The 284719-nt window shown below is 45.8% G+C and overlaps 8 protein-coding genes, 1 long non-coding RNA gene and 2 pseudogenes across 25 annotated transcripts; 4 read left to right on the top strand and 7 right to left on the bottom strand.

Moving 5' to 3' along the window:
• The first annotated feature begins 740 nt into the window (after positions 1–740).
• On the top strand, positions 741–8705 carry RAB5IF (RAB5 interacting factor). Its single transcript, XM_084888677.1, has 4 exons — positions 741–1099; positions 2751–2854; positions 6774–6903; positions 8334–8705. Exons 1-4 carry the CDS (start codon positions 986–988, stop codon positions 8373–8375), a joined length of 390 nt encoding a protein of 129 aa, XP_084744803.1. The 5' UTR covers positions 741–985; the 3' UTR covers positions 8376–8705.
• Positions 8706–9401: 696 nt separating this feature from the next.
• On the bottom strand, positions 9402–26989 carry SLA2 (Src like adaptor 2). Its single transcript, XM_084888666.1, has 9 exons — positions 26479–26989; positions 22709–22842; positions 19776–19869; positions 19357–19443; positions 17626–17729; positions 11624–11773; positions 10342–10474; positions 9745–9940; positions 9402–9658 (listed from the first exon to the last, which is right to left on the bottom strand). The coding sequence occupies exons 2-8, from the start codon at positions 22797–22799 to the stop codon at positions 9787–9789; spliced, it is 813 nt and encodes a 270-aa protein (XP_084744792.1). The 5' UTR covers positions 22800–22842; positions 26479–26989; the 3' UTR covers positions 9402–9658; positions 9745–9786.
• Positions 26990–29135: 2146 nt separating this feature from the next.
• Positions 29136–103317, bottom strand: NDRG3 (NDRG family member 3). 2 transcript variants are annotated; one of them, XM_084888651.1, is made up of 17 exons: positions 103170–103317; positions 84197–84297; positions 77060–77095; positions 66749–66854; positions 65613–65733; positions 63166–63228; positions 61925–61985; positions 60790–60876; positions 57664–57720; positions 43919–44022; positions 43062–43127; positions 42888–42939; positions 37188–37235; positions 33537–33572; positions 33382–33433; positions 31759–31797; positions 29136–30702 (listed from the first exon to the last, which is right to left on the bottom strand). In XM_084888651.1, exons 2-17 carry the CDS (start codon positions 84251–84253, stop codon positions 30521–30523), a joined length of 1167 nt encoding a protein of 388 aa, XP_084744777.1. In that variant the 5' UTR covers positions 84254–84297; positions 103170–103317; the 3' UTR covers positions 29136–30520. The 2 variants fall into 2 exon arrangements, with proteins under 2 accessions (XP_084744777.1, XP_084744778.1); XM_084888652.1 differs by lacking the exon at positions 31759–31797.
• Positions 103318–105992: 2675 nt separating this feature from the next.
• Positions 105993–122896, bottom strand: DSN1 (DSN1 component of MIS12 kinetochore complex). 11 transcript variants are annotated; one of them, XM_084888663.1, is made up of 11 exons: positions 122803–122896; positions 120349–120397; positions 119807–120133; positions 118085–118158; positions 117399–117471; positions 114800–114887; positions 111452–111511; positions 110985–111059; positions 108399–108540; positions 107419–107506; positions 105993–106546 (listed from the first exon to the last, which is right to left on the bottom strand). In XM_084888663.1, exons 2-11 carry the CDS (start codon positions 120380–120382, stop codon positions 106443–106445), a joined length of 1065 nt encoding a protein of 354 aa, XP_084744789.1. In that variant the 5' UTR covers positions 120383–120397; positions 122803–122896; the 3' UTR covers positions 105993–106442. The 11 variants fall into 11 exon arrangements, with proteins under 11 accessions (XP_084744789.1, XP_084744781.1, XP_084744786.1 ...); XM_084888655.1 differs by having other exon boundaries at positions 122707–122896; XM_084888660.1 differs by having other exon boundaries at positions 119807–120127; positions 122803–122887.
• Positions 122897–133637: 10741 nt separating this feature from the next.
• On the bottom strand, positions 133638–192826 carry MTCL2 (microtubule crosslinking factor 2). Of its 2 annotated transcripts, none has more exons than XM_084888620.1 (15): positions 191726–192826; positions 173217–173441; positions 167514–167672; positions 156851–156913; positions 154729–155916; positions 151476–151622; positions 148816–148941; positions 147431–147661; positions 143374–143478; positions 142008–142175; positions 140430–140651; positions 139075–139146; positions 138049–138119; positions 135477–136821; positions 133638–134820 (listed from the first exon to the last, which is right to left on the bottom strand). In XM_084888620.1, exons 1-15 carry the CDS (start codon positions 192404–192406, stop codon positions 134668–134670), a joined length of 4956 nt encoding a protein of 1651 aa, XP_084744746.1. In that variant the 5' UTR covers positions 192407–192826; the 3' UTR covers positions 133638–134667. The 2 variants fall into 2 exon arrangements, with proteins under 2 accessions (XP_084744746.1, XP_084744745.1); XM_084888619.1 differs by having other exon boundaries at positions 140400–140651; positions 191726–192824.
• A 7445-nt stretch (positions 192827–200271) lies between these two features.
• On the top strand, positions 200272–212489 carry TLDC2 (TBC/LysM-associated domain containing 2). 2 transcript variants are annotated; one of them, XM_084888674.1, is made up of 6 exons: positions 200272–201079; positions 203575–203742; positions 204621–204773; positions 204938–205063; positions 209485–209558; positions 210762–212489. In XM_084888674.1, exons 1-6 carry the CDS (start codon positions 201047–201049, stop codon positions 210895–210897), a joined length of 690 nt encoding a protein of 229 aa, XP_084744800.1. In that variant the 5' UTR covers positions 200272–201046; the 3' UTR covers positions 210898–212489. The 2 variants fall into 2 exon arrangements, with proteins under 2 accessions (XP_084744800.1, XP_084744799.1); XM_084888673.1 differs by having other exon boundaries at positions 200916–201079; positions 204968–205063.
• Positions 202151–204991, bottom strand: LOC311624956. 2 transcript variants are annotated; one of them, XR_014795413.1, is made up of 3 exons: positions 204892–204952; positions 204603–204793; positions 202151–203114 (listed from the first exon to the last, which is right to left on the bottom strand). It is a non-coding gene; the product is annotated as an uncharacterized lncRNA (long non-coding RNA). The 2 variants fall into 2 exon arrangements; XR_014795414.1 differs by having other exon boundaries at positions 202154–203114; positions 204603–204752; positions 204892–204991.
• Positions 212112–272878, bottom strand: SAMHD1 (SAM and HD domain containing deoxynucleoside triphosphate triphosphohydrolase 1). Its single transcript, XM_084888649.1, has 16 exons — positions 272563–272878; positions 264129–264195; positions 261855–261924; positions 256517–256677; positions 253340–253455; positions 250924–250994; positions 249704–249859; positions 247927–248027; positions 246953–247061; positions 244573–244664; positions 242658–242773; positions 230999–231135; positions 230028–230123; positions 220747–220851; positions 219176–219313; positions 212112–214149 (listed from the first exon to the last, which is right to left on the bottom strand). Exons 1-16 carry the CDS (start codon positions 272768–272770, stop codon positions 214033–214035), a joined length of 1860 nt encoding a protein of 619 aa, XP_084744775.1. The 5' UTR covers positions 272771–272878; the 3' UTR covers positions 212112–214032.
• LOC311624952 (heat shock cognate 71 kDa protein-like) lies at positions 226225–230019 on the bottom strand (annotated as a pseudogene). The gene has a single exon. The product of its transcript is annotated as a heat shock cognate 71 kDa protein-like (transcript).
• On the top strand, positions 265113–267214 carry LOC311624946 (ADP-ribosylation factor-like protein 6-interacting protein 1; annotated as a pseudogene). The gene has a single exon. The product of its transcript is annotated as an ADP-ribosylation factor-like protein 6-interacting protein 1 (transcript).
• LOC311624943 (RNA-binding protein 7-like) lies at positions 267600–269093 on the top strand. Its single transcript, XM_084888667.1, has one exon. It carries the CDS (start codon positions 267637–267639, stop codon positions 268366–268368), a length of 732 nt encoding a protein of 243 aa, XP_084744793.1. The 5' UTR covers positions 267600–267636; the 3' UTR covers positions 268369–269093.
• Positions 272879–284719: the final 11841 nt, after the last annotated feature.

Raw genomic sequence — 284719 nt, forward strand, 5'->3', positions numbered from 1 at the left:
TAACTGGTTTGTCTCAGTGGATAGAGCTTTGGCCTGCAGACTGAAGGGTCCCAGGTTCGATTCCAGTCAAGGGCATGTACCTTGGTTGCGGGCGCATCCCCAGTAGAGGGCGTGCAAGAGGCAGCTGGTCGGTATTTCTAACTCTCTATCCCTCTCCCTTCCTCTCTGTAAAAAAATCAAAAAAATTTTTTTTAAAGGAGTACTTTCTCCACTTCAACCCCGTGAGGAGTCCTCAGCTGGTTCCAATTTGCACTGCAGCCTTAGAAAATCACTTCTCCTCTTTGGGTCTCAGGGCTCACTAGCCAAAAGAGGGTGCTGGGCAAGATGAGACAGTAAGTTATTACAGACAAGAGTTAGCATCGTGAACAAGGTCCTACGGAACATGTATTAGTAGTGTTAAGGAGAAAACGAGCAGGGGCTGCATAATAAGAGGCAGCGTGAGGCTCCAGAGGAGCAGAGTTTGGGCTAGAAAGGACCCTGGGGAAAGGCAGGATCGTGTTCTACCCCACCTGCTCCAATGGACAAGCCGTGGCGAACTGGGCGACGCTCAACTCCAACCTTCGCTCTCCCTTCCACTCTCCAGTCTCCACAGCGCCGCCTCGCGCTCGTGTCGCTCCGCTTCCAAGATTGCTCCTTCCGTCGTGCGGAGAGCTGGCCGTCACTTCCGTCATGCGTAGAGCGCTTGCGCGGAGTCCACGGGTACTTCCCCACTCCGGCGGCTGCGTGGCCGCTGATTGGCTGCGTGAGCACGTCGCCGGGAGGACGCACGGCGCTGCGTTGCTCCTCCCTCCCTCCGCGGCACCTGGTCTCGGCCGAGCGAGCTGAGCCTGCTGCTCGGCCCAGGGCGGGTGGCTGCAGCGCTTCCCTGAGCCAGACTGCGGAGCCTCCCCTGCTTCCCCGAACGCTGAGACCCGCGACCCCAGACCCCGCCTCCTTTTGGCTCGGCCCGCGCGCCCCAGCCCGGTCCGGGGGGCGCGACGATAGGATGAGCGGCGGGAGGCGGAAGGAGGAGCCGCCTCAGCCGCAGCTGGCCAACGGGGCCCTCAAAGTCTCTGTGTGGAGCAAGGTGCTGCGAAGCGACGCGGCCTGGGAGGACAAGGTGAGGTGCAGCTGGGAGGGCGCCGGCGTGAGGAGCCGGCTGGCACTTGGAGACGGAGGGACCGGCCCGAGCTTGCCCCCCGGGTACCGCCGATCGTTTGGGCTGGTGGGGCGGGTGGCCAAAGGGTGGCGGCCTCGGCGGGCCCCGCTGAGCGCTGAGCGAGGAGCCCCCGCGGGTGGCCGAACGGGCAGGTCGCCCGGGTCACCGAGAGGCAGCGTGGAGGGGGCAGAGCGGGGTCACTCGCGGGCAGGGCGTGTGGCTGCTTGTACGGTGAGACTGAGCTGAATTCGACTTGACCTCCGCCTTTACCTTTTAAGGGACTCACCTCGGAATTAATAGTTAACTAAGTCGTTAGCACGAAAAGTAACGGCCACAGACACCTCCTGGTGCTTGGTCGGGAGCTCTCCGTGTGCTTGCAGAACAGCTCTGAGCTGGGCACAGCGGCGCATTGAGGAGGGAGCACACAGTGAGGCTCACTGGCGATGAGCTGCCGTCCCCTCACCGGTCTGGCTCAGGGGATGGAGCGTCGGCCTGCGGACTGAAGGGGCCCAGGTTCGATTCCGGTCAAGGGCATGTACCTTGATTGCCGGCACATCCCTAGTAGGGAGTGTGCAAAAGGCAGATGATCGATGTTTCTCTCTACCTCTCTGTAAAAGAAAAAAAAAGAAAGCAAAGTGAGTTGCCATTACTTTACTGTTGAATGAGGAAAACCGAATACCTTAGGTGTGAGAGTTGTGGGGAGACAGACCACCTTGCAAGGAGGAGGAAGAGGAGGAGGAGGAAGAATAGGAAGAGGCAGGGGAGAGAGAGAACATATATGTGAGGAATTGTTGGGGCTTCAAAATTTCCTTTTCCTTACTGGTCGGTCACACACATTCAGATCTGAGTTTGGGCACTCCCAAACCATGATCTGGAAGGGACCATTACAAACAGCTTGATTCCAGTCTTTTTTTTTGGGGGGGGGGGGGGGATATGGGGAAGTAGCCTGGTGAATTAGGTTTTCCTTCCTGGAGCTCCAGTAAGAAGGGGTGGGAGCACCTCCTAAAGGTGCCCCAGCTCCTGTAAAACCTTCCTGATCTGCTGTGTCATTGCTTTCTTTCCTTCTGTAAGGACTGGTTCTGCAATCTAGGGCAGGTCAGAAACCTGAGTCTTCCCTGTCCTTGCAGGTAAAATAGGTATGCCGGCACCTGCCTCCAACACTTGTTTCTAATCCTTTCTATCCTTTGTGACTTATTCAAAACTCGGTGTGCAGGAAGATAGTGCCGAGGAGGTTGACTGTCAGCCCTTCTTCCTGGGGCTAGTGTGTCCAGGTCTTCTCAGGTGAGAGAAGCGTTATCAGTGTCCAGGATCACGGTTACTAACAGCCATTTAATCTTTGCAGCTTCTCAAAAAAGATAAATGGATTTTAATAAAATTTTTATTTAGAGCACACCCTTAGAAGTCATCACTCAGGACAAGTATTGTGTGTGTGTGTGTGTGTGTGTGTGTATATGTTTACCACCTTTTAGTACAAGAAGAGGTGGAGATGCGAGAGCCTAATATTCTTGCTTTTGGGGGACAATTCCCTGAAAGATATGTTGGTGGGAAGCTTTTCTGTTCCTCACCTGGCACCCACTCCAGATAATGCATGCAGTTTCTCTTTTTTCTACAGGATGAATTTTTAGATGTGATCTACTGGTTCCGACAGATTATCGCTGTGGTTCTGGGTGTCATTTGGGGAGTATTGCCATTGCGAGGTTTCTTGGGAATAGCAGGGTAAGTCTTGGGTATCTTGCAGTTTCGTGATATCATTTCTTTTTTCAAATAGGGACTTTATTTTCATTTTATGGGAAAGGCTGTTACTACATTGGAGGGTTTTTAAATTATTACATTAAATGACTCTCTCTGTGTGTGGGTGTAATGATTAAAGCAAAAAGTTGGCCTCACGGTGGCACTCCTCAGTTCATCAATCCCAGGAGCATCTTAGATCAGGTATGTTACTTCCTGAAGGTTGGGCTAGTCCATTCATTCATGGGTCCAAAGTGACTTCATGCAAGAGGATACCACATGTCTGTTGATGGCAGGCATCATCTAGTTCTAGCATGACTTTTGTATGGAAGTTTGGAAAGTAGAAGAGCTTCTATACTTGATGACCACTCCCTTGTGTCTGGCACTATGCTGGACATGCTGAATCTTGACTTTTTCAGTTGTTTGAGGTGCTTATATTTTAGAGACAGTGAAAAAGTGGAAGGTTTGGCCCTCCATCTTCTACTGTGGCCAGTGGAAATGATTGACACTAGCTCCTGGTTGTAGCTCTGCCTTTTTTTTTTTTTTTAATATATTTTTATTGATTTCAGGGAGGGAGAGGGAGAGAAAGATTAAAAAAAAAGAAAAAAAAGAAACATCAATGATGAGAGAGAATCATTGATGGGCTGCTTCCTACACGTTCCCCACTGGGATCAGGCCTGCAACCCAGGCATGTGCCCTAACTGGGAATTGAACTGGTGACTTCTTGGTTCAACCACTGAGCCACACCGGCCAGGCTAAGAAGATTTTTGATTTATGATACTGAGTAAAGCATTTGTAGAAGGAAACCAGTAAGAGTTTAATCTCTGCCTGACTTTGATGGAGTGCACATTTGATGAAGGCTGATTTGGGATTATGAGACATAGGACCTGGTGGTCACAGCTTTTCCCAGGTAGGAGGTGGTTATAGATGATATTTTTAGAATGTTGGTCGCCCCATTTGAGCCCCCCCTCCCCCTCCCCTTCCTCCTCTCCCTCTCCCTGTAATCAATAAAAATATGTTTTTTAAAAACGGGGCAATAAAAATGCCTGCCTTATAAGATGTATAAATTAAATGAAATAATGTAAATTGCTGACTATAGTGCTGAAGACCCCCAAGGCACTCCATAAATGGTTCACTGCAATTACTATATGATTAGCTTTACAAAGAATGGTAAAATACAGTTTTCTGGGGTACAGTCCCACACTGTCCTGCCAGAGCCAAAACTTGAATCCCTTCTCTCCTTTGGTTGGCACCTTTTCCCCTGCTCTTGGAAAGGACCCAAGGACATTGGATTTTCTGCTCACATCTCCTCTCCTCCATCTGTCTGACCCAGCTGCCTGGACTGAAGGGCAGACCGCTCTGGTGCTCAGTTCTGGTGATGCTCCTCCCATTTCTGCTGTAGCTGCTCTCTTTTTTGACCCCAGCTTGTCTTCTCCTTTCTGGTGGGGTCACCTGTTAGGGCCCATTAAGGTAAAATAATTTCCTCAGCTCTCAATTATAATTTGCATGAGAACTAAGTGATGGTTCTGCTGTGTCTGCTGAGGTTTTGCATGATCATAAATGGGCTCAGTCCATCCTTTCCTGTTTCTCATAGAGCTTGGAGCATATTAATAGGTGCTCAGTGAACGCTCGTTAAATTTCTTTTTAACAAGCATTGCCATTGACCATTGAAATTACTGTTGTCACGTAGCCTTCCATCCCTGAAGTCATCGTATTTGTTAGAGCCATTATTTTGTTAAATTATGACAGGAGTTTTTAGAATATAATTTAAATTTATTTTAGAGAGAAGGAGAGAAATATTGATTTGTTGTTCCATATATTGATACATTCATTGCTTGGCTCTTGTATCTGCCCTGACCAGAGATTGAACCCACAGGATGATACTCTGACCAATTGAGTTACCCGGCCAGGGTGTAAGATAGAATTTTTAAAAACCTATATGAAAGTCAGTCTTTTTTAATGTTTTTTTCCAACCCCCAATCCAGCATGTTCATTTTTGTCTACACCAAGCATGTCAAACTTGCAGCCCTCACCTTTCCCTTGTATTTCCCTCTCATCTCACCAATCAGCCACTCTTATAGCTCATCTCATTTGATGAATTTCCAGTCATTCTCTAGCCCCAGCTTATAAGATCAATCAATCCCAGAATGACATTTTTAAGTCCCATTAGTAGTCTGTCTGGAGCCACAAATTCACCCTGCCCAAAATGCAACTCTTGTTGGAGGGAAATAGCCAGATTGGCCAGGTCCCAAGATTTCTAGCAAAAGATAAGGATGTGGTCACAATATAACCAAGCCAATTTTAGGTGAAATCCAAGTAAAACCTGCGTTCTTCCCGACTCCTTACTTCTGTTACTGAAACCGTTGTACTTCCAGGCCCCTAGGCTCCAGCCTTTGGGACGTCTTCCCTCCCCATTCCGCCACTGTCCTAGTAATTGTCCTCAAACTTTATTTGCACTCTTGTCCTGAAACATGGTAGAGGTCTAAACCAGTCTCCCAACTCCAGTTCCTTCTACTCAGGAGAAAGTTCGCACTTGCACTGCCTAGAAACTAGACTTCCTGAAGTAAACACACCCTACCTCGCCCCCACTTTGCTCAGGCTGCCTCAGGATCCGCCCCCGCCCCCCTTATATACTAGTTTACAGTCTCAGCATCATCTAACTGCCTTGCCTTACATCAGCTCACACTTCATCCACTCAAAGGAACCAGTTATCTTTGCGTGTTTCTACCTCAGTCTCCAGAAGGAATGGAACTTAAGACATATAGTTCCCCATTAGATTAGATATTATAACTGGAAAGATCAAAGTCTTGATGACTTTATAAGTTACATTTACCTGATGACCATATCAAGAGAGTGGAGCAGGGCTACATATTACTACTCACTGCATTCTAATTCTTCCATCAGTTAAATAATACATGATGGGGGCTCAGAGACTTTCTTAGAGGCGCTTGCAAACCTCTGGTTTCAATTCCACTCTCACTACTGGTATTATTACTATTATTTGTTAATCTTCACCCAAGGATATTTTCCCATTGATTTTTAGAGAAGGCAGAAGGGAGGGAGAGAGACAGATAAATATCAATGTGAGAGAGAGATCGATAGGTGGCCTCCCTCATGCACCCCAACTGGGTTTGGGTATCGACCTGCAATGGAGGTCTTGACCAGAATTGAACCTGCGACCCTTCAGTCTAGGGGCCAACATTCAATCCACTGAGCCAAACCTGGCTAGAGCTATTGATTTGAGAGAGGGAAAGAGAAACATCAATGTTGAGAGAAAAACATGGATCATTTGCCTTCCTACAACCTGGGCATGTGCCCTGACTGGGAATCGAATGACGCTCCATCCTACTAAGCCACACTGGCCAAGGTTTCACTCTGTTTTTTGCCCCCTAGTAGATGGCAAGCTGAGGGCAGGAACTGTTATGTTCACATCTGCATCAAGTGCAGTAGCAGACAGTGGCCATCCAGAAATTGTCTCCCAATGGAAATTATGCATGGGCTTTTTTAGTGTATGCCCTTGCTTGCTCAATTAGGCATGAAGCAGCAGCTTAAACTGTGTTTATCCCATGGCCATCCCTCATCCCTGCAGGAGCTACCTAGAGACTCCAATAAAGTACTGGTCCTACTTAGGACCAGTCTATCTTACTTTAAGGGTGCTTGGAGAACTTACATCTGCTTTTTATTTTTTGCTTTGGCTGGGCAACTAAAAAAAGTTGTTCCTTCTTTAAGTCTCTAGGTCAGCCAAATGGGTAGCCCCTTTGAGGACTGAGGTGTTTTCATGTGTTAGTTCCCTTTCCCTGGTAACAGAGGTAGTTAACGGTGTAACCGTGAGAACCTGGCAGAGCTGGACCGCGGTGGTAGGAGTCTTGAGTCTTCTGTTTTTGATGCTTGTCCTCCCTCACTCCAGGTTCTGCCTGATCAATGCAGGAGTCCTGTACCTCTACTTCAGCAACTACCTACAGATAGATGAAGAAGAATATGGTGGCACATGGGAGCTCACAAAAGAAGGGTTTATGACATCTTTTGCCTTGTTCATGGTATGTGTACCTGATAGTTTTATAGCAAGTAGTGTCATTTCATGAATTACTCAAAGGGAGCCTACTGATTTCACACTGTGATTGGGGTACCATTTTTTAAAAAAGTTGAGTCTGAAGGGCATGTCCACTCTTGAGTCATGTTGTCCCAAAAGTGTGATAAACTGTACAGTCTTGTTGTGCAAATCCAGAGCCCATCATCAGTTTTACATCTGTTTGTCAACTCTGCTGTATATTAGAAACTAGGAAACTTTTTAAAATATATGCATAGCATTATTCATAATAGCTAACATATACAAAGTCATCACCTGATACATAAATAAAATGTATTCATACAGAATATTATTTGACCATAAAAAGGAATGAAGTACTGATAGATGCTGCAACATGATGAACCTAGAGAACTTGCTAAGTGAAAGAAGACAAAAGATCTCATGTATGAATCCATTTATGTGAAAATTCAAACAGACAAAAAGTTAGTGATTACCAGTGGCTTTGGGAAGTGGGGGAGGGGGGAGATAACTGATAATGGGAGATAACTGATAATTTATTTTCTTTTGATGATAATGAAATGTTACAGAACCATTTATATGGTGATGTTTACACACCTCTGTGACTATACTAAAATCTTCTGAATTGTGGTGTTTTTTAAATGGATTCAGAAAAAAAGGAAAAACACCAGGAAAAAAAACCCCTCAGAATTGTATATTTTATGGAATATAAATTATACCTCAGTTTTATTGTTTTATTATTATTTATATGTGCTTTTATTGATTTCAGAGAGAGGGATAGAAACATCAATGATGAGAACATCATGGATCGGCTGCCTCTTACATGCCCCCCACTAGGGATCAAGCCCACAACCCCGGCATGTGCCTTAACTGGGAATCTAACCATGAACTCTATTTCATGGGTCAACACTCAATCACAGCAACACTGGCCAGGCATTGTTTTTGTTTTAATTTATAGACCCTAGCCCAAACCAATAAAATAAAAACCTCTGGGAGGTGGTACCGTGGCATTTATATACTAGTAATACTTTTAAAAGGCCTAGATGCAATGAGCAGTCGGTTTTGAGAATCTGTGATTTGATAAGGCTCTGATGGTGTAAAAGTGATTTTGTTTTCACATTTATGGCTAATCCTAACATCTGGAAGTACAGTCTGCTTTACCTGTTTCGTTTCTACATTTATAACTCCACTCCCTGGTGCTTAGTTTGCTGTGTGGCAGGGTGAGAGGCTTTTCCAGGGTCCCTTTGGGGGCACAGGTGGGTGGTCCTCGGCTGTTAGAGACGGGCTTGATTTCAGTGAAATTATGCATTGGTAGCCCCTGGGGAGCCCGCCGTGCAGACGTTTTATCTGACATTTTTGTTGTGTGGAATATGCGCCTGCTTTGACCCGGTGACCTATGAACATTGCTTGTCTCCTCTCCAGGTCATCTGGATTATCTTCTACACTGCCATCCACTATGACTGATGGTGAACAGTCTCCACCTGCTCCCTGTCGGTCCAAAGGACTCTTAGTTACAGCATGAAACATGATGAGAGGGGCACCTCAGCCACATGGAACCTGGAAGACCCATGTTTCCTGGACCGAGAATCAGTGTGTTGGGCATCAGTGTTTTCTGCAAGGGTTGTGACCTGAAACTTTTTAAAGAACCATCCACCTTTGGGAAGGCATTTCTAATTGTCCATCACCAATCATTTCTTCTTGGATACCATCATGAAACACTTGTTTGCAGATTGAAGCTGTCATTTAATTTGATGCATCTCTGGATCTGGATGAAACATTAAATTGTCTTCCTCACTTCTCCATCAGGTGTACAATTTTTAAACTGTCAGTGGCATTTCAAGTCTTCCAAAAAACAGTATGGCAATATGTGTGTGGTCCATAGCACAGTATAAGCAGCATCTGGTAACAATTTCCATTGTAGAATGTTTTCAGATACTTGAATAAATCAGATCTTTAATTGACAACTGTTGATGATACCTGGTAAAGCCTTTTCCCACCTTCACCTCTAGCTTAAGAACCTAGTCGGAACACTAGAAGTGGTAACCTCCCATCTCCATCCCTCGTCCTCTTCCTGCTCCTTTAGCAGCCCCAGCCAGGCTTCTTTCCTTTTATGGGTTAAGGCCAAGGTCTTAGCTTTGTAGAGAGAGGGCTTACCACTTTCTGATGCCTAGTGCCCCTGCCCAGCACTGAGAGCCACACAGAAGTGACCTCACCACACTGTCCTAGTCTCAGAAGGTGTCATTTTGCATTAGGCCACTAGATGGCAAGACCAGTAAGGCTTAGCCAGATCCCAATAATAAGTTGAAATATGAAATGAAATCTGAGAGCTACAACTGTCCAGAGAAGGGGCTTGGTGAGGACAGTTCAGGACTTGTTCTGTCAGATGTCCTCTTTGCTCTAGGGTCAGGGGGAAGCCGGACAGTCCAGGTTCTGTTGCTCTGGTGTACCATCTCTTCCTTCTGCTTTCCTGCCCCTTGTAAATTTTTTTAAAATGTGTTTGCCTTGACGCTACTGGTTGTTTTTACCTTGAGTGGGGCTGGGAAACTGGTTAGCAAGTTTGAATGGGACTGATAGTTACCAGGGGAGGAAGATGTGCTGGAATTCCCAAACTTGGGCACAGACTACGTTAGACCCCAGAGAAAGTTTAGGTCTTTGGGGCCCTGGCCTTGCTCTCAGCTGGTCCGTCCTTGAACTAGAGATTGCAGGCAGGGCCATGCCACTGGGAGGAGGTATATGACTTCTTAGAGCTGAGAGGAAGGAACAAGGTAAGAGGTGGGACCGGGAATGTGCCTCTGTATCCCTGTTCCCCCCCACACACTCAGTACAGTCTTGCCTGTGGGTTCGCAGTTAGGCTGAGCACCTTGGTATTTAGGTGCTACAACCTTGGTTCCCCTTTTGGCCTCTGGGCTTTGGCATCGTCCAAGGAGATGTCATCAGTCAGGCTGATGTAGGAGCTGAGGGCCTCCCGGAGTCCCTCGCTGATGAGAGACGCCTCCCCGGTGGCAGGTGCTTCCGAGAACAGGAGGGAGCTGTGGAGAGGAAAAGAGCTGGGTCAGGAGCCGCATTCCCTGCATTCCCTGCATTCACTACAGTTCACCAGTTCCCCGTTTTTAACTCCTGCTAAAAAAAATTCACAGTGGCCCTCTGTTTCCTATCAGATCAAACCAGAGCTTAACTTCTTCACTCAGGACTGGTACTCTTTGTTCTACCTTACCTTATCTGACCTTCCTCCCATTCTGGCCACCTTCATGTCCAGGCTGCCCATTGCATGCCCACTTTTTCCTCTCTGTCACTGCCCCTTACCCGCCTGCTGAGCCTAGGCTGGCCTCTGAAGAGCTCAATCTGGTCCCCCAGGTTCATTCTGGGTGGTGAGTTCCCAGGGGTAAAGCCTACCTCTTGTTCTGCCTCCATGTCCCAGGGTTCTTCTCACCTGTCCAGCTCTTTCCAATTGAGGGGTGCCCTCTGCACAGTCACAGGTAAAGGTATGTCCTTGCCAGGAACTGGGCCAGCTCTCCGCAGGGCACAGGGCTTCTTGAGGAGGCAGCAGATGTCATCCGCCAGCTCTGAGGAAGAGACCTAGACCCTTGACATGGGTGACTCCAGCCCCGCTTTCCTCCCCAACAACCACTACCCTCACCCGACAGCTTTGCACACTTGGCAGATTGGGGCATGGTCTAAATAGGATTACAGCGCAAGAGTACCAAGCTGTTCGTCTCCTAGAGGCTGAGATGCAATCAAAAGTCATTCTGGCCGAAACTGGATTGGCTCAGTGGATAGAAAGGTTCGGTCTGCGGACTGAAAGGTTCCAGGTTCGATTCTGGTCAAGGGCATGTACCTTGGTTGCAGGCACATCCCTAGTGGCTGGTGTGCAGGGGGCAGCTGATAGATGTTTCTCTCATCGATGTTTCTAGCTCTATCTCTCTCCCTCTCTGTAAAAAATCAATAAAATATGTATATTTTAAAAAAGTAATTCGGGGATACTTTACTGTGGTTCTGGGTAAGTTGATGGACATCTTTGAGTCCAGTTTCTCGCTAGGAAAATATTTCGGGAAGAAAACTACAGAATGCTCAGTATCTATTGCATGAATAACCTTCCAGCAAACCCCTGATCAGCTTTCCCAGTTTTATTCTCCCCTCTACATCGTCCAGTGCCTGTAACTGCACAGGCACCAGAAAATGCTAAGAACTTGAATACCACAATTGCAACAGATCTGGGCCTAGTTCCTGTAGAGACAACTGTGCTTCCTGCTAGAGCTTTGACTCAGAACTACAGCGGTGGATGAGTTAGTGGCCGACACTCACACACAGGATAAAGATAGGACTGCCTTGCCTGGCTGGTGTGGCTCAGTGATTGAGCGTCGGCCTATGAACCAGGAGGTCACGGTTTGATCGCAGGTCATGGCACATGATGCCAGGTGGTGGGCTTGATCCCCAGAATGGGGCATGCAGGAAGCAGCCTATCAATGATTCTCATTATTGTTTCTATCACTCCCTCTCCCTTTTTCTCTCAAATCAATAAAAATATGTTTGTTTAAAAAAAATAAATAACAGCTGTCAGTCTGTGTTTCTTGGCACAGGGACTGGCATGAGGGTAGGGGAGGCCCTTCTTCCATCTGTCTGGATATTCTTTAGCAGGTAAAGTGTCTAAGGATTCTCTGACCCCTAAAAGTCACATCCCAGTCTACTCTCATGGAGGCAAGGAAAGGCCGTACCAGAGTAATGGTCCACGAGGGCCTGCAGTGAGGGGAAAGTGAAGCGCGGCGAGATGTACAGCCAGCCGTTGTCAAGGCGCTGGATCCTGTAGTGTCTGATCCGGTCCCAGGATGCAGGGCGGCTGAGGCGGACTGACAAGGAGTAACAGCCTAAGGAGGAAAGAGTCCAAGGTGGGACTGAGGTCCTGCTGGGACTTGGCTCTGCCCAGGAAGAAGAGACGGATAGCCTTGGGTCCAGGCAGAAGAAATAGGCAGAAAAGTACAAAGTCTTGTTCTCTTGGTCATAAATGACAATACATAATAGATAGGGCTCTTGTGAAATGAGATCATGGATACAGAGCCTGGCACAGTTTCAATGAGCATTAAGTGTTGGCTGTTAGGAAGACTCGAGTGGGCAGAAGAGTTAGAATGTGAAAATGTATCAGTAGATATCAGCAGGGACATGGAGAAAGAGGAACCTCTTACCCTGCTGGTGAAAAGATGAATTAGTACAAGCCTCTTTGGAAGCAGTTGACATTAACTGGTTGAGCTGACCATGCACCTACCTCTCAACCCAGCAGTTCCATCCCAAAATGTTACCTTAGAAATGCACGAGCAATATTCATAGCATTGTTTGGAAAAGCCCCAAATTGTGAACAGCCCATGGGCACTCAGTAGAATGGTGGATTATATAATTTAAGACTATAGAGCAGTAAAAGTTAATAGCCACTACTCACTTAAGCACGGGTAAACCTTAAAAATAATGAAATGAAGCAGGAAGTCATAGAAGCGTACATTCAGCATGATTCTATTTATATAAAGGTCAAGGGCAGTCAAGACTATTACATACAGATACGTATATGGTAAAGCTATGAATAAAACAATAATGGTTAACAGTGAAGCATGCAAAGGGCTTCTAAGGGATTGTACAATTTCTTAAGCTGATAATTGCGCACCTGGATATTGGTTTTCTCATTAGTCTTTAACTTATATACATGCATATGACAGAATTTTTCCATTTTTGTTTTTGTTTTTTAATTTTTAAAATCGACTTTATTGATGTCTAATTAACATATAATAAAATGCATGTGTTTAAAGTGCACAGTTTGATAGGTCTCAACAGAAATTTTTAAAATATATATATTTTTTATTAATTTTTTATAGAGAGAGAGGGATAGAAAGTTAGAAACATCAATGAGAGAGAATCATTGATCAGCTGCCTATTGCACACCCTCTATTGGGGATGTACCCGCAACCAAGGTACATGCCCTTGACTGGAATCAAACCTTTCAGTCCACAGGTGGACGCTCTATCCACTGAGCCAAACCGGTTTTGGCTCAACAGAAATTTTAATTTAAAAAACTGTCTAGCTGAAACATCTATGTTTTTAGCTCTCTATCCCTCTCCTTTCCTCTCTGTAAAATAAATCAATAAAATATATTTTTTTAAAAATAAAAAATTGTCTAAGCAAAGAAAGCATATGGTTGAAAATGAGTACAGAAAAGACTGTAAAATCATTATACTATGCAGATTTCTAGTAGTTTTTCATCAGATGAGGATGTATATGAGATAACTTTATAACTGTAAAGTGGGGTTCATTTCTTTTTTTTCTCATCAGTGTTTCTAACTCTATTCCTCTTTCTTCTTCTCTGTAAAAGCTACTAACCCTGGAGTCATCCTTGACTGCTGCCATTCTCTCAAACCTCACATGCAGCCCGACAGAAAACCCTAATGGCTACATTGAAACCACATCCAGAGTCAGACCACTTCTCACCCGGATGGAGCCTGCATGGCTTCCCATTTCTACCTGTCCCCCTGCCAAATCCTCTCTTCACAGCAGTTGAGGGATCAGATTATGTCACTCCCCTACTCAGAACCAAAGTCCTCACCCTGGGAACGCTCCAGAAGGCTTAGCCAATGTCACAGCCTGGCCTGCAGAGACCTCTTCAGTCAAGCACCATGTTCTCCCAGGTGTTCTGATGACAATGCCAGGAGTGGGGAGGGTGGGGGGTGGAGGTGGCTCACAGTGGTGAGAGGGGTCAGATTAGGAGCTGTGTGTGGGAGGCAGACCTAGCAGGATCCTTTTAAACTTCCTCTGCTGAGGATTCTGAGAAGCTGACAGCCTTGAGGAGGGTGCTGAACCTTGGACCCTCCACTGCCTGAGCCTGAGGGCAGGAACCATGAGTTAACAGTCCTGACTCCCAGGAGATGGACAGAGGTGAGCCCCTCAGTAGCAAGAAGCATGTCTTGCTAATCGATCACTTTTATATTGTCCAACACAGAACAGACACATAGTAGGACAGCAGGAAGACAAGGGGGTGATACTGTTGGGGCCTAGCCCTGACTTCTGGAACAGTCCTATGACCTCCACAAAGTCTTCGGTGCTCCTATACAGACCGAAGTTTTGGGCCTGACTTGGGCCCTGCCATGGCTGCCCCCTGGCCTAGAACACAATCAGGCATGCCAGAGGGACTCTAGAGAAAGAAAGGGGGGGGGGGGGGTTTCTCCCTCCCTCTACAGACTCTGAGCAGGGTTCTTAGAAGCTCACGGGCCTTCCTCCTCTGTCCACACACAGGCTCAAAGCCCCTGCGGAATTGCCTTACCAAAGGTACATCTGGACCTCGAGCCAAAGAAGCTGGTCCTGATATTACCCACTTGGTCAATAGTTAACTACCATTATATATGACAAGATGCAACATCCTATATAATAAAGAGCTAATTTGCAATGGTTGTCACACCTTCGTGCAGGGGCTGGGGGACCTGAGGCACCCCCCCCCCCCCCTGCCGTGAGGCTTGATGGGAGTGGAGCCAGCCGGGTCTGGGTCTCACTTGGCTTTGAGGTGTGTGTGGGTGGGCGGGGACTTGACTCTGCGTCCCACAGTGTGCCCCAGACTCTGACAGGAAGGAGATTTTCAAATACATTTTACTAATTTTCTTTCATCTCTGACACTTCTATTATAGAGAAAGGGCAAATAACAATATTAAAACATTTCCTCTAGCCGAAACCAGTTTGGCTCAGTGGTAGAGCGTCGGTCTGCGGACTGAAGGGTCCCGGGTTCGATTCCGGTCAAGGGCATGTATGTTGGTTGCGGGCACATCCCCGGTGGGGGGGTGCAAGAGGCAGCTGGTCGATGTTTCTCTCTCATCGACGTTTCTAGCTCTCTATCCCTCTCCCCTCCTCTCTGTAAGAAATCAATAAAATATATTTAAAAAAAAAAATTTCCTCTAATTCCCTTTTAATGTGCATGAATTTCGTGCACTGGGCCACTAGTATAAACATAAAACACACAGTCTCTTATTACTTAAATCTGGGTTGCCTAGATTATAAGTGTGTTTTCAAACTTAAAAGAACATAAGAAGAACTGAGACAGGGGAGGGTGGTAAAGGGAGCTGATTTCTGTCTCAGTGCCCAATAGTCTGATTCAGTAGGTCTGAGGTGGGGCTCAAGAGTCTGCACTGTCAAGGAGCTCCCCTGACGGTTCCTGTACACTCAAGTCTGAGAAGCACTGTTCTAGGATGTCACTCGGGCCTCTAAACCTGCGGTGTCAAACTTTTTTTGACCACAAACCACAGTATGAAATTTTACACTATGACCAACGACACAAACAAAGGTTTGATGACGCAATATTTTCCCCAACCTCAGTGATACACATTTAAGTTTTCTGCTATATTTCATCCCACGCACTGGTCCAGATCCACTACATCAGTGGGCTGCAGGGCCCTGGGTTTTGACCCTGCCTGCACATCAGAATCACCTGGGGGCAAAGCAATAAGTAAAAAAGACATGTATCCATATGTTCATTGCAGTATTATTTACAATAGCCAGGATATGGAAGCAACCTAAGTGCCCACAAATAAATGAGTAAATAGAGAAGTGGCACATATATACAATGAAATAAGACTCAGCCATAAAAAAATTTTTAAAACAATGAAATCTTGCCACTTGCAACAACATGGATAGACCTAGAGGATATTGTGCTGAGTGAAATAAGTCAGGTAAAGACAAATGCAATATGTGGAATCCAAAAAACAAGTAAACAAACAGCACACCAGAAGGAAAAAAAAGTTACCTGGAGAGTTTTTACAGATTCCAGGGCCCAGGCCATAGCCTTGAACAATTAAATCAGAAACTCTGGGGGTGGGTGCAGGAATCGGTAGTTTATAAAGTTCCCCTAGATGATTTCAAAGTGCAGCCAAGGCCTACGTCAGCGGTTTTTTGTTTGTTTGTTTGTTTGTTTGTTTAATATATTTTATTGATTTTTTACAGAGAGAAAGAGAGAGGGATAGAGAGCTAGAAACATCGATGAAAGAGAAACATTGACCAGCTGCCTCCTGCACACCCCCCACTAGGGATGTGCCCGAAACCAAGGCACACGCCCCCGACCGGAATCGAACCTTGGACCCCTCAGTCCACAGGCCGAAGTTCCATCCACTGAGCCAAACCGGTTTCGGCAGTCAGCGGTTTTTAAAGTGTGGTCCCCAGGCCAGCAGCAGCAGCCTCGTCACCTGCGAACGTGTTGGAGAGGAAAATTCTCAGGCCTTGCCCGGGACCGTCTGAATCAGCGCTGGGTGTGGGGGCCAGTTCTTTGTTCTAATAAGCCCACCAGGTGATTCTGAGGCCCAACCAGTTTGAGACCCTCAATAACAACGGAACGAAACTGATTTCTTGGCCTAGAAACTATCCAAAAGGAAGCCCAGATGAGGGATGACAAGGGAATACCAGGGAAGCCTTTGCCTCTCTTGCAGAGCTGGCAAGCCTCTTCCTTTTCTGATGCTGAGAGCTGCATCCTGATCTGCCCCGTGGTGTTGGCCGAGGGGAAGCTCAGAGTCCAGTCTGACCTCAACCCCAGTCACAATGTGGATCCTTACCTGCTTTCTCCTGTATTTCTCAGACATTTCCCTGGTGTATGTGCCTTCTTCGGAAAGAAGCAGCGGGACCACAGGGCTGGTCAGTATGCTCTGGGGGTTGACGAGGCCAGAGAAGGGTGGGCACGGGAGCTGAGCACAAAGCACTTCCTGTGGCTTTCAGTGCTCACCGGGGCCCTGTCTACAAGCCCCTGACCCAAGTCAACACCATCGCTGTGGTTTCCTGTTTGCAGTTGCTGCATTCGGACCCAGCCCCGACCCCAGCAAGCCTGTGTGTGTGTGTGTGTGTGTGTGTGTGTGTGTGTGTGTGTGTATGTGTGACAGCCCATCATAGTTGTTTCTAATTAGGGCAAGAACAAGAGGCTGGTCCTCACTTCTGACTATCTCCTCCCTACCCCACCACTGTGCTTGTAGTTCTACCATATTGTCAATGTGGGCCTTTCCTGGGTGTCTACAGTGAAATAAACTCTGGCTGGGTTTGAATCCCAGCTCTGCACTTCCTAGCTGTGTCTCCCCAGGCGAATTGTTTCTCTCCTCTAAGCCTCAGATTCCTCTCTGTAAAATGAGTACAACGGAAGAACAACCCCCACAGGATGGTTTGCGGGCCCTGAGAGGGCCTAAACACAACGGTGGCTGCTGCCACTCCTTCGACGTGCCTCCCTGCCTCTGCTGTGAGGGACTCGGGGCAGCGGCTCAGAGGGAGGAAGGGGATCAGAGACTGACTCCATCAACGTCATGTTTTGTTTGCAAAAGGACCTGTACTTGAGGTGGGAGAAGTCTCATAGGAATGTGCAATGTGACAGGTCCCTACGCCTCCTTAGGCCTCTTTCCCCATCTGAACAGCAGGGAAAGGAGGGTCATTTCTGGCTCTGACTGGCTGGTTCCCGAAGCACGGAGACTTGGTTCTCTTGTGAACTTTTTGCTAAGAGATAGGATCACACCTGGTGTCTTGGGAGGGAGAAGTCACTGCTGATCAGGGAAGGACGTGCTGTTGGATCCCTCCCGAGGGCTGTTGACGCGCTGTTGGAAATGCAGGTTCGTGCTCAATGGCTAACGGGCTCTCATGGCAGCCAGTCAGCTAGCCTGCCTGACTCCAGCCCCTTGCACGTCACCTCTGACCTCTGCCCCCAAGTCAAGCCCCAGGAAGGCTTACCCACCTCTCCTGCTCTGGCTCTCCCGAATGAGGAAGGCCCCTCCAGGGTTTCCGGGCAGCAACAGCAATTCCTCAGCTTTCTCCCGGCTCAGGCCCTCGTACAGCCACCTGGGGAAGAAGCAGACAGGGGTCAGCCTGGGGGTGGGTGGCCCCCCAGCGTTGCCCTCCTGGTCCTGGCTCCAGGGGTCTCTGAGGACAACCTCCTGGGGTCAGCCCCAGCCTTTGCTGCCTGGAGATCTCACTCCCAAGAGCCCAGGGAGCTGGGAGCAAGTAGGAGATCCTAGCCTCTCTTCTACCACAGCCCGTCTCCTTCCATCACTATGCTACTCACCTGCCCAAGAATCGCCCATTGCATTTTGTTTTAAAATTTTATTACATATTTTATTTGGGCATTTTAAAGATTCACTTTGTAGCCAAAGGTGTGCAGGTGAACCTTTTTTCATTATCACAGAAATACAACTCGTAACGAAGCTGATTTGTGGACAGACAGGCTGGAAGTCAAGTGTTCAAGATGCCTAAGGTTTTGGAAAATATCCTGCAGCCCACTGGTCACCGTACGTGCCTCTCAGAGCCCAGCTCTTCCACCACCCTGCTCCCCGATGCCTCTCTCCACGCTGGGATTTTGAATATTCTGATCCCATATTTTTCTTCCTCTTTTCCCTTCATCCCTCACCTGTATATCTGTATGGACTTAACTGTAGTGGGAAGTTCAGGAATTTTCTGGTCCTAGGCCATCAGCCTCCTAAGTCCCCAGGCAAAGTCTACAGAAGCTGGTTTGATGAAAATGTTGTCTCCGTGTCATTTTGTGGAATTCCACAGTCAAAGCCAAAGTCAGGGTTGAGACGATTCCAATTAAAGAGAGAAGTTGTGTCCCACTTGGTGCCAGCAGCAAACTTAGACTCATCTTACAGTAAATAAAACGAGTCATTCTTGTTAACTTGTAAAAACTGTCATGTCTTATGAAAACTGAGGATGTAAAGGGTGGAGTGGCAAGGAAAGGGCGCTTCTAGAGGGAGTGGCTTAAACTTAGTGCCATGCTGTGGATGTAAAACCTCCAACCAGAAGGCCCAGACATCAGAAAACACATGGCACGGTGGGTTCACCTGGCTTGCAGACACTCTGAGAGCTGGTTCTGTGCGGTGCCCACATGTGCCAGGGTCCCTGTGATACTCTCAGCAGAGCCAGACGCACCGGGAGGCCCAGAACAGGACGGCCATGCCGTGCTGCGGCCCTGCCTCTCTCAGAGCTCAGGAGTGGAGGTCACAGCTTGCACTTGCACGGGGACACGTTCCTGGCCCCGTGTTGTTCAGATAGGTCCCACCCAAAGGCACTGCACTGCCTTCCTCTCTCCAGGCACAGAATTGGCTCTGGAGTCAGTTTCTTTTGTCACTCACTTTTGGCAGAGAGATGGCAGTGCTCTGTGGAGACCCTGTGTCTTGTGTCTCCACCCCCTCCCCAGAGGCCCTTGTTTTCTTGCCTCAGGACATTTATTCAGGCTGCTCCATCTCCTGCAAGTCCCCCTTAGCATTCTCTACCAGCCCCACCCCATGGCCTGCAAACCACCTCCTCTGGGCTCCCAAGTCTTGCAGGCCTGTCTGCTCCTGAGGGCAGAGCCTGGGCCTGATTCTCCCCCGGCCCCAGCTTTGCTCAGCACAGGACTGGACATAACGGACTACACTTGTGGGAAGTGAAAGCAAGAAGGTCCCCTAAAGCAGGGCCTGGAGTGGATACTCACCCGTGGGAGATTTTGGCCACATGGATGCTAGGGATGCTGAACTCTCTGCCCGAGCCCTCTGACAGCACCGTCCACCAGTCTCCGTCTCTGCAGAGAGAAAGGAGGGAGACCCCTCTCAGCAGGCCCTTCCAGCTGGATCCCACCTGAGTTTCCCAGGTTTTCTTGCACCAACTAATCCAGGTACCCCCTGGGCAATAGATGGCCCCTGTATGGCCTGCCCACCCACTGCTTCTCCCTGTAGGTGTGTCACGCTGCCTGAAATCCCAACATTAGGGCCAAGTGGGAGCTCGGCACCGAAGGCCATGTTCTTTGCTCCTAGAGGGAGTGGCCCTTTCTCCCATCAGTGCATCTTCAGGTATTGAGGGGGGAGGGGGGGACGCGGGAGGATCATCCCACACAATGCCCTTGGAATGACTTACTCAGAGAGGATGGTCAGTGGCTCCCCCAGTCTCAGCGCTGCCTGCTCTCCTACCGGGAAACTGCCCAGGGCCACGGCTGTGGGCTTTCTCCTCTCTGGATGGAGGGACAGAGAGGGTCACCCTCTTGGCCAGCCCTGCCTCCAGATGTGAGATCTAGGAGTCTGGGATCCCACCATCAACCCTCACACAGGCATCCTGGGCTGGTTCCTATGTGTCCTCTCAGACACACGTGGAGATCCCTGTGGTGACCCCAGATAGGAGTGTTCTCTTTCTCTGAACTGTCTGCAGCACAGGGCCTGGACATGCCATGGAGCAGGGAAATTCCTGACGCCCGAATAAACAATGCAAGCAAGTCTTGTGGAGGGCATCCTGCAATAAGGGCAAAACCAGGTTCCCGGGGAGGGCTCCTCCCGCTTCTGGAAGCCCTGGCCATGCTCCTCTAGGAACTGCTCAGCTGCATATGTTGTCCCCTGGGTCCCCCCCCCCCCCCCCCCCGGCTGACTCACCCGCACCCTTCACTCCCCCCGACATGTCCCTTCCTTACGAAAGCCTTCCCTGACAAGCCTCTTAGCAGACACTCTTGGTCAGAGTCCCTTACATCATTGTTGACACAGTCTAACAGAGTAGTAACTGATTGCTGGTTAAGCACCCATCTCTGGGTCTTGGTTGTCCCTGAAGGCAGGGACTGTGGTCTTGTCTGCTACTGTGAACCCTGGCTGTGCGTGCACAAGGCCTGGCACAAAAGCCGTAGCTTTTGGATGGATGTAAGTCTGAGGCACAGACAACGCATGGAACGGGGTGCCCAAAAGCCATGTTTCTGCTGTGACTAGAACTAGACCTGCCGAGAGAGGCCCGCCCTTTTCCTGGGGACCCTGGCAGAGGAGGGAGCACGGCCCCCCAAAGGCAGGACACCTGCATGGGGCCTGGGAGATCCAACCCCTCACCCCTACCCCAGCAGCCTGGGCTTGACTCAAGAGCAGCCCTGGGGCTGCTGCCTACAGCTAGATTCAGAGGAAATGAGGTGGCGGTGGGTCTGTGGTTTCCAGGTCTCTTCCTGAGAGGCCTGCTGGGCCCCAGGCTCTCTGTGCAGACTGTGTGACTACAGGGCCGAGGGCTTTGGGACTCAGTGTCTGTAGTAGCTGGAGAGGCTGGCATTAGGGAGATGAGGATATTGGGGGCAGGGGCTGAGGAGAGGGAAGGAAGCCCCAGACATTGTAAGAGAGTTTTCAGACTCAGACAGAATCCTGCCCAACACTCATAAGCAGACATTTGGTTCTGCCGTCTCCTAGTTCTGTTTAAGTGTGTTTTCCATGTCCTTCCTCCTAAAGGTGCCATGTGGTGTAGAGTAATTCTGTTATCTGTGATGGTTAATTTTATGTCTCAATGTGGCTAGCCCACAATCCCCAGATATCTGGTCAAACACCAGCCTAGATGTTCCTATAGAGCTATTTTTTAGATGTGATTAACATTTTAAATCAGTAGACTCTGAATAAAACAGATTACCCTCCATAATGAGCATGGGACTCTTTCAATCACTTGAAGATGTTAAGAAAAACAGACTGAGGTCCACTGAGGAAGAGGGAATTCTGCCTCCAGACTCAACTCTGGAATTCTGCAGCATCAGCTCTTCCCTGGGTCACCAGCCTGTCGGCCTGCCCTACAAATTTGAAACTTGCCAGCCCCCTCAATTGCATGAGCCAATTTCTTTTTTTTTTTCTTTTTAATACATTTTATTGATTTTTTACAGAGAGGAAGGGTGAGAGATAGAGAGCTAGAAACACCAATGAGAGAGAAACATTGACCAGCTGCCTCCTGCACACACCCCCTCCCAGGGATGTGTCCGCAACCAATGTACATGTCCTTGACTGGAATCGAAACTTGGACCCTTCAGTCCGCAGACCGACACTCTACCACTGAGCCAAATTGGTTTTGGCATGAACCAATTTCTTAAAATAAATTCTCTCTGTGTCCACACACATACACACATACACACACACACACACACACACACACACACACATCAATACCTCATTGGTTTTGTGGTTCTGTTTCTCTGCAGAACTCCGATGAATACATTATCAAAACCCCAAATCAGCCTCATTGAGAAAGGATGTATGGGCTATTTTGGGGAACGAGAACCAAACTAGGGGCAGTAGCTTTGACATAAATATATTAGAACTTGTTTTGATTGTCTAATTGTCCTAAAAAGTAGCATTTTTTATTCAGGACTACCTTAGAAAATAACAGCTATAGGTTCAACATGCTCATTGTATATGCCAATTTTTTCCCAATTGTCATAGCTCTAATTTCGCTTTAAGTATTTCACAGCACCTCTCAGGATAAGAGGAGAGGCTTTGGGGCATCATTGCCTAGTAGAATTTTATAGATAGAAATGATGATGGAAATGTTCTATAATTTTGCTGTCCAATTAAGGTAGCCAGTAGCTATATTTGGCTTTGAGCACTTACGATGCAGCTAGTGTGTCTTGAAGAGCTGAATATTTAATTTTATTTCATTTAAATTAATGTTAACTTAAATTTAAATAGCATCAAACAATTAGAGAATATTGTAACAGACAGCGCAGTTATGGAGAGCTGCAGAAGTGGGATTGGTCTTAGAGTTGCCAGCTCAGTCTCCAAATAAATTGGTTGAGGAGGAAGGAAGCCTTGGGAAATGCCTGGAGGACTGTCCCCCAGCCTGGTTAGCACCTGTCACTCTCTTAGATGTTCTCCTTTACGTGGTTGTTTAATGCTGACTGCTAAACTGTAAGCTCTCCCAGAGCAGGGCCCTGCCTGGATGGCTCCCGGGGAGGGCCTGGTATACAGCAGGCACTCAATGACACTTGAAGCTGTTTGGAGTGTCTGGTCAGGAAGGCCCTGTGCAGCCTGATGGTGCCTGGGAAAGACGTGGCTATTCTGGGCCCCGTAGCTTACCTGGTTGCATGGGTACAGGGCCCTGGTCTTGGACCGACGGACTTGAGCTTGGGCTTGGCAGGGTTTTCCCTCTGCTGGGCTGACTTCCCATTGCTCTTCAGAAGAGCTCTCAGAAGCACATCGTGGAGAGAAATCTGAAAGAGATGCTGTGATGGGGCAGAACTGTGGCCCCGGGCCTGGTGTGGCCCCCTCCCTCCCTGGCTCTGTCCTACTAACCTCCTTGCTGATGCCTGCAAATAATCTCCCTCCCATCAGGACCAGGCTCCAGACTGTGAAGGTCACTTCAAAGTGGACCCCTTTTCTCCCTGCAGCCATGCTGTTCTGTTTCTGTGCCTTTGTGTGTGTGGTGCACCCTCCCATTGGCTGGAATGTCCTATTTCCCCTTCAGGGCTGCCTTAATCCCACCCTATCCCAGGAAGCTTTCTCTGAATTCCCCTAGCCCTTGCAGTTCATTCAGATGGCCCACTCAGAACCATTTCCTGACCTGGGATCATATTTTGGGTGATAGGGGACAATGATAGGTCAGAGTTCATTCTAGGCATACCAGAACCCATGGCTAGGGTTAGAAGTGGACAAGGGGGTCCTAGCCAGTTTGGCTCATTGAATAGCGTGTGGACCAAAGGGTCCTGGGTTCAATTCCGTTCAAGGGCATGTACCTTGGTTGCAGGCTCCTCCCTGGTTTGGGGCCCTGGTCGGGGTGTGGACAGGAGGCAATCAATTGATGTGTTTCTCTCCCATCGGTATGTCTCTGTCTTTCCTTCTCCCTTCCACTCTCTCTAAAAGATCAATGGAAAATATCCTCCAGTGAGGATTAACAATAACAAAAAAGTGGACAAGGGGAATCTGGAGTCACAGCAAGCTAAGGTGACACTGGGCAAAGTAAGATGACTAGGAGGCTGTGTGACACAGTGATGACTTGCAAGGCTTTGGAAGATTGGTGTGAGCCATTTCCTCTCTGCCTCCATTTCCTCATCTGAAAAATGGGGATAACAATACTTAACATACGGGTCCTAGAGATAACACACATGTGAAAAGCCTGCTTTTCCGTTACTCTGCCCTGAATGTCACTTCACCAGAGGCTGCTCCTAAGAGCCTCCCCTTTTCTGTCTTGGATCCCTGTTGTGTTCCTCCCTGTTTTATTCATTTATTAAAGCTTTTGTTTATTTAGTACCAGAGGCCTGGTGCACTGGGGGTGGGGGTACAGGGTCCCTCAGCCTGGCCTGTCCTCTCTCGGTGCAGGACTTCTCGCTCCTTACTGTCCGCCTGCTTGCTGCTCCCTACAGCTTGGCTCGCTGCTCCTTAGTGCTGCCGCAGAGGCTCCTGCATGAGCCCAGCTTCTGGCTGAGCCGCATTTCTCCCTATGCAAGTGCACTGACCACCAGGGGGCAGTTCCTGCATTGAGTGCCTGCAACCTGGTGGTCAGTTCATAGTGACCAGTCATTCTTTCGGTCGATTTGCATATTAGGGTTTTATTATACAGGATGCCATTATTCTACAGCTCAATGAAGATGGGACCTCTCTTTATTTGCCTGTTTTCCCCCAGCATTTTGTGAGGCCCTTGGCCCATAGAAGGTGGTCAATACATATGAACTAAATGGACGAATGTAATTATTAGTTCTTTGGACAGGGGTCTTAAAAAAAAACAACAACAAACAAAAAAAACGAGGAGGGAGAGGAGAGACTTGTTGTTCCACCCATTTGTGCATTCAGTGGTTGGTGCTTGTATGTTCCCCGACGGGATGGAACCTGCAACCTTGGCTTATTGGGATGAGGCTCTAACCAAATGAGCTAGTTGACTAGGGCTGGTCAGCTGCCTTATCCTTAAAATAATTTAAATTCCCAGGTTTCTAGGGTAATGCTGATTTTTCTAAACACTGTTTTAAAGTGTTAAATGGTGGTGGTTTCATTCCTTTCAGCAGAGAGATGCATAATCACACCAGTTTGTGATAGAGCAGGCTCAGCCCTTACCTTTGAACCTTAACACCAAGCCCGGGTGAGGACAGGTGTCCGTCACTATCATGGACTGACTTCTATGGCCTCACAGGCCAGTCCTGTCCAGAGTAAAAATCCTTGCAACTACATGTGCAAGGGATGTGCCCTCAGCTCTGCCATCTTGTGTCATCAACAGGAGCTGACAGTGCCTGGTTCTGCTGCTTCCACTGGGGTGTCAGGACTCATGGGACAGGCGCTCTTAAGACAAAGCAGGCCTCCTTAGGAAGTACCTCCTGCTGACTTTGGGATTCTGAAGCCTCGGCAGCCTAGATGGTGCTGCTGCCTCCTCAGGTCTCCGACTCCCTCGCTGCTAAGGCACCCCTTCAGGTCAGGCTTTCAACATTCCTGCCCTCCCCAGCCTTTCCCCTGGAGTATGAGGTGCGGACTCTGTTTACTGTGCAGAAAAGCCCAGGGGACATCTTTCCTAGGTGGCACGAGTGATTAATTCAGGCCACCCAGGCTGGGGCTGTGTGACCTCAGAAAGGGCATGCGACCTTTCCATCTCATCTGTGATTAGGGATAACGCAGAGTCCACAGGGCTATGGGGGAGTCGAGGAGCCTGGCACAGAATGGTGCTCAGTAAAGGCTGGTTTCTCCCCCTCCTTCAGCAAGAAAAGTCACCACAAGCACCAACTGCGCTGAACCCAGAAACTTCTTCCCGCAGCAGGTGGAGCTGGGGGATGGGCCGGAGGAAGCAGAAGCCCCCAGCACCCTCTGCTAGCTCCCTCCACCTGTGGGACCAGGCAGCCTGGGGGAGGGGGGGCAAAATGAAGACCACGGGGTGGGCAGGCCTAGGAGGAGGGGGGCTGGCCAAAACTTTCAAAACAGAGGACCTAATAATTAATAATAGAAGCATTCATTAGACACACTTACTGTGTGTTAGGGGACCTGGGCCAGTGGGTGGAAGGACGCAGTAAAAGCAGCGAAGATCAGCACAATGCCCACAATTGTTTTCACATCATTTCACCTGATCCTTTGAGAGGCCTGCATTTGAATCCCACTCAGATACAAGAATCAGGAACCACAGAGCCCACCCTCACTCATGCTCACTGTCACACAGCTGGTCAGTGCAGAGCGAGGCCTGCCATTCCTGCCTTGGTGTGTTTGTGCTTCCGAGGATAATTTCTCGGTGGTGCAGCAAGAGTGGTAAGTTTGGCCCTAGCTGCTTTGGCTCAGTGGACAGAGTGTTGGCCTGCGGACTCAAGGGTCCCAGGTTCAATTCGGTCAAGGGCATATACCTTGGTTGCGGGCACATCCCCAGTGGGAGGTGTGCAGGAGGCAGCTGATCGATGTTTCTCTCTCATCGATGTTTCTAACTCTCTATCCCTCTCCCTTCCTCTCTGTAAAAAAATCAATAAAATATATTAAAAAAACAAACAAACAAAAAAAAAGTGGTAAGTTTGGATTGGGCTCCCTCTGTTAGTTGAGAAATATCACCCTTTTGAGAGGAACCGACGATACTAGAGTTGAAAGTGTCTTCAGAGATTACAATCCCGACTTCTCTCATTCCCTGAAGTTGGAAAGTCACACAGCAAGTTGGTAACGGAGATGGGACCAGACGAGGCATGCAGACAAGCTGGAGGGCACAGTGATTCTCCAGAGGACAGAGGTGTACGAGGGGGGCCTTGGTTCCTTCAGAACCCTTAGAAACCACCCTTACCCTAAGTAGAAACCTCCGTCTCGAGCTTTCCCCCAACTAGAAAGCCCACTCCAGTCTCCGAGGGGCCCATCCTTCCCACAGGCCCAAAGCCATCGGAAAACAAAACAAGCGTACTTACTGTTTTCCTGTCACCCGAGGCTTGGAATGGGGGCTCCGCTGAGACACATGCTCTGGCTGGAGAGGTTAGGGCTGTGGGGGGTCCTTCTGGAAGCCTGTCAACATCCTTAGTCCTAGGACACCCAGCACCCTCTTGGCCTGGGAGAACCTTCAGGGAGAGGCCCTCGATAGGGCTTTTGGCAGCCTGGTTTCTGCCTGTGGCTGGTTACCTGAGATGGGACGGGAGCCTGGACTGCGGGAGCCTCCCAAGCACAAGTGGGCCAGAGGAGGCCCGGAGCTCTCTGAGCCCGCGATAGTCCTCGGGGCTCCTCGCTCACATCTGCAGACTCTGTGGTTCTCACAACCACCCATTTCCTCTGACGGCATCACAGACCATCAAGGAGCCACCTTCCCCAAGTTCCTGTTTCCTGGGCAGAAGCAGCTGCCTTGTCATGATCCTGGAGGGAGAGGTTTTTTGTTTTGTTTTTCTGCCTTCACAGCTTGGTCTTACCCAAGGAACACAAAACTGAGGCAAATGAGCAGGAGTCTCCAGGTTTACCCGATTATAATATTCACTGGAGGGGCTTGTTAGTATCAGAACCCTGAGATCCTCCCACATCTGAATGCAAGTCACCGGAGGAGCAGCCTAGGACTCTGGATTTTAAACAGGGTAAGCGATCCCTGTGCCTGGCAAGTCCAGGAAGCACTGCCGTGAAGTGATGTGCCCCAACCTTCCATGTGTATAGGAATCACCCGGGGATCCTGTTCACAGCAGATTCGGGTAAGTGTGTCTGTGGTGGGTGGGGTTCAGAGTCTGCACTGCTAACTACTCCCAGGTGACACCCTTGTTGCTGTTCTGCAGACACTTTGAGTAGCAAGACCTTTGGGTAGCGCTTCTCCAAGTGTGGTCCTTGGAGACCAGCAGCCTCAGCATCATCCAGGAATTGTTAGACATGCACATTCCTGGGCCCTATCTCAGATCTACTGAGTAAGAAACAATCTTTCACAAGCCTCCCAGGTAACTCTGTTGCACACCCCGAGCTTGGAAATCACTCAGCCGGGATAAAGAATCTCTGATACCATGGCCTTTGATCATTGTTACCTTCAGTCACAGAAATGTAACTTAAGTTCCCAGCTTGTTGAAATCTCAATAACCAAACCCACTTGCAGCCTTTCCATTAGGGGGCTTAGTGTTACTACAGATTTTTTTAAAACACCAAATGACCCACCGCTCTGATACAGCGGACTCCAGCTCAGGTTCTCCATTTCTGCTCGGCAAGGTTGGTTTGGCGTGAACGCCGTGAGCACTGGGCATGGAGAGCTGAAGGAGCCAGAGGGGAGGTGCGCTCCACTAGAGCCTAGATCCGACACTTAGCAGCTTTGTGACCATTTCTCATCCAAAAAATGGAACTAGCGTGTATCTCACTGGGCCAATAGAAGGAAACATATAGGAAGGCGCTAAGGGCCCAGCCTGTAGTAGGTGCTCAAAAAAAAAAAAAAAAAAAAATACATTGATTTTTGGAAGAACTAGGAACATTTTCTAGTGAGGTGACCTTGGCCAAATAACTTAACTCTCCTCAGCTGTTCTCTTTACCATGTGAACTGGATTAAATGATTTGGAAGAGAGCTTTTAAAAAAAATATGTATCTTTATTTATTTTAGAGAGGAAGGGAGGAGAGAGATAGCTGCTTCCTGCATACCCCACTACTGGGGATCAAGCCCACAACCGGGACATGTACCCTGACCGGAATCGAACTGTGACCTCCTGGTTCATAAATCAATGCTCAACCACTGAGCTATGCCAGCTGGGCTGGAAGAGAGCTTTATCCAATCTCACAGATAGTATACCTGGCCACTTTCCTTTCTCTCACAAAGCCAGCACCCAAAAATTTTTTTTGGACTGAACAGGAAGAAAATGAAAACTAGAAGGGGAAAGAGTGCAGTTAGGGTCAGTAAGGTGCATTCAGTTGAGGCCTGACTCCAGGCACAAGGCTAAGGTGGGAAACCATTCCTGCCAAGTGGGGCCAAAACGGCGGCAGCAGTGTGGATTATAAGAGGAACTGTCCATCAGACTCCGCCAGCTCTGGACTCTGTGTTGGCCTGCAATGTCGGGAACTCAGCTTGGTGACCTGTATCCGTCCGCGTGCATGTTTCATCTCCTCTATCAGACTGAGCAGGGTCCGAGTCATTTTACCAGTTTCTCCCACAGACACTGCAACCTTGCTATACTATGGCTGTAGCAGCTCCTGGATCATTCAAACTTAACCCGAGACGGTGGCCTCCTGAAATTATTCTTGGTGGGTACAAAGAGAGACATTTCCGGATAAATTCAGGCTGGTCTGTTTGAAAAACCAAAAAGTGGTTGTGGATTATTGCTGAGGGGCGGGACGCAGCAACCCCACACAGTACGGAACCCCTTTCCAAGACCTCAGCTTCTCCTCCATCACGAACCATGGTTGGACTTCTCACGATTTTTGGTTTGGATAGAGGATGTGTGAGACAGACTTGGGCTTCCGGTATGACCTTAGGCAAATTATTTATCCCAAGACTTCATTTCTTCGCTGGGTGGGATGGATGATCAAGTATGTGGAAATGCCCAGCACAGAGCCCATGTTCAGTAACTTGGTCCCTCCCTGAGCCCCAGTGAGTGGCTTGAGAGAAATAAGACCAGCAGTTGGGTAACAATGAGACATATACAGCTTTATTTAATAATCTGTAAAAAGTTGTACTCTGGCAGAGTGACGCATTCCCAATCTTGGCAGAAAGCGAGTACTACGGCGAAAAGCCCCTTCCTAAGATTTGGAACTATGCCGCCCTGTGTTCACATCTCGATGCTCTCAGTAGCTGGCCCTGGCTGTGTGGCAGCTGGTTTAACCCTCCACCCAGCGATACTCACATCGTAGTATAATGAACACAGTTTTACCTGGTCAGGCTGCCTTACAGACTGATCCCTTCCCTCCTACAAAAGTGTTCACAGAATTAAGAATCTTCCTGAGAAATGAGTTCTATCTCAACTTTACTTAGCTTCCATTAAGTGTGCTGCAAAAAAAGACTATACTTATTAAATAGGATATTATGTTAATGCCAGTTCCTCTTCCCACTGCCATTTCTTCACTGCCGACATAATTTTCAGGCCATACCTCTCTCTTTTTGGAGGATGGAGAGTGTTTCTCCATCTCTCCATCACAGACCTGGTAGTAGGATCAGACAGTTTTGCTCCAGCAGAGTGAATACCTGGTATTTAGTTTTAACCTTCTTGTTCTAATAGAGTCTAATAATTAAGCCACGCCCACTTCTTGGAAACTACTGCATGTTGCACCAGAACCTCATTATTCATGGGCTTCTAACAGTACATATCCCTCCCTTTTATTTATAGAATAGTGTATGAAAATTCATTTGGACAGGAGGAGGTGGCTGGGCACCCCGCCTGCTTCTCTATGTAATAGGCTCCCTTCTATTGGTCACAATCAGTCAAGATTCCAAACAATAATTATGATCGTCCACATTCCTCAGAGCTGCTCTCTTCAGAAGTCACCTTGCAAATCTTGTTGACCAATTTGGAACCAAAAGAGAATGTAGTAACCTACCCAATCTAGAAAGCTGTTCTGTATATTTCCCCTAAAAACACCATTGAAAATGCAAAAAAAGTCCCTTTTTTGTTTTTTGTTTTGTTTTGCAGAAGCTCTACAAGAAAGCATGTCTAAAACCACAGATCTACGCACACACAAACACAGACACGCGTGCTCACACACATACGTCAGGATTAAAGAATCTTATCAGATATGTAGTTGGGAAAGCATGGAGAAAAGCTGGTAAGAGAAGATGTGGAGATTTGATCAGTTAAGGATGTTGGAATGTTACAGTAATGGCATGGAAGTGGTTCCTGGTACATACAAAAAGGGGCGTGGGCAGGCAGAGAATGATAAATCCAGGATACCAGAGAGAAAGAGTCAGTGGTCATGCAGGAGTTAAAGATAGATGCTGGTTTGCTGGATGAAATGTTATATTGTGGAGTGGTCGTTGGAGGAGGATGGACTTGCATGGTCTAGGGGAGGAGCATCTGCTTAGCAGGACACCTCCATGGTCTGGTGTCTGTCCAGAACATCAGGGGACTCAGCGGATTCTTGAGTTCCATCTGACTGATTGCTGGTAACAGATCGGCTGAAGGCACTTTCTCCAGAGCCGATACTACTTGAGGTTGAGTGGGTTCGTGATCGGACGAGCCGGGTCATGCTGGCAGATGGTACTGGAAAAAAGAACCAAGAGGACTAAAAGATGGAGCCCTGGTTAAACTCAGTTAATCCAGAAGTTTCACCAAAGGCTTTATGTTTAGCTTTCCCAATCCATTTAAGGTGATACCCAGACAAGATGAAGCCATCTTCACTTTGCATTATTTGCTCTAGGTGAGTTGCTATATGCAAGGCTGCTTTAATCCTCTAGATCTGGAATCAGTTGATTCTTGTTCACAGAAGAACAAGGAGAAGCCTAAGTCCAGAGAATGCCCACGCCATTCATAATGAAAAATTAGGGAGGAAGCTTTGGGAACCCACACAGGTAACCAAAACCTGTAGTGCATGCAAGAATAAACCAAAAAGAAAGACAAACCACACAAGTATGAAGGTGTTTCACAAACACAGTGCAAGCCCGATACAACAAGACTACCATCCATGTCCACAGGCTACCTTGCTAGCTGGGGAGGAGACATGTACGAAGGTGTGGGTTAGAGAGGGCTGGAGGGCCTGAAGCTGGTGGCTGCCTGAGCGGGAAGGGCTCTGAGGGTGGGTGTTTAACTCAGACTCCTGTTCTGCCACTGCTTTGAGCCTAAGGTCCTCCACTCGGCCAGAACAGGGCCTTACCTGGCATAACCTCTCTGCCTATCTTCCTGAAGCACCAGCCATTCCCCGCCGGCTGTTACTTCAATGCTGGGGTCAAAAGATGCCATCACCTGCAGAAATTTCTAGGTATAGGTTCTGATGATCCTATTTAGAATCAAGGCGGCCCTTTGATTCCTGTGTCTGGGAGTTAATACAAGTTTCTTAGGTAATGGGGGAAAAGGGCCCTGCCTATAAGGCTTCAGTGCTCCTGTAACTCAACTTAGGATGATGAGAGGGAAGCACTATTACTAGTATAACCCACTCCTTTCTTCCTTCTTGGGGGCCCAAGCTAACACTCTGGGGGGAAATGAACCACGTTCTATCAGGCTCTCACTGCACAGGAAAACTGCGGACATGCTGCAGGCAGCCAATGCAGCCGGGAGAGCATGGCTGGGAGGTGGGAGCAGGGCCAGCACAGAGGAAGGTACCTGACTCGGTGCTCAGGTGACTGAGCTGCACATACGGGACTGGAAGCAGGTGGACACAGGAAAAGGCAGGTTAGTGACCCATGAGTGCCAAGTGACAACCTCAGCTGCCTGGCAGACACTGACAGAATACTCTTAAGCCAAGGATTAAGTTTGTTTGTTTGTTTTTTAGGATTAAGTTTTTGTTTTTTACGTTTTAAATATGTTTAGAAAACAAAACAAAACAATGATTTTAGAGATAAGAGAGAGGGAGAGAAACATTGATGTGAAGGAGAAATATCAATTGGCTGCTCCAGTACCTTCCCTACTGAGGATCAAGCCTGCAACCCAGGCATGTGTCCTGACCCCAAATAGAATCGGCAACCTTCTGGTACATGAGATGACATGCAATCAACTGAGCTACATCAACCAGAGTGCCAGGGTTGAAGGTTTATCTCAGACAGGTGAGGCTGATGGATGCTATAGAATCTCAGATATTAATTCTCTCAACCAGTCTAAGGTAATAGTCTTCCCCTCCGCTATAAACGGCATTCTCTGCTTTGGATTAGAAATGGGCTGGAAGGCCCGGCTGGTGTGTCTCAGTGGTTGAGCATCGACCTATATGAACCAGGGGTCATGGTTTGATTCCCAGTCAGGGCACATGCCTGGGTTACGGACTCAATCCCCAGTAGGGGGCGTGTAAGAGGTAGCCGATTAATTATCCTCTCTCATCATTAATGTTTCTATCTCTTTCTCCTCCCTTCCTCTCTGAAATCAATAAAAATATATTAAAAGGAAAAAAAAGAGAAAGAAATGGGCTGGAAGATGGACTGCCCAATGGCCATAATCTGCACTAATACCAAAAACAGGAGAAAACCACCCTCCTAGGCGAACAGCTCTGTACCCGGGAGGAGAGTTTTTCTTAAAACTCCAAGAAAGGAGCAAGTGTGGATAGTCTGTGACAAACGAGGAAGCTCAGGGGTCTCAGAATTCAAGATCAGGACAGTGGCATGTGCTTTGGACACATCCTTTGACTTACTCTAAATTACTCTAAGTTCACCGCCTGCTGTGGAGCAGATTTACCTGAGGGAGCTACTCTTTTCTTCTCTAGTCGCCCTTTTGTTTCTCTAGGCCAGCAGTCACCAACCTGCGTCAGCGGACCACTGGTGGTCTGTGAGATCTGAAAGGCTGGCAACCGCTGCTCTAGGTCAGCAGCCATTAACCAGCTGAGTTTAAACACAAATCATAATTTCAGATTTATAGCTAGGCCAGCCTAAGCTTCAGTGGTTCAACGTGGGGGCTCTGCAATCAGACCGCCAGGGTTTGAACATGGCTCTGTGGCTGAACTGTTACACTCTGGGAAATGTACTTAGTTTCTTTGAGCCTTAATTTCTTCTATAAAATAGGACAAATAGCACAATTTACCTCTTAAGATTATAAATACAGAGTGCCTGGTATATAACTACAATATATAATCTCTAATTGCTTAGTAAGTGTTAGTTTATCATACATACACACACACGCACTGTTTTGGTTTCTACTTGATTTCAGACTGGCTAGCATAGAGAATTGTGGGCTCCCACAAGATGTCAAAATGACCCCAACACCGATAAATTTTTGCTAGATAGAAAGTTGTATACTACTCACTGTATCCCATTCCCTGCAGAAAGTACTTGAAGGCCTCGGTGAGCTTCCCAGGCTAGGGTGACAAAATAAGAAGGCATTAATGTTTGTACAAGCAATGAGGCAGAGTCAAATAATGCTTTAAAAAAAAAAACACACAAAAAAAACAACCTCTTTACCTGAACTACTTGGGGCAGTCCACCACAGTCTGCCATCTAAGAGGAAAAATATGTAAGTCAGTTGGAATTTACACTTAGGGGAAATGCTCTGAATATCCACTAGTCCTTTCAAACAGGATAGGATTGAATTTTAGTTTCCTCAACTTAATGTTTAACTGCGTCCAAGTGCATCTCCTCAATGCACTCTTACCCAAAGACATATTCTAGCAATGACCTAGTACATAATCTGAAAATACTGTTACTTAGTCAGTAAGGCGCAGAGCCTGGCGTTCAGGCCCACAGTGGGACTTTTCTGTTAGGGGTGGTGGTGAAGTTAACCACCACCATCAACCATGGTTCCGCCTCCACCTGAAATGTAACTCTCAGAGTCCTCAGTGTGACCCTAACTTCTCAGGGTTCCATGTGTTCCAAGTTCCCTCTCAGCTCTATGTAATATTTATTCCATGCCTAAGGGGATTCTCAAATCAGGAGCTGGCCCCAGCCGGTTTGGCTCAGTGGACAGAGTGCTGGCCTGCAGACCAAAGGGTCCCCAGGTTGCAGGCTCCTCCCCGGCCCTGGCCCTGGTCAGGGCAGGAGGAAGAGGCAACCAATTGATGTGTTTCTCTCACATCGATGTTGCTCTCTCTCTTTCTCTTTCTCTTCCACTCTCTCTAAAAATCAATGGAAAAATACCCTTGAGTGAGGATTAAAAAAATAAATTAAAAATCAGGTGCTGATGTGAATTCAGCCAACTCGCTTGGTCAGCCACTTTCCTGCCATAGCTAGATTTGGTGAGGCTCTCTCACTTCACTAATCTTCTTTTCTTTTTTAAAATCTTTTAGATAATTTTTAAAATTTATTTTTAGAGAGAGAGAAATGAAGAGGGAGAGAGAAACAATGATCAGTTGCCTCCTGCATGCACCCCGACTGGGGATTAAACCTGCAAGCTGGGTATGTGCCCTGATTGGGAATTGAACTGGCGACCTTTTGATGTACAGGATGACAACTAACTGAGCCACACAGGTCAGGGCACTTCATAAATCTTTACATCTGATTATTCTCACTTGTGCAAGGATTTCTAGGGTTCTGTTAGCATGCATTGGAATTACCTGGAGAACTCGTTAAAACTCAGAATCTTGGGTTCCTGCTCTAGAGATTCTGGGGTGGGGTCAAGAATTTGCATTTGCAACAAACTCCCAGGTGATGCAGATTCTGTCAGTCTGCAGAGAATACTGTTTCTAGAGCATGATGGCCAAACAAGAGCCCACCCTCCTCCTTCCCGTTATGCATTTGGTACTCAGACAGTATGCTGTTTAGGTTGACTGGCATTTAAAAAAAAGTATGTGAACGGCATGGTTTGTATTCACTAGCACAAAAAATTTCCTTAAGGGAGGGACTATTATTTAGCACATGGGATACTACAGACAGTAAAGAAATTTGGGGTTAATAAGAAGTAGTGCCAAAACCGGTTTGGCTCAGTGGATAGAGCGTCGGCCTGCGGACTGAAGGGTCCCAGGTTCGATTCTGGGCAAGGGCATGTACCGTGGTTGCGGGCACATCCCCAGTGGGGGGTGTGCAGGAGGCAGCTGATGGATGATTCTCTCTCATCAATGTTTCTAGCTCTCTATCCCTCTCTCTTTCTCTCTGTAAAAAAAATCAATAAAATATATTATAAAAAAAGAAAAAGGAAATTACAAATATAAGAGCAGGAACAGACAATTAACATGATTTAAGTATAAAACAGACCTAACTGGCATAGGTTATATTTTTATGATGTTTAGAAATCAAAATCTGATTAGAACCATAAATCAGTTGCCATATGCAGAGAAAGAATATTGGGAGAAACTATTTTCAAGCTTGACTTTTATCAAATAGTTGGAAAGTCAGTTCACTCATGAGGTTGTAGATGGGCACTTTTGCCCACATCTATGGCTACTGCAAAGTTCACTTTTCTGTTTCTGGAGTATGGATTCAAACCTGCAGGGAGAAACTAATTTGAAATCACATACTTTAAAAACATTCATATTTTAAAGTAGTTCATCAATCACCTGGGCCCCAGAACACTTAAGTTTTGTCACCTCTGAGTATTAACCTCATACTATATTTCCAGGAACTATGGGCTGCTTCTGGTGACAGCACTTCCTTTTCAATCACACTTCAAAGAGAAAGGGAAGAAAGCAGGTGTTCCAGGCTGAGAAGGCAGCAGCAGTAAGCAACAAAATCAGCACTCATGTCTCCAGTACTCCAAATTTGAACCAAAGGGTCAGTCCCTAAACATTACACTAGAGGTGCTAGAAAAAGCAAGAGTAATGCTTTTGCCTGGAGTTCAATCAAAAGGGGGAGAAGCTTGTTACTAACCCTAAAAATTTAGTACATGAGCTGTTCTCTATTTGCCAAAAAGAGAGGCTATTGGGAGATTCCTTACTAATACAATAGGATTTAGCATATAAAGAATTTCTAGCCGAAACCGGTTTGGCTCAGTGGATAGAGTATCGGCCTGTGGACTGAAAGGTCCCAGGTTCAATTCCGGTCAAGGGCATGTACCTTGGTTGCGGGCGCATCCCCGGTGGGGGGTGTGCAGGAGGCAGCTGTTCGATGTCTCTCTCATCGATGTTTCTAGCTCTCTATCCCTCTCTCCTTCCTCTCTGTAAAAAATCAATAAAATATATTAAAAAAAAGAATTTCTATTCATTATCTTAATTCTCACAAAATTAAATAATGCTTATCTATAATAATAAAAGACTAAGCGACCATCGCAACCAAACGGACGACTGAACAGGCTGCGTGGGGCGACCAGGCCCACAGAGGGGGGCAGTAAGGGGCGATCAGGCCGACAGGAGGGGAAAGTTGGGGGCGACCAGGCCAGCAGGGGAGGGAGGAAGGGGAGAGGGCAGTTGGGGGTGACTAGGCTGGCAGGAGAGACAGGGGCAATCAGGCAGGTAGGCAGGTGAACAAATTCGTGTACTGGTCCTGGATTGTAAGAAGGATGTCTGACTGCTGGTTTAGGCATGAGTGGGACATCCCCCGAGGGGTCCTGGACTGGAGAGGGTACAGGGTAGGCTGAGGGAACCTTCCCCCTAGCCCTTTGCACAAATTTTGTGCACTGGGCCTCTACTGAAGTATATAATGACACGGGAAGATGCTCATGTCAAAAAAGTTGAGGAAAACAGGGCTACCCCTAGCTGGTTTGGCTCAGTGGATAGAAAGTCAGCCTAAAGGGTTCCAGGTTTGATTCTGGCCAAGGGCACATGCCCAGGTTGCAGCTCGATCCCCAGTAGGGGGTGTGCAGAAGGCAGCCAATCAATGATTCTCTCTCATCATTCTCTCCCTCTCTCTTTCTCTCTGAAATTAAAAACAAACAAACAAACAAACAAAACTTTTTTGTGTGCTATAAAAATGAATAGGAAAAATACATCAATATTTTTAGTATAGGCTGCCTTTGGGTGTAGGATTATGGATAATTTTTACTTACATTATTCTTTTTACTTTTCTCTTTTTTCCAATTTTCTACAATGAGAATATATTAAGGAAATTTTTTCTTAAAAAGAATGAGAGAATCTCAGAGAGCAAGAGAAAGAAGCTTTCCTTCTTTCTGGGCAACTATTCCAGAAATACAGTAATCTGTATAAAATACTCTGATATGGTTGGCAATGAGGAAAGAAGATGTATTACCTTTAGCAAAGTTGTATTTATAGGATTCAGGCGAGAATTGCATTCAACCTAAAAAATAAAAATAAAAAAGGAGAAAAATTTAGGAACTACTAGGAATAGAAGAAATAACTTGGCATGAGAATGATTTTCCAGGATCAACAGCTCAGTTTGGAGGTGGCTGAATCAGCCTAAATAAATAAATAGGATATATATTTATATGATGCTCTTTATATTTGACATTTCTGAATAGATCTAAAAATCTAGCTAATTTCACTACTGAATTAGTTGCAAGTAGACTCTTTGAATTTAAGTCCTTCTACCACCTTACATAACATGGGGCAAATTACCAACTTCTTTAAAAAGTAAACTGGACTGTGGCCATGATCACCTGTTGTGGTCCTGATGGCTTCCCAGACAACTGACCCTGGTTGAGCTCTGTGCACCTCCTCTGGCCATTTCCTACCTTTGTCCTCTGCTCTGGAGGGAGTGGGGTTGCCATTCCTTGCACACAGACTCTTTTGTGCCTCAAGGTCTTTTTGGACTGTCTCATCTAAAGTTGAACCCTCCACGGTTTTTCTCTCACAACAGTCATTATAATGAACAATTATAACCTTGTGTATTTACATATTTGGTATCTTGTACTCCTGTATCCATAAAGGCAGGGACCTCAAAAAAATGTTTTGGGGAGATAATCTCTAGATTTAGCAATGTTTTCTGGCCAATCTGATCAACTGGATCCCTCAGCTTTTACACATTTGCCAAGCACGGACATACAAAGCACTGTACACTACGAGTTTGGAATCTAGTGTGATAAAAACATAATACAAGGCAGAATGACATCACTTTAAAATTGCACAAGCGAGTTGAGTAAGTACAGAAGAATGACTAGACTTTCTGAAGATACAGTAGAAGTAGTGGGTGTTTGAAGGCTTCCAGAGTTGGGGAGAAGCATAAACAAAGGCAGGAGATGCGAAGTGGATGTACAGAGCACGTATAGTGCTTCAGGGGCAAGAGTCTGATGAGGAGGATGCAAGTGGTTGAGACTGGAGAAGCAGACTGACGATTACCACGGAAGGCAAAAAGCCTCAGTAGGTTTCTGAGGTGACAGGGTGTGAGCTGTTTAAAGAAAGTAACCAGCAGTGGCCCGTATGACGGACTGCAGAGGCAGAGAGACAGTTAGGTTTTGAAATTACTAAGGAAAGAACCTGTAATCCAGATGAACTTTTGCTCTGGGCAGGTACATACAAAACGCTTATAAAATCAGGGATGACTGAAAAGCTAGGATCACCAAATCAAAGTTTTTACTCTATACAAATAACAGTATAGGCAGTGATAAACAAACATACAGAATATGCATTAACCCTAAGGGGTAGAATTATTTATTTAAAAAATATTTTTATCAATTTTTGAGAGGAAGGTAGAGGGAGAGAGAAACATCAAATGAGTAAGAAACATTAATTGGCTGCTTCCTGCATGCTCCCCACGGGGGATTGAGCCTGAAACCCGGGCATATGCCCTGACTAGGAACGGAACCAGTGACCTCTTGGTGCATGGGATGAAACTCAACCAACTGACCCACATCAACCAGGATGAATTTTTTTTAAAGAACTTTATCGATTTTAGAGAGAGGAAGGGAGTGGGAGAAAGAAACATCGATACATTGCCTCCTGAGGATCAAACCTGCAAACTAGGGATCCAACCTGCAACCTGGGTATGTGCCCTGACCAGGAATCGAACCTGCCACCTTTTGGTGTATGGGACAATGCTCCAACTAACTGAACACACTGACCAAGGTCTAAAATGTAGAATTAAAAAAACTACAGGCACAGTGCTTAGAATACAGCAGACAGGCAATAAATACTTTCTAAAAGAAGAAACTCCCACGTTCAGTTTAATATAATAAATCATGTTTTCCTCTGGTTCAACAATTTATAATTTCTATAACTTTGTAAGAAGTCTCCATATCTGGTAGGCTAAGCACAATGGTTATTTTTTGACACGTTTACTCCCCAAATGCAGTCTCCATCTTACTCTTTTTTGTGTTCTCTAAACATCAGGCAAATAAGAAAAGCTCAAAAAATGATGCTGAATGAATGTGAGCAAGAACAGCTAGGAACAGTGCTCACTTTGGCAGCACATATGCTAAGAACAATAGCTACCAACAGTGACCAGTTCTCTACCAGCTTGTGGGATTCAAGTGCTCTGCCTGGGCAGCTAGATCTGAATCTGTCTAGAACAGCATCTACTTTGTGGCACATATAGGGCTAGCAATGTTTTTCTCCATAAACATGAAAGGTGTGAGCCCCACCTACCGAGCTCTGAAGAGTGGTTAGAGCGTTGGCCCACTACACCAGAGCGGAGGGTTTGATTTCCGGTCAAGGGCTCATACTTGGGTTGCAGGTTCAATTCCCAGCCCCAGTTGAGACACATGTAGGAGGCAAACAATCATTGTATAGTATCTATTGATGTGTTTCTCTTACATCAATGTTTCTCCACCCCCCCCCCCATTCCCTCTCCTTCCTCCCTTCTACTCTCTCTCTCTCTAAAAAAAAAAAAAAAAAAAAAAAAAAAAAAATCAATGGAAAGAATATCCTCAAGTGAGGATTAACAACAAAAAAAGGTATGAGCCCTGGCTGGTGTGGCTCAGTTGGTTGAGCATCATCCCCTGAAGCAGGTCACTGGTTCAATTCCTGGACAGGGCTCATGCCTGGGTTGCCAGCTCAATTCCCAGTAGGAGGCATGCAGGAGGCAGCTGATCGACGTTTTTTTCATAAATGTTTTTCTGTACCCCCCCTTCTCTATAATCAATAAAAAGATATATTTTTTTGCAGTTGCTCAGTGGTTAGTGTGAGCCCAAGGACTGAAGGATCTTAGGTTCGATTCCTGGTCAAGGGCATGAATCTAGGTTGCAGGTTTGATCCCTGGACCCGGTTGGGGCAAGTGCGGGAGGCAACCAGTCAATGTGTCTCTCACACATCGATGTTGCTGTCTTTCTCTCCCCTTTATCCCTCCCTTCCACTCTCTCTCTAAAGATGAATGGAAAAAATATCCTAGGGGGAGGTTTAAAAAAATAAAAATCAAAGGTGTGGAAATCAGAAAAGTGACCTTACTTTTATGGGCTAACCTAAAAAGTCTTGAAAACATTGGAAATGTTGCATAAAGTCTATGCAATTATAAAAGACAAAAGCCCTAGCTAGTTTGGCTCAGTAGATAGAGCAGTGGCCTGTGGACTGAAGGGTCCTGGGTTCGATTCCAGTTAAGGGCATATGCCTGGGTTGCGGGCTCAGTCCCAAATAGGGGGCATGCAGGAGGCAGCCAATCAATGATTCTCTCTCTCTCATCACTGATGTATCTATCTCGTCCTCTCCCTTCCTCTTTGAAATAAAAAATATATTAAAAAATAAAAAATAACTCAGTATTATTTGGGAATTCTAATTAAGGGTATTTTCTTTTAAAAATATATTTTATTGACTTTTTTTTTACAGAGAGGAAGGGAGAGGGATAGAGAGTTAGAAACATTGATGAGGGAGAAACACAAACTGCCTCCTACACACCCCCCTTGATGTGCCCGCAACTAAGGTACATGCCCTTGACTGGAATCGAACCTGGACCCTTCAGTCCGCAGGCCGACACTCTATCCACTGAGCCAAACCAGTTAGGACGAGGGTATTTTATAAAAACAACACTATTTTTGTTTTAAGTACACATTTATGAAAAAAATGTGTTTCTAAATCCCCACCTGAGGATATATTTATTGATTTTAGAGAGAGGAAGGGGGAGGGAGAGAGAAATATCGATTGGTTGCCTCTTATACTTGCCCCAACCAGGGATGAAATCCAAAGCCTAGGTATGTGCCCTGACCACGAATCAAACCAATGCCCTTCCAGTGGTCCAATCAAGCCACACCAGCCAGGGTGAAAAATGTTCTTTACAGATGTTTTCACAGAAACTACTCTACCTTTTTGGCCAGAAAAAACTGACCTTTATATAAAAATCCTTTTTGGTGAACTGGGATCATCACTAATTTTACTAGAGGTCCGGTGCACATATTTGTTCACGGGTGGGGTCCAGTTGGCCTGCCCCCCACCATGGGGTGTGTGTGTGTGTGGGAGAGCGAGGGTGGATTGGGGGCGGGGCCTGCTGGGGGAAGGAGAGGCAGTTGGCCAGCTGGCCCCACCCACCTGGTCAAACTCCCAGTTGAACAATTGTATATTAGCCTTTTATTACTTAGGTTTACCTTGTGGGGAATTTTTTTTTATTTTTTTATGTGAGGGTCAGCTTCCTATGTGCTCAAGCCATGCCATGTATTTTATATGAGAGATAGACTGTTTTACAGGGCAATACCGGAAGATGTGAATATAATCTATCATCAACTGTATCTCACCCTATAAACACTCCCTCTCCCAGCCCCACCTTTTTGCCTATGTATGCACTCCTGATTAGTTATTAGGTTCCCTTTCTAAAAAGCCTTACTTCCTAACATTTTGTTCTAAAAAGGGCAAAAGTGAAGGCTGCCTAAGAAAACCAGGTAACTTCACACAAGTACTTTAAGTTATATATGCTGTGGGAAACACAAGCAAATGTAAATGCTAACAGACATGAAAAACTGTCACTTCATTTGTAACCAAAGAAGTGCAAATTAATTAACCTACCAATTAACAAATAGAATTTAAAAATCTAGTGCTGGACAGGCATTCTCAGACATTGCTGGTGGCAACACACTGATGAGTCCTTTTTGGAAAGAAATCTGGCAAAATATATAAAAAATCTTACAAAGATTTATGAAACACTTCTGGATATCCATTCCCAGGAAAATAATAAAAGATGCAAGCAGGTTTTATAAAGATGTTCAACAGCAATATATTAATGGGACAAAATCAGAAATAATCAACAGGAGAATGAGGTTAAATAAACAAAGGTACATTTATAAGACTGAATTATACAGATATACTGACTTTATACTATGAAAAAATGCTATCAAAAGTATTAAGTCGCTGAAACCGGTTTGGCTCAGTGGTAGAGCATTGGTCTGCGGACTGAAAGGTCCCAGGTTCAATTCCGGTCAAGGGCACGTACCTTGGTTGCGGGCACATCCCCGGTAGGGGGTGTGCAAGAGGCAGCTGGTCGATGTTTCTCTCTCATCGACGTTTCTAACTCTCTCTCCCTCTCCCTTCCTCTCTGTAAAAAATCAATATATTAAAAAAAAAAAAAAAAAAGTATTAAGTAATCAAGTCACAAAACCTTGTAAAAAACTTATATAAAATAAAAGTTTGCCTTTAGGTAACTGGATCATGATTCTTCCTCAAGTTCTTCTATTTTCCATTTTTTTCCATATTTTCCAAAATGAGCATATATTATTTTTAACAATGTGCTATGTGTTTAAGAAGGAGATAGAGAAAAGCATACAGGCTCCAGCAGCCTTCCAACCTGCTGATTCAGTCCCAGACTTACGGTGGCTGTAGAACACCGAGGCTGCTAGCAATCTGACAATAAGCAAATAGTGTTTAGTTGAACTACTTGACACAAAGTGAACTGTCCCTTCTGATGAAACCTAGTGATCAAGGAGGAATTCATTTATAACAAAGAGCAAGAACTTATATTTGTAATTAGAAATAACAAAAACTAGTATTTACAAACTGTTCCTAGTGCATCAGTAGTGTGCTATATACATTTTATTACATTTCAATCTCATTCATCTTCACAGCATCAGGACATACTTACCACAGCCTCAACTGCGGGTGAATTGTCCCCTACCACCAATAAAGTGGAACACCTGCGGAAAGCCAAAATAAGAAGCGACACTCAGCAAGCAGAACATAAGCCCCACTGAACTCTGAATTCATCTATGAAAAGCAAATATATCCGGCAATTCAGAGGAGAAAGTGAGGGACTTACTTTAAAGTCTTTGATTTGTTATCGTTTTGGCCCAGCATGGGTCTTTCAATCTCCAGGTCTCTGCGTCTAGAGAAGCAAAGGAAGCAATGCCCCTTTTCACATAAATCATGACAACTCAGGTTATTTCCTGGTCATGAAAACCAAAGTATTTCAGGGAATGTAAAAACTACCTTTCTTTCACACCCGGGGAGGGAAGGGGCCCTTATGCGGTTTGTTCACAAGAAGCCATCCTGAATGGCAGAGCAGGAACAAGGTTCCTAGCTCAACCCTGAAGGACTATGTGGGAAGCTAACGGAGGCAACTGTAAAACTCAACAGGACCACTACTGAAATCCTCAAGTCCTAAGGGCATTTAATTTTCCAACTTGTTTATAAAGGAATAAATTCCTTTTAAGAGAAGGGATATTTTTTTTGGGGGGGAGGGGTGTTTTCCTTGTAACTAACATAGTTATTGACTAAAAAGAATGAGGTTCTGTTCATGTGTTACTTCTACAAGATGTCAGCAAAGAGAAACTGAATCAAGGCCCAAGATTCTATCATTTGTCCCCCCCACATGCACTTTTCTGTGCTACCTCAAATTGTGTGTTTTTATGTGTGTACATGACTTTAGGTACTTTTAATCTCAAAACACCTAAAAACAACTGATACTTGAACTTGCACAAAACAGCCTTCAGTCATTCTTCTTGACAGATGTTTTCCTGTCTAAAAGCCCTCCGTGTTCTATTGTGGTAGGTAAAAGAGCACAAAACAATCCCATCACACATTAGAAGAAGCAGTTCATTCTCTTCCCCTCTCTCCTAAAAGTCCATTATGTTTTTAGACCTGGTCTGCATTTAAGTAAATAGGAAGCAACTGTACCCGTTATAAGAACACAGGAAGAGCTGTAGGTTTTCTTGGTTGATATCTTGGGCAATATGCAGTTTGTAGGTTTGAATCAGGTCCAGGTTGGCCTGTAACTCTTCCTAGAACAAGGAAAGACGCAAGTAAACTTCTGAGTTACAGTATAAGCCTCCTGTGTTTCGTTTGCAATATCAATGTCCAAAACCAAATCTCCCTGCCCATATTTGTATCAGACTGTTTAGTGCCACATTCTGTGTTGGATGAGGGCACCAAAGGATCTGTGATGGAAAAGGATGGTAGCCAACTCTAGGTCAAGCGCAAAAACTTGGGAATATGCTGACTAATACTACCTTCAGCTCAGTGGAAAACTGCCCTAGATTTGGATTCAAGTACTATCTGTGGAACTCAGGTCACCTAACCTTTCTGAACCCATTTCTTTATTTGCGTGTTTTTTTTTCATGTTGTGCCATTTCTCATAAAAACAGAGACAGTGTCTGTAAAATGAAGATAATAACCAGTTACAGGGCTATTTTAAGGATTATATAAGAAAAGTTATATGAACTATAAAGTTAAAATAAATGGAAAGTAGCATTTCTCTTAATAGCCATAAATCTGCATAATTAATTTACCTATATCTTAACTGATATAACCAGTATTAACTATTTATATACTATCATTTAATAATATACATTATAGAATTATATATTACATTCCAATTGATATCTTACTAAGTCAGGTTATAACTTAATCTTATTACCAACACTATTAAAGATATAAAACTCAAAAGAAACAAAATGGCATACACAGTAAGAAGTGAGTTTCCCTCCCTACTACCCATCGCCCAAAGGTCCTCCTGCTGGCCTTCTCGGAGACCATCAGAACAAGTTGCCAGATTCTTGGGTACATAACCAAATATGTACATATGTTTACGTACACACACACACACACACACACACACACACACACCCCAGCAAGCAGTTTTAAACAGAGGGAAATTGTTTGCATTAGAAGGAAAAAATGCATCAGGAATAACAAGAGAATCACTTAATCCAGGGCAGTGTGTAAAGGTCACCAGCAATCCTTGGGAGAGAAAGAGAGATAAAGACATTTGTTTGCCTTCTAACTGTCATATGGGTGAAGTGAGCCAAGAATACAGTTGGAAACTGACCAAATGGATCAGTCTACCTGAAGCTGAACTGCACTGGAATCACTCCAAGGAAACTTGGTCAATAATAAAGGAATTATAGTAAGAAAAGTAAACAATAAGTGAAGCACACAATAATTAGAGATGAAGTTATCTCCAGCTCCCCCTTGAAGGTCTGGAGAGGAACTTGAGTAGCAAAGTTGGAGATAAAAAAGGTAAGAAATGATACTGATATAAAAGAAGTGAAACTGAAAAAAAAAAAAAAAACCCCAAAAACTGGCTTAAGTGCTACCAGAACTTCTTAGGCAAAGCTGTTATGTATTAATTAACCTCCACCCACCTAACTTTTAAAAAAAATACAAATTGTTAGACTTATTATTTTGCACACTGCTTTTCCACTTAAAAGTATGGCAGAGATCATTCCTTATTAGGACATTTGGAGCTGTCTCATTTATTTATTTATTAAATATATTTTATTGATTTTTTTACAGAGAGGAAGAGAGAGGGACAGAGAGTTAGAAACATGTATGAGAGAGAATCATCCATCAGCTGCCTGGGCACATGCCCTAGACCGGAATCGAACCTGGGACCGACACTCTATCCACTAAGCCAAACCGGTTTCGGCATGGAGCTGTCTCATTTATTAAAACTGCCTGTTTTCCCACACCTCTGGCTAGTATAAACAACCACTAATTTTGGCTCATGTGATAGATTAAAAAAGGGGTATCACTGTGGGTTTTTTTCTATTAGTGAAGATGAAATTATTCATGTTTAAAAACCTTATTTGTTTCCATTTCAAAGCAATACAAACATTCGCTTACTACCAGCCTTATGACAACCCATTGCCTATGACCTTACATGTTTTTAATTAAACACACATTATGTATGTGCCCAGCCGGTGTGGTCCAGTGGTTGAGCCTCAACCTATGAGCCAGGAGGTCATGGTTCGATTTCTGATCAGGGCACATGCCCGGATTGTGGGCTTTATCCCCAGTGTGGGGCATGCAGGAGGCAGCCAATCAATGATTCTCTTTCATCATTGATGTTTCTATCTCTCTTCCTCTCCCGTCCTCTCTGAAATCAATAAGAATACTAAAATATAAAATACAGCTTAAATACACATTATCTATATATTGTGAGGATGTTCCTGCTTTACAGAAATTATTATATTCTGGTCTTAGCTTTCCCTATTTAAAATAGTGTTTCTAACATATTCAAATGAAAGCCTCAAAGCCTCATTTTTCCATGCCAGGTACTGTTAGAAGACCTAGAAGTAACTGCTTTCCCTAATCAGCGGCTCACAGGTATCCTAGAAGTTTGGCCCCAAGTTACTTAACACCCCCTGAATATGTCTTATAATTTTTTTCTTATTGCTTTTGAGCAAACTATTCCCGATTCTGGAATGACCTCCTTCCTCCCCAAATCTAAAATGTTGAATTTTATCCACCCTTTAAGACCCAGCTGGGATACCTTCTCTACCGTCCCTCCCTGATCCCCAAGTCAGAAGTAATCCTCTCCTGCCTTTGAATTACTCTAAGGTGCTTCACACTACCTTTCGTAAGGAACCCTGGGATGGTAGAAAGAGAAAAACGTCAGACTCAGGCACACCTGGCTTCATGTCTCCTAATATGTTACTAGCCGCTAACCTTGTGTAAACCAATTGATTCTTTACCTATAAAGTGGGAATAATACAATACCCATTATGAGATTACTAGACTGAATTTATTAATGTAGATGAAACATCTGAAATTTGAAGGTGCTCAATGAAATGTAGATCTTACTACGTATCCCTTTTTACCCATGCTATAATAGTATATATATCTTCTTCTCACACGGTAAGCTCCTGGAGAACAAGGGACATATCTTATCCACTTTTGTCTACCCCCACTGCACTAAGAATAGAATTTTGTGAAGTCTGTGAACTGGTTTTTAATGTCTATAGTTAAAAACAAACATGCTTTGTCTTCAGGAAAGTAACTACATTAATCACTATTATGTAGTGCAAAGATCATGATATTTGAGAATTCTAATTAAAGATGTTGGATTAAAATACAGCTTTACTCCTTCAAGAAAAATAAAAATTTTTTCAATCATAAACTCATAAGAATAGGAAAAGTGAAAACAGCAATAACATTTTGAAAGTGGGAAAGTAGAAGGAAAACTAATCACTCATTTAGCACACTTGATTAAAAATCCTAGAAGAAAACACAGGCAGTAAAATCATAGACATCTTACATAAGCAGAATTTTGCTGATATATCTCTTAGGACAAGAGAAACATAGAAAAAATAAACTACATCAAACTAAAAAGCTTCTGCACAGCAAAAGAAACCGTCATTAATATGAAAAGGGAGCCAAAACCGGTTTGGCTCAGTGGACAGAGCATCGGCCTGCGGACTGAAAGGTCCCAGGGTTAGATTCTGGTCAAGAGCATGTACCTTGGGCTGAGACCGGTTTGGCTCAATGGATAGAGCGTCGGCTTGGGGACTGACGGGTCCCGGGTTCGATTCCGGTCAAGGGCATGTACTTTGGTTGCGGGCATATCCCCAGTGGGGGGTGTGCAAGAGGCAGCTGATCAATGACTCTCTCTCATCGATGTTTCTAACTCTCTATCCCCTCTCTCCCTCTCTGTAAAAAAGTCAACAAAATATATATATTTTTTAAAAATGAAAAGGGAGGAAGTACCAAGATGGTGGTATAGGTAAACACCTGTACTTGCTGTCTCCCACAACCACATCAATACAACTAAAATACAGAACAACCGTCATTCAGAACTGCCTGAAATCTGGCTGAATGGAAGTCCTACAACTAGAGAAGAAAAGAAGGGCATTGCCCTAGCTGTTTTGGCTCAGTGGATTGAGCATCACCCTGTGGACTGAAGGATCCCGGGTTCAATTCTGGTCAAGGGCACATGCTTGAATTGCAGGCTCGATCCACAGTAGGGGGTGTGCAGGATGTAGCCAATCAATAATTCTCTCTCATCACTGATGTTTCTATCTCTCTCTCTCCTTCTCCTTTCCTCTCTGAAATCAATACAAATAAAAATATATATATTTTTAAAAAGTGCATTGAGATGGTTGGAGAGGCAGAGGTATGGGACAGGCTGGTCCGACACCCACAGGTGGCATTTCTTTAATCAGGAGGGCTATCTCCAAGGCCTCCCATGAAAAGCAGGGGGTCCCAGCCCCATACCAGACCCCAAGCCAAGGGTTTCAGAGCTGGGAAGAGAAGTCCCCATAACTTCTGGCTGTAAAATCCAGCTGGGATTATGGTTGAGTGACATGGAGGCTGCTGGATTTCCAGGTGTTCCTCTTAAAGGGCTGGCTCACAAACTTACACTGTCCAGCTTCCTCTGAGTTCCAGTGCTGGGTGGCTGCTTTGGGGGAATCCAGGGACATATGGGGAGGAACTGGACTGTCTGGCAGCTGGGCAGGAACTCAGGGAGTCAGCTTTCTCCCAGACCGGGGTGCACACAGGGTCACTGTTCCTGTGGTGGGACTTCCCAGTCACAGAGCTGCCATCAGAGTAGCCACACTGTTCTCTGTCCTGGTGATTCCCTGACACCCAGCCACGTTCAATTTGCAGTCTCACTCAAGCTGTTTGCAGCTGCTTTTCCATATGATTCCGGTTAAGGGCATGTACATTGGTTGCGGGCACATACCGAGTGGGGAGTGTGCAAGAGGCAGCTCTCTCTCATCAATGTTTCTAACTATCACTTTCCCTTCCTCTGTAAAAAAAATCAATAAAATATGTTAAAAAATAAATAATTAAAACAAGTGCTCGAGGAACCTTTGTAACAATATGAACAATAAAGATTGATTAAAAAAAAAACAACAAAAACAACAACAACAACAACAACAAAAAAACAAGTGCTGGCTAGAATGTGGAGAAAAGGGAACCCTAGTACATTGCTGGTGGGAATGCAGACAGGTACAGCCACTGTGTAACACAGCATGGAGCTTCTTCAAAAAATTAAAAATGAAACTGCCTTTTGATCCAGCAATTCCACTTCTGGGACTATATCCTAAGAATCCCAAAACATCAATTCGAAAGACTATACTGATATGCACGCCTGTGTTCATAGCAGCATTATTTACAATAGCTAAGATTTGTAAAGAGCTCAAGAGCCAATCAGCAGATGAGTGGGTAAAAGAGCTGTGATACATTTACACAATGGAATATGACATGGCTATAAAAAAAGAAGGAGCTGCCCTAACCAGTTTGGCTCAGTAGATAGAGCATTGCCCTGCGATTGAAGGATCCCAGGTTCGATTCCAATCAAGGGCATGTACCTTGGTTGCGGGCACATCACCAGTAGGGGGTATGCAGGAGGCAGCTGATTGATGTTTCTTTCTCATCGATGTTTCTAACTATCCCTCTCTCTTCCTCTCTGTAAAAAAAAAAAAAAAAATCAATAGAATATTTTAAAAATATTAATAAATAAATAGCCGATAAAATAAATAAATAAATAAATAAATAGCCGAAACCGGTTTGGCTCAGTGGATAGAGCATCGGCCTGTGGCCTGAAGGGTCCTGGGTTCGAGTCCGGTTAGGGGCATGTGCCTTGGTTGCGGGCACATCCTCTGTGGAGGTGTGCAGGAGGCGGCTGATCGACATTTCTCTCTCATCAATGTTTGTAGTTCTCTATCCCTCTCCCTTCCTCTCTGTAAAAAATCAATAAAATATATATATTTAAAAATAAATAAATAAATAAATAAATAAATAAATAAATTAATTAATTAAAAAAATGGAAAAAAATACGTGAAACTAAAAGTTGGTCAGCTAGACTGACCGGCAAAAACAGAGATAAGACTCAAATCACTAAAAACAGGAATGAAAGAGACATTACTGTCAGCTTTACAGAAGTAAAACTAATTATTAAGGGACTATTATGAATAATTACATGTCAACAAATTAAATAACGTAGATGAAATGATCAAATTCCTAGAAGGATATAAACCATGCATCTAAAGAAGAAATAAAAAAATGTGACTAGATCTATAACAGAGATAAAATTAGTAACATAAACACTTTCCATTAAGAAAGCTTTGGTCCAGATGGCTTCAATGTGAAATCTACCAAACACTTAAAGAAGAATCTACAGTAATCCTTCCCAAATTCTTACAAAAATTAAGAGAACACTTTTTTAGCTCATTCTATGTGGGCAAGTACTACCTTAATACCAGACAAAGGCATCACAGGAAAATTACAGACCAATATTCTTTCTGAATATAGACACGCACACACACACAAAAAAAACTGGCAAACCAAATTTAACAACATAGAAAAAGGATTATATACTATGAACAAAAGCATTTATCCAAAGAATTCAAGGTTATTTCAATATACAAAAAAAAGTAATATACCATATTAAAAGAATAAAGCACAAAAGTCACACATATATCTCAATAGACACAAAAAAGCATTTGACAGAACCCAACACACTTTCATGATAAAAGGACTCAATGAACCAGGAACAGAAGAAAACTTTCTCTACCTGATAAAGGGCATCCATGAAAAATTCACAGCTAACATCATACTTAATAATGAAAGACTGAATACTTCCCCTTAAGATCAGAAACAAAACAAAGATATCTACTCTCATCACTTCTATTCAACATTATACCAGAGGTTCTAGCCATGGCCTAGAAAGTTCTGTTTAGGCAAGAAAAGAAATAAAAGGTATCCATACTGGAAAAGAAGATGTAAAACTATGTCTATTTGCAAATGACATGAAAACAAGTCAAGCTGAATGGTAAGATATGTACACAGATAATAATTTAATTAAAAAAAAGTCAAGCTAATTAATTAGTCCAGCAATGTTGAAGGATATAAGATCAATATATAAAAATTAATTGTATTTAGGTTTATTCACTGGAAATGATGAAATACAAGATCTTTGATCTGATAGACTACAGGCTTGGGTAGCAGGTGACATACCATGCTGAAAACAGGAGGTTTAGTGAAAGTTTAAAGCCTGAATATTGAGGTCCTGTCTTTTTATACATTTGGGTGCAAAAATACTAATGGGTCAGGCGTGCAATCTCAAAGTTTATCTGAGGAATCTGATTAATCCTGCAGAAAGATCTAAAGATATTGACATCAAGTTGGGATTTGGGATTTTCTCGCCGTTTTTCTGGTCTATGCGCTTGTTTCCGAGCTACACTGTAGCAATTTTGAGCATCATCTTCTGCTTGAACTCTTTGGGGACAGAATCTAGGGGAAACTTCAGGCTGTGACTAGATTTCCAGGGGACTCACCGAAGAAGCATGACCCCGAGTTTTCTCAGGTGCCCGGTGAAGAAGATTCAGCTGGCACTCAGCTGTCTCAGAAGTACTAGCAAAGAAACCTAGTAACTTGTCTCTCAACCCTAGTACCAAATTACCTTCCCTTCCACCAAAATGTTTACCCCAAAAGCAGGACAGAGAAAAAAACTTAAAGGGATCTGGACTGGGGCTGTGTCAAGTCATGCTCTACAAGAGGAGATGGGGAGTAAGAACTGCGGAAGTGTTTGGAAAGAAAGGACACAAAGGCTGATTCTATTATACATACCACACCATGTGTCTGCTTAAAAAAACCCAAGAGGAGAGGGAACTTGAGAGTCAATCAAGAAGCCAAAGATTTACATGTAGCTGCAGCTATTGCCTATTACAATAGATGGAGATCCTTCTGATATTATCATTGAGAATTATGATTTAGCTATAAACTTTGTTTCTTATTTGAGTTGTAACAGATTTTTGCATGTGCTATTTCAATTTTTACTAGCAATTGTGTGTATAGGGCATCTTATTAAAATTTAAAGCCTATCTGAGACAGTAAGAAAAATAAATAAATAAAGGTATTGACATCAGGGTTCCCCAAGGAAATAGCCCAGTCTGATCACCCACAGTGATGTCTCACCTGCAAACAGGCCTTTTAGTGATCCACCCTTACTAAATATGGACAGCCAGCCAATGGGATCAATAGCCATTTGGGAAAAGCACCGGTGACAGTTAATCAATTTCTGGTTTCTGCCAAAACTGGTTTGGCTCAGTGGATAGAGCGTCAGCCTGCGGACTGAAAGGTTCCGGGTTCAATTCCGATCAAGGGCATGTCCCTTGGTTGCAGGCACATCCCTGGTGGGGGGTGTGCAGGAGGCAGCTGATAGATGTTTCTCTCTCATTGATGTTTCTGGCTCTCTCTCTCTCTCTCTCTCCTTTTCTCTCTGTAAAAAATCAATAATAAAAAAAAATTTCTGGTTTCCCAACCTCAGATCTCTAATTCTTCATAATATAGATAGAAGATAAACTGAATAAACACATTCCCTCCGCCAGTTCTTTTAAAAATTTTAGCACCGAAGCCAGTAGCCAGATGTCAGGAACCTTCACAGACCAGCTGTAGTTGCACCCTCAGTCCACACTCTCCCCACCCAACTGCAGCTTCTATCTAGCAGCTCAGACCTTATTTTAGACAAATGTCTCCCCCATATGGTAAGTGGCTCTAGGAACCAGTTACAGCCCTCATACTCAGGCAAATTTCTTCACTAGTGGTTGGCTGTGTTTTCTGTGGAAAACATGCCTCCTTCAAAGAAGCATGACTTTCCATCTTGGTGGGGGAGGCTCAACTAAGTCAGTTCCTTCAGTGTTCACGCTCCCTCAGCCTAGAAGTAGCAGCTACTTTTAGATCTTTTTTAATATATACATATTATATATATATGCATATATATGCATATATATATAATATATATAAATCAATTATATATATATAATTTTTATTTTTTACAGAGAGGAGGAGAGAGGGCTCGAGAGTTAGAAACATCAATGAGAGAGAAACATCGATCAGCTGCCTCCTGCACACATCCTACTGGGGATGTGCCCACAACCTAGGTACATGTCCTTGACTGGAATCGAACCTGTGACCTTTCAGTATGCAGGCAATTGCTCCATCCACTGAGCCAAAGCGGCTAGGACTACTTTCAGATCCTTTGGAGTCTTCTTTTACTCCTCTGAGAAATTAAGCACCTTTTAGTAGTTAACAATATTTTATTTAAATTTTCTTTGCTCAAGGTATGTGCTTTCTGTGTCCTAACCAGACCTCATAGAAAGAGCCCACAAGATGGAAAGTGTGACCTGGAGACCGCTGAGGTGTCACCAGGAAACTCTGACTTATGTCCAAATTAAAAACAAAAGGGCCAGACCCTGGAAAGGAAGTGCTTTCCTCCCATTGTCACCTTGCAGTATCCCTCCCATGTCCTTCATTTATAAGCTAGAGGCCGGTACACAAAATTCATGCACAGCCTGCACCCTCTCCAATCTGGGACCCCTTGAGGGATGTCTGATCGCCCGTTTGGGCCTGATCCCACCGAGATCCTAACTGCTCTCCCCTACAGGCTTGCCCCCCCCACTACCCTCCCCTGCAGTCCTAGTCATCCCCAATTGCCCTCCCCTGTTGACCTGGTCCCCCCCAACTGCCCTCCCCTGCAGGCCTGGTCTCCCCCAACTGCCCTCCTCCTCTGCTTTTTTATTCATTACTAACAACACACCCCAAACAAAACTAGCAATGCAATGGACTGCTACACAGTAATAAAAAGAATGAATTACTGATACACAGAATAACATGGATGAATCTCATAGACAATATATTGAAAAAGAAGCCAAATCCAGAATAGTGTACAAGGTGATTCCATTTATATTACACATTGTGGATGGATCATGAGAATTCTCATGTTTTCTGTTCTAAGGCTTTTGGCCAATCACAAGAATTCTTTAAAAAGATATTAGCTTGTAAGAACATGTAATAAATAACTTCAAAATGCAATGGGTATTTAATTTTAAAGCTTGCCTTTAACATTTATGTAAAACATTTTTTATACTTGTTCAATAGAAACTTATCTGGTCACGGGGTAAAGTTAGCAATAAAACTACTGGCCCACAATGTGTTAAGATAAAAAACAGGCAAACTAACCTTTAGAGCTAATAGGAATAGTGTATAACTTGTTCGGGGAGGGGTATTAGTGAGAAGGAAAAGGTAATAGAGACCTTTTTGGGATGATGAAAATATTTTATATCTTGATTTGGTGGTGGTTACATAAGAGTATCCTATATAATAAAATCCTAATATGTTAAGTGTCTGGTCCTCTATTCAACCAATCAAAGTGAAATATGCTAATGATGAGAGGCCTAGTGCACGAGGGTGTGTCTCCCTCAGCCCAGCCTGTACCCTCTCCAATCCCAACTGCTCGCCTGCCTGTCTTCTTGATTGCCCCTAACTGCTTCTGCCTGCCAGCCTGATCACCCCCTAACCATTCCCCTGCCAGCCTGATTGATGCCTAACTGCTCCCCTGCTGACCTGATCGTCCACAACTGCTCTCCTATGCAGACCTGGTCCCTCAAATGCCCTCTCCTCCTGGCCATCTTGTGTCCACATGGGGGCAGCCATCTTATGTGTTGGAGTGATGGTCAATCTGCATATTGCTCTTTTATTAGATAGCATAGAAGCCTGGTGCATAGGTGGAGGCCAGCTGGTTTGCCCTGAAGTGTGACCCAGATCAGGGTAGGGGTTCCCTTGGGGTGTGGGGTGGCCTGGGTGAGGGGCCTGTGGTGGTTTGCAGGCTGGCCATGGCCCCTGGCAACCCAAGCAGAGACCCTGGTAGTTGGGATCTATCTATCTTCTACAATTGAAACTTTGTAGCCTGGAGTGGATCCAAGCCGTCTGCTTCCTCTGAGGCAGCAGCCATTTCTGTTGGCATTTATTTATCTTCTATAATTGAAACTTTGTAGCCTTACACAGAGGACTGGGCTGGCTACGGTGTGCGGGAAAGCTTAGCTTCCTCCATCGCTGGGTAGCCTCCTGCTCTTCTAGCTCCGTGGCTGCTGTCATTTCTGTTGGCATTTATTTAACTTCTATCATTGAAACTTTGTAATCTTAAGTAGAGGCCTGGGCGGCCAGGGTATGTGGAAAGCTTGGCTTCCTTCATTGCCAGGAAAACCCAAGCCTCACTCCTGCTCTCAGTGGCTGCAGCCATCTTGGTTGGAGTTAATTTGCATACTCACTCTGATTGTCTAGTGCATGGCTTGTGGTGTAGCGGAATGATGGTTAATTTGAATATTACTTTTTTATTAGATAGGATAGAGGCCTGATGCACGAATGGGGCTGGCTGGTTTGCCCTGAAGGGTGTTCTGGATCAGGATGGGGGTTCCCTTGGGGCATGGGGAAGCCTGGGTGAGGAGCCTGTGGTGGTTTGCAGGCCAGCCACGCCCAAGCAGAGGCCCTGGATTTATTGCTGAGGAAACCTCCCTCCTGCTCTCTCTGTGGCCATGGCCATCTTGGTTGGATTGATTTGCATACTAGCTCCTGATTGGCTGGTAGGCATGGCAGAGTGATGGTTAATTTGCATATTATTATTTTATTAGATAGGATACCTCAATTAAAAATAAAGCAATATAGAGGCAGAGCCCAAAACAGCCAAAAGGATCTAAGAAGCAGAATGGGTGACAGATTCTTTGTAATAAATTCTATAGAACTCTCTACTCTAAAATATATGTGAATTTGTAATTTTGATAAAATATAATTTAAATAACAGAAAGCCCAGCCAATGTGGTGCAGTGATTGAGTGTGGACCCATGCAGTCAGGGCACATGCCCAGGTTTCAGGCTTAATCTCCAGTACAGGGCATGCAGGAGGTAGCAATAGATGTTTCTATCTCTATCCCTCTTCCTTCCTCTCCCTCTAAAATCCATAAAAACATATTAAAAAAAAAATTACCTCTGGATTCAAACCACATCTATCTGGATAATAGTGGCAAGTTACGTTCCCTCTCTGGCCCTCACTTTCTCCATCTTAAAATAAATCTAATAGGCCCTAGCTGGTTTGGCTCAGTGGATAGAGCATCAACCTGTGAACTGAAAGGTCCCAGGTTGGATTCCAGTCAAGGGCATATGCCCGGACTGTGGGCTCGATCCCCAATTGGGGACTTGCAGGATGCAGCCAATTCATGATTCTCTTTCATCATGGATGTTTCTATCTCTCTCCTTCTTCCTTCCTCTCTGAAATCAATAGAAATATATTTAAATAAATAAATAAATAAATAAATAAATAAATCTAATAGAACTATGTGAAAAATAACCGAGTTTGTACCTTAAAGTACTTATCAAAGTGCTTTACACATAATGAGTACTCAGTAATGCTAGTTTTCTCCCCATCTATCATTTTCCTTCCAACACAGAGACTACAGTTAAGAGTATATTACTCCTACTTATTTCTTCTCATCTCCCCATTCCAGATACCTCAAGTTTCCCAACCTTATTGCTCTTTACTTCCTCACTCCTTCCTAGGTCACCTGTGATATTGGGATTCATAGTAAAAAACATATTATTGGTTTACATTCTGTCCCGGTACAGAGCTTCTAAACCCTAGGAATTTCAGAAGTAAAAAGAGCAAGTAATGTGGATTATTATGTTAATAAGTGACTAGGAAAGTCCCTAAGCAACTGCTGGATGGGGGCTCGTTGCCAGGGAAACCAATCTAGTGAACTTTTAGTCTCACCCACTGACCTCTGGGGAGAGAGGTGGGGACTAGAGATCGAGTTCCACAGATAATGACCAATGATTTAATCAATCACAACTGCAATGAAGCCTTCAGAAACCCAAAAAAGACAATGTTCAAAGAGCTTCCAGGTTTGTGAACATGTGGAGGTTCTGAGAGAGGAGCGAGTTCTGTAGAAGGTATGGAAGTTCCTTGCCTCTTTCCACTTACCATGCCCTATGCATCTCTTCCACCTGACTATACCTGAGTTATATCCTTTAAAAATAAACCAGTAACCAAGAAACTAAAATATTTCTGAGTTCTGTGAGCTGCCCTAGTAAATTAATTGAACTCAAGGAGGGGGTTGCTGGAACCTATGAGCTATAGCTGGTCCATCAGGATGGAGGACAACCTGAACTTGTGTCTGAAGTAGGGGTGAAGAGGGGCGGTAGTGCAGTCTTGTAGGACTGATCCCTTAAGCTGTGAGATCTGACAATATCTCCAGGCAGATAGTGTCATAATTAAGTTGAATTGTAGGGGACTCAGCTGGTATCTGATAATTGCTTGGCAGTGTAGAAAACACACACACTGTAATTGCTGTTAGAACTGTATTTTTCAATTCACTTCTCTCTCTGAAAAGAGATCTGGGACCCTTCTCTCTGTTATCCATGTAATTTCCTCTGGAGACTTCAGTTTCCTCACCAGTAAAACATGGGAATTGAAGAAGACAACCTCTAAGGTTCTTTTAGCATTAACATTTCTTGGTTTCTCTTTTCTCTGAAATTTCTATTTCTGTGAAGCCTCTCCCAGACTGACTTATGGCTCTAAAGATGTTTGGTGAGGCACGTGATGTTGTCAAACATTTACAGATGGCATGCTGCTTACAGGGAACAAGTGTGTGGGAGGGTAGGGGGATGCCTTCACTCATCTCTCTCCAAATGCCAAGAGCCAAGTGGCATTGAGTTACCTTTTTCTTAAGACTGGACTCTCCTGGTCACATGCATCTCACATTGCACTAGGGTCAGGTGAATTCTAAGGCACCCTTCTTTCCTGAGGTAAACCCTTTCTTTGAATGCAAGCCAATTAACACAGCTCTCCTGCCCAGAAAAGGGACTTACCTGCCCAAAGTGATGAGCCAAAATAATGTCCACAACATTGGTTGTCAAGCCTGAGATCTAAAAAGAAAAATTTGTGTCAAGGGCGTAAGTATATGAACAAATTTATCAAGCTGTTCACTTAAAATCAGTGCAATGTACTGTATATATATTATTCTCTAACAAACAAAACCACAACTCAGTGTCACATATTTTCTTTAAAATACGTTTTTGTTTTTTGGCTTTTTTAGAGAGAGAAAGATGGAGCGGGAGAGAGAGATAGAAACATCAATGATGAGAAAAAATAATTGACCAGCTGCCTCCTGTATGCCCCCTATTGGGGATTGAACCTGGAATCTGAGCATGTGCCCTGACTGGGAATCAAACCAGCAATCTCTTGGTTCCTGGGTTGATGCTCAACTGCTGAGCCACACTAGCCAGGCTCACATATTTTCATGAGATGGTGCTTTCAATACACATGAAAGCAAGTCAGGAAAAGAATGAAGTGTCTCTTAGAATAATAATATACTCCTATTTGAAGTTAGCAGCTGGAAGAAATGGGGTCATAACTTCTTTGAAAATTTAAGACCAAGAAGTCACAGCTATTAGTTACTTCATTCCTGCCTATATTTTTGTATTTACATTGGATTTATGGATAATAAAAATTGACTTACAACCACTCCCAAGACATCCAAGAGACAGAAACAAATTTATTTCTTCCACTTTTTGTTTGTCTTAGTTTCAGGGAGAGGAAGCTGCTATGTTTACTGAATGTTTTTGCATTTTCAACATTTTTCTCCCAATTTTTTCCATTTCAAAACAATACTTATCCCTTTTAGCTCTCTGGTTGTTGTTGAGATTGTTTATATTTGTAAGGTCATTAGCATATCCTGTAGCTTTTTATCTCTAAGAGAATTCTATCTCGATAGCAAATACCTTCATTTTTCAATAGCAAATATAATGAGAGCAGTAGCACAGGTTAAACTATTTGGGTTCATTGAAGAGAGTGGCTCATTCATTAATTTCACTCATTAAAGTGAAAATGTGCCCTAGTCGATTTGGCTTAGTGGATAGAGCATCAGCCTGTCAGACTGAAAGGTCCTGGGTTCGATTCCAGTCATGGGCATGTACCTCGGTTGCAGGTTCTCTGGCCCTGGTCAGGAGGCAACCAATCGATGTGTTTCTCTCACATTGATATTGATGTTTCTCTCTATCTCTTCCTCTCCCTCCCACTCTCTCTAAAAAATCAATGGAAAAATAACCTCAGGTGAGAATAACAACAATAGAGTGAAAATGTAAACCATAGATTAGAAGAGATTTACATGCACCCAGTAAAGGATTCAGATGTAGAATATGCAAGAAACGCTCATAGATCAGTAGGAAAAAGACCAGCAACCCGATTTAATAAAAAAAGGGTAAAGATTTGAATAGTCACATCATAAATGATATCCAAATGGCCAGTAAGTTTTTAAAAAGGTGTTCAACAACATGGGCCCTTAGGGAAAGACAAATTAAAACCCAGTTTTGCCCTGGCCAGATGGTGCAGTTGGTTGGAGTGTTGTCCTGTACAACAGAAAGGCAGGCTGGACTCCTGGTCAAGGCACAAACCCAGGTTGAGGCGGATGAGAGGCAAGCCATCACTGCTCCTCTCTCACATTGATGTGTGTGTCTCTCTCTCTCAAATCAATAAGCATATTCACAGGTGAGGATTAAAAAAAAGACAAAACAACTCCCCCACAAAAAAGTTTTATTTACCCATAAACACATAAAATTTAATAGATGCTACAATTAAAAACTGTTTAATAATGAAAGCTATTTTGCTTTTGGATACCATATAAAAACAAATTAATATTATAAATAAAACTGCTCATCTTTTATAAAAATTAAAAGGGCTATTCTCAATATCCCAAGATTTCAGGTTTGATCAGGGCACATACAGGAATCAACCAATGAATGCATAAATACATGGAAAACCAAGACGATGTTTCTCTCTCTCTCTCTCTCTCTCTCTCTCTCTCTCTCTCTCTATCTCTCTCTATCTCTATGAAATCAATTAGTAAGTTAAAAATAAATAAATAAATAAACGATCAAATGTGGGGAGTATGTGGAATAATGAACGTTCATGCATTACTGATATGTAAATTGTCCAAATACTTTGGAACATCGGCAGTTATCTACTAAAACTAAACAGACAATTGCCCTATGACCCAGCAATTCCACTCTTAGATACAGATCCCAATGAAATGAATCTGTATGTCCATGAAAGACAGATAAAAGAATGTGTAAAGGAGCTTTATTCATAGTAACCACATAACAATTCACGTAACAGATTTCTAAACAACAATTAAAAAGAACACAACATAAATGAGACTGACAATAATTAATTTAAAAAACTAGATACAAAAGAATACATTATTTGATTATTATTATATGAAGTCTAAAAATAGATAAAGCCTGCCTGGCTGGTGTGGCTCAGTGGCTGAGCATCAACCTGTGAACAACCAGGGGGGTCAGAGTTCGATTCCTGGTCAAGGCACATGCCTTGCAATGATCCCCAGTAGGGGTTGTGCAGGAGGCAGCTGATCAATGATTCTCTCTCATCACTGATGTTTCTATCTCGCTCCCTCTCTGATATCAATAAAAATATATTAAAAAAAAAAAGAACAGATAAAGCCAATCTATGGTGATTGAAGTCAGAGTAACAGTTATTTTGGGAAAAGAGAGGAAGCATTAAGAACAGAGCTGGGCCGAAACCGGTTTGGCTCAGTGGATAGAGTGTCAGCCTACGACTGAGGGGTCCCAGGTTCGATTCCGGTCAAGGGCATGTACCTTGTTTGCAGGCACATCCCCAGTAGGGGGTGTGAAAGAGGCAGCTGAATCAATGTTTCTCTCTCGTTGATGTTTCTAACTCTCTCTCCCTCTCTCTTCCTCTCTAAAAAAAAATCAATAAAAAGATAAATAAATAAAGAACAGAGCTGGAATCTGCATACTGATTGGGTGTGATTACAAATGTAAACATTTATCAAGTTGTATATTTAAAACTTCTTACCCTTAACTGTATATCCCTCAATGAAAAAATAAAAATAAAACAGGTAAGTCATTCTGAGAAGAGACCAAGAGATAAGCCAACAGACACCATTTGGTGCTTACTTTGGAAGCTGCCCAGTCAATCCAGCCTTTAGCACAAGGGTCAACGTTAATGAGCACAAGGCCTTCCACAAGCTCTGGATAATTGAGCTGAAAAAGATGACAAAGACAACAGTATGAAAGTTCCACTCCTAGCATTCTTCCAAAAGTAATGGAGCACGGTTAATTTTTGTTATGCCTTAATGCAGATTTGAAACTAAGACTTCTGAGAGGTCTAAGGGAGGCTATCCAGAAAAATAGGTCTTTAAATCTGGCTTAGCACCTGGAAAACCAGTTTCTTAAATCGCTGTCAAATAATCTTGCCTTGCAAGGATCCCTGGGAGAGACATAGATTTCTACAGCAGAGGAAGGCACCTGGTATCTCTGCAGCTGATTAGCTCCTGGTAGGTCTTCCCTGCTGGGGGAAGTGCCCTTGGAACTACTTGGCATAAGGGGCTGATGAGGCTTAAGCTGGCTATTTCACATTCATTATACCTTTATTCCCAATAGGGGCTTCTTACGGTGTTTTTTAAAAACACATGAATAGATGATATACCATCCCCAGAAGATTGTCCTCTCACCTAGGAGGCACTTGAAAAAAGTTTCTTAAATAAAAATCAATAGGAACATTTCTATGTAAACTCAAAACTCTCTAGCTTACTTTCCCTCCTCTGATTACACTGATTATGCACACTACGGAAAATTTGGTAAACAGAAAAATTATAAAAAGCAGGAAACAAAATTTCATATTATCTTATCATACAACATCAAACCCTGTCAATATTTTGGTATATTTCCTTCTAGTCTTTTCCTATGCATATGACAAATTTTATGTGAACCTGTATTTTAATTTTAACATTTTAGTATATGTGTATCACATAATTACAAGCTTTCTTATAAAATTTTAATGGCTATACAAAATTTTATCTTAAGTATTCTCTAAAAATTACTTTTTATTAATGATTTACTGCCCTCATTTGTGATCTTTCAGGTAATATAAACATGACAAGGCTTTATATAAACTGCATCTGGAGCTGACAAAATTTATTTAAAAACTAACATAAGACAAGCAATAGTACCTGATCACTTAACACAGCAGTAAGAGCTGTGACCTAGGCATTGTCTCAAGGGTACTGAGACTAATCTCCCATGTACTTACTGCAAATTTGCTGAGGATGTAAGCTCCAGCTCCAACTCCAATCCCAATGATGCTTTTCACACTGAATGAAACACAGAAATATCGACAGGATTAACTCACTCGAAGGTAGCATGACAAATGGGAAAGAATACAACTGGGTTCAAATCCTGGCTCTGATGCTTATCAGATATAGAATTTGGTCAAATTTCTTTACTTTCTGAACCTCAGTTCTCAACCTATAAAACAAAGATGTGACCATTTATTTCTAAGCTGACTTTAAGGGTTAACTGAAATGACTAAAATCTGGCTGAGAGTCAACCTTGAAAGCTTACTTTCCTGTCACCTCCGTATCTAACCCATCAAGTCCAATAGAATCTACCTTCAAAGTATTTCCATCAGTGTCTCCCCCAACTCCCAATGTTCAGTATCAAGCTTGATTGTTATAAAAAAAAAGTTTAACTAGTCTCTCTGCTTTTTCTTTCATTTCTTTCCAATCCATTTTCTCCACAGCCAGAGTAATCCTTTTTAAAAAAATGCAAACAGCATTATTGATGCTCAATTTACACATCTAGAGAGGTCACTTAAAAAGACCAAATTAGATGATCACTTTCCTGGTTAAAAGCCTTCAGTATTTTTTCTTTGTCTTTTGAATAAAATCCAAAATTCTTACCTGATCTGTAAAACCTATGTAATTTGGTCCTTGTCCATTTCTCAAATTTTACCACATGCCTTTCTCCCACTTGCTTACTTGATCTAGGACTTTTGGACATAACAAGCCTTCTGTCTGAACTCTTGTCCTGGCTTCCCTATCTATCCCTTAAGTCCCAGGCTAGATGATACCTTCTTAGAAGGGCATTCCCCAACTAGCGTAGATCCTGACAGTATTCTCTATCACAACACCCCCATTGACTTCTTCTACAGCTTTAGTTGTGATTATTTGTTTAATTATTTCCTCCACTAAGATGTAAGCTTCACAAGGGTAGTGACTATGCTGTTTTGCTCATCATCATATTCCCTAGGTCTGTCACATAGTAGAAAGTCCTTAAAAACTGTATGAGAGGTTCTGGCCAGGTGGCTCAGTTGGTTGGAGCATCATTCTGTGTTCAAAAAGGTTGCTGGTTTGATCCCTGGTCAGTACATACAGGAAGCAACTGATCAATGTTTTTCTCTCTCTCAAAAGAAATCAATAAAAAACATATCATTGTATGAGAATTAAAAAAACAAACAAAACCGCACACAAAACAGTGTGAGAATGAACATACCTTAAGTGGGTTAGAACAGAAGGAAGCATTTCAGCTAGCTCATCCATTGTGGGGTACTGGTACCTGAAATCCAGAAGGATAACTTCTGAATTAGAATACACCGCATTTTCCAATTACAAGAACAGCTAGAAAAGTACAGCGTTCTTAGATAAAAGCATTTTCTTTACCAAAGGTTCAAAGGAGGTGATGTGGAGTCTGGAAATGATTGTGACATGATGTGTGACTCCCTATGTCTGCCATGCTAAACAGAAGGTTAGAGAACCCACGTTTCTATATCCTCAAGAGCAGGCTCCCGGATCAGAGAAAGCTTTTTGAAAAGAACAGGTAATATGGCTCGCTCTCTCAAAGTATTTCCAAATCTCTAGCAATCACCTCAATAGGGGTTCAGGTTCAGTAAACTTCCAACAGTAAGAATCAATTCAGGAAGTAGCTCTTGGTCTGCTGCTTATTTCTAGGCAGCTAGAAACAAAAGGAAACAAAGCTTTACTGGGCCTAAGCAGAGTCACAAATTATGGACTCCTCATGATGAATGCTGCTTGTTTCACATGGGCATAGGACAAGGTTCCTTTATTGCCTTCAGATTTGGTTCATGATATGAACCAATGGATTCTAAAAAAATCAAGCATGCCCAGAAATGGATTCAGGCTTAGAATTTGAGAAAAGTAGGGAGCAACTAGAGATTACAGAATCAAGAATCCTCTGCTTGAAACACAAACCAGTGATTTCAACCAGTGTGCTGCAGGTATTTTTAAAACATGTAATACCTGACTATTTAGTCAGGGGCACTGACCTTGTTTCCTTTGATTGTCAAATAAAAAAATTATAACAGCCAACACAATAATAGCTGTCCAATGTGACTAAATCAAAATTATACCTATTTTGCCCTAGACTGTTTTGCGCAGTAGATAGAGCGTCGACCTGCAGACTAAAGGATCCCAGGTTCAATTCCGATCAAGGGCACATGCGCAGGTTGTAGGCTCGATCCCCAGTGGGGACATGCAGGAGGCAGTCAATCAATGATTCTCTCTCATCACTGATGTTTCTATTTCTCTCTCCCTCTTCATTCCTCTCTGAAATTAATAAAAATATATTTACCTATTTTTGGTAAGATCAGTAAAAAATATATTTTTTTTGGTGTGCTGCAGAATTTTAGTGATTAGTTTATATATGCCATGAGATTAAAAAGGTTGACAATTGCTGCTTTAAGTGATGAAGTGCTTTTTAGCCACTTGTACACAAAGTAGAAAAAAGGAATGGGATCCAAGTCTTACTGGATATATGAACTGGTCATTGGCCAATTTGTGTTTGAGAAACAGAATAACTTAGACATAGTTAATAGCATGGATTCTGGGGCCAGACTGCCTGGGTTAAATCCCTGCTCTCCTGCTTATTTGTTATAAAATCTCAGCCAAGTTACTTACTATCTGTAGGCCTTAGTTTCCTCACTTATAAAATGGTAGTAACAGTAAACCTAACCCAAAGTGTTATAAAATGACTTAGTAAGTGTGAAGTAAAGCAGTGTCAGGAATAGTGTTTAAGTACTATATAAACATTAGCCATTGTTTGTTTGCAATGGTCTATTTCACTGGCAAAGGCAGCTCTGGAGATGAGTAAAGGGAGGTGGGATGAATTAACTTTCCACAGCTTGTGCTTTCATTCCTCCTCTCAAGGTCTTCTCCATAATTATACTGTGCAGGGAAGAGTTAGGGAGACTTGGGCTTTGCCACACAAAGCAGGTTTAAGATGAGGCTGAGAGCTCCAAGTTCAGTAAAAATGCACCTCTACCTGATAGGGCAGATTCTCAGAATAAATGGCTATACAGATATTCAAATTCCTGTCACCAGACTGGGAGGTAGAGTGGGGAACACTCTTTGGAAGCTCAGAGGGATCTGAGTTTGGGCCTAGGTAGTTGGGGAGGAACATAAAATGACAGATTTAAAATAGATGGAAAGGAACAGATAAAAGACAGTGAAAAATGGCTGTTCCAGACACTTCTGTCTACCAATTACAGGACGACAGGTTCCCATCTTGGAAAGCCATTTCTGGATATGGAAAAACATGCAATTTTCCTCAACACATTGTATATAACAGTCCTCTCAGAGCAAGGAGAGGGAATATGAGAATAGTTGGTTGATAAGTATAACCTGTAGACTGCTAAAATCAGCAGGGAAGGGCCCTGGCCAGGGTGGCTCAGATGGTTGGGTGCTGTGCCATACACCGAAAGGATGCGGGTTTGATCCCCAGTTGGGGCACACGGGATGCAACTCATCAATGTTTCTCTCCAACATTGATAGAATGTTTCTCTCTCTCTCAAAAATCAACAACATAAAAAAAACCAAAAAAAAACATATCCATATCCTCGAGTGAGGATTTAAAAATCCAGCTGGAATGCAGTCATTTGTTGTTCTGAGTGCATGTCTTCCAAAAGATCTTGCTCATGGCCTTACCCTGTTGGGAAAGAGGGTGCACCTTCCTGTTGGCCTGGGGCATCCACATGACAGACAGCAAAGTGCTGAGTGATCTCTTGCATATCTTCAAAGTTAAAGAACGCATTGAAACAGGATTTATCTGCAAGAGTAAAAATGCTCATAAGTCACAGGCTTTTCATTTGTCCCCAACTTTCCATTACTGATCACAAAATTACATATCATCATCCCCTTTCACTGCCTTTGAATCACTGACCACCAAAAGGTGTCTGAACAATCTGATCCAAGCTGCTGAATACCAGACATCTCAATGACTTGAAAATAATTAATTCTCAATACTTCACAATGTCTACAAAGTGGAAACCAATCCTGGTGCTGCACAAGATAATCTTATACCCACAGTGCTATCATTTTTCATGTACCTTATTCTTCAATATGACACAGAAACACCAATATATCCCAAGAACCTGGCTAGAGTGAGTATCTTGGGCTGCTTACATTCATCATATGGGAGACTGTGAACATTCATCTTGAAAAAAGGGTTGGGGTGAAGGGAGGGGCTGCTGCTTCAATTGCCAACCTGTTGGTATCATGATTAAATCATTTCCCTAGAAAAGCTCTAGCACTAGACTGTAGCCTCAAATGTAGACCACCTCTGAAAGCCAGAGAAACGAAAGAAAATATAGAGAGAGACTCTGCACGCCTGTGCCTGGGGCCAGAATCTTACTCTACCATCTAGAAAAGTCCACTTAAAGACACTGATGACAGGCCATCGCAAGAACACTTTTACTGGTTCATTAAAGAGTTCACCACTAAGTTAAATCCAAACTCTGGATTTTCTAAGTTGAAATATGAAAAACCAAAGAAGTATGGACCAAAAAACTCCCTGACTTCAGTTTTACTTTCGTAACCAGTTAATTATATAACCTTAGTTCTTTAGTAAATCTGACAGAGGTGAGATATAATTCCAGTAACCCCCAAGTGCATTCTCCTGGACATTTCTGGGGAACTTGAATCCTGCCATTAATGTGAAGAGGGAAGGTAAAGGCAGAGAGAAGAAAACCTATGTTCTAATACTAGGATCTCTTATGTATATATTTAATATACAAAGATTAAATATTATAATACAAAGGGGAGATATAAAATCAAATACATACGATTGAGGCCAATGTCATGATATGTCAGAATAACTGGTCTGTTTCCCTTCGGTAGGCCTCTAATAGTGACGTGGACCATACCATGAGGAGTTTCTATATCATGTTCCTGTAACAAGAGAATGCAACGTCTCAGCAAAGGCAGAATGGACTTCCCAGGGTGCTGAAGTTTCACTATATCTGATTCACAGCTATTTCCCACTAGCTGGGGCAGGACACATCTCTGAACTATAAGCATACCAGAGAGATGCTATATTATACAGAATATTTCTACTTTCTAATTACTTTCAGATAAACAACAAACAAATAAGTGAGAAAAATCGTATCTTCTTATCCACAAAGCTCACTTCCTTAAGTAGGGGAAATCAAGTATCTGTTGGTAATATATTTGCAACTGGCTAAGGAAAGGTGATCAACAAGTTGAGTAAGGAGCCAGTAAGACCTATGGTAAGCAAAACTAAGGAAGCAGAAGATGTAAAGTTACTGGGTAAAAAGCCAGAGACTTTAGAACCTCTAGTAGTAAATGTATGTTCAACAACTGGTAAGTTCAGCAGAGCTATGGGGTGCGTGCCTAAATCTCTCCCCTTTCCTAGGAGCTGCCTTTCAGTGCCACCATGCATTACAGGAGTAGCTCTTAGCTGCCAAGTTTATAGACTGTAACCTTATGGCCACAACTAACTGGAGTCAGATGGGCATATGGTGCATGCTGGGTCAGCTTCCTTCCCTGAGAATTTGTAATTGGCACTAAGAGATTCCACCTTCAGCTTCGTTGCTCTAGAAAGAGATGTAAACTTGAAAGTTTATATTAGGCATTCTCACTACTCTAATTCCTGGTTTTAGCTTAATTTCAGAGACATCCCTGGATTGTCTCTGGTTTAAGCTAGTTTGAATGGGCTTGTTCCCTGTACCCTAAAGGATCCTAACCAAAGCAATGAGTAAAGCTGAGGAACTAAACAAAGCTGGAACAAAATGCTGCTTTTTCTACCATCTAGAAAAGTCTAAGAGTGGTTGGGTGGGGAAAAAGGAGACTGTAGGTAAGTTGACAAATTTATTCTAGCCTTCAAAGTTTGAATCTTTTAAAAGTAAAAAATTATCATATTTAGCCTAGTGACTTTTTGCTGACAATCATCCACACCTATCTCAGAAAGTCTTACACTAGATAAGACAAGATTAACTGTCAATAAGAATCCCAACAAAGGCAAGGGGCTTCCAACTTAATTTCCTTTGTAATAATGAATCTCATCAGAGTTTTGGTTTCTTCTCTGATGTAGAACAATCTTAGGCTAAGTGATGAGCAATGTATCTCAAATCATAGGCCCCACGCTAGAGCAGATATTTCTATCGAATCAAACCATGAGTGATTCAATATCTCTGCTATTCTCTACTATTACTACCTCCTATACAAAGGATTGAAAAGGGAAGAAATGAAGGAGAGAATGAGGTACTGTGTACTAACTGGCTATGAAATAAAGTATAGGCTGTGGATGAAAGGAATAGAAAGATAAATTCCTGTAACTGTATAAGCATTTCTCTTGCAGTAATGTCAGACTTATTGAGGAATGCCCTCCATCACAATCAGGCTCATTCGTTAAACAACTATTTATTGAACTCCTACTTCTAGAACTTGGACTGAGCTCTGGGGATAAAACAGTGAATAAAAGACATGGTCCCTGCTTTCATAGAGATTATGTTCTAACAGGGAGGCAGACAATAAACATACAAATCAACTGACCCATAATAATAGTTTGTGATAAATGCTATGAAAGAAATAAACAAGATAATAGAAAATTGAGAAGGAAGACATTAACTCTATTAGCAGTCAGGATAGTATAAACTAAATCACAGAAATGTGATTTCAGACACACCAGAATGGCAACACTTTTAAAATTGGATAATGCTAAACGTTGCCCAAAATGTAGAGAACTAAGTCTCATACACTGTTGGTGGGCATGTAAACTGGACCAGCTATTCTGGTAAACAATTGAGTAATTTCTAGTAAATTTTAGAGTATCTACCCTGTAAGGTTTGAGGCGCAGGAAACTGACCACCAAGGAGTTTTAAAGTAAAGTTTATTCCCCAGTAATGAGTGGGACTCATTACGGAGGTAGAGAAATCAGAATTGAAGGAGTTGGGAGGGGGGATGGACCCAGCCAGGCTGCCACCTGGACGCGGAGGATCAGCAGCACATGGCTGGTCTGGGGGTCTTTTTAAGGAGAGGAACAGGAGAGGGTTGGACCCAGGGCAGAACAGGAAGGGGTGGGCTCCAGGACACTTTGGCAGGCGCTGATTGATGGCTCAATGTCTTGGAGATATCTCTGTGACAGATGCCAGTAATGCCATAACTCCGCCCACCAGTTGGGAGGAGGGAGAACCTTATATACCCTATAGCAGTTTTACTTTTTGGTATAATCTTAAAGAAGTTCCCAAATATGGTCAGACGTATACAGAAATATACATTGAAGCCTTATTATAATGTAAAAAAAAATTGAAAACAGCCTAAACATTCATCAATAGGGAAACTGATAAATGAATTATGATATATTCATATAATACAGAAAGAATGAACTAGAACTATGAGCATTAATACATAGAGAAATCTTAAAAACACAATGCTGAATAGAAATGCAGAAAGTTATATATATACTATACCACAGATTTTTTAAAAATTAGCACTAAATAGATTATATATTTATATATTAAAATGTAAGAACTTGGCCGAATCCGGTTTGGCTCAATTGATGAGCGTCGGCTTGGGGACTGAAGGGTCCCGGGTTCGATTCCAGTCAAGGCATGTACCTTGGTTGCCGGCATATCCCCAGTAGGGGGTGTGCAAGAGGCAGCTGATCGATGACTCTCTCTGATCAATGTTTCTAACTCTCTATCTCTCTCCCTTCCTTTCTGTACAAAATCAACAAAATATATTTAAAAATAAAAATAATAAAATGTAAGAACTTGGAGAAGGAATGACACTAATGAAACATAGAACTTGTTTCCTCCTGAGAGATGATAAATTTTAAAAAGGGAACACAAGGAAGCTTTGTTCTCTCTCTCTATTTTTTGAGGGAAAAAAACAACAACAAAAAAACAGAATAAAGAGGGAGAGAGATGCAAGCCCCTGCCAGATGGGTGATGCTCAGGAGAAACCAAATTGAAAAGAATGTGTAACAATTTGTCATTCTGACAATCTAGTTGCTGGAGACTTCCGTCTGTCATATCTTCCTTCAGTAGAGTCTTGTTTAAATATTCTAATTTGGCCTACTTCTCAGCTCTACTTCTGAGACTTGAAGGAAAAACCGGTTTACACTTTGGCCCTTAGGTTAGCAGACCTCCTAAGGCCAGGTAATTGATGGGGGTAGTGTGGGTGGGAGTAAAGGGGGGTAGTGGGGGGAGGGTGTGGAATGGGATGAAGGATATAAGCTGTGAAGGAAGTTCAGAAAAATGATAAAAAGGGAGATATATATATATATATATATATATATATATATAGCCGAAACCGGTTTGGCTCATCGATGTTTTTGACTCTCTATCCCTTTCTCTTCCTCTCTGTAAAAAAAAAATATATAATAATATAATTATATATATATATATTTTAAGGGAGATATAACAGATGGGTTAAAACTAGGTGAGGGAATGGGGCAAAGTAACTACTTTTGTCATCATTTCATGATCTAGATGAAATTCAGAGTTAAAATTGACTAACAGAACTTCAACTTTTTAGAGAGACCTCAGCTCCTACCTCCCATAATATACCCTCAAACTGTATAATGACCAAAGCATCAAAGGGTCAAGAGTGCTTGAGCAATTCCTATAGTTTTTCTTCATTTCAAAGTTTGTGAATGTGAATGATATTAGGACAAAGAATACAAAAAGGAGATACTCACCTCCCTATAGACTTCTATACATAGCCTTTGGGGCCTGGAGAGTGAAGAGCTTGAAGTCTCCATCTCAAGATGAGTGTGCAGAGACCCTGGCTACAGAGCTCACTCAATAGACAGGCCATACAGAGGTGAAGTTGCCAACATCTTTCCACTTCAGCCAACGATCATGCATTCCACAGGCTGTTTCTGCAGTTCCCTCACCTGCACCCTAGAATTCTACAGGGTATGACTACACAATGAGTCTGTGCTCCGGGGCAGAGCCCAGGTAGCATCTAATGGGCTCTGGTCACAGAGCGTTTCCAGAATTCTCTGATTATTTACTGTTTCCAAGGTTGTGTACTTGACCACTGTCCCTTTCTTCTCCAGGCTTATAAAACCACCTGAAATCATATTGGTCCCCAACACACTTCTCCATCCTAGATGGTCTCCCTCTTAATCAAAGATAAAGTTTAAGAGTCTTTTTAAAGAATTTAAATGTTTAGGATATTACCATTATTTGATAATAATTAACTTTCACCTTTTTTTTTCTGAGTCGCCTTCCTTCAGCAAGATGTGCTATCACCAGAACTATTCAATCTGACTTATCATATCCCTCTGAACTCAGTTAAATTTTTATCACTTCGTACTTCTCTGGCCAGTCTGAAAGAGGTTAGGTAAACTTGTATGACAACATACTCTTAGAAATGTCAATGCTTTTATTAGTATGAAATTTTCTTCTGCATCTAATAAGTAGTTACTAATTGAGCCTCTGGTATAGTTTTTATTATTATATAGGAATTTTTTATGTAATACTCCCACCATTACCTTACCTCTGTGTAGTGGTATAAAGTTCATTTCCTCATTTAATCCCCTAATAAAAAAAAAAACAAAAAACTGGCCTTCACAATTACTTAGTCAGCCTTCTACCTATCAGAACACATTTTTATTTTTAAATTTCTACATTACATTTTCTCTGACTCTATCCTCAGTTCTTACTTTAGCTTTCAGCCTAGTTCAATCAATACCCATTCAGATATTTTTTATTTTCCAACTACCCACACTCTCAATCTCATAAATCATGCTCTTCATCTGGAAGCTTCTCTTGCAATATGTCAACATAAAATCTATCTTTTCCTCCTTCAAAGCCAACTTTAATATCTTTGATGACAATAAGAAGAAAACAAGTGAATTTAACCCATACTATAGCCCAGAACACCTTCAGAACATGGACTCTCTAGGAAAGTGCAGGTGGGAAGGGGTCCAGGTATGTGCATGTGACAACCCCCCATGACCTGACCCATCTAAGTCAAGATTCCTTCCCTGACCTTTTTCCTAGATTTATAGGTAAAGATCTTCTCTTCCCAATAAGGTTGCTAAGCTAGAAGAATGTGAGTTTGAAGCAGTTGGCAGCCATCAAGCCCAAGAGGAAGCCCAAGATGAAACAGATTGTTAGAGAAATAAATCCTCTAGTGACAGGAGAAAAGGGTACTGAGATTGGAAGTGGTGATGATTAAAAAAATAAATCCACCTTTTTCTATAAAATTATTTTTCCTCTTCAATTGAGAATAAAGTCACCTATATCCTTTGAAATTAATAATCAACCTTTCTCTCACTCCCCCAAAACCAACAAAAGGTGGAGGGCATCTCAAGGGCAGGAACTATGAACAGAGGCCATTAAGAAAGAAAAAATGCAGATCAGTAATAATCCCAGTTTTCCTGGGTGTGTGTGTGGGGCATACAAAGGGAAGCAGTGACCAACAAATGGACTGGGACCACATTTGCATCCTTCAAAGCTAGGGGAGGAGCATGTAACTACTGATGAAAATCTCTAACAGATGGCTGAATCCCAGCTGTCCCCAAACACCTTTTCTACAGAAGGAATGTTCAGGATATTTATTTCACCTAATCTTATTTTTGTAACAATCCTATTCAACAAGTTATTGGGAAGAGTTTAAAGCTGTTTAAAACCCTTTAGAAGAGGCCGGTCATATACATTTGAATTAAGGTATTAAAACCCATCTCTCAAACTTGAGTTCTATATAAAGCAGTCCTCTAGAGAGCGATGGCATTAAAAAAAAAAAAATTATTTCTTATCTATTTGGCTATCTCCTTTTTTAAAAATATACTTTTATTGATTTCTGAGAGAGGAAAGGTGAGGGAGAGAGGTAGAAACATCAACGATGAGAGAGAATCATTGATCAGCCTGCCTCCTGCACATCCCCTTCTGGGAATCAAGCCGGCAACCCGGACATATGCCCTTGACCTGGGACCCTTCTGTCCACAGGCCAAAGAGGAACTGCTGTATTTTTAAAAATGTGTTTTTAAAATTGATTTTAGAAACAGAAGAAGGGAGAGGAAGAGAGAAACATCGAATAATTGCCTCCCTGGGCATGTGGCCTGACCCAGAATCAAATCAGCAACCTTTCAGTGCACAGGATGACACTGAACCAACTGAGTCACACCAGCCAAGGCCAAAGAGCTACTGATTTAAACAGCCAGACTGAAATTATTCAGCCATTGGCCATGCCTGGATTATCCTAGGAGCAAGAACTCCATTCTCTTCTGTGAAAATGATATATCCTGGCAGACACCAGCTTTTCACTCTCCACCAGTATTTATTGAGTAACCCTCTGGTGGAAGTGGAAGGCAATTTGACAAGATATGCCAAGGGCCTTAAATATGCTCATTCCAGTTAATCTAAGGAAATAACTCAAAGTGTAATAAAATTTATGCACTAAAATGTTCAGTGAAGATATAATAAGCAATCTAATTTCAAAAAATAATGAAATACTTATGTCATGGCATAGCTATATGGTTAAATAACAGGTAGCCATTAGAAATTTTTATGAGTTTAAAACTATGGGAATGAGATTGTGTTCTAATATTAAGTCAGAAAAGGAGATACAAAATTGAATATCCAATATAACCAACTAAAGAAATTAAAAAATTATTTCAATATTACATATACACATATATTTCAACACTATATTAACAGGTTTGTCCCTGGGTCATGGAATTACGAGTTTTTCTCCAACTACTTTATAATTCTAATTCTCCGTGCTTTCCAAATATTCTACTATGAGCATATACTCTTTTGATAAACAGAATTAAAAAAAGTAAAAATTGGAGAAAAACAATAAAATATGGTAATCTCTAGGTAATAGGATAATAGGTAATCTTTATTCTTATACTTTTTTGAATTTCCTAAATTTGTTTCTGATCATACCCAGGTTAAGTGTTATTCTTTTAAAGCAATACCATATACACGGAAACAACAGCATTTGTTTCAGCTCTAACTCCAAGCTTTTAAACAGTCTCACAAGGAGAAGAGAATTAAGCAACACTGAAGTAGATAAATGGACAATGAGCCTGCTGATTCATTGTTCCAACTGGCAATAGGCTCATTTCTCCTTTCTCATCAATTCTAAGCATGTCACCTCTAATCACCCATTCCTTCACTCCTGTTATACACAAATATAACTGCTGTTTGCCTCAGAGGAGCTATATAGCAATGAAATCACATGGGACAATCAAAACCAAGAGAAATGGTACACTTTTAATGACATTTTCAGCTATTGAAAAACACACAAACACGTAGTTGATTAGTAAGGAAAAGTCAGTTCAGACTGAAGTTGTGAGTTTAATTGATGATGCCAAGATAACTTCCTGGGATATCATCAAAGATTCCTTTAAGATTTCTGAGATAAGACAGATCAGAAGAAGCCCACAGTTATCCTAATAGACAACACCAATGCCAAGGCTGAAGGCCTTTCCATTTAGTGACAATGCCAGCTTTATAGATTTGTTCTGCTTTGTCTCTTAAGAACGCCCAATGGCCCTAACCAGTTTGGCTCAGTGGATAGAGCCTCAGCCTGTAGAGCCTGAAGGGTCCCATGTTCAATTCCGATCAAGGGCATGTACCTTAGTTGCGGCACATTCCCAGTAGGGGCTGTGCAGAAGGCAACTGATCAATGTTTCTCTCTCATTAATGTTTCTAACTTTCTATCCCTCTCCCTTCCTCTCTGTAAAAATCAATAAAATATATATATATATATATATATATATATATATATATATATATAAAAAGTTGTATTTCATAAGGCCAGAACATGTTACTAAAGCTTCACCCAAAATATCAAGATCTTTTAAGCCTTAATATTAAAAAGTGATTTATATTTATATTTCTAAAACTCAATTTCATTTATATCTAAGAATATGTATGCATTAAAAAATCCTAAAGGCTATATTCTAAAACATTAATACTAGTGGGGGAAAAAAGTGATATTTATTTACTTTTTGGTATTTTTAAAATCTATTTTGCAATGAGCTTGTAATGTAAGTTTTTATGTTCTAATTTTCTCTTTTGGGGAGGGTATAAGGGGATATCCAATTTGATGAAATAAACACTTCAACACTTTTTGGCAGGAGTTTACAAATACTATTTCTGGAATTCCTCAACTTAAATTTTACTGTCCCTCTCTCAAATGATTTCCTTCTAGGTAATTATATCAAATATTAACAGCAATCAAGTTAAACAGGTTCAACCGAGGATCCAAACCATAGATGAAATTAGGTGAAAATAAAAAAACTAAACCCGCCAAAACCGGTTTGGCTCAATGGATAGAGCGTCGGCTTGGGGACTGAAAGGTCCTGGGTTCGATTCCGGTCAAGAGCATGTACCTTGGTTGTGGGCATATCCCCAGTAGGGGGTGTGCAAGAGGCAGCTGATCGATGACTCTCTCTCACCGATGTTTCTAACTCTCTATCTCTCTCCCTTCCTCTCTGTACAAAATCAATAAAATATATATTTTTAAAAAAAACACACAAAAAAAAACACTAAACCCAAATTTGACTGTGCTACCATTTATTAAAAATTAATATGACTTCTTGTTTTTGAGTAAAGAAATATTGCAAACGATTTCCTACTAGTACTAGGTTGGTTACATTGTATATATAAAGCACCAAAGAGTCACACTAAGAGGTATCTGACACTAGGATTCAAAAACCTGTAACAACACAATGAGCACACTGCCCCTTACAAAGTGAGTCTCGTCCATCCTGCAAAGGAACCTCAGCTTTTCATATAATTCAACTCCTTATAACATCTCAGCTTTTGGACATCTCCAGGTAGAAAAGAACAGGAAATGGATTCAGGAAGAATGGGGTTTTTCAACCCCAACTTCACTCAATGTTAAGTTAAAAAACCTGATTCTGAATTTCCACATCTGTAAAACAGGGTTAATAAAAACAACCTTGGGCCCAGCTCAACCACTGCATCACACGACCCATGAACCAGGAGATCAAGGTTCCAATCCCAGTCATTGCCCATGCCTGGGTTTCAGGCTCCATCCCCAGGAGGAGGCAACCGATCTACCGTTTTCTCTCATCAGTGATGTTTCTATCTCTCTCCCCCTCTCCCTTCCTCTCATTAAAATCAATAAAAATATATTAAAACACACACACACACACACACACACACACACACACACTGTGATATTGTTCCAAGAACTAGAGATATGTTTAATATCTATAATAGTTACTCTGTAAATTATGATATAACTTGGTTTACCCTATGAGATAAATATAAGTCCTTCCTTTTGATGCTAATGCTATAGATTTCACTACAGTTAACATAAAACGAGTATCTGAAAATAACTGTTTGCCTTTGGGTATATGGGTTGGTGAAATCCTGCAAGCAAGGAAGTTGGTTTCCCAACACCTTCCTTTTCTGCCTAGTATCCTGAGAGTCTACTTCACGTTGCTTCTGACAGCCACTGCTCTGACATCATCCCCAAAACAGGAGCAGGGCTGCATGGACTTATAAGATTCCCATTTCCATGTACTCATTCCTTCCTCCCACTTCTTTCAGGGCCAGTCAACAGATAAAGTAAATATAGATCAAGAGTTGCTGGTTCATTTTTTTTTTAATTTTTAAATTGGCAATAGAGTTACAGGGAAAAAACTCACCAAACAAAAAAATAGACTAGGAAGAGAACAGTATTATTTAAGAAAACACTAATGAGTCAGGTTGAATTTTGTATTTCTAAATATAAAGCTAATAGAAACCTACATTTTTTTTATTAATAACACTTGTCTTTTTTTTTTTAGGAAAATATTTTGTCAAGTTTCCCCTCCAAACTACACCTCCCCCACCTTTTCTGCTGTGAAGTGACAACCCTCCACTTGACACCTAAGACTGGGGTTTCCAGTATCATTTGAGGAAAGGAAATCTAATCACACAGACACAGTAACTTACAATCATAAAAACAGACCCTGGCAGGCAAATTTTGAATATAACAGCAAATTATTTTAAACAAATTTATTATAATAACTAAAAAAACATGAAGGAGCCATCACTGCTATGAAGAGAAATCCACCTCTACAGACCACCAGCACAGGAGGGAAGCACTGCAGAGAACTGGTACACAGACCTCCTTGGTGCTTGTACAGTTCTTACCTGACAGTCAAAGTCCTGGAAGTTTCGTGTACCATTCTGTCAACAGAAGGCAGAAAACACAGTCAGTTTCCCCATGTGGCTTCCCCAAACGTGCAGCAAATTCAGTTCACAGTGAAAGCAATGCATGTATAGTGTATGGTTGCCATAAACTAAAATGGTTCTTTCTCATAAAAAGTCCTCAGAGGCAGGGTGGGTTCCTAAGATGTGTTAGTAAAAGGTGAGTTTTTAGAGGTGAGATTACACCTTGGTGGACTTCCTAAGAATCTATCCTATATAATAAAAGGGTAATATGAAAAATGACACTAATGGTGAAATGACTGGTCACCATGATGTGCACTGACCACCAGGGGACAAATGCTCAATGCAGGAGCTTCCTCCTAGTTATCAGTGCACTCCCCCAGGAGGAGCTCCGCTCAGCCACAAGCAGGGCTGAGACCCGTGAGTGTAGTGGTGGTGTTAGAAGCTTCTTCTACCTCCTCGGCAGCGCTCAGGATGTCTGACTGTGGCTGAGACCCTGGGGAGTGGACCTAAGCCACAGTCGAACATCCCCCGAGGGGTCCCAGACTGAAGAAGGTGCAGGCCAGGCTGAGGGACCCCTCTGAGTGCACGAATTTTTGTGCGCTGGGCCTCTATTCCTATATAATAAAGATGTGATATGCAAATTGACCCTCACACCCTCACAAGATGGCTGCCTACAACCAGGCCAGCATGGGTGTTAGTGAGGGATGACCAAACAACTGAACAAGGAGACTGCATGGGGTGACCAGGCCAGAAGGGGGTTAGTGATGGATGACCAAACGACTAAAGAGCAGACTGCGTGGGCAACCAGGCCAGCAGTGGTGGGGGGGGGGGGGGCAGTTAGGGGTGACCAGGCCAGTGGGGGAATGCAGCTGGGGGAAACCAAGCCAGTGAGAGTGGGGGATGCAGTTGGGGGCGACCAGGCCAATAGGGAGGGAAGTTAGGGGCGACTAGGCTGGCAGAGGAGGGAAGTTGGGGGCAACCAGGCTAGCAGGAGGGACAGTAAAAGATGACCAGGCCAGCGGGGGTGGGGCAGTTAAGAGCAACTAGGCCAGCAGGGTGGGGGTAGTTGGGGGCGACCTGGTTGGCAGCAGAAGGCAAGTTAGGCGTGATCAGGCCGGCACGTAGAGGCAGTTGGGGGCAACCTGGCTGGCAGTGGGTGGCAGTTAGGGGCGATCAGGCAGGCAGGCAGGTGAGTGATTAGGAGCCAGCGATCCAGGATTGTGAGAGGGATGTCCTAGATTGGAGAGGGTGCAAGCTGGACTGAGGGGACCCCTGCCCTGTGCACAAATTTCATGCACCAGGCCTCTAGTGTGTGTGTGTGTGTGTGTGTGTGTGTGTGTGTGTGTGTGTAATTAAAAAAAAAAAAGCCTAATATGCAAATAGACTGAGCTGCCGAACAACTGAACAGCCAGTTGCTACGACGTGCGCTGATTGCCAGGGGGCATGCACAGAACATGATGGTGTCAGTCATGGAGGGATGGTAGAGCAGGTGAGCAGGGGAACCATACCAAGGTGGGGTGCTAGTTGCTGTCATCTGGACAAATCTCTGGTGTTTACTGAAAATTCTTTGCTCCTGCATGCTGCGATCCCGCCTGGCATTCACACCTGCTGCTGGCACTGGCCCCACTCACACCCACTGCCAGTGCTGAAGCCACTGCTCTCACTCACTGCCGGTGCTGGTGCCGGGCACCATCACTCGGCACTGTCAGTAGGAATGAGCGGCAGCTGCCGCCCCCATTGCCCCTCAGGGTTTCTCCACCTCCCTCTGCTCCTGAGAGGCAATCAGGGCAGCAGCCCCCTCTCATACATGCTGCTGGCACCAGTCCCAATTGCTCTGAGCCATCAGAGGATGTAAGTGGGGCCAGTGCCATCAGCGCATGGGAACAGTGGCAACGGGAGTGGGGCTGTGGGCAGACAGGAGATGGGGGCCATGGAGAGAGGGGCCGAGAGGGGGCGCGGAGTATGGGCCAAGACCTGTCCCTGTGCCCTCTGCAGCCCACAGTTCCTTTCAAGGTACACGAATTCTTGTGCTGGGCCCCTAGCATAAAAGAAAGCAGCCTGCTTTCCCAGTAAAGCTGGTAACTTCTTGCCTCCCTATCTAAAAAGAGCAGTGAGAATTTGTAGGAAGAGGGTAAGACATGGATCAGAGTCTGACAGCAAACTTAAACCCACAAAGGAGCACCTGGGAGGCAAGGAGTTCCTGAGAGGAACAAGGAAGGCAGTAGTGCCTAGAACCAAGAATTAAAGAAAGGAATAAGGAGAGAACAAAGATATAGATGGGTTGGAAATGGAAGACTTGATATTGAATGAGGAAGAAAGTGTCACTGGAGAAAAAGAAAAACAAAACAGGATTCCTAATATAATGAATGATCTATCTGTTGCATTCCATAAAACTGCTGATAGGAAAAAGGACACATAACTGAATCATTTAAAAAGTAGAACATAATCAAAAGACTGAAGGGGAATTCACCAACCTTCTAAAAAGAGATTATATCACAGTAAAGTTATATTAAAAAAAAGTCAATGGGAATGACTTAGAGGCATTTTTGTAACATTTCAGAAGCCAGACTCCAAGGGTATGATGTAAGAGTATAAACATGATAATGAATGATGTGTTTGGGAGGGGGAAAAAACTCTTCTAATTTGATTTTTCATAGAGTAAAGCCCCTCCCCTGAAAGAAACTTCTCTTTATTTAGAAACCATGTTATCATAAAATATATATTCTGCCTACAATGGTTTCCAGAAGGGTGGAGCTGCTAATAAGCACCTTCCCAAAGATCTAGAGATCTAGACAGCTGGTCACTAAGTTGTCCCCTTCAAGGTCCTCTTAGCCCTGGTCAAAGGGGCTCAGTGGTTGGGCATAGTCACATGTACCAGAAGGTTGCTGGTTCAATTCCCAGCCAATCAATGTTGCATTCTCACACCAATATTTCTCTCCCTGCCTCCCTCTCCCTTCCTTTCAGTCAGATTTTCATCTGCTAAGTGAGGAATAATACTATCTACTTCAGAGGGATATTCTGATAATTAAAAGAGAGAAGGTATGTAAAGCACCTGGCACTAAAAGATGCTTAATAAATAATAGCAGGATAGGTTAAAAAACAACAACAACTCCCCCCAAACAAAAAACTCAAGACATCTATCTACACCTACTCAAACCTGAAGGCTGATCCTTTAACAGCAATGGCTCTTAGCTAGAAAGAACTTTGCCCCTCAGGAGACATTTGACACTATCTGGAGACATTTCTGACTGTCACTACTGCCATCCAGTGAGTGGGTAGAGGCCAAAGATATACCTTACAATGCACAGTACAGTCTCCCACAATAAATAATTCTCCAGCCCAAAACAGTAGTGTTAAGACTCTGCAGTAGGCATTCTTAGGTACTCAATCAGAGTAAGCCACGTCACCTCTCTTAGCCTTAATTTCCTCACCAGCAACATGGGAATAATTGATCTGTGTGTCCTACATCACCAAGCTATTGGCAGGATCAAATGAAATAATGAGTAAGCAGCATTATCATCATTATGCCATTCACAGGGTATGCAAAAGCACCCACTTGCTCGGCAAAGGCAGAAGCACTGATATATTGGGGGTGGAATTCTTTGTTTGGGAATGCCCCCATCCAAAGAGGACCTCTTGCCAATCTACTTCTATAAAGCTTCACTGGAGCAGGGGACTCTCATGCACAATGACTGGATAGGAGCACTTCTTAGGGGAGAGAGCATGGGAAGTGGGTAGGAACAGCACAGGCCTATCAAAGAGGAGCTAACAGATGTTATGAAGTGAGGCATCTTGCTGTGTCCTCAAAAAAGTAGCCCTCTCCCCCACCCCTCCCCCTCTCTCTTCCTCTTCATAAAGGCCACCAATCCTATTGAAAGAGGGCTATCCTCTTTAGACCTCATGTAACCTTAATTACCTCCTTAAAGGCCTGATCTTCAATAAAGTCAATGGGGGTATGGGCTTCACCATATGGATTTAGGTAAGAAGGGCACAATTCTGTCCACAGAACTCGGGCACACATCAGGCATAACCAAGGCATCACAGAGAGGAGGACCCAGAATTTAATTCAATACTTTTCTATGGTAACAATCACTTTTCCATATACTTTCTCTATGAGCTATCCAGTCAATCCTGCAATCCTTTTGTACAGGTGCCTCTTGAGACATCCTGTGGACTTCCAGGGTTAGGAAAGGGTCCTCCTCTTATTTGTGTCCCAGTCCCATTATCGGTGTTTCCCAAAGTGTGGTACACGTACCCCCAGGGGTACGGGAAGAGTTTGGTGGGGGTAGGTGTTGCACCAGAGTTTGGTGGGGGTATGCACTGCACCGTGCTTAGCTGCGCCTAATTCTACGTTCTCATGAGTACGAGGAGTACTCAGCGTTACAAAAATTATAAAGGAGTACACATATGTCAAAAGTTTGGGAAACACTGCATTAGGTCATGGATTTCCTACATTGGCTAATCACTTTAGGCTCGGTTCTTAATGATGGGAGTTTTTTCTTTTCCTTTTATTTTAATCCTCAACTGAGGATATGTATTTATTTATTTATTTATTTATTTTAGAGAGGAAGGGGAAGAAAGAGAGAAATAATACTATCTACTTCAGTTGCCTCCAGTATGTATCCCAACTGGGGTTTGAACGTGAAACCTAAGTATGTGCCCTGACCAGGAATCAAACCTGAAACCATTTGGTGTACAGGATGGCACTTCAACTAACCAAGCCACCGGGCAAGGCAATGATGGGAGTTTTTATAAAGCTCAACCACACCCAGAACAATTCAATCAGAACCTTTGAAGGTAGGGCTAACACACTGATAATTTTTAAATCTCCCCAAGTAATCCTAACAAGCAGAACACTGATCACAGTGTCCCATTCTCCTCCCCTCAGATTCCAATTTTGTTGGTGTAGAGTGGAACCCAGCAATCTGTATTTTTAAACAATTCCCCAGTTGATTCTGGTGATCAGCCAGATTTAGGATAGATTATGATCTTCCAGAAGCTAACTTGACTACCTACCTGCCTTATAACTGTTCATTTCTGTGGCTAAGCATACACTTTACAGAATATATTTTTTTTAAAGTATATTTTATTGATTTTTTACAGAGAGGAAGAGAGAGAGATAAGAGAGTTAGAAACATCGATGAGAGAGAGACATCGATCAGCTGCCTCTTGCACACCCCCTACTGGGGATGTGCCCGCAACCAAGGTACATGTCTTTGACCGGAATCGAACCTGGGACCTTTCAGTCCACAGGCTGACGTTCTATCCACTGAGCCAAACCAGTTTCGGCCACTTTACAGAAGATTTTATTTCCTCCTCTTAGTGGCACATCATTTTGGGGACAGCCCTTCAGATGCACCAAAAGACAGTACTTAAAGGAAGTTTTTTTGTTTTGTTTTGTTTGTTTTTTTTAACATGAGAGGGAAGTAGAATAAAGCAAAGGGGGCTAAACAAAGTGTATAGATTGTCAAGGGAAAAAGCAAAATATCTGGTGAAAGATAAAGGAAGGAATGAAGTGAAGATGGAGATGATGTCACAGGGGAGAAAATGGAGCTGACAGGATTCAACAGCAAATTAATAAAATGCAGAGTAAGTCATCAGGTATAGAAGTTGTAGGTGAAGGGCCTTCCTTTTAGCAAAAAAAGAGGTAATAGGCAACAACATCTTTTGGTGTACCCCTCCTCCCAACCTCACCCATTTTACCCTCACTGTTCATCAATACTTCCCTCAGGAAAGAATGCCATGGAGTCAATCATACCAAGCTACAAGGGTATTTTAATAGGGGTCAATGACAATAAACCAAAAGAGGGCTGAAAAAAAGAAATTTCAGGCACATTTACTGAATGGAGTGGGACTGGAGAAAGGATAAGCCTTTCTTAGCTTTTTGGTAACTTATATCACACTGGTCTTTAGTTTGTGTACTTCTCTAACGCTAAAATGAAAATGAGGCATATCCCTGACATCCAGGCATCCCTGGATTAAAACCTCCATGTTGGCAGAAGGGTCCCATCATATACTTGACAAACTGTAGGGAGAGTGTTGTAGCCTATACACTTCACTAGCCATGGATGTTAAGTTTTCCTTACAGAAGCTGTAAGCCCTATCAGGGGTCGGCAACCTGCAGCTCCGGAGCCGCATGCGGCTCTTTTGAACCTTTGCTGTGGCCCCCAGCAGGTCCGACACTAGCAGGGCAAATAGCAGGGCGGGGCAGGGAGCTGTATCACTTATGTCACAATGGTTTTGCGGCTCCGAGGTTTTTTTTTCCCTTCGAAAACGAGTCCAAGTGACTCTTTATGTCTTAAAGGTTGCCGACCCCTGCCCTAGGTGGTTTGGCTCAGTGGATATAGCATTGGCCTGCAGAATGAAGGCTTATGGGTTCAATTCTGGTCAAGCCACATGCCCAGGTTGCGGGCTCGATCACCAGCAGAGGGTGTGCAAGAGGCAGTTCCATCAATGATTCTCTCTCCCTTCTCCTTTCCTCTGAAATCAATAAAAATATATTTAAAAAAAAGAAAAGAAGCCGAAACCGGTTTGGCTCAGTGGATAGAGCGTTGGCCTGCGGACTGAAAGGTCCCAGGTTCGATTCCGGTCAAGGGCATGTACCTTGGTTGCGGGCACATCTCCAGTAGGGGGTGTGCAAGAGGCAGCTGATCGATGTCCCTCTCTCATCGATGCTTCTATTATAGCTTTCTATCCCTCTCTCTCTTCCTCTCTGTAAAAACTCAATAAAATATTTTTTTTTAAAAAAAGAAAAGAATTTGAAACTTAAGATACTTGTATTTTAAGTCAAAGCCCACTCTCATATTTTCTACCTAATTTTGCCTTCTTATTTTTTCCCCTTAATATCTCTATCTAAAAAGCAGGAAAATCTCAAGGACAACATGATTCAATTTGGCCAGTGGGAGCAAAGTAGAAGAAAAGGAAAATGTGGAAAGGCACAAAAAAGATGGTTTAAAAATATATTTTAAAAAGTATTCCCTCCATAAAAAGTCAAGCTAACTATGTTTTGAGTTGGTTACTATTTTGATAACACAGAAATGAACTAGTTGCAGAAGAACAGACATTTTATTGAAAAGAATCATCTCTAAATTTTAGTGAAAACAGAACAGTATTTACCTTGTCATTTAGAAGTGGTTTGATCTCTGTGAGTTGAACATCCTGAAGTTCATCCATGAGGAAGATGAAAGTAGAGGATTCTCAAAAATAAATCAGTAACTCTGAAACAGAAGAGAAGGAAGTGAAGAAAAAGGCTTAAACTAGGAGTTGGGCCCTGGTCAGGTAGTTCAATTGGTTAGTTGCAGGTTCTATCTCTGGTCAGGGCAAATACTAGTCAACCAATGAATGCATAAATAAATGGAACAACAAATCTCTTGTCTGTTTTTTTCTTTCTTTTCCTTTCTCTCAATGAAAAATATTTAAACCAGGAGTTGAAATATAATAGTCCCATTACTTCCATTCATTCAAATATTAGAGGTTAGCATGTGTCATGCACTGCTCAGGGTGCTGAAGACACAGGAAACTAGATAGTATGGCAAACAGACTCAAAGTGGCATCTATGATCTCTGCCTCCTGATATTCACATTCTAGCATAACCACTCTCTCCCCTGAGGGTGGGCAAGACTTTTATCATTTAGGTCCTTCCAAGGACCCAGAGAATGCCAAACATGAACACTCTTCAAACTATGGACCCCACATGCCAATCATAAGCATCCCAAACATTTGTGCCACTTATGTTTTATGATAATTTAACTTTCCTGTGTAGAACATGATTCTTTTTCTCAGATCCCAGGCATCCTATAAACTTGATTAAGCTACTGAATGCTCAAAAGCTGAAATTTTTAGTTTGTTTTTAAACTGATTTTTAAAAAAGTGTTTTTATTGATTTCAGAGAGGGAGAGGGAGATAGAAACATTGGCTGCCTCTTGCACGCCCTCTACTGGGGATTAAGCCCATAACCTGGGCATATGTCACAACTGGGAATAGAACCGGTGATCTTCTGGCGCTTGAGACAGTGCTCTACCAAATGAGCCACATTAGTTTGTTTTCTACATTTCAAAAGGAGATGGCATGGCTTGAATCTTTTATCACAAATTTCAGCCAGCACCTACAATTCTCTCTTTTGCAGTGATGCTTTGATCCAGTTAACTCTAAAAACATTGGTCCACCTGCTATCTACTTGTATGTTTATTAATCACACTATAAACTATGGCTACTTTTCAATTGAACTTCACTGGTTACCAATAATTTAAAATGGCGATTTTACGCCCTAGCTGGTTTGGCTCAATGGATAGAGCATCAGCCTGCAGTATGAAGGGTCCCAGGTTTCATTCTGGCCAAGAGCACATGCCCGGGTTGTGGGCTCCATCCCCAGTAGGGGGCATGCGGGAGACAGCTGATTGGTGGTTCTCTCTCCTCATTGATGTTTCTATCTCTCTATCCTTTTCCCTTCCTCTCTGAAATCAATAAAGAAATGTATTTTTAAATGGCAATTTTAAAGTTCTTTTTTCCTATTATAAAAGCAATACTATATATGCTTACTTTAGACAACATGGAAACCACAGAATAATGAAAAGATATTTTACTTTGTCCTTCACAACTACTAAGATTTCATCTATTTCCATTTGTTCTTTTTTCCCATGTAAAATGGTGATTTTTCTGAAAATGTTTTTCCAACCCACCTGCTTTATTCCCTTCTTTAACTCACTCACTTGCAAGCAGGATACTTCAAAATGTTAATAATTCAAAGGTGACTTTATATAAGGCCTTCCCAAGAGCCTTGGGGACAGAGGGAAAGCCTGAGCTGCCCTAGGTCCAAAGTGAATGGCATTCACTGTGTTCCCATCCAATTTATAAAGATTAAAAAAAAAAAAGTGATGATGTGATATTTGGGCCAGGACAAACATTTAAATAAAGGCACAAATTAAATAAGAAGGCTGTCCCTATCAGCTGGGTCCAGTGCAGACTTAATGCAGGACAGGAAGCTGCTATAGTGTGACTTAGGAATTGGCAATAAGACAATAGATGTTCACCTTCCACATTAAAGGGGACCTAATGCATTCTTCTAAAGACTCAATTTTTGCTTAGTTCTCCTTGTTCTGAGCCCTTGCCAATGAACAGTTTTTTAACACCTGTGAGAAAACTAAGACCACATGGTGGAAAATTCCATCTCCAGATTTCCCAGCTACACAGACTGGCTTCCTCCTGGGGACTCTAAAAGCCTGAGGTTCCCTTTGCACAAATGATACGACTGCCAGATCCATCCTGGTACTAAGGGATATTTTTAAAAAGTTAGTAGGGATTTTATAAACTGCAGTAAATAACAAAATGTTAACCCTCTTTCCCAGCTTTATGAGGTAAAGGGAAGACTGAAAAGTAAAAACCAGCCATCCTTGAACTGAAGAAGTAAGCCTGATACCAAATACCCTGTTTCCCCGAAAATAAGACAGTGTCTTATATTAATTTTTGCTCCCAAATATGCGCTAGGTCTTATTTTCAGGGGATGTCTTATTTTTCCATGAAGAAGAATACGGTAGACATTTATTGTTGAATGGAAATAAAGGAAATTTATTACCTGTATACAATACGATAGTATGGTAGTTGTCAACACAAACAAGACAAACTATGAATCCTACAGTATCAAGAATTTACTCATTTATATTCAATGACAATCATGTCATCATCTTCTGGAACATCATCATAACAATCCAATTCCTGAATTTCCTGGTGAATTTCTTGTGACTCCATTTCTTTCAGAATCAGTGGACCAAATATCTCATGTTTAGCCTAGGGGGGCCTTATTTTCAGGGGGATGCCTTATATTTCACTCAGAAGGAAACCTGTAAGTAGGTCTTATTTTCGGGGAAACATGGTAGCTAGTGGGGGGAAAAAAAAGGTGTGTGTGTGTGTGTGTGTGTGTGTATAAATCTTATACTGTGCCAAGAACTATAACCTAAGCATCTTACGTTTAATCCTCATAACAGTCTTCTTGGGTAGATATCTTCATTTCTTAAAGTTGAGAAACTTAGGCTTAGAGAGAAGTTAAGAGACTTTTCCAATATCCCACATCTAAGTAAGTAACAAGGCAAGGATTTAAAAGCCTTTGCTTTTACCACTATATCATAATGTCAACACCAGGCTCTATCTACTGGCTATAGAACCCTGGGCAAGTTTCTTCCCCTCTAGTCACAGGGGCACCACCTCCTTAAAGTAGAGGTAATAGAAGCCCAGAGCAATTCTGTAACTCAGATGCCTTAGAATGAAGGTTTGAGTCATCACACCAGCAAAAAAACCCTCAATATCTCAGTAGTTAGCTGAGGATTAGGAGAACGAGTAGGGAAAGAGACAAAATTCCAACTATTACTTGGTAACCAGTTTTAGAAACAATGGTTATGTCTTGCTTGTTGTTAGAACAATGAGCCTCAAACAGACAATCACCTGGATATCTTGTTCAGGATCTTAGGCATAATCAGCTTTGAGTAACGACAGTCCAATAAGTGACCTCATCATATGAGGAGTGAAGATCATTTGAGTTGAAGAGATGAAGAACATAAAGGCTAGATTATTAGCACCAATCAATCCCTAACCGAGATGAGGAGAATGGGACAGAGAAAGACTATTAATTTAATTTTATCCTGCCTTCTTCTAAAAAAGATTTCAGATGGGAATCAAAAAGATTAAACAGCCCCCCTCCCCGCCAAAAAAGAAAAGATTCAACAGACCAGACTAATTAAAAGAGAAATGTACCAGAGAAAGTTAAAGTTTAGTAGTTTAGTGCAGAAATCTAGTTGATGGGGAGTGGAGGAAGTCAATGGGGGAGAAAATATTAATACTTTCAACAATAAAGATAAGTTGAAACAAAAGAAAGAATCCAGCTGGCAGGTGAAAAGAGCCTGACCCTATTAAAATCACAGATGTAAAGAAGAAAATCAGGGGTATAAAACATTGTGAGGTCAGAGAAGTCAGATTTTGCCAAGATTTTGTAGGGGTTCAGAACAAACCACCCCAAGATGTGCCTAAGTAGCACATGGATTATTTCAAGCTCCCCTGCCCCCAACTATCTAGGAGTCTGGCCCACATTAAGAGTTATCTCTCACACACACACACACACACACACACACACACACACACACACACACAAAAAGCCCAAGCAGTGTGGCTCAGTGGTTGAGCATCAATGAATGAACCAAGAGGTCACCAGTTCGATTCCTGGTCGGGGCACATGTCAAGGTTGGGGCACAGAGTGGAGTGAGATTTAGTGAGGAAAATCTATGTAGGTGCTAATGGAGAGCAGAGCTTGCCACCCCAAAATATGCCTCTTTGGGATATTGATTATTTCAGGCTGATTAATTTTAAGAAACAGCAGACAAGGGAAAAGCTCTAAAAACCAAGTAGAAGGACAGTGTAAAAGGACGTTTACATCTGTAGAAGGGTACTTCCATCTGTAGAAGTGTTTTCCTCACTATACCATGCCTGCGTTTACTAACAATGATGAAGACATGGACTTAATTATACAATAATCTTATTCTTATATATTGTGCTTTGCCGGGGAATTTCCCAGAAGTGACTCTCCATCCCCAATAACTGTTGTCTTTAGCTGAAGGTGGTATTTAAGGTGATGGCTTGACATTTTGGAGAGTTACTCATTAGTTTTCCTGAGTCTCTCCCATGGATACAGGAGGTGTTCATTTTATTAAACTTTGTTTTTCTCCTGTTAATCTGTCTTGTGTCAATTTGATTATTAGGCCAGCCAGAAAGGTAGAAGGAAAATTAGTTTTCCTCCCCCTCAGCACTCACCAAACCAGAGACATGGAAGAGCTGTAGGCCTCGGGTTCTTCTGGAAGACAACTCAGTGATAGAAAAGACAGTAGAACCAATAAGAACAAAGAAAAAATGCTCAAGAGATGCAAGAGGTAATGCCGAAATACAAAGTCAGAGAAGTGAAGGGAGAAGAGAAGTTTACACGAAAGGGGAGAAAATTGTCAAATACTGGAGGAAAGGAGGAGGGGAGGAAAACTAAGGAGATATTATTTTTGACAGTGGAAGTCAATAGTATTAAAAATCTATAATAGAAAAAACGAGGTTCAGTTCTCCATGCTTAAAAAAAAAAAAAAAAAAAAAAAAAAGCCCATGACTATTACCTTTTAGAAATATAGAAACTGACATTTCTGAATTTAAATGTAAGCAAAAATGTTCCGGAGTGGCACCAGTGTTCTTTGATACTTAGTACTTGAGAGAACCTTTAAAGATCAAAACTACTGACTTTTAATTTTTGCACCAAAACTCTGAAATAGAGAACAGAAAAACATGTAGGGGCGCGGTTGAAGTCATGAGACAGCTAAGGCTCTGTAGAACACAGTTTAAATAAAGTCCAACAATATATTTATGGACAAAAAGGGGCTACATGCTAGCTACCCTGACAAGCTCTGGGAAGGCCTACATGGCAGCCTTGCAAACTCGCAAAGACCTAAAGTAACCACAAAGGACAGTATGAAATTAAAACTTTTAAAAGTAAAAAGTAGTCTAAGGTGGGTAGTTCTGTCCAATATCAACTTTGATCTTAATTGAGCCTACTATCTTTTTGCATCTACAATAACATACCTTTGGAATGCCGAGGTAACTTCCCTTTTTCCGGACCCCTCAGGGCACAACCTTTGCACCAGGGGAGAGACCACAAATCCCTTCATTGTCATTGTGTAACTATCCTGTACCAACTTATGTAAAAGAAGCATGTGTCTATCATTTTACTTTTTATTTTTTTAATATATTTTTATTGATTTTAGAGAGGAAGGGAGAGGGAGAGATAGAAACATCATGATGAGAGAGAATCACTGATGGACTGCTTCCGCATGCCCTCTACTGGGGATCAAACCCGAAACCTGGGCATGTGCCCCTGGCCAGAATTGAACATGGGACCCTTCAGTCCGTGAGCCAACGCTCTATCCACTGAGCAAAAACAGCTATCATAAAAAAATAAAATAAAATAAAATAAAATAAAAATATATATATATATACACACACACACACACACACACATATATCTTTATTGATTTCAGAGAGGAAGGGAGAGATAGAAACATCAATGATAGAAACATCAGAGATAGAAACATCAATTGGCTGCTTCTAGCACACCCTCTACCGGGGGATCGAGCCAGCAACCTGGGCCCTGTCTAGGAATCAAGCCAATGACCTCTCAGTGGTTGTCAACCTTTCCATCCTCACTGACCACCAGTGGTCCATGGACCACCTGCTGGCGACCGCTGCCCTAGTTCACAGGTCAATGCTCAACCACTGGTCCACGCCAGCTGGGCTATCATTTTACTTCTTATCCAATCCACCTCCCTGCTTTGCTTTCTCCCACTTCCCGAATCTATCACCAATGGATTTCATGTAACCCACTTATGTCTCCTCTTTTGATTGCAATGTATAAAACAAGGTGAAAAACTGCCATTCTCTGAAGCATTATCACAATACTTTGAGATTCTGCTTCCAGGCAACTGTCAACTGTTTGGCTCAAAGAAACTCACAAGAATTCTTTACAGCAAGCATGTCAAACTCTCGGCTGGCGGGCCACATGCCTCAAACAAGTTTGATATGCTTGCTTTACAGGTTTGAATGTTTCTTACATTAACATATTTCTGCCCTGGCCAGTTTAGCTCAGGGGAGAGAGCATTGGCCTGTGGACTGAAGGGTCCCGGGTTCGATTTCGGTCAAGGGCATGTACCTTGGTTGCGGGCTCGGTCCCTAGTGGGGGACTTGCAGGAGGCAGCCGATCGATGATTCTCTCTCATAATTGATGCTTCTATCTCTTTGTCCCTCTCCCTTCCTTTCTGGAATTAATAAAAATATATAAATTTAAAAAAACACACACATTTCTGAGTTCAACCTTTGCCCACACAGAAAAAAATGGGTGCCCAGATTCTTCCAGTCAAGGAAAGAGCTCTTAAGCACATCAGATGTGGACTCTAGACCCAGAACAGCGCCTACCTAGCTGAGTGGCACTGGGCAAAGCATTTTTCCTTTCTAGACCTCAGTTTCTCCACCTGTCAAGGGAAGAGGTTGGGCAGGATGACCTTTTGGTCCCTGACAGGGCTGACATTCTGTAACCTAGAAGCTCCCTGTAAATGTAGTATTTTGATTTTACATTCTCCCCCAGAGTAAGAGTTCCCCGGTCCCCCACCTCATTTGATTCTGTTCTACAATCCTAAGAGGTCACTCGGTTATCAACCTGATTAGGTTCAAAGACTAGTTGAAGGTCACTTGCAAATCAGTGGGAAGTTGCACGTGGTCTGACCCCAGGGATAAGAGGGTCTCAGGCTCTATCTCACTCTGTACTGTGTCCATTTAGTCAGAGAAAGCTCACTGAGATTTCCTGTGGTTAAAAACATTGCTTTGTTACTGAGAAAAGGCAATAAGGGACTATGTATACTATTGGCTTTCTAAACTCAAGCTGTCTTGTTATGTAGCTTTCCCCAGACCAAGGTAATTTGTGTGGTCTTCATCAGGCTTTGCCAGGATGTACTTGATGCCAGGCCACCATTTGTATTCTAGAGGCAAAGTCAATCACTTTTGGTTTTGGCAAGAATGCAGACAGAAAACCAGAACAGGATGAAGGCTGTAAACAAAGAGGCATACTGAGAAAATGAACTGGACAGGGCCAGCTGGAGCTGGTGCTGAAATTGTTACGGCTGAAAAGCTGCAGGAAGAGGCCAGGGAATTGACAGAGAAGGTAGACAGTGGTGTTCCTACAGCAAGATGACGCACATCCTCTGTTTTTACCTATAAACCAGTGGCCAAATGAGTAATTAGTAAATTTTACAATTTACAAAGCACCTTTACAAAGCACCTGGCATCTCATTGGACGATCAGGAAGGTACTGTGAGGGGAAACACGGGGCACTGGCATCTGTTGCAGCGATAGGGAAACTGAGGCTTAAAGAGGTTGCAATGGAGTGACCAAAACAATATAACTAATAAATGCAACAGCCGGGACTGAAACCAAATTTTCTCCTGATCCCAAAGCTTACTCTATGTCCTGTATCATACTGCCTCCCAGGTTATCACAGATGAAGACTTGGGGGTAAAAAGGAGAGACATTCAGCAGATTGCCTTACTGCACTGCACCCACCCCACACTGAGGACCTCTCTATCTCTGGTCCTAAATTACACTGAGTGGTTAAGATCAGGCCACAGGCTGGAGGATTAAACCCTAATATGAAACTAATAACAAGAAAGCCGAGATTTGGGACTGGAGTTTGCCTTCACCATTAATTCAATTAAATAGGGGAGATTAAGTTTATAAACAAACCACTACAGTTCCAAGCAAACTCGAAGGCAGTTTCTCAGCCTCAGCAGCAGTGACATTTTGGACCAGATGTTTTGTTATAGGCGAGTGTCATGTACATAGAATGTTTAGGAACATCCCAGCCTCTACCCACTGAATGACAGTAGCACCTGCCTCCAACAATTGTGACAACCCAACAGGTCTCCAGATATTACCAAACGTCCTCTGGGGGCAACGCTGCGGCTGAGTTGAGAATCACTGCTCTAAGGGTTATGGAGGTTTAGGGCAAAAGTCAGTTAATACAGTTGTAGACGCAGAGAAAAAGATTCATGGAGGAGGTAACATGTGAACTGGACCTTGAAGAATAAAGTCCTGGCCCAGTGTCTCAATTGGTTGGAGCATTTTTCCATAGACCAAGAAGTTTGCAGGTTCGACTCCAGATCAGGACATACTTAGGATGTTTCCCAGTCAGGGCATGTAAGGGAGGTAACCCATAGATGTTTGGGTGTCTTTTTTTCTTTCTTTTCCTCTTTTCCCTTCCCTTCCCTTCCCTTCCCTTCCCTTCCCTTCCCTTCCCTTCCCTTCCCTTCCCTTCCTTTCTTTCTTTTCTCTCTCTCTCTCTCTCTCTCTCTCTCTCTCTCTCTCTCTCTCTCTCTCTCGTCTTATTTTCTCTCTCTCCATCATCACCCCCTCCCCCATAATCTCAGGTGAGCATTAAAAATAAAAAAGGGTAGATAAAATTCCTGTAGGTGGGGAGGGTAAGACTAAGAAGGAATTCCAGAAAGGGAGGGTAACTTAAACACAAGGTGAGAAAGTACAAGTCTACTAGAAAATGACCCAGTTTGGCAAGAGCAGAAAGTTGGAAATAGGAAATAAGGCTAAAAATGCCCATTGAAGTCAGGTCAGAGAAAGTTATTCATCAGCTAATATTTACAAAATATATTTACAGGATGAGGTAGCCAACAATACAAGATATCAATGAATGTTTAATAGTGTCGAAGTCAAACCAATGGCACTGCTATGTGTCCCACCTCCCCAAGAGGACAGAATGCTGCTTGAATATCACATCTTACACTGCATCTACTGTTCATTGCATTTATTCAGAGCTAAACAAAGCTTGAACCAGGGTAGAGGTGGGAGAAATAACTAAGGACTGGAATGATTAAGAGTCCCCCAAAGGAGATAAGAATGATGGGCCTTGAATGGATATATTTTGGATTGTTATAAGGGAAGAGGACATTCCAAGCAAGGACATTGGGGGTGGGAAAAAACCAAATGTACAAAATATATCCAGGAAGACATATCCAGGAAGACACCAAAAAGCTTCTGGGAAAGAAGACAAGACTGGTCAAAATACAGAGCACATAAATGGGACTTTAGTTTGAACAACCATAGAGGGTTACTGAGCAGAATGACACAATTGTTTAATACATAGTCATCTAATCTGGTAGTTCTTAGCTACACACTAGAAAGACTGGGAGCTTTGAAGAAGAGCAACTCTAGAGATCCAATTTAATCGGTCTAGGTAAGGCCCTGATATTGTTTTTAAAACTTCACAAATGATTCTTATATGCAACTAGGACTGAGAACCACGGGCCTACAGTCATGCCTTCATCCTCAGATGCAAAAAGAGGCCTAGAAATTTAAGCTGCTTGCCTAAATTCACACAGCTGTCTAGGTGAGGGGCTGGGACTGGCATCTGGACTCCTATTCCAGGCTCTGAAATATCTCACAGAGTACTGGGCTAAATTCCATACATCAGTCTATATAAGAAGCACAATTACCTGATGACTTCACTCAAGTTTTTCCAGGGTTAAAGCCTGAATTAATCCTATATAATAAAAGGCTAATAAGCAAATTGTCCCCAAGGGCAGGAGTTCGACTCACCGGGAGTTAGACGTGCACTGACCACCAGGGGACGGAACGGAACATGGCAGGCTTTGGTGAGGCGTCACTGGCAGCGGAGGCAGTGGAGGTGTTGCCAGCCCCGATGGGCTCTGATGAGAGCGGGCTGTGGCAGGATGGTGGAGCAGATGAGCGGGGGGCCCAATCGCGACATTGGTTGCCCCATAGATTGTCCCTGATCGCCAGCCAGGCCTAGGGACCCTACCTGTGCACAAATTTCATGCACTGGGCCTCTAGTCTAATCATAAACTACTGGCTTAAGCATCTCCATAAGCATCTAAGGCAATAGATGTGCGTTTCATTGCTGTCTCCTGGGGGCCCTTAGGAAAGAAAAGGGTCTCAGGAGACTCCCCAGAAAGCATAATAAACGAGCCAAACCATCCAACTCCAAGAAAGAAACAATGACTTTTAAAAATACAACTCGCTTAGTTTTTGTACTACATAAAGGGAAGTCTGAATTCCTCTTCACCAGAAGAAATACTCTCAGAGATTCTATTCCATAAGCAAAGGAGGGGAGGAAAGTGATGAAAGGTATCTGCTAAAGCATGCTCACAGACCCTCATTTTAACAGGAAACACCCCTGCTGGTCCACAGCCTTGGACAAGGGCCATCCACACCTTGTGTTTTTCTGAAAAGGGCAGCAGCAGCACCCTTTACAACATGCCCACCTTCCCACTGTGTGACTCCTGGATTCTGGCAGCAGGTGGTAATAGGAAGTTTGCAAAGACTGTCAAGCTGGAAGACTTGAGTCTGTCCTCTACTATATTCATCCTATTCATTACTGGTACAAGCAACTACTAGAACAAAACAATGCCCATCTAGAGGTCTTCCCAAAACTCCAAACACTCATCAACAGCTGAAGCCCTAACATGGGGGTCATATTAAAGGAACTCTAAAAGCAGAAGCACTATCCTCTGCCTTCCAGTCTTGAAAAATGCAGCTCAGGATACTAAGAAAGCGACTGCTGGCAAGGCCCTGGTATGTGCTCTGTGTTCCTACCAGCTATAAGGCAGAATCCCTGAAAATAATTTGTTCTTTAACACAACCTGAGTGGAGGTAAAGAACAACTAGAGTCCTAAGATGCAGTACTTAATTCTCATACTAGCTTATTTTATTAAGCAGTTCCTATATGCCAGATACCATGACAAGCACTACCCATTCATTATTTCATTTTATTTCCAACACACTTATAAAATAGGTACTGTAATTGTAATCCTTCCTATTTTAAAGAAGAAGAAACTGATACATGGAGAGGTTTTATAATAGGCTAAAGGTCACATAGCTAGTGGATTGCAGAATAAGGATGTGAACATGAGCAGTCTGCATCTAGAACTTGGGGAGGCCTCTATAAACGACGTTTCCTACTTGATGCCAACTAACTATTAATTCTTTTACTTATTTTTTCAGGTTTGGTTACTGGAATTTACCAGGATCTTATTGAGCAAATAATTTTGAAACTGAAGAGCACCATATAAAGATTAGGTATCATTAATACAAAGTTGGGTATTATTAGGTATTAGCATTATTACTTTAATTAATAGAAGAGAACTGCAACTATCTGGGGGTATTTGAAAAGCAACCCTGTGGGCTAATCATCCAAAGTCACATTTTAGTCAATACCCTGGTTGAACCCACCTTTCAACACAAAGGTTTACAAGATGGGACATCTTCAAGTAAACAGGATACTACCAGTTAAAAGATTAGACATCCTCAAAAATTGAAGCCCTGGCTGGTATTGCTCAGTTGGTTGAACATCATCCCAAGCATGAAAAGGTTGCTGATTTGATTCCTGGTCAGGGCACAGGGTTTCTGGCTTCATCTCGGGCGGGAATGGGGGTTGGGGGAGGGGGGGGCAGCGGTGCACATGGCGGCGTAAAGGAGGTCAGCTCTCACACTGATGTTTCTCTTTCTCCCTCTTCCTTCCCCTCTCAAAAAAATTTTTTTTTATATTTTTACACACACAACAACAACAACAACAACAACTGAGAATAGCAGGAGGGATCCTGTCCCCAAAGCTTTCTCAACTGCAGGGAGAACGAGACAATAACCTGATTCCTCTTTTTTCTCTCTGCCAAGTATTATGGCTTCACATAACATAGTTTTAGAACTAAAATGCCACAATTTTTAAAAAACATTCTATTTTAACCATAAGATGAAAATTCAGATTTAAAAATGTAGAAGCATTCTAAGGATGAAACTGTCATTTTAAATAAACAACCGTGTCTATTTTGAAAGCAACTAGTATTTCTGGAAAAATTATCATATGACTGCTTAATCTTAGGTTAACATTAGAGATGGGAAGCAACTTCACACTGCGTTTATGAGTGACATACAATTTATTCCCCTGATTTGTTACGTTTGTTTTTAGATGATCACTCTACAAGTTCCTCCCAAATAACAGCTATAGCTTTCAAACCTGAAGCATTATCTATAAAATAATAATAATATTACTGCCCTGACCAGTTGCTCAGTAGTTAGATCGTCAGCTTTTGTACCGAAGGATCATGGGTGTGATTCCTGGTCAAGGGCACATACCTCGGTTGCAGGTTCCATCCCCAGTCTCAAGTGCGTGAGGCAACCAGTCAATGTGTCTCTCTGACATCGATGTTTTTCCCTCCCCCTCCCTCCCTCCCTCCCTCCCTCCCTCCCTCCCTCCCTCCCCCTCTCTCTCTCTCTCTCTCTCTCTCTCTCTCTCTCTCTCTTTCTCTTCCCTCCTCCTCCTACCCCCTCCACCCCCTATTTCTTCCACTCTCTCTCTAAAGGTCAATGGGAAAAAATATCCTTGGTAAGGATTAAAATACTGAAAAACATATAACAAAAAAACCTTAATAAATAATAAGATCAAGTGTGAAGAGTGGCTGTAGCAGAAATTTTCACTTGATCACTTGAAAACCACAAAGTGTAGACTATAGGTCTTTCTGGTGGTAAAGAGATTATAGTCTAATAACACAGCCCAAGCCTGGAGTAAGCCACACATCCACTTGAGAAATTAATTTTCGTATATTAAGCCTCGGAGGAAGATAAAATGCAGCAGCACCTCCACAAAAAAGTTAGGGAGAATGCATACTCCATATTTCACATTCCTTAATAGCAGTCAAGTGTAATAGCATAGCCTGTTTGATCATGTAAATAGTGTCTACATAGCATTCAACTCAGAATGCAACAAAGCCATATTTCCTCCAGAGTACACCCCATTCAATTATCAACAATAGACATTTATTTGGGATCGATAATATGTCAAACTCTCTGAGGCACTGTGAGAAACATGACAGAATTTGAGTCACTATACCATTCCTCTCACTGAAAAAATAAGATCAAAAGATATAATACAACCTTTTTTTTTGTATGGTATTTAAACATTCTCCACGTATCTCAGTTAAATTTCACATAATAAATATTTAATGGCCAGATTGTAGGTAAAGGGTATAAACACAGTAGAGTTAGCATTGTGATTAAAGAAAACAATTTCCTGGGTTGCGGGCTTGATCCCCAATAGGGGACTGAGTGCTAGAGGCAACCTATCAGTGATTCTCTCTCATCATTGATGTTTCTCTCTCTCCCTCTCCCTTCCACTCAGAAATCAATAAAAATATTTTTAAAAATACTGTAATTTAGCAAAGAAAGCCCTGAAGTCAAACATGTACTCATAAATCTAGGTTTTGTTTCTATGTGCCATTTCCAAGCATCTCTTTAAAAAGGGATGGGTTGGGAAGGGTTTAAAAAGGCCTTTTAGTATAGATGACTGGGCATCCAGTTCTGCAGTAAAATTCAAAATGCTATCAATTTTTGTACCTGAAAGTTCTTGACATACCTCTTCCTTTCAACATCCCTCCTCAGACTTGTCAATTTTTCCTCCAGAATCTCCCATTTGTCTTTCCTTTCTGACTGTCCTCACTTCTTGTCTGGATATACTCATTAATTCATCATTTACCAAATGTCTATTATCTGCCACCAACAGGGCTAAACCTTCATCCTTACTCTTATGAAGCTCACATGATATTCAGTAGAGCTGTTATCTGCCCATCTCAATCACCAGACTGCAAGCTTTAGCAAAGGCTTTGTATTTCCAGATCCTAGCAGCATCTGGCACACAGCAAACATTCTAAAAATGTTTGTTGTGTGAAACCAGATTACTTTAGCAAGTTTTTTTAAAATCCATAAATATTTTAGTACAGTATACATCTTCCAAAAGGACTTTTGCTTGACTCTACCAATCCGTCTAAGCCCAGAAAGTCCTAACTCCTCCCCAAAGTGTTCTCACTGCCACAGCTAATACCTTCTGCACCTCTTCCAACTCCTATCTCACACCTAGGCTCTTTACCACAGGAGTAATAGTTAGGTACACACAGTCTCCATTAGCAGAGAACAGTTCTACTATTAAAAAGGCCTTTCATAATAGATTACCTGACACCCAATTCTGTAGTAAACCCAAAATGCTATAAATCTTTGGACCTGAAAGTCCTTGACACACCTATTATGATCTGTTGGGGAATATTTTCCCAAGAGACCATAAACCTCTTGAAAACATGAATCATATTTTTGTTATCTCTTCCTCAACTCTGTTCTAAGCACATAAATGGAATTTTCATAGGGTTGCTGGTTAATGCCTTTATGGATGAATTCACTGAAACACTTGATAAACCTTTAATGAAGAAAAGTCTAGATTTCAAGTTTTAGCCCTGGGTCTGTTGACCTTGGACAAGCTTAGCATGAAGGCTGTAAAAGTGAGTTTTAGCCAAGATCGGTTTGGCTCAATGGATAGAGCGTCGGCTTGGGGACTGAAGGGTCCCGGGTTCGATTCCGGTCAAGGGCATGTACCTTGGTTGCGGGCATATCCCCAGTAGGGGGTGTGCAAGAGGCAGCTGATTGATGACTCTCTCTCATTGATGTTTCTAACTCTCTCTCTCCCTTCCTCTCTGTACAAAATCAATAAAATATATTAAAAAAAAAAAAAAAGTGAGTTTTAACTCAATGACTTGATGCCTCTTTTTAGCCTGAACAATGTATGATTTTATGTAATGTTCCCATGTTGGACATCTTATTCCATTATATTTTCACTAGAGGCCCGGTGCATAAAATTTGTGCATGGGCGTGGTCCCTAAGCCTGGCCAGCAATCTAAGTGCAACCTCTGGCATGCAAGGGCAGGTCCCAGCTGACCTCTGGGTCCTGGGCAGCACCTGGGCCCTGTGGCCCCACACGTCCCCCTCCGTCTGAGTCACTGTGCCCAAGTCCCCATGCGGAGATGTGGTGAGCACAGCTGGACACTGTGGGCCGGGGCACAGAGTGGGCCTCTGGGCCACCAGGTGGGCAGCACGCTCTCTCCCAGCTGGCCTTGTAGACTGGCTCCTGCGCGAACCCATGGGGAGCCCGACTGGCCCCTGGGTCCTGATGGCTTCGGCCCAGCTCATCTAGAAGACACCACATGAGTGCAGGGTGGGCTCCTTGCGGGCCCCCAGTACCTAAGCGCAGGGGCTTCCTCAGTGCATGAGCCCTGGCGTCTTGGGGGAGGGTAGCAAGGGGATTGAGAGCAAGCTTGGCGGACAGCCCACATTCTCATCACACCTCCATCCCTGTCCCATCCATCCCCAGTCCCCAGGTAGCCAGTGAGAGGTTGGAGTGTCACCAATGCCTACCATGTTCCACTCCACCCCCTGGTGGTTAGCGCATGTCATAGTGAGCGGTTGAACTCTTCTGAATGCCAGCCTGATCACCCTCTAACCATTCCCCTGCCAGCCTGATTGATGCCTATCTGCTCCACCAGCCTGTTTGCCCCTAATTGCCTTTCCCTGCAGGCCCGGGTCCTCTTCATCTGCCCTTCCTACAGGCCTGGTCGCCCCCAACTTCCCTTCTCTGCCGGCCTCGTCACCCTTAACTGCCCTCCCCTGCAGGCTTGATCACCTCCAACTGTCCTCCCTTGCAGACCTGGTCCCTCCCAAATGCCCTCCCCTGCTGGCCATCTTGTGTCCACATGGGGGCAGCCATATTGTATTGGAGTGATGGTCAATTTGCATATTACTCTTTTATTAGATAGGATTATTAGATAGGATAGAGGCCTGTGCACAGATGGGGTCAGGCTGGTTTGCCCTGAAAAGTGTCCCAGATCAGGGTGGGGGTTCCCTTGGGGCATGGGGCAGCCTGGGCGAGGGGCCTGTGGTGGTTTGCAGGCTGGCCATGCCCCCTGGCAACCCAAGTGGAGGCCTTGGTATCTGGGATTTATCTTTTATAATTGAAACTTTGTAACCTTGAGCAGAGCCAAACCTCCTGCTCTCTCCATGGCTGCAGCCATTTTTGTTGGGATTTATTCATCTTCTATAATTGAAACTTTGTAGCCTTGAGCAGAGGAGGCCAAGGCACGCCAGGGTAGGCAGAAAGGTTGGCTTCCTCCATTGCCAGGGAAACCCAAGCCTCTTGCTCTCTCTGTGGCTGCAGCCATCTTGGCTGGGTTAATTTTCATACTCGCTCCTGATTGCCTGGCTGGCGGGCATGGCTTGTGGATGTAGCAGAGGTATGATTAATTTGCATATTACTCTTTTATTAGATAAGATTATATAGGATATTGCTTTGCTTGTAATGCTATTATGGCAATTTTTAGTCCTGGCTTGAGTTACAATTAGATATGGTGTTTCCAAGTTAGCTAGCAAGCTCTTTCAACAGGAACCATGTTTTATTAAACGGTGAATCTTCCACCATTCCTAGCATCATCTCTTCCACATAAAAGCTTCATATATTTGCAGAAAATTATTTGGAAAGACTCTTAAAAAGCCTCATTTATGTAGAGAACCTATGTACAGATCTGCTATCTCCCCAAGGGCCCTTTTGAATATTTATTATTATAAATAGTATGAAATGGTTTATGGTAAAAATTGTGTTTACTCTGGTAGCACCACGGGCAGTCAGCCACAAGAGGCAAAAATGTAAAAATGAATCTAAGCATTTAGAGACAGACTAAAAGACCACAAGCCTCAGGCTACCTTACTAAAGATGCAAATAAAAACTGCTCTGTACACTTATACCTACTCCAGTGTTGGGGTTAATAAACAAGCTTCTCAATGAGGACCCTTATCTGCAAATTTTCAGAAACAGGGTGAACTAGAGATCTTTGAGTGGTGAATCTAAAAGAAAGGATATCACAGGGGGGAAAAAGATTACCTTTTTTCTTTTCTTCTTTCTTTTTATTATATCTATGAGAGATAAATGTTAGCTAAACCTACTGTGGTAATCAATAATGTAAGTCAAACCATCATGCTATATGCCTTAAATTTATAGAGATGTATGTCAATTATTTCTCAATAAAACTGGAAAAAATAACATAAAGGCAGGGACAGCAAAGAGAAATTGAAGGGCTAGTAGGAAGTACAGAAAGGCGGCAAGAAAACGAAAATTCACCAAGTCTTTGCCAAAGGCCTACTATGAGCTAAGCACTTGAAGCTGCAAAGATGGTCCCTGACCTCAAGGGGCTAATAGTTTCATTGTGTTTGTGAGCAATTCTAACTGGGAAAATCAAGCAAGGAAGGCTTCACAGAGAAGCTGGTGAGTCAGAAGAGCTCTGAAGTGTTAAAAGGAATTTACTAAGGAAAAAAAAAGACAGTTTGAATTTAAGTTCGTTATTTTTGGGAGGAAGCATCCACATGCATTTACAGCTGTTCCTTTTGGGACTTTAAATCATGGTAGCTTCTTATATTCAATGGCACTCTGTCAATGCTCTTTCTCTTCTTAATTTAAATACTAAGATGTTCAAGCCCAATGTTGGACTAGAGCCAGAAAGTCCCAGAATGAGGTGAGTGCTCGCCAAAATCTGCCCTGTCACCTCCACATCCAGCCAGCCCAGCTAGCCCAGTCCTGCTGTCCTGGCAGCCAGGAAAGGAAGGCTAATTATATCCTCTGGGGGCCAGGCGAGGGGGGAAATCTGGATGCAGGCTTACCAGGCTTACCCCGGTTCTGCCAGTAAGCCACCAGGGGAGAGCTTCCCTACTGCAAGCCATAAGGCGCTCCTAGTCTACCTGTGACAGGGAGGCCAGCTCTGCAGGGGGGGGGAAAAAAAAAAAGGTGCAGGAAAAAAAGGAAGGAACGCATTGGACTGGGGAATGCTGAGGTTATTGAGATAATCTTAATTACATGTTCAGTAAGATCCCAGGCTCTTATTAACAACACTATCATTATTATAACAGCAGCACCTCCATTGTACTTCAACAACAAGAAAATACTGGTTTTTTTGCAGTCTTTTATGACGCTGAAGAAGCAAATCCAGAGACAAATGCATTTCAAATTATTTTAAAGGTTCAAGATCAAATTCCAACTGTCCGGGCCAGAGACCCTGAGGCGAGAGCCAGTCCTGCCTCCGGCCGGCCAGCCGCGTGACCTTGGGCAGGCACTTCCCCCCTGTCTCAGTTTCCTCATCGGTCAGGAGGGGAGACGAGGCCCCTTCCTCGCGGGGTCGTCGCGGGGTCGCGCCACAGGGGGGATTCTTTGTTGCCTAGGAGACGCACGCGTGTCCCCTCCTTGGCTCCGGGCGGCCGGGATGGATGGTGCCCGACACCGAGGCACGCGCGGCCCTGCCGGAGCGAGAGAGGGGGTCGCGCCTGAGATGGGTGCCTGCGACCGCGGGAGCGGGGCGCCGGAGGGAGGCTCAGCCCCGCCGCCTGCCCGTGGTCGCCGGCGGCCCCGCCGCAGGGCCCGCAGCCTGCGCTCCGGGAGCGCCCGCGAGAGGCCCGGCCAATCCCGGTCCGGCGAGCTGGGCGGGCGGGGGGCGCCGGGGGGACCCGGAGAAACCCGGCAGCGCACACCGGGGCCCCAGCGCGCAGCGGAGAACGGGTAGGGCAGGAAGAGGCAAGGGGAGCGACGCCCCCGAAAGCAGCGCAGCCCCCGCGAGCAGCGCCGCGCGTCCGGGCGGAGGCGCCCACTCACCTGAGGCGCGGGTCCCGCCGTCAGTGCAGCAGCGGCTGTGGCGGCGGCGGGGGGCGGGGGGAGGCTCTGCGCCGCGCACGCGCGCTGGGGCCGCCGGGCCGCGGCGTGGGGCCCCGCCCACCTCGGGGACTACCAAGATGGTGGCTGGGCCGGGACGCCTCGCGGTGCCATCTTGGATGTAGTTTCTTGGATGTAGGCTGAGGGGTCTCCTTGGGAGAACCTTAACCAGGACTCGCCGGAGGGAAAGGCGTTGAGTGCCGCCCCCTCCCTTCCGCAGCTCAGCCTTGTGAAGCCCCTCAGGGCCCGTGTGGCGGAGCCTGGCATCCTTCCACGTGGCCCAGAGCGTTGATACCCGCTGTCACGTGGCACCTGGCACCGCGCTGAGCCCGGGGAAGGGGCTTGGCAAGTGATGGTGAGCGAGCACAGCACTTTAAAGAACTGCAATCCAAGACTCAGTCCTCCATTGTATCACTATGACAACGGCCTGCTGTACCGTCTCCTTCTTGGGGTGGTGCAACATGAGAAATTGACTTATTTTTTTCCAAATAACACATAGTAAGCTTCAATGACCCAACAACTTAATACCAAAATGTGCAGGGCCAGGCTAGATCCCTTTCCCAAAAGATTTATAATTTAGTTAATCTTGTCAAAATGAATAAAGAGAAACCTCATTTTAAATGGCGTGAGGAATGCCAGAAGGGAGCTTTCAGACACCACCCTTCAACATGAAGTACAGATCCCAACTGCGAATAATCTTCAGTTACCAACCTCGACAGAAAGAGATGCACCTTGCACATTGATATTACTGTTAAAAAAAAAAAAAATTCAACCAAGTAAATGTGAAGAACTGGCTTTAATAAGTGGTTCATGAATCCAGTAGCATCCCATCTAGCAACCAGAATACTCCATGAGGTTGTACAAAATGGAAGGTTTTTATAGGAAGAAGGATGAAGCAAGGGAGTATTTAAAAGAAAAGAGGCCAGCTGGTGTGGCTCAGTGGTTGAGGTCAACCTATGAACCAGGAGGTCATGGATGGATTCCCAGCCAGGGCACATGCCATGTTGTGGGCTTCATCCCGTGAGGAGGAAGGGTAAGGTGACCAGATCGTCCAGGTGTTGGCGGAACAGTCGCGATTTCTAACAATTTTTCCCGCGTCCCTCGGCGTTTTAAAAAAGTCCTGATTTTTGGAAAGAATCTTTCCAATGTTTCCAAAAATTGGGACTTTTTTAAAACGCCGCGGGAAAAATTGTTAGAAATTAGGACTGTCCTGCCAACACCTGGACGATCTGGTCACCTTAGGCTAGGGGGAAGCAGCCCATCTATATAATTCTCTCACGTCATTGATGTTTCTATCTTCCTCTCCTCCTTTCCTCTCTGAAATCAATAAAATATATTTTAAAAAATGAAGAAACATCAATGATGAGAATCATCAATCGGCTTGCAATCTAGACATGTGCCTTGAGCAGGAATCAAATTAAGTCTGGATCACAGGTAGACTCTTAACTACTAAGCCTGCAACCCAGGCACGTGTTTTGACCAGAATTGAACCAGTGACCTCTCGGTGTATAGAACGTTTCCCAACCGAGCCACAACTGTCAGGGTGACAGACTTTTAACATATAAGTTACAATGCCTACAATATTCCAGACACTGAGCAATTCACTCACCCACTGCCATCATTTCCCATCTATACTACTACAATAGACTGGGGTCTCTCACATCCATACCTTGCTTGCTTCTATCTATTCTCCACATAGCAACAAGAACTATCTTTTAAAAATAAAGCTGATCCCATCTTGCTCTTGAAACCTCCTAATGACTTCCAACTCTTTCTCAGGTGGCTCTTCCACTGGCATCAGCATTCCCGCTTTACTGGGCCTTTTCTTTAGCTGCCTTCTCCCTTCTCAGGCCTTTGGAAATACTGTTCCTTTTGCCTCAAAAATGTGCCCTATTTAACTCCTTTATTCTTCTTGAATCAACTAAAACATCATTTCTGCAGAGAACTTGTCCCTTCTTGTTCCCTGTGTGCCCACTAGACTGTGAGAATCATGAGAGGAGGTCCCATGTTTGTTTTTGTTCTTTGCTCTCTACCCATTAACTAGAATTGTGCTTGGCATATAATAGCAGGGTCTCTGTAAATATATGAAAGAATAAGGAATACTATAGGTCAATGCAAGGAGATATCACCTCTCATTAGCTGTGCTTAGGCCAAAGTTTAAGATTTAACATTATAACTAGGCATTTAAATGAAATAGGTTTTATCTTATTAGGAGGATCAGAGAATAAAACAATAAATTGGTTGGTATTTTATCTAGCTAATGCCAAGGCTTATCTCTACACTACTGTTCACTTTCACAATTGGTGAAGAATCTTATTTTCTAAGACCTCCCTAACTTTTTTTATACACTCAAAATACACACAAAGACAAGGGAAAATTTTTAATTATGTACAATTTTATAATGCAGATTATTAAATACAGAGAACAATGAATCCAAAATTTAGGATGTTGACTCAATACTGAAGCACATTATGGGCAGTGGAACTTAGAGAATGGGTAGTATTTTCTCAATTTGGACATCCTGTGAAGTGATATACATATCCACCTGATATAATCAATGCCCACAACTTTTATACCTAAACTCATCCCAAGTCACACTAGAAAATTAGTCTCATTCCTTTATAACCAGAACCCAATTGACCTCTAAAATGTTTCATTGGATTTAATCACAATGACTTAGGATGTTTTAAAACTTGAAAAACATCTACACAAGATGAAGAAATGTGACCACAAAGAATATTTAAAACACTAACTACTAATTCTAAATGTCATTCCAAAACAAAAATTTTAATTATCTTGCACATTCTTGGAAAAAATGTCCATACAACATTCTTTTGGATACAAAAGTGTTGTAACTTTTTTTAAATTGATTTTAGAGAGAGGGAGGGAGGGAGACAGAAAAACACTGCTGTGAAAGTGAAACATCCATCAATTGCCTCCGGTGCATACCCAGATTGGGGATCAAACCTGCAACCTGGTATGTGCCCTGACCAGAATTGAACCCATGACCCTTCAGTGCACTGGACGATGCTCCAACCAACTGAGCTACACCAGCCAGGACAGTGTTGTTAGAAAAACAACAAAGTACTCTTCAGTCAGTCAATTATCCTCAAAGGCAACTATCACCAGCTTAGATTGCCACGCAATCACCATGTGCTGGATCATTCTTTCCACGTCTCTCCTCTAGAGCACCTTGTGACACAAAGATGCATAAGGTCACTGACAAGATTTAGAACAATGTGCAGTAGGCAGGTTTTGTAACTGAAGCTTGAGCAGTTTTCGAGCTGGTGAAGAATCTAATTGTTGCGCACTTCTCTTGCCTACAAAGGAAAGGAGCCAAAAAATAAATTTCAATTGAATTCAAATAAGATTTATTGCAAACTTACTGCATGAACACTGTGCCAGACTAAAGGGCATTACAATGACAAATAAAAATCTCCGTTCTCAAGGAGATGACAGCTGGTAGGAAAGCCAGCTATAACTACAACCAAAATACATTGTAATAAAAAAATGAAGGTATGTATAGCAATAATTTAGAGCTGGAGTAAGTAAGGGCAGTGTCAGTGAATTTTTGAGAAATGAACAGGAGAAAAAAGGCAATGGGTATTTCTTAAATCTCAGATTTACTAAAATAAGATGGTTAATGGGAATTTAATTCTTAGTCTACTGTGTTTCTGTGGAATTTCCCATCAAATACGAGTATCCACCACATAATAGTTACTGTGAAAGTGGAGGAGGGGGAACAAACCACTTGATATAGTCTTACCCTCTGAGACCACGTGCTAAGTAAGGGCAGTTTAAATCTGAAAGGTTATCCCTCTAGTCCAGTGGTTCTCAACCTTTCTAATGCCGCGACCCTTTAATACAGTTCCTTATGTTGTGGTGACCCCCAACCATAAAATTATTTTTGTTGCTACTTCATAACTGTTAATGAATCATAATGTAAATATCTGTTTTTTCTCATGATTTTAGGCTCTACAGCAGCGATTCTCAACCTGTGGGTCACCTAAGACCATCGGGAAATACAGATATTTACATTATGATTCATAACAGTAGCAAAATTACAGTTATGAAGTAGCAACGAAAATAATTTTATGGTTGGGGGTCACCACAACATGAGGAACTATATTAAAAGGTAGCGGCATTAGAAAGGTAGAGAACCACTGCTCCAGTCCCCTCACGAGATACTTACTGAGTTGTACTGACATCTTCTGGAAGCACTGGGTACTTTCGTCCATAAAGGCATGCAGCTGCTTCACTGATCCTTGCAATTCGTCCATCTGCAGATGAAAGACAGCTATGAGCTGTAAGGGTCCACGGCTTCTTTGATGTTCCCTCAAACACACCGGGCAAGTCCTGCTTGGAAGCCTTGCTTTTGATGTTCTTTCAACCTGGAATGCTTATGTCAGACATTTTGTTTGCTCCTCCAGATCCACACTCCACTTCTTCATACTGTTCTATACCCCAGAAGGCTGACCGAGATAACCTCTAACAGGATCCCATGTCCTCTGAGTTCTGAGTGGGCCTGGTCCAGAGGGAGCCCAAGTTAGGGGGGAAAGCTGAATGAGGTCTGTGTATTTTTGCCCAGGCCTGCTCAGGAAAGGATCATTCTGAGTGAGCTGTGTCTCTTAACTGAAGGTCATGACTCTCTCAAAACAGCCCACTATGTGACTTTCTCCACTCAGGTGCCACAGTAACTCTTCCTCCTCTCCTCCTGCAGGCCTAGGGGTAGTAAGAGCTCAGCTGCCCCATGTTCCTTCACTAACCCTTATGATTTCCCAATATCTACACTCTATACATAGCCCCTTATAAACTCTCCTTAAATTACTTTATCAACTACTTCCTGCTGATACTTGGAACAATAAAATACTATTTTCCCAAATGTCCTTATGGCTCACTTCCTCATTTCTCTCCAGTCTCTGTTAAATGGCTCTTTAGAGGGACTATCAACAACTGCTCTGTATCGCATCCCACTGCCCTCCTGTACACTGTCTCCCTTACTCTGCTTTATTAGCACTAATCACCACATATTGTTTCTTTTAAATTGTCTCTCCATGTTTCACCAAGGTAGAGTTAAAATACCTTATCTTATTAAACATATTCTCCAGGTCTTTTTGTTTCCAAGGATAAGAAGGTAACAAGGTTGGATAACTTAAACAAATATAAACTCACCACCAATTCCATACAATCAAAGACTTTGTTCTGGCTCTGTAATATTTTCTGGTAATCAGGCTTTGTATTAAGGACTTCATTCTGGGAAGACCCAAGATATGCTGTAGGTTCAACTTCAGTCATTTTTGTTTCAGTTGATCCTCTAAAAAAAGGGGGAGAGCTTTTATGAATTTTTATAATCACTTTCTGGGGAAAATAATGAAAGATCACCTGGGGAAAAAGCCTCCAATAAAACTTCATTAACCTGAAGCAATATTCTTCTTATTAACAGTGGGGTCCAAAACCATTATCTGGTATTGACTTTTTAATAAAGAAAATTTGATTTTATTAATTTTTAGAGAGAGAGGAAGGGAGAGGGAACGATAGGAACAATGAAAGAGGAACATCAATATCAACTAGTTGCCTCCTGCATGCCCAACTTCTGGGGATTGAGCCAGCAACCCAGGCAAGTGCCATGACCAGGAATTGAACCTGCGATCTCCTGGTACATGGGTCAACACCCAAACACTAAGCCACACTGGTCAGGCCAGTATTAATTTTTTTTTTTTTTGAGGAAAAATTAAACCTTATTTATTTTTAATTTAAATTCTTTACTGTTTAAAGTATTACATATATCTCCTTACCCCCCCCCCCCCCCCCCCGCCCGCATTGACCTCTCCCTGATGGTTCCCAACTCCCAAACCTTATTTATTTTTTAAAACCAGACCACTGGGAAAATATATCACAGTCTTAAACAGCAAACAGACAGTCTATATTATCATTTCAAGTAGTAAGTTGGTAAAAAGACAACAAGGTCTTTATCAAAATGGTAAGGTGCTAGATCTGGGGTAGGAATACTGCAGGACCAAGGCAAAAGTGGTATTTGGTAATGGAGGGGAGGGTTGTCCCTCTTTTGCTACACTGCGCCTCTTTTGCTACCCTGTGCTACACTGCGCCTCGATGGCGTCTACATGGACTCCATTAACTCTTTTACACCACTGGACGCCAGGAAATGCTAGAAGCTTCGTGTCAGTTAATCCCATTTAACAGTAAGGTCCATTTACAAAAAGAACTACAGTTGGAATAGAGTAAAGCCAAAGCTTGTTATCCTTAAGTCAATGTCTATGATCTTGCACCAAAAAAATGCTAGGACACCTCAATTATCTAACTGAATATAATGGAGAGTTCATGAAAACTGATGACTCTTTAATAAGAGCAACTACTACAATTTACTGAATGCCAGATATTGATAAACACTTTCCATTTAACTTCACTTAACACTCACAATAACCGAATGAGATAGTACTAATATTATCTCCATTTTTTTAAAGATATTTTTTATTATTGATTTCAGAGAGGAAGGGAAAGGGAGAGGGAGATAGAAACATCAATGTCAAGAAAAAATTATTGGTTTGCCTCCTGCACGCTCCAAACTGGGGATCCAGCCTGCAACCCAGGCATGTGCCCTGACTGGGAATCAAACCGTGACCTCCTAAAGCTCAACCACTGAGCTACATCAGTTGGGTTTATCTCCATTTTTAATATATATATATATATTTTTTTTTATTGATTTTTACAGGGAGGAAGGGAGATAGAGAGTTAGAAACATCGATGAGAGAAGAGTCATCGATCAGCTGCCTCTTGCACACCCCCTACTGGGGATATGCCCACAACCAAGGTACATGCCCTTGACCGGAATCGAACCCGGGACCTTTCAGTCCCCATCCGACGCTCTATCCACTGAGCCAAACCGGTTTCGGCTATCTCCATTTTTAAATGAGGAACTTCAGGCTTAGAGATTAAGAGGCTTGCCCAATATCACAAAATAAAGTAGTATTAGGGTTTGAACAGAAGCAGTCTGCTTCCAGAAGTATTCCTCTTAACCAATAAGCCTGCCCCATCAAAACTGTTTATTCTGAAACTGCCATATCTTATACATTATGTCTTCATAAAGAGAACATGTCAGGGCTGAATAAAGTAACTGATAACCATCAATTCCTGCATTGGGGAAGTTTTTCAAACCGTATTTCTTAAAGTACCTCTCTTCTAAGAGGCCACTTTTGCAATTAAGAGTCTTAGCTACCATTTTATAGTTGGGTTCCTTCCTAAGATTCTGTTACTAAATAAAAATCTTGCACTTCCCCACTTTATTGTGCCTTTAAGACCCAGACAAAGATCCTCTCTTTCCATCACCCTATTTCATGTCTTTGCATTTCCACAAAGCCCTTGGCCAGGGTTCTCTCCCACACCTGCAGCGCAAAGGCCATGTGCCCACTAAAGTCCCCTGACTAATGTTTTTGGCCCAACCCAGGATTCCAGGTAAAAGGAAGAGATGTGCCCGTCTCCACCAGGATGTAGAATGGCAGCCAAAGACACAGAACACAGGCAACTCTGTTGACTGAACATAGTGATGCCAACTCGCTTCCTTTCCTTGACTCTCCATTTAAGGTCAGAGAGTGCTAATAAATATTTTACAGTGCTTTGATGAGTTGATTAGCCTATGAGATAAAATTCGTCATTCAATTTGTGTTAATGAAACTAAAATCCATTCAAATCAAACTCTACAAAGTGAAAAGATAGCTTCTGAATTCCAGTTGTAGATCTAACCTGGATAAGATCTCCTCAGCCTCCTTCTGATAGTGCAGCAAGAGTTGATCCCAAGTCTGACGTTCTAAAGAAAACCTATAGGATCCGGAAAAAATTGTTAATTTTTGTTTATCTCATTCTGAATCACTCAGGGCACCAATAGTACATTAGGTATCTACTGTGTTCTAAGTTGTGAATAAAAAGGCCATTAAAGAATTAGAAACCATGACTGATTTAGAGGATATTAATTTAATAAAATCAAACACACGTTCTTAAAATTAAATTAACATCCTTATTCCCTAGACTACATTCTATGAAATTGGCCATAAGCACAGACCATCAGACCCCAATATGCAGATAAGTTCTAGTGTTGTTAAACTAACATTGACACTCAGAACAGGATGTTCATTATTCATTTTCCCAACTTTAATTATTTTCCCCAACTGAACTTATATTTTTTCAACAAAGGTTCATTCATTTTCACTTACTTTGTTATGTATTCCTTCATCTCAGCCACTGATGCTTCCAGAGACAAATCTGATGCTTTTCTGGAATACAGATAGCATTGTGTGATAAACACAAATCTTTCAAGAACTCTTGCTTTTAATATGATAACTTACATAATTTCAAAAGGCAATAAAACATGTTCAGAATTTATCTTTTGTCCTGGCCGGTGGGACTTAATTGGTTGAGCAACGTCCTGTGTACCAAAAGGTCACAGGTTTGATTCCCACTCAGGACATGTGCCCAAATTTCGAGTTCAGTCCTCAGTTGGGGTGTGTTTGAGAGGCAACCAACCTATGTTTCTCTTTCACATCTATGTTTCTCTCTGTCTCCCTCTTTCTCTAAAAATGAAACAAACAAACAAACAAAAACAGAATTTATCTTTTGCCTGGCTGGTGTGGATCAGTGGTTGAGTGTCAACCTATGAACCAGGAAGTTAAAATTCAATACCTGGCCAGGGCACATGCCCAGGTTGTGGGCTCAATTCCTAGTAAGGAGCATGCAGGAGGCAGCCAATCAATGATTTTCTCTCACCACTGATGTTTCTACCCCTCTGAAATCAATAAAAAAATAAAAGTTTTTTTTTAAAGTTCAAAACCTAAAAAATAAAGTAAAATAAAAATGCTATATTAAATAAAAGAATTTATCTTTCAACAAATATTTATTTCTTAGTCTCTCACTTTTATATTAGATCTCTTCATCTTTTCTTTCATCAATGCCAATTCACACATAAAGCACCTTCCTTTAATTTCTTCCTTGTGTAAAAAGTCTGTGGCCCTCTACTGCATTCAGAAGAAAAGCAAAACCTCCTTAATCTGGCACTTAAGGATATCTGTTCTCATTCCATCCAGTTCATTAACTTTGATTCCTACTGTTACCTTTTATCTATTCTGTCCCATATAATCTCACTTACCTTGACCCTGAATATCTGGGGTTTTCAATCTCTAAACTTCTGTTCACATCAGTTTTTAGTCTCTTTCCCTTCCACCAATAAAAACCTTAACCTTTTTTAAGGCCCAACAATACTTTTTCATATGACGGTCATGTCTTCATCCTTAAACTGAAGCTATCGCTGTACAGGGGACTTACACCAATGGTTCAGCACCGCTGAATGACTAATCCTAATGGAAAGCACTGAAAACGCCAAAATTTTGCAGATGTGATTGGTATCCTACCTGGCAAAAACAAATGAATTGTTCTACCTTGTTTTTCTACCAAGGCCTATGACACACAGCCTCTATCAATGCTGGCTGAGATGCAACAGCTTACGGCTTAAATTCATTGCATTAAGAGACACTATATTGTCAAATTTTGTTTATTTGTTTTTAGCACTCAAAAAGCCTTTATGTTTTTATTTAGATTTCTGATTCTGTGCTTCTGCCTTCAACACTTTCACAAAGGTTTTCTGCTCCTCAATAAGGAAAGCGTGCTTGATCCTGTCACAGGCAGATTTAGCACACATGGATACACCATAAGCCCTGCTGGCATGTCTTTTTGTTTTAGACAACCTCATTAGAACTTTAGTTCTCATATCACGAGCTCCACAAAGTTGCCTGGGCTCACACCATGTGCAGATTGTAGTGCTTTCCCAACCTTCTTGGTATAAAGGTAACCAATGTCTCGGGGTTTGGGACAGCCTAGTTTTGTTAGAGGCTATACTGTAGAACCATCTCTGGTGGTATGTCAAAAGCTGGACTATTTTGAATGCTTAAAGACTCCATCCCCAGAAGAATGAGTCAAAATATTTTTCATTACCCAAATACCAATGTGAAATTTAAGAATAGGTGGAAAAGTAGATCTTTGCAAAGTCAAAACTAAAAAGTTTGTGATGTAAGCTCTAGTGACATGATTTATTACAGGGCAGGGCTCCACACATATAGAGGAACAACAAGTTTAGGGGTGGGATTTCTAAATTCGCTCAATATTCTTGCTTGTAAAACAGCTAAAGAACACAAGTTTACAGTGGAACCTCAGTTCTCCAATTTAATTTGTCCTGAAAGGTTGTTCAAGAAGTCATTTAGTCAAAAGCCAAAAATTTTTCCCATCCTGAGGTGGAGGGTTGAGGTGGGCTAGAAGGGGTCAATGGGGAAAAACAGAGAACATCTGTAACACTTTCAACGATAAAGATTTAAAAAACTGTTTTTAACGATTCCCTATTTTAACCTTTTTAAAATATTCAGTACCTGTCTAATGTACTGTTTTTCTGACTGTTTGTTTGTTTGTTTGTTGCCTCACCTGAAGATATTTTTCCACTGATTTTTAGAGAGTGGAAGGGAGGGAGAGAGGCACAGAGAGAAAAAGAAACATCACTGTGAGAGAGACATATGGATTGGTTGCCTCCCGCATGTGCCCTGAAGTACGTGTCCTTGACTGGAATCTACCTGGGACCCTTTAGTCCGAAGGCCCAAACAACTTTTGTTAGAGAACCAAATTGTTTGAGATGGGAGACATTAGGAACTGAGGTTTGGTTGTTGCATGGCTAGCAAAAATTAGAAGAATAAAAAAAAAAAAAAAATTTGAAGAATGCTTTTCCTTTCATCTTTCCATAGCTGGTTCCTTCTCGCCATTCAGGTCTAATAGGTCTCAATTCAAAGGTGAATTCAGTAGAGGTCTAGCTAACCTACCCTCTCAAGTCACTATTATTGACTTCTTAGATCACTATCTAAAATTTAGGGGTGTCGAACTCAATCAGAGAAGGGGCCAAAATCTAAAATCCAGTCTAAATCGCAGGCCGAATGGTTTACTGAACAGTCATAAACTGACAATGTCATAAACTGACAGCGGAGTGCAGTGATGACAGCGCGGTGCGGGCCACATTGCAAGACCTGGCGGGCTGGATTTGGCCCGCGGGCCTTGTGTTTGACACATGTGATCTAAATCATTGCATTTGTTTGACTGTATCTCCTATTAAAGTATATCACAATAGCCGGGACCGGTTTGGCTCAATGGATAGAGCGTCGGCTTGGGGACTGAAGGGTCCCGGGTTCGATTCCGGTCAAGGGCATGTACCTTGGTTGCGGGCACATCCCCAGTAGGGGGTGTGCAAGAGGCAGCTGATTGATGACTCTCTCTCATCGATGTTTCTAACTCTCTATCTCTCTCCAATCCTCTCTGTATAAAATCAATAAAATATATTTAAAAAAAAAAAAAAAGTATATCACAATAAAATACCTTGTTTGACTTAGTTATTTATCACTATTTTCTCCAGCATCTAGAAGAGCCTGGTATGCAGAGGATGCTGAATAAATGCTTGATGAGTGAATGAACTATCTAATTATAATAAAAAGCCTTAATTCAATTATAATTTAGGACAGAAGGGCAATTGAACTTACCCCTCTGAATCTTCAAAACATTTCTGTAGAGTTCCATTACTTTCCAGTCTGTCTGCAAAATGTTTTAATTCTTCAGAAAGAGAAGATGCTAGAGAGAATAAAACTACATGTTATAAATAGAATATAAATTTTCACAGGAAGCTGCTGACAAAGACCTAACACACTTAAGGTTGTCTCAGCACTTCGGTCCCATCACATTCTGACACTCTCACCTATTCAAAAAAGTGGTATAAATATGCAGAAAGACTGTATCTTTTTTTTTGGGGGGGGGTAGATATAGATAAAATGCAAGACAATTCTTCTTTATGACATTTATTGATAGTGTTTTTTTAGATCTGACTGGTGAAAAAGCAGTTAAAAAGATATATCTGCACTGACATTTCATTCTTTTCAAGAGATTTGAACTGCTGGTGCTGAAAGGAAATATATCACAGAAGTCAGGCAATAGGAAAGAGTGTTATAAAAAAAAGTTGAAGACAAATAAAGCATTATAAGCATAAGGTAAAAACAGTTTTCTGCTTATACCTGGAAGAGTCCAGAATTACATTCAGGTAAAGAATAAGGAAGGAAAAGGATGTTAAATAGCTATCAAGATAACCTTGACATATCTACTCTAATTATGGTCCAATTCTCAGATAATTTTAATTAACAAGTAAGTCTGAGTTCATGTATTTGCTTGGTTTGACTCTGGATGATTGTGTAGTTACTGTAAGAAAAACAGCTACTTCCTAGATAGCTGAAAACTGACTCCTGGGAAAGAATATTTGTAACTTATATCACTGATGTACAGCTAATTTCCTTAACATAGAGAGTTTCTACAAATCAATATAAGCACCACATGCCAGCTTTCAAAAATGAATGAAGGATATAAACAGAAAATGAAGAACCTATAGTTCTAAATAATATTTAAAAATGTTTATCCTCTTCGAAAAACAAACATTAAAATTACAAAATACCCTTTGTCATCTGTAAAACATCTGAACTGTTTGATAAAACTGCAATGGTAAATGTGAAAAAAACAGATATGCAAACAAATATATTTGCATATTTGCTGGTGAGAGAATAAAATGAAACCTTTCTAGAAGGCAATCTGGTAATTTTTATCATTTTGTTTGACCTATTTTATTGCAACTCTAGAAATTTATTTTTACTTGTATATGTGCCAAAAGGCATGTGTAAAAAGGTATTTGCCCTAGCTGGTGTGGCTCAGCTGACTGGAGCATTGTCCTGTATACCAAAAGGTCATGGGTTCAATTCCTAGTCAGGATACATGCCCAGATAGTGAGTTCAATCCCTGGTCAGGGTGTGTATAAGACAGCCAATTGAAGTTTCTCTCTCTCTAAAATCAATTTAAAAACATATCCTCAAGTGAGGATTAGATTAAACATAAAAGTATCCATTACCCTATTCATTGTAATAGCAAAAGACTGAAAACCCTAAAAGCCCACAATAAGAAAACTGGTTAAATAAAATATGGTACATTTATAAAATGGAATATCATGTGGCTACCAAAGTGTCAAGACAGCTCTACATGTGCAGTATGGAATAATCTTACCTAATAACAGACAAACATGTAAACTGACTATACCTCTGCTATGCCCACAGCCAATCATGAATGAGTATGCAAATTAACCCACCATCTTTGTCATGTTAATTTGCATAAGCAGGCAAGGAGCAGCCAGGCGGGATGCCAGCTATGAGGGGAAGGAGGTGCGCGGAGGAGCTACAGGAGTGGTGCTCTGGCTGGGAGTGAAGACTTGGCAGCTGCCCGGTGGCTGGGAGCGAAGCCAGGAAAAGGAAGGCCTAATTCTTACACAAATATTGTGCAACAGGCCTCTAGTCTTCTGCAATATAAACTATTAGGTTAAAAAAAAAAAAAAAAGACAAGGAAAAGAATAGTGCAGATAGTATTACTTGATTTTAATGTATAATTGTTTGCAAATGCAATATCTCTGCAATGATACACAAGAAGCTGGTGGCTGTGGTTGCCTCTGTGGAGAGGAGCTGCAACTATGGTTTAGAGTGGAGGGCAGGCTTACCTTCTGAACTTCATTAGCATATATATTGTTATTTTCTTAACCCTCACCTGAGGATATGTTTTTAAAAAAATATATATTTTATTGATTTTTCACAGAGAGGAGAGGGATAGAGAGCTAGAAACATCGATGAGAGAGAATCATCGACCAGCTGCCTCCTACACACCCCCTACTGGGAATGTGCCTGCAACCAATGTACATGCGCTTGACCGGAATCAAACCTGGGACCTTTCAGGCCGCAGGCCGATGCTCTATCCACTGAGCCAAGGCGAGGATATGTTTTTATTGATTTCTGAGAGAGGAAGGAAGAGAGACATCCATTGGTTGCTTCTAATGTGCGCTCCAACTGGGAATCAAACCTGTAACCTTTTGGTGTATGGGACGATGCTCCAACCAACTGAGCCACCCTACGAAGGCAACATATATATATTTTAATGCCATCCCAAGGGTTTTGTAAGGTAGCAGCTCCTGTAAATGGGGATCCTAAAAGTGGGGCTTCAACTGACTTTAGCAGAAGGTACAGTTCAAGATCAAAGCTCACTTGCCGATTTTGAGCAACTTACCTTTGGCTCTAAAACTTTCAAGACTGAAGCCCTCCGTGCCCTTTAGGAAAGGTTCAAGTTTCTGAACAGAGAACTAAATAAAGAAAAGCATTTTTAGTACAATCAAGATTTTCCAGGCCAGTCCCAACAAAGCTCATATAATTTTACATGCTTAATAAATGTGAAATAAACATGATTTAATTTTCATACCTAAGATTTTTCATATAACAAATAAATAGATCAGGATAAAACTATGTTAAGACTATACATTTTGATTTTTGGCTTGAGAAAAAAATGGTAATTTAATTCACACAAATTGAATTGCTTATCTAAACTAATCATCAATGTTATTTATATAATATTAATTATATTAATTATATAATGCTGACTTAGTATGTAGTCAGACCTCCAATGTCTGTTTGAATCTAGATTTTGACCTACTCCTACTTTAAATTATCATTATTCCCTGTCATTTGTTGCCAATGGCAAGAGATATTGGATTGGAAATCTCTCAGCAACAGTACCAATGGGATAAAGAGCCTAGTCCAGACAAAATCAGCTGCTAGGATTGTATCTGGCTTTCAAATTAATCCAAACTAGAGAGAAACATCTTTTAATTTTAACAGATGTATTACAGATTTGATCTCTCTTTGGGACTCTCACAGCAACAGCTTACAAAAAGCATTTCCCAGTCCCGAGAATCTCACCTGGAAACTGGAAAGCAGGAGAGAGCCAAGCCGTTTGCTTTCTGCTAGGTCAACGCTGATGGATCTGCTGAGCTCTAACATAAAATATCAATTTAAGACGTGGTATACTCACAGTTATCAAAATAAAAAAACCTGTAAAATTTCCTCTCTCTTGATGCAGTCCATTTTAAGGCAAGAATGCTCAAGCAGCCTTCTTTATTTAAGGGAGAATTCATATTAGTCACATCTGATTTTTTTCAGGTTCAACGAGAAATGAAATTTACCCATTTGTGCATTCTAGCTTTAAAAAGCTATAAGAACCTTATATGTATTACATTAAAACCTTGTCTTATTAAACAAGATAGGTACATAACATTTTTTGATGTTTTATATTCACCATTCAAAGAAAGGAGATGGAAACATTTGAACATTTTTGTGACAGGTACTGCAGTATGCTTGAAATACCAATAAGAGTCCTCTCATAAACTATGAGCTCCTTTTTACAGGTGTGGAAACTGAACCTCAGAGGAGAGATGACATGTTTGAGGCCAGAAACTAGTGAAACAAGAATTCAATCCCAAGTCTGCCACCAAAGCCTGTTTTTCCCAGTAAAACCATGCTGTCTTCTACAATGAATTGATAACATTAATAGTAATTTATTGAACATTTGTTATGTAAAAAACTTTTTATTAAACACTACACATACTTCATTAAAACTTGAGGCAAATATCTTATCAATTCCATTTTACAGATGATGACACGTAGGCACAAAGACTAGGTAATAGGTAACTTGCCAAGGTCACATGGTGAGACAGACTGAACTGGATGGGCATTTTACATAATTATGTCACTGAATCCTTAAACAAGTACAGGATGCAGACACTGTTTTTTCAATTTGCCTATTTAAAAACATGTTGTTATACAGCAAAGGAAGTTTGTTTTGAGAATTTGAGAAATACATGTCTTTTCATCCTCTACCTTTAACTGGTTGTATCTTTAAAGTTCTTTTGTCTCTTTTTTTGATAGCTTCTCACTGCTGTTAATTAAAAAAACACACAGAATACCTTCTGCCTATAACCAAAGAAATCCGGCAAGTGGCCAGGAATAACAAGGAAATAATCTTATTACATCGGTGATTTTCTGTGATACAGAATGTTAGGTTCACATGCTCTGGAACAGAGATAAAGGTTGGGGTGACCTTAGAGAACTGATGCTTTCTTGGCACACCTATGCAATACATGAGCATAATTGGGGCAGCAATTTTTCTGATATGCTAAGTGGCTGTTTTTATCCTGTTTGCCTGTTAGACATAGGCCATCTGGAAGTGAGATAACATCTTTAAAATAATCACGATAGCTTAATATTTGAGCTATTTACCATGTGCCAAGTATTGTATTATAACCAATTCATTTTTTTCTCATATAATTTTATAAAATAGATATTATTCCATCCCATTTACTGATGAGGAACATAAGACAAAGGAGGTTTAAGTAAGCCACTTAAGGTCAGTTTTTCCTGAAATATGCTAGAGACTTCCCATGTTAAATCTTGCACTTCAATAAACTGAGGCTCAGAGAGGTGATGTGATTTACTTGGCCACATAGCTGAGAAGTAGCAGAGTCAAGTCTGTCCCACTACAATCTTTCTGCCAAGTTAAGGCTGTCCCATTACGTTCTTCCTACCAGACCTCACTGCCTTCTTATCTGAGCCGCAACTCCACATCCCATGTGTGCAGCACCCCACCTGTGATGCCCTGATGAAAGGGAGGCAGTGACTTCCGCCTGTTGACTTCTTTCATACTTGCTCGCCGCCAGGATTGCCTTCTGTCTCGATGATGGGCAGACTGCTCTTGGGGAGACAAATGAAGAGACCTGGGCTGGAGTGCTTCCTCGCGGCTGAGTTCACAACACTCCCCCTTTTTAGGGCTACAACCAACGTGAATTCCTTCCTTTGAAATTCCTTGAGTCATCTCCAGGAAGGCAGGCGATTTATTACACACTTCCACAGGATTGGCATTTGATTCCAATGGATGATCATGAGCCTCAGATGTCACTGGTTCCTCTTCTAGCACTTGTTATAAAAAAGTCAAAATATAAAATCAAACCCACAACTGAGTATTTGTGCAAAAAAGGGGAAATAGAAGAGTGTATGCCCCAGATCATGGAGACACTGAGGAAGCACCTGTGCAAATACACGTATATGTGACTCCAGCTCCACCAAGAGCCAGGAAACCATGTGAGGATAGCTAAGAAACCTGAACCCAAGGTAAAAGGTACAAAACTCACCTTCTGCAGTCTCTGGTCTAGTCACTGAAGTCATCCTGGGTGGAGAACCCTAAAATGGGAAAATGAGGTGATCTGTTCTTCACCCTTCAGCCCCAGTCTCACCGGGGTTTTACTACCCAGGAATGGGCCTTGTGCTTTCCAGCCTCTCTGAACTGCCCATCTCTTTCCCATGAAATTGACCTGGCAAGGCCCAATGTCACCTCGCCCACCACATCCACAGAGACCATCAGCAGGGTTCTTCATCTATTGTTCTGCATTTCTACAGAACTTACCACTGGAAATACTCATATCTCCCTTAACACATAACCTATTTTATTTTCCAATTATTTTGTGTCTAACTAGTCCCTAATTTCCTAACTCAGTTGGTGGCATTATGACCTACATGGTCTTCCAAACTAGAAAAATCAAATTATCCTTTGCAGTTTACTCTTAAAATTATCCAGATCTCAAATCCCATCCATTCTAACAGTTTCTCTACATCTTTTTAAAAAATATATATTTTATTGATTTTTTACAGAGAGGAAGAGAGAGGAATAGAGAGTTAGAAACATCGATGAGAGAGAATCATTGATCAGCTGCCTCTTGTACACCCCCTACTGGGGATGTGCCCACAACCAAGGTACATGCCCTTGACCAGAATCGAACCTGGGACCTTTCAGTCCGCAGGCCGACACTCTATCCACTGAGTCAAACCAGTTTCAGCTCTACATCTTTTTTTTTTTTTAAATATATAATTTATTGGTTTTTTACAGAGAGGAAGGGAGAGGGATAGAGTGTTAGAAACATTGATAAGAGAGAAATATCGACCAGCTGCCTCTTGCACACCCCCTACTGGGGATGTGCCTGTAACAAATGTACATGCCCTTGACTGGAATCGAACATGGAATCTTTCAGTCTGCAGACCAACTGAGCCAAACCGGCTTCGGCTCTACATCTTTTTTTTTAAATTAAACTTATTAGAGTAACATTGGTTAATGACACTATATAAGTTTCAGACACTATATAAATTTATAATCCAACATTTGTATACTCCATTGTGTGCTCAATATCAGAAGTCATCTCCTTCTGTCACTATACAGGGTGGGGCAAAAGTAGGTTTACAGTTGTAAAAAACAAAACAAAACACAGTACCATAAGTAATGCAAGAATAAACTCTGCTCTGCATGCTCACAACTAAAAACCTACTTTTGCTCCACCCTTTATACAATATTTGACCCCCTTTACCCTTTGTCTTCGCCCCACCTCCCTTCTCCTCTGGTAACCACCACTCTTTGGCCTGCATCTATGAGTTTGTCTCTAAATCTTTTCTCCACTTCCACTTCCTAGTTTAGTTCAGGACTCATAACCTCCCCCACCTCCCACCCCTTCCACCCAGTAATCCTGTCCACTGGTTTTCCTATATCCAGCACTGTTCCTCTCCTAGCCATTCTTTAGACAGCAGCAGCGATTTTTCCAACGCATTCAACAGAAATAGCGTATTCCCAACCTACCCATGTCTGCTTTCCTGCTAGCCCATATCCTGCCACCACGTTTGAATCTTTGCATATACAGCCTGTAAAACGGATTCATCCTTCCCAACCTAGCTCAAAAGTTAAGCTTTCACACCACTTCTCTTTCCTAGCAAGGGGCTGTAACATCTGTTTACATGTCGGTCGCCCCAGACGCACTGTCTCTGTATTCCTAGTGCATGTCAGCAAGGACGGACCGGAAGACAGCAGGGACCCGGCTGAGGCATCTCTACATTGGCCGTGCTTACCCCTCACTCCCAGCGGAAATCTGTACGGGGAGGGGCGCGAGGGGAAGGGGAGAAGGGTAGTGCTAAGTAAGGAGAAATGAATATATCTGGAGGGACGACACAGATATAGGCCATGGATCTACATCCCCGCAGTTATAACAATCACGGATTCAAGCCTGGAAATAACAGCAACTGTCATTGGTTAAGCTGCTTGTTAAACCCTTATTATATGCCAGGACCTATGTTATCTGTGACCGCTTTATTTCCATCATTATCTCTTTACCCCATTTAATCCTTTGCACAGCTCCATAAGAACTGTCGTCCTTCCCTCCTTGCAGATAGAGGAACTGAGGTTCAGAGAGCAAAAGCCTGCCTGGGGACAGAGGCGGAATTCGGTGACCCACCCCAACCCGAGACCGCTGGCTCTGCACAGGCCAAGGGAGAGGCGCGATCATGCTTGGGTTTGCTCTCACCCAGGAGGCCGCGGCGCCTCGGGGCACCCCCAGTGTCCGCTGTCGGGGGGGCGCGGCGCCCGGCCAGGACTGGGTCGAGGTCCGACGCCAAAAGGGCCGGTGCGAGAGTGAGGGGGGCCGCGTCCGGGGAAAAGTATGCGACTTCCTGACCTCAGAGCGACACCCGTTCAGTCCGAAGCTTCCGTTCTTAATACAGGACGGCAGGTCCCTCTCCGCGGCCCCGCGTCAGTCCTGGGCCCCCTGTACCTCTGATTTCTGGTCTGGGTCCCGGGCGCCTTGCACGGACCACGCCCCGCACCACTGCTGCCGCCGCCTCCGAAATTTCCCGCCAACTCAGGGCGCATGCGCGGCCGGCGGCCGGCGGCTCGGGCTCAATTATGCGCACGCGCAGCGCCTGCCTCCTTCAAGGCGCATGCGAACACGGGTATTTACCTTCAGGCGAGCCCCGCCTCCGCCGCCGCTTTCTCCGCCCGGAAGTGGCCACGTTACCGTCTCCCTGCGCTGCCACGCCCCGAGAGGCCCCTCGGGGAACCTGCCACTGCGTCCTGACCTTTTGCGCCCCGCGGCCCTGAACCCATCTCAGATGGGGAAACTGGGTCCTAGAGGTGACCAGACGTCCCGATTTTTAACAATTTGTCCCGCGTCCCGCAGCGTTTTAAAAAAGTCCCGATATATTTAGCCGAAACTGGTTTGGCTCAATGGATAGAGCGTCGGCTTGGGGACTGAAGGACCCGGGTTCGATTCCGGTCAAGGGCATGTAACTTGGTTGCGGGCATATCCCCAGTAGGGGGTGTGCAAGAGGCAGCTGATCGATGACTCTTTCTCATCGATGTTTCTAACTCTCTATCTCTCTCCCTTCCTCTCTGTACAAAATCAATAAAATATATTTTTTAAAAAGTCCCGACATTTGGAAAGAATTTCTCTGATGATTAGTGATGTTGAGCTTTTTTTTTGTTTTCATGTCTCTTGGCCATCTGTATGTGCTCTTTGGAAAAGTGTTTATTCAGGTCCTTTGCCCATTAAAATGTGGACTGTCTCTCCCAGGGAAGACTGGAGCTATGAACTGTTTGCTTCATTCTTTTCTTCTACTCCTGCGTTAGCACCTTTTCTCCTCTGTGGCCCTTTCAATATATGGCAAAGTTCAAGAACACTGTTTTGCAGTCTCATTGCAGGATACCCTCTCCCCAATTGCCTGATGCTCCTCTGCCCACTCCCATAGCTTAAAAAAAATTTTTTTTTCTTATTTGTTGATTTGAGAGAGAGAGGAAAAGAAAGAGAGAAACATTGATTTGTTGTTCCAGTTATTTATACATTCATTGGTTGATTCTTTTTTATTTTATATTTTATTGATTTTTTTACAGAGAAGAGAGGGATAGAGAGTTAGAAACATCGATCAGCTGCCTCTTGCACACCCCCAACTGCGGATGTGCCCCCAACCAAGGTACATGCCCTTGACCGGAATCAAACCTGGGACGTTTCAGTCTGCAGGCCAGCGCTCTATCCACTGAGCCAAACCAGTTTCGGTGGTCTATTCTTGATTGAACCCATAACTTTGGGGTTGTCCAGACCCCATAACTCAGTTGCTTGTTCTAACCAACTGAGTAACCCCGCCAGGGCTCCCATAGCTTCTTGCCTCTGCTCCTTTGATTGCCATTCCTTCTACCTGGTAAGACTTTCCCTACTTTTCTCTGGAAATTTTCTCTAATTTTAGCTCTAAGCTGAGGATTCATCTGTTAGAGTCTTTTCTAAGGTCCTAAGCTGAGAACCAGATGTCCCTTCTGTACTCCCAAGAGCCCAGCCTGTGCCTTTTTCACTATTCCTGTTAGCCCCAAAGAGCAGGCTGCTTCTTCAGTACCAGGTATGACGCCATGAAAAATGTCTTCCTGCATGTATGGTCCTTTCAGATCTGCAATCTCTAATTGCTGTATTATGAGCAGTCCACAAAGTCTGAACGAGAGGTCAGGGAGTGGCAGCTGGAGCATGACTGGTCATCCTTCCATAGCAGCTGTTGTCCTTGGAATATTTTTTCTTTTTTTAAATGTATTTTATTGATTTTTTACAGAGAGGAAGGGAGAGAGATTGAGAGCTAGAAATGTCGATGAGAGAGAAACATTGACCAGCTGCCTCCTGCACACCCCCTACCGGGGATGTGCCCGCAACCAATGTATATGCCCTTGACCAGAATCGAACCCGGGACCTTTCAGTCCGCAGACCGACGCTCCACCACTGAGCCAAACCGGTTTCAGCTCTTTTTTTTTTTTTTTTTTTTTTAATATATATTTTATTGATTTTTTTACAGAGAGGAAGGAAAAGGGATAGAGAGCTAGAAATGTCAATGAGAGAGAAACAACATCGACCAGCTGCCTCCTGCACACCCCCTACCGGGGATGTGCCCGCAGCCAAGTACATGCCCTTGACCGGAATCGAACCCGGGACCCTTCAGTCCGCAGGCCAAAGCTCTATCCACTGAACTAAACCGGTTTCGGCTGGAATGTTTTTTCTGATGGGAGGCAGAATCCTGCCTTCCTGAAATTCCTACCATGTGTTTTTAGCCTGCTGGCTCCAACAGCCATCTGAAAGCAGAGATTTGTCCTGGCCAGTGTGGCTCAGGGGTTGAGTGATGATCTGTGACACAGGAGGTCATGATTTGATTCCCAGTTGGGGCACATGCCTGGGTTGTGGGCTCTGTCCCGAGTGTGGAGTGTGCGCGAGGCACTTGATCAATGATTTTCTCTCATCATTGATGTTTCTATCTCTCTCTCCCTCTCCTTTCCTCTCTGAAATCAATAAGAATATTTTTTTTAAAAATAAAATGAAAGCAGGGATATGCTCTTGGTTCCCTGAATAACACTTGCTGAGAGTCAATGGTACCCAGTTCCTTCTACTCTTCCAACTCCTCATTTGCCAACATCCCAAGAACAGAACACAGTGTTCTTTTTCTTTTAAGTACATTTTTATTGATTTCAGAGAGGAAGGGAGAGGTTTAGAAGCATCAAGGATGAGAGAGAAGCATTAATTGGCTGCCTCCTGTAGGTCCCCCACTGGGGACTGAACTAGCAATCTGGGTACGTGTCCTTGACCCGAATCGAACCCTGGACACTTCAGTCTGCGACTGACACTCTATCCACTGAGCCAAACAAGGTAGGGCCAGAACACTGTTCTGATCCAGAGCTGGTCATCCTGGAGTACAGTGAGAATATAGCTTAATGGAATCCAGATCCAATACTTTCTCTGTCTCCTTTCCCTGCTCTCAATTCTTCTACAGCTCCCTAATGTCTACAAATGTGGGCATTTGTCCCCTCATAAGGCACTGTGTGGCCAAAGATTCTTTTATCGTTACCCATTCCAGTGACATAAAACTTCTTACAGTTTCCCAGTTCTGCTCTGCTCTTTCTACTAGGCTTCCACACATGCTGTTCCCTCTCCCTGGAACCATCTCTCCTCATCTCTTGCCTACAACACACCACCATCTCAACCTTCAAATGTCCTGTCCTCCGATAAGCCTTTCCTGATTCCTCCAGGCTTCCCGAGTGCCCTGTGATTGACATCTGCTTTCCTGTCTTCTAGGCCCATCTCTTGCATTCTCACTGCCTAGCACAGGCTGTTTGTTGTTAGATCCTCAAAACAATTTTTGCGGTCAGCTTCCAAGATGGCTCTCACTGGTCCCTGCTTCCTCGTGTTCATGCCTAGTGTAGTCCTCTCCCGCACTGCCTAGGGTTAATCTGTTTAACCAACAGGACATTGCAGAAATGATAACGTGATTTTCAAGGTTTAGTCATAAAAGACATTGTAATTGCTACCCTGCTCTCTCAGAGATCACTCACTCAGGGAAGCTAGCCACCATGTTGTGAGGATACTCAAGCAGCCTCGTGGAGAAGTCCACGTGAGAAGGAACTGAGACCTCCTGCCAACAGCAAACATTGACTTGCCAGGCATATGAGCCACCTTACAAATGGATCTTCCTGCCCTCGTCAAGCCTTCACATGACTGCAGCCTGATTGACATGAGACCCTGAGTCACAATTACCCAGCTCCTGAATTCCTAACCCACAGCATCTGTGACATAATGAATGCTTTGGAATAATTAATTATACTGTACTAGATAATTAACGCATGTCTAAAGTGTTTTTGCCCCATGATAATTTTTAAGTCTTTTGTAGAAAAGTTCAATTCCACTTTTGAGCACTCTGCATGTTCGTTCAGTGGTCACATCCCATTTCATGGGAGACTCTGAGATGTCTGCAGTCAGCAGCCGGGAACACCTGGTGGCCCCTCCCAAGTGGCCCCAAACCAGCCCGCTGGCTGTGGCATTCCCAGGGATCCCTACTTTCCAGACAACTAGGGGCAGGCTACAGTCAGGTTTCAAATGTGCTGGGGGTTCCACCCATCCCCCAAGAAAAATCAGAGGAAAGTCCATGGAAGCTGTTCATATGACATACTTTATTTCCAATCTACAACCATTAAAAACCCTTTGTAAGTTTACACTGTACAGTTATTCTCATGTCTGAAATAAGACACAGGGGCAGGGAGAGCTGGTGGGTTGGAGACCACAGTCATTCTATAGCACCCAATCCATCCTGGAAAGGAGCCTTAAAAGATAGGAGTGAACAGAAGAGAACAGTGGACAGGAGAGGCAGACAGTTTGGCCAAAGTTTCTTTCCCGGGACCCTCGACTGCAGGACCCTCACCAGGAAACCAGGCTGGTCAGGAAGGGGGCTTCACAGTACTGGCAGGAGCTGGGAGGGGCAGGATGGGAAGGAAGGACAGCTTCTGGCTCTCTTCCCCAGTCACTGGGGGTTGGAGCTGTTTTTTGGCACAATCTGCAAGATCTCCTTGGAGTGGAAGGAGGAGGAGCTGGGGATTTAGGATTCCTTTCTTGAGTTAGTATTCTTTCCATTTGAAGAGGAGCCATGAGCCTCTGGTGAGGTTCCCAAAAGATAAATCTGTCAGGATTTTTTTTTTTCCCCTCCTGCCCCAAATACTGCCCACCCCCGCCTGGCTTGTACAACCTACATAACCTTTTATAAAACCCAGACAAGTGGGAGAGGTGAGCAAAGCTGGAACCAAGCCAGGGGCAGGAAAAGGAAAAACGTGTGTGTTCTCCCCTGCCCTCCAGCTTCCAGGGAGGGCATGGGTTTTGTTGGGGTGGGGTTGGGGGGCAGGTGGGGAGAGTTCCCCCCAGTCTCTCAGGAGTCTCGAGTTGGTGTTTCCTACCTGTTTCTGGTCTGGGCCAGCCTCAGTCCCTCACCAGGCTGCACTAATTCCTAGTATAGGTCAGCAGTTGGCAAACTCCTGTTTTATCAGAATTATCCAGAGGGCCTTGCTTGCTGGGCCCCAGCCCAGAAGTTCGAATTAGGTAGGTCTCGGGTGGTGCCAATACTTTGCATTTCTATCAAGTTTCCAGGTGATGTTCTAGCTGCTTTGAGAACCCCTGGGTACCCCATCCTCAGCAACCTGGCAAGGCCCAGCCTCAGAGGCACCAAATGCCTGGGAAGCTGCTAGGAATCGTCTTGTGGTGAATCCCCTGTGCAGAGAAGTAAACTAAGGCACAGAGATCAGGAGCTGAGCTGAGAGAGGAGCCAGGATACCAGGGTCCAGTGAAGAGAGGATGGAGATGCAGGACCCCAAAACATGAGGGGTGCCCTAAGGCCCCAGGGATCATCCTAGTTCTCATCAGAACATTATACAACCAGCTAAACTCAGGGAAGAGGTCTGCCCAGACCTGAGGCCAGTCTCAGACTCCCGACTGAGGTTTCTCCTCATGGAAGCAGTTTGAGAGATGTCAGAATGGAGTGTGACAAGGCAGCCAGGCCTGACTGATTACCTTGGCCCTTCAAGGATGCTTAGAGGAAACCAAAGCTCCTTTACTTGGGGTCTGGGATCCAGAGGGCTGGTGAAGGGCAGGAAGAGACAGGAGCAGAGTCAATGGGATAAGTAAGGGATGGTCCAGAGAGTATGAGGGAGGAGTGGGGAGGAGCCCTGGGCACAGACAGGACTCAGACCCAGCATCACGTCTCCTTCAGTTCTTGGGTCTGTGGGCTTTGCAAACTGCAAGCATTTGGGGAGAGGACAGGGGCAGAGCCAGGGTCAGCTACAGGTTCAGCCAGGATAAGTTAGCTGTTCTGGAGCTGGTGAGGCCCAAGGGAGAGCAGAGTGGTGGGGTGCCAAATGGACAGACATGGACAGATGACCAGGGAGAGAAGAACCCAAGCCAGGCTGCATCTCCTCAACCAAGGAAGGCCATGCAGGACTGGGCAGGGAAGAGGCCTAAAATGGGGATCCAATACCCCTCCCCCCCCCCCCCCCCCACACACACACATACACACACACACACACACTCCCAGTGGGAAATGCTGGGGTCCTTCTGGAAGGCTGTGGATAGAGAAGATAATGTGACTCAAAGATGGGTCTAGGAGATGTTTCTGGACTGGGGGTTGGCTGGGGCCGGGCCCAATGAGATGGGCTGGTAAGGCTGATGCCACCTAAGGCATTGGGGAAAGGAGCCCCCTTTGGTGTGAGAAAACACAAAATAAAACAGAATGCAGAAAACACCCCCAGATCCGAAAGCAAACATGAGTTGGAAGACCACAGCCTAAGGCACTTCCCTGATAAGACAGGAATGTGAGCCTGGGGTCAGGGGGAGGGAGGGTGTGAGGTGCTGAGGTTCCAGGGAAATCCATGAGAGGGGAGCAGTACTGGGGAGACTGTTCTGGGAGGGCTGAGGGATGGATGCTACAAGCTCGCTCAGGGTCCAGAGGGGGAAAACCTGTCCATTGGCCAGGGCACTGGGTCTGCGGACAGGAACCAGCAGAGAAGAGGAGGCGGGGGGCGGGGGGGAGGTGAAGAGGGGGGACACGAAGACACACGACTTTGGGAGACGTTGATAAGAGAGAGGATGGATGAGAGGTGGAAAGTGAGCAGATAGAGGGAGAGGCACAACCAAGATCACAGATGCCAAAAGCTGGGTTCTGGTCCTGGCTCTGCCTCTAGTTTGCTGTGTCCACTTGGGTGAGCCATTCTCTTCTCTGGGCCTGATTCCTCATTTAAAAAAGGTTAGACACAAAAATGGCAAAGCGTGAACAATTCCACTTACACAAGGTACCCAGAATAGGCAAATTCATAAAGAGACTAGAGTTTACCAGGGGCTGGGGGAAGGGGGAGTGGGGAGTGTTTAGTGGATGGCTTCAGTTTAGGATGATGAAAAAGTTCTGGAAAAGGACATTGGTCATGACTGCACAAGACTGTGAATGTACTTAAAATGGCTACTAAGTCTTATGTTATGTATATTTTGCCACAATTTTAAAAAAGTGAATGGGGATGGTTCAGATGATCTTTTGGCCCCCTTTCTACTCACTGAGACTAGTGAGGGGGGTGTCACCCCCAGAGTCAGGTCGCTGAGGGGCTAGCCTGGGGACAATGATTGGACCACTGCACATGTGAACAGAATCTTATGCTTTTCCAAGTAGACTTGCAGGCACAGTATTGTATTTGGTCCTCACCACAAGACACGTGAGGTAGAAGGACATTATCCCCACGTCATAACTGGGGAAACTGAGGCATAGAGTAGCCACATGATCTGAGTCCAAGGAGGTCATTCAAGTTGGTGGCAGTTGGTGGTGTTTTTTTTTTTTTAAAGTCACCTGGAAAACATCCTTACACCTTAGGTTCATCTGTTGAAGTATCAGTTTGTTTAGTGGTCTCTGAAGGACACATACTATAAGCTAATAGCATGAGAGTTGTCTCCTGGGTCCAATATGCTTGCCTCCCATGACTGGACAATCAGACTGATGGAACCTGATGTTTCTCTTTGTAGAATGGATGCCAGAAAACTCAAGAGTAAATTTTAATTGCATGGTTATGAGAATTACATCAGACAGATTTGGGGAATGATAATTATTCTTGCTTTTTTACTATTTACTTATGTTGTCTTATTAAACTAAGATTTTAAAAGATTATATTTCTGCTGTATTATGCCTCTGATTGTAAGTTACCTCTGATGGGTCTTGGAAATTCTTGGGGTTATTAGGCCAAATTAGAGCTGGGTTGAGGATTAGTTCCCCAATTCCAGCACAGGGCTCTTTTTAAGATAGAGAATCGTGGTTATTGGTTAAAAGGAAGTGGTCTATTGATTAGGGCTGTGAACAAAACAGGGGGCCACTCTGGGATCTCCCTGGGAGTTTATTAAACGTGTAGGTTCCTGGCTCAGAAAGCTGCATTTTGGACATGTCCCCCGAGGATCCTGATTCAAGGGGTCCCCAGACTACCCTCTGGATCACAGCTCCAGTGAATCAGGGTGGATTGCTTTCAAGACTGGGTTGGGCAATGGCCTGTTCTAGGTGCCCTGTATACGCCCAGAACCCCCAGTGGGGCAGTGGGTTTACACAGCAAGCAGGACAGAGTTTGGGCTTGGGATCCAGTGGAACGAGGTTCTAGTCTAGACTCGATGATTTCCCATTACATGACTCTGGGATGAGACCTGCACCTGTTACTTCGTTTGCAAAATGGGAACACTAACCCCTGTCCTGTCAAGGCTGCCTCCCAGTGTTGGGGGAGCAATTTTAAATAGTGCTCTAGGGGGAGTGTGTCGGGGATCATCGTCATCATAATTAACGAAAAGGCAGCGGTTGAAACTTGGCAGGGGGTGGGGGGTGAGGCTGGAAAGGGGGACATTCTGGATGGGAAGGGAGGAGGAGGAAGAGCCTAGAAGTTGGGTAGGCAAGAAGAAAACAGTCCGAGTGATGAAACTATAAAAGGTGCATGGGGCAGGCATGATGAAGCCACATGTGGTCAGGGTGTAAGAGGGTCAAGTTTTGAGGTCCTCAACTGTGTCACCTGGGAAAGCAACTGATAGGGGAGGCATTGGGGTCAGCCCATTTTGAGTTCAGTGAAAGTAAGAACTTTTTTTTAAGTAAGAACCCTTGATAGTGTTTTGAAATTGGTCATCCTTTGGTGGAGAAAGAATTGGAGGGAAGGGGTTGCTGGAGATGGGGAACTGGATTCTGCTGCCTTGTGCATACAGGGTCTAGAGCAAAATGGTAGGCGCATCCAATTGGCTTTGAAAGAGGTCTCAGGAGAAACAAACATGAGGTCGCCCAATTTAGGGTCAACCATGCCAATGGTCTTCCATTTACCCCTACCAACTCCTGCCAACACCATGGGCCCACGCCTAGCAGTCTGTAGGGGATTAGGACCCCAGGGTTCCTTGGGACTTTGGTTGAAGAGTAGAGATGGGGAGAAAGGAGGAAGAAGACTAGGAGAGAAGGAGGAGGAGAAAAAGGCAGGTGCCAGGAGTGAAAAGGCGGAGGGACAGCAGAAAGGGGAAGAGGGTAGTGTTCTTTCCTGGGACCCCAATGTTCCAGGGAATCCCCACTGTGAGTCAGGCAGTTTTCTGCTTTGGGAATGTTACCAAGGCTTAAAGAAACAAACGAACTTAGAAATTACATTCCAAAAGAGTAGAGTTTTTACAAACCAAACCCTCCCCACCCCCCAAAAAGAAAACACAGTTACTAATTAAAATGCTAAAAATCAAAACCAAATGAATATTTACATACAACATTTTCAACCCCATCAAGCCCCGTGTCCAGAGGCTTCTGTAGGAAGAGTGATGAGTGACCTTGCACGGTGGCATGCAGAAAGTAGAAACTGGGACTTTATTGAAAACCAAGATCTGGAGCGTCTGACGCCGGCTGGGGGCCAGGCGGCCAGGCGCTGAGACAAGGATGGCAAAGGACAGTCTTGGACAAGGACGATGGTAAGGCTGAGCGGTCTGTAGGCTGCAGGGTTCAGGTCCCATGAGGATTTCTCTCCAAGGCTGGGAGTGCAGACCCCCTGGCCCTCCGCAGCTTGGGGAGGTGGCAGAAGGGTGCAGACTCCCTGGCCCTCTGCAGCGTGGGGAGGTGGCAGAAGGTCTCTGGTGGCTGGTGGCCTGTTGTGAATCTCCTCACGCGGAGAGAACCCTGGAGGGGCCCCTGGACCTTTATGGTGGGAGCACCACATCCCAGAGGGGCCTGGCCCATGGCTCCCCTGGTCTGCCTGCTCTGCCCGTTCAGGTCACTATGCGATTGGCTGAACATGACCCTGGTGTTCTTCTGGTAGGGAATGGAGATGAAGGACTTTGGGTAACTGGCCTACAAGGGCAGAACTAGAAGCAGGTGGTAGTGCAGAGGCATCTCCTGAGTCCTGGGGTCAAGCTAACCAAGCTGCTGGCTTCTTGGTCTTCCTTGTGGGGAATTCCACAGACAAACCATTCCATCCCGGTATTTCCACTCTGGACATCCAGGCAGTTAGAGGAGGGCCACGCCTCTGCGTGTGTGTGTGTGTGTGTGTGTGGCCAAAATAGGTTCACTGGCACCAAGGGGAAAGCCACCTGAGGCCTCTTGGCCACACTGCAATGAGCCACGTCACAATCTCTCCGACGGCTCGGGCAGTTTGCCTGTGCCGTGGGGGAGGGTGGGCAGTGGAGTTGGGGCTCGGAGAGGAGCCATGAGAGGTCATAAGGCTAAGAGAGGCTGGTGAAAAGGCTGGCAGGCTGGCAGACACTCTCAGATCCATGTGCAAAGCTGCAATAAACAACATTCTCGAAGTTCAGTCCTGTCTTCCTGCAGATTCTCATGTGGGGAGTTTGGAGAGGTCTCCATGCTCTTGAGAAAGTCTGAGTAATCCATGTTTGACTCAAAAACCAAAAAAAGGTGTCAGATCGGGGGGTGGGGGGGAGGGGAAGAAAATGAGAAGGGAAATGGAGAATGTCTGGTGATGTGGGTCCAGCCCTCCAGCTGGTCAGTGAGCATTTACAGACTGGCTGCCAGGGGCCAGGCAGGTACCAGGTGTGGACTGAGAAGCAGTGCTCTGAGGCCAACGGTCAGGAATGTTGGGGGAGCCAGAGAAGGGCTCCAGCGCTGGAGGGGAGGGGCCAACCTGACCAGGAGGCCGGAGCTCAGCTGCTGAGCTGTCTCGTCCACACGGGGGGTCCCCACACCTGCCCATGGTGTTCAAAGCCTCTCATTATCCCAGCGGCAAGAATACATGTCTTCATTGCCAATAAATTACCTTAGGGGCTTTGTGGGGTAAATTAAATTATTAAAATAAAGTAAAACCACCTTAAATATTTATAGTAAGAAAAATTCAAATAAACAAACCTAGGCAAGAAATGTGTTACTGCCGTGTCCCGGGACACCAGCCTCGTGGAGTGCTCCTGGGCCCGGCCTGGCCAACCGGAGCCTCTTACTGGGAATATCTCTGCCCTCCTCCCCCAGCCACCGGATGTAAACACAGCGGCGATGTGGCGCCCTCCAGGGTGCTGGGAAAGAGGCCCCAGGGACAAGGCAGTGGGCTGTTAGGCAGTTACCTGTGCACCAGATCTTGAGAGTGACTATTTCTGCCCTCGACCTATTTCTGCCCTCAAGGAATATCCTGGGAAGGGAGGCAGTTCCAGGGGCTCCCGGCTCTGAGCCCCACACCTTCTTCTCACCTTCTCGTCCTGCTGCATGCAGGCTCTGGGCAGGGAGATCCAGAGCACCAGGATTCCAAGCAGGCTCTTGGCCCTGGCTACTGCCCTATCATACCCCCTGGAGTCACAGCGGGCCAGAGCAGTGGGGCTGGGAGGAGGCGGCCGTGGGGGAAGGAAGGGGTGGGAATCATGTCCGGCCCAGCTCCACCAGGAACCCCAAGCTGAGTCCTAGGTCAAAACCCGTGCTTCTCATCAGGGTTCCCTCCCCACGAAGGGGGGTGATTGGTGACGATCATCTCCAGGAGTTCCTTTCCCTGAGGAGTGTGTCCTTTCCTCAGCTCTTCGGAGAGGTGGGTGTGGGCAGAACCAGGCAAGACGCTCCTTTAAGACCCAGGGACAAGCTCTCCATGGATCTCTCTGGAGATACTTCGAAGCATGGTTTTGGTCTTTCTCCTACTCACTGGCCTTCCCTGGAGGAGCCAGAGATCGCCACCCCGTGGTCAGCAGGAGACCCCACTTTACCTTGGAGTTTGAAAGCTGTTCTCTAGCAGGGGTGCAGCTGCTCTCCCCCAGGGCGAGGCGATGGGAGGGCATGACCCTCCTCTCCGCTGTCTCCTTTCCGTCATCCATGCGCTGGGCTGGCTGAGGCCGGGGGCTCCGCTGCGGTCACTCGCTGGGAGGGGCTGCTTTCTCCTCCCCGCCCCAGCTGGACTCTGCCGGGTGCAGCCTGCACTTGGAAGGAGAGTGGCGAATGGCAGAGCGGGAGGGCCGGGCGAAGCAGGAGGCGAGGGACTGGGCGCTGCAGTCACAAACGGCATCCTAGGAGGAGGGAGAGGAAATCAGGAGGAGCCAGGAAGGACAGACCGGCCAGGGGTTGGATGACCAGCCAGGCAAAGAGCTGGCTCCATTGTGACAGGGACCAGGTCCCAGGGACGGTGGCCCCTCTTTGGACAATTTTTAAAAATTGTTTTTCTTGACAATTATGGGATACCATAATCAATAAAGAAATTTTTTAAATAAATAAATAAATAAGGCACAGTTTATAAACACCCCCCAAAAACAATAAAATAAAAATTTGTTTTTCTTCTATTAGAGCAGTAATGAGTGTTCATAAATGATTTCCCATAATGTAATAAATTCTGGAAAATACAGGGTACCAAGGTGATGCCACTGAACACGGAGACGGCACAACTGACTCTCACGAGTCACACGGGCAGGCTCCAGCACACCACTGGTGGCAGGCGCGATGCGAGCGCACGCCCTTCCTGCGGGGGATGCTGGCCATCGCTAGTCCTCACGAGCCTCTTGGTACCCGGACCACGTGTCATTCCAGGCCTGGGGCCTTCCGAACCCGGTCCCAGAGCAGCACAAGAACTTTCTCAAACACATCAACTACATTCCCTGAAAACCAGAAGGTCTGGGACCTTGTAAGCCATCCCCACCTCCCAAGGAAAAGGGCACCGCCCCCCACCTACCTCGTTGGGAAGGACTGGCGTCCCATCTGCGTCCCGGAGGATACCATCTTTCCCCACCTGGGGGAGCCCGGAGAGCCGGGCCTCCTCGCCGCTGCCTGACTTGGGTGCCTTCTTGTTCAGGATCCTGGCCATGCCCTCCGGCTGGTGGTAGCTGGCCGGGGAGAGGGGCTCGGGCTTCTTGGCGCTCTCCTCCCCCACCGCCGCCACCGCGGTGGGGCTGGGGGCCCGGCCGCACACGTTGCGGAAGAACTCCTGCACGATGCCGTACTTGGGGGGCTCGGGCTTGGCCCGGGCCTCGGACATGCCCAGCTTCCAGACGGACTCCGTGCTCCCCGAGTGCTCCACCACGCTGAAGAGGCTGGACAGCCCGTCGTTGATGTTCCTCAGCACGGGGCTGTCCCGCGTGGTGGTGGAGCGGGCCCAGGCCGAGCCGTTCTGCTTGCCCTGGTGCAGGTTCCACAGGCTGCGGTCCTTGGCGCTGTCCAGCTTGGACACGGACCGCCGCTGGAGCTTGGGCGAGCCGTACTTGGGCGAGCAGCAGGGCCGCTCGATGCGGGCGTGCACCTTGTCCAGGGAGGAGGAGATCTGCTTGCTGCGCACGGACACGAGGGAGGAGCTGCGGGGGGACCAGCTCTTGCCGTGGAGGCCGCCGCGGGGCAGGTCGGTCTGCAGACCCACGCTGACCATGCGGGTGGTCTGGGTGCCCACGCTGGCCAGGCCCACCGTCTGGCTGGACGTGCTCTTCACCTTCCTCTCCAGCGAGCCCGAGCGCATGGCCTGGCGCACGCAGTTGGTGATCTCCTTCATGTCGTCGCTCATGTTGCCCGATATCTCCAGGTTGTGCAGGGCCGCGGGGAACCCGGGCCCCCCGGCCGGGGGGCCGCCCCCGGAGCCCGCGTCCAGGCGCTGCCGGGAGAAGTTGCACAGCCAGCGGCCGTAGGAGCTTTCGGCCAGCCCGCTGGCCTCGGCCGACTCTTTGGGCTTGGCGGTGGTGAAGAGGAAGCCGGGCTCAATGATGATCTTGCCCTCCCGGTCGTGGACCACGGGGACGCCCAGGCGCCGGGCCACGGGGGGGCTGTAGTAGACGCGGATGCCCGTCTTGTCGGGGGCCGTGTAGCTGCGCTGCATCTGCCTCCCGGCCGGGTCCTGGCAGGCCAGGGCCCCCAGGCGGCCGCAGTCCCGCGGCTGCGCCTGGGCCTCCTTCTCGGGGTCCACCGGCTGGGCACCCACGAAGGCGAAGGCAGGGCTGTTGGGCAGCTTCTTGCCCCGGGCGGCTTCGCCGGCCAGGTAGGGGGAACAGTCAAGCAGACTTTCAAACTCAGACATGGAGGAGACAGATTTGGTCCTGGGAAGAGCAGAGGGAGGGAGGGTGGAGTGAGTGGGAGATAACATGCCCCGAGCAAGGCACGCTGGCCTCTGTCCCTGGTTCTGGTGCTGCCCCAGGGCTGGGCCCACAGCCGTCCTGCTCGCCCCGCCCCACACCCCGTATGCACTCACACCTATACACCCTGCCTAGCACACTCTGAGCATCCGAGGGCTTTTCCTTCCGACTGCGGGAGCACCCGTGGTTTCCACACAGAGGAAGCTGGGAAAAGTCAGAGTTTAGGCCCTTACACGTAGCCCTCGACAAACAGTGGGTGGAACTGGGTGGGATTCCGTGTTCCTTGGGTGGGAGAACTCTGAGCTGCATGCCTGCTCCGGCTCCCGGAGTTCCTCACGGAAACTGAGCTCAGGTTGCCCGTGGAATGATAGCGCCCTCTCTCCTGGCTGCCTTCCCTTCCCTGACTCACTTCCAGGTGTTTCCTGGAATCCACTCCCAAATACATCATTTCCACTCAAACCCTCGTCTCAAGGTCTCACGCCCTTGTGCTTGCTTCAGGGGAACCCAAACTAACACTTCACTGAGTCTCCAGCATGGGCCTGGCACCCAGGTTGCCTGAGGACCGGACATGCTGGGCGTATGTCGTGCACCTCCCACGTCAGACTGTTCCGTCCGCCGATAACCCCAGGAGGCGGCTGCTATTCTCTCCACCAGCTAGAGATGGGAAGCAACAGCCGGCGTCAGAGCTGGAGACGGCAGAACTGGAATTCAAAACCCACACTCGACTCCACAGTCCACCTTGCTGGTCCGGCGGCTCCCTCTGGGGCTCCGTGGCCCTCACTCCTTCCAGGGGTTTCCTAATGGTGCTGACGCGGGCCTGAGAGCCTGAGGGGCTCAATAATCCCGGGAATGGGAGTCCAGCTTGACTCTCCCAACTACAGACACAAGAAGAAAGAACCTCAGCAAGAGCTAAACGATTTCTTTCCCAGCTAGGATTTGCGGGTGCCCCAGCTTTCCATGTCCAGAATCAAACAAAAAAAAATCACACCCAGGAATCGTTGCTCCAAGTGTCCCAGCGCCTAAGTGGCCTGGGTTGCATAGAAACCATATGCCTGCATTCCGCCAGCTCGTCTGAGGTGCAGAGATGGGAACAGGAAGCAGGGGAGAGCAGAGAGGCAAGGCGCGGGGCAGGTACAGGGCAGAGCAGGGGGTGGGGCTGCAGGGGGAGGTGGGTGGAGGGGATGCCAGCACCTCTTTAAGCCAGTTCCCCCGAGCTCAGCTTCGGAAACAGCCTCCTTGTCATGGATCTTTTCACTGCGTGTCTGTCAAGGAACAGAGACAAGAAGGGTCAGTTCTGGTCACCAACACCCTGAGGGAAGGCGACAGGTCACTCTGGGAACTGACCCCACCTGAGTCTCCTCTTGTGGAGCAGGAGTGATGTCAGCACTGACCTAACATGCCGATTGGTCAGGTTCTGGCTATATGCACCTCCCCTCCCCCTAGGTATGCGATCCAGGCTTGACCAATGGGAGCTCCAAGAGAGAACCCCAAGGAAACAGAGTCTGTTTAGAACTTAATCTGCATGTGATGACAGCTCCCGGGACCGCTGTTCAGTTGGCAGCAGTGATCTGGAGGTTCCTGCTCTGGGCTTGTCTCATCCTGGTTCCAAAGCAGGCCCCACTTTTCTGTACCTGCATTGCCAGCCCTCGGGAGCCCCTAATAAATCCTCTCCTGCCTCAGTTCCCCAGAATCAGTTTTCGTTGAGGCCACTGACTAACACACCGCTTCCTCAGGCTGTCCTGAGGATTACACGGGATGATGGAAAGGACCGGTCCACTCCCTGTTTGGTTACTTGACGTGTTGCTACAAGGACAATGCAGCTGAGGCTCCGGTGCAATCTTCACCCGTGTGACCTAACTGATCTCCACAACCAGGGCTGGGCCAAGGCAGAGAACATGATTCTCATTTTACCAACATGGCCACGGGGGCCCAGAGAGGGCGAGTGACTTGCCCAGAGTCACCTGGCTAGAGGCCCTGCTTTTCAGAAAGGCACATATGAAATCTAAAGAGGGCCAGGGGCCTGGCCAAGAACACAGACACCCAACCCTTCCCCCAGACATGGAAGGATGGAGCTGGCAGAGGGTCCTTCCAAGTGCCAGACCACAGGCTTGGATGTGGACGGGGTGAGCATCCTCCTTGTCACCTCCTTCCCCACTGAGGGACTTCCCAGGGTAGCCAGGAGCCGAAAGAACATGGATGGCTTGCCACCTTACTCACCTCTTTCCAACTGCTGTCCTGCTTCTCCAAGTCTGAGTGCTTCAGGACCCAGGGGTCAGCAGCCTTCTGCAGCTGGGCAAGGGTGAAGAGGGCGGTCAGTGGTGGGCACAGCTGGTGAGCAGGGCCCCGTTCTGTGCTGGGCCACTCTCCAGGCTCTGCTTTTCAGCCTGGGGAACCCAGATCATGAACTAGAAGCCACCTTCACAGTGGGCAGCAGCTCTGAGTCACCATCAAGGTGGATTGAGAAATGACCATAAAAGCAACCACAGCCGAAACCGGTTTGGCTCAGTGGATAGAGCGTCGGCCTGCGGACTGAAGGGTCCCAGGTTTGATTCTGGTCAAAGGCATGTACCTTGGTTGCAGGCACATCCCCAGGACGGGGTGTGCAAGAGGCAGCTGATCAATGATTCTCTCATCGATGTTTCTAACTCTCTATCCCTCTCTCTAAAAAAATCAATAAAATAGATATATATTGAAAAAAAGCAACCACAGATGGACATCCTTATAGATGACATTATATCTCCCTGGAGGCCTTGTGCAGGATGGTGGTGGGGAGGCCCCTCAGCCCAGCCTGTGCCCTCTCGCAGTCCGGGACCCCTGGGGGGGTGTCCATCTGCCACAGAGGTGGGAAAGGTGCTCACCAGCCATGAGCCCAGCTTCTGGCTGTGGCTCCCCCTGTGGGAGCGCACTAACCACCAGAGGGTAGCTCCTGCATTGAGCGTCTGCCCCCTGGTGGTCAGTGTGTGTCATAGAGACGGGTCATTCTGCCATTCAGTTGATTTGCATATTAAGGTTTTATTATATAGGATCCTATACACTGTAATACAGTTGTTACTACAATGTTAATTCATGCTACAATTTCTGCAACAGCTAAACCAGCTAAGCAGCGGCTGCACCACAATGATGTGAACCGTAGGGGCATAATGTTCAGCGATTGCTTTCCCTATCTCCCTCTCTGGGTCGGAGGACTCCCATTTTCCCATGGGGACCCACCTTTGGTTCTTCCCTCTTGGTTCCTGGGTTAAGGCAGGCTCACACCTAGCCAATCAGAGCCTTGTGGGAAAGGACACAGCTTTCCACCGCAGTCCCTGAGCTGTGAGGATATGAGCACAAAACTAACAGTGGCCATATCTGGGGACAGCTTGCTTAAGAAAAAAACACACAGAGGAAAGCAAGTCTGAGAGACCTGCAGAGAGAAAGACGCAGTTCCTACTGTGTCCTCTGAGCCCCTGGAGGCAGCTCTGCTGAAGGAGGCCCACCCCAGGCCTTTCTCCACAATGACTGCCCCTGTGGCTCGAGCCAGCTCGGGCTGGGACAGGCCTCACCTGGCTCAGGCGGTTCTGCAGCTCCTTTACCTGCTGCTCTACCTGCTGCTTCTCAGCCTGAAGCCGCTCCACCAGCTGCAGCTTCTCCTGGCCCCAGTTGCGCTCGCTGACCTGCAGCTGCCGCGTCAGCTCCATGACGGCGCTGTAGGACTCCGCCAGGAGGTGCTGCTGCTCCTCCCGCTCCCTCTGCAGGGCGGCCTTCCACTCGGGCCCGTTCCGGTCCCCGGCGCCCTTCCCGGCCTTCAGCTCTGTCTGTGGGAGGAAGAGCAGATTGGACACTGGCATCAGGAGGCCCCACCTCTCTGCTCACCTGCCCTCTTTCCCTCCAGGACACCAGCAGGGGGCAGGGGAGAGAGTTCCCTGGGAGGACTCCTCACTCAGAACTACCCCCTCCTCCCAAGCAAGGCTCGTGGAACTCTTTCTACCCACCCCGCTCACTGCTGAGGGCTTTCCGGCCATTTATTATCTCAGTATCCTCGTGCAAACTCGGCAAATGACTACCGCTTCTGATATTTTACACAAGAGGAAGAGGTTAGAGGGGTTAAGTTACTTGTCCCAGTTCCTATAGCTATACAACGGCAGGTTCCTAGTTATGGCTTCTCACACTTAACAGCTCTTACTAGCAGTACAGAGTTTACAGCTAGTGGGGACATGCACCCAAAGTCATGTCATGAATGCGTGCAGGAATCCCTCTAGCGTGATGGCTTTCTCAGCCTCAAACCCTGGGTGGCAGGAGGTGAAGAGATAACCTCAAGAATTAAGGCACACCCCACACCCTTCAGGCTGTGGTCCGGGATCTCAACCCTCATGGGGACAGCAAGGTTCCCAGTGGAGAGGAGCACTGGGTCAGGAGGGGGAGGGGCTGGCGCAGGCAGTGGGCGCTGTGCGATGTGTAGATGGGGCAGGAGCTGTGAGATCTGCAGGGAGGGTCAGGAGGAGAGCAGGATGGCTCAGGGCAGCCGGAAATTTGAACATTTGGAAGGTGAGCCAGGAGGGACAGAGGTTTGGGGAGTGAGGGTAACATCTGCCCCTGACTAGCTGAGTGACCTTGGGAAAGAAACTTGACTCTCTGCCTGTTTTGTCACTTGCCCGGCAGAGATAATGAGTGCACTCATCTCCACGGGGCCATGACACTGGACGGTAGCCTGCAGCAGGGGCAGGCTGGAGGAAGCCGGACCCTGCCGAGTTGTGGGGGGGAGGGGGGAGACTAGAGGTGGTTAGAGCACTCTCTCCGAGTGAAGGAAGTCCACCCCCTCACTGCAAAAACCAGAGCGGGGCAGCCACCTGCCCCCGGGTACACAGCAGAGACCACACCCCCAGAGCTCCTGGTTAAGGCTGCTTTGGTCATGCTGGGTTGTGGGGAGAGGAGCCCCTCAGTTTGAGCAGAGGTAACAGAACAGAGCCAGGAAGCAGGGGCTCAAGGGGATCCTTACGAGGAGAGGAAGGGAAGAATGAGGACAGCAGGCAGAGGAAGCCCAGGTGTGTGTGTGAAGGAGTCACCAGGTGCAGAGAGGCACTTACGCTTGGACATCCTGCTCCCAGATCCCACAACTGAGGGCTGCGCTGAGACAGGACCAGGGAGATGTCTCTGTCGGGCGGGAGACTCACCGGGGAGGTGTGACTCTTGAGCTCTGCACGCTCCGTCTCCCAGGTGGCCTTGGCCTTGGCGAACTGCTGCTGAAGCTCCGTCAGGCCACGGCGTTCGTCCCGCAGCAGCCAGCACAGCTCCTTGAGGGTCACCTTCATGTCGGCCAGCGTCTTGATGTACTCATTGGGCTGCAGACAAGGGCGAGGCCTGGGTCAGGAGCGCTTAGAGGGGCTGTGAGGGGAGCCTGGGCCGGGAACACTCACCCAAAGCCCAGACTGGGACCCTGCCGGGCCTCAGGCAAGCCCCACCCCCTCTCTAAGACATCTCACCCAGGACAGTTTAGCCCTAAGATTTCTAAGCTGAGTCATCTCAACCCTGGCCACCTCCTGGGCCTCACATCAATAACCCTGCAGGTACAGCCGTAATTACGCTGCCTACATCGAACTGGGCCCTGGCTGCTCTGAGGCCCTGCAGTGTCCAGGTTCTGGATCCTTCTCCTTAGCCAGGAGTCTCTCTGACCCACTGTGGGCCAGATAAGGGGTCCGAACCATGGGGCCTCCCTGAATGCCTGATTCGGTCCCAAATCTCTTCTCCTTGTCCCATGGCTTGTTTCCCACTCGTACCCAAGCTCACTGTGTGTGCCCTGGGAGCCTGACCCCACTGTTCTCTCTACCCCTGGCATGATTTGAGAGTTCCTGACTTGAGACCACAAGGTCGATCTTCATATGACCCCAGCCTGATGTCCTCATCTCCACTATGTACATCCCAAAATGCCAGGAATCCCAGAATACCTTGCCACACCTCTGCACACACTGTTCTCTTGGCCCAGAATAGTTTTCCCCTCATTCTCTACTAGGCAAACTCCTATTCATCCTTCAGATTTCACCACCTAGCCCTAGCCAGTTTGGCTCAGTGGACAGAACACTGACCTGTAGACTGAAGGGTCCCAAGTCCCATTCAGGTCAAAGGCACATGCCCAGGATGCAGGCTTGATCCCCAGTAGGGGGTGTGCAGGAGGCAGCCGATCAATGATTCTCTCTAATCATTGATATTTCTCTCTCTCCCTCTCCTTTCCTCTCCGAAATCAATAAAAAAAATATGTAGAAAATACCCTCACCACAAATAACCACTTCTCTGTGACACTGTCTACTACACTCCAAACAGAATTAATTGTTCTCTGGCCTGCGGCCCCACAGTCCACCATCTGACCCTCTGTCAGATGGGATGACGTATATACCCCACAACACTGAGCTTCTGGGGCCAGTGACCAGGCAATCACCCTCTGCAGCTCTGGTGCCCAGTACAAGACAGATCAGAGAAGGTAGCAGGAAGTGGTCACTAATCAAAGGAAGAAAAGGACAGGACAGAACAGGACTGGGAACGAACCGTGTTTTGGGTCCAGCTGTCCCCCATGCAGGTCTTGTTATCCGAATGCTGGGCATTTAATTCCTCTTCCTCCATTAGCAGGTACAGCTCCTTCATGCTATTTACCTAGTTTAAAAAAACAAACACCACACTCATCAAACGATGGGAAGGCATCATGCCTGGGGGTCTGACCCTCAGGAGGAGGGGATTCAGGCTAGTGGCCCAGACAGAAAGTGGACTGAACAGCCAGACTGGAAGACAGAACATGATCTGTGGTGCAGCATGGCTCAGAGGCATCCAGCTGAGCACCACATTTTAACTCTGGCCCCTGGGCGCCATCTAGACCGGGAGCACAGCTGGAGAGTCAGGCACGTCTGGCCTCCCACCATCTCTCTACCCCAAACACCATGAGGCCTCTCTGAAAGCTACTCATAAATGACATGCTGTCAGGCCAGGTCAAAGTAGGCACAGTGGCTGGAACACAAAAGACACAGGTACCCCGTGGTTATAGAAAAGGGAACCAGAGGTTCAGGTTGACAGAAAGGTTTCCTGGAGGCAGGATTTGTCGCTGATGGAATCTGAGCAGCAGTCCAGAGCTGGCCGGGGAGACCAGGGTACTAGCTCAGGACAGGAATGAAGCAGAAGGAAGCCACCTTCTGACCGGGGTGCACATCCATCATTTATTTGACAAATGTTTACTGAACTCCTATCATGTGCCAGGCTTTGTGCTCAGAACTGGGGATACACCGGTGAGCAAGAGAGACAAAAAAACAAACAAACAAGCATACAAACCCTTTAGCTTCTATTCCGGTATCAAAAAAACAAACATGTGAAATGTATGAAATGCCATTAAATGTGTGGAATGTCACATAATAACAGGCGCTATGGGAAAGAGAAACTAAGAAAAGGAGCTAGGGTGTGCTGTGCCTCGGTGGTCAAGGCAGGCCGTGGAGACAAGGTGATACGTGGGCCGAGTCCTGAAGGACATCAGCTGTGAGCTTAACGGCAGGTTGAGAATTCCAAGAAAAAGGACAGAACCCTGAAGGGGGAACCCGTCTGTCTGAGGCAGTGAGGGGAGAGCAGGGCTGGCGCAGCAGGCCACTGCGGGAACTCCGGCTTCTCCTCCGGGTGAAATGGTGGCCAGGGGAGGAGGGACACCGGCCTGACTTTCAGTTTCACAAACCCCTCCGGGTGTCACCTGGAGCCGTGGTCGGCAAACTGTGGCTCTTTGGCCCCTTGAGTGTGGCTCTTCCACAAAATACCAGGGCCTTGGCCGAGTCGATTTTGAAGAAGTGGCATTAGAAGGAGTTTAAGTTTAAAAAATTTGGCTCTCTCAGCAGCAGCCAGGCCCAAAGCAGCCAGGCCGGGAACGGCCAGGCCTGGAGCTGCTGGGCCCAAAGCAGCTGGGCCCATAGCAGCCGGGTTGGGAGCAGCCAGGCCCGGAGCAGCAGCAGCCAGGCCCAGAGCGGCAGCAGCCAGGCCGGGAGCGGCCAGGCTTGGAGAGGCCGGGCCTGGAGCAGCCAGACCCAGAGCAGCCGGGTTGGTAGCAGCCAGGTCCAGAGCAGCAACAGCCAGGCCCAGAGCGGCAGCAGCTGGGCCCGGAGCAGCCAGGCCCGGAGCAGCAGCAGCCAGGCCTGGAGCAGCCAGGCTGGGAGCGGCCAGGCCCAGAGCAGCCGGGCTCGGATCAGCAGCAGCCGGGCACAGAGCAGCTGGGCCCGGAACAGCCGGGTCGGGAGCAGCCAGGCCCGAAGCAGCAGCATCCAGGCCTGGAGTGGCAGCGGCCAGGCCCAGAGCAGCTGGGCGTGGAGCAGCGACAGCTGGGCCCGGAGCAGCCAAGCCTGGAGCAGCCGGGCCCGGAGAAACAGAGGCCAGGCCTGGAGTAACAGTGGCAGACAAAGAGCAGCCGGGCCCAGAACAGCTCGTTCCTCACCTGCCCATGCCCCAGGGCTGCTTCTCAGAAACTTTTGGGGGAACTTAAGGGTCTGCTGAATCAAGTGATGAAGGCTTAGATCTGGATGTGTTGAGTTGTTGTAGCGCTGGGGTGTTGATCTGTGAGTGGGGCCTTAAGTGGGGTCTGGATGAGGTTGGTTGATCTATTTGGATGTGTCTTTTGTTTGAAGTGTATCCTTGGGAATGTGGAGGTATTATTGATTTGAGAAAATGCTAAGTAATTGATTTACTACCCGAAAAATTTAGTTCTGAAAGTTTAAGGTCTCTTGCCAAAAAGAGGTTTTAAAGCTAACACCTTAATTTTATTTTATTTTTAAAAAAATATATTTTATTGATTTTGTACAGAGAGGAAGGGAGAGAGATAGAGAGTTAGAAACATCGATGAGAGAGAGTCATCGATCAGCTGCCTCTTGCACACCCCCTACCGGGGATGTGTCCGCAACCAAGGTACATGCCCTTGACCGGAACCGAACCCGGGACCCTTCAGTCCCCAAGCCGATGCTCTATCCATTGAGCCAAACCAACCGGTTTCCGCTAAAGCTAACAACTTAATTTTAATGGAGAAAGGGGAGGACATGCCCTTTTCACCCAGAACAGGTAATCCAATTCCAGCCAGCAGCTAAGTTTAAACAATGTGTTCATTTACATTTGAATGGCTACGCCTGTTGATAGCCAAAAGGCAAGTTTACATGTAAACAAGTTTGCTTCTCAGTTCCCAGGGCAGAAAAAACAAGGTTTAAAATTATTAGATTTTAAAATTTATTCTTAAAAATGTAAAAGTTTATTAATTAAAAAAACAAGGAAATTAAAAAACCTGATGAACAATATTAACTGTTGATTATAATAGAGATACGGGAGGGGAGTGGACTAACAATTCTCAGGGGAAAGGGGAGTGGTGGATGCGGGAAGAGACTGAACATAAACTGTGCACCTATGGATGAGGACAATGGGGGGGGGGGAAGGGCAGAGGGTGGGGTGGGAATCTGGTGGAGGGGGGAAAAAAATGAGGAACTTTTGTAATAATATGAATAATAAAGATTGATTTAAAAAATAAAAATAAAAAATAAAAAATTTGGCCGAAACCGGTTTGGCTCAGTGGTAGAACGTTGGTCTGTGGACTGAAAGGTTCCAGGTTCGATTCCAGTCAAGGGCATGCACCTTAGTTGCGGCCACATCCCCAGTAGGGGGTGTGCAAGAGGCAGCTGGTCGATGTTTCTCTCTCATCGATGTTTCTAGCTCTCTATCTCTCTCCCTTCCTCCTCTCTGTAAAATATCAATAAAATATATATTTTAAAAAAATAAAATAAAATAAAAAATAAAAAATTTGGCTCTCAAAAGAAATCTCAGTCGTTGATATTTGGCTCTGTTGACTAATGAGCTGGAGATGTAGGGTAACAGCAGAGCCCCATATCACACAACTCTCAGGGCACCATCCCCACGAGTACATGCTGCCCGGTACCTCCCTGTACCCGGGTGAATGTGAGATGCTTGGTGGAAGGGTACAATGGCAGAAGCAGGGAGCCCAGTGAGGAGGCTACTGTGACAGTCCAGACAAGATGTGATGATGACTCAGAGAGGGTGAGGGGAAGTGCAGTTGGGTCAGATTCCGAACAGATCCACCATGGGCAAGAGTGGCCATGCAAGCCGTGAGCCTGGGTGAGCTCCCCAGGGAGTAAGTGCGGGGGAAGGAGAAATGCCGCCCGAGGGCTGAGTCCCGGGGACTCAGAGGTTCTGCGGTCAGGTCAGGGAGAACGGGAGGGCCCAGCCAAGGAGATGGAGAAGGAGCCACCAGTGAGGTGACAGGAAAACCAAGCACGTGTCCTGGAAATCACATGAACAAGGGTTTCTAGGGTCGGGAAGGCGCAGAGGCTGGAGTGTGTGTGTGTGGGGGACAGGGCCTGGATAAAGAAACACCCCAATTCTGTCCCCAGCCACGAGTATTTAAATATACAATCTTCTATCTATTACACACAGGTACACAACTCTTTCTCTGAAATCCTTGGGGTCAGGTGTGCTTGGAATTCAGAATTAATCAAGATTTAGAAGAATAATATGGCACCTACACTCTATCTGGTCCTATCAACTCCATACCGCCCTCAACCCGGTCCCAGTCCCAGAGGAAACATACCTCAAGGAAGTCATCCCTCTCGCTGGGCAAAACCTTGCCCTGGCGCCAGCGCTTGAGGAACCACCTGAGCTTCATGAAGAGCAGCAGGAAGTTGTGCTTGAACTGCTGGGACTCTTGCACCAGCATGTTCTTCTCCTGGCTCCAGAACTTCTGCTCCAGCCTGCGCTGGAGGCTCAGGCTCTGCAGCTCAAACTCCCGCCTCAGGAGCGCCCTCTGCTGGTCCTCCTTCAGCTTCCAGGTGAACAAGAAGAGCATGAGCAACGGAGCTGTCTCCCTGGGCACTACCCCACCCCATTCCAGGCTTCTGACAAGGGCAGTGAAGGAAATCTGGGTGGTGTTTTGTTGGTGATTCCTGCCAGGAATTCCACCACTAGCAGCTCATTCTGTTGAGCTAAACACTACCCTCTGCTACACCAAGGAAGAGGAACTCCTAAAGTCAACAGCAATCCGTTACTGAATCAGTGAAAACAGCTGGGATTTGAATCCAGCTCTGTTTGATTACAAGAACCATGACATAATCTAATAAGCATGTACTTCCTGCCAATGTTCCGCATGAACTCACATTTAATGAGGAACTTGGGAGGGTGATCAATGAAGGCAGGGAGGGGTGAGGGCATGCTGGGAGTGAGGAAGACTGAGCACATGTAATATCCTAGAGAAAGCAATGCCATGTCATGGCTGAGAGGGAGCCAGAGACCTTGATTAGAATCCTAGCCCCACTTTGCCTGGATGTGCAACCCTGGGCGAAAGTACTGCAGCTCTCTGGGAACCCGTTTCCCCGTCAGGAAAATGGGGACACAGCATGAGGGAAGCACTGAGGATTAAAGGACATGATGTGTGGAAAGTGCATTACCCAGGTCTGACGTACCGGTACGGCAAGGGCTTAATAAATGCTTTCTAGGAGTAGGATTAGCATCTTGATTACCAGCCAGATGCAAATTATAGGCCTTTCGGCTATAGATTTTCAGCTCTGATGGGGGTAGAACTTCATAGACCGGAAACGGAGACTCAGAGATGAGACGGGGGGGTCACAAAGACAGCCAATGACCAGCCCCGGACTCCAGCCCCGGATTCCAGCCCAGGACAGCTAATGTGTGACCACATGTGCAGCGACACTCCACAACCAGGGGGCAGGAAGACACAGGTTTCCCCTGACATTCTTGCCTTCTTAAGTAAGGTGACCAGACGTCCTGCTTTTTGGCGAGACAGTCCCGATTTTTAACTACGGGACGCGGGACAAATTGTTAAAAATCGGGCCTGTCCCGCCAAAAAGCAGGACGTCTGGTCACCTTATTCTTAAGACTTGTGGACCTCTGAGAATTCTGCCTTCAGATCAGGGAAGGGAGGCTGGGGTACGTGTAGGTAGGGCACTGAGCACCACGCACCTGGACCATTTTCTGGTTGAAGCTGTCAGCCTCCTCCTTCCGTAGCTGCCGCTCCTGGGACAGCTGTTCCTGCAGGCCCCGGAGGCTGTCGTGGGCCTCAGCCAGCACCAGCTGCAGCTCCTTGATCTGGGGGAGGCAAGAGGGCCGTGAATAATGAGGAGGCAGGAGGGAGAGAACAAGAGGAGGGGAGAAGCTGTGGTCAGAGGACAACAGTCGGAGGAGAGCAACAGCAGTACGTCAGACCCAAGCTGCCTTCAAGTACAAATCAGACACAACGGCTGACCCTACCTCAGTGGCCACTCGCTCTGCATGAGACAAAACGGTGCGCGTCAAATCTAGCTATCACAATTTTAACTCGATCATGTGTCTTTTTAAAATTTACCTGAAGAAAATAATATACTGTGGACACTGAGTTTGATCTGAAAAAATGTTCACTAGCTCATTGTTTATAACTGCAAAAGTTACAAACAACTTAGATAGCAATGATGAGAATCAACATATGCATTAAAGGGGCCTATCCATAGGTAAAATCCATAAACTATATCCTTAAGGATGGTGTCCTTTATGGTATGCACATTATCATACTGTTATATGTATACTACGGTATGTGATGGTATATACTTCAATAAAGAGTTTAAAAGATGTATCTCAGCAGAAAAACATAAAGAGCATGGACACACACTAAATGTCAAGAGTAGTTAACGACGTGATAATCTTATGATCTTGGCTTTCTTCTTTGTACCTTTACACAATGGTGTTTAGGGACTGCGTTGTAGCTATTAGTTGCTACGTAATAAAATCTTAAGAAAATGACAATAAAACGCTACATTTTCACGGGAAATTGCGCTTATAAGTATTTGTAGCTAACCCAGGCAAAACGAACCTACTGTTAGAAATCAGGATGGTGCCTGGAAGAGGACATAGAGGACTCCTGGGCAGGCCATGCTTGTTTATGCATCTGCTTGCTGACTGCACAGGCGTGTTCAGTTTGCGGAAATTATTTGAGCTGCCCACTTACACAATGCAAGTGCTTTTCTGTAAGTATGTTACACTTCACTTTAACATGTTTCATGTATTTCTAATAACTGAGGGTGATTTTCATGGTGTCAAGTTAAGCAGGAGGAAGAAAAAGGAAAGGTCAGTTCCACCCTTACACAAAACCTTCCCAGGCATAGCACGATGTCCCTCTGTGAAAAAAATACACGTTTTTTATCTGGCCAATAATGTGGAAATTTGGCAATGGAAAGCACTGACTTGAGGTTTATCTTATACTCCTGTTTGGTATGAAAAATCCTTGCAGGGCTAGATCTGCTTACTTTACGGTTCTCCGTGAACTCAGTACCAACACAGTGCCGGGCAAATGGAAACGGATCACTAAGGAGTGGTTGAATGAAACAATAATCTGGTGGAGCCCAGAGGCCTGGGGTGGGCTGTTTCTGGCACCCTCGGGCTCACCCCCGTGGTTATTGTGGTCTCTTCTGCCTGTGCCTCTAGGTGCAGCCAGCTGACTTCAGGGACCTGCCAGAATGGGAGCCCCGGATATGCCTGCAGAACATCCTTTTCTCTGCAGGTGAGCTGGCCTATTTCCTTTTCTCAGAAAACAAGAACTAAGTATCTCCTGATTCCGCCCCTCCCCCTTTGGCCAGGGCTGCTAGGAAACTCTAACCACCGAGAGAATCTGATCTTTCGACTTCAAGGGAGCTACTCGCTCTGCATAGATTGCCTACTGGCCTTCCTGGGACTCCAAAGTGCCTTCCCAGGAATGCTCAGAGGAAGAGAATGCTCAGGTTAGGGCACACACAGGGCTCTCCATGGCTCGGGACTCTCAGGCAGGTCGTCCAATGCAGCCTATCAGACCCTTTTCTTTTCTTTTTAGTTCTTTATTGTTGAAAGTATTATGTATGTCTCCCTCCTTTTCCCCCACTGACTTCTCCCAGCCTGCTCCCACCTCCCAGCATAGGCCCTCACTCCCCTATGGTGTGACAGGACCCTTCTCTTGCAGGTTGGGGAAGGGCTTGGAATCACTCAGAAGTCCTCAAGGATCAGAGAATCCTAGCAATTCCAACTTGAATCTTCCCATGTTACAGACGAAAAAGCTGCATCAGAGTAAGACCACGTCCCTGCCCAAAGTCCCACAGCCACAATGGTAGGTCCCTGAGGCCCAGTGATGTGTCATCCTCTGCTGGAACCGGCTTCCAGCAATCCTCCTCCTCCTCCTCCCTCCCCAGCATGGACCAGGCTAAAGCTGAGGCTTTTTGTATATTTAATACTTTCAACACACCATGAGGGATCGCTTTATTTTAAAGGCGAGAAACTGAGGCTCAGAGAGGTCAAGTGATTTACAGACAGTATACAGTGGACCCACAATTTGAACCCAGACGCCTGGCAGTAGAGACTGCTGCCTTCCTGTGCATAAATTAGTGGTTCCATTAAATGCCATACGTTATTGAATTTATATGCTTCCTTTTATTAGGCCATGAGAACGGCCTACACTTCCTTGTTTCCCTTTTTGTCCTGGCTTCCAGGAAGCTTGAAACCAAATAGAATACTCAAAAACCCATATCATCACCAGCTAAGATTCCCCATGGGTCCTGCTGCTTTTGGGAAGCCCAGACACTCTCTTCCTACCCACCCCGCTGCTGGCTCAGGGCCAGGCCCACCTCAGAGGCGTAGGAATCATTGTCTTCAGCTCGGTAAGGCCTGAAGCTCCGGCTGGGGTCAGGCTTGGAGTCCAAGTCACCGGTGCGGAAGGCCTCGCGTATCCGGGGCTCCCATTCTGGCAGGTCCCTGAAGTCAGCTGGCTGCACCTAGAGGCACAGGCAGAAGAGACCACAATAACCACGGGGGTGAGCCCGAGGGTGCCAGAAACAGCCCACCCCAGGCCTCTGGGCTCCACCAGAGGCTCTGACCACCCACCTGAGGGCTGGGATCTCTGTGGCCCAGACCCAGCCCTGGTTAGGGCACTGCAACCACTCCATGAAAGTCTGTGGACAGGATGAATGACTAGGTAAGTGGAAAGTGAAACTGATTCTGTGAGTGTCTGTCCTGTGCCTACACCTCTGAGCCAGCCTCAACTATCCTACTACATGTGCAGGCCCAGCTCATTCCTACCTCAAAGAGAACTGAGAGGGGGACCTAGCATGGGGCAGTCTGCTTGCTTAAACAAGCAACATCAACAGGGCACCAATTAAATAAGTTATAGCACCATACACTGTGCAGTTGTGAAAAAGAAAGAGCCAAATCTCTCCGTATAGACATGGCAAGACCCATCCCATTGCTCTTAGGAAGGAGCTCAAACCTTCCCGATGCTCTCTGCAACCCAGCCTCGTTCCTTCTCTTAGCTCCTGGGCTCACCAGGCTCCCTCCGTCCGGCCACGATGCCCTGGCACAGGCTGTTCCCTCTGCTCAGAACATTCTCCCCCTGGTAACCCACCCCTCTGGTCTCAGCTCAGGCTTGCCCTGACACAGGGTCTAAGTCAATTTCCTTGTCCAGAGAACCAAGTACTTTTCCTGAAAGCCCTCACACCTCAGTTTGTAATTTCACACTCACTGGCATCTTTTTTTTATTAACATCTGTCTTCCCTGCTAGATAATATACTGGACGACAAGACTCGTATCTGTTTTTGCTTAATATGGCATCTCCAGCGCTAAACACAAAAAGTGCATGAACAGCCGGGACCGGTTTGGCTCAGTGGATAGAGCGTTGGCTTGGGGACTGAAGGGCCCTGGGTTCGATTCCGGTCAAGGGCATGTACCTTGGTTGCGGGCATATCCCCAGTAGGGGGTGTGCAAGAGGCAGCTGATCGATGACTCTCTCTCATTGATGTTTCTTACTCTCTATCTCTCTCCCTTCCTCTCTGTACAAAAATCAATAAAATATATATTTAAAAAAAGTGCATGAACAATAAATACAGCATCTTAAGTAAATGAACCAACAGATACATGGCATGAGAAAAGTAAGCTGTGTGGCGACAGCAGGTATAACAAAAGACAACATGGGTGAAAAAACTAAATAAATGAGAGTCTACGCCACATGTGTCAAACACACGGCCCGCGGGCCAAATCCAGCCCGCCAGGACTTGCAATGTGGCCCGCACCGCGCTGTCATCACTGCACTCCGCTGTCAGTTTATGACATTGTCAGTTTATGACTGTTCAGTAAACCATTCGGCCCGCGATTTAGGCTGGATTTTAGATTTTGGCCCCTTCTCTGATTGAGTTCGACACCCCTAGTCTACGCAGAGAGAGATTTAGAAGGGCCTGCTGGGGTGGAGGAGTATTATAGGTCTACACTCCTTGACATATGCAGCTACTGAGCACTTGAAATGCGGCTACTGCGACTGAGGAACTGACTTTTCAATTGTATGTAATTTTTATTAATTTAAATTTAAGCAGCCATATGGGGCGAGAGGCCACTGTATCGGCCAGAGCTGCTCCAGACTGTTAAAAGCAGACCCGAAGGCAGTGAGAAGCCATGAAGAGGAGGAGACTCATCTTTTTCTTTTTTTTTTAGTATTTTTTTTTTTGTGTGTGTGTGTTTTAGGCAGAGAGGAAGGGAAAGGGAGAGTTAAAAACATCGATGATGATGAGAGAGACTCACTGACTGTCCATCCCCTGGGGATCAGGGATCATGTGACTGGGAAATGAACCTGCAACCTGCGACCTCTTGGCGCACAGGACTGTGCTCAACCACTGAGCCACCCCGGCCGGGAGGAGGCGTCCATTATTTACTCAGGTGCTTCTGAAACGCTTTGGATGTTTATGGACTACTTTGTCGATAATGCTTTTTAGGGGGACAAATACATTTGCTACTTTAATTTTTCTAAGTAGTACTGGGTGGACATCCAGACATACAACTTCACTCATTATCTTTAGAAAGCCAAGTTTCTGGCCTTGGCCTATGACCTGAAGAAAGTTCTTTGTTTTAATAACACTCAACTTAAAATACAAAATTGTGAAAGAAACAAGAAAAGAAGAAGGGCAGCCTGAAAAAAAAAAAAAAAAAAAAAAGGCAGGGCCTCGGAATCCAGCCCTGTATCTATCAATAGTTTAGGGAGGAAGGAATTTTGGCACAGTCACTCAATGAGGCTGTATCCAGCAAAGAGAATGAACAAACTCTTGCCACATGGGACGATGAACATGTGGTGAGTGAAGGGAGCCAGGCACACATGTGCACTGGATGAGTCCATTTTTGTGAAGTTCAAAGACAGACCAAACGAAACTAAGAGGCTCCCTTGGGAAGGGGCACCGGGGCTGCACAGGGGCAGGAGGAGGGCGCTGGCCGTCTTCTAGTCCTTGTTCTGGGCCGTGCTTCTACGAACACAGCGACCATGTCCACCTGGGGAAAATCCTGAGCTCTACGCCTGTGCTCTGGGTACCCCTGTGCTGTGGTTCAGTAAAGAAGGTTCTATAAAAAAAAAAAGCAACAGCCAAAACTGGTTTGGCTCAGTGGATAGAGCGTCGGCCTGTGGACTGAAAGGTCACAGGTTCGATTCCGGTCAAGGGCATGTACCCTTGGGCACATTCCCAGCAGGAGGCAGCTGATCGATGATTCTCTCTCATCGATGTTTCTAACTCTCAATCCCTCTACCTTCCTCTCTGTAAAAAATCAATAAAATAGCCGAAACCGGTTTGGCTCAATGGATAGAGCATAGGCTTGGGGACTGAAGGGTCCCAGGTTCGATTCCGGTCAAGGGCATGTACCTTGGTTGCGGGCATATCCCCAGTAGGGGGTGTGCAAGAGGCAGCTGATCGATGACTCTCTCTCATCGATGTTTCTAACTCTGTATCTCTCTCCCTTCCTCTCTGTACAAAATCAATAAAATATATATTTTTTTAAAAATCAATAAAATATATTAAAAAAAAAAAACACAAAAAAACAACAACAACAGGGCCCGTGACTTGGGCCTCTTACCTGGAAGTCTGTGCCAAGGTCCTTGGCCAGAAGAATCTCCTTGGAGGGCCCCTGGGAGCCCAAGGGGGCCAGCGACGCGAAGGGCTCTGGCGCCTCCTTGGCAGAACCCCCGAGGGCCGCGTCTGCCTTCCGAGTGAAGGCGTTGAGCTCCTGCTGCAGCACGCTCAGCCGCACCAGGATGGCGTGGATGAGCTTGGTGTCCCTGGGGCCCTCGCTGTTGTCGGGGGCCTCATGCAGCCGGAAGTCGGCACACGCGTTGTCCAGATAGTGGCGGAGGCCGGCCGAGAAGCCGTTGGCGTCGGCCACCAGGATGTCGATGGCCTTGCTGACCAGGGCGGCCTGCTCCCTCAGACCCGGCAGTGCCTCGGCCTCCCTGGCTCTGCAGAGCCGGCTGGCATGGGGGCCGTGGGCCTCGCCGAGGGCGGCGGGCACGCACTGGGCGGAGTCCCCCGCCTCGGCGTCCGTCTCCAGCATGGGCCGCGTTCGCTGGCAGGAGGCGAGGTCGCAGCGCTGCAGGTTGGACAGGAGCACGCGGTTCTCATACTGGAGCTTCTTGACTTTGCCGCTGAGCTCGCCGATCTGCAGCTTGGCGGCCGCCAGCTCCTCCTGCGAGGGCTCGCTGAGCACGGAGCAGCTGTCCTCGGACAGCGCCACGTCCAGCTCGTGCTCGGAGCGGTACTTGGCCAGCTCGCTCAGCAGCAGCTTGTTCTGGTCCTCGAGCTCGGCCGAGGAGCGCCGCAGCAGCTCCGCCTCCTCCTCCACGAACTGCAGGTGCCGCCGCAGTTCGGCCAGGCTCTCCCCGCACTCGCCGCCGCCGCCCAGCGCGGAGAAGGCCAGGCGGGCCTCCGGGCCCCCGCCGCCGCCGGCCCCGTGGTCCTTCATGTCGTCCATCTCGGCCCGCAGGCCGCGGTTCTCCACCTCCAGCTCCACGATGCGGCGGCTCAGCAGGTTGGCCTCCTCCTCCACCAGCTTCAGGTGCACCTTCAGCTCGGTCTCCCGCGAGTGGGGCGTGTCCGCCAGCTCCTCGGCCGACAGGGCGCTGTCCAGGTCCCCGTAGAGCGAGCGGTACTTGAGCAGCTCCTCCTTCATGCCCTCGTTCTCCTTGACCAGCTTGGTGAGCTTCTTGCACATGAGGGCCGACTCCTCCTTCGCAAAGTGCAGCTGGCACTTGAGGTCCGCGCTGTCCTCCTGAGGGCCCGATGGGCACGGGGACAGAGAGGACCCGGGAAGATTAGCGTCAGGAGGCTCAATACCAGCCATAGCGTTTCTGGGAGCACCGACTATGTGCTGGGGACCGAGGAATAAAGCAGGGGAAGCCCCAACCTTCAAGGAGCTGAGGGGGTCCAGAGGGAAGCAGGGAGGGGAACACCAAAAAAGCAGCAGCGGCCGAAGCCGGTTTGGCTCAGTGGTAGAGCGTCGGTCTGAGGACTGAAGGGTCCCGGGTTCGATTCCGGGCAAGGGCATGTATGTTGGTTGCGGGCACATCCCCGGTGGGGGGGTGCAAGAGGCAGCTGGTCGATGTTTCTCTCTCATCGACGTTTCTAGCTCTCTATCTCTCTCCCTTCCTCTCTGTAAAAAATCAATAAAATATATTTAAAAAAAAAAAAAAAAAAAGCAGCAGCGATAGAGCACTGCATAACCTGGGGAGTCCAGGAGGGCTGCCTGGAGTAGCAACGTTTTTTTTTTTTTTGCCCAGGTGACTATTGCTGTTACTACCACTACTAACATTACTAGGACAATTTCCTCAGCTATGAAATGGGACAATAACACCCCCTCCCTCACAGAGCCATGGAGAGGACGGAATGAGATAATGTGTGAGAAATGCCTGGCACCCTGACAATCCAGCACCAGAGGCCGACGGTATCCTATGCCCGGCCTGTGCTACTACATAGATAGCACGTTATCCATCCGAGTGTGTGAGGATCACGGGTTCAGGGCGTGGTTTTGGGAAATGAAGCGGACAGCGAGGCTAAGAAAAGGGACAAGGGGAGGATGGAATCAAAGCTAGAGAGGGGTGAGGATCTCTGAGACAACCCCAGGCCACGTGGAGTTAGGCCTTAAGCCTGAAGACTCAAGTCTGCCAGCGGGGGCTACCAGGCCTGTGGGGACTGCTGGGAAGTACCTGCACCGAAGGCTTCTTGTCTGTCTTTCCCAAGGAACGCGTTCCTCTTTTCTTCAAGGAATGCTGGAGGGAGATATAAAAAATAAAAAAAAAGTCAGCACTGAAAGCTCAGGAGGGAGAGTCTCAGAGCCTATAGTTGCACTGAGGGCCCCCCTCCTCCGCCCAGCCCAGCCCAGCCACCTCCAGGCCTTGACCAGCACCAACTGCTGAGCCAGAGGGACTCTCAAGGCCACCCAGTGGGATGCAAATGGGGGCCAGGCCAGAAGCACCTCGGATGATTCTAACACACCTTCCTGCCCAGGGCGCCTCCCCTCTCCCCCACCACCACATTGGGTCCAGTTGGCCTGGATAAGACCCGGATTCCTGGGTTTCTGTTCTTGTCAGTCATTCACCAAAGACCTCCTGAGCACCTTTTATGTGCTGACACAGACAGGTAGAGAGAATACAGCAGGTGCTGAGACAGACGGGTATTTGGGGCGGATGCTCCATCCAGATCCCTCGTTCAGGACCAGGGCACCTCAACGTGGAGTCCCCCTCACTACCATGGCCACTGACTGCGGGCAGCCCACATCCAATGGCTGGTCCATGCTCCACTGCCTCCACTCGGGACAGCTCTGAAGGGCCATCCAAGCTCCGGAGCTCCCCAGGAGACTGGCGGAGCCACTGGTCTGAAGGCTCCACAGCCCACTTGTCCCTCTGCTCCCCGGTGGTGTTATTCCCAGGGGGACCCTTCCAATAGTCCCTGCACGAAAAGCTCCACCTCAGAGGAAACCCTGTCCTCATGGAACTGGCATGCCAGTGGGATTTTAACTCAGAATGAATGAATATGGGTGCAACAAATCATAATCCACAGGAGCCTTGGAAATGATGAGGGACCGATCTCGATTTAGATTGTAAAAGTCTGGCCCTGGCCGGTGTTGCTCAGTGGATAGCGCATCGGCCTGTAGACTGAAGGGTCCCAGGTTCGATTCAGGTCAAGGGCATGTACCCTTGGTTGCGGGCATATCCCCAGTAGGGGGTGTGCAGGAGGCAGCTCATCGATGTTTCTCTCTTATTGATGTTTCTAAACTCTCTCTCCCTCTCCCTTCTTCTCTGCAAAAAAACCAATAAAATATAATTTTTAAAATATTGTAAAAGTCTGCATGCAGATGAAAGGATAATAAGACTGTAACACATAGTCATGACTCAAAAATACAGAAGTGATAGGGTGAGAAAACTGATACATTTGATCAGATAAGCAGAATGGACATGGAAAAATAACATATCTTAAGCAAAGATATCTTAAGTAAAAATATAAATGACGAACTGGGGAAAATATTTGCAATTCATAACACTGACAGAGGGTCAATATCCTAAATAGGCAAAGAGCTTCACAAAATAAGAGAATTAAAATAGCCAACAAACCTACAGAAAAAGGAGGTGGTGACGTGAAAGACAGTTCTCAGTGGCTCCTAAGCATAGGAAGGTGCTTAACGCTGCTCAATAGGGAAATGCAAGCTCAAACTACACTGAGATACCATTTCTCACCTACCGGATGGGCAGAAATCCTAACATTTCGCAATGCCTTCTACTGAGGCTACAGAGAAACGGAAGGCTTATACGTACGTCTACGGCGAGAACGTGAAACAGCGCTCGCCCGGGGGGTCTCGAGGGGGAAAGGGTACAATAATCATTACGGAAGCTTCTCCGTGTTTAAGAGTCATTCAGTTGGATTCACGACCCCACCGAGCACGTCTTCCTGCGAAGCCAAATGGTTCACTGAGGCTGCTTCCGACTTTCCGGGTTGGGCAGGTGTTTTGTGAGAATGCTCTCGTGTGGTTTGGATACACGACGGGGAGAGCTACTGCTCTAAGCCGAGCCCTCCCTTTACCGAAGGTGAGAGCGAGGCCCCGCAGCACATCACAGCTGACCTGGGACCGGTTCTGGAAATAGCTCTAGATCTAGTTCCAAGGCCTGGGGCGGAGAAAACGGGCCTTCCTGGAGGAGGTAGCACGGTGGTTCGAAATCTGGGTGTGCATGAGAATCACCCAGGGAACGTAAAGAAAAAAGAAAAAAGAAAAAGAAAAGAAAAAAAGCAACAATGCCCAAGGGCCCACCCCCAGAGATTCTGGTACTTTGGGCCCAGGGTACGTCGCAGGCATCAGTATTTTAAAATAGCTTCCCAAGCGATTCTAATGTGCAGCCCAGGGAGAAAGAAACCACGGAGCCAGGGAGGTGAACTCCAGATGGGCTCCTGAGTGTATCTCCACGTCCAACCAAATCCCGGACACCTTTTAAAATGCAAATGAGGCAGATCTGCAGAGGCTGATATTTCAGATGCTGGGTACCAAGGCTGGGTACCAAGACTCGTTTTGTGGGGTGAGAGCCACAAAGCAAGTCCCTCCACAAACAGTCTCCCCCCCCCCCCCCGCACACACACACACTTCACAAATGGGGCCCAGGAAGGGTTGCTCCGAGGTAGAGTCCCATGCAGAGTGGTTGAAGAGAGGGTGCTAGGTTGAGCATCTGAGCTTGCTTATCAACAAGTGGGAGGGGCTGTGACTTCAGCAGGAAGCTGACCTCTGGGAATCCCACAACTCTGCCTTTGTGATCCTGGGTGAGCCCCTTCCTCTCCCAGAAGCTCTGATATAACATCTATAAAACTGGGCCATGGATTCGGGGACCAGAACCTCCTCCAGCACTGCGGACTCCCCGGAGGAGGAAAGCAGGTGACAGGAAGAGGAGCCGGGGGTCTCCAAAGGCACCCTGAGGTCCCAACCATCACACTCACAAAGGAATGAGGTAACGTAAGGCCTAGAGCTATTAAGAAGGATGGAGAGACAGTGAGATTCACTGACGTGGTAAAGACGCCTTGTAAAGCAAAGAAAGAAGCTGCTAAACAAAACCTACAACCCAAGTGTCCACCAACCAATGAAGGATAAGCATGTGGCACATCCACACAAGGGGATATTGTTCAACCACAGGAAGAAACGATAGGCTACCACACGTATGTACCTTGAAAACATCACGCCAACTGACAGGAGCCAGTTACAAAAGGCTACATAGCTTGTGATTCCATTTACGTGAAATGTTCAGTAGGCAGCGGGTCGACAGATGAGTGGCTGCCAGTGGGGAACAGGGAGGGACTGTGCTGGGTGCGGGCTATCTGTCTGGGTAATGGAAACGCTATGGAATCAGAGAGTGGTGATGGTTGTCCAGCTCCGAATCTTCCTCAAACCACAGAACTGCATACTTTAAGTTCTAACTGTATACTAAAAGGCCAACTTTTATGGCATATAAATTATGTCTCAATAAAGCTGTTATTTAAAAAAAAAGAAAGCATGTTATCATTGTTATAAAAATAAGATGTACAATATACATGTATGTGTGCACCCACATGGGGGGGGGGGCAGTCTGAAGAATATACTGAGGCCATTAATAATGAGGACATAGCCGAGACTGGTTTGGCTTAATGGATAGAGCGTTGGTTTGGGGACCGAAAGGTCCCGGGTTCGATTCCGGTCAAGGGCATGTATCTTGATTGCGGGCATATCCCCGGTGGGGGTTGTGCAGGAGGCAGCTGGCTGATGACTCTCTCTCATCGATGTTTCTAGCTGTCTCTCTCCCTTCCTCTCTATACAAAATCAATAAAATGTATTAAAAAAAAATAATGAGGACATAGAAAACTTGCATTTTGCACTTTTGTTCCCCCATGTTTTTGGTGTGTTTTTTTGTTTGTTTGGTTTTTTTTTTTTGGGGGGGGGATTTTCTTGGGGGGAGGACATAGTCTTCCGGCATTTTTGTTTTTTTTGTTTTTAAAGTTAACATACAAAAATAGAATCTCACTGTCAGTCTATACCAGGGGTCTTCAAACTACGGCCCGCGGGCCACATGCGGCCCGCAGAGGAGTCTGATCCGGCCCGCCAGGTTTTTTGGGCAGTGAGCGCAGCCGAGGTGTTACAGTAGGAATTAGTAGTTCATATAGTCCGGCCCTCCAGCTCTCTGAGGGACCGTGATCTGGCCCCCACTTTAAAAAGTTTGAGGACCCCTGGCATGCTGCCAGAGAAGTCCCCACCCATTCTCCTACCCAACCCGAGGGTGCCCACGGCCGCTGGAGCGCTTTCCTGGCCTCTGACTCTGTGTTTAAGACACTGAAATAGAAGGTGCTCTTTCAGACTTCCTTTCCTTCCTCTGTGCACTTGACTCTGTGATCTTTGACTTTTATAATAAGCACCTCAGGCAGAAGAAAACCCCAAAGCACCCAGCATTTTAAAACAACAGTCTGTGTTCGTGCTACATTATTTTGTATACTAAAGAAACTGTGCATATACTATAATTCCATCTTTTTCTTTTTTAAAGATATAAATTAAACTGCTCTTTTGAATCAGGAGAGAACTGAGGGAGGTGGCGAGGGGAGGATTTCTTCCTTCCTTTTCTGTGTGGCTGTGGTTACTTCTGTTACCTTTTTGGGTGATGCATTCAAACTTCAAAAAGCACAGGAGGGGATGCAGCGAACCCCTCACCAGTTCTCTCGCCCAAGGCAACCGGAGCAGCCAGAACCCGCCTCTGCCTCAGGTAGGCCAGGCACGCCTGTGTGTGTTTCTGTAACGCTAGCTTCGCTTCACTGAGCTCCTATTACCTTTTTAATTTAAAAATTCACATATACAGCCCTAGCCAGTTTGGCTCAGTGGATAGAACGTAGACCTGCAGACGGAAGGGTCCCAGGTTGTCAGGTCAAGGGCACACGCCCGGGTGCAAGCTCAATCTCCGGTGGGGGGGGGGGGGGGAGGCAGCCGATCAGTGAATCTCATCATTGATGTTTCTCTCTCTCTCTCTCCCCGTCTCCCTTCCTCTCTGAAATTAGTAAAAATATATTTTTTAAAAAATGCATTTATACATATACATTTCAATGTCTGTGTGCGTATGAGCAGAAGAAACAATATTGGGAATACATATATCTCTCACCCGAACAGTAATCTGGTAATGAGAGTAATTTCTCTGAATATTGAATTACAGGTGAAATTTTTATCCTTACATGGTTGTATCTTCCTGTCTTTCTCTACTAAGCGTATTTTACCTGTTGGGCGGAGGGGAAAAATTCATAGTAAAACGTTTTCAAAACGTACTTTCCCCAAGAAAAGTCACTCAACGCCTTCCAGCAGGCAGACAGGGGGCTCTGAGTGGCTGGAACCTCACCAGACGGTACGGGCAGCGGGCTGATCAGAAGGGCCGAGGCGGCAAACCCTTTCAGGGCCAAAGCTGTCCCAGCCTTTGCCTGTTGGACTGCCCCTTCCCCATCCCACCTAAGCCACGTGGGCGCTCACACGGCTCGGCGGCCCCGGAGGGAAAACAAGGCAGACTCAGAGCACAGCCTCCCTCCCCTCTGCAGGGCGGCAGCGGGCCGGGCAGCCTGGGGGGCTGTGGTGTCCCTCCAGGAGCCAGGGCCTCTCGGAGCCCCACGGGGGCGCCCCCAGGGGCCGATGTTCTGGCCCTGAGCCTTGGGAGGGTGAACAGGGCAGAGCTTGGGTACTAACAGGAATGCCGGTCCCACTGCCAGACCCCGAGAGCACTCTCTCCACCCACCAGCACCGCAGGCGGCCGCCTCTGAGCAGCCAGGCGGTGCCTCTCCATGTTCCTGGTGCGGCAACGGCTCTCAGAAGCACGAGCTGTGCTCTCCCTTGTCCTGCCGGAGACTAGCAGAGCGTGTCTCCGCCCTCCAGCCCACACAGCCGCAGCCCGAGCCCAGGGCCGGAGGGGCCCCCTGCCCTCTCACACCCCCCAGGCTCCCGTGCTGCCAGGGAACAAAGACCAACCTTCAAGGAATAAAACGAGCCTTCAGCCAAAACAGCTGGGTAGGTTTTCACCAAACTTGGAGGGGATGTTTGGAAAGGTCTCGCTGAAAACACAGACTGGGCTGTGTGCACAAAATTTATTCTGAAGGGGGGGGGGGCGCCTGAGGTGGGGGTACCTCTCGGAGACTGAGGCATTCTTCACCCCGAGCGGCCGAAGCCGCTGGCTGGAGAGACCACTGGTGCAAACAGGGGTGTAGGCATGAGCCCCAAATCAAAAGTCGCTGGGACAGATGCTGCCAACGGGTGGCGTTGGTTGGCAATGCCGCCCCTCCTCCCACGGGCAGCTCGCAGTCAGGCACGCAGGGCTCCTTCCAGAGACGCAGGAACACGCTGACCGAAGGTCAAGGCCTCTCCAGACATTACCCCGTGGGTCGCGATCACGGCGATGGATGTTTACCGAGTCCCCAGTCCCTGCTTGGGGCTTTATCTGCTTGTCTCCATTGATCCTCACCAACACCTCTGAGGAGGGACTGACATTCCTATTTTATAAACGGACAGTTACATCCTTGGCCCAGCATTGCAGTTATTTGCAAATAAGTGACAACGTCAGAATTCAAACTCAGGCCCCGGTGACTCCACGTTCATGTTCGCCGCGTAGCACACAGGCCAGAGCTAGGCTGCACCCCATGGCAATGCCAGGAGAGCTGAGATTTGAACCCAGGTAATCGGACCCCGGGGTCAGCGCCCTTCCTACCCCATCAGAGTGGGATTGGGCACAGGAGCCTGTGCCAGCTGGGGGTACTCCGTGGGATGAGCGCCTCTTTGGAGGTTCTGAGGACACAGCAGAGTCCTGGCAAGGCCCCTGGGTGGGGTAAGAGGGCAGGGGCATCACAGCGAGAGTACGTGTGGCTTTGGGAAGCAGAGAGCCTTGTTCCCCACCCCCACCCCCCACCCAGTCCTGTCTGTATACATCAAGTCTGCTCCTGGGTATATACCCAAGAGAACTGAAAACATATACTCATACAAAAACTTGTACACAGAGTTCATAGCAGCATTATTCATAACAGCCAAAAAAGGAGAAATAACCCAAATGCCCATCAACTAATAAGTGGATAGACAAAATGTGCTATATCCATACAATGGGTTGTTATTCGGTCATAAAAAAAGAATGAAATACTGGCCCATGCTTCAACACAACACGGATAAACCTTAAAAGCATCATGCTCAGTGAAAGAAGCCAGTCACTAAAGCTTACTTACGTATGTCATGATTCCTTTTGTGTGAAATTTCCAGAACAGGCAAGTCCACAGAGACAGAAAGTAGATTAGTGGTTGCTGTGGGCTGGAGGGAAGGGGGAATTGGGCATGATGACGAACAGTGACAGGGGTTCTTTTGGGGGCCGTGGAACTGTTCTGGATTTGCACAACATTATGATTATATTTAAAAACATAGAACGGTACACTTTAAAATAGTGACTTTTAGCGTATGTGGATTACACTGCAATATAAAAATTACCAAGAAGATTACGTTATAAAATGGGACAGCACTACACACACCACGCACACGGGGAGCAGTTGTCACACACGTGAGGATGTACATAAAACGCTCAGGGTAGTGCCTGGTACAGAGCAAGCCCTCGGGCATAGCAGCTATATTATAATAAGTCATGTCAACACTGATAGTGGCTTTCTTCCTGTAACACAAGAAGGCGGAATGCTACTGACGAGGGAGAGGCGAGTGTTATGATCCTTGAACTGCAGCCCAGCTGGACCGCAGCGCTGCTGCAGAGAGCGGCTAGAGCTGGCCACCCTCCCTTTCCCAGAGCGAAGAGCAATATCCATGGCAACCACATCAGCCCGGTCCAGGGGCTCCTGTTCCCAGCCAGGTGACAGCATCGCCACAGCAACCTGTCAGGATGGCAAAGGCAGATCTTGATATTGCTAAGGGACCCTCGTCTCCATAGAAACCGTGTCAGGAGCAGAGGGAGGAAGGAGGGGACAAATCAGCAAATAAACACAGGGCCACGTCTCCTCGCCGAGATCCTGAGGCTCCAGGGGGCACATCAGGGAGGGCTGGGCCAGCTTTGCTGGCATCACCTTCAAAAAGGCAGTAAACCAGTGTGTCTTGAGCACCCACATGCTTGACTGCATTTAAAATTTCACAGGTAATATTCAAATACATTCTTGTTGCTAAAAAAAAAAAACCACCAACCAATCCTAATTATAGGACTAATAGCATAAAAGCAAAAATTATTATTCTCCACCCTACACCCACCCTTTCTAATTCTTCAGTTCAGTGTGTTGTTCTCTACATTTTTTTTAAATTTTTTTTTAAGATTCATATTGCTGGGAGCTAGGTGGGCGCCATTCTCTCTGATGGAGAGGCAGCAAGCACCCGAGCCACGCAGCAGGTTTATTTTATAGGGTCAAAGGAGCTTATTTGCATTCTTCTCCACACTTTCGTTCTGCATTTGCATGCATATATCTATATCTATATCTATATCTATATCTATATCTATCTATATGTGTGTGTGTGAGAGAGAGATGCTTCAACACCAGTTTGTTTTGTATGGCTTTTCAAAAATAATTAGTGGGATTGCATAAAATGTATACTTCTATAACTTATCTCCTGCGTACTCTGTATCTTAATGATCGTTCCATGTCAATACATCCAGTTACAGTTGGCCCTTGAATAGCAAAGGGGTGAGGGGTACCAACTTGCTCCCGAGCAAGTGAAAACCCACATATTTTTTGACTCCCCCAAAATCTTAACTACTAATAGCCTCCTGTGGATCAGAAGCCTTACCAATCACAGAAATCATTGATGAACACATGTACTGTATGTTATATGTATCTTGTTGAAAAAAATCATATATAAATGGGCCTGAGCCATTCAAACCTGTGCTGTTCAAAGGTCTACCTTATTTATTTTTATTGTGGCAAAGTATACGTAATATGAAATCCACCATTTTAACAGTTGTATCTTTTTTTTTACTGTGGTAAAATATACATTTTTAGCCATTTTCAAGTGCACAATTCAGTAGCATTCAGTACATTCACATTGTACTGAATTCACCAGCATTCATCTCCAGAACTTTTTTGTCTTTCCAAATTGAAACTCTGTACCCACTAAACACTAATCCCCACTCCCTTTCCCTCCAGCCTCTGGTAACCAGCATTCTACTTTCTGCCTCTATGAATCTGAGCACCCTAAATATCTCATATATGTGGAATAATATTTGTCCTTTTGTGTCTGGCTTATTTTACTTACCGCCATTTCTTTACAGTTCATCCGTGGAGTAGCCTGTATCAGAATGTCCTCCCCTCTTACGGCTGACAAATACTCCATTGTCTGAATACACTGTTTGTTTCCCATGGACGGCCATTGTGAATAATGCTGCTATGAACACAGGTACAAATATCTGTTTGTGTCCCTGCTTTCAATTCTTGGCTATATATCCAGAAGTGGAATTGCTGATTTATTTGGTAAATCTATGTTTAACTTTTCCAGGAACTGCCACACTATCTTATTCCTTTTAACTTGTTCATATTATGGTTACCCCAATCTTATTAATAATCGTGAATAATCTCGTAAACTGGGTACTGTCATTATCCTGATGTCACAGAAGAAGAACTGAGACTTAGAAGCCTCAGCCACATCTCTGCCAAGGAAAGGCTGGGTGGACTCGGGCAAGCTGCCATCCCTCACTGGGCCTCAGTGTCCTCTCCACCACAACAGGAACAGTCTGCCCTCCAAGGCACTTTCTCAAATTGTCTCCCCTTTTCACTACCCAGGATGGCAGCAATGAGATGTGTGAAGACGATGCCCTGTGTTCTGGGCCAGGCCTTGGGAGGCAGGAAGGCCGCCTGAGAGAGGGGGCCTCCCACCCAGCCCCGGAGCAGGGCAGGGCCATACAGCAAACGCCCCATCTGCGCCCGAGAAGCTGTTGGCACATCACACCAACACGTTCTGCGAATAGGGCCGTGGAAGGGCGGCTCGGGGCTGCGGTAGCTCAGTGCTCCTGGAATGCTGGCATGCCTGCCCTCGGAGAAGGTGAGGAGTGTGCCCCGGGACAATGTACGATCCTAGGAACCTCAGGGGCAGCCAGACAGCGGAGGCCCAGCCGTGCCTCCGGAGCCAGACGCTGCATGGAACACAGACGCCTGGAGTCTGGAGGATTCCAGCCCTGAGGGGTCACTTAGGCTGATGGTTTCCCATCGTCCTTCTGCAGAGCCCACTGGGCCCCGTGTGACCTCGAAGACACCCATCCCTGTCTCAGGGGCTGTTTCCGCATCTATAAAATGGGTAAGATCGTAACCTCATTGGGCCTTTATGAGAATTGTTAAGGTAAAGTGTCCAGCATGGTGCCTAACAGCAGGAGGAAGAAAGGATATGCCAGGTGGAGGGGCTGGCATGATCAAAGACAGAGAAGCTGGTGTCTGGGGGTCATATTCAGACACACACTGGCCAGAGGCCCAGCCCCGCACTGAATGGCCGTGCCTGGCAGCTCCTGAAACACGTACACGTATGTTATTCCAGCCTGTCCCCACAATGCCTCGGGACATTACTGTCCCACTGGATGCATGAGGAAACTACGGCCGAGGGCCAGCCCCGGGCTGGGCATGGCTGTGTGGTCCTGTGATGCATGACTGTCTCCTTCATTCGTCTGTGGGCTCCCCGAAGACGGGGACCAAATGTCTTTCACTCCCCGCTGTGTCCTTTGTGGCCAAGCCCACAGTGCACACAGCAAGTGCTCAGAAAACGTGCTGGAGGAACGAGTGAACGAACCATCTGCCAGGGAGGCCGAACTGTGCCGGGGCACCGGCTGGATGGGGCTGGCACGAGCCTGCCGCCCCCCACCGGGCCCTCACCGGGACGGTCGGGGTCCTCACCTCTCTCGGCCGCTCCAGCTCCGTCTGCAGCACCTGCTTCGCCAGCTCGGTCTCGATGAGCCGCTGCCGGAGCTCCTCGTTCTCCTCCTCCAGGCGCACCCGCTTCTTCTCCACCACCTCGAGCTCCTTGTGCAGCCGCACGGAGATGTCCTTGGAGACCTGAGCGAGGGTACGCGGTGAGCAGAGCGTGGGCATGCCCCGGGGTCATCCCATCCGGGCGACAGAGCAGCCCCAGAGCGGGCAGCTTCTCTCCTTACCCCCGCGAGGCAGATGAGGAAACGGAGGCACAGGGAGGTGAAGGAACTCACCAAGGGTCACACAGCCAGGAAGCGGTAGAACTAAAACCCAAACCCAGGCGCCCCATCTTCCTATATGTCTATGTCACCGTTCAGCCCCCAGAAAGCCATAAAGGCCCTCCCTGTCCTTAGGAATGAATGCCTTCTCATTTACCCCGGGCTCCTTAACGCTTCCAAACGTCTCTCCCAGCCACCCTCTTACCAATTCTCACAAGAGCCTGTGGCGGGCACCAAAAATTCATTTTAAAGAAAAAAGGAAGCTCAGAGCAAGATGGGCAGCCCCGGAGCCATTCACATCCCCTCTCTGCCAGTGACCAGCATGTGACCCTGGGCAAATCATCTCCCCACGCTGTGCCTCGGTCTCCTTAAACACAAACTGGGTGCAGTAATCACAGGCCCAACAGGAGGTCTGAATCGGCTACTGCACAAAGGCCTGGCCCGCTGCCTGCACAGTGAGCGCGGGGTGAACGGTGGCTGCTGCTTCGAGAAACAAGCCCAGAGAAGGGCAGGACTCGGTGGATGGAGGTCCCTGTGGGACCCCCAAGGCCTGTTTCCACCATCTGGGCTATAGAACATGCCTCCCATGACAAGGCCTGGCCCGTGTCCAAGTCATCCCTGCAGCAAGGAGTTACCAGAGCTGCAAACTCCAAGCCCGGCTCGGGGACTCTGCAGCATCAGCACCCGCTTCCTCGAGGACACCCTCTGGCCTGTCCCCTGCCGGCCGGGGGTGAAAGGCCAGGAGAGGAGACCTCTGGGAACAAGGAGGGCCCTTTTGAGTTCATAAATGACAACCAGACCTGAGCAGGCTGGGCACTACCACTGGTTGAATACCTACTGCGTCCCAGACTCATTCATCTTTACCCCAATATCGTCCCCATTTTACTGACAAGGGATCTGAGGCTTAGCGTGCAGTGACTTGCTCAGGGTCACCTAAAGCTACTGTGGGCTGAGCTCGGGGGAGCCCCAGGGATTTGGTTGAGGGGCTGGCGTGGCCAGGCCTCCACAAGGGGTACCATGTCTTTGCCAGCAAGAGTGAGGTGGCCAGCCCAGCTCCCGTGCCTGCCAGTCTCGGAAATGACCACGGCGCCTCCTCCCTGCCGCAAGGGAAGAGGGCCCTCCCTGGCTCTGCCCTCTGCCTGGGCCCGGGCCCAGCTCGGCACAGACCCCTCGGCAGTGCGCAAAGCGGGCCAGGAAAAACAACGGCCACAGAGGAAATCCAGCGCGGTCTTCCCCTCCCTCCGGGGCCCACTGCCCCCCCCCTTTCTCTCTCTCTCTCTCTCTCTCTCTCTCTCTCTCTCTCTCTCTCTCTCTCTCTCTCCCTGAAGGTCCCCAAAGATAGCCGGAAGCTGGCCCGTGAGAATCCGCCCACAGCCTTTCTAGGCCACCGAGCTTCCTTCATCCACAGAGTGCAGTGAGCAACCCCTCACTGTCAGAACCAGGACTCTGCGATGGGAAAACTAGATTCTAGCCTGACTCCAGCACTTACTGAGTGACTCAGGAAAAGTCAGTTAACCATTCAAAGTCTCCGTTTGGTTATCAGGAAAAGGGGGTTGATTTAGTCTAGTCATGAGCGCTACTGTGGGAAATAAATGATACAGTGCTTGGGCTGGTGGCTGGAACACGGTAGGTGCTCAAAAAATAGAATTTTCAATACATTGTTAAAAGTACTGCTTTCCCTTGGTACACGGATTTTATCTGATTAGGCCCTATACTCCATAGCCTCCCTTTTAAGTTTGATGGCAGGGATTTTGCTGGAAATGTTCAGCCCTGAGCTCCTGGCTATGGTCTCCAGTTTTGGGCTGTTAGGTCATCCCATGAACTCCTGCCCTGATCACGACTTCATTCATTCACTCATTCATTCACCCTGCTGAGTGAGCTACAGACCGAGATTTTAAATGAGATGAGTCAACTCTAGAGTCTTACTCTTACCCTGACCCTGCTGTTGGCCTGAAGCTAGACAACACGTTACATTAATAGCGACAATGAGAATACCCGATAGTAAGCCCAACAGGGGGCTCACACTGTCAGGTTCTCACAGGACCCCACCTGCCAGTCTCATGTGATCGGTCTCCTGATACTCCTAACTCCTCCCCTGGTAGGGGGCTGAGATACTCTGGAGGCAAGCAGCTGCAGCTTCCGGAAACCAGGGCAAATTCCCAACGCACAAACAAATGCCCTCAGTCATGAGGTCACTGTTTACAGCGCTGGGGCCTGGCTCCTGCCAAGTGCAACCAGCAGCCTCCGGCCGCAGCGGCCGGGCTTGCTGGCTCGCTCGCTGATTGGCCCATCTGCCCTCAGCTCATGGGCCTCAGGGTGTCTTGGTCATTCTGAATCCTCAGGGAGGAGGATGGGAACTCTTACTGAGGAAGTCCCCTGCAGGGCAGCATCGGAGTGGAGGAGCTCCGTGTGACTAAGTTCTCCCAGGAACCCTGGGAGGATGGGCTTGCCACGCCCATTTCGCACATAAAAGAACGAGGCAGCTGCCGGGTCACCCAGGAAATTAAAACCGAAGCCAGAACTTCTTCTCCAGCAACATCTGTCTCTAAGAAAGGAAACATTATCCTGGTGTGTCCTGGGCCTCCCACAGGAGTCCCTCCAGGGGGAAATTAAGGTCTCGGATGTAGGAACCTGACACTCTGCACGGGCTCCCCGGGCCCTGAGAATCTGCATAGTGAACAAGCCGGGGCGGCTGCAATTCTGGCCTTTCCTTCCCCACGCTTGCCCCAGCCACTTGTCCTATTCATTTGAGCCTTAAAAGTCTCCCGAACAACACCACCACGGCCGACATGTGCTCATCGGCTGAGGATCCAGAGCCAATCTGCATGCATAGCATTCTCTTTGCGCGAGTTATTTCATTTTATCCTCACAAAGATCTCCACGGCTTTATCTCCATTTTCCACACGGGGAAACGGAGGCTCAGAGATGTGAAGAAGCTTTCCCAAGGCCACACAGCACACAACAGATCTCTGGCCCCTGACCCTGGCCTCCTCATGCCAGGCAATGTTCCCACTACGATTCTGTGGGTCCTGCCAGCTGTGAGGACCAGCAGAGGGGGAGAGAGCCTGGCAGGGGATGAAGAGCTGGGGGTGGGGTAGGGGTGGGAGTGGAGGGAAAAGGGGGCATCAAGGCCTGAGGTTTCATTCATGACAACCTCACCAATAACCACCTGTTCAACAAAAGCACTGGAGCTGCAAAAGCCCTAAAGGTTCGGTTGATCTAAGCCAGGGGTCTTCAAACTTTTTAAAGTGGGGGCCAGATCACGGTCCCTCAGAGAGCTGGAGGGCCGGACTATATGAACTACTAATTCCTACTGTAACACCTCGGCTGCGCTCACTGCCCAAAAAACCTGGCGGGCTGGATCAGACTCCTCTGCGGGCCGCATGTGGCCCGCGGGCCGTAGTTTGAAGACCCCTGATAAGCCCTGCATTTAACAGAAGGGGAAACGGAAGCCCCAAGACCAGAGAGGTGGGGGCAGTGAGGGCCAAAGAGGTGGCAGAGCAAGTCACAGAGTCCCCCTGGATACCACCCTAGGCGGCCCCGGACCCTCCCCACCTGGGCCATCGGCTTTCCCAGGAGACGTAAGGAAAGTCAGGATTTGAGGACCTTACAAACAGCCCCAGCATCCCCAGCACATGGGGCGAAGGGAGTGGCCAGAGGCATCCAGCCCAGGCCTGTCCGATGAGCTCAGAGCTCCAGCTGCAGGGGCTGGGAGAGGAGGGAGGGAGGGGGCCAGGCTAATGCTGATTGGCTAATTCAAATCCCAACAGAAGGGGCTGCTCCCGCCCCTCGGCCCACTCTGCAGAGGCCCCCTCTCACCGCTGTGCTGTGTGCTCACTCAGGCGGCTCTCGGCTCCTCCCACAGAGGCCCCTGGCAACCCAGCCAGCCTGCTCCCAGCCCCAGATGCTCTACCCTTCCTCATCTCTCCAAGGCTGACTTTCTGCCTCTGCCTGAAATCAACTGCCTGGGTCCAAACCCAGACTCCTCTGAGTTTCCCGGGCTCTTCCTCGCCCCACACGCTCCCAGTCCAGTGCCTGGCACGTGAATATTTGGGTCACCATTTGTCCCAGGAGCGGCCCTCTCAGGCAGAGGTGCCCGTTGGACTCGGAGTCGTAACTTTTCTGAGATCAGTTTCCTTACCATCATCCCTCTGTGCACATAAGACACAGAGTGGGGCTGGCAGTCACTGGTCACCTCCCCTCCCCCTCCAGGGTCCCTTTCTCCAGTATTCCTCCTCCACCCCGATTCATGCCCCCTCTCTCTCAGGCCCGGGCTCAGATGTCACCCCTGCAGGAAGACTCCCCAGGTAGCCTTCTCCCAGTTCCTCCATCCCCCTGGTCTCAGACTGAGTTCTGAGAGCAGGGAGCTCAGTCCCTCCTCCCTCCAAGTTCTCAGCCCCTGGCCAGGGCTCACACAGGCAGGGCGGACCTGTCCTCTGGAGGCCCAGCTGCTGGCCTCCATCCATCCTCCTCCTGCTCCCCGCGGCAGAGGGAGGACCTGGCAGAGGTATCGGAGGCTGAGGAGCAGGAGCTCGGCCACATGCACGCTGAGGGTCACAGGACCATGGACACGCACTGCCTTTCTCTGAGTCGCACTTTCCTCATCAGGAGGAAATAACAGCTAACGTTTGGGGGTGCTTACAGTGACTTTTGACCCACATTAGTTCACTAACCTCATGGATCCCTAGGAGGCAGGGGCTGCCATCTTACAGAGGAGGAGACTGAAACGCAGGTAACTTGCTAAACATCACAACATTAGGGCACATGAGAGTCAAGATTTAAAGCAGCCGAAACTGGTTTGGCTCAGTGGATAGAGCATCGGTCTGCGAACTGAAAGGTCCCAGGTTCGATTCCAGTCAAGGGCATGTACATTGGTTGCGGGCACATCCCCGGCAGGGGGTGTGCAGGAGGCAGCTGATTGATGTTTCTCTCTCATCGATGTTTCTAGCTCTCTATCCCTCTCTCTTCCTCTCTGTAAACAACCAATATATATCCATATATGCATATATCCATATATATATATAAAAAAGATTTAAACCAGCCTCATCCAACTCCAGGCCTTCATTACGCTCCATTAATTAGTGCAAAAAAGAAACCTCCGTGGAGCTGTGCACCGACAACTAGGAGAAGGGTACCTGGGGAGTCTTTCTGCAGGGGTGACATCTGAGGTGTGTACACGGCCGCTATTCAGACAGTAGCTGCTGTGAGGAGGATTCATTGTATATCCCTGTGGGATATCCCTGGTCAGTGGCCCACCAGCTCACCAGGGATCCCCACTTTACAGATGAGGAAGCTGAGGCCCAGAGAAGGGCTGCCACTCGCCCAAGGACACACCCGGAAGGTCCCGCTCAGGCGCACAGTCCCGCCCCCAATGCGGGCGCCTGGGCGGCGCAGGGAGGGCCGGGCTCACCTTGACGTCCTGCTCCAGGCCCCGGATGAGCTCGCCGTCCACCTGGCCGGTCTGCGCGGCGCGGAGGCTGCGGCGCTCGGCCTTGCGCAGCCGGTACTGCAGGATGCGGCAGGTCTTGCTGGCCTGGTCCAGCTGCTGGCGCAGCTCCTGCAGCTGGTACACGTCCTCCTCCATGTAGACGTCCCGCATCTCCAGCATCTCCGCCCGCAGCTCCTCGATCTCATCCTGAGGGAGGCGGGGCGATCCGGTCACTGGGCCCCCGGCATGAGGGCAGGCCACACCCAGCCTGGTCCTAGGCCTGAAATCAACCCCCTGGGTCCCCTGGGGGGCCTGGGTGCGGTGGTGGATAATGCCCCCCTCCAAAAATGTCCACGTCCTAATTCCCAAAAGCTACTAACATGTTACCTTGCGTGGCAAAAGGGGCCCTGCAAATGTGATAAAGTTGGAAGACGGGGAGGTGTCCCTGGGTTATGTGGGTGGCCCAAGGTAATCACCAGGGTCCCTGTGAGAGGGAGGCGAGGGGAGCAGAGCGGGAGAAGGCGAAGTGGCCATGGAAGCAGAGGATGGAGAGAGATGCTGTGGAGGGACGGCCATTAACAAAGAAAGCAGGCAGCCCCAGGAGCTGGAAAGAGGAAGGGTCTCTCTCCCCCAGCGCCTTCACAAGGAAGGCAGCCCTGCCAAGGCCGTCTCTGGCACAGGGACAGCTGAGCTGAAGCAAAAAGGAGAGTAATCTGTCCCTGCAGAGAGACAGCCAGGGAGAGTAATCCAGGCCGCGGGAACAGTGTGTGCGGAGGCCCAGAGGCTGCAGAGCTCAGGGTGCCAGGATACAGCGAGGAGGCCAGAGGAGCTATGGGGCTAGGCTGAAGCTGGAGAAGCAGACAGGGGTCAGCCGTGCAGGGCCTCGAAGGGCTGAGTGGAGATTTGGGTTTGGGCTTTCAGGGAATGGGTGACCTCCCTTCCTCAGGGCGGCTCCTGCCCACTCTGTCAGCAGCTCCCAGAGGTGCCTCATTCCCCTCTGTCACGGTGAGCGCATCGGCAATTCTTTACTGAGCAGTCTGTCTCCCAGAGGCACTGCAAGTGTCTGGAGGGCCACCTCCCTCCCCGATGTGTCCTCCACAGCCAGCACCGGGCCTACCAACTTGCAAATTCCCAACAAACGTTCACGGAATGAGTGAGTGCATGTCTAGGTAGGTAGACAGCCTCAAAAAGACATACCAATGTGAAACCAGGTGTAAGGGAATGAGTGGGAAGACCTAGCAGAATAAATAAATGATTTTTATGTCTAATAACAAACGTGAAAACTGAGTCACAAACGGAATAATATCTACTCTTAGTGATCGAATAGATTAAATAAGATAGTACGCTAAAAAGGGAAACTGAGTCATGGAGGATGACTGGCCTGCCAGAGGCATCCCCGAGGAGCCGGAGAAAGGACGGTGCCGATGGGAGGGGGGTGGCCAAGAAGGAAAGCACAGCCCTGCAGGCCCTGGAGGAGCCAGGTGCCCTGGAACGAGGTTCACCAGTCCCTGAGCCTCCCTTTCCCCAAAGAAAACGGGTGGCTCCCTCCGAGGGAAAGGCCTAGCACCATCGTCAGCAAACTGCGGCTCAAGAGCCACATGCGGCTCTTTGGCCCCTTGAATGTGGCTCTTCCACTCGCCTGGGCAAGTCTATTTTGAAGAAGTGGCATTAGAAGAAGTTTAAGTTTTAAAAATGTGGCTCTCAAAAGAAATTTCAGTTGTTGTACTGTTGATATTTGGCTCTGCTGACTAATGAGTTTGCCGAGGGCTGTCCAGTGCCCCGAGGCTGGGAGGGAGGGTTTAATGCAAAGGCAGGGCTGAGAAGCATTACCCTCCAGGCCAGTTCTTAGGAAGAAAGCTCACCGAGCTTTTAACATCCATCTCTTCGACTCCTGGGCCTCTTTCTCAAATGGTTCTAAACTCTGGAGAAGGCAGAGGGGACAGGTATGTGCCTCTCCCATCGCTAACAGACGTGGTCCTGTTCCCACCACCCAGCGAAGGGTGAGTCCTCACAGCCACCACGGCCTCTCTCCTGGAGGGGGTGGGGGGGCTGAGCGGCACCGGCCGCGGAGGAACAGTCACCGCCCCAGGACCCCCTCCCCCACCCCACGCTCACAGACTCACCACCCCACCACCAAGCCAAGTGGACAGAACTAAAAGTGGAAAGGAGGAAGTGGGACCGTCAATGATCACACCAGTTAAAGAAATGAGGAAGTGAGGGGTCTACATGCCGTTTCAGCTGACAGATTAAAGAAACACAAGAGAAACAGCACCCGGTCGGCAAAATCTGCAGGGCGGTCGGCAAACCCAAGCTAAACCAGCCTCCAGCTGGGCTGTGTTCAAATCCCCATCCTGCTATTGCTAGCATCTCACTTCTTCTCTTCGCAGTCCCACTGACAGGACCGGGTGACCAGGAGGCTGTGAGGGTCTGAACAGACCCAAGGCTGGGAATGTGCCAGGGGAAGTACAGGGGACAGGCAAGCTCAGGAGGCCGGGCTACATTAACGGATAATGTAGATCAGGGGAGATGACACCCCTCAACAGAGGGCCACATCCAGAGTACTGCCGTCATTCTGGGGGACCGTTTATTTTTTTTAATTTAATTTTTAATTTTTTTAAAAATACACTTTATTGATTTTTTTTTTTTTTTTTTTTTTTTGACAGAGAGAAAGGGAGAGAGAGAGAGAGTTAGGAACATCAATGAGAGGGAAACATGGATCAGCTGCCTCCTGCATGCCCCCTACTGGGGATGTGCCCACAACCCAGGTACATGCCCTTGACCGGAATCAAACCTGGGACCCTTCAGTCCGCAGGCCGACGCTCTATCCACTGAGCCAAACCGGCCAGGACTATTTTTTAAAGTTTTAAATAACTGATTTTTCTATTTATAAAAGTAAACAGTGATTGGAGAAGGTTCTGAAAACACACAAAATACAAACCACTCATAGTTTCTCCCTATACCAACAACATTAGCATCACTGGGGCACTTTTCAGAAGTTCTCATATCCCAACAGAGACCTACTGAACCTGAAACTCCAGGGATGGGGCCTGCAAGGGACTCTAATGCAGGGAGTTTTCTTTCAGTCTTTTTCCCTAAAAGGGCAAGAGTCATGTGTCTCAGCACCACAAGTCCCCAGCCTGGGGCCTGACACAGAGCAGGGTCTCACCCAGTAAGAATCTATTGAGTCAGTGAATGAATGAGTGATCTTTCTCACATGAGCAGCTGTCTCTCCAGGGCCTGCCCTTCACCACAGTCCATTTCTGAAAATGCAGGATGTTGCGTTCATGCCAGCTCCGTCTCTCCATGGTGGCCAAGGGGGGCCCAAGCCCCTCGGGGGCTTTCCCCAGCTGCAGGCAGAGTGCAGCCAGCCCGTCCTGGCACGGCCCATGTGAGAGGGCAAGTCCACAAAGACTGGCTTGTGGCTGCATGGGCGGGTCTGCTGGGGCGTGGGCAGCAGAAGCTGGTGAATGCAGGATTTGGGCAGAGGCTGAGCTTTTGGGGGCTGAGGTAGGGACAGGGACATGGAGCTGCTGGGACATGGGGAGGGGACCCAGAAGAACAGGATCTTGCTTTATTCTAAGACCTCACTGAGCCTCCGAATCTCCTGGGGCTCTTGGGTCCTGCAGTCCTGACCTGTCCCTAGAAAGCTCTCCAGTGACTGCCTGATCCGGTGGAGGGATTGGGCTGGGGGAACCCAAGCTTTCCAGCTCCTTCTAAGACAGGTCAGTGGCCTTGCTGAGCCTCTCCCGGCTCCTAGATCCCCCAATTCTGAGGGAGAAGGGAAGGAGGAGCCAAACTCTGCAAGACTCGCCAAGACTGGTTTGGCTCAGTGGATAGAGCGTCGACCTGTGGACTTAAAGGTCCCAGGTTCGATTCCAGTCAAGGGCATGTACCATGGTTGCAGACACAAACCCTAGTAGGAGGTGTCCAGGAGGCAGCTGATTGATGTCTCTCTCTCAATGATGTTTCTAACTCTCTATCCCTCTCCTTTCTTCTCTGTAAAAACTCAATAAAATATATTTAAAAAAACGAACAACAACAACAACAAAAAAAACAAAACTGCAGGACAACAGGCCTAGTGGCTACCCAACAAGGCAGTCGGAGTCCCCCAGCATTGGGGTGGGAGGGGAAACCCCAAACCTCTCCCTCCACCACAGACAGGAAAAGGCCATGCTGTCCAGCAGTGTGACCTCTGAGCCTGAGCCCCCGGTCATCCCCCATCAGAAACGCCGCCTACAGAAGCTGGGGAGCGTCGCCCAGACCAGGCACAGCCTGCCGGCCCTCCACGCCCATCCCGTGGGGCCACTCCTCTCAGCTGACCTCTCCTTTAACCAGGCCTGAGGACAGGGAGTGGAGGGGGAGGATGAGGGATAGAACGAGGCACCCACACTGATGCCAGGGGAGTCGGCGCTTCCCTTTACAGAAAACGCTCATTTTGCTCTGATTACAGATGTGATACCTATTTACTGGACAAAGTTTAAGGAAACGCAGATGGGCTTTCTATATCTCCCACTAGTTCCCACCGGCTTCTGCATTCAGTCCATGCCCTTTCCCCTGGAGCCCACGCTGCCCTGGCCTCCCCCCCTCTCCCCCCCTCCCCCCCACTCCTGGCTTCCCCCTGGCCTTGCATCTTCGCACCCCACCCCACCCCGCCCAGATATGCCACAATTAAATAGCTACCAGCTATTGTGCTGAGTGAAAGAAATCAGAGACAGACAGGTGATGTCACTTATATGTGGACTCTAAATAACAAAATAAATGAACAAATAAAACAGAAACAGACTCAAATGCAGAGAACACACTGATAGTTGCAAGAGGAGAGTGGGGTTGGGAACTGGGTGAAAAAGGTGAAGAGATTAAGAAGTACAAATTGGTAGTTACAAAACAGACACTGGGATGTAAGACACAACATAGGGGATATAGTGAATAATCTCTCTCTATAAAACCTTGATATGCAAATAGACCTAACGGCAGAACAACTAAACAACTGATCGCTATGATGTGTGCTGACCACCAGGGGGCACATGCAGAACATGGTGGGCATTGGCAGCAGGTGGCAGAGCACAATATGGCGGGTGTCGGCCGCAGCAGGATGGTGGAGCAGGTGAGTGGGGGCGCCAGACCAAGGCGGGGCGCCAGTCACTGTCACTGGGGCAAGCCTCTGGTGGTTACTGAAAATTCTTTGCTCCTGCACACCACGGTCCCACGGGGCACTTGCACCTGCTGCCGGCCGGGAACTGCCACTCGCGCCCACTGCCAACGCCGGCCCTGCTCGTACTCGCAGCCGGTGCCTGACCTGCTGTTCACACCCATTGCCTGCACCCAGCGCCGGTCCCAATCACTCAGCGCCATCAGCAGATGCCAGTGGAGTCTGCCCTGGTCACCCCTGAGGGCTTCTCCACCTCGTCCTGCTCCTGAGAGGTGATCCTGGCAAGCAGCTTCTGCTTGCACCCGCTGACGGCGTCGGCCCTGCTCGCACCCACTGCTGGCACCAGCCCCGATCGCTCCACGCCATTAGTGAGTGCGAGCAGGCCAGCACCAGGTGGGAGCGCAGCGGGAGTGGGGCTGTCCACAGACAGAGCGGGGGAGGGGAAGGGATAGAAGAGGGGGAGACAAGGGACTGTGGAGGGAGGGGCCAGGCAGGAGGGCGAGGGAGGGCTGAGACCCACCCAAGTGCCCACCATAGCCTCAAGTACCACCGAAGCCCCAAGGCCCACAGTTCCTTTCAAGGTGCACAAATTTGTGCACTGGGCCCCTAGTATTGTAATAACCACATAGGTGTCAGGTGGATACATGAAATATCAGAGGGATCACTTTGTAGATTATATAATTAGTGGCTTATATAAGCCGCTATGTTGTACACCTGTAACGAATATAAAATAATATTAAATGTCAACTGCAATTGAAAAATAAAACCAGCTACCACCTATCGGGAAGCTCACTAACTATGAGGCCCCAGCCCAAGCACAGGCCGTGCACAATCCTCTTACCAACCCGGTGAAGTAGGTACTGAAAATGTTCCTGTTTTGCAGATGAGGAAACTGAGGCTCAGAAGTTGCCCAGAGCTGCTCAAGCCAGGGAGTGGTGGAGCTGGAATCCAAACAGGCCCTGCGACCTTGGGCTGGCACGTCTTAACTGAGTTCTCCACCCAGGTTTGCTCGGGTGCTCCCTCTGCTAGAATGGCCTTTGCCAGGCTAACTCCCCAAAATGCCATCCTTCCAGAACATTCCCTCCCCTAATCTGAGTCAACTCCTACACTCTGAACTCTGTTTGTCTCTTGTGCTAAGAGCTTTAAGTTGCATTTGCCTGTCTGCAAGATTTGGGGGAAGGGCAGTGCCAGGTCTGACTTGGGTCTGGACCCCGGCATCACTCAGCATGTGGTACGGCACACACGCACGCATCACTGTCTCCGAGTGGGTGAATGAATGAATGAATGAGTATGGCTTCTGCCCTGCCCAGTCACTCTGCACAGCCCAGGGTGGGAGGCCCTCCTGATCCCAGCCCCAAGCCAGCTGCAGAGCCAGGGAGAGCCCGGCAGCTCCAGGGCTGGGCTCAGACCCCTGTGACACCCCAGGAGGGGGTGGGGCAGGGTGTGTCTACCCAGGGAACCTCCTGCTCACCCACCCACTCTCTGTCCACAAAGTGCGTCTCTGTCCATCCTCCCAAATCCTCCCCCCGCACCTTCCCCCGGCTGACCCCGGTGATCTGTGAAGTCAGTCTGCAGGAAACAGCCTCTCAGAGGCAGCCCTGCTCCCTGCAATGGCTTGGCTCCCAGGTATCCTGGGGGAATTCGCCAGGAAGAGTCTCTTGATACACGCCGGGCTGCAGGGCCAAACATGAGCTCACACGACTGCTAATAATAGCGAGAGCTTGCACGGGGCTTCACAGTTTAGAGAGACATTCCATCTGAATCGTCTCATGGGACCTCACAGAAACCCCTGAACAGGCAGGTCAGGCATCACCATCCCTGTTCTAGAGACAGAAATGGGGAGAAACACAGGGAAAGTGGGCCATGTCCAAGGTCACCCAGAGGGACCTCCAAGCAGGACTGAGACCGTGAACTGCAGGCTCTTTTGTTTTCGCCAGAGTTCAGGAAGTCCATGAACTTGGATGGGAAGGAGGAGAAAAAAAAGAAAAAAAAATCACATCTTTATTTTCACTAACCTCTAACTAAAAATTACCATTTCCTATTCTGGACGAGCCACAGCTATATTAGCAGTTCCTGTGACCACAGATGCTTTCATGTCACAAAGTAGTTGCTGCAGAGATGCCAAAGTATTGTTTACACCCAGCGGTGCACTCAAATTACAGGAGTAAGGCGACTTGTCACCAGATCTTATGAGTCAATAAACACACATATGACGATGGCATAATTTAAAAGTATACTTTGGTAACTGTATTTGGCTTCCTTTAAGTATTTTAAAACATTATCCTGAGGATCATTCTCAGCAGAGAGCTTAAGGCATGAAATTAGACGCGGCCTCTGTTCTCTCCAGAGCCACCTCGCTGCGGGGCCTGGGTCCCCGGCTCTCCACCGTCAGGCAGAGCGGGAGAAGCGGAGTTCCGCTTCCCAGCCATATGTCCAACGTGCCGGAAAGAACGCTTCCTGTGGGAAGCCTGGGTCCATGTAAGACGAGTAATCTTTGTACCACGAGGGCAGGAGGGAGACGTTCAGATGTGGGGCCCACTGGAAAGCTTGCGAGTGACCCCAGATGCATGCCCTGATGGAATGGGTCTGTAGGCGTGGATGGTGAGTCTCCTGACCTGTGGGACTGGAGGTGAAAGAGAGTACACAGCCGAAACCGGTTTGGCTCAGGGGATAGAGCGTTGGCCTGCGGACTGAAAGGTCCTGGATTCGATTCCGGTCAAGGGCATGTACATTGGTTGCGGGCACATCCCCAGCTGATCGATGATTCTCTCTCATCTATGTTTCTAACTCTGTATCTCTCTCTCTTCCTCTCTGTGAAAAATCAGTAAAATATATTGAAAAAAAAGAAAAAAAGAAAGAAAGTGACTACACAGGGGGTCCCTCTACAGAAAGACAGCAAGTGCCAATGGGTGGTGTGAACCCAGCAACAATAGAAGCCTCTGCCCGCCTCCCCATCTTTCCCACAACTCCTCCTCTTGCTTATAGGGTGTGAGTCTCAGGCGGGCAGAGACTAGCACAGTGCCTGGCACACACAGGAACAGCTCAAGAAATAGCTTCTGAATGACTAATGGGACCTAGGAGGGAAAGATTACCATCTCGGCCCACTTCCCTCCAGAACACCACTTCTGGTCGGCGCTACTGTGTCTAATTAAACTCTCCGATTCTGCAAAGTTAAGGTCCACGGAGGCTTCAGACCCCAGGGGTGGGCCTCAAATCCCAGCCCACCAGCTCCCAGGCTGCATCCCTGCCGGATTCCCAACCTTACCCAATGCATCCTCCCTAGGTTCCAGGGCCTGACTGGCCGATGGGCAAACAGATCCAGATAGAATGGCGGAGCGGAATGGAGGGATCCGGAACCTCTGCTCCGTGGGACAGCAGCCACGCCAGGGAGGAACAGGAGCCCCTGCCCGCCCGCCTTCTCCCATCTGCCTGGCCACCACAGTCCCTCCCTCGGGCCAAAGCCCAGACTGCCTGCCCATCTGCCACCCTGGCTCTAGCCTGGGCTGCTCAGCCCAGCCCAGAAGGGCTGACCTACAGGGTGGGCCAGCAGGGGCCACAGGGGCAGCATGCCAGCCCCCCGAGAGGCAGGGCCTCCATCTGCCGTCCCTTCTGCCCATCCCCCAGGGCCTGTCAAGGCTCCAGATGAGATCATCCCGCTTGGACCCCAAGGAGGGCAGAAGGCTCTGCAAGCTCCACTTCCTCCCAGCTCAAAAGCAAAGACTCTGGACAAAGCAGCTGGGCCAGGGGGACCCAAAGACTCCATCCTTTCACAGACAGAGACCCCGAGGCCTGGAGAGGGCCTGGGATAATCCCATCGTCTCCCAGAGGGTCCAGAGTTGAGCAGGAAGGGACTCCGGGCTCCGGTCTCCCAGCTCAGAGCTCAATCCAGCTTAGCTCCCTTGGGTAGAAGCTGGGCTCTAGTTATGGGGGAGTCAGAGTCAAAGGTCCTGAAGGGGGAAGAGGGGGCAGGGAGCCAGCCAGGCACTGCTGTGCCACACAATGCCCCTGCTCCAGCTGGCACAGAGGCTGCCTGGGCCCACGGACCCAGAGGGTCACAAGGGAAGATAATGGTCCTAGACCTGCATCTCCAACACCAGTAAGTAACGAGCAAGTTGCTCCCTGAGTGCCCCCCCCCCCCCCCCCCCCGCCAGCCGTTATCTCATAGCCCAGCCGGCTCCGACGGACCGACGAAGAGCCGAGGTCAGAAAGGTCAGCTCTGTTGCCCAAGGTCACACAGTAAGTCCAGTCTGAGTCCGGATAAACTAGACTACATAGTCTCTACGACGGAACAGCAGTGACCATAATCACAGCTGGTATTTTTGCAAGGGCTTACCGTGTGGCCAGACCACGGGCCAAGCTCTAAATGGAGGTCCACTATCTTGTGCTCAACGACAGTCCTTTGGAGGGGGTGCTATTGTTTTATGCCCATTTTACAGGTTAACAAATGGAGGCTCAGGGAGATAAAGCCTCCACAGCCAATCGGGAGAGAGCCCCCAGACCTGGCACAGTTCTGTGATGGACACTGCAGACACCCCCTTTGGCGGGGAGCTGGTTAAGCAAGTGTGTGTGGGTGTGTGTGTGTGGGGGGTGTAGGTTGATGCGTGTGCTGGGGGAGAGGAGAGGCCTGCAGACTGGTGCCCACCACGGTCATGCCTGGCTTGTCAATGCCCATTCCAGGCTTTACCAGGAAGAGCCGGGAGGCATCCGCAGTCCCGCTGCCTGGGGTGGGGGATGCTCACAGCCAAGGTGCCTGCCCATGATCCTCCTGTCCTTTCTGTGCGGACAGGAAGGAAGGCAGCATTTGGATCTGGATGTTTTTAAAACATCCCCTAAACGGCCTCTGGGCTGCAGCCAAATCTCTGAGCAGGGAGAGAGCAGGGCTCAGAGGTCTCTGCGGAGGGGAAGACACAGAGGGTCAAGGCAGTGGCCCCAGGCTGCACAGCCGGAGAAGCCTGCACACCCCAGCACGTCCCAGCACGGGGCCTTTGCTGCCGCCATCCCCTCTGCCTGGCACACCGGGAGGAGACCGAGACCCCGTCCTTCTGCCTCTGGCCTCTTGCAGGCTGCGTGAGCTTTGGCGATCCCCTTGACCTCTCTGGGCCTCGGCGGATGCCTATGCGAAAGGAAGGGACCAAGTCCCACTCTGGTAAGGTCTCTGCCCCAGTGCAGAGCAGGGGGGAGGGACTGACATGAAACCTGTAATTACCCAATTAATAACCCAATTACAGTTGAGATAAATGCCCCAAAGGAGCCCGCAGGAAGCGCCTAGGTGTCTAACAGAGGAGCCCAGCCTGGAGCGGGATGCACAACAGGGAAGGAGGAAACCGAAGGGAGGGAGAGGGGACCTAGCCAGTGCCAGGGACCGCACCGGCAGAGCCCTGGGTGCAGGGAGCACTGGGCGCTTGGGTGGAGCAGGGTGAGGCCGAGGGAGGCAGGACCACACAGGCTGCTCCGGCACTTGGGCAGGGCCATGGAGGAGCAGAGGGGGGAGGCTTGATGCCGCGGGCCCAGGAGATCCCAGGCGGATCTGGGCAAAACCAGGGGAAAGAGGGTCCAGCCTGATTACGGGACCCCAAACTGGTTTTCCACTGGAGCCGAGCTTCTCTCTGTGGCCCAGGCCATGGGAGATTATTCACCTTCGTCTTAAAACAAGGGCCTCCCTGGACATGGCGACCCTCCATTAGCTAAGGAGCGTTCGGGGTTACCCGTCTTCCATTGCGGCACTGGCCTCGGCTGTTCCGAAAGGACGGGAGGGGAAAGGGGGGACATGAGGGAGAGAGGTATTAGGGGCGGTACATACTGCAATTCAGCTCTGCTCATACCTCCCCGGCCCCTGCTCCATCCCCGGACCCACAACCCAGAGCCAGACACACACGGCCATCAAGGATCCAGGGGCCACAGGCAACCAGAACCAAGCCCGCCAATGAGTGATGAGGGCAGAGAGCTGTTGAGCCCTTAGTATAAGCTGCTCCGGCAAACCCTTGTATACATGTGTGTTCTCACTGGATCTCCACAGCAACACTGCAGGGTAAGTGCTATCAGCATCTCCGAGGCTCACACAGGGGGCGCTCACAGAGGAAAAGACGGAGCAGGACTCAACCCAGGTCAGCCTGGCTCTAAGCCACAGAGCTCTGAGCCACCGCGGACACCAGGGAAGGGCTGGCCTGCTGCTTCCACCTCCTGACTCACGGCCGCTTCTCAGAAAGGCCAGCACTGTCTGCTGAGGATGCAGACCTGTGGGCACCGGGGAAGGCCAGGCTCAGCCTGGCCCAGAACACCCCGTGTCTCTGGCTCTTCCCCATCCCAGCTCCAAGTTCCTCTGGCACCAGAGGGCGGAGAATGTGACCGCAGATGAGGTCATCCCTTTGGGGCACCCGGGAATGACTTAGTAATAACCGAGGCTGCTGGTCCTGCCCCTGCCTGGAATCCTGGGGAACTACCCTGCCCCAGAGGGCTCCCTCCCCTCCTCGGTGCCCGGGGAGGTGCTGGAGGTACCATATACCTGGACACTAATTCTCCCGAGTGCCTTGGGGGGGAAAAAAAAAAAAAGAAGGATTAAGTTCCCATTTTGCACACAGGAAGACGGAAGCTTATAAGGGGACTTACACATGAGATCATGCACAGGGAGGAGGTGACAAAGCAAGATTTGGCCCCAGACCCGACCCAAAGGTGGAATTTGTCCATGAGACCAAACAGCCTCCCTTCCCTCCCGCCCTGAGCCCGAGCCCTGTGCTCAGCACTACGGACACATGGGAAGGGGGCAGCCCCTAGCCTCGCTATAGGTCAATATGGCCCCCTTTCAGCACGGTGTTCATAGCACCTCAGCTCGGCTCGGCAGCCAGTGTCCCTCCCAACAGGCCCAACTCCGCTTCCCAGCCTCTCCCTCCCCACTGCCCCCCACCCACCCTTCCCTCGGCTTTTCTGCTTTGAGCCTGCAGCCTGCCTACAGCTCCCCCGCAGACTCTGCTCACTGCCTTTCATTCAATCCTGCAGCAAATATTCAGTAAATACATGAGTCCATACGATGTGTCAGGCACTGTTACAGCAGCTGGACACGGAAACAGCCACTCGAAGCTAACGCTTCTGCTGTAATGCCTCCTCTTCCAGGAAGTCTTCCAGGCCGCTCCTCCGAGTGCCACATCGCCTCTATCCTGGCCTCCTTCACTGGCTCCCGGGCAGAACCAGGCATGTTTTAGGGATGGAGGAGCATGGCTCTCCATAGCCCCCAGCAAAGAGAGGGGAAGATGGAGGGAGAGACAAGGGCAAGCAGGAAATCCTGAGATTAGGAGTTGCCCCTGGGCAATGTTTCTCCGGTGGGCAGGCCTAACCATTGCTCCATTTCACTCAGCCCACTGGCCCAGGCCCCAGGGCTGGGCAGCAGAACCCGAGGGCATTTAGTGTAGCTTCTCCTGACCTGGTGACCTGTCAGCCCCCATCCACCCACCACCCAGCCCCAGCCTGGTTCCTAGGGCCTCCAGACCCAGGAGGCGACAAAATCAAGCCTCCACCATCCTCCTCACTGTTCCCAGAAGCCCTGCAGAAGGAAGCCGTGTAGAGGAGCTGAAAACAGTGGTTTGTACACCTTAGCCCCAGGGAGACACGGACCAGGATTTCCTGTGTTTCTGTATGGGTGAAATGTCACAGCCTGTGTGTGTGTGTGTGTGTGTGTCTGGGCACCTGGGGTGTGGGTCTCTGGCTCCCATTACCAAATGCTCCCGGCCTGACATCTGAGTGCTCTGTGCTCATGTCCCTTGTGTGTCCGTGGCCACGTGTCTGTGTGTGTCTCTGGGGCATTGCACAAGGGCGGCTGCTGCTCTCTTTGTGGAAGGGGCAGTGGAGGGAACTGGGCTGAGGGCTCATGTCTCTGCTGCTCTGCTGATCTGGAATGGGCAGGTCTATGGATGTCTGTGTATGCTGGCACCTGTGTGTAAGGAGTCTGCGTGGGTTTGTGTGTGTGTGTGCGCTGCGAACGTATGTGTACTTCCGATTCATCTGAGGGCGTCCCAGGCTGTTCATTCATCTCTGGGACACAGCCAAGCATGTCTGGGGGTGTGTGTAAGTTTTGTGTGAGGGTGTGTTTCTGAGCCGGGTTTTCCTAAATGGTGCGTCTCCATTGTGGATGTTTGGTAATGTATGGGTGTGATGAGACAGAAGGTTGTGTATCTGCCTGCCTGGGTTTGGGTAGTTCTCTGAGCACATCTCCTCTCTCACACGTCCGGAGCTATGCTCCTGGAAGCAGGCAACGTAAGCGTGCCACTGGATGTGTATGTGAGAGGTGTGAGTCTCTGGGCACAAGCTGCGAATACGAGTGTTTGTGTATGGAAGAGAGAGTGTGCCCAGGGACACAGGCCCCGCCCCTCGGTGAGGAATGCTGGGAGCCCGGGGAGACGTGGTCCCTCCAGGCCTCAGCAGCAGCCGCCTCACATTTTCCATCTCCTTTTCCATCTTGCACACACCCTCCCCCCGCCATGACTGACACACTGCAGAAGATTCTTAAAGGCCTAGGTCTCAGAGCAGCTTCTTCCAGGTCACCTCTCAGCTGCCACAGGGAGGGCCGGGAGGCCGGGCAGGGACCAGCCAGTAGTTTTACTGGCCATGATGACCACCCTCTCCCCCACCCAGTGACAGACAGACTGGAGCCCTCCCCCTCTACTCCCAGGAGCTTCACAACTTGCTGGCCTGGTACTCAGGAGGCACTCAGAAAGCATGTGAGTGAGTGAATGAATGAATGAATGAATGCCTGGAGAAGCAGATAAGGGGAAGGTGAGGATGGAGCAGGCACTGACATTTTCTGTGCACTAGACTGAAAAGGGTCCCCAGGACCTTGGGGCAGGCATGCTTAGGACTATTTTACAGAAGAAACAGAGTCTCAGAAGGGCTAAATATCTCACCCAGGGTCACAGTTTGTAAATGACAAAGCTAAGTAAGAGCCCGGCTCTGTGAAAGGCAGGCTGCCTCCTGCATGGGAGAGAATGGGAGGGAGAGAATGGAAGAGTGATGGGGGGGTGGGGGGGGGTGGGCACGGCGATAACATAGGGTCATCAGGTGAGGTTTCCAAGGACATCAGCTGAGCAACCCTGACCACATCACGTGGCCTCTTGGTGTCCTCATTTGTCCAGAGGGTCTAGTATCAGAACCCTCCACACAGGATGGCTATGAGGAGCAAAGGGCTTACTTAACCCAGAGGTGGGCACCTTAGAGGGGATCGATGGTGTATAGCATTTGTGAGACAAGAGCCTAACCAGTCTTAGCCTAGAGCCTGGCATACAACAGGATTCTTCTCACCAGCCCGTGTCCCAGACTAGACACACTGTTAGCAACCAAAAGCTCACTGTCCCAGTCATCCTGCAGAAAGAATAGGACCCTGAGTTGGACAAACCAGGTTTGGAATCCTGGCCGGGTGACCTGGGGCCTCCATTTACCCGACTGTACAATGGGAGCTGAGGGTGGATTAGATGCTTCCTCTGGGCCCTTCTGGGTTGACACCCAGATTGGCTGCACTTCAAACATTCAAACCTCCTCCCAGGTAGGGAGGCTTGGCTTCACGGAGCCCACACATGGAGTGTGGTCACACCTTTTTGTCCTCCCTGGAGCAGCTCCCCATGTATTAGCATCCTACAGCTAAGGGGACCCAACCTCCAGGCTTCTCCCAGCTCCGCCAAGAATGAAAACACAGGCATCCTGTCTACTCATTGGTTAATGACTTCCCAAGAGATGTAGGGTTTCACTGCCTACAAATGGCTTGTTTTTATTTTTGTCTATTCACACCTCCCTTATTCCTGACAACAATCCTATGTAGTTGCCAAGGCAAGTTCCAGGACCTTAATCATATAGATGAAAACAAAGAGTAGCCCAGAGAGGCCGAGTGACTTCCCCATGGCCACACAGTCAAAGGCAGAGTGAGGTCTCAAAGCTAAGCCTTTGGGCTCCAACTCTCAGATTCTTCCACCCACACCCAGTGGGTTCCTAGCATGTCCTCACCACATGGTGGGAGACAGGTAGTGGTGATGGGGACCTGGAAGATCTCAGACCACCAGGGCTTTGAATGTCAAACAACCATGTGTCTGCTTTGCAGGAAAAAAAAAAAGAAAGAAAGGAAAAAAAAAGCTGCATCCTAGAACTACAAAAGTTAACCTTCAGACTTCCTTGGCTGGAAGGGACCCTGAGATCAGACAGCACGACTGTAGCCACCAGATGAGTTCCTCCCGAATCCTCCTCAAGTAGTCACAACCACCAACATTCCGTAGTTTACAAGCTGCTTTCCGCACACCCTATGTCTTCATCCAAACATGCGAGGTCACCCAGCCTCTCTGAATAACTCAAGGGACAACAACTTTACTCCCGTCTCTGTGAGCAGCTCCTTCTATTGTTTCGTTGGGAGAGAGCTGCCCATTTACACCTGCCCCCTTGGGCCTCCCGTGACAGGAGATCCGCCATCACCGAGAGGCCCTCCCCAGTGTCCCCCACCAGCTGGAAGATGAGCCTGCACAGGGCCCACCAGGCTCTATGGGACTCACACCAGGGAGTGCAGGGCCTGCAGGGGACAGGCTGGGGCTCTGGAGTCCTTCTCCTGGCAACCGGTCCCGGCATCTTAGAAGCAACGTGGCCCAGAGGGGCAAGAACCAGGTCAAGAGTTTATGCGGCCTGGAGAACCAGCTCTGGGGCCTGGAGCAAGTCCTTCCCAACTCTGACCATGGTTTACCATCCACAGAAAGAACAAACCAAAACCTGCTGCATTGTTCCTACACTTAAGGCCCACATCCAGTCTCTAGATCTTCCCCTCGTTCTCTGCGAGGCTGGCAGCTCGGGAGACATTTGGGGACCCAAGTGTAAACACTCTGGCCCTGCTCACCTCTCTCATCCAAACTCCTCTTTCTCTTCAGCCTAGATGTTTGCTGTTCCTTGAAATCAACAAGCATTTTTTCTACTTCTCCTGTTCAGTCGGCTTCATCTCATCCTTCAGCTGGTAGCCTCTCAGAGCATCTCCAGCTCCAGCTCCACCTCCTCCATGTGCTCTTGGCACACTGTACCCTTCTCCGCCCCTGTCATGACCAGCACTGTGATTTACTGATAACTACTGCTCTGTCCCCGACTAGACCCAACGCTCCATGAGAACAGGTACTTCATCGTTGCCCACGGCTGCATTCCCCCGATCCGCATTCACCGGTATCTGGCACGCCGTGGGCACCAAGTGAAGAGTTGGTGAATGAATGCCTGAGGAGCCAGGAGAACGAGCCCCGCCTGCTTCCGATGGGGAGGAAGATCTATTCTGCCCCCACAGAACCCACAAGAGAACATAAACGGCGTCCGTGGAAATGTGTCACATACCGCCTGAGAATAGCGGCGGCGTGACAACTCCTCTCACTGAGGCTCACTCCCTGCCAGATGCTCCCGTGCTGTTTGCACACATTATCTCAGTGAACCCTCATGGTTGGAAGATGTGTGGTGTAAAGTGACTTTTTACAATGAGGAAACGTGATGTCCAGGGACATGTGAGTAACCTGACCAAGATCACAGAGCCAGGAAGCGACAGACCCCAAATTCAACAGTGGCCTGCAGCCAGCACACAAAGCCTGGAACACTGAATGCACGGGAGAAACTGAGGGTCCGCCCTGGCCTAGGCAATAGAAGTCCCCAGCCAGGCCCTGGTTCCTATGAGACCTTGGACACAACCCCCAGCCTTCTGAAACTACATTTCATCGTAACTGTCACGGGTGGCTCAGATGGGCTTCTGAGATGGGCTTCAGAGCTCTGCCAGAGGACTTCCCGGGATGGACAGCAGGCCACAGGGGTGGGGGCATGAGGGGACCCTGAAGCAAAGCTCTATGGCCCACCTCTCTACCCAGGGTGGACAGTGAGTGGGGCAGGGTGTGAGTTTAGAGCATCCCAGGCAGCTAGTACAGGAAGCAGCTCAGAGCACCTAGAGGGCAGGGCCAGGCCTCCTCTGGCCTGTCTCCTTCCTTCTACCCACCCTCCTACTTGTCCTCTCCTCACCACGAGCTTCTGAAAACCATAGGAGCTGAATGAACCTGATTGTCAACCCTGAATGAATGGGGCCTTTGGGAAGACTTAACCAGGGGTGGACTATCCTGATTCAGGCCGGCCCTGTCCTTCTATTCGACAGGCATTTGCTGAACACACGCTGGGTAGCAGATCCCGGGGAAGTGAGGAGGGGGGGAGACATAGTTGAGCAAGACCTCAAAAACTCTAACGAGAGAGAAATGCATCTGGCCAGAAGAACCACAGTGCAAAGCTAACGAAGGGACGCCAGGCAGGCATAAATCAGCAGGGCGCAGCTAACTCTGTGGCTCTCGGCCAGAGGCACGCGGGGTGCTGTGCCAGGCCATCAACTGACACGAGCAGGTAACATTTCAACCTCTCCCCAAACCATGCCCAGCCTGTGGCGGTAGACTGGAGCCCATGAAGCTTCCAGGCTGCCCAGCCAAGGTCAACACACCAGGTCTGGGCTGTCCCCAGGGCGGCCACAGGGCCAAGCCTGGCCTGCACCCAGCAGTTGCTCAGGTCCGCGGAAAGGCTGAAGGCAAAGCCCACTCTCCGGGGGGAAGCTCTCAGGTCCCCAGAGGAGATGCCCCTCTCAGACAGTTCTCACCGGGAACATGGGAAGGCCAAGGGCCAGGCTAGGAGGGGCCAGTGGAGCCCTGGGTACACAGGGTCTGTCCCAGAGAGGGCAGAAGGCATATCCTGGGATCTAGGAAGCCGCCTCTGAACCGGTTCTCCCAGGACAAACCCCTCCCAGGCTGTGGGGACCGTTAGGCAGGGCGGAAGTGGGACTCCAGCCAAAGGGATGTTCCCAGATGTCATGTTTTCAAACGGGACTCGCCCTGAAAGGCAGGCGGGGCCAGGCCTGCGCCAGGGAAAGCCCTGAGTAAAGAAAGGTGTTCCAGCCGCTCCTTGGCACGGGCTGGCTACAGGTCTCCCTGGCAGGCAGCGAGCACAATGGTCCCTGGCCCAGGAAGGAGATCCATCCAAGGCCTGGCCTCTGTCCTGGGGATGGGGGTTGTGAGCGGCTGAAGCCAGAGGTCTGGCCCCTCGCTGACTACACACCGCGCCATTCCAAGGCAGGCACCCAGTCATCCTCCAGTAACGCACCCAGTTTCTTACCCCCACCCCATTCCCAAACCAGAACTCTGCAGCCTCCTCATCCAACTTCCTCCCAGAGGTTCCTACCATGAAATGGGGGGCGGGTGTAAGGGTGATCCCGGGGGAGGGGGCTTGGGCCCCTTTATCCGGCTCGCTCAGTGGGGCAGCCAGCGCCTCGGCCCCGCGGGGCAGTGACCCCCGGCGCCTCCCCGGCCCCCCTCGCCCTCCTCGGCGCCCCCACCTTGAGATAATCGTTTTCGGAGCGCAGCTCCTCCAGCTCCCGCACGAAGCCGCCGGGCCCGCAGTCCAGCATCTCCTCGGTGAGGTCGGAGAAGGCGAGCGAGGCGCTGAGAGGCAGGCGGCTGCTGCCCGCCGACGACGACGCGGCCACCGACGGCTCCTCGGGGGAGGCGGGCGGGCGCGGGGGCTGCGGCGCGGGCGGCGCGGGCTGGGGGTGCTGCCCGGGGCGGGCCCCCCCCGCCGGGCCCCCGGCCGCCGACTCGGCGTCGCTGCTCAGCGCCAGCTCCAGGCCCAGCAGCCGCGCCTCCTCCGACGCGCAGTCCGACACCTCGGAGCTGCTGTCCGTGAGGCTGGGCGGCGGCGGCGGCGGCCGCGGCCCAGCCCCCGGGCGCGGGCGGCCCTTGGCGCGGACTCCGGTCCGGACCCCCGCGACCCGCGCCCCCGAGCCCCGCGCCCCAGGCGCCGCCGTGCGCCCCTTCTTGTCGGGCCTCGCGGAGGACGCAGCGCCACCGGCGGCTGCGGAGCCCGGGCCTGGGCCGCGGCGGCCCTTGGCCAGCGACCAGCCGGCCACGTCCTTGGGCCGGGCCGGCGACGGCGCGCGGTGGCTCTTCTTCCTCTCCGGGGCGGGCGCGGGCGGGGGGCCGCAGCCCCGGGCCGGGGGCTCCCCCGCCGGCGCCTCCATCTCGGCCTCCCTCGGCCTCAGCGAGCGGCGCGCATGGCCCAGGCCCGCCCGGCCTCCGCGCCCCGGGGGAGGGTCCGGCCGCCGCTCCGGCCGCTGGGGTGGCTGCTCCTCTCGGCCCCCCGCAGCCCCCGGACTGCGCTCAGGCCCCGGCCCTCGCGGAACGGGCTCTCCGCCGCCGCCCGGAGCTCGGAGCGAGCGGCCTGCACGCCTCCAGGCACCCCGGCTGCGGCTGCGGCTCCGCCCGGCGCCCGCCCCTTCGGCCTCGCCGCGCCCCCGGAGCGCGCCCGGGCCCCCCCGGCTGCCCGCGCGCCGCTCGCTCCCTCGGGCCCCGGCTCCGCCCGGCGCGGCCCGGCCCCCGCGCAGCCCCGCCAGCTCCCCGCCCCGCCGCCTCGGCTCGGGGGCGCGCGGCTCCGCGAACAAAAGGCGGACGCGGCGGGAGCGGCGGGGAGGGACGCTGGCGGCGAGCGAGGGAGGGATCTGCGAGGCAACAGCGACCCCCTCGAGGGTCAGGCGGGCCGGGGCTGCCGCGGCCCGGGCTCCCTCCCCGGTCTCTCCGCCGCCGCCCCTTTCCCTGCGGGCCTGGGAGATGCATCCGGCGGGGGCTCCCCTGTACCCCGGGTCCCGGCAGGGGCCCCGAGAGCCCCGGGAGAGGGGACTGCCACGTAAGGGCCGGGCAGACCTCAGCACGCTGGAGCGAGCATCCATATAGACACCCGGCGCCTCGCCCCTCGCCCCTCGCCGCTCTGCGGAGCCTGCGCAGACTCCGCCCCCCTAACTGGGCAAAGGGGGACCCATCACCCCATTGTACAGATGGGTAAACTGAAGCCTCGGAAGGCCCGCGATCAGCCCAAAGTCACTGGCAGAGCCGGGATGGAACTCAAACACAACACCTCAAGGACGGGTTGGGTTCTCCTGCCTCCCCTTCCCCGCCAAGGCGTAGGCACCGTGGAGCCAGCTCTGGGTGCATGCCCGGCCCTGCACACCTCGACCCACGGTGGCCCCAGCATACTCTCTCCTCCGCGTCCCCGACCTCAGGCTCCGCCCCGCCAAGAAGCAAGTGACCCGTTATGAGGGGTCAGAATAGTTGTGCTTTGGAGTAGGTTCTGGCCCCCGTGGTGCCTGGCACGGGCTGGAGACGGTGGCCCTGAGCCCCACACCTTCCCTCCAAGAGCAACTGCGGACAACCCCGGAGCCCTGGCTCTGCGGGAAGCCTTTCTTCCCTTCCAGGGCTGCCTCCGAGGCTGCTGACTTTTCCACCGTCTGTCACACCTCCCACCTCCTTCCCCTACCCTGCTCCCCGCTGCTACTCCCCGTGGTGGAACCTCCGCTGGGCAGAGCCAAACTAAGTCTTTTGGCTGCCGTCCCGCGCGCACTCACCCTTTGGGTGGCTAGCGGAGTGGGGGACAGGGCTGTGTTTACGCTCCTGCAGTCTCTTGTTCCTCCCCCTGTTCCTCCCTCCCCTCGCTTTTCTCCCCAGAGGTGCCCCTGGGTCAAGAAGCTGCAGTGATCTTCCTTTTTTCCGTTTCCCTCTTTTCCTCCACCTGCCCGTGTTCTCCTTCCTTCTCCTCCTCCTGCCCTAGATGCACAGCTGGCACCAGGTCCACTTCTTTATTTCTGTCCCACCTCCCCACAGCAGTGAACACATTTCTTTTCTTTTTTTAATATATTTTATTGATTTTTTACAGAGAGGAAGAGAGGGATAGAGAGAAACATCGGTGAGAGAGAAACATGGATCAGCTGCCTCCTGCACACTCCCCACTGGGGATGTGCCCGCTACCGAGGTACATGCCCTTGACCAGAATCAAACCTGGGACCTTTTAGTCGCTCTATCCACTGAGCCAAACCTGCTTCAGCAGTGCATCATTTCTGGGTTTCCCCCTCGCACCTGAGGCAAGGCTTCACCCCCATCTGGATGTGTCCAGGTATGTGACTGTCCCTCCACTAAGCCTGGTAAGAAACAGAGCTGCTCAGCAGGTTTTGGGGAAAACACTTCTTCAGGGACATTCCCACCCCCTCCTGGCAAGGCACCAGCTCCCTTGCCCCCCACGGTCTGTCCACTCCCCTGCCCCCGGGCACCAGGTAGGACACTGAAGGACTCAGGGTAGACTTGTCAGTTGTACGTACATTCCTGGCCTCCTGGAGCACAGAGCACATGCAGGGACATGGCCACAAGTGACAGGTCCTTCCATCTCTGATGCTCCTGCTCTGGTAAGGTGGTTCTGGGAGAGATGCTCTGTGGCTCTCGGAAATTGTTTGCCCTCTCTGTGCTTCAGTTTCTGCCCCTGTGCAGAAGGTGGGTTGGAGATGCGGAAAGGTGTGAATTCAGGCAGGGGACATGCGAGACCAGGCCAGCTCAGCCTCTCCTAACACACCATGGTCCTGAAAGCAGAGTGGCTTGGACCTGAGCCCGATCCTAGCTCCTCCACAAATCCTGCCTGAGCTCTAACATGTCCACGGCTGAGGGTCCTTCTTGCACTGAGGGTCTTTGGATTTTGGGGAGCCATGAATCCACATTACGGACCCAGGAGAGCCTGAGGAGCAGCAAGGCCTTGGTGGGGAGGGATTCTGCGGCTGAGTGGGGCCAAGGTAGGTGCTCTGGACCGGGCTTAGTTTAGACCAGGGAAACCACAGAAAGAGAGAGACTTGCTGGGAGTCCAGAATTGCCTGCATGCAGGCAGAGAGAGTGTCTGCAGCTTCTTGACCCACGAGCATTCACTTGGGATGGGGCGGTGTGTTCAACACTGGCTCTGTGCTCAACACTTCATTAAAGGATCTAATAAAGGTTAAAACTTGTGGCTAATTGTATTTTCCAAAATAGGCAGAGCAGGACTAATATACAGCTCATCCCAATGACTCTTTCTACCTTGTGGCATTGACACTCTTCTATTGAGTGTGGGGTCTATGTTCGCTCCCCTTGAACCTGAGCAGACTTTGTGACTGCCCCAACCAATAGAGAATGGCAGAAGTGACACTATGACTTCCAAGACTAGCCATAAAAGACAATATGGCTCCACCCAACACAATCCAGGCACGCACGCATGCTCCTGCTCTGTCTCTCTGTCTCTCTCATCCTCCCTCCTTCTCCCTCTCCCCCTCCCCACCCCCCCCACCCCCACCCACCCCCCCCACCCCACCCCCGCTTCCTGCCTTCCCTCTCCCTCCCCGCTTCTCTCTCCCCTCACTCTTGGAACCCAATCATCGCATTGGGAGGAAGGCCAGGCCTCATGGAGAGGCCACGTGAAGGTTCCAGCCAACAACTCCAGCTCTGGTTCCTGCTAACCACCAGATACGTGAGAGAGTGAACTTCAGATAATTCAGCCCCCAGCATTGGAGCTGCTCCAACTAATGCCAAGTGGAGCAGAAATGAGCTGTCCCAAACTGCAAAACAAATATTGTTGTTTTAAGCCACTAAGTGTTGGGGTAGTTTGTTACACAGCACCGGACACATGGAATGCTTGTCCAAGGTCATACAGCTGGGGCTGAAATGATTTTAACCCAGGGCCATCGATTTCAGAGCTTGTTGTGCTGCCTTGTTGGGCAGTGTCCAGCTCAGGCACCCAGCATGTGCTATAAAAGCTCTACTCAAGCCGAAGCCGGTTTGGCTCAGTGGATAGAGCGTCGGTCTGTGGGCTGGGGGGTCCCAGGTTTGATTTCAGTCAAAGGCATGTGCATTGGTTGCAGGCACATCCCCGGTGGGGGGTGAGCAGGAGGCAGCTGGTCAATGATTCTCTCTCATGGATGTTTCTAGCTCTCTATCCCTCTTCCTTCCTCTCTGTGAAAAATCAATAAAATGTATTACAAAAAAAAAAAAAAAAAAAGGCATGGAGCAATACATTATTTATATCTTTTAAGCAATAAGAATATATCAGAAGAAAATAATTCTAACAGATTGTTAAAAATGAGGATGCTGACTACCCAGTGGGAAAAGTTTGTTTTCTCTCCTCGAAGATGCTAAAATGACCAACATAATGAAAACTAAATAGAGATTAAGTCCTGGAATCCTTCTCAGAGGAGGTGATTTTTTTTTTGAAAAACGAACGTGTTGTGTGTGTTTTTCATTATATCCATCGTGAAAAAAAAAAACAAAAAAAACTGGCCTAGGGACAATTAGAGGAATTAGTAGGGGAACCTGAAGGAGGAACAAGCTTGACAGATGTTCGAGAAAATGAGAAGGTCAAAGTGACTGGAACTTGATGGGTGATGGAAGAAAGACAATCTATAGAAAGCTGGAGTGGACAGCAGGAGCAAGGCATGCTCTGGGCAGGGGTTTATTTTTATTGATTTCAGAGAGGGGGAGAGAGAGAGAGAAACATCAATGATGAGAGAGAATCACTGATTGCCTGGCTCCTTCACACCCCCCACTAGGGAGCCAGCCCTCAAACCGCAATTAGGGCATGTGCCCTGACTGGGAATGGAACCGTTACCTCCTGATCCATAGGCTGAGGTTCAACCACTAAGTCATGCTGGCTGGGCGGCAGGGGTTTATTTTTGATGCCATGATGAGCCATTGAAGATTGTAAGCAGGGGCATGATCTAATCTAATTTGTGTTTTAAATCTATCACACCAGCTGTTGGCAAGAGCAGAGGCTAGAAGATGGGTCAAGGGCTACTGAACCAGCCTCTGAGAGAGAATGGTGGCGTGGGTGAGGGCGGAGGCAGCGGAGAAGGAAAGGAGAGGGTAGTCTTGAGAAGTTCTAGAGCTTCAAAGAGTCAGACACCCTTGGCTGGAAGTGAGAGATCAGAGAAAGGAAGTTAAGTTCAACTTCCAGTTCCTGGCTTTAGTTTCAGGATGAATGATGGCACTATTTAATGAGGCAGGACAGGCTTGGAGGTTTCAGGGGTGAGAGAGACCAGTTGGAGGAGGAATAAACAGTGCTTTTAGGACACATCCCGTTTGAGATGTTTATGGAGACACCCAAGTAGAGAACACAAAAGCAATTGACATATGAGTGTGGAAGCCAGGGTGGCTGCAGGTCTGAGGTCATGATGAGTCATCAACATTTAAACAATATTTAAATCCAGGGGACCACCTCGGGCTGTGTAGGGAGAAAAAAACTGACCTAGAACTAGGAATTAAGAATCCTGTTTCTACAAATAATCCTAACATTTATATGGAACCACAAAAGACCCCGACTACCCACAGCAATCTTGAGAAAGAAGAACAAAGTTGGAGGTATCACACTACCTGACACCAGACTATGCTACAAACGTGGCCGGCTTGTTTGGCAGAGCTGAAACCGTGCTGCGCACACAACCTTATATCCGCTGTTTTACACTTCAGGGGGCAGGAGCAGCATTTCCCGTGCCTTATAAACTCTTTGCAAACATCGATTTTAAAACAGAAATAATCCACGGAGCGGGTGTTCTGTGGGTCCTTTAACCTTCCCCCCTTTTACTGGACAGTTCCAGTGCTTCCTGGCGATGGCTGCTGCCCGGCGGAAAGAGGCGGCGTGTGTCTGGTTAAGAAGATGGCGACTACGTTACGAGGCAGAGCTGTAAGGGACCCCATCAGGGAGGCATGGGAACCGGCGGCGTTGCTGACCGCTCACATGCTGGGCTCTCCTGGACCCGAGGACAGAGAATGAACAGCAAAGCGAGGACCTCTGGCTTCTCCAAGTGCCGCCGGTCCAGGTGCGGAGCACGGGAGGATGAAGGTGGGGAGAGGGCCCGGGGAAGAGGGAGGGCCCGGTGTGTGACCACGGAACTGTTTACAGTTTAAACACGTATTGCAACAGCCATGTTTGAGGTGACAACAGGGCCCTTCTCGAGCCTGTTTCCCCCACAACAGAAGTCCTTTTGCCCCTTCCCGGAGGGGGCACGGCCCCAGCACACCTCGCCATGGCCAGAGTCTCTGGGGACCCAGTGCCCTCCACAGAGCCCAGCCGGAGCGGGTCTCTGCGCCGTGTGAGGACGGAGTGGGTGAGATAGGGGGCTCACCTGCCCAGCAGAGGCTGGGGGGCCACGTGGAGGGATGTTTTCCACGGGAGCCAGCCCTGGGTGCAGGCCGCGTGCTCTGGGACTGGCCCAGACCCCTTCCAACGTTGAGGTTCTGGGACTCAACAGTGCAGCATTCACCGAAGCCCCACTGTGAGCTGGGGCCAGAGGAGTAATCCCCCACTGATGGGAGTGCCTACTGTGTGCCCAACGCTGGGCTTCCTGTGCGCGCTGTCACCTCATGTCAGGACAGGCCGTCTAACGGAGGGGACCAGGAGGAGCAGTCCAGGCTTCCCCTGCAGCTCAGGGTGCAGAGGGAGAACCCCACAACATACCCCTTTCCCGTAGCATTTACGCCCCATGAGAAGAAGAGGGCCTGGGTGGCAGGTGTTAGGCAGCTACCAAGTGGCACCTGGTAGCTGAGGTGAGAGGTTCCGTCTCAGAGTTCAGCGTCCCCATCCCTTGGGCTGGCGGGGGCAGGGCCGGAGGCCAGGGTGTGCCAGGTCTTGTTTGTGTGTGTGTGTGTTTGTGGGGTTTGAGTTTCTGATAGATGATAATCATTGCCAGGCCTCCCCAGCTGGAACTGGAGCAGGCACCGTGCCAGGGCCTGCCGCCCTCAGGACAAGTATAAGAGCCACAGAGGACCTGGAGCCGGGCCAGGGCGGAGGTGCCAGCCACCTGCGGGGACACCGGGTGCGGAGCTAAAGCGCGGCATTCGGCCCGCCGGGGGGCAGGGTCGGTTCTGGAAGCGGGCCCCTCTCTGGAAGACTGGGAGAGGCCCTACGGAAGCCGCTGGGCTGCTGGCTGGAGGACGGCGCCAGGCGTTTAGTCCGGCGGGGTGAGTACATTTCCACGGTCCCTGCCTTTCCCCACAAGCTCCTCGCCCCCAAGAGTAACAGAGGGACTATCTGTCCCAGAGGTGCCAAGTGGAGACTGAGTGGCCACTTGACAGGAATTTGAGCCCTGGTTCTCTCAAAGAAGCAGTGTGTGTGTTGGGGGTGAGTGAGGGGGAGAGAGCAAGGAAGCAGAAGCACTGTCATTTATCCTGTGCTCGCCAAACACCAGGCACTGTGGGTTATCTCACTAAGGTGAAGCCAGAGGATGGAGGCCTGGCTTAGCATCCCAGTTCTTGAGGTGTTGGCTTCACTGACTCTTACAACAGCCCTATGAGGCAGCTATTGTACAGATGAGGAGACAGAAGCACAGACTTGTTAGGTTGCTAGTGCTTGCCCACGGACACACAGCAAGTGGCAAAACCAGGATTTGAACTCTCTGACTCCAAAGCCTGTGCTCTTAACCTCCGTATTATGCTATCGTGTGGCTAAGTCCCTTCCGCTTTCTGAGGGGCAGTTTCCTTATCCCAGTTCCAGGGTGTAAGATATTGCCCTGAGATTCCCTAAAGGTACCTGGATCAGCTTTAAACATCAGGAAACCTTTTGGGAAACATTTGTCAAGAACTATGTGTGCCCTAGCTGGTTTGGCTCAGTGGATAGAGCATCAGCCTGTGGACTGAGGGGTCCCAGGTTCGATTCCAGCCAAGGGCACACGCTGGGGTTGCAGGCTTTATTTCCAGTAGGGGATGTGCAGGAGGCAGCCAATCAATGATTTTCTCTCATCACTGATGTTTCTATCTCTCTTTCCCTCTTCCTTCTTCTGTGAATCAATGAAAATCTATTAAAAAAAAAAAAAGCACCTATGTGTATAATACCTTTTGATCCAGCATTCAACTTTGGAAATTTATCATAAAGGATATAATTGGATTTACGAATAAGGAAGTTCATTATAGTTTTCCTTATAATCACAGAAAATTAGAAGCAAATTTGGGGAAAAAATTATGTACATCCTACGATGAAATAATAAGCAGCCATTAAAAGCATATGTTCAAAGGATACTGCATGTTCTTGGGAAATTCTCATTTGTTAAGTGGAAAAAGCATTTTCTAAAACTATACATGGGAGTGATCTATTTATAAATATGTGTATATATAGGTTTATGAAACAAATATAAAAGATTAGAAAAAATACCCCTAGGGGTTGAGAGTTTATCTCTGAGAAATGGAGGTATGCATATTTTTATTTTTATTTTTTAAATTATTTTTTATTATTATTTTTTATTTTATTTTGGTATGCATATTTTTATATTTTTCTTTATTCATGTCTAGATTCCTCAAATTTTCTACAAAAATTCACTGTACTGCTGCTTCTGTTTTTTGTTGTTTTTTATAATCCGATTTTGGCCTTGGGCAGCCCTTCTCTGTTACAGTGCACTCATTGGCTCGAAGAGGGAACTGAATCGCAGGCTGTCCGTATTACGAGGGCCTCTGAGATGATCTGGCCCGCCAGGCTACCTGTGGGGAAAGTGAGGCCCGGGGTGCAGGGACTTGTCCCTCGCCAGACTGCTAGAAGGGCGAGGAGTCAGGAGGGACACTCCAGAATTCACTGTGTGCGGCTAACGTGTTCACAACCAACATGCCAGGGAGACCATGAATGTGGAGTGCAGCTGACACACCCACAGGCACACCCAGTGACGCCTCAGGCTGGGAGTGACAGGCGAGAGTGAGCAAAGGGCAGCTGGGTGGGCAAGGAGCAAGCTAGGTGTGCCCCAGACTTCCACCTCTCGGCTGTCCGCCTCGCCCAGGGGCGCTTCCTCCGGCAGGACCGAGGCCTGCTCACCGCTCACCGCTGGTGGCTGGATTCTGAAGGGAGAATGAAAGGACTTCGCTGGCGTTACACTCGGCTGGTAAGGGGTCCGGCGTGGGCTGTGGGGAGGGAAGCTCAGGCAGGGTGGGGCCTGAGCGAGGGAGGAATGCAGGCAGGGGATCTGTTCCTCTGCCAAGTCCCTCCCCAGCAGGTCTGGGGTTCAAAGCACAAACTCAGGAGCCCAGGGCCTTCGCTCCCAGGCCCCCATGGAGCACAGACTGCTGTTCCGTTTCTTCCTCCCTCGAGTGGGTGCCAGACGGAGCTCTGTCCAGAAGCCTCAGCCTACTAGAACCCCCTCTTTAGGCCTGAACCTGGAATATAGGAAAGCAATGTCTGAAACAGAGTGGAAGCTCGAATGAATGAATGAATATAATGAATATAATAACATTTATGCCCCCTGACCCACATACCAGTACATATATAGGGTATCCCCCAAAAATGTATGCACACTTTAACAACTGATAATTCACTTAATTTTCACTCGTTCCAGGTTTATCTGATTTGAAATAATGGGTGAAGCCAGACTAAGCTTTAAATTAAACAAAGAAAATTTATCCTAAAATGCCACTAGACTGTTTTTTAAAAATATATATTTTATTGATTTTTTATAGAGAGGAAGGGAGAGGGATAGAGAGCTAGAAACATCGATGAGAGAGAATCATCGATCAGCTGCCTCTTGCACACCCCCTACTGGGGATGCGCCTGCAACCAATGTACATGCCTTTGACCGGAATTGAACCTGGGACCCTTCAGTCTGCAGACTGACGCTCTATCCACTGAGCCAAACCAGTTTCGGCTCACTAGACTGTTTTTTAATGGAACCCATAAAAGATAAATTTCAAAAATTAGCAACAGGCCGAGACCGGTTTGGCTCAATGGATATAGCATCGGCTTGGGGACTGAAGGGACCCGGGTTCGATTCCGGTCAAGGGCATGTACCTTGGTTGCGGGCATATCCCCAGTAGGGGGTGTGCAAGAGGCAGCTGATCGATGACTCTCTCTCATCGATGTTTCTGGCTTTCTATCTCTCTCCCTTCCTCTCTGTACAAAATCAATAAAATATATTAAAAAAAAAAAATAGCAACAGGCCATGAATTGAGGGCACACAAGTACTGAACAAAATGATTCTTCTTTTATTAAATGTTTTCAAGCATATTAATCCTTTTCTTTTCTTTTCAAAATGTTTTTATTAATTTCAGAGAAAGGAAGGGAGAAGGAGAGAGACAGAAACATCAATGATGAGAGAGAATTATTGATCGGCTGTCTCCTATGTACCGCCCACTGGGGATCGAGCCCACAATCGGGCATGTGCCCTGACTGGGAATCAAACCATCACCTCCTGGCTCATAGATTGGTGCTCAATCACTGAGCCACGCCTGCCGGGCCAAAATGATTCTTTTTTATTTTTATTTTATTGATTTTTTACAGAGAGGAAGGGAGAGAGATAGAGAGCTAGAAACATCGATGAGAGAGAAACATCGACCAGCTGCCTCCTGCACACCCCCTACCGGAGATGTGCCCGCAACCAGTGTACATGCCCTTGACCGAAATCGAACCTGGGACCTTTCAGTCTGCAGACTGATGCTCTACCACTGAGCCAAACCGGCTTCGGCTAAAATGATTCTTGATGTTTGGAATTCCGTTACTTCGAGTTTCCAGCTGTGCTTAGACCAGAACAGTCATCAGTTTGAAAACAGGCATTGTCAAAAAACTATTCATTTCTATAGATTCTTTTGAATTTTGAAAATGAGCTATATGTTAATAAACACCAACTTTATGATCATTCAAAGTGTGTATACATTTTGGGGGGACACCCTGTATTTACACAATCCCAACTCACACTCACAAACACTTTGACAGGGAAACACAAAGTTACACTCAGCACCGCCTCACACTGATTTGCCTACACAACTCTATTTGTAAGGGAACACACACATTCACGTGGACAATCGCACATTTTACACAAAACCGCACACGCCTCACCTACGACAGCATGATTGTTTCACTGGCTGACAGGGAAGCCTCGGGGTCTCCTTTGTAAAACAGGAATAATAAGCAGCACATTCTTAGGATTCCTGGGGAAATTCGGAGAGATCATGCACAGCTAGCACTTCACACCGGCCTGGTCAAGTGTGTGCTGACCAATGTCAGCCACTCTGGTTCTTACTATTATGATCAATAACTCATGTATCATCTTACACAGCACCCAGGGCTGGGCTGTCACCTGCCCTTCTCCCCTGCCCCCGAGCTGAGAACTGGATCCCTGGCACCCACCTGGGTCCAGAGCAGACAGGCGGACAAACCCCAGGGCCCACGGCCACAGCTGATGGGCGTGTGCGATTCCAGCCTTAGCTAGCAGGTACCGGGAGGAAGCAGGCTGGCGGGACTGAGTCTTGTCTGTGACGGACACTCCCGGCCTCCTCTGGCTGGGCTGGTGGTTGTAGGGGCCTGGGCAGGGGTGGCTGAGGCCTGGGAGATGTGGGAGCGGGTGGCTCCTGTCCCTTTATCTCTCCAGGCCTCTTTGTGCCTTCACAGCCCAGCCAGGTGGAGAACACCCTGTCTGCAGAGGAGGGTGAGGAAGGGGACGAGGAAGAGGAAGAGGAGAAGGAGGCAGCCCCAGCTCCAGCCCCCGCTCCGGAAGATCCCGTGGAGCCCCAGCTGGCAGAAGCCAGCCAGGTTCTGGGAGCCTCGGAGATTAGGCAGGTGAGGCCTGGATTATGGTGCAAGGATGTCAGCCCTGAGACTGCGAGTCCCACCCGCCCGTCCCCCTCCCAGCCAGGCCAAGGACTCCTGGGATCACGCCTGCTCCGAACCCAGCTCCCTGTGTCACCCTGGGCGAGCCATTTCTCCGCTGGCTCCCCTCTCCCCCGTCAAACAATCCAGGACACCGGCGTCGCGCCTGCACTGGGCCAAGTGAAGGGTGTAGGAAATAAGCTAACGTTTGAGTAGAAGAGCCAAGTGAAGGGTGTAGGAAATAAGCTAACGTTTGAGTAGAAGAGCCCTTGGGAAGGATGAAAGGATAAGGACAGGGGGGTTAGGAGGAGGGATTCACCATCTCATCTGTTCTCCAGCCACTAGAGGCCACGGTGACCAAGGGAAGAGAGACCTGACCTGAGTTCAAATCCCGACTCTGCCACTTGCTCCCCATGTGAGCTGATTCCCCTCCCCTGGCCTCATCTGTTGCAGGGGTCCTCAAACTTTTTAAAGTGGGGGCCAGATCACGGTCCCTCAGAGAGCTGGAGGGCCGGACTATATGAACTACTAATTCCTACTGTAACACCTCGGCTGCGCTCACTGCCCAAAAAACCTGGCGGGCCGGATCAGACTCCTCTGCGGGCCGCATGTGGCCCGCGGGCCGTAGTTTGAAGACCCCTGTGTTAGAGAGTCCCTCTCAGGGGCTACTCCTGGCAGGTGTGAAAGTCCCCTGGAAACAGGAAACTCCTCTGTAAACTGTGAAGTACCTTGCTTGTGAGAGTGGTGGCTGTTTAACCTCCCTGGGACCTCGCGCCCCCCCACCCCCCAATAGTAAAAGGAGACTGGGAGGACGAGGACCCCCCACTCACCTCCAGACCTGTCCCCAGCTCAGCCGCCACCTCCCCGCGAGGGTCACGGGATATTCCTGGAGTCTGGCCTTCTGCACGGCGAGGGACGGCTTCAGTCTGCAGAGCCTGTACCGGCAGATGGAGGGCCACAGCGGGCCGGTGCTGCTGGCGCTGAAGGACCAGGACGGGCAGGTGAGCTGGGCTGGGGGGTGCTGAGGAAAGGGTGTGTGTAGATGGGCTCTTGGGGGCCTCCACCCTCCAGCACTGCCCCGGGCCCCCCACTTGCCCCTCTAGGATAAGCCTACGTTACCAAGCTTGGGAATTGGGTTTCCGGAGGATCGTCTATTTCCTTCCAGCTGCAAAACGCACGCTCTTCTGCTTTCCAGATGTTTGGGGCCTTCTCCTCCTCGGCTTTCCGACTCAGCAAAGGCTTCTACGGAACTGGCGAGACATTCCTCTTCTCCTTCTCCCCACAGCTGAAGGTGATGTCCCCACCCTTTCGGGAGCCGGTGGGAGGGGTCTCTGGCAGGACAGAGATCCCAGGGGCCCAGGGGCCCCCAGCTCCATCCCCTGTGCTGGGGTGTCTGGTATCCTCCAAGCTTCCCACAGAGGGAAGGCAGGAGGGCAGGGGCAGGCAGAGCACCCCCGTGGCCTGCCCCTCTTCGTGTGTGTGTGTGTGTGTGTGTGTGTGTGTGTGGGTGTGTGTGTGTTTGGTTTAAATACTCAGTAGGTCCTTGGCAACCACTTTCTGGCTCTGCGAGGAAGAGGTTTGTTGTCACCAGATTCAGGCTGGAAAGACAAGTTTAGTCGAAGGGCAGGTAGAGCTGAGGATGGAGGAGAAGGTGTGAAGGTTGAGGGGAGAGCAAGTATCAGCTAGTGATCACGAGAGTGGAAAGGGAAGCCCAGGAGAGAAAACTAGAGACGAGGAGGGACAGCCAGGCAATGCTGACGGGAGGGTTGAGACTGAATTTTAACACAAGCCAAGAACTTCCCTCCAGCAACCTTCAGCTCTTCGGGTTCAGGCAGCGGAGAGCGTGCAGAGTGGGGGAGGGTTCGTCCATGATGGGTTTGGCCAAGCTGTTTTAACGGAGGAGAGAGGGAAAAAGGAAGTGGAAGGGAGTGGAAATACAAAATGGAGGGAGAAGTGCTGGATACTTTGGTTTGCGATGAGGTACATCCTCTCCAGTGCACAGACCAAGACACCTTCAGACACACCCAGCAGCACAAACATCTGGTCGCGTGACGAAGAGGTGACCAGGAGCTGTGGACTGGCTGTAGGCAAAGGCACCCTCCCTATTGCCTTGCCTGGCAATCTCATCGGGGAAGAGGAGAGGGGTAGGTTGTCCACAGTGAGCCCACGCTGGAGACCAGTCATCGCTGCCTGTCTTCCGTGGTTCGCATATGAGAATTCTAGGATTTCCCTTGTACTGAACTGACAACTCCTTGGCAGAATTCTTTGTTTGATCCTCCTTGTCTTCCCCAACCTTTTAATGGCACAAGGCCCCAGAGCCCAGTTTTGGGTTCTCCGCTCTTCTCTGACCACCCTCTTCTCCTTCAGGGTCCTATCCATTCTTACAGTTTTCTGTGCCGTCCATGTGCTCATGGCCTCTTCCCCTGGACTCCAAACCCACAGACATCCAAACACTATCCAGCGGCTCCACAAATCTCACACATGGCATTTCAAACCTCACAGGTCCAAGGCCGAGCTCCCGACTCTCCCCCATAAAACAGCTCCTCCAGGCATCTTCCCCAACCAAGTTCACTGGCACCTCCCTCTTTCCCGCTGCCGAGACCAAAAAATGTGGAGTCCTTAACATCTCTTCTACACCGTACATCTGAGCTGCCAACCAGGTCTGACTGTCCTGCCTTCTCCTTCTGTCTGCGTCCAGAACCCACCACTTCTCACTGTGCCCTGTGCAGTCATCCTGGTTCAAGCCACCATCACTATTTGCCTGTCTTCTTGCTCTGGCCTCCGAATGCTTCTACCTCCCATCACCACAGAAGATGAAACGATCCCTTTAAGAGCTAAGTCAGAGCATGTCGCTGACTCCACGCTGCCCATGGCTTCCTTTCTCACTAGGGAAAAGCCAAAGTCTTGACAATAACTACAAGTCCCTACATCTTCTGGCCTCTTGCTGTTGTTGTTTCTTTCTTTTAAAATATGTTTTTATTAATTTTTTTTTAGAGAGAGAGAAAGGAAGAAGATAGGTAGAAACATCAACGAGAAAGAGACATCACCAGTTGGCTGTCTCCTACTGGAGATCGAGCCCGTACTTGGGTATATGCCCTGACTGGAAATCAAACCTGTGACCTTTGGTTCATGGATTGACACTCAACCACTGAGCCACACCAGCTAGGCTTTACCTCGCTGTGCTCTAGCCACACTGACCTCTGAGCTGGTCATTAAACACGCTGGCTTGCTACTGCCTTTGCACATGCTGTTCTGCCTACAGTGCCCTCCATTGGATGTGCACATGGCTTAGTTCTCACCTCCTTCAGTTCTCTGCTCAGATGTCACCGTCTCAGAGAGGCCTTCCCTGGTCACCTGATTTACATTTACAATACTGTACCCCCTGGGAACCCCGTTTGCCCTTTTCTGCCTTTTTCTCCTTAGCATCTGTTGCCACCTTACATACTATTTATTTTACTTATGGATTTGCCTCCTCCAAATAGAGTGGAAGTCCCATGAGGCAGGCATTTTTGTCTGTTATGGTCACCATCCTACCCATTACCTAAAACAGCACCTGGTGCTAAATGCTTAAAAAAGAATTGAGTAATTTTCTCAGGGGCTTGCTATCGGTCTTCCTAGCCTATGGTTATGGAATCTCACCTTTTCAAAAACTGGTTAATTTGTGCCTGTCTTTGATCTTTTTGGGACTTATGTTCTTCATGAATTCCCAGTAGTTCCTTGATCACCACTCTAAGCAGCATCATGAAGATGGTCTTAATTCCTTCGGTAGCAATGTTGACCTTACTCCTTCAAGTTCGAAGGTCATGTTCCTTGATGAAAGTAGAAGAGGACTTGAATGGTTCTGTCTTCTCATGGTCACTTGTTAATATTATCTCATCTCGCTGAAACCGGTTTGGCTCAGTGGTAGAGCGTCGGTCTGCGAACTGAAAGGTCCCGGGTTCGATTCCGGTCAGGGGCATGTACATTGGTTGCGGGCACATCCCCGGTAGGGGGTGTGCAAGAGGCAGCTGGTCAATGTTTCTCTCTCATCGATGTTTCTAGCTCTCTATCTCTCTCCCTTCCTCTCTGTACAAAAATCAATAAAATATATTTAAAAAATTTATATATATTATCTCATCTCTTCTGAGACCAAGCTTATCTTTTATTAGTACTTTTTTTTTGTTCCTTTGTTTTGCTAAAAATCCTTTGTTCATAGCATTTTTTTACAACTAATTATACATAATAATATACTATGCTCTTGCAGCCCTTTAAAAATCTTTGTATTAACTGAATTAACTCTGGAGTAACTTATTTGTTCAATGAACATCTATACCGTCCTGGCAGGGTAGCTCAGTTGTCTGATACACCAAGGTTGCAGGTTCAATCTCCATTCAGGGCACATACAAGATGCAACCAATGAATGCATAAATAAGTAGAATAACAAATCGGTGTTTTTCTCTCTCTCAAAAAAGAATCAATAAAAACAAACAAGATAACACATCTATCCTATGTCTTAGGAACACTGCCAGGAGTCAAGACAGCTCTCACAGAGCTTTTATGTTAGGGGGAAAGCTATGACACATGCACAGGGCACTCAGTGAGAGGAAAAAAGGTCTGGGAGAAAGGGCTACTTTATTTTTTTAAAATATATTTTATGGATTTTTTACAGAGAGAAAGGGAGAGAGATAGAGAGCTAGAAACGTCGATGAGAGAGAAACATCGACCAGCCGCCTCTTGCACACCCCCCACTGGGGATGTGCCCGCAACCAATGCACATGCCCTTGACTGGAATCGAACCTGGGACCTTTCCGTCCGCAGACCGCCGCTCTAACACTGAGCCAAACCGGTTTCGGCAGGAAGGGCTACTTTAGATAGGGTGGTCCAGGAAACTTTTCTGGGATATCTGAGATAAAAGATGAGAAGTGAGCCATTTGAGGATCTGCAGGAAGACCATCTGGGCATAGTGATCCGTAGGCGTGAAGGTCCTGAAGCGGAATAGCTTTGCGTGTCCCAGGGTCAGAAAGGCTGGTGAGCTGAAGTGCAGTCAGTAAGGAAGGAAGAGGTCAGAGAGAAAATCAGGGGTCCGAGCCGGCTTGGCTTCCAGCTACAGCGAGGAGTGGGATTTTGTTCCCATTGCACTAGGAAGCCATAGGAGGGCTTTAGAAATGATAACATCGGATTCGATTCTGAATTGATCACTCAGAGTATAGTGTAGAGATGGGCTGTGGGCAGGAGACAGTAGAAGCTGTGATCCAGCAAGGAGTGACTTGGCGTGGATGGGTGGGCAAGAATGAGTAGAGAAGGGTAGGACAGAAATGGTGGTAATCAGGGGTTGTCGGGGTGGGCCTGCAAGACTTGCTGGGTGTGAGGCAGCACTGGGGGATGGGCGGGCATGGTGCTACCTCCAGAGAGAGATGAGGGGACAGTTAGTTAATGGTAGAATTAGGGCCCGACTCCTGACCAGGGCTTTTCCCCTCCTCTCTCCAGCTTGGAAGCAGTAAGCCCCAGAGGTTCTGTTCTATTAATAGAACAGAGGGGCTGTGGATTCAGGCTGGAGAGCAAGAGGAGTTGAACTCCAGAGAGACTGGCAAAAAAATCTCAAGAGCCAGCAGCTCAGAATACTTCCCGGGCTTAGTTGGGGCCTGGAAGTTCCATTCCCTTTACAATACTGCCACCCAGTGGTGTGGATTTGAACTGCAGGGCGGTAACTGGAGCCTTTTTCTGTCTTGCCAGGTCTTTAAGTGGACAGGAAGCAACTCTTTCTTTGTCAAAGGAGACTTGGATTCACTGATGATGGGCAGTGGCAGGTGCGTGTCTCAGTCGCCCCTGAGTCTCAGGGTGGTCTGTGTTCTGGTCCCTTCTCTTGCCCAGAAAGGCTGAGCTAGGTTGTCTTATAAAATGGGGAGGCTGGTGGTTAATTTTCAGGCCTCTCCCTTCAGCAGCCCAACTTGCCTCTAAGACAACATTGAGGAAAGAGGATGGCATGACGCTCCCTCTGAGTGTTTGCAGTTGGTACAGCTTAGTCCGAATTTATGTCACTTTGGGAAGAGCATTCCTCGTGGTTGGATGAGGGTAGCCTCAAATTTAGCCGTCAGCACTTCAATCCTAGGGAATGTAACTCACTGGAGTCTGCCCGGGACCCTGCTTAAGGGGGTGTGTATGTGTGTGTTGGGGGTGGGAAGTGGAGTGGGTTAGGAGGGAAAGGTTAGTCTTGCCCCTGGTATGGCCTGCTAATTGAGGCAGAATCAATCCTATCCCGAGGGCAGAGATGACAACACTGATCAGGACCAGGCAGCTGCCTGAACAGCCTCCAGAGCGGCTGACACAGGACACACCAGCTCTTTCTGCCTTGCAGTGACTCACTTCCCAGCTCCAGCCTAGCTTTGCTGCCAGGTGAAGGAATTAACGTGGACGCTCTCTGAAGTGTTTTGAGCTCAGAGTCCACATCTGTGAGATTCACCCCATTGGTTAAACCTTGCCATCTTGCCCTAGCCAGTTTGGCTCAATGGTTCGAGTGTCGACCCATGAGGGTCCTGGGTTTGATTCCTGTCAAGGGCAGGCTAGATTCTCCATATTCCAGACAGGTGCAGGAAGTAAACAATGAAGGCCTTTCTCATGTTGATGTTTCTCTCTCTGTATCTCTCCCTCTCCTTTCTACTCTCTCTAAAAATCAATGGAAAAAAATATCCTTGGGTGAGGATTACCAACAACAAAAAGAAAAAAACAAGAGAGAAAAAAACAAACAAACCTTGCCATCTTAAATACATTCCAAATGTTCTAATCCTGTGGTGAGCGTTGCACCACTGTATATATTTATTAAAACCACTGAACTGTAAAAACAAACAAACAAAAAAAACCCTCTAGAACCTGTGGGGAATAATGTGTGTGGAATCTTCAACAATCCAGGATAAATGGGTTTAAGGGACTTGGAGATATAAGCCGTCAGGGTGTGGATCTGAAAGGTCTCAACACCCAGGAGAGCCATGCCAACACTTTCCTCTTCTCTGTAGTGGCCACTTCGGGCTGTGGCTGGATGGAGACTTGTATCACGGAGGAAGCCACCCCTGTGCGACCTTCAACAACGAGGTACTGGCCCGGCAGGAGCAGTTCTGCATCAAGGAGCTGGAGGCCTGGGTTCTGAGCTGATGGCCCCACAGAGGGCAGCTTCCTGAGGGAGCAGGTGCTCCGACCCGCTCATGGATGCTGTCCAGGCCCTTACATGGGGCAGGCCATTCTGTCCAAAAACACGGATGGTGACGAGTCCTAGTGCTGACTGTGGCTGTGAGCCACCCTCCTGGTGGCCTGGGGACCCAGGACAGGCATGGGGCCGGAACGGAAGGAGTGAAAGCCAGCTACACCTCACCGGGGCAGGGCCAAGTCCCTCATGAAAATTATCTTTCAAAAAAGTATGCAACTAATACATGTTTACTGTAGAAAAAAAACCAGAAGACATTAAAAATTTAAATTGCCAAATTTATCCCTCTCCAAAAAAAAAAAACAACCTCAACAAACACTACTATTTTTATGTATAACCTTCCAGACAATTTTTCATGGAGATATATATGTATATCTTACAAAAATGGGATTCTACTTTATATATTTTGGAAATTATTTTAAATTAAAGACTATTGTCAAACCACAGATACCTGGGATCAGTGAAATTAATAAAGACTCTAGTAGTATCATTCTTTTTCTAGAACAATGAGGGCTATGAGCTAGGTACTTGCAAATGTCTAATTTCATGAGGAAGATATGAGAGCAGCAAATGAACAATATGCATATTTAATACAGAAGCTAAAACTCTGTAGATGGGAACCTCGGGGAATTTAAAACAGGGAGGATATTTTTCAGGCACAACAGGAACTCAGAAAACTAAGAAAAATCCAGATCCCTTCCCATGCTTGTACCTACCTCCGACCAGAGGAAAACATTCTTTTTTTTTTTTTTTTTTTTTTTTTTTTACAGAGAGGAAGAGAGAGGGATAGAGAGTTAGAAACATCGATGAGAGAGAAACATCGATCAGCTGCCTCCTGCATACCCCACACTGGGGATGTACCCACAACTAAGGTGCATGCCCTTGACCAGAATCGAACCTGGGACCTTTCAGTCCGCAGGCTGACGCTCTATCCCCTGAGCCAAACCAGTTTCGGCAAACATTCTTTATTATGCTATTGTTTGCCATGATTGAGTAAGAAAAGTTAAATAACATACACCCTGTTAAATACCATCCCCTCTCTCACAGACCCAACATAGCATTGAGGTACTAAAAACTACTTGGGTAAATTCGTAGACCCATTTCCTTTGCACAAAAAGGTCAAAACTGGGCACACAGTGTGAGTCATTAAGGAAGACACCTCTGGTTTTAAGATGGAGATACATTATGAAGCTTTATTGCAGGTTTTAATTCTTCACCCAAATTAAGTAACCAGTCATTTAAACTTGCAGTTCTGTTTACAGTCTCAAGGTGATAACATTCAGTAACTCCAAAGACTAAGCTGTTAAAGTCTCCATTTTTATACAAACAGTGAAGATGTTTCTTAAAATAAATCTAATCTTGTAAATGACACATGGTTCTCATCATTAAAATAATAGTAAAAAAGCATAAAGTGCAGCTGCCTTATATGCAATAAAGTTACTTATCAGCACAATGATACAGAATCGGGACTACAAAATTCCAAAGTAAACCACAATGGTTTAAAGGTAGGAGTTGCAAAAATAAAACAATCTTAGCAGAAAAAGTACATTCTTCACTACAGGTCTGGGTACACGGGGTCTGAGGCCTAGAGTTCTCCCTGGATGTTTTGGAGGCCATGGCCAAAACAGGCCTGGCCCAGCACTATGGCTGACTTCCCCTGTGCTCCTCGAGCCCCCATGTGAACACATCCCCACCTACATGGCATCACAGTGGGAGGGAGCAAAGGGTTTTAATTATTCTCCTATTAATTAGGGTCAATTCTTGATTATCTACCTCCGGGTGGAGGAAGGGGAGAGAGACTATGTAGAATGGCAGACATTCCTGATATTTCTCACTCTAGTGTCAGCAGAACCTGGTTATACAGTGGGAGGCAGCTTCACTCCTCAGAGTCGGGATAACCTGCTGGCCTGCGTTGTGAATTCTCCCTTCCTCACTCACTCCTGCCACAGCCATGAGAGGTGAAGGGCTCACAAAAAAATGACTGCCATTCCTCACTGCCTTGCGTTTTCGGGATCCTCTGGCCTCCACGGGCTTTGGCGCTAACTCCAGACTTGGCTCTTGGTGAATTTCTGTAGAACCGGAAATGTGCGTGGGGGGGTGGGGGTGGGATGGGGCGCGCTGCTCAGCAGAGGAGCACTGCTCACCACAGTGGCGTCCACTCCGCCGCTGAGGGTAACGGAATCAACTTACAAAGGGGAACCTGGAATGCCCTGGGTAATCACTCAGCTCAGCACAAGCAGTGCAGTCTTTGCTCTGAAACCATAAGATGCACTGAACCCGCACCAGCCAAGTCCAGCTCTGAGCAGCCCCCAGGAGGGTTCCGGTGGCGGCCTCCGCTCAGCTCCCGAGATGCAGGAGCAGGTCGGAGGGGAGCTCCTTTTCCAGGCGGGGCAGTGGGACAGCCAAGACATGGGCCGTGAGTGTTAGGAGAGAAGGAAGCTGCCTGGGCCTGGAGCCACAACTGACCCAGAGGACAACCTGGTTTGGGGGACCCCTCTGCCACTGAGGGTAGGGTCTCCTAAAAGGTATTTTATAGCCCACTTCAGAGGCCAGAGGCCTCCGATTTTTTCAATAATTGAATCAGGCTTCTCACGGAGGAATTGGAGCCCATTCCTGGTTTACCCCAACTTGGCTAAAAGGGTGAGGGGAGGTGTCTCTCTCTAATGTTTAGATCACTTAAAAGGAGATGTCCTCAAGGTGACATTTCCTCAGAAGCTAGGATTTTGGTTGGTTTTAATCTTGGCTGTTCAATCCCAACTTCAAATTCCAAAGTATGCCCTTGTATCTTTTCTTTTTCTTTTTAAAAACACACAATCATATGTCAAAAAGTTTTCTAAGAAAATAGACTGCTAAAAGAGAAAGGCTTTAATTAATACTAAAAATAGGTAAGGTAATGTTTTTTATAGCATACATAGCAAGATTTGCCTATTACCTTTTAGTTTCTTTGAATAAAAATTGTTTAGCTTCAGCATAGGTATACATTCAAAATATAAAATAAAAAGTACTTGCTCAGCATAGGAGCACTCTCATCAAATTCCCACAATTACTGAATTGTGCTGGGGTGAGGGACTTTCGTAAACAAATGATTACATACTGCTATACAGTTTTCTCTTTGCTTGGGAAGAAGCTGGACTCTCAGTTCTATTTGAGCAATTCCATTCCGGTTTTAGAGGTGTTATTTGTGGGGCTATAACATCGCCATCCTGTCAAAGAGAAAAAAAACAGGAAGAGAGAAAAGCCAGTTTTCATAATTTCAGTGAAAGTCTCAGGTACACGTACTTGTATTGCAGAGTGATCAAGTCCAGACCTACTTATTCTTGGGAAACCCCAAATTACATCTACACCCTGCATTTGGGTGAAATTAGAAACACCACAGTCCTAAGCAGATAAGAGCTTTGCATAGCAAAAGCCACCAGACCTATTCTTATCAAAGATGGTCAGAGTAGCATACTGCCCAGTTCTATAGCCCCTCCCTTCATGCACCTTCACAGAATACAAACTGTCCTGTTTTCCAGAGAGAAAAGAGAGACTTCTCAGGACCTCTGCTCTTCCCTTGCCTAGGCCCCTTTTAAAAAATTTTATGTATTGATTTTAGAGAGCAGAAAGAAGAAAGAACGAGAGAGAAACATTGGTTTGTTCTTCCATTTGTTTTTGCATTCATTGGTTGCTTCCTGTATGTGCCCTGACCAGGAATAGAACCCGCAACCTTGCATATTAGGATGATGAGCTACCCAGTCAGGACCTTTGCCCAGTCCCCTCTGCAATACATGGCTCTGGGTCTACAAGATAGCAAAAATAACAACAAATACAAACAAACAAAGAACAGGTATGTCCCTACGAAACTTGGACTTCTCTCTGCAGAGTTATAACCTAGACCAGTGGTTGGCAAACCGCAGCTCACGAGCCACATTGCAGCTCTTTGGCCCCTTGAGTGACTCTTCCACAAAATATCACATGCGGGTGCGCATGTACCAGTGCGATTGAAACTTTGTGGCCCACGAGCAGAAGTCGGTTTTTGGCCTGGGCGAATCTATTTTGAAGAAGTGGCATTAGAACACTCGAGGGGCCAAAGAGCCTCCCGCAGGTAGCTCACGAGCCACAGTTTGCCGACCACTGGCCTAGACTCATCAGCATAGACTCTGCCCAAAATGAGGAAGAGTGTAAGAAGCAAGATGTTTTAATACCTGACTCTATCCCAAACCATTCCTGAATTTGTGAACAGATTCTTTCAGGTCATATAAGAGCGCAGGACCTTTCATGCACCAGGACAGTGATGTTTGTGGTAGAGTGCTGTGCTCATCTGCCTGTTCACTCTCAGATCCACTCATCACCTTCCCTCTGCTCCACTCTGTATTATGGGGCTGCTCTTGTAAACTCCATTTCCCAGCTCCCAACCTATTGGCTTCCAGTTAGGTTCGGCCCATGGGAAGCACTAGTAGAAGATCGCAAAAGAGGGGGGGAGAGCCCAGCTGGCATGGCTCAGTGGTTGGGCATCAACCCATAAACCAGAAGGTCATCGTTCTATTCCCGGTCCAGGCACATGACCGGGTTGTGGGCTCGGTACTCAATGAGGGGCGTGCAGCCAATCAATGAGAAGGAGTCAGCTGAATTAAAAGGGGGAGAGGAGATCATTGGTGTTTCTATCTCTCTCATCATTGGCGTTTCTATCCCTCTCTCCTTTCCTCTCCAAAATCAATGTTAATTAAAAACAAACAAAAACCCCCACACACCACATTTGAAAAGAGGGCAGAGAAGCCTGGGTATTTCTCTCCCTAACCCCTCTGGCACAGGCAGCAGTAACTGTGACTCTTCCATGGTTCTAGCTGCTGCAGATTACCCCAGCACCTGAATTCCCACCTCCTACCCCAGAGCTTCCTACTGTTGCCTCAACCATCCCGTTTGCTGGCTTAGCTCTGCCAAAAATTTGTATCATAGGCCCCATTTTAAATTCCTTCTTTTGAATTACACTGATCTGACTTGATACAGCTATGAAAAGCAGCCATTCAATTGCCATGATAACTCATATTTGGAAGATCTATCTCAAAGTCAACATTATTTGTCTTCAAATCCATCTCTATTTCTATCAAATGTCCTTATTTCTACCCATTCTAATTTCAATTCCAGTGAATTTTATAAATGCAAACCTGAATATGAACATGTCATTCTCCTGCTTAAAACACTTCATTGGCTCCCACTGCTCATGGCTTAAAGGACTGTGCACAATGCCCTGGACCCCTCCCTAAATGCACCATCTTCTCTCTCATCTTCTGAACTCCTCTCCCCCTTTTAATTCAGCTGACTTCTTCTCATCTATCCTTCATGTCTCAGCTTCTAAACAATTCATTTTATTTTATTTTATTTATCTATAAAGAGACAGGGATGGGAGGGAGACAAAGACATCGACATGAGAAACATTGACCAGTTGCCTCCCATATGTGCCCAGACTGGGGATTGAACCCGAAACCTGGGTATGTTCCCTTCTGGTGTATGGGATGATATTCCAACCAACTGAGCCATACTGGCCATAGCCTAAATCATCCCATACAGTAAAACCCTGATACGCATATCAACCGAACAGTGAATTAATCGGTTGCTATGATGTGCACTGACCAACAGGGGGCAGATGCTCAAAGCAGAAGCTGCCCCTTGGTTGTCAGTGCACTCCCACAGGGGGAGTATCACTCAGCCAGAAGCCAGGCTCACAGCTTGCGAGCACAGCAGCTATGGCAGAAGCCTCTCTCACCTTGGCTGAAGGTGGGCGGTAAGGAGCGAGGGGTCCTGGACTGCGAGATGGCACAGGCTGGGCTGAGGGAACCCCTCCAGTGCACAAAATTTTGTGCACAGGGCCTTTGGAGAACTTTCCAACCAACCAATTCTGGCTTCAATGCAATACCCGTAATTGTGAGTTGTGTGACCGTCACCCCCCACTAGAGTAAGATCTGTGGGAACTATGTCTGCCTTAGATATTGTTCCATCCCTGGTACCTATCACAGACCTGGAGTAAGTACTCATTCAATGAGTGAATGTACCTAGACTTAAGATAGCTATTTCCCTAATGGCTGAACTTTAATAGCCTTTTGCCTCTTTGCTTCCTGTCTCTTCAAGTTCCTATCCACCTGCCATTAGAGTTTTCTTCCTTATTCATTGACTAGAGAGGCCCAGTGCATGAAACTTGTGCACTGGTATGGTCCCTAGTGACTGCCAGCTGCCAGCCAGGTACTCCCTCTCTTCCCCCAGCAACCTGCTGCTGCCACACCTGGAGCCTCTCTCCCTTCCCCTGGCTGGCCACGCCCCCAGATCGAACCCCTGGACAACTCCTGGTGGAGAGGTCTATTTGCATACTATCCTTTTATTATAAAGGATGATATAGGATTCAGTTCTTTGGATATTAATTACCAAAGCAGAGATATCCTTCCTTATTTCATGGGTATCACTAGTTGGAGATGACCAATACAGAAATAAATAATAATTATGGCAGCACAGTAAGACTTGAATACTCTCCATGATTCCCTCCTAGCTGTACATAAGGAAAAAAAAAATCTTCTTTCTTAGCTGATTATTCAGGGTGCTCCATAATCTAGTCCACTCTTCCAACTCAATTTCTCACAACTCTTCTATCCCAGTTAGCAGGTCTCCTCATGGTTCTCCTAGACATATTCAGCTTTTTCCACTTTCATGCCCTTTTCTGATGCTCTCATTGCCAAATATGTGCCGCCCTTCTCTGCTAACTCACCCAAACACAATTGGCCTTCTGGATTGAGTAGAGTTCTCCCTCTTTCAGAAGGCTTTTCTGTCTGCTCTCTGAATCCTGATAGAATTCACCTGGACCACTCCATCTGGCACTTGATAAAGATCTGATGGACTCAGCTACTCTTCCATGTCTGACCTTTCATTTTTGTTTCCTTTAGGACCCAATGCATGAAGGGAAAAGGCAGCTGTGGTGTTGGGAGAGGGAGGCCTAGACTGGGAAGTAGAATGCTGTTTTCCACCTGTCTGCTCATTATATCCATTCAGTCAACAAATATAGATGGGCCACTTTCTCTGTGTCAGGCACTACTATGGGTATGTCAATGAAAGACAATTTTAACAATATTCTCTACAGCAGTGTTTCCCAAACTTCTGACATATGTGTGCCCCTTCTATAATTTTCGTAACGCTGAGTACCCCTCGTACTCATGAGAACGTAGAATTAGGCGCAGCTAAGCACAGTGCAGTGCATATCCCCACCAAACTCCGGTGCAATGCGAACCCCCACCAAACTCTTCCTGTACCCTGGGGGTACGTGTACTGCACTTTGGGAAACACTGCTCTACAGGATTGGCAACCACAGCTTGTTTCCACCTCCTTTCCACTCTCTTATTCTAGAGAACTGGGTTTCAAATAAGAAGTTAGAAAACTTATTATCAGCCGAAACCAGTTTGGCTCAGTGGATAGAGCGTCAGCCTGCGTACTCAAGGGTCCCAGGTTCGATTCCGGTCAAGGGCATGTACCTTGGTTGCAGACACATCCCCAGTAGAGGGTGTGCAAGAGGCAGCTGATCGATGTTTCTAACTCTCTATCCCTCTCTCTTCCTCTCTGTAAAAAATGAATAAAAATAGTTTAAAAAATAAATAAATAAACAAGTGATATTTTAAAAAAAGAAAAAGAAAAAAAAACTTATTATCAATTGTATGTGTGCTTATGCAAGTTAACTACTCAGTGTTTGTAACCCCTATCTGAAAGATGAAGACACTATGATTCACTGCTAGCGTCACTAAAAGAACTGGAAGAAATAACTGGTAAGAACATTACAAAGTACTAGCAACATGCTCACCATTTTAAACATTTATTAACACAATAATGATAAACAGAGTACCCACTCACAACTGATACAGGAAGAAAATCCTGTTTGGCAGATTCATATATCTTAAAAGAAAAGCTTAAAGTGGAAAACCTTTTATTTTCAGAACCATAACCAAAATGACTATAATTTAAATGAGAACTTTTCAGAGGGACATAAGGATCCCTTTTGGTCTTTACTTAAATATAAAAAATTGTGCCCAGCTGGTATGGCTCAGTGGTTGACTTATGAACCAGGAGGTCAGTGTTGAATTCCCAGTGGAGGGCATGTAAGAGGCAGCTGATCAATGGATTCTCATCATTGATGTTTCTAACATCTCTCCCTCTCTCAAATCAATAAAAATAATATTTTTAAAAACTGTGCAAAGTAATAAATAATAAGCCACTTACCTTCGGTTTGATTAAATTCCTCTTTTTGCACCAATTAACAAAATATTGTTGTGCAGCAAACCAACTCTTTTTATCCGTCTTTTTACAATACACTCGAATTAGGTTCTCCTCAAATTTCATTGGCAAAAGCTGTGAAGCCTTTTTAAAGAAAAGATTTCACTGTCACCTTGAATTCACACACTGAAGAGAGATCAGTTGTTCCTAAGTTCCATTCTTGATGTTATAATAAAAGCACCACATTGCTTTGCTATATTATCCTAATTATAATTCAAAGAAAAGAACTAATGGTAGTTGTCATTAAAACATGCCCTAAACCCCTATCTGGTTTGGCTCAGTGGATAGAGCATTGGCCTGTGGACTGAAGGGTCCCAGGTTCGATTCTGGTCAAGGGCATGTACCTTGGTTGTGGGCACATCTCCAGTGGTAGGTATGCAGGAGGCAGCTGATTGATGTTTCTCTCTCATTGATGTTTCTAACTCTCTATCCATCTGCCTTCCTCTCTGTAAAAAAATCAGTAAAATATACTTACCGCATTTTCCGGCGTATAAGACGACCAGGCGTATAAGACGACCCCCCTAATTTTACAGTTAAAACATAGGTTTAGGCCTACATTCGCTGTTTAAGACAACCCCCCACTTCCGAGGCAACACCAGTTTTTTTTTTTTTAATCTGAGCAAAATTACAACTATAGCCGAAACCAGTTTGGCAAGCCTGCTCAGATTGGCCAGAGTCATAGAGGCGGTCTATTAAAAAAAGAACTGGTGTTGCCTCGGAAGTGGGGGGGTAGTCTTATACAGCGAATATAGGCCTAAACCTATGTTTTAACTGTAAAATTAGGGGGTCGTCTTATACGCTGGAAAATACGGTGTGTGTGTGTGTGTGTGTGTGTGTGTGTGTGTGTGTGTATATATATATATATATATATATATATATATATATTTTTTTTTTTTTTTTTAAAGCCCTACAGCCCAGCAGGTGTGGCTCAACAGCTGAGTGTCAATCCAGGAACTGAGAAGCCATGCCCAGAGTATGGACTCCATGCAGGAGGCAGCTGATCGATGATGATGTTCCTCTCTCATAGATGTTTCTATCTCTCTATCTCTCTCCCTTCCTCTCTCTCTAAGAATAATAATAAAAAAAACATTATTTTTTTAAATGCCATACAACTGTATGTCAATTAATAGAGACTAAAGATTTGTATTATGTAATTATATGTAGATTACAAACTCTCATACAGAAGACAGGCAAATAAGCACATTTAACCTACATGATTTCAACCTTATAACACTCCCTTACCAGCAGATTTATAACCTTGCCTTTAAACTAAAAACAGTACTTTTATTTAGGTTCAGGAAACAGAAAAAACTAGCTGTTACGATGATCTAGTTTACATAAAATCATACACACCTTTAGTTTTAAAGATAAGCTTATTCAAAAAAAAAGCTTATTTGATTTTTTTTTTACTGTATACATTGACTTTAGGACTTAACCTACATGTAAAATGCAAACTTATTATAAAGATTTGCCAAATGCCACTACAGTGTTTTGTTTTGTTTTAACTAAGTAGTTACCTGTTCTTTACTAATCTTGACAGCTTTGTTGAGGTCAGCCTTACAATAGAAGTGAACATTATCAATAGGATTTTTGTCTTCCATTCCATAATTCATGTTGATAACCTTAATAAAAGCAAGAAATAAGTGGTCACACATATTTTTTAAATGGTACATTGTCCCACAGGGATTTGGTCTTGAAATCTGGGTGGGTGTGCGATATTTGTGTGTTCAATGTAAGTAGGGTGTAAAGTCAATACCTATTATGTGATGGACACTGTGGCAGGCACTAGAGATAATAATAAAGAAACCTGATATGACCCCAGTCCCCCGCACTACATGGCTTAGACTGACGTTCAACAAATGATTATCAAAGTAATTATATAACTTCATTTGTTATAAGAGTTACCAAGGAGAAACAAATGATGCCAGGAAAGTTTGTAACCAGAGAATGACTGGTGGATAACTAAGAGACAGGAATTACCCAGGCTTGGGTAGGAAAGACAAGAATGCCAGGCAGAAAAGACATAGCTCCAGGGCAGAGACTGAAACTGTCTGCTGGGTTTGGCGATCTTGGTGAGAGTAATTTTAGTATAATAATGGAGGTAGAAAAAGGTTTGCAAGTAAATAAGAAATGAGAAAAACAACAACTCTTTAGAAGCTAAGGCTGTTAGGAGATAGGAGAGGCTTCCACCAAGATGGCAGAGCAGATAAACACTGTCCTCACCTCCTCTCATGACAACTTCAAAATTACAACTATAGCCGAAACCGGTTTGGCTCAGGGGACAGAGCATAGGCCTGCGGACCAAAGGGTCCCGGGTTCAATTCCGGTCAAGGGCATGTACCTTGGTTGTGGGCACATCACCAGTAAGGGTGTGCAGGAGGCAGCTGATCGATGATTCTCTCTCATCGATGTTTCTAACTCTCTATCCCTCTCCCTTCTTCTCTGTAAAAACTCAATAAAACATATTAAAAAAAAAAATACAACTATAGAACCACCGCCATTGGGAACTGCCTGAAGTCTAGCTGAACAGAAGTCCTGTAAGTAAGAATATGTAGAAGAAGCCACATCAAGACTATCTTTTTAAAAAATTAAAAAAATAGCCGAAACCGGTTTGGCTCAGTGGATAGAGCGTCAGCCTGCGGACTGAAAGGTCCCAGGTTCGATTCTGGTTAAGGGCATGTACCTTGGTTGCGGGCATATCCCCAGAAGGGGGTGTGCAAGAGGCAGCTGATCGATGATTCTCTCTCATCGATGTTTCTCTCTATCCCTCTCTTCCTCTCTGTAAAAAATCAATAAAATATATTTTACAAAAATAAAATAAAAAATTTAAAAATAATAATAAAGAAGACACAAAGGAGAGAGAAATAAGGTTTCTAGGAAAGGTAAGGGGAGACTAGAGTGTGATGCTTATTTTCTTAAGATAAAAGTCTGTTTAACTGCTAATGGGAAAGTCAGAAAGAGAGGAGAGAATCAATTTCATAAGGTTCCTCAGAAGTGCTGAAACAAATGGCCCTATGGCTACACTGCCCAATGTGGTAGCCACTAGCCACATATGACTTTTTAGATTTTAAATCATTAATATCAAATATAAAACATTTAGTTCTTCAGTTTCAAATGCTCGGTAGCCATGTGTGGCTAGTGACTACCAAAATGGACAGTAGAGATACAGAAAATTTCTATCATCAAAAGTTCTATTGGCCCTAGCAGGTTTGGCTCAGTGGATAGAGCATTGGACTGTGGACTGAAAGGTCCAGGGTTTGGTTCTGGTCAAGGGCATAGGCCCAGGTTGCAGGTTCAATATTCAGTAGGGGGCATACAGGAGACAGCCGATTAATGATTCTCTCCCATCATCCATCTCTCTCTCCCTCTCCCTCTCCCTCTCCCTCTCCCTCTCCCTCTCTCCCTCTCTCCCTCCCCCTTTCTGGCGGAAGGGTATATATATATTAAAGTTCTAATGGACAGCCCTGGTCTAGATCACAATTAGAATTACTTTTTATAAGAAGAGAAAACATTTCCCATGGGACCAGAGGGAAGGCTGAATACAGCTGCAGATGGAGGCAGGCTTGCTTATATGATGATGTAGGTTGAGGGAGTTCCTAATGGCTTATATTTTACATCTGAAATAAGAGCCACGGTGGGGTTAGTCACTAGGGATAATACAGTTGGAGTTGAGGAGCATGGTTGGAGGTCTTAGAGGAGTGAAGATGATTTGAAAGTCTTTATGGAAACTGGAGAATTGCACTAAGCCTGCCAGAAAGTTCAGGGGGCCGAGCTAAGGTTGGTGACCATGAACTGTCAATTAGATGCAAAGATGGGCAAGGAAGTTGAGGGTAATAGCAGAAAATGACTGAATTAATGGATAACAGAATATGAGTTAGGTAGGAAGATAAATAAAACTAGAAGGTCACTGACAAGCTAGAAGGAGATAATAAACTGGAGGTCCTGATAAGCTAGGAACAAGCATACAAGAAAGGGGTTTGTGGATAGAGAAGGAATGCTGAAATGAGTGATTTTTAGAGGGAGGGTAATTTTGAATGTTGATAAGGTTTAGAATGCCATATGCTGAGAGTGTTGGTTGAGGTGGAGTGGATGAGGTCACTGAGGATGAGGATGAAGAGATCAGAGTTGGTTGGCCATATGGACTATGAAGTCATTAAGGATAATGGCAGGAATCAAAATAGACACGAAGACTTTAAATCATGCCAAAAATCTTCAACAAGAGGACAGTAAGAGGTTTGAGGATGTTAGTCTCAGAGGAAAAGGGATTGTGCATAGATATATATATATCTTCACTCGAGGATATTCTTTTCCATTGATTTTTAGAGAGAGTGGAAAGGAGGGGGAGAGACAGAGAGAGAGAGAAACATTGATGTGAAAGAACCACATTGATTGCTTCCCACACACATCCCGACCAGGGCTGGGGATTGAGCCTGCAACTGAGGTTCATGCTCTGACCAGAATAGAACCTGTAACTCTTCAGTCCATGGGCCAATGCTCTAACCACTGAACAAAGAGCTATTCAGTCAAGAGTCTGATGTTGCTGAGACCGGTTTGGCTCAGTGGATAGAGTGTTGGCCTGCAGACCGAAAGGTTCCAGGTTCGATTCTGGTCAAGGGCATATACATTGGTTGCGGGCACATCCCTGGTGGGGGGTGTGCAGGAGGCAGCTGGTCGATGTATCTCTCTCATCGATGTTTCTGGCTCTCTATCTCTCTCCCTTCCTCTCTGTGAAAAATCAATAAAATATATTATTAAGAAAAAAAGAGAGAGAGAGAGAGAGAGAGAGAGAGAGAGAGAGAGAGAGAGAGAGAGAAGAACCAAGATGGCGGCATAGGTCAGACACCCGAATGCAGCCTACCACAACAAGTTTTAATTTAGAACTGAAAAACAGGGGAAACATCACCCTGAAGTGCCAAACAACTGGCTGAGGGGAGGCTCTACCATCTGGGAAGGAGAGAGAAGGCGCGCTGAACCTCAGGAACTGTGAAGGTACGGAAAACTGCGCGCGCGAAAAGGCGGCCGCCAAGTTCGCTGCCAGCTTGCTTGCGGAGCACGGAGAGGGTGGGCCGAGTTCACTACCAGCTTACTACCTGCATGCAGAGAGGGCAGACAGCTAATGCGAGGCTGGCTTTCTTGTTCAAGAGGAAAACAAAACCACCTTATTGCGCTGATAGATGGCCCCAGACAGGGAGAGGCCAGATGGTCGGGCAGTTGGCAGGGATCTCTCGAAGGTGTGTGAAGCCAGCGGCCATTACTGCGGGACTCAGAAACCAGATCCTTGTAGGGAGGGGCTGAATAAAGCTGCACCACCCGAGACTACGCCCCATCCAATCAGAGCACAGAGGCCCTTCCAGTGCCTCGCTTCCTCGTTCGCTACCAATAGGACTCTCCTAGGGAGGGGCAGACAGGAATCTAAAGCTTGTCTGCGCCTACACCAAAGAGGTGCGCCAACCTGCAACCAATTGTGCAGGATTCAACAAAGCTTGTCTGTGCCACACTGAGACTCCGCCCATCCAAGCGGAATACAGAAACCCTCCTAGCTGAGACACTTCTGATCCTCATAGCCAATTGGCTTGGAGATCAACGCTTCCCAGTGATACCAACAACAAGCAAGGCTTAACAACAAGACTGCACACACAGCACACAAAGGGCTACACCAAGACTGTCCACCTCAGGTAACAGGGAGGCTAACCCACTGAACCATATAGGACACCTTAGCACACAAAGCCACCCTACCAACTCAGGGAAGCTGTGAAAATGCCAAGACAAGGAAATAGATCACAAACAAAAGAAATGGAGGAAAAGAAGCAACTAGATATAGAGTTCAAAACCACGCTTATAAGGTTTTTCAAGAATTTCCTAGAAAAGGTCAATAAGACCTATGAGGATATGAAAAGGGATCAGCAGGAACTAATAAGGGATCAACAAGAACTAATAAGGGATCAACAAGAAATAAAGAATACATTGTCTGAAATAAAAAATATTATACAGAGTCCTAAAAACAAAATGGAAGATCGCAAGAATCAAGTCAAAGACTTGGAACACAAAGAGCCAGAGGACACTCCTCCCCAGAAGCAAGAAGACAAGAGAATCCAGAAAGTTAAAGATAGTGTAAGAAACCTCTGGGACAACTTCAAGTGAACCAACATCAGAATTATGGGGGTCCCAGAAGATGAGAGAGAGCAAGATATCGAAAACATACTGAAAGAAATAGTGACAGAAAACTTCCCTCACCTGGTGAAAGAATTAGACTTACAAGTCCAGGAAGCGCACAGAACCCCAAACAAAAGGAATCCAAAGAAGACCACACCAAGACACATCATAATTAAAATTCCAAGAGCAAAAGACAAAAAGAGAATGTTAAAAGCAGCAAGAGCAAAGCAGGTAGTTACCTATAAAGGAGCACCCATATGATTGTCAGCTGATTTCTCAACAGAAACCATGCAGGCCAGACGGGAATGGCAAGAAATATTCAAGGTGATGAATAGCAAGAACCTACAGCCAAAAATAATCTACCCACCAAAGCTATCACTCAGAATCAAAGGCCAGATAAAGAGCTTCACTAATAAAAAAAAAGCTAAAGGAGTTCATCACCGCCAAACCAGAATTATATAAATTGCTGAAGGTTCTTTCAGAAGAGAAAGTAAATAAAGATAAAAACTATGAACAACAAATACCTAACTATCAACAAGTGAATCTAAAAACCAAGGGAATTTAAAAAAAATCTGATGAATAATATTAATTGGTGAATATGATAGAATCAGAAGTATGGAAGGGGAGTGGACTGACGATTCTCGGGGAAAAGGGGAGAGGGGGGTGTGGGAAGAGACTGAACATAAACTGTGCACCTATGGATGAGGACAATGGGGAGTGGGGAAAGAGCAGAGGGTGGGGTGGGAACCTGGTGGAGGGGAGCAATGGGGGGGGGGGGATGAGGAACATTTGTAATAATATGAACAATAAAGATTTATTAAAAAAAAAAAAAAAGAGTCTGATGTTAACCCTGATGTTGGGTGTGGCTCAGATGATTGAAACCTGGGTATGTGCCCTGACCAGGAGTTGCCAGTTCGACTCCTGGTCAGGGCACATACCCAGGTTGCAGATTCAGTCCCTGGTGTCGGGGTGTGTGTGGGAGGCAACGGATTGATGTTTCACTCTCACATCGATGTTCTCTCCCCCCACTTCCTTACTCTCTCTAGAAATCAATGGGAAAATTAATCTCAGGCAAGGATTAACAACAAAACAAACACTGGCCATGTGTATGTCATCTCTTATGCATGGTCTCTTTAGGATCATGCATTCATTAGATTACACTTTGAGAGAAAAAAACAGATGGGAGATCAGGGAGTGACTAGGAATAGTGCACTGTGTTGAGGGTGATAGTTTTCCCACTAATGCACTGAAGGCAAGGGCAGACGTGTGAGGGTCAGGAAAAACATTCTGGATAGTAGAAGTCTGTCAGAGTCTCAGGAAGTCAGGATGTGAGATCCCTTTATTCTGGTGGAACCTCATCTAATGAAACAGGAAACTGCAGCCTGATCTGCAAATCTGAGGCACTTCAACATGCAACCAACTGAACAGAGAGTGGGTCCAAGGGCAATTCACTCATATCCATTGGCAAAGAATGGTTATGGAGAGAGCGCCCTTCATTCAAAGACGTGTCAACAAGAAAATAACAAACGAGAGCCTTATGAAAAAAATACATAGGGAAGAGAGTTCCGAGATTTCAAAGGAGCAAAACTCTGAAAAGGATTTCCTATGAGAAATAGAAGAAAATACAAGTAGCCATTTGGCATTTTCATTAGGATACAAGAAGACACTACAGCTTCTATGAAAATAGGAATAAAAACATCTTACTCTTTTCCTTTGTGTGTATAGACAATTTTTAAAATTAATTAGCATGTACTACTTTCATGACCAAGAAAACATTAAAAAATCAATATATTACAATGTTCTACTAATCACCTGAAAATTATTACATTAACAATACTGACAACAGCCCTAGCTGGTTTGGCTCAGGGGATAGAGTGTTGGCCTGCAAACCGAAAGGTTGGGGGCTTGATTCCGGTCAAGGGCATGTACCTCTGTTGCAGGTTCAATCCCTGGCCCAGGTCAGAGTGCGTGCTGGAGACAACCAATTGATATGTCTCTCTCACATTGATGTTTCTCTCTTTCTCTATCTCTCCCTCTCCCACTTTCTCTAAAAATCAATGGAAAAGTATCCTCAGGTGAGGATTAACAAAATATATATATATATAATTAAAAAAAAAAAAAGTTGTATCTTAAAAAAAAAGAAAAGAAAAAGAAAAAAGAATGCCCAGTTTACTTACTATACAGCACCTCAACTTTTAAAACGGCTATAGAATTTACTACAAATTTGGGTCCTTCCATATTTTATGTGGAACAATGCTAAATCTATGCTCAAGGTTGGCTTAATCAACTGCTCCAATGGTGGGCCCAGAGGAGGCACCATTACAAGAAAAGACCCCACCACCAGGGATCCCCCAGGCATTCCTCCTGGCAGGCCTCCTGCACTCTGGTACAAGTTGGTAATGATGGTGTTGCAGGCTTTTTCCAATTCTTTCTGCTGAAGTTCAGATTCTTCTATTTCTGCGGTCTGGTTCTTAACAAGCCATTTGATGATTTCATCGCACTTGTCAAGAATCTTCTGTTTGTCCTCACCATTGATCTTGCCTTGAAATATTTAATCTTCAACAGTTATTTTGTTGTTGAATGAATAGGATTCAAGTGAATTCTTGGAAGACACCTTGTCCTGCTGCTTCTCATCTTCAGCTTTGTATTTCTCAGCTTCCTGGACCATTCACTCAATGTCTTCCTTGCTCAGACAACCCTTGTCGTTAGTGGTGGTAATCTCATTCTCTTTTCCTACACTATTATCCATAGCAGAGACACTGAGGATGCCAATTGCATCGATATCAAAAGTAGCCCAACTCGTTTGACTCAGTGCTTGAATGTCAATCTATGAACCAGGAGGTCATAGTTTGATTCCTGATCAGGGCACATGCCCTGGTTACAGGCTCCATCTCTATCTAAATGGGTGACTCCAGTTGTAGATCTGATCTCAAAGATTCCATCTTCAATTGTGAGAACTGACACATTAAGAGTGCCACCTCTCAATTTAAAGATCAGCATGTTTCTTTCAGCTCCAACCTTTCTGTCTAAGCTAAGCCATAAGCAAGGAGGCAGCCAATGAATAATTTTTCTCTCATCATTGAAGTTTCTATCTCTCTCTCCCTCTCTCTTCCTCCCTGAAATCAATTTAAAAGATGTACTTTTAAAAAATATATCAAAAGTAACTTCAATCTGAGTAACACAATAAGGTGCAGGAGGTATGTCAATGAGTTCAAACTTGCTAAGCAAGTTGCTATCCTTGATCATGGCACACTCACCTTCATAAACCTGAATGAGCACACCAGGCTGGTTGTCAGAGTAGACAAGGAAGGTCTGTGTTTGCTTGGTAGGAATGGTAGTATTGTGTTTGATGAGGTCATGACTCCACTAGCAGTCTCAATGCCAAGGGAAAGAGGAGTGACACCCAACAGCAGTAAATCTTGAACATGTTCAGATTGTCTTCAGAGAGGATGGCTGCCTGGATAGTTACACCAAGGCACCAGACTCATCGGGGTTGATACTCTTATTCAACTCTTTTCTACTGAAGAAGTCCTATAGGAGTTTCTGAATCTTGGGAATATGGGTAGAATCATCCACCAGGACAATATCATAAATCTGGGACTAGTCAAGCTTGGCATCCTAAAGGGCTTTCTCTACAGGGTCTAGGGTGCAGTGAAGAAGGTCAGCGTTCAAGTGTTCAAATTGGACATGGGTGATAGAGATATAAAAGTTGATTCCTTCATAAAGCGAATCAATCTCAATACTGGCCTGGGTGCTGGAAGAGAGTGTATGCTTAGCACATTCCCAAGCAGGATGAAGGCTACAGAAAGCCCCTTGTTTTCACTGTTATCCTTCTTATGCTTGCACTTGAACTCTGCAATAAAGTGGTTAACCATTCAGTTGTCAAGTCTTCTCCACCTAAGTGCGTGTCCCCAGCTGTAGATTTGACCTCAAAAATTCCAAAGATTAATTGTGAGAACTGACACATCGAAAGTGCCACATTCCAATTTAAAGATCAGCATGCTTCTTTCAGCTCCAACCTTTCTGTCTAAGCTACAAACAATAGCAGTGGCAGTTGTCTCGTTGATGATTCTAAGTACATTGAGACCAGCAATAGTTCCAGCATCGCTGGTAGCCTGACTCAGAGAGTAAATGAAGTAAGCATGTACTGTAACAACAGCATTGGTAACAGTCTTCATCTTCTGGACAGAAAGTTTTTGTCTCTCTCATGTATTCTATTTGGACCTTGGGCCTACCAGCATCATTCTCCACCATGAAGGGCCAATGTTTCATATCAGATTGGACAACAGCATCATCAAATCTATATCCAATCAAGGGCTTAACATCACAAACTGTGTTGGTAGGATTCACTGCAACTCAATTTTTGCAGCATCACTAATCGTTTGGTGTCAATAAAGGTGACAAAACTTGGGGTGGTTCGTTTCTTTGATCATTGGTAGTAATTTCCAATTTTCCGTGCTGGAAGACACCCCTACAAGAGTAGGTGGTGCCAAGATCAATGCCAACTGCAGGTCCCTTAGACATGGTTGCTTGAGTGTATGCATGACCTGATCAGAACAGCTCCCCCTGCGTTTAATGGGGAGAGGAGGATCTATATTCTTATAAAAAATTCTTTACTTAGCATATTATCAGGTGAACTACTTACATCCACTATAAAATCTTCAGCCTTCAGTTCAACGTCGAGGGTAATTACATCAGGTTTGGCATTGGCAATATCTTGTGGAAACTTTTCAACAATTTCCTAGAAAAGATAAGACATTCCATGTTAGAACTCCAGTTCTTCACATTTAAGTCTTGTGCCATGAAGAGTTTCTCTCTTTGAAAATGGCATTTTAGCACCATGTGACCAGTGCCTAGTGAATTGGACAGCACAATTCTATATTTTCCCTCTTTTACTCACAATTTTCCCATCTCTTCCTGAACCAACAGAAAACAGTATATTACAAAACAGTGCTGTGTAAGGGCCCTTTATGTCTAATTATCTACTAATTTGGATCATGCAGGAAACATTAGAAATATGCTTATACCATCCTTTAATCAAATCATGGTAATTTTTATAACAGGATTTTCACACACACAAAAAAAATCTGGCATTAACTTATTAGAAAAACCAGAGGCACCCAAGGAAGTATTAAAAGCAAGGTGTGGTTATCAGTATGGTTCGTGTTATTCATTTTTTGGTGAAAAGTAAAATCTTCAACACGCAGGAGAGGAAAATAAATATATAAACTAAAAAAGATAGGCACATGCCATTAGGGAGAAACTGTGAAAGAAGTTAAGTAGTAGCAGGTCCTTAGAGTTTCAGTGAAGCTCATGGAGATTCCTTATTTTGAGGGTCCCTTTCACTTCCAGGATGACAGAGTAAATTAGTCTTGGCTTTTAATCCTGCCTCACTACCTGTGTTTCCATAGGCAAGTTATTTAATCTCTTCCCAAGCCTCAATTTCTTCATCTATAGGACAGACCTAAGAATACTGTATTGATGTAAATGAGATTAAATGAGAATAAATGTAAAGAGCTTAAGAACAGAATCATCGTATGTGACAGGTAAATGGTTTTCCTCATGGAAGACAGAGGACCTTTCACTAATGGGAAGAGGCTTGACAACTCAACTTACCTTTATAATTTTCCCGTCTTCTGTCTGAGTCTGACCCACATACTTGTATAGATTACGGCGTTCAATTTTTTCTAAAATCTCTCGTGCAGCAGCCAAATTAGGATCAGAAGAGTGTAAAATCTCCAGGAAAATGTTATCTGCCAATTTGAAAAATTGTTACATTAAAATGGAAAAAAACAAAACAAAAAAACCAAGATTTATAGTAGTACATCTACACAATGGAATATTATACTGTGGTAAAAAAGGAATTCTTACCATTTGCAACAGCATGGAAGGAACTGGAGAGCATTATTCTTTTTTTTTTTTTTTAATATATTTTATTGATATTTTTACAGAGAGGAGGAAGAGAGAGAGAGAGCTAGAAACGTCGATGAGAGAGAACATCGACCAGCTGCCTCTTGCACACCCCCTACCGGGGATGTGCCCGCAACCAATGTACATGCCCTTGACCGGAATCAAACCTGGGACCTTTCAGTCCGCAGACCGACGCTCTACCACTGAGCCAAACTGGCTTCGGCTGGAGAGCATTATTCTAAGTGAAATAAGATTTATAAAGACTCATATCTTATTGTACCTCTGAAGTGATTTCGAGGAGTTTACAAATGTAGGCACACTATGATTATAACAATGTGAAAACATCTTTTTAAATATTTTTATTGATTTCAGAGAGAAAAGGAAAGGAAGAGAAATATCAATGATGAGAATCATTGATCACTGCCTCCTGCATGCCCCCTACTGGGGATCAAGCCTGCAACCTGGGCATGTGCCCCCATCAGGAATCAAACCTTGACCTCCTAGTTCATAGGCCAATGCTCATCCACTGAGCCACATGGTTCAGGGGAAAAATATTTTTAAGATTTAAATGAGGAAAGAAACCAAGATGGCGGCATAGGTAGACACCTATACTGCTGCCTCACACAACAATTTCAAAACTTCAACTAGAAGACAGAGCAGACATTGTCCAGAACCACTGGAAAGCTGGCTGAGTGGAAATTCTACAACTAGAAGGAGAGAGAAAAGGATACTGTGATTCGGAGGAGCTGTGGAGGACAGAGGTGCGGAGACCCACACGCAAGGAAAGGGCGGGTGGCTAAATACTAGGCTGGCTTACTCATGGCATGCAGCAAGCTCTTAGCTAGCTTTCTGCTTCGGGAGGGAAACAAAATCTCTCGACTGCATTGAACTTCAGTTCTGGGTGAACTGGATACCCAGACTCATTTGGGGAGAAACTAGACTGTATGGCCGTGGGCGAAACTCGAGGGCAGCCTTCTCTCAGAGGTGCAGCCATTGCCATGGGAAACTGAGACACAGGGGCTTCTTAGGGTGGGGATGACAGAAAACAAAGGCTGTCTGAGACTCCACCCCATTCCAAGCTGAGTACAGAAGCTCTCCCAGTGTAGACAGAGCTGATCCTCACAGCCAATTGGCCTGGAAGTCAACTCCCCCCAGTGAAACTAACAACAATCTAGGCTTAACTACAACAAGACTGCACACACAGCCCACAAAGGGGTGCACCAAGAGTGTCCACCTCAGGTAACTGGGGAGGCTGAGCCACTGGGCCCTGCTAAGTCACCTAGCACACAAAGCCACTCCATCAACTCAGGAAGCAGCTAAAATGCGGAGACAAAGAGGCAGGTCACAAATGAAGGAAATGGAGGAAAACAAACAACTAGATGTAGAGTTCAGGGCCATGGTTATAGGTTTTTCAAGAATTTCCGAGAAAAGGCCAATAAACTTAACGAGACCCTCAAGGATATGAAAAAGTATCAACTAGAAATTAAGTGTACACTAACTGAAATAAAAAATACACAGAGTAAAAGCAGACTAGAGGATCGCAAGAATCAAGTCAAAGATTTGAAATATGAAAAAGCAAAAACACTCAACTGAAAAAGCAAAAAGAAAAAAGAATCCAAAAATATGAAGACAGTGTGAGGAGCCTCTGGGACAACTTCAAGCATACCAACATCAGAATTATGGGGGTGCCAGAAGAAGAGAGAACAAGATACTGAAAAACTGTTTGAAAAAAATAGTGACTGAAAACTTTCCCCACCTGGTAAAAGAAATAGACTTACAAGTCCAGTAAGCACACAGAACCCCAAACAAAAGGAATCCAAAGAGGACCACACCAAGACACATCATAATTAAAATGCCAAGAGCAAAAGGCAAAGAGAGAATATTAACAGCAGCAAGAGAAAAACAGTTACCTACAAGGGAGTACCCATACAATTGTCAGCTGATTTCTCAATAGAAACTATGCAGGCCAGAAGGGAGTGGCAAGAAATATTCAAAGTGATGAATAACAAGAACCTACAACCAATATTACTCTACTCAGCAAAGCTATCATTTAGAATTGAAGGTCAGATTAAGAGCTTCACAGATAAGAAAAAGCTAAATAAAATGCATCACCGCCAAACCAATATTATATGAAACTAGAGGCCCAGTGCATGAAATTCATGCTCAGGAATGTGTCCCTCAGCCTTGCCTGAACCCTCTCCAATCTGGGACCCCTTGAGGGATGTTCAACTGCCCATTTAGGCCTGAGTGGGTTGGGCCTAAACGGACGATCAGACATCCTTCTCACAATCCAGGACTGCTGGCTCCCAAATGCTCGCCTGCCTGCCTTTCTGATTCCCCTAACCTCTTCTGCCTGCTAATCTGATCACCCTCTAACCACTACCCTGCCAGCCTGATTGATGCCTAACTACTAACTTGCCAGCCTGTTTGCCCCTAACTGCCCTCCCCTGCAGGCCTGGTCACCCCTAACTGCCATCCCCTGCAGGCCTGGTCCCCACTCCCCCCAACTGCCCTTCCCTGCAGGCCTGGTCACCCCCAAATTCCCTCCTCTGCAGGCCTGATCACCCCTAACTGCACTCCCCTGCAGGCTTGATTGCCCCAAACTGCCTTTCCTTGCAGGCCTGGTCCCTCCCAACACTCCTCCCCTGCTGGCCATCTTGTGGTGGCCATTTTTTTTTAAAATATATATTTTATTTTTTACAGAGAGGAAGGGAGAGGAATAGAGTTAAAAACATCGATGAGAGAAAAACATCGATCAGCTGCCTCCTGCACACTCCCCACTGGGGATGTGCCCACAACCAAGGTACATGCCCTTGACCGGAATCAAACCTGGGACCCTTCAGTCCCCAAGCCGACGCTCTATCCACTGAGCCAAACCGGTTTCGACTTCATTATAGTTTTTGAGCACTGAAAATTCTAGTCAGGGATGAGGAACTTACAGCCAAGCCTTATAAGGTCTGGCCAGAGGTAAGGAATGTCCATCAGACTTTATAAGGCCACCAGAGGTGAGGACCGTCTCTAGAATATCCGGCCGGGAGGCCGTATAAGGCTTGTGAAATCATTTGGTCTAGTCCTGCCAAGGCTAAAGGTGAGTTAAATGACCAAACGTAGCAAGCTAATTTTTTAAATTCTTTAAAAAAATATGTATTTTATTGCTTTATTACAGAGAGGGAGAGGGATAGTTAGAAACATCTATCAGAGAGAAACATCCATCAGCTGACTCCTGCACACCCCCTACTGGGGCTGTGCTCACAACCAAGGTACATGCCCTTGACTGGAATTGAACCTGGGACCCTTCAGTCCGCAGACCAATACTCTATCCACTGAGCCAAATCGGTTTTGGTGTGATGGCCATCTTGTGTCCACATGGGGGCAGGCATCTTGTGTTGGAGTTATGGTCAATTTGCATATTAATCTTTTATTAAATAGGATAGAAGTCTGGTGAACAGGTGGGGGCTGGATGGTTTGCTCTGAAGGGTGTCCCAGATCAGGATGGGGGTTCTCTTGGGGTGTGGGGCAGCCAGGGCGAGGGACCTATGGTGGTTTGCAAGCTGGCCTTGCCCCACTGCGACCCAAGTGGAGGCCCTGGTATCTGGGATTTATTTACCTTCTATAATTGAAACTTTGTAGTCTTAAGCGAAAGCCTGGTCTGGCCAGGGTGTGGGGAAACTTGGCTTCCTCCAATGCGGGGGGCCACCCTAGCCTCCTGCTCTTTCCAGCTCCGTGGCTGCTGCCATTTCTGTTGGGCTTTATTTATCTTCTATAATTGAAACTTTGTAGCCTGGAGTGGATGTATTGGCTGGCCAGGATGTGCAGAAAGCTTTGCTTCCTCCATCATTGGGGAAACCCAAGCCTCCAACCTGTTCGCTCAGTGACCGCAGCCATCTTGGTTGGGGTTAATTTGCATACTCACTCCTGATTGGCTGGTGGGCATGGCATGTGGGTATAGTGGAGTGATGATTAATTTGCACATTACTCTTTCATTAGATAGGGTACTGAAGGGTATTCTTTAAGAAAAGGAAGAAGAAGAAAAAGGTAAAGACAAAAATTATGAACAACCAAGTGACAATAACTACATATCTATCAACAAGTGAACCTAAAAATCAAGTGAATAAAAAGTCTGATGAACAGAATAAACTGGTGAATATAATAGGATCAGTGGCATAGAAAGGGAGTGGACTGACAATTCTTGGGGGGAAAGGGATGTTGGGGTGTGGGAAGAGACTGGATAAAAATCATACACCTATGGATGAGGACAGTGGGGTGGGAAACGGGTGGAGGGGAGCTATGGAGGGAAAAAGAAGAATAATTGTAATAATCTGAACAATAAAAATTTATTAGAGGAAAAAGAAAAGAAAGGGCAATAAATAAAACCTATCAATAATAACCTTAAATGTAAATGGATTAAATGTTCCAATCAAAAGACACAGGGTGACTGATTAAATAAGAAATCGGGAACCAAATATATGCTATGTACAAGAGACCCACCTCAGAACAAAAGATACACATAGAATGAGAGTGAAGGATGGAGAATATATATTCCATGTAAATAGAAAGGGGGGAAAAAAACTAGGGTAGCAATACTCATATCTGACAAAACAGATTTCAAAACAAAGGCTATAACAGGAGACAAAGCAAACCACTTCATAATCTTATAGGGATTGCTATCACATATGCACCAAATAATGGAGCACCCAAGTATATTAAAAAAATCTTGATGTTCCTAACTGGTTTGGCTCAGTGGATAGAGCATCGGCCTGTGGACTGAAGGGTCCCAGGTTCAATTCCAGTCAAGGTCATGTACCTTGGTTGCAGGCATATCCCAAGTAGAGGGTATGCAGGAAGCAGCTGGTCAATGTTTCTCTGTCATCGATGTTTCTAGCTCTCTATCCCTCTCTCTTCCTCTCTGTAAAAAATCAATAAAATATATATGTATTTAAAAACAAACAAAAAAACAGACTGTCAAATTACAGCGGGAAGGTTGGGGAGAGGCGGGGGAGATAAGAGATCAACTGAAGGACTTGTATGCATGCATATAAGCATAACCAATGGAAGCAAAACATTGGTGGGTCAGGGCATGTATGGGAGTGGAGAGGGGGGGACGATGGTAAGATATGTACACATATAATACAATAATAATAATAATAATAACCACCAATAGTACAGACTGGGCTCTTGGGATGACGGCAGGAAGATGGTACCCTCAGGGGCAGGTTGGGAGCCAGGAGGCAGAGGGGAGCACAAGCAGCCTGGGCAGCACATGAGTGAAAGTAGTGCTTTCTTCCGACCTTGCCATCCCTGCTCCTTTGTGCCTTCATGGACCCATTCTTTGTTTGTAAAGGTAAACCAAGGGAAAGAGACACAGGGAGGTTTTATGCCTACCCGGCCTGTCTGGACAGAAAAGATTGTAATTTTTTTCAATGGGAAGATGAAAAGTTGTCAGGTGCTAGACTTGCTGCCCGTGAAGCTCATAACGAAAGAGGTCAGCCTCTCTCTCTCCCAAATGCGGTGTACGCAAAGGTATTTGAAGTCCATGGGGCTGCCACTGTCTCAGAGAAAGTTTTGTCCAATATGTTAGCAGTGGACTGGGAGAAGCATCGGACACCACGTCATAAGTGACATTTCTGTCACCCAATTAAAAAGGCCCAGTCAGCTCCTCTCTCCCTTGCAAAACAAGAAGACAAATGCGCAGTATTTGTTTGCTGATAGGAGCTGTCAGTTCTTGATAGACCTACTTTCTACCCTTGTGTTCAGAAGAGTGCTATGTGTTGAAACACCAAGGTTGCAATCTTAGAGGAGAACATAGGCAGTAAAATCTCAGACATCTCATGTAGCAATGTTTACCGATACATTTCCTAGGGCAAAGGAAACTAAGGAGAAACTAAACAAATAGGACTACATCAAAATAAGAAGCTTTTGCACAGCAAAAGAAACTACCACAAAATGAAAAGGGAGCCCACTGTATGGGAGAACATATTTGCCAAAGATACATCTGATAAGGGGTTAATATCCTGTTGGGAGCCAGCAGAGTTTTAAAAAGAGGATTAATTCTGTGATCTCCACCAAAAATCTTTCTATACAAATACTAGTCTAAATCTAATTGATATCTTTAAGATGTAGATATTTATTTGATGGTTTTTTCCATGTTAAAATTTCAAGGCCTTAACAGAGATGATTCTAGGAAAGCCCCAAGGGCCCAGAGTAATACAAGAAATTTATTCTCTCTTCTTATAGGAAAACTTTTTAAAACAGATCTAATATACTTGAAATTGCATGGAAAGCCTCATCAAATAAAAATTAATAGGTATATATTAAATATTATGAAGGTTTTCACCTGTGGGAAAGGCAAGGACAATATATTTCCTAAATATAGCCAAATTTTTCAACAGCAATAGAATTTCAAGAAAAATAAAAGCCATACTTTTGGATCAGACCAATAAAATCTTTGCCATTATTATTTTAAATTAAAAATACCTACTTAAGTTACTTTATAAATTAGCTTTTACAATATAATCAATGTCATATAAATTAAGTTACATGAGAAGCCAATGTTTATAAATAATTGAATCCTAACTATATATAGCTGCCTACATTTTAATCAAGCTAAAGGCAAGGCAACATTTGTGGCTTGTGAATTCAGAAATAAATTTTCTTTATTTTTAAACACAGGGAATAGTATTAACTACCACAGTAAAAGAAATTTTTTATCTCAGGTATTAACCATTTTTACAGATAGATCCAGTTCTAGAAAGGCTAGATATACTACAGCAGAGGAGCAAAGGTCCTTCAAACCTCTTATATTTCAATAGAAATACAAGCTCTTACTTATGCCTTAACAGATTTTACTTTACGGAGCACATCAATCTATAGTAATAGTACTTATATGGTAAATATAGCAAAAATTATTAAAACAGCTACTATAAGGCACATTGATTCAGAGGAACTTTTCATTTAATTTTCAGTCTATAAAATGTTATTTGAGAATGGCAATTTCCATATTTTATTAAATGTCACTCAGTGGTGGAAAGAACCATTCGTACTCTCCATATTTTATTAAATGTCACTCAGTGGTGGAAAGAACCATTCGTACTCTTAAGATCATTTTAAAAACAAAAAAGGAGGAGACAGATATGTGTCACCTCAAGAGAAGCTCAGTCATACTTTTTATACTTTAAATTTTTTTAAATTGTGATGCAGATCGTACAGCAGGCGAAAGGCATCAGGCCTCCTGTACAATAGCCTCCACCGAGTCAGCTAGGTAGAAGGAAGCATAAACCAGGAAAGAGTTTTATCAAATTCAGTAATAATGCGGGGCTAGGAGTGGTTGTACATTCTTATACTAAGTTATCTAACCAAGTAATCAATGATGTCCAAGGCCTCTCTAGTATCATTAATGATCTCCAAGACCAAATTGACTCCTTAGCTGAAGTTGTTCTACAAAATAGGAGCAGGTTAGACTTACTCAGAGCAGAGCAGGGAGAAATATGCTTAGCCCTACAGGAACGTTGCTGTTTCTACGCCAACAAGGCCGGAATCGACCGAGACAAGAAAGCGGCGGAAAGAACTGTTCGAGAACCCTCTCTGGAGCAGACTAAATGGACTTCTCCCCTACCTTCTTCCCATCCTGGGCCCCCTCATAGGTTTCTTATTAATCCTATCCTTTGGCCCCTGAGCTTTTCAGAGGTTAACAGATTTTGTAAAGAGTCCGACCGGACACCCCTTGAGTCGCCCTGCAGTATTGACTCAGGAGTGAAGACTCATTTTCCTGAAAATTCTCCCATTCTCCTTTTCAGGCTTATCAGAATCTGAGATCTTTATCTGTAGGAAAAATGTGGCAGTTTAAATAGGCTGGAGGCCTGAGAACAGTGCTGGACCTGCTCACTCTTCCCTCTGCCTTTTCTAAATATTTTAAAATAATGGGAGATTTGAAGTATGGTTATAGATTTTTGAAGGACATAGAAAGAAGGTTGGTTTCACAGAGATTAAGCCACCAGCATTAAGGTATAAGTATATGCTAGTTTTTATAGAGACCTTCCCAGATTAGGTTGAAGCGTAGAATAGAAACTGCCTCTAAAATAGTCAAGAAATTAACAACATATTGACAGCATCTTGGCCAAACCCATCCAGGTACATTACCACCGTTTAGCCGTAGCTGACCATGAGCAAGATTATGAACTTTACCATCGCTCCCTCCCTACGGGGACAGCATGACCAGAGGAATGCTTACCTACTCCTCACCAAGGAGAAAGGTATGGGTACCGATATGGGTGCAGAGCAAAGCATTGCAAGGGAAGGTCCAAAAAATTTTCCGACCCCCTCTTCCCAAGGGAAGGTCACGGGAAAATTTCGACCCCCTCTGGATTTCCCTGTGAGCATACCTGGTTTGCATAGAGGTTGGTATCAATACAAATCCAATCGGCTCTGCCTCTCCTCCCCAAAAGATACCAAGAGCCACTAACACTGGTGGGCCTGGGAAGCCCACGGGAGGAACCAGGTCACTACTCCCCCAATCGGTTAAGGCCCACCCTCAATAAGACAAAGGGAGGAGATGTTGGGAGCCAGCAGAGTTGAGGCAAGCAACTCAGTCTTAAGGAAATAGAATTAAGTTCCTTCTAGCAGAAGTTATGAGGTGCCCTGAGGGCTTGGCCAGAAGATAAGATAACCTGCAGCTTAGCATCTCCTGTCTTCCTGCCACTTCCCCTTCCTGATCCTCCCCCCCCTAGATAGCCCAGCCTTGGAGTGTTGCACTTTGGAATGTCACACCGCCCCTGGCAGTTAGCCAATCCTGTGTTGCCAGGTACCAAAGACCCCCCTGCATAGGCAACCCTGCCCCCCTTTGTTTCTGCTGTATAAATACAACCATTTCAGAGAATAAAAATCGGAGCTTGATCAGAACCTTGTCTTGCTCCCATTCTTTCGCGTTCCTTGTTTGCCTCATTCTCTTAGGTGGTTCCTGCGGGCCCCCGTTGTTGTCCCGCAGGCCGGGACAATATCCAAAGTATATAAAGTTCCCATTCAACTCAACAAAAGGAAGACAAAAAATCCAATTAAAAAGTGGGCAGAAGACCTGAATAGACATTTCTCCAAGGAGAACATAAAAATGGTCAAGAGACATGAAAAAATGCTCAGAGAAATGCAAATTAAAACCACAATGATGTATCACCTCACTGATCAGAATGGCTATTGTCAAAAAATCAACAAACAGCACGTGTTGGTGAGGATGTGGAGAAAAGGGAAGACTAGTCCCCTGCTGGTGGGAGTGCAGATTGGTGCAGCCACTATGGAAAACAATATGAAGTTTCCTCAAAAAATAAAAAATGGAACTTCCATTTGATTCAGCAAACCCACTTTTGAGAATATATCCTAAAAAAAAAACAACCCAAAACACCAATCAGAAAGAATATATGCACCCCATGTTCATAGCAGCATCAAGTGTCCATCAATAGATAAATGGATAAAAAGGCTATAAGACATTTACACTATGGAATACTATGCAGCTATAAAAAAGAGGGATCTCTTACCCTTTGAGACAACATGGATGGACCTGGAAAATATTATGCTAAGTGAAATAAGCCAATATGAGAAAGACAAATATCACATGATCTCACTTATTTGTGGAATCAAATGAATAAAATGAATTGACCAACAAAATAAGACCTGAAGCATGGAGGCATGGAACAGACTGACATACCTCGATGTGGGGTTTTTGGTGGAAGAGAAGACATAAACCAAAGAACTTATGTATGCATAGCCCATGGACATGGACAATAGGGTAGTGAAGACCTGGGGGGTGGGTAGAAGCTGGAAGGAAGAATGTAAAAGGGACGGGGAAATTGAAGATATTGGTAATACTACCAACAATAAAAAATACATTAAAAAATAAATAAAGTTATTATTGATTAAAAAATGAAACAAAGCATCACCTGCTTCATTATGAAAAGTTAAAAATAAATATCTCCAGGTTGCTCAACAGTTTTATAATCCCTTCTTTTATTCCCATCAATATAACAAAGGAAGACTAGCCGAAGCCGGTTTGACTCAGTGGTAGAGCGTCGGTCTGCGGACTGAAAGGTCCCGGGTTCGATTCCGGTCAAGGGCATGTGCCTTGGTTGCGAGCACATCCCCAGTAGGGGTGTGCAGGAGGCAGCTGGTCGATGTTTCTCTCCCATCGACGTTTCTGGCTCTCTCTCTTTCTCCCTTTCTCTCTGTTAAAAATCAATAAAATATATAAATAAAAACAAACAAACAAACAAACAAAAAAAAAAACAAAGGAAGACTAATTTATCTACTATAATATATTAAAACAAAACAGAGATAATTTAGATATATTTTATTCTTTTAACTGTGTCTTCAATCCAGCCTAGATTAATTAACAATCAAGAAGCAAACTTGTCACATTATAAACCTTAAATATTGATACACAAATGTTCTCAGTATAAAAATACATTTAATATGGGGAATCACTATTTTACTTCTAAATTTTTATTGTTATGACTGGAAAATGACTAAAAAGTTATACGTGTCAGAGAAACTCTATGAATTGAACTAGGAGTATATTTTTAAAGAACAACATATACATTTTTTTATTTAAAAATTTTCCTATATTCTGTTTATTTTAATTATATTTATTGAAATGTATGGTAAATCTGCCAAGTTCAATAATAAAAATTTGGGCTTATATTTTGTATATCTCTCCCCCACCTGCTCCAACCCCCTGGCCATTACATTTTCCTAGTAATTCGTTTTTATGCTATTTTTACAAAAGTATCAAGCTGCGAGAGGTTGGAAATGAAGAATGTTTGAGAGAAACTGGTTTAGGTTTCACTCTGGCAGTGTGCTGCAGAAAGAATCTAGCAGTCTACACCACATTAAAGAACCAATTGTGACACCTTCACCTCTTTCCTCCCACACTAAGCTGCAGATTTTGTTTTTGTTAAGTATGCAAAAATGTTCTTGGCATACTGTGTTTTGCAACAAAAATAATGTTAAAAGGGTGAATCAGTTTTTTGGCATTTGTCTGATTTATTAGTCCAGCTACAGTATAGATTAATCATAAATATTGAGTTCTTACATGCCATGTACCATACTAAGTGCTATGCGTTATTCAAGCATTATAACAAAAGTATATGTTAGGTATTATTACTCCTATTTTATAGATGAGGAATGTATGGTTCAGAGAAGTTAAATGGTTTTTATTGAAGTTATCTTGTTAGTACAAAGCAGAGATAAAACTCATATCCAAAAGTATAAAATCACTTAAGAAGCTAAATCCATTGGAATGTTTGAAAAAGAATCCATTTGCAATCCAGGGACAGAGTACATTTTATCTGAGATGGACCAATCTATGTTACCTTCTAGTTCTTACCTGTCAGCTTAGTGAAGGCTTCCATGTCGTCAATTGCTGTGGAAATACGACATTTTTTCCCTCCAGTACCTGCAATCTCTATGTAGGGGTCTGCTTTGAGGAAAGCATCTGTAATCCTAAAGATCATTTAATAAAAATTTATGCTTATGAGAAAATTTAAATATGTACTTTAGGCCTTGCTTAAAGTTAAAAAAAATCTTTCTATTTTAGGAAAATAAAATCTTTTTTTTTTTTTTAATATATTTTATTGATTTTACACAGAGAGGAAGAGAGAGGGACAGAGAGTTAGAAACATCGATGAGAGAGAATCATCGATCAGCTGCCTCCTGCACACCCCCCAGTGGGGATGTGCCTGCAACCAAGGTACATGCCCTTGACCGGAATCGAACCCGGGACCTTTCAGTCCGCAGGCCGATGCTCTATCCACTGAGCTAAACCGGTCCCGGCGAAAATAAAATCTTGAGACATGATGTTTTAAAGACACCTGTTACTCAATCATACTAAATAAGTGCGTTGTGACTTACAGGCTATTGTGTTTACTGTGTTGTAGGCATACGGCAGAGCATTAAGTCCACTGTCTGAGTTAATCTTTCTAACAATAATATAGATATGAGTAATTAGCCTTAATTTTACAGATACAGAAATTAAGTAAATGTTTATTTTACCAAGTTAGAAAGAAGCAGTACCAGGCTTTGAACCTTGATCTCTTTGACTCTCCAAATTAAAAACAACAAACTAACCCCCTGGCCTGTGTGGCTCAGTTGGTTCGAGTGTCGTCCCATGCACCAAAGGGTCACAAGTTCAATTCCAGGATCAGGGCACAGACCTAGATTACAGGTTCAATCCCCAGTCAGGGTGAGTATGGGAAACAACGGATCAATGTATCTCACGTCAATTTTTTCTCTCTCTCTCTCTCTTACCTCCCACTCTCTCTAAAATCAATAATAAAATAATTTTTAAAATGTATTTTTAAAAAACTAACAAAAACAACAACAAAAATTTCCACCAAACTAACAACTGTACAAATAGGATAATGTATTCTAACTAGTCTGCTCATGACAAAAGATGGGAAACAAATAGAAAAAGAAAATCTATTTCCTCAACACAAACATGAAGGCTTATAACACACATCAATTTAAAGGCATTTTAGAGACATGGTGTTAAATGGACTCACACCCAACTTTTGATAACTCCTCATGAGGTGTTCCAGTCCCTAGAGTCTAGGCTGCACTTTTCTGCAATGGATCAGGTGAAATTGCTGTTGGTTTTACTATTTGCTACTAATTTTGATAAATAATTGACATGGTGAGGAAAGACATGAATCTTAATTCTTTTTTTTTTTTTTTTTTAATATATTTTTATTGATTTTGTACAGAGAGGAAGGGAGAGAGATAGAGAGTTAGAAACATTGATGAGAGTCATCAATTAGCTGCCTCTTGCACACCCCTTACTGGGGATATGCCCGCAACCAAGGTACATGCCCTTGACCGGAATCGAACCCGGGTCCCTTCAGTCCCCAAGCCGACGCTCTATCCATTAAGCCAAACCGGTTTCGGCATGAATCTTAATTCTTAAAATTAATGTTTATCATTAATTTCAGAAAGTCAATTATCCACGTCCCATCTCTCACTTTGATAACTAATATCTGGTACACTGCCTGTGCAGAGGTCCTATGCTATTCCAACATTAATTCTCATATTTAGCGTAAGCCAGTTTTTCTGTCCGTCATCTATCCCCGTTAGCTATTCTACAACTCTTCCTCCTCCTAAGTTTACTTTACGCCAGTTTTGTTTTAAGATTTAGTAACTTAAAATTCCCTTGAATTTGTCTAGAAATCTCAAATTGATCCATGTATGATATTCTAGAACAAGCTTCACAGAGATTTTTATAGGGAAATAACAATCAAATTTCTTACATCATATCAATGACGTTGCCAACTTTGTGCTGATAAGCTCTACGGTGTAAAGAGGCGCGTGTATGGAACATGTCATACAGATTCCCAATCTCCTGCAGGAAAATATGAAATAAATATTAATGAAGAATCTGATTATGTTACCCCTGTTAGTAGAGAAGTATATAAAACAAGAAAAAGGGATGGTGGCAGACACGAAGGCTAGGCCCTAGGAAAACTCATTAAAATCTCTGAGCTCACTTAAAAATAGCAAGGCAAATGAGTCAAACTATCATTTTTGGTTTGTAACTTTCATTCTTAGTAACCAAAATCTATTACTAGGTGTACCAGTTAATAATGCGGATTTTTTTCAATAAATGGAGTTACACATATGTTGATTTGGTATATATGCTATTTTGTTGTATAGACAAGCTTCAAAACTTCGTATGTCAAATTTGCTGAAGGTGTTAACATCATAGATACTCTTACGCTTAAAAATGTCGAATTTCATGCCAAAAAAAGAACATTTGTGGGAAGTTTTAATTCATTAATTTTGAAGAAAAAGTTATCAAATACTACAGGGAAGCTTATGGTGAACATGCTCCATCTCAAGATATTTGTGAATACTGGTTTAAACACTTTAAAAGTGATGATTTCGATGTGAAAGACAAAATGTCCAGGTCAACCGAAAAGGTTTGAAGACCAACAATTACAAGCATTATTGGATGAAGATGCATGTCAAACTCAAAAACATCTTGCAGAAAGATTAAATGTTGCTCATTAAACAATTTCCAATCGTTTATAAGCAATGGGAAAGATTTTAAAGGAAGGGAAATGGGTGGAAAACTGAAAAATCATCAGTAAAATGTTGCTTCAGCAGCACAAAAGGAAGTCTTTTTTGCATCGAATTGTGACTGGCGATGGAAAGTGGATTTATTTTGAGAATGCACAAAATCATGTGTTGATCCAGATCAACCATCAACATCAACTGCAAGGCCAAATCGCTTCAGAAAGAAGACAATGCTCTGCGTTTGGTAGGATCAGGAAGGTGTGGTGTATTATCAGCTTCTAAAACCAGGTGAAACTGTCAATACCAATTGCTACCAACAACAAAAAATCAATTTGAACCACACTTTGCGATAGTGAAATGACCAGAATGTACCAGAAGACGCGGCAAAGTAATTTTGCTTCGTGATGACTCACCATCACATACATCAAAACCAATTAAAAACACATTAAAAGATCTTGCCTGGGAAGTACTAACCCATCTGCCGTATTCACCAGACTTTGCTCCTTCAGATGACCACTTGTTCCAATTGATTATACACATGCTTTCTGAGAAGCACTTCAAAACATAAGAATAAGTGGAGTCGAAACCGGTTTGGCTCAGTGGATTGAGTGTCGGTCTGTGGACTGAAGGGCCCCAGGTTCGATTCCGGTCAAGGGCATGTATCTTGGTTGCGGGTGCGTCCCCAGTGGGGGGTGTGCAGGAGGCAGCTGATTGATGATTCTCTCTCATCAATGTTTCTGACTATCCCTCTCTCTTCCTGTCTGTGAAAAATCAATAAAAAAACATTTTAAAAAATTTAAAAAAAAGAATAAGTGGAAAATTGGGTCTCTGAATGGTTTGCCTCAAAACAAGAAAAATTCTATTGGGACAGTATCCACAAATTATCTGAAGATGGGGGAAATGTATAGCTAGCTATGGACATTACTTTGAATAAAGCACTTTTGATGTTTCTCTTGAAATTATCCTGTTTTCTTTTATTACAAAATCCACATTATTAACTGGTACACCTAGTATGCGTATTAACTCTGTGGCAGGTTCTGTTTTAGGTATCTTACATATAATTTATTTTTTAATCTTCCCAATGACTCTGAAAATTAGGTATTATTATTCTTATACTCATCATTCTCAAAAAAAGACTTTTATAATACAATATTAGTCATATGACTCCAACCTAGCAGAGACCTAATGATTTTAGTATTTTAACTAAATGGAACACTAACAATGATTAAGGATGAGAATTGAGCCAAATTTTCTGCAGTAAAATTCTAGTTCTGCCATTTATTAATTGTATGTCTTTTCTGTGCTTCAGTTTGCTCACCTTATATTAAGTGGAATAATAATAGTACCTATCTCATAGGGTTGTCAGGATTGAGTTAATTTATCTAAAGCACTTAAAACAATGCCTAGCACAACATTCAATAAGTGTCTATTGTAATTTTATTATTTAACAACATAGTACAAATGAAAGAACCTTGAGATATTTATAAATGCTCAGCATGAAGTAAAGAGATTGACAATTTACCAGATACTGATTTTTCCAAATTATTGAATGGTTATTTCTAGATTTCAAACTAGGAACTATATCTTCCTTATAGTTCTTCTGACATAGCTTACCTCATCCCTAGTACAAAGATTCTTCGAATTATCTACTTCACAGACACGGGCAAACTTAAGAAAGCGCTTATAATCAAAACTATTTTGAATTCCAAGATGATGGCAGTCCCTAGAAAGATTCCAAAGCAGAGAGATAAAACTCTTCAACAAGATTATGTACTATACTTTAAATGTTAATAATATATTCATACAAGTATTTTATTTGTTTACTTAAATTAAAATCCTATCTAATAAAAGAGTAATATGCAAATTGACCATCACTCCAACACACAAGATGGCCACCCCCCTGTGGACACAAGATGGCTGCCGCCACAAGATGGCTGGCAGGGAAGGGCAGTTGTGGGCAATCAAGCCTGCAGGGGAAGACAGTTAGGGGTGACCAGGACTACAGGGGAGGACAGTTGGGGGCAACCAGGCTGGCAAGGAAGGGCAGTTAGGGATGGCCAGGCCAGCAGGAGAGGGCAGTCGGGGTGATCAGGCCTGTAGGAGAGAACAGTTAAGGGTGACCAGGTTGGCAGGGGAGGACAGTTAGGGGCAATCAGGCCGGCAGGGGAGCAGTTAGGCATCAATCAGGCTGGCATGGGAGTGGTTAGGGGGTGATCAGGTTGGCAGGCAGAAGCAATTAGGAGCAATCAGGCAAGCAGGCGGGTTGGTTGGGAACCAGCAGTCCTAGATTGTGAGAGGAATATACAACTGCCTGTTTAGGCCAGATCCTGGCTGCCGAACAGGCAGTCAAACATCCTTCAAGGGGTCCCAGATTGGAGAGGGTGCAGGCTGGGCTGAGGGACACCCCCACCCCCATGCATGAATTTCATGCACTGGACCTCTAATAAATATGTGTGTGTGTGTGTGTGTGTGTGTGTGTGTGTGTGTGTGTGTATGAAAAAAAACAAAACCTTTATTAACATTTAAAGTATAGTATATGGCATACAAAGATTTTTAACAAACTTCTCTCTGGAGTGTTCAGTACATACCTGGCAAAATAATCCCATTTGTCCACATCAATGCCATTTCTTTTATTGGCCACTATCTCATAAAGGAAGCTTTTCTCTTTAGGACGGCCTTTATATGGCCACTGAAAGACAAGAAAAATCATTCAAAGTTTTAGGATAAAAAACAGACCCAGCGTAGCCAGTTTGGCTCAGTGGATAGTGTCAGCCTGAAGACTTAAGAGTTCTGGGTTCGATTCTGGTCAAGGGCACATACCTTGGTTGCAGGTTTCTCAGTCCTGGTCATGGTGCATGCAGGAGGCAACAAATCGATGTATCTCTCTGACATTGATGTTTCTCTCTGTCTCCCCCTTTCCTTTCTACTCTCTCTAAAAATCAATGGGAAAATATCCTTGAATGAGGATTAACAAAAAAACAAAACAAAAAACCCAGATCCAGAGACAGAGAAGCATTGATCAGACCATCGAACCTCAGAGGAAGAGGAAGGTGGGGGTAAGAGGGAGAGATCAGCCAAAGGATTTGTATACATGCATATAAGCATAACCAATGGATACAGACACCAGGAGGGTGAGGGCATGAGCAGAGAGGGGGCCAGAGTAATGGGGGGATAAGGACACATATATAATACCTTCATCAATAAAAAAAATAAAAAATAAAAGTTTTAGGATAAGAACCAAATTTATATACAAGCAAAGCAAAGCAACTATATTAATCTGAATATTATAAACAGATACTTGAATGAGAACGTGAAATAATTTAGAAGTTTCTTTCCATTTAATTCCTAAATTAGTAGAGAAAAGAAATGTTAAGGTGTATGATATCCTGTTTTTTTTGTTTTTTAAATACATTTTATTGATTTTTTTACAGAAAGGAGGAGAGAGGGATAGAGAGCTAGAAACGTCGATGAGAGAGAAACATCGACCAGCTGCCTCTTGCACACCCCCTACCAGGGATGTGCTCGCAACCAAGGTACATGCCCTTGACCGGAATCGAACCTGGGACCTTTCAGTCTGCAGACCGACGCTCTACCACTGAGCCAAACCTATTTCGGCATGATATCCTGTTAATACTAAACCTCTTTAGTAGTTAGTGCCATTGAAAGGATTCCAACTCTACTGCATTTCCCATAACAACAAGCAACCTCTGTTTTTTTGGTTTCAAAATTTTTAAAAATATAAGATCCAATTATGATCTAGTAAAAATGTTTCTAACATGCTAATGATTGCATTCACACATAAAAATAATACTATCTTTTAAAGTAGTTACACATCTACCCTAAGTGATATGCATCATTCAAAGACTTTTTGGAGCTCCATTTTTTTGCAAATAGGATATTTGCTACAAATTTCACCTATTTTACAAGTAGATGTGTGTGTGTGTGTGTGTGTGTGTGTGTGTGTGAAAAAAAAAAAAAAACTTAAAAAAAGAGCAAAAATTATTTCTCAACTTATTTTTTAATAATAAAAAGATCAAAAAGGAAACAGATTTTCCTCTGAACTAGGTCTTTATAATCTAAATATGTGAAATAAGTTAGTTTTGGCAGATAAACAAAACATATACTGTTACATTTCCCAAACAAAGTTACTTTAGTTTTCTAAATAAAATACTGTATCCAATATTCATTATAAAATATTTATATATGTATTTTAACTTATGTATGTATATATTTATATTTTTCCCACCTCTTAACTCAGTCCCTCTAAAATAACCCAATATTCCTCTTCAAACAGCTCTGAAGGAATCAAGAAAAGACTAGATGAAAAGCATGAGTCATTTCAAACTAAGTTGTATACAAACTTACCGATTGCTTTTTAACTGGTGTTTTAGGTGGTCCTATAATTTGTTCCTTGATAAAGATAACATCTTCTTCAGGGATGAGACCATAGCGTTCCATGACGGGTTTGAGGTCATTAGAATTAATGAGGTGCTCAAACATATCAACTGAGCCCTGCTCATGCTAGGAAAAGTCAGCATATGGTCTGTTAGAGACTTTAGACCAACAGAGACCCCAGATTATCCAAAGTACTGTTGATTTCAAGTAATTCAGAGATAAGATTCTATTGAATGTTATAGTCTTACAGATTTTTTTTGTTAATCCTCACGCAATTTTTTAATATATATATATATATTTTTATTGATTTCAGAGAGGAAGTGAGCGGGACAGAGAGATAGAAATATCAATAATGAGAGAGAATCATCAATCGGCTGCCTCCTGCCCGTCATGAGTCCACAACCAGGAAATGACTGTGTCCTCCTGGTTCATAAATCAATGCACAACCACTTAAACACACCGGCCGGGCAATCCTCAGCCAATTTTTCCATTGATTTTTAGAGAGAGTGGAAGGAAGGGATAGAGGGGGAAAGACAGAGAAACACAGATTGAATGCCTCCCACATGCAGCCCAACCAGGGCCAGAATTGAACCAGCAAATCCCTAATTAAAAATAGACTATTGAATATATATGATGAGTTCTGTCTGGGTAGCTCAGTTAGTTAGAGCATCTCCTGGTATACCAAGGTTGTGGGTTTGATCCCTGGTCAGGGCATATACAAGAATCAACTAATGAATGCATAAATAAGTGAAACAACAAACTGGTTACTCTTTTTTCTCTCTCTATGTAAAAAAAAAAAATATTTATCTTTGACTAAACTTGGCTACCATCAGTTATTTCATGGCTATACAAAATGAATGAAAACCAGAGTTGGCCTTTTTTTATTTTATGGTAGCATGATGAAATAGCATGATTAAATTAGCCCCTAGGAAACATGGTTTTCTACTGCTGGCTCTACCAGTTAACAATTTTTGAATTTTGGTATATCAATACACCTCTGTGTTTCAAGTTCCTGTACACTTGCAAAAATGGAGATAATCATTCCTTCTTTACAGACTGTGAGAATCAAATAAAAACATAGATATAAAAGCACCCTGAAAACTGTAATGGGGAAGGAATTATACTATAACACAGCAATGGCTGCTGAAATAGTCTTTATTTTATTGATGACTGAATATGTGAACACATACCTTCCATTTTTTATCTTGGCGAGCAAGTGGAATAAATCTTCCATCAAATGTATGAGAAAATGGCCCATGACCTTAAAAACAAAAGCAGCCTTAGAACAAGAAAAATATAAAAACTAAGTAGATTTTTTTAAATTGTTTTAGTTTTACCTTGAGTATCAACAGAAATCAATAATGTACAAATATATCACAGAAAGGGCAAATCCTTTCTTCCTATTTTCTAAAAACAAGAGAACAGGAAGCAGAACCATATGGTAAAGTATGATTCTTTTAATATATATTTATTGATTTCAGAAAGGAGAGGGAGAAAGAAACATTAATGATAAGAGGGAATCATTGATCAACTGCCTTCTGCATGCCCCTTACTGGGGATCAAGCCCGCAACCCAGGCATGTGCCCTTGACTGGAATTGAACTCGGGACCCTTCAGTCCAGAAGCCAACGCTCTATCCACTGAGCCAAACCAGTTAGGGCAGAAAGTAAGCTCTTTATAGAGGGGTCTCTCAGTCACCAGAACTCGCATAATTGATGAAAAAACAATTTTGTATAACTTAAAGAAATGTTAATGGCAAAAAACATTTGGCAACTGCAGGTTGAATATCTGCATTAAAATAGCAGTTTTGCCCTAACCAGTTTGGCTCAGTGGATAGAGCGTCGGCCTATGGACTGAAGGGTCCCAGGTTCGATTCTGGTCAAGGGCATGTACCTTGGCTGCAGGCACATCCCCAGTAGGGGATATGCAGGAGGCAGCTGATTGATGATTCTCTCTCATGGATGTTTCTAACTCTCTATCCCTCTCCCTTCCTCTCTGTAAAAAAATAAATAAAATATATTCCTGGGATGCAGGAATAAAATATCAGCACTTTATTTTATTAAGCTCATCCTTTAAAAGATCTATTTTTATGTAAATTCTATAGTGCAGATAAAATATTTAGAACAAATATACACATGTTGAGGTTGTTTTCTGGGTTTTTACCAAAGATATGAACCATCAAAATGGAAATCACATTTATCTTAATCGTGATTTTAACATTTTACAACATTTAGTAATATGAAATTTGGTTGAAGTGAAATCAAATTCTGGAATTATCAGAATTTCTGTAGAAGTGAATTACTTTGCTGGAGTGGGAGCCCATCTGGACCAACCCTGGGCCCTTTTGCATGTTATCAATGAAGGCCTGTTACTGTAGTGCTCAGACTCCTGGGGACTGGCAAAGGTTTCCCAATGATGCCCTCTTAAAATACCAGGAATCTATCAAATTTAATCCTACTAAAATCTCCAAAGGGACATGCTGAAGAGTGTGTCCTATCCCTTTAAGTTATCTGGCGATGGTCTGGCTGGTGTGGCTCAGTGGTTGATTTATGAATCAAGTGGGGGGGGGCATGCAGAAGGCAGCCAATCAATGATTCTCTCTCATCACTGGTGTTTCTACCTCACTCTGCCTCTCTGAAATCAATAAAAAACATTTAAAAGGTAAGTATCTGACTATAGAAACACATATATCTCCCCTTTTCTGTTCTAAGGGCACACACAAATTCTCAGAGTCCTCCAATAGGTAGGACTAAACTATAAGGATGAGGCAAAACTCCTGTGATAGAAGAATAGTCTTGCTCTAGTCAGTTTGGCTCAATGGATAGAGTGTCAGCCTGCAGACTGAAGGGCCCCAGGTTCAAATCTAGTCAAGGGCACATGCCTGGGTTGCAGGCTCCATCCCCAGGGGGTAGTATGCAGGAGGCAGCCAATCAATTATTCTCTCTCATCATTGATGTTTCTATCTCTCTCTCCCTCTCCCTTTCTCTCTGAAATCAATAAAAATATATTTAATATATATATATATTTTTAACTGAAGGTAAAATGGTAATCTTATTCAACAAGAAGGATAAGTCCTAACTGGTTTGGCTCAGTGGATAGAGCGTCAGCCTGCAGACTAGAGGGTCCCAGGTTTGATTTCGGTCAAGGGCATGTACTTTGGTTGCAGGTACATCCCCAGTGCAGGGGGTGCAGGAGGCAGCTGATTGATGTTTCTCTCTCATCAATGTTTCTCTCTCTTCCTCTCTGTAAAAAAATCAATAAAATATATGTATTTTTTAAAAAAACAAGGACAAAAGATAACCAAATTCACATCATCTTAAGCAGAGTAGCTGGAAAAACCTCATTATCAGAAAGTCCTTTCTTATAACCAGTTAGCAATTATGTTTAACATGGGAAACTCACTGAAAAGCTATAAAAAAAATAAAATAGCAACCCCTTGGCCTTATGGATCATTCTAGGAAGATGCAGTGGCGCATTTATATTAATGTTAACCAAAGAATTAAAACACAACTTTCATATTTCTCTTGTTTAGTTGGACTTTTCAATTTCAAAGAGAGGTAACATGTTATAGTTTTTCATAACAACCTTGGCTTTTTGTATAGCTTACCAAGATCATGGCAAAGCCCAGCAATCTGAACACAAAGCATATCTCGTTCACTTATCTGCAGCTCTGGTTGTTTTTCACTCAGTTCTCGAACTAGACATCCTGCTAGATATCCTACACTGCAGAGCAAATAAATGAAACAAAACAAAAAAAGTCACTCTTTCATTTGGAAGTTAGAAGTCATATTTTTGTCCTGAAGAACTTTAATGTTTCTCAAATGTTGTCATATATCTCGAAGGCAACTTAACAGAAGAGTGTGTTTTGGAACTGGATAGGAACGCAAAAACAGAATCCCCAAAGCAGGACCTCTTGGCTCAGCATCACGGATCATTAGGGAAATGAATAATCAAAACCACAATGAAACAATGCCTCACACCCATTAGGATGGCTATTATTCAAAAACAAAACAAGCCGAATCCGGATTGGCTCAGTGGATAGAGCATCGGACTGCAGACTGAAAGGTCCCAGGTTCTGTGCAAGAGGCAGCTGATTGATGATCCTCTCTCATCGATGTTTCTAACTCTCTATCACTCTCTCTTCCTCTCTGTAAAAAGTCAATAAAATATATATTTTTTTTAAAAAACCCACAAAATAATTACTAACAAATGTTAGTCTGGAAATTGGAATCCTTGTAAACTGTTAATGGAAATGTATAATAATGCATTTCACTAGGTAAAATAATATGATGGTTCCTCAAAAAATTAAAACTACAATGTTAAAATATGTACACAGATAATAATTTAATAAAAAATGTAAGAATTAATTAATTAATTAATTAAAGAAATTAAAACTAGCCCAATCAGCATGCCTCAGTGGTTGTGTCAACCTATGAACCAGGAGGTCATGGTTCAATTCCCTATCAGGACACATGCTTAGGTTGTGGGCTCAATCCCCAGGGTGGGACAGGCAGGAGGTAGCGGATCAGTGATTCTCTCTCATCATTGATGTTTCTATCTCTCTCTCCCTCTCCCTTACTCTCTGAAATCAACAAAAACATACTTTTTAAAACTTTACAACTAGATTGCCATATAATTCAACAACTCCAATTCTATGTATATATATCCAAAACAACTGAAAGCAGGATCTTTAAGATATATATGTACACTTATATTCCTAGCAGCACTATTCTCAATTGCCAAAGAGGCAGAAACAACTCAGTGTCTACCACTGAATGAAGGAATAAACAAAATGTAATAGATACATACAATGGAATATTAAAAAGTAAGAAAATTTTGACATATGCTCCAACATGGAGGAACCTTGAGGAAATTATACAAAGTGAACCAGACAGTCACAAAAAAACACACAAATATTGTATTGAAGCATTCATCTTATATAAAAACTGCTGTTTGAAATTTTAACCCTATTTGGCTTCTATAAATGCTTGCTTGCTTAAATAATAAGGAAAATAAGACTACTCCCATTTCAGAGAGGCCATCAAACCTTCTTCAGACGAAGTTATCAGTGCTGGCACCAGGCCAGGCCTTTGGTGAGGTCTCAAAGTCCAGCACATAGGGGTTCTTTAAGAACTTGCAAAGGGGACCGGAACAGAACCCCATATTTAGGAGACAAAGAGGGTAAAAAGATATAAATACAGGAAACTTCCTGTGTGATTTCACCCAGAATTTGAGAGGCATTTTTCTCTGGGTCCACGCGTAGTAATAATAATAATAAGGGTAACTCCATCTCTCTCAGTGCTGCTTGGTTCCTCTCCAGTTTTCTCTAACAGTATGACATCACTCATGTGAAGGACCTAGAACAGTCCAATTCAGAGTCACAGAAAGTAGAAAGGTGGTTGCCAGGGGCTGGGGGGAGGGAGTGCTTCTACTTTGTAATGTGTACAACACAGAGTGGAGAGAAAATGCCTAACAAATATTAAATGCACTGTTAGCACTTCCCTCTGAAAGTAATTTCTGAAGGAATACTGTACCTTTCTCCTCTAAATGCTGAGCCCCATTAGGTTAGAGAGACTTGCTATCTTGTTGATTTGGGAGGGCCTAGCAAGTTTTCAATATTTGTTGATGAATGAACATCTGAGTAGATACACGTGTTCTGGATAATTAAAAATGCTTCCAATCAATGATTTTCTCTCATCAGTGATGTTTCTCTATCTCCCCCCTCTCCCTACCTCTCTGCAATCAATAAAAAATATATTTCTTTAAAAAAGAGTAATAATATGAGTACTTAAAGAAAATATGGAAAACTATCTAGTTCTTCCCTGTTTATGTCCACCTGGCTCTACTTTTAAAAAAAATAATTATCTTTATAGCTTATAGAGATTAAAAATGGTGGCGAAGTAGGTAGATGCTGCAAGGACACACTCCCAGGACCACATTGGAATTACAACTATCTTTATTGTTGAAAGAATTAGATATCCCCCCCACCCACCCACCCACCCCCAGCACCCTGCCCCAGGCCTTCACTACTCTATTGTCTGTGTTCATATGCATATAAATTCTTTGGTTAATCTCTTCCCACTCCCATCCCCCATCCCCCATCCCCCATCCTCCCCCTACATTTGATAACGGAAAAACAGACCACTGTCTCCACTTAATTGTTTGCATAGGAAGCGCCATCTTCTCTGAGTTTGTGAACGCTTATCTGATTTATACATTTCCTGCTTTTAAAGGACAATCTGTATACAACTATATAGGGATTATAAAATAATTAAATAATCAAATTTACAAAGTTAATTATACCAGTAACTTTTTCTAAACACAAATATTTCAACCAAATGACCACTCAATAGACACTTTCATTATTTTCCCAGAAAGGATCTGTAGTGGCTTATAAGAGTACATAAAATAGCTCTAACAGCTGAAACCGGTTTGGCTCAGCGGTAGAGCGTCCTGGGTTCGATTCCGGTCAAGGGCATGTACCTTGATTTCCGGCACATCCCCAATAGAGGGTGTGCAGGAGGCAGCTCATCCATGTTTCTAACTCTCTATCCCTCTCCCTTCCTCTCTGTAAAAAAATCAATAAAATATATATTTTTTAAAGGAGTACATAAAATAAAAAAAATACAGCCAAGCAAATCAAAATCTTGATTTTTCCATCAACAAAATAAGAATATTATTACCATTTTTGTAAAAACTCTTCTCTAAAAGACCAATCATTTAATGAGATAGAGAAGGTACTTAATACGAAACTGTAAGTTCCCCACCCTAATCCCCTTCTTACCCTAGACTATGTTCAAATCGATTGTGTGAAGCTCCTGGAAAAACATAGTAAGCGCCTCCCAACTGTTTAATATATCGAAGCCGCTGAAATTGAGGTGTATCGATGATTTGAATAAGGAGAGGGTGAAATTCAATATGTCCATGGATAGGATCATTAATAACCTAGAAAATTAGATTTAAACTAATATAAGTAACAATTCATAACTCTATCTAAAATTTTTATGTAGCCATGCCTATCTATAGTGCAAAGTCAAAGCCATTTAATTGATCTCAAGACTAATACTAAGGGAAATGACAAGGTATTAATATCATTATCTTATTTAGATATCACTACCAGACAGATCAAGTATATTAGATCTGGGTGTATTTTACTTCTTCTAATGAATCCCAAAAACAGAAATATAAGGATTTCAATGATTTTATTATATATTATTTAACTAGTCTTTAATAAGTTAATCTTGTATTCAAGTTAAGCATACTAATTTAACACATTCAGGGGGTGCCCCTGAGCCTTCGACTGCTGAGCGCTGGCAACGGAGCCAAGGACGGGGGCTGCTTCCTGGGCGGCGCCGACCCCGGCAACAGGCTAGAGCAGCGCGGGAGCCCGGGGAGAACAAAGGGGTGCCACAGGCCAACCTGCTGAGCTCCCAGGACAAGGAGGAAGAAACCAAAGAAGTTCTCAATGTGAAGAAATCAAGTGAGAGCAAATGATAGTAAAATTACTTAAGAAAGAATACAAAGAAGATCTTGAAAAATCAAAGACTAAGTCAGAACTCAACGCACCAGCCAACATTGCAACATAAATGCGTTTTGTTTTTTTTTTAAAAAAAGAAAAAAAAAAAAAGAGAAAAAAGGGACAGAATGTTGGAACAGCGGCGACCAGGCCTAGAGTGGCCAGGCACAAGGCAGTGGCAGCTGGGCCCGGAGCAGCAGTGGCCAGGCCCCAGAGCAGCAGCAGCCAGAACAAGAGCATCAACGGCCAGCACTGGAGCAGCCAGACCTGGGGCAGTGGCAGCCAGGCCTGAGGCAGAGGCGGCCAAGCCCAGGGTGGCCAGTCCAGGAACACTCAGACACGGAGTGGCTGGGCCCGGAGAAGCCCGGCCCAGAGCAGCCGGGTTGGGAGCAGCCAAGCCCAGAACAGCAGTAGCCAAGCACGGAGCATCCAGGCTGGGAGCGGCCAGGCTCAGAGCAGCCGGGTCGGGTGCGGCCAGGCCCGGAGCAGCGGCGGCCAGGCTGGGAGTGGCCAGGTCCGGAGTAGCTGGGTCTGGTGTGGCCAGGCCTGGAGCAGCGGCTGCCAGGCTGGGAGTGGCCAGGCCCGGAGCAGCAGCTGCCAGGCTGGGAGCAGCCAGGTCCGGAGCAGCTGGGTCTGGTGTGGCCAGGCCCGGAGCAGCGGCTGCCAGGCTGGGAGCGGCCAGGCCCAGAGCAACAGCTGCCAGGCTGGGAGCGGCCAGGCCCGGAGCAGCCGGGTCTGGTGCGGCCAGGCCCGGAGCAGCGACTGCCAGGCTGGGAGCGGCCAGGCCCGGAGCAGCCGGGTCTTGTGCGGCCAGGCCCGGAGCAGCAGCTGCCAGGCTGGGAGCGGCCAGGCCCGGAGCAGCCGGGTCTGGTGCGGCCAGGCCAGGAGCAGCGGCTGCCAGGCTCAGAGCGGCCAGGCCTGGAGCAGCAGCTGCCAGGCTGGGAGCGGCCAGGCCCGGAGCAGCCGGGTCTGGTGCGGCCAGGCCAGGAGCAGTGGCTGCCAGGCTGGGAGCGGTCAGGCCCGGAGCAGCGGCTGCCAGGCTGGGAGCGGCCAGGCCCGGAGCAGCCGGGTCTGGTGCGGCCAGGCCCGGAGCAGTGGCTGCCAGGCTGGGAGTGGCCAGGCCTGGAGAAGCGGCTGCCAGGCTGGGAGCGGCCAGGCCCGGAGCAGCCGGGTCTGGTGCGGCCAGGCCCGGAGCAGCGGCTGCCAGGCTGGGAGCGGCCAGGCCCGGAGCAGCCGGGTCTGGTGCGGCCAGGCCCGGAGCAGCGGCTGCCAGGCTGGGAGCGGCCAGGCCCGGAGCAGCCGGGTCTGGTGCGGCCAGGCCAGGAGCAGCGGCTGCCAGGCTGGGAGCGGCCAGGCCCGGAGCAGCAGCTGCCAGGCTGGGAGCGGCCAGGCCCGGAGCAGCCGGGTCTGGTGCGGCCAGGCCTGGAGCAGCGGCCGCCAGGCTGGGAGCGGCCAGGCCCGGAGCAGCGGCTGCCAGGCTGGGAGCGGCCAGGCCCGGAGCAGCCGGGTCTGGTGCGGCCAGGCCAGGAGCAATGGCTGCCAGGCTGGGAGCAGCCAGGCCCGGAGCAGCGGCTGTCAGGCTGGGAGCGGCCAGGCCCGGAGCGGCCGGGACCGGAGCAACCGGTCCCAGAGCAGCCGGGTCGGGTGCGGCCAGGCCTGTAGCAGCAACAGCCAAGTCCAGAGCAACTAGGTCGGGAGCGGCAGTGACCAGACCCGGAGCAGCTGGTTGTGGAACGAACCAGAGCAACAGAGGCCAGGCCCGGAGCAGCCAGGCCCGAAACAGCTCGCTCCTCGCCTGTACCTGCCCAAGGCTGCCTCTCAGACATGGCTGGAAACTTTTGCGGGAACTTGAGGGTCTGCTGAATCAAGTGATGAAGGCTTAGATCTGGATGTGTTCAGTTAGTATAGCGCTGGGGTGTTGATCTGTGAGTGCCTTGGGTGGGGCCTGGATGAGGCTGGTTGACCTATTTGGAAATGTCTTTTGTGTGAAGTGTATCATTGGGCATGTGGAGGTATTATTGATATGAGAAAATGCTAAGTAACAGATTTACTATCTGAAAAGGGATTTACTATCGGGGAAAGGGAGGGAGGAAGAGACTGAACATAAACTGTGCACCTATGGATGAGGACAATGGGGGATGGGGAGGGGGCAGAGGTTGGGGTGGGAACCTGGTGGAGGGGGGAAGAAATGAGGAACCTTTGTAATAATATGAACAATAAAGATTGATTTAAAAAAATAAAAATAAAAATAAAAAAATTAAAAAATTAAAAAATAAAAAAAACAAAAAAAATAAAAAAAAACTAATTTAACACATTCATTCAGATCACATAAGCCATATTACTATTGGCATTGTGTCTACATCTTTTTCTGAATGTATCTATATAGTACCTATCACTAAAATCCTAAGTAAGAAAATAGGTAGGAAATCATAGGCAGGAACATATAATTATATAATACTTATAATGTCACTCAGAAATATATATACTTAGTAAAGATAAATTCACAATTACTCATTACTCTTAATAGCTTTGAATATGGGTGAAGATTTAATGTCCCTCTATGTTTCTTTAAAAATACATCTTTTGCTGAAACTGGTTTGGCTCAGTGGATAGAGCGTTAGCCTGTAGACTGAAAGGTTTGATTCCAGTCAAGGGCATGTACCTTGGTTATGGGCACATTCCCAGTGGGAGGTGTGCAGGAGGCAGCTGATGGATCTCTCTCATCAATGTTTCTAATTCTCTATCCCTCTCTCTTCCTCTCTGTAAAAAAAATCAATAAAATATATATTTTTAAAATAATATCTTTCTTAACGATTTATAACTGACTTTTAAAGAAAAAGCTACAGAATAAAAAAAAAGGAGCCTGATAAATTTTTAAACTGCTTCAAATTGAAGTTCCTTAAAAATATATGAAATTTTGGGAGGTGAAGAACCTTATCTGTCTTGTTTACTGCCATGTTCTCAGAACCCATCAAACTGTGTGTCTGGTACATAGGTTTTCACCAACTACAGTTGAAGTACTATTGCCTGGTAATATATGTTAACATGCTTTTCAATTAAAGTGTACCATGTCCATACACAGAAATATATACAACATGAATTATAGAAGCTCAATGCTGTAAAGAATCTTAAAGCGAACATCTGTCTGCTCCAACATTTAAACATGTTGCAATGAGTTTTAAAATAGCTCAATTCACACTGGGTACACCAAAAGCCTGAATCAAGTAATGCCTATAATTTACAACTTTGTTAAACAATATGTATGTACATCAATAAAAATTTGATTTATGGTTGGTATTTAATGAGTATGAATTTTTTCATCCTGCTCCATAAAACCACTATATAATGTAAAGGATAGCAATTGTAGGCACCTCTAATAATACATCAAGAAGGATGTCAAAAGATCTCGGCGGAGAAGGACCTATAAATGCCATAACTCAACCCTGTAAATATCCTGCAGAAAAGAACAAGTTCCATAATCTTTAAATACATGAAAATCACAAAGCAGGTAATCGAATAACATCATTTCAATAAAAATTATTTCCTTATAACGTTGATAAGAAAAAAAAGAAAAAAAAAAGATTCCTGGCCAGGGCCACTGTCTGTGTAGATTGTACAGTCCCCCCACATCTGCTTGGCTTTTCTCCAGGTGTTCCGGTTTCCTTTCACACCTCCAAAGTGTGAACATGAAGTGCACTGGCATGTCTACATGTCTGAGTGAGTGTGGATGTGCATGTGGGAGCACCCAGTGATGGAAGGGCATACTGTCTAGGGTTGGTTCCGACCTTTCATCCTAAGCTGCCAGGATAGAGTCCAGCCACTTGCAATCCTGAACTGGAATAAGCATATTGGAAAATCATTCTCTTAACTTGTTCTTATTAATTATTCTTAAATGTATGTATAGGTCACATTAATTTCAATGTTTAATGTTACAAGTATTTGGGATCACTATTTAGTTTTTAGTGAAACTGGTTTCATTATATGTCATTTTGCTCAAAGTTGTCATTTCAAAAAAAGCATTCACCACATTAAATGAGGATTTATTGTACCAGTCTATTTCTTCCCCTTTACACGAGATCAATGAAACCATCACAAACAAATAAGAACCTATGTATTGTTAAAAATTATCAAAGAAGGCCGAAACTGGTTTGGCTCAGTGGATGGAGAGTCGGCCTGTGGACTGAAAGGTCCCAGGTTCGATTTCGGTCAAGGGCATGTACCTTGGTTGCGGGCACATCCCCAGTAGGGAGTGTGCAGGAGGCAGCTGATTGATGATTCTCTCTCATCGATGTTTCTAACCCTATCCCTCTCTCTTCCTCTCTGTAAAAAATCAATAAAATATATTTAAAATAATAATAATAATTTTGCAGCAAGTCGGACAAAATGTTAATATTTAACAGATTGGGCAGTGATCTATTTATGCTTCTCTGTGTGCTTAAAATATTTTAATTTTTCTTTGATGTAAATATTCTGTACTTAAATTAGAAAATGCAGAAAGCTTAAAAAAGTCAAGTCCATTATTCACAATCCTATTACTGAGAACCAGATTTCCTTCTATTCTCACTTTATATTAAAAAAAAACATAATAAGCTTAGATTCTCCTTACCTTCATTAGATCACCATGAATTTGACTCAGTCGGATAGCATTAAGCAGCTTCTTTCTCTCTGACAAAGACCTAAAATTTTAACAAGATAAGCAAATTTATCATGGTTTGCTTAATAATAATGGTTATGAAGTAAGATTAAAAGGAATGAAGGGGGGCGGGGGAAGGAATGAGAGCCTGGCCAGCATGGCACAGAGGTTGAGCATTGACCTTAGAACCAGGCAGTCACAGTTTAATTCCCAGTCAAGGCACATGCCCTGGTTGCAAGCTTGATCCCCAGTAGGGGCATGCAAGAGGCAGCCAGTCAACGATTCTCTCTCATGGTTGATGTTTCTGTTTTTTTCCTCTCTGAAATCAATAAAAATATATTTTAAAAAAAACAACCACAAAGCCATGGTTAGTCACGCCTGTCATAAATTGCTAACAGCCTTCTCGTGAGCATATTGTAGAAACCAGGTGTCCTGAGTCCTGCCTGGGCCTAGGGCTGCTTGAATATCAGACGTGGCTGACAAGTTCCATATTGGGACCAACAAAAACATCGCCTGTACATCCACAGCCCTCTCCCAGATCTCTTTGTTCCGTTTTCCCTCTCCAACCTGATAAAAAAAAAACCCTGCCTCCACTGAGATGTTGAGATGGCTTTGGAACGAGATACCCCTTTTTCTCAAGTGGCCGGAACATTGAAAACCTCTTACCTTCACACCAGTACCTATCTCACAGGTTTGGCTTTTGTTGTGACAGGCAACCAAACCTGGGTTCGGTTTAATTCATACTTACTAATTGGTCCAGGCATATTAGCCCAGCTGACTGTTGGCAGGCAAGGGGTTCACCTTTCCTGATCTACTAGCTAATTAGATTGAAAAAAAATGAATCTTTTGTTAAAAGCCCTACATAGACTTGGAGTCAGAAGCACTACAATTGGCCTCTATATTGTACCCTGAGACTTAAAGTGATAATCATCAAAGCACCATACCTTGTGTTTCACTAGTTCTCTATCCTCCTCATCAGGTTTTTTTTTTTTTTTTTAATGTATTCATTGATTTTTTTTTAGAGAGAGGGATGATAGAGGGGTATACATTTAATGTGACAATGTTTCTTATTTCCTAGAAAAACCTTTTAAATCAACAGTTGATCATAAAATTAAGAAAATACAAGTACTTGCCTAAACTGGATTCTTCTTAGAAAGCAGAGTCAAGAGCATGTACCTGGGTTGCAGGTTTGATCCCCAACCCTGGTCCAGGTTTTCGTGAGAGGCAACCAATCCATGTGTCTCTCTCACATCAATGTTTCTGTCTTTCTCTTCCCCTCCCTGCCTTTCTCCCTTCCACTCTTTCTAAAATTAAATGGGGCGAAAAACAGTGATCTTTTTTCACAATCTACTTCTGTTATCAATTATTAAGCAACAACTACATGAAGCAATAACCTCTTGTTTTGACTCTTTGGTTACTGTTCCCATAAACAACATTTAGATAGGTGGAATTCCAAAAGATGAGACTACATTTCATCACTATTGTCAATTCTCTAAAAGAAGCAAAATCTCCTTTTAAGGAATATTTAAATATTCACCCTCAATTGAGTTTTGTGGTTTTAAATTTTTATTGATTGATTTTTTAAAAAAAAAATTTTAAACATTTTTTTAAAAATATTTTTTTATTGATTTTGTACAGAGAGGAAAAGAGAGAGATAGTTAGAAACATCGGTGAGAGAGTCATCGATCAGCTGCCTCTTGCACACCCCCTACTGGGGATGTGCCCGCAACCAAGGTACATGCCCTTGACCGGAATCGAACCTGGGACCCTTCAGTCCACAGGCCAATGCTCTATCCACTGAGTCAAACCGGTTATAGCTCTATCTCTTTCTTTCTTTCTCTCCCTCTCCTTTCCTCTCTGGAATCAATAAAAATATATTTTTGAAAAATAAAAAATAAAACACTTCCAAGATTTAAAATGTGATCAGTTAATATTAGCAATCTTGGGCTTTGTCCCTCACAGTTGAATAAAAAGGCCACAAGAACCCAGCTGACATGACTCAGTGGTTGAGCGTTTTCCTATGAACAAGGAGGTCATGGTTGGATTCCCAGTCGGGGCGTGTGCTGGGGCTGTAGGCTTGATCCCCTGGAGTGGGGTGTGCAGGAGGCTGCTGATCAATGGTTTTCTCTCATCACTGGTGTTTCTATCTCTCTCTCCCTTTCTCTTTGAAATCAATAAAAAATATATTTAAAAATAAATCAAGGTAGCAAGCATAGTTGGCTACAATGTGGGTTTTTTCATTCTTACCTTATACCAAGATTATCAAGATGAGATTCATCAAGATTGGACAGTAATGAACCTGTGATTTTCTTTTCTATAGAGGAAAAGGTAAAAAAGAGATTAATGATTTCAGTATTGACAACATATGATTTTCAATTTCTTTCCATTTGGAGCCACCAGAATTTACTCAGACCAACATTTACTGAGTGCACCCGCTATAGGCAATGGACTGTAGCACTTTTTTATTTGCCACGGAGAAGGTCTTACTTTTAATTAGAAAACTATATCAAGACGCTTTTATGATAAATCAGGTAAAATTTTTAAAATTACTTGAGTAAGTTATTTGCAAGGAAGTCCAGCTGCAAAACCGGCAGTTTCCTCCTAAAGCAGTTAAGATTTGGGATGGGGATAGGGAAATCCTATTGTTTTTAGAATGGTCAGGTCAAAACCATAGCCTGAGGGGTAGCAAAATGTTGATTTAGTTCTAAAACCTTCACCAAGACCGGTTTGGCTCAATGGATAGAGCGTGGGCTTGGGGACTGAAGGGTCCCGGGTTCAATTCCGGTCAAGGGCATGTACCTTGGTTGCGGGCATATCCCCAGTAGGGGGTGTGCAAGAGGCAGCTGATCGATGACACTCTCTCATCGATGTTTCTAACTCTCTATCTCTCTCCCTTCCTCTCTGTACAAAATCAATAAAATATATTTAAAAAAAAAAACAAAAACAAAAAAACCTTCAAGTAAAGCACACTCTACTCTGTGTTTTGAAAGACTTACATATATGGTTTATTTTTCTTCCTCTTTCTATATAATTAATTCTAGTCCTTTCTGATGTCAGAATCTAGAACTCTGGACTATTTATTTTCTAACAAACAAAAATGTTTCTAAAGGTAATGGGGAAATGGAGGTGGCTGGAAAATACTTTTTATAAAAATGTCTATTTGGGCCGGGGTCGCCGTGCGGATCCGGGACGGAGGCTGGTGCGGAGGGGCCGCGGGCTCGCTGAGGGAGACAATGGCGGAGGGACAGAATCGCAGCACCAACTTGCTGGCTGCAGAGACTGCAAGTCTGGAAGAGCAGCCGCAAGGATGGGGAGAGGTGATGCTGATGGCTGACAAAGTCCCCCGATTGGAAAGAGCCTGGTTTCCTCCTGCCATCATAGGTGTGGTTTCCCTGGTGCTTCTGAATATCTGTTATCTAGATCCCTCTGTTCTATCCAGTGTTTCCTGTTATGTTTTTGTGCTTGGCTGACTACCTTGTTCCTATCCTGGCGCCTAGAATTTTTGGCTCCAATAAATGGACCACTGAGCAGCAGCAAAGATTCCGTGAAATTTGCAGCAATCTAGTAAAAACTCGTCGCAGAACTGTGGGCTGGTGGAAACGCCTCTTCACACTGAAGGAAGAAAAGCCGAAAACGTACTTCATGGCCGTGATCATGTCTCTTGCTGCGGTTGCTTGGGTGGGCGAGCAGGCCCACAACCTTCTTCTCACTGACCTGATCGTGACTTTCTTACTGTTGCTTCCCGGACTAAACCAACATGGAATCATTTCGAAGTACATTGGAATGGCCAAAAGGGAGATGAACAAGCTTCTTAAGCAAAAAGAAAAGAAAAATAAGTAGCGCATCTTCTTTATTCAGTGTGGTTAATGGAGTAGTATACACTGCATGGGAACAGTTTCTATTGCCTGGACACGGAAGTGTGACAGAAGTAGCTCTTTGCTCTCACACCTTCTGCCCTTAGTTACTAGAAATTCAGACTTGCCACACAAGGTTTTGTACAGTGTCTTCATGTCAAGTGTATCTGGGTGCATTCGCAGCAGTTGGCCTTATATGGACAACTCATGAATACAACTTGTTTTGATTTTTCTCACGCAGGGTTAATTGATTTCTTACTTATAGGCAGCTTCCTTTAAAATAATGCAGCGATGAACTTCAATCGTTAGTACAGTTAACAAATGGCTCTGGATAATTGTTCAAGTTGATCTTTGCTTTAGCTGGGTCTGTGGCTATAGGGAACTGGTTGTACCGTCTCGTCTCCTTCCCAGTCTGCTTAAAAAAAAGTCCAGCTTCAAGAACATAGAGACCAAGTTTACCACTTCAATGAAGAGACCAATTCTGTTTCTATACCAGGGAGAAGCATCCTCATGAAATAAAGTGAAACTAATGCATGCTCTAGCTTGTGTTGGTTTCTCCCTTGTGCAAAACTGAGCAACTGATCCTCTGAAATGGGGAACCTGACAGTTTAAGAGCTCTTGTCTTTAGTAGATCCTAAAGGCTTTTCAATAGCAGACTTCCAAAAGCTTGAACTTGGGATTTTTAGCATACTTTTAGTTTCAGATTGTCAGCTGTCTAAAACTAAAGTACATAAGAGATGAAGACTCGTGCCTATGACTTTTACTCTTAAGACCAGCGAATAAAGGACAAAAGTCTTCTTTCTGTTTCATCAAGAGTCAGTAGAAAATAATTTTCTCCCACTCATTTTTCAATTCTCATTTTATGGTAATATTGGCTGCTTGGTCCCCGTAGATTTGGTCTAGAAGGTGCCACTCTACTGGCATCTGACTTTTTTCTCTAGATATTTCTCAAAAAATTATAAGGGCTGTTGGTGAGAGCAAACTTGTGTAGATGATATATGTCCTTAGGTCCATAACAATGTTCTAACTCTTGGAAAGCGTTTTAGAATTATTTTCCCTCTCAATAGCTAGATGTTTAAAGTAGTTGAAATCTGTGGAATGAACCTTTTAAGGGCCGAAAATGTGACATACTTGGAAACAATTCTTTAACTCTGATTAACTAGCTGTAATATAGTTCTGTGAATTTATTGCACTGATGCTGTAAAACTTGGATCTCGTGGTATATCTGTCTCTAAATAAGTGTTGTTTTCTCCCCTTCAATATTGTCAACAGTGGCACCCATGTAGCATATGTTTGAGTTTTTTGTTTCAGATGAAAACTGCAAGCTACCTTAATTTACATGTGTTTCCTCATTGTAAATAAGCCTGTCCTCTTACCTGGATTGTTTTGTGTGTATACATGTTCTACCAACTACTTGTGATTTTAATTCTGTATTACTTCTTCTACTTGGTTTTGTGAAAAGGGGAAAAATAAAAGCTGGTATCCCTTAAAAAAATAAATAGAATAAAAATAAAAATAAAAATGTCTATTTTTCACAGTCACGTAAAAAAGAAAAAAAAAGAAAAGGTGTGCAGTCAACATGGTTCAATGGTTGATCAGTGACCTACTATGAACCAAGTCATGGTTCAATTCCCATTCAGGGCATATGCCCAGGTTGGAAGCTTGATCCCCAGTAGGGGCGTGCAGGAGGCAGCCTATCAATGATTCTCTTTCATCATTGATCTCTCTCTCTCTCTCTCTCTCTCTCTCTCTCTCTCTCTCTCTCTCTTCCTGCCTCTCCGAAATCAATAAATATGCATATTTTTAAAAAATTAGGCAGGCGGGGACGTGGGCTTTGGAGAGTGCGCAGTGGGCGCGGGGCGGCGAGCCCCGGGCCTCTCTAGGGAGGGGGCGACGCCGAGATGGGGGCGGCAGCAGCGGAAGCCGATCGGACTCTCTTTGTGGGCAACCTGGAAACTAAAGTGACCGAGGAGCTCCTTTTCGAGCTTTTCCACCAGGCTGGGCCAGTAATAAAAGTGAAAATTCCAAAAGACAAGGATGGTAAACCAAAGCAGTTTGCATTCGTGAATTTCAAACATGAAGCATCTGTTCCTTATGCAATGAATCTACTTAATGGAATAAAACTTTTCGGAAGGCCCATCAAAATTCAGTTTAGATCAGGAAGTAGCCATGCCTCACAGGATGTTAGTTTGTCATATTCCCAGCATCATGTTGGAAACTCAAGCCCTACCTCCACCTCTCCTAACAGACCTGAAAGGACTATGGATAACATGACTCCATCACAACAGATAATTCAGAGATCTTTCTCTTCTCCAGAAAATTTTCAGAAACAAGCAGTGATGAACAACGTTTTGAGACAGATGCCATATGGCGGGAAATTTGGTTCTCCGCATTTTGATCAGTCAGGATTTTCCCCATCAGTTCAGTCACATAATCATAGTTATAACCAGTCTTCAAGCTCCCAGTGGCGTCAAGATACACCAGCATCACTGCGGAAAACCAGGCAGAGTTCTCATCCCTACATGGTAGACAGACACTATAGTCGTGAACAGCATTCAGAGGACACAGATGATTATTTCTGTGAAGACAGGAATCGCGATGGCTGGAGCCATGACCACGATAACAGGAGATAGCAGTAGAGCTGGAAAGTGGCATTAATCTCGAAACTAACAAGTGTCCAAAGGACATTGTTTTCATAGGGTCATCCTAGGCCCTTCGGACTAAGTTGGTCTGGAATGTTTTGTTAAAACTGTACAAAGCAGTTTTATAAGTTGCCACGTTTCTTGATAAATTTTTTAAAACATTGCTATAGTCTGACACAGAAATGAGAAGACTTATGATTACAGTTTTTATTGTTAACCTTTCACCTCAGGGCTTCATGAAGAGGAAAGGGTTTTATGCAAAAGAAAGATCCACAATTCCTAATTGTTTTAGAAATTGAGGAAAGCATATGTTGTATGTATTGGTTGTATCATAAAGCAAATATTTTAATGATCTATTACCTATTGTATTGCAAGAACCTGCTTATTAGTGAATCACATTTTGGGTACATGATAGAAAACATTCAAGTTGGTAGTCTAAAATATGGTAGTATTTTGTTAACAAATGAGAAAGTGTAATTTCAATGATTCGTTTTTCTAACATTTGAGAAAGATTATTGGTAAAGTTTGTGAATAATCATATCGTTTAACTTCATGGAGAATGTAAGTGTAAGTTCTGTGACATGCTCTTTGAGTTTTCCCTAATTGGATATCAAGTGTAAATCTACACTTCCTATTTCATTCTAAAATATTAGAATTTTCTCATTAAATCATGTTTGACTAAATAACTGAAGTCACTCAGGAAGTTAAATATCTCTAAATGTATTTTTCTAAATTAAAAATTCAGTATTTGTGTAAATTCTCCTTTTCAGGAAGAACAAAAATGCACGTGCAGAGTCAGATAAAAGGATTTACTGAAAGTATGCTTGTTTGGGAAAAGGTTCATAAAGCCTTTAAGTGCTGCCTCTATTACTCAAACTTTAAAAATTTACAACTTTTTAAAGTGCCCAGGGTATGTGTGCAAGGACACATTTTATTATATGGATTGTACATGTTGTCTTTTATGTTTGAACATTTGAAAGAGTTAAGTCTTACACATTCTGATTTTTAAAATTTTAAATCCTATTAAAACTTTCATGTATCAAGATGTTTACCTTTAATTGTAGAACTTGTTTATACAAATTCACTCCTTGCTATATTTGGATCCTTTTTAATAACTAGCAATTTTGTACTGTTACTTTTTAATATATTGAAAATGTAAAAAAAAAAAAATTAAAATTAAAATTAAAAAAATTAGGCAATCTAAGAAATCCAAACAATACAAAAATATAAACTATAAAATATCAAAACTTATTTCCATTATCCCAATAACCACTGAAAACATTTTGGATATCATTCAAGACATTTATCTATGTAATTATATAATTTTACACAAATAAAGTTACATTGTTTATAATCTACTTTCCCCATTCAACTGACAATTTCATTAATATTGGATTACTAATTTCTTCTATTATCAATCTTTTAAAATGTTTTTATTACTTTTAGAGAGAGAAAGGTAGAGGGAGAGGAACGTCTATAAGAGAGAATCATTGATCAACTGGTTTGTTTGTTCCTTTACTGTTGGGGGGAATCCAATGGTTTTTGAAGAGAACACTTGTTAAGGTACAGTTGGGATGAATTCTGGAATCTAAAGACCTCTTTAAAAGCAAGCTCTGCCTTTTTCTAGCTGTGTAATCTGTGGAAAGCTAGTTAACATATTTGGACCTCAAACACATCACCTGTAAAAAATTATATATTTTAGCCTCTGAATTTCAGGGTTCCTGTGAGACTGTATTTCATCATAAGGAAAAGGACCCAGCACCTTGCTTAGTTTTGTCATACAAAAACAAATCTGGACTGAGAAAGACTGCTGCAGTAGGGAGAACATTCCAATCTCAAAAGTAAATAATCAGCTCAAAATCAAACAGAAGCCCTGGCTGGTTTGGCTTAGTGGATAGTGCCCGCCTATGGACTAAAGGGTCAGGGTTTCAAAGGTACATGCCCAAGTTGTGGGGTCATCCCCAGTAGGAGGTGTGCAGGTAGCAGCCAATCAATGTTTCTCTCTCATCATTGATGTTTCTATCTCTCTCCATCTCCCTTCCTCTCTAAAATCAATAAAAATACATTTAAAAAAAATCAAACAGAAAATGGTGTTGTTGTTGTTGTTTTAGACTAAGGGAAGGGCAAGTGGAGATAAGCAGAATCTTTGAAGGGTATAGGACCCCAGTGAGGTCTGATAGGACAGTGTCCCCAGGAAAAAGCTGACCAGGGGGCATTATTTCACTTTTTTAGTCTTTGCTCAGTTTTGGAGGCAAGCAAGAGTTCAGGGGCCTGAAGGAGAGAGAAGCCTGACTCAAGTTTGGTCAAGACAAAGCAGACAGTAAGAAATGAGCAACAGCAGCCACCGGTTTGGCTCAGTGGATAGAGCATCAGCCTGCGGACTGAAAGGTCCCGGTTTCAATTCCAGTCAAGGGCATGTACCTTGGTTGCAGGCACATCCCCCAATTGGGGGGGGGGGTGCAAGAGGCAGCTGGTCGATGACTCTCTCTCATCGATGTTTCTAACTCTGTCCCTCTCTCTTCCTCTCTGTGAAAAATCAATAAAATATATTTTTTTAAAAAGAAAGAAATGAGCAACGGCAAACATTTGATCTGTTTTTACCAATTAAAAGCATGCAATGTCTCTTATTGGCATTAGACTGTGGACTCAAGAGAACAAGTCATTTTGAAAGTTGATGAATTAATCTACAGAACACTACTGAAACAGCAACATAGCCAATCACATTTTGGAGGCAGAAAAAACTACTTCATCCCCACTTGTTACTACTCAAAGAAAAATTCCAATCCCCGTGGTAGAGGAAATGAAAAAGGGAACAGGGGAAAAGAGAAGTACAATTCCTATACCCATCTTTAAGTTGGACTACTGAACTTCTTTGTACCCAAGTCCCCCAGCCTAGGCAAACAGGGCTGCATCCAGCATTTGCAAAAGTTCACAGACTATGCAAATCACACCACCTCTCTCCTGAGGACAAAGCCAGATAAAGGAAGCTTCACACACGCATTAGGGGAAGTTGAGTAGATTTCAAGTGGATGGATGCTTGAACTTGAGCCAGTAAAGTTGCTTAAAACTCACAACTGGCACACCTCTCCATGTGATATGGCCAAGTGGTGGGCTGCTGGGAGTCCAGGGATCAACTTGAACAACCCCAGTGTCCAGATTTAGCAAGAGAAACTGGTTTTGGAGAAGAAAACATCATCATCACCAAGCTCTGCAAATAGTCAACCCACATATACTGACCCCTAATTGGAATGCTATTTCCAAGAATTCACAGATTAACGCAACAAATTCCCTCCCTTTGTGGAAATCCCCAAGTTTGGGGAAATGGGTGTGTGTAAAGGAAACAGAAACTAAGGAGCATCAAAATAAACTCCAATGGGGAAAGTGGTGGCAAGCAGCTGCGGTGGCAGCGAGATCTGCAAGCCTGGTGGGGCTGAGTGACAGCAATCCTCGGAACAAGGTCTGGGGGAAAGGTTCCAACTAAAAAAAGGGACCCGACTCCGGTCAGGGCGCACGCAGGGTTGCGAGCTCAAAGCCCGGTCGGGGGCGTGCAGGAGGCAGCCAATCAATGATCCTTTCTCACCATTGGTGTTTCTATCCCTTCCTCTCTGAAATCAATTATATGTATGCATATCTATATATCTAGATAGACAGATGATAGATAGATAGATAGATAGATAGATAGACAGACAGACGGACAGACAGATAGAAGTAATCTCCGGAGTCTCACCTGTACGGCGCCGGGGTGGCAAGTCCCTGAAGAAACCCAACAGACTTACCCCGATGGTCCCACCCAGGTTCATAACCCCCAAAGTTAGCTTCCGTCCTACGGGACCCCCATTTCTGACGCCCCACTTCTCCCTCCACCCTCTCAGGCTATCCCCAACTCAGGCGCCCCCCCGCCCCAGGTCCGCCCCGGTCCGCCCCCTCCGGGACGCCTCTCCCGCCGGGTCCCCCCCCCCCCCGCCCCGGGCCCCCTCCGCAAAGGGCTCCCCGCCTCCGATCACCCCTCCCGGACGCCCCCGCCGCGGCTCCGGCCCCTCTGCCGCCTCCCGCATCACGTCCCCCTTCTCCGCTCCGGGTCCGCTTTGCGGGCCCCCGCTCGCTGCCGAGGGCGCCCTCCCCCCGGCCTGCGGCCCCCGCCCCGGGTCGCCGCCCCGCAGCCCCGCAGCCCCTCAGCCTCGCTACCTCGGAAGCGGTCCAGCACTGCGGGGTCGTTGAAGCCACTGCGCTCCAGGAAGAGGCACACCTGCTGCGGGTCCCAGCTCCTGCGGTCGGCGGGCAGTTTGGGGTCCGGGGACCTCTCCGCCGCAAGGGAATAGGCGTTCGGCGGCGTACACGGGCTGCTATCGCACCGGGGCCGCTTGGGGGTCCGCCCCGAGTCGGCGGGCTGCATGGCTCCGCTCAGCGTCCGGCGCAGCTCACTCAAGCACCGCGGCGCCCGGCTCCCGCGCAGGCGCACTGACAGCCCGGCCCTGGCAGCGGGTCCTTTTAGCGCTGCCAGCTACCGGCCTTCTGCGCAGGCGCCGCGGCAGCTCAGACCCCGGGGGCCGCACCGCCCGGCCACTTCGGCCGCCGGTCCTTTGCGCACGCGCAATGACCGGCCAGCGGTCCTCTGCGGAGCCCTGGGCGTTGACGGGGAGACTGAGCGCGGGGCGAGAAGCAAAAAGCTAAGGGTGTGAACCTAAACGGTGCACCTATGATGAGGACGATGGGGGGTGGGAACCTGATGGAGGGGCAAAAAAATGAGGAACATTTGTAATAATATGAACAATAAAGATTTATTTTAAAAAACAAACAAACAAAAAAAAAACCCTAACGGTGGTGCTAATAAAAAAGGCAGGAGAGAGGAGAGATTGTGCCCGCTATCTGTGTAAGTCAGGCCACCATCTGTAGCGGGAGCTCTTGAGGTGAGTTGAGGGCACCTTCCTCCAAATGAGTATCCCTGACTTACCGATGTTTCAGATGCACCAGACTGAAAAGAAGCCTAAAAGGCCGTCAAGGCTTCCAGCATGTTTCCAGTTAAGAGGAAAAAAATAAGGGCAAGAAGCTGAACTGAAAGGCCCTGGAATGCTTTCAAAATTTGATGTGCAAGTGTCTTCTTGCATTTCACAAGTTCTACAGTATTGCTGGCCCGGCGGGGCTGCCTCCCCATGAACTCTTAGCCTACCTTCACGTTTCCCAATGGAAGCTGACTTCAAGCTTCTCTCTAAGAGAATCCTCACCCCCTCTCTCCGTCCTGACCCCCTGCCAGAAGAAAGGAAGGGGACAATCTGATTACTTAAAATTATCTTCAAGTACTTTTACTATCTGGTGGTAAACAGCTTGAGAAAATGGCAGGCGTCTCCCCCTCACTTTAGCCACTCTGGTACTGGACCCAAAGTTCCCTATAAATCCTGGTCCATGTGATTAACTGTTAAAAGGTCAGCTACTACCACTACTAAAGCCAGTACAACTTTATATCAACCCGGCCATAGACCCAGCTAGGGAATAAAGGATGAATGAGGCAAGAAATCAAAAAGTATGAAATAGCAGGCTACAGGTAAACAAAATACTCTTAGCAAACAGAACTTGAATGTGTGCCAGGCACTGCTCTAAGGGCTTTACAATTATTTATTCATTTAAATAGCACAATGACCTTAGGATATAAGGTAAAGAGGAAAAAGTAAGTAATTTGCCAAAGATCACACAGCTAAAAAATGATGAAACATAGAAGATTCAAACCCATGCAATCTAGCCTGGTTCCAAAATCTTTGCTCTTATTCACTTGCCAACAATTGTTTGTTAATGAGAGTTTTGATATAAGCTTATTTTACAATAGTTAAATCAAAATTTTGAATGGCTTCTTTGTCCTATAGACCTGTGGGAAAGTATAGAGAGATTTGCTGTCCTCAATCTAAACAGAAGGGCCAGGCCGGGGAAAACCACCACACCCTTAAGCCCTAGAATAATATGAGACAATATCAGACAGTTGTCAAGACTTGTGAAACCAAAACAAGAGGGTAAAATAACAGATAACATACATCTGAAAGACTTAGATTTGCGCTTGGAAATGGCTGGTTTGAAAACTTACAAGATTTGTGAGGAAATCTGCCCTGACAGCAAGATTTTCTAGGCAGAAGGTGATATAAGCAGGTGTTATAAACATTTAATCCCTGGGTTTGGTCTAAACCAATTGCTTTTTAGAACTTTAATTTTCCATTTGTTTTTGTTTGTTAAAGAGTGTAATTTAATGTCGTATTTATTATTTCCCCTCTAATCCCCTACTTTCTAGGGACCCATGGGTACTTGCTCAAGGCCCCATGGACAAGTGACAGAATTGAATTTTAAAGCTGACTCCAAAACTTGGGCACTTTCTAGATTGCCAATTTATTTAACTCAGTTTACAGTCCTGACGTTTTTATTTCATCCATACTCCACAATCTGGGAACAAATACTTACTAAAAACAGTCTCTGTGCTTGGGTCATATTGAGAAAAATAAGTGCTTAAGCTCTCCTCTGATCTCACTATGTTAAGACTAGAAAAGACTATAAATTCAATTAATTTAAGCTCCATTGCTTGATGACCTTGAATACTCCAAGCAGTTCTTCCTTACCCCTCCCCAGCTACTTTCCACCTACTCAGATGAGCTAAGCAATTTTGTTTCTGGCAGCATTAACCTGTGGTTTTACATCTCTTCTCAACTCCATCCTAAATCAGTGCTGCTTGTTCTCAATGCCACTCTGGTCCCTTATCACTTCCTCTTCAACCTTTACTAAACCTAACTTCCTCAAGACATTCTTTTTTACCCATCTGCCCAAATCCCAAAGCCAAGCCAAAATTCATTTTAAAGAAAGGTGTTTGCACGGCTTATAGACTCGTGAGCATAAACCCATGAACCAGAAAGTCATGATTCTAATCTCTGTCAGGGCCCATGCCTGCCTTGTGGGCTCAATCCCCAGGAGGCATGTAGGAGGCAGCTGATCTATGATTCTCTCTCATAATTGATAGTTCTATCCCTCTCTTCTGCTCCCTTCCTCTCTCTGAAATCAATAAAAAAAAAACACACATATTAAAACAAAAGAAAGCCCAGCTAGTGTGGCTCCGTGGTTGAGCATTGACCTATGAGTCAGGACATCATGGTTCAACCCCTGATCAGGGCCCATACTGGGGTTGCAGGCTGGATACCCAACTGGGACTTGCAGAAGGCAGCTTATCTAGATTCTCTCTTATCATTGATGTTTCTGTCTCTCTCTCCCTCTCCTTTCCTTTCTGAAATCAATAAAATATTATATGTTTTAAAAGTAGCTGAGGCCGGTTTGGCTCAGTGGATAGAGCGTCGGCCTGCGGACTAAAAGGTCCCGAGTTCGATTCCGGTCAAGGGCATGTACCTTGGTTGCGGGCACATCCCCAGGAGGGGTGGTGCAAGAGGCAGCTGATCGATGACTCTCTCTCATCGATGTTTCTTTTTTTTTTTTTTCTTTAATAAGCTTTTATTGTTCATATTATTACAAATGTTCCTTTCCCCCCCCCCACCATTGCTCTCCTCCACCAGGTTCCCACCCCACCCTCTGCCCTTTCCCCACCCCCCATTGTCCTCATCCATAGGTGCACAGTTTATGTTCAGTCTCTTCCCACATCCCCCTCTCCCCTTTTCCCCAAAAATCGTCAGTTCACTCCCCTTCCATACCTCTGATTCTATTATATTCAACAGTTAATATTGTTCATCAGATTTTTTTTTAATTTCCTTGGTTTTTAGATTCACTTGTTGGTAGTTACGTATTTGTTGTTCATAATTTTTATCTTTATTTACTTTCTCTTCTGAAAGAACCCCCTTCAGCAATTCATATAATTCTGGTTTGGTGTTGATGAACTCCTTTAGCTTTTTTTTTATTAGTGGAGCTCTTTATCTGACCTTCGATTCTGAGTGATAGCTTTGCTGGATAGATTATCTTTGGCTGTAGGTTCTTACTATTCATCACCTTAAATATTTCTTGCCATTCCCGTCTGGCCTGCATGGTTTCTGTTGAGAAATCAGCTGACAACCATATAGGTGCTCCTTTATGCTCTTGCTACCTTCTTTGCTCTTGCTACTTTTAATATTCTCTCTTTGTCTTTTGCTCTTGGAATTTTAATTATGATGTGTCTTGGTGTGGTTCTCTTTGGATTCCTTTTGTTTGGAGTTCTGTGCGCTTCCTGGACTTGAAAGTCTAATTCTTTCACCAGGTGGGGGAAGTTTTCTGTCACTATTTCTTTCAGTATGTTTTCGATATCTTGCTCTCTCTCATCTTCTGGGACCCCCATAATTCTGATGTTGGTTCGCTTGAAGTTGTCCCAGAGGTTTCTTACATTATCTTCAATTTTCTGGATTCTCTTGCCTTCTAGCTTCTATAGAGGAGTGTCTTATGGCTCTTTATGTTCCAAATCTTTGACTTGATTCTTGCGATCTTCCATTCTGTTTTTAGGACTCTGTATAATATTTTTTATTTCAGACAATGTATTCTTTATTTCTTGTTGCTCCCTTATCATTTCTTGTTGCTCCCTTATTAATTCTAGTTGATCTCTTTTCATATCCTCATAGGTCTTATCCATCTTTTCTAGGAAATTCTTGAAAAACCTTATAAGCGTAGATTTGAACTCTATATCCAGACGCTTTTTATCCTCCATTTCTTTCGTTTGTGATCTATTTTGTTGTCGCATTTCGCAGTTACAGATGGGACGGGGTTTCAGGGTGGAGCCTACAACCTTGGCTTCCGTCAGCCCTGCCCTATGCGGGTCCTTCAGTACTCGCTGCAAAGCGCCTCTGAGAGAAAGGTGCCCTCGATTTTCACCTGCTGCCAAACAGCCTATGCTCTCCCCTAATGAGCCCGGTATTGGGGTTCAGTTCAGTTGGAAGTGGAGTTGGAGGTGGCGTTCAGAGCAGTCTGGAGCCCCTGTCTCCTTCCCGTCAGGGCAATCCCGAGGCACAGCTGACCGTCCCTTCTCTGCGCGCAATGTGCGCGCCTCCGGGACTTCCTTTCGCCGCTCCCCGGGGTTCCGCCTCGCAGCCCAGCTCCCTTTGTGTGAGCCTGGGTCCCCGGGGTCTGGCGTAGAACCGGGGTTCAGAGCAGTCAGAACTGGGGCCCAACACAGTCGGAGTTTTATCTCCTTTCCGCTAGGGAATGCCAGCCAGGCACTCGGCCTCCCTCCTCTCCAGCTCCGTCCTCTCCGCACGCTGCGTCTCCGTACCTTGGGCTTTTCCAGCTCCTCCACGCTTCCTTCTGGTTTTCTCCTTGCTTCTCGTTGTAGAATTTCCAGTCAGTCGACTTTCCTGTAGTTCAGGGTAATGTCCATTTTATATTTTAGTTGTATTTTATTGAAATTGTTGTGAGCGGCTGCCGCTAGGTGTTCACCTGGGCGCAGCCATCTTGGATCTCTCATCGATGTTTCTAACTCTCTATCCCTCTCTCTTCCTCTCTGTAAAAAAAATCAATAAATTATATATTTTTTAAAAGTAATTATTTTCTTATCTGATAAAAATAATGCTCAAGTCCCTGGTGGAGTAGCTCAGTTGGTTAGAACATCATCCTGATATGGTCAGGGTATATGCAAGAATCAGCAATGAAAAGTGGAGGAACAGGAATGGGACTCTCCTAGGGACAGGAATCTAAAGCTTTGTCTGCACCTAATCCAAAAAGGTGAGAGTGCCTGCAACCAATTGTGCGGGATTCAACAAAGCTTGTCTGTGACACCCTGAAACTCACCCCATTCAGGAGGAATACAGAAACCCACCTACCTGAGACACTTCTGATCCTCATAGCCAATTGGCTTGGAGATCAACGCTTCCCAGTGATACCAGCAACAAGCAAGGCTTAACAACAAGACTGCACACACAGCACACAAAGGGCTACACCAAGACTATCCACCTCAGGTAACTGTGAGGCTGACTCACTGAACCACATAGGACACCTTAGCACACAAAGCCACCCTACCAACTCAGGGAAGCTGTGAAAATGCTGAGACAAGGAAACAGATCACAAACAAAAGAAATGGAGGAAAAGAAGAGACTGGATATAGAGTTCAAAACCACACTTATAAGGTTTTTCAAGAAATTCCTAGAAAAGGCCGATAAAATAAACAAGACCTATGAGGATATGAAAAGAGATCAACTAGAAATAATAAGGGATCAACTAGAAATAAAGAATTCATTGTCTGAAATAAAAAATATTATACAGAGTCCTAAAAACAAAATGAAAGATCGCAAGAATCAAGTCAAAGACTTGGAACACAAAGAGCCAGAGGACACTCCTCCACAGAAGCAAGAAGATAAGAGAATCCAGAAAGTTGAAGATAGTGTAAGAAACCTCTGGGACAATTTCAAACGAACCAACATCAGAATTATGGGGTCCCAGAAGAGAGAGAGCAAGATACCGAAAGAATACTGGAAGAAATAATGACAGAAAACTTCCCCCACCTGGGGAAAGAAATAGACTTACAAGTACAGGAAGCGCACAGAACCCCAAACAAAAGGAATCCAAAGAGAACCACACCAAGACACATCATAATTAAAATTCCAAGAGCAAAAGACAAAAAGAGAATATTAAAAGCAGTAAGAGCAAAGCAGGTAGTTACCTATAAAGGAGCACCCATATGATTGTCAGCTGATTTCTCAACAGAAACCATGCAGGCCAGACGGGAATGGCAAGAAATATTCAAGGTGATGAATAGCAAGAACCTACAGCCAAAAATAATCTACCCAGCAAAGCTATCACTCAGAATCAAAGGCCAGATAAAGAGCTTCACTAATAAAAAAAAAGCTAAAGGAGTTCATCACCGCCAAACCAGAATTATATAAATTGCTGAAAGAGGTTCTTTAGGAAGAGGAAGAAGATATAGATAAAAATTATGATCAACAGCCGAAACCGGTTTGGCTCAGCGGTAGAGCATCAGTCTGCGGACTGAAGGGTCCCAGGTTCGATTCCGGTCGAGGGCATGTGCGTTGGTTGCGGGCACATCCCCGGTGGGGGGTGTGCAAGAGGCAGCTAATTGATGTTTCTCTCTCATCGACGTTTCTAGCTCTCTGTCTCTGTCCCTTTCTCTCTGTAAAAAATCAATAAAATATATTTAAAAAAAAAAAAAAAATTATGATCAACAAATATGTAACTATCAACAAGTGAAACTAAAAGCCAAGGAAATTAAAAAACCTGATGAACAATATTAACTGGTGAATATAATAGAATCAGAGGTATAGAAGGGGAGTGGACTGACTATTCTTGGGCAAAAGGGGAGTATGGGGGGGTGCGGGAAGAGCCTGAACAAAAACTGTGCACCTATGGATGAGGACAATGGGGGGTGGGGAAAGGGCAAAGGGTGGGGTGGAAACCTGGTGGAGGGGAGCAATGGAGGGGAAAAAAAAAATGAGGAACATTAAAGATTTATTTTTTTAAAAAAGTGGAGCAACAAATCTCTCTCTCTCTCTCTCTCTCTCTCTCTCTCTCTCTCTCTCTCTCTTAAATAAATAAATAAATAAATAAATAAATAAATAAATAAATATAAATAGCCGAAACCGGTTTGGCTCAGTGGATAGAGCGTCAGCCTGCGGACTGAAGGTCCCAAATTCCGGTCAAGGACATGTACCTTGGTTGGGGGAAAACATCCCCAGTAGGGGGTGTGTAGGAGGCAGCTGATCGATGTTTCCCTCTCATCGATGTTTCTAACTCTCTATCCCTCTCCCTTCCTCTCTGTAAAAAAATCAATAAAATATATATATAGGGCCCTAACTGGCATGGCTCAGTGGTTAAAGCGTAGGCATGGGAAATGGAGGGTCTCAGGTTCAATTTCAGGTCAAAGTCACCTATCTGGGTTTCAGGTTTCATCTTCAGCCCCAGTCAGGGAACATGCAGGAAGCAACCAATCGATGAGTCTCTCTCACATCGATGTTTCTCTCTCTATCTCTCTCCCTCTCTCCCTTCCACTCTCTCTAAAAATCAGTGGAAAAATATCCTCGCTCTTTGGGTGAGGATTAAAAAAGTAATCATTAATAAATCTCAAGAAAGAAAACTTGGAAAACAAAATGTTTTCCAAATATCACTTCCTGGCATCTGCATCATAAATATTTTTCTATTCATATATATAGAAAGTGATCTTCAGGTCTTGGAATACTTTGAGAAAAGGAGACCTTGCAAAATAACAATAGCTACCATATTTGAGTACCTACTAAAGGTCAGACATTCTGCTTCAGCTTTACTTTATATCTTAATTTCTTTTCTAATCCTCATTACAACCTATCATTAGATAGGTATTACACTAGTTGGGCTTATTTGGTTGTTAATATATTTATTCATTCAACAAATAGTAATATTACCAGGTGCTTACTAATTTGCCTGACACCTGAGACACATTAATGAACAAAAGAAACAAAAATCTGTGCCCTAGTAAAACAATATTCTAGTGGGGTGAGTCTGGCAGTGAATCCTATATAATAAAGTGTTAATGTGCTTATTAGACTGGATGATGGAATGAACTTCCAGAAAGACCTTCTAAAAAGACCTTCCAGAATGATCAGTGGGCGGGGCCTGGGCCACGGGGCCTTGAGACAGCCAGGGCCATGAGAATCAAGGCAGCCAGGGCTGTGAAGGCCTACTCTTGCATGAATTTCATGCATCAGGCCTCTAATAATAATATAATGAGCAATAATAAATTTATATGTTAGAAGTTGTTGTTCTGGGAAAAATAATTTTTTAAGAGAAGAGGAGAAGACCTGACTGGGTATAGAGAGTGCCTGGGAAGGCACATGGGCATTCATTAATTATTGTCAGCTGAACCCAGTGGCGTTGGCAAAGCCATGCCCTGGGAACACGATTTGCCAAAAAGGCAAGGATGTTGTCAGCTTGACCTTTATTTCAGCCCAGGTATCAGGAAGTTTTGATACCTAAATTCAGCCTAACACCAGGAACTCTCAGGGCCTACTCAAGAATACAAATAATCTAGAGCCTAAACCGGTTTGGCTCAGTGGATAGGGCGTCGGTCTGCGGACTGAAAGAATACAAATAATCTCCTTTGTCTTAACCTTTTGGTGAAACTTCCTGGTATGTGGGGTATAAAATAAACACGCTAAATTGGCTCTGAGTCACTGTCTCTCCATCAGAAGAGGGCAGTGGTCCACCTGGTCCCAGCTTTTTTCTTCTATCTCTGTGTCTGTCTCTTTCTTTTATTTCTCAATCCCAGCTCCCCTACTCAGGAACTGGGCCTGCTCTCTAGGTGCGCTGGACTCAGAAAAAAAGAGAAATATTTACAGCTAGGTAGTTCAGTTGGTTGGAGCATTGTCCTGTATCCTGAAAGATCCTGGGTTTGATTCCTAGTCAAGGCATATACCTAGGTTGTGTGTTCCATCTTTGGTCAGAGCTTGTATGGGAGACAACTGATCAATGTTTCTCTCCCTTCCTCTCCCTAAAATCATTAAACATGTCCTTGGGTGAGGATTGAATAAAATAATTAAGAAGAGGAGCAAAGAATAGGATCACGGTTTTGGATTCACTTGTCATATAGTCCTTTTGAAACAGTGACATTTAAGGAGAGACTTGGAGTCAGCTATGTGGTTACCTGGAATAAAGGCATTCCAGACAAAAAGAACCAGCAAATACTTTGAAAGTGTAAAAGTGTATGCCCAGAGTTGAGAAACAGTAAGTGATGATGGACAAAGTGAGTAAGGGGAAGTGCTAAGAAATGAGGTCAAGCCCTGACTGGTTTGGCTCAGTGATAGAGCGTTGGCCTACAAACTGAAGGGTCCCAGGTTTGATTCCAGTCAAGGGCATGTACCTTGGTTGCAGGCACATCCCCAGTGGGGGGGGGTGTAGAAAGCAGCTGATCGATGTTTCTCTCTCATCAATGTTTCTAACTCTCTATCCCTCTCCCTTCTTCTCTGTAAAAAAATCCATAAAATATATTTTTTTAAAAAGAAAAGAATTGAGGTCAAGGTGAATGCAAACCACGTAGGAATAAGAAGACTTACAAGCTACAAGTAGCTTTAGGTCCCATCTTTATGAATCCACATCTATAGATAAAAGAAAGCATCTGTTCCTCCAGTTACAACAGAAAATAATAAAGAGATGACTTCAATAAGCTTGGATTGTATTAATTCCTGGGCCAATTGCTGTGTTATAAAATGATGACCTAATCATGTCACATCATACCCTTTGGGTAAGAGGACCAAGTCTTTTATTAGGAAAAAGGAAATTAGTTCTGGTCAAAGATCCCAGGATTACATCCTTTCAACAGATAAGGAAAGGAAGCTCAGAGAGGTCTAGTGACTTGCCCAGAGACACATACATGTATTAAAGTTTTGGGGACTTGATACTAGATCTCCCTTGAAAACCACTGTTTTTTTCTTCAACTTGAGCTGGGTACAAATTCAATTGTTATTGGTCCGAAGTCCATGTGCCCAAACCTTTGAAAGGCCAGAATTCAAAATGTCAGAGTTTGCTCTAGCTGGGCTTGCTCAGTGGGTAGAGTGTCTACCTGTGGACCTAAGGGTTCCAGGTTCAATTCTGACCAAGGGCACGTACCTTGGTTGCATGCTCCTCCCTGGTCTGGGCCCTGGTCAAGGCTCCTGCAGGAGCCATATGCAGCTCTTTGGCCCCTTGAGTTTTTAGCAAAGACCAGCTTAGGAGTACCCTAATTAAGTTAATAACAATGTATCTACCTATATAGTTTAAGTTAAAAAAATTTGGCTCTCAAAAGAAATTTCAATCGTTGTACTGTTGATATTTGGTTCTGTTAACTAATGAGTTTGCCCACTACTGCCCTAGCTGGTTTGGTCAGCGAATAGAGTGTCACCCTGTGAACTGAAGGGTCCAGGTTTGATTCCAGTCAAGGGCACATGCCAGGATTGCAGGCTCGATCCCTAGTGGGGGGCATGCATGAGGCAGCTTATCAATGATTCTCTCTCACTATCAATGTTTCTGTCTCTTTCTCCCTCTCTCTTCCTCTCTGAAATCAATAAAAATGTATATTTTTTAAAAACTTATAAAAATGTATATTTTTATTGATTTCAGAGAAGAAGAGAAAGGGAGAGAAGGAGATAGAAACATCAATGATGAGAGAAAATCATTCATCAGCTGCCACTTGCACACCCCACAATGGGGACTGAGCTTACAATCTGGGCATGTGCTCCAACCAGGAATCAAATTGTGACCTCCTTGTGCATAAGTTGACGACACTCAACCACTGAACCACATCGGCTGGGCCCTCCATATGTTTTTTTTTTTAAATATTTTTTACTTATTGATTTTTCAGAGGAAGAGAGGAAGAGAGAGAGAAATATTGATTTCTTTACTTATTTATGCATTCATTAGTTGATTCTTTTTAAAAAAATATATATTTTATTGATTTGTACAGAGAGGAAGGGAGAGAGATAGAGAGTTAGAAACATCGATGAGAGAGAGTCACCCATCAGCTGCCTCCTGCACACCCCGCACTGGGGACGTGCCCACAACCAAGGCACATGCCCCCGACCAGAATTGAACCCAGGAACCTTCAGTCCCCAAGCCGACACTCTATCCACTGAGCCAAACTGGTCTCGGCTCATTAATTGATTCTTAAACATAAGATGGGAAACCATAAACATCCTAGAGGAATCCACAGGTAGAGAAATCTCAGACATATGCTGAAGCAGTTTCTTCACTGATACCACTCCTAGGGCAATGGAAGCTAAAGAGAAAACAAAGAAATGAGACTACATCAGAATAAAAAGTTTTTGCACAGCAAAAGAAAGCATCAACAAAACAAGAAGAAAGCCCACTGTATGGGAGAACATATTTGTAAATGTTATCACTGATAAAGATTTAATCTCCAACATTTACAGGGAACTTATATAACTTAATAAATGGAAGATAAATGATCAAATAAAAAATTGGCAACGGACCTAAATAGATAATATTTTGAAAGAAGGAAGGACAAGGGGTATATGAAAACATGCTCAAAGTCACTAATTACCTGAGAGATGCAAATCAAAATGACAATGTGGTACCATCTCACACCTGTCAGAATGGCAATCATCAACAAATCAACAAATGACAAGTGCTGGAGAGGATGCAGAGAAAAAGGAACCCTCATGCATTTGCTGGGTGGGAATGCAGACTGGTGTAGCCACTGTGGATAACAGTATGAAGTTTCCTCAAAAAACTGAAAATGAACTCCCATTTGACCCAGTAATCCCACTCCTAGGAATATATTCCAAGAAACTATGAACACCAATTTGAAAGGATATATACAACCCTATGTTCATAGCAGCAAAATTCACCATAGCTAAGATTTGGAAACAGCTTAAATGCCCATCAGCAGATAAGTGTATTAGAAAATGATGGGACATCTACACAATGGAATACT

This window comes from Pipistrellus hanaki (assembly GCF_964339955.1).
Source record: "Pipistrellus hanaki genome assembly, chromosome: 6".
NCBI classification, from domain to species: Eukaryota; Metazoa; Chordata; class Mammalia; order Chiroptera; family Vespertilionidae; genus Pipistrellus; species Pipistrellus hanaki.

Coding starts and splice junctions, on each gene's coding strand:
- RAB5IF (XM_084888677.1), top strand. CDS start 986: ATGAGCGGCGGGAGGCGGAAGGAGGAGCCGCCTCAGCCGCAGCTGGCC. Junction 2,855..6,773: donor GGTTTCTTGGGAATAGCAGG/GTAAGTCTTGGG, acceptor CCCTCACTCCAG/GTTCTGCCTGATCAATGCAG. Junction 6,904..8,333: donor CATCTTTTGCCTTGTTCATG/GTATGTGTACCT, acceptor TCTCCTCTCCAG/GTCATCTGGATTATCTTCTA.
- SLA2 (XM_084888666.1), bottom strand. CDS start 22,799: ATGGGAAGTCAGCCCAGCAGAGGGAAAACCCTGCCAAGCCCAAGCTCA. Junction 17,730..19,356: donor GTGGCCAAAATCTCCCACGG/GTGAGTATCCAC, acceptor CTTCTTCCCCAG/GTGGCTGTACGAGGGCCTGA. Junction 9,941..10,341: donor AATTGGAAAGAGCTGGACAG/GTGAGAAGAACC, acceptor TCCTCTCCACAG/CTCCCTCCTGTTCTCGGAAG.
- NDRG3 (XM_084888651.1), bottom strand. CDS start 84,253: ATGGATGAACTTCAGGATGTTCAACTCACAGAGATCAAACCACTTCTA. Junction 66,855..77,059: donor TCCAGGACTTTGACTGTCAG/GTAAGAACTGTA, acceptor CTCTTGTTACAG/GAACATGATATAGAAACTCC. Junction 57,721..60,789: donor TTGACTGGGCAGCTTCCAAA/GTAAGCACCAAA, acceptor TTTTCTTTTTAG/ATCTCAGGCTTGACAACCAA.
- DSN1 (XM_084888663.1), bottom strand. CDS start 120,382: ATGACTTCAGTGACTAGACCAGAGACTGCAGAAG. Junction 120,134..120,348: donor TAGACCAGAGACTGCAGAAG/GTGAGTTTTGTA, acceptor TTTTATAACAAG/TGCTAGAAGAGGAACCAGTG. Junction 108,541..110,984: donor GCTGAGGAGATCTTATCCAG/GTTAGATCTACA, acceptor CCCTTTTTTTAG/AGGATCAACTGAAACAAAAA.
- MTCL2 (XM_084888619.1), bottom strand. CDS start 192,406: ATGGAGGCGCCGGCGGGGGAGCCCCCGGCCCGGGGCTGCGGCCCCCCG. Junction 147,662..148,815: donor TCAACCAGAAAATGGTCCAG/GTGCGTGGTGCT, acceptor TTCACCTGGAAG/CTGAAGGAGGACCAGCAGAG. Junction 136,822..138,048: donor GGGGGAACTGGCTTAAAGAG/GTGCTGGCATCC, acceptor TGCTCTTCCCAG/GACCAAATCTGTCTCCTCCA.
- TLDC2 (XM_084888674.1), top strand. CDS start 201,047: ATGAAAGGACTTCGCTGGCGTTACACTCGGCTG. Junction 201,080..203,574: donor GCTGGCGTTACACTCGGCTG/GTAAGGGGTCCG, acceptor GTGCCTTCACAG/CCCAGCCAGGTGGAGAACAC. Junction 205,064..209,484: donor CCTTCTCCCCACAGCTGAAG/GTGATGTCCCCA, acceptor CTGTCTTGCCAG/GTCTTTAAGTGGACAGGAAG.
- LOC311624943 (XM_084888667.1), top strand. CDS start 267,637: ATGGGGGCGGCAGCAGCGGAAGCCGATCGGACTCTCTTTGTGGGCAAC.
- SAMHD1 (XM_084888649.1), bottom strand. CDS start 272,770: ATGCAGCCCGCCGACTCGGGGCGGACCCCCAAGCGGCCCCGGTGCGAT. Junction 261,925..264,128: donor CTTGATAATCTTGGTATAAG/GTAAGAATGAAA, acceptor TTAAAATTTTAG/GTCTTTGTCAGAGAGAAAGA. Junction 253,456..256,516: donor CGATTTGAACATAGTCTAGG/GTAAGAAGGGGA, acceptor TTTGCTCTGCAG/TGTAGGATATCTAGCAGGAT.